General features: G+C 34.3%; 1 protein-coding gene across 4 annotated transcripts; it reads right to left on the reverse strand.

Annotated features, from left to right (window-relative positions):
• Positions 1 to 46,961: 46,961 nt before the first annotated feature.
• CUL2 (cullin 2) lies at positions 46,962 to 144,558 on the reverse strand. 4 transcript variants are annotated; one of them, XM_074267096.1, is made up of 22 exons: positions 144,134 to 144,269; positions 125,848 to 125,899; positions 125,142 to 125,282; positions 114,323 to 114,425; positions 111,684 to 111,778; positions 107,957 to 108,062; positions 106,491 to 106,573; positions 86,859 to 86,955; positions 86,648 to 86,758; positions 80,684 to 80,846; positions 80,314 to 80,438; positions 73,149 to 73,256; positions 71,500 to 71,559; positions 70,618 to 70,746; positions 70,418 to 70,504; positions 68,426 to 68,578; positions 67,267 to 67,344; positions 59,533 to 59,599; positions 54,570 to 54,772; positions 51,994 to 52,095; positions 48,386 to 48,502; positions 46,962 to 47,539 (listed from the first exon to the last, which is right to left on the reverse strand). In XM_074267096.1, the coding sequence occupies exons 3-22, from the start codon at positions 125,258 to 125,260 to the stop codon at positions 47,408 to 47,410; spliced, it is 2,238 nt and encodes a 745-aa protein (XP_074123197.1). In that variant the 5' UTR covers positions 125,261 to 125,282; positions 125,848 to 125,899; positions 144,134 to 144,269; the 3' UTR covers positions 46,962 to 47,407. The 4 variants fall into 4 exon arrangements, with proteins under 4 accessions (XP_074123197.1, XP_074123196.1, XP_074123195.1 ...); XM_074267095.1 differs by lacking the exons at positions 125,848 to 125,899; positions 144,134 to 144,269 and adding an exon at positions 144,484 to 144,558; XM_074267094.1 differs by lacking the exon at positions 125,848 to 125,899 and having other exon boundaries at positions 144,134 to 144,350.
• Positions 144,559 to 233,771: the final 89,213 nt, after the last annotated feature.

Genomic DNA, 233,771 nt, shown 5'->3' on the forward strand with positions numbered 1-233,771 from the left:
GACCCATACACTATAGATAACTTAACACCATACACCAAGATAAGGTCAAAATGGGTTCATGATCTATGCATAAAAAATGAGATTATAAATAAATTAGAAGAACATAGAATAGTTTACTTCTCAAACTTGTGGAGGAGGAAAGAATTTGTGATCAAAAAAGAACTAGAGATCATTATTGATCACAAAAAAGAAAATTTTGATTAAGGGGTGTGAATGGAATATGAAAGGATAATATATATTATATATATTTTTAGTGATGGAAAAGAGTGAGGCAGGAAGTTATAGGGAAAAGGGAAAAAGAGAAGTGGAATGGTGCAAATTATCTGCCATAAGAAAAAGGATTTCCAGTGGATGGGAAGAGGGAGACAAGAAGTTGGTTGAATGAATCTTTCTCTCATCAGTGTTGGTTTAAATAGGAGACACCATAAAAACTGAATAGGGATATCGAACTTTATCTCAGCCTGCAGGAAAATAGGAGGGGAATGGAATAGGAGAAGTGGGGATCATAAAAGAATAGCTCATTTTGGGGAAGTCAGTGATCAGTAGTGAAACTGTTGAGGAGAGACAGACTAAAAATAGAGAGAATACATGGGGGGAAATAAAATTAGCAATAGTAAATGTAAAAACAATTTTTGAAGCAAATTTCTCTGATGGGATATCATTGTTCTGTGGGAGATGATGAGCAGAATATTCTCAGAGGAAAAAACAACCTGCAAAGTCCTCTATGAATAGAGTAAAATATGCTATATATGAAATGACAGCAATGTTCTAGAGTGACCAGTTGAAAATGATTTTGTTAATCTCAGTAACACAATCATCCATAAGTACTCTGAAGGACTTATATAAAAAATCTTATCCATTCAAAGAAAAGAAACGATTATGTTGGAATACAGATCAAAGCATTCTCTATTTCCCTCTTTATCTCTCTACTTTTAATTGAATTTTTCTTGAGGTTTTTATTTTTCATTAAGGTGGGAGATCTATGTTTTTATTTATAATTTTTATGGAAATGTTTTGCATAATTTTAATTGTGGTTTCTTAATTGTGGGTGGAAATCAGGGAAAGAATCTAGAAAGCAAAAATCTTAAAAACAAATGTAAAAATATTTTTTTGAATGTAACTTTGGTAAAATATTAATAAATATTATAAAATAAATAAAATAAAAAGCAAAAAATCCATTCACTTTTTTTTTCCCTGAGGCTGGGGCTAAGTGACTTGCCCAGGGTCACACAGCTAGGAAGTGTTAAGTGTCTGAGATATTTGAACTTGGGTCCTCCTGAATTCAAGGCTGGTGCTCTATCCACTGCGCCACCTAGCTGCCCCGAATCCATTCACTTTTGTACTTTGGAAGTTAGAAGAATAACTTTGCATTTTAATTAGTAAAATTCAAGTGATTGAGAATGTGAAAAACCACAGTGCAGAGTTTAGAACAGTAAGAAAGGGGGAAGAATGAGTGGAGGCCACAGTTAATAAACATTTATTAATTATCTACCATGGGCCAAGCTCCATAGCTTGTATCCCCGCACTGGGGGGATACAAAGAAAGGCCTAAGCCAAGCCCTGACCTGGAAGAGCTTTCGGTCTAAGGGGATGACTCCATCCAAACAACTCTATACAAATAATTGGGTTACCAAAAACATTGGAAGTAAGGAAATTGTCTCTTGTGCTTCCTCCAAGTATGCAAAGAAGGAGACCACATGCAAGAACAGGTTGACAAGGGTCCAGTTGTCCTCCAGAGGCCAGGTATCACTTTTGGTAGATCACAATCCCTCTGCTGCTACTATCTTTCCCGCCTACAATCACAATCCCCTTTGCTCATATGGTCCCTTCTTCATTCACAGACTTGGTCCAGGAGCAGCAGAAGAGCCTATTCCAGAAGGTAAAAGTGCCAATATTTCAAGGACCTCCTCATTATATTGCATCCTTGTCAGAGAGGAAAAAGGTGCAGATGCAGGACCTCGAGGTCCAAGACAGCATTCCTGCCAGGCCAAAACTGGAAGGAAAGGACATTGTGGCCCCATCCTCCATGAGGAGTTTGGCTTTTGAGGTTCCTCGTATATCCTTGGCAGTTCCTTTAATCATGATGAAACCATTCCCTCCTGTTTTCCCCAACAGTCATCCAAAAGCCACCCCAGCCTATCCTTAGCAAGCAGCTGATGCTCCTCTGAGGAGGAAATCAAAAGTCCATTTTATGCTGGCCAAAGACTGCAAGACATCCTCCAAGACCTGGCTCAAACCCTCTTCCAAATGGGCCCAGGGAGAAGGTCCTCCATCCCAAGAAGCCAACCCAAGCTGGGCCATCAAAGTAGTCACTGCTCCTTGGAAGAAAACTGCCAAAATATACCCAGCACTGCCCACTGAGTTTACAATATCCCCCAGAGTTCTCTCTGAATCCTCCTTCAATCGGTCCCAAGGAGAAGGTCCTTGGCCCCAAGAAGCCATCCAAATTAGTGCCATCAAAGTAGTCAGTGCTCCTTGGAAGAAGACCGCCAATGTATCCCTGGCCCTGCCCTCTGGCTCTAATGCATCCCCCAAAGTTGTCTCTGAACCCTCCTCCAATTGGCCCCAAGGAGAAGATCCTTCACCCCAAGAAGCCATCTGAGTCTGTGCCATCAAAGTAGTCAGTGCTCCTCAGAAGAAGACTACCAAAGTATCCCCAGCCCTGCCCACTGAGTCCAAGACATCCTCAAGAGTTCTTTCTGAACCTTCCTTCAACTGGGCCCAGGGAGAAGGTCCTCCACCCCAAGAAGCCAGTCCAGTCTATTCCATCAAAGGAGTCAGTGCTCCTTGGAATAAGATCGACAAAATATCCCCAGTCCTGCCAACTGAGTCCAAGACATCCCCCAGAGTTCCTTCAATTGGGCCCAGGGAGAAGGTCCTTCACCTCAAGAAGCTACCCTATGCTGTACTGCCAAAGCCAGGGGTCCCTGGAAGAAGAGGAAATTCCAGCCAGCCTTAGCTCCCCAGTTTGAACCTTCTCTGACAATAATCCCCAAGCATTCCTCGCCAAAGCCTAAGGAAAAAGGTTGGGGACAACAAGGTTCATTTTGGTCCTTTTAAAAAAATTTACGCTCTGGAAGAGTCTAGGAAGGTGTTTGAGCTCTCCCAATTTCCCCCACAAATAGAACACATTTGTAACTTAGAATATAGACATACAAATCAAAGACTCAGAGTATCACAGGGGTTCTTCACACACAACCCAAAGCTAAATCCACACAAACAATAAGTGGGGACCCTTGGTTAAGCTGGGAGTGGCTGGAGCATCAGCAAGAACCACAGATTCTTTTATCTCCCAGACTCTCTTGTTAAGTTGAGGTCTGAGTCCTGGAAGCCTGAGTGAAGCTGGGCTGACTAACTGGCTGCCATGCCCAGCTGTGCTACTTGAATGTGGCACTGAGGATGTGGCCCTGGCAAGCCCTGAGTAGGTGCAGAGCCTGTGGATCGGGGACACTGCTGGGTGCTGGTACTTGTAGGCGAGGGAAGTGCTTGCCTTGGGGTTCTTGGTCAGAGTCTTTAGGATTCCTGGTCAGAGGGCAACTTTGAATGGAAGCTTGAGGAACATCCCCCCACATCAATTAAAAGAGCTCAATAATCATTCCTCATTTTAAAAAACATACCTTCAAGGAAGAACACCACCATTGAAATATATTATCAGAACAGGGAAGACAAGAGTTCATCTTCAGAGAAGGACATGTAAGTAAAAAAAGCTTTTATCCTGAAGAGTAATGTGCAATGGCTGCAAAACCAAAGAAAATATATAGAACTCAAAAAAGAATTTAAAATCAAAAGAAAGTGAGAAAAAAGTAACCAAAAAAAAAAAAAATGCTTCCAAGAAAAACCAAAAGCACTATGAAAAAAAAAAAAGAAAGAAAGAAAGAAAACCAACTTGCAAAGGAGGAAAGGAGTCTCAAGATAAAAATAAGTCTTTTAAAAAATGAAAAGAAAAGCAATGGGAAGCTGTAAAGGGCTGAAACGCTGAAAAAGATATGCTTGAATCAGACAACCCAGAAGTTAAGGTTAATTATCTATTTGATATGAGACACTGACTCTATTAGCAAATGTTTGGGAAAATGGCTCTTTTCACAGTTGATGCTGGGTGAATGTTTGGTATTAAAATAATCATAGGCAAGGATTAGAGGGCAGAGAGACAGAGGCCAGAGACTCACTTTGCAGAAGGATGAGGAAGAGAAAAGTTGGTGGCTTTGGACTACGACAATTCAGGACACATCTTTGGGCGAGCCTGAGGCAGTTTGCCTGCTTCTTACACTTCTCCTCCTCAAGATCAAGGACTTTTACTTATCCTGACTCTGGCTGATCCTGAGGTCTCCAGGGAGCTAGCCTGGACTTAACAGGAAGTCATAGAAGTGAAGAACAACCAAGAAATTACAATAGAGATTGTAAATATTAAAAACAAATTGAGGGGGCAGCTAGGTGGCGCAGTGGATAGAGCACCAGCCTTAAATTCAGGAGGACCAAAGTTCAAATCTGATCTCAGACACTTAACACTTCCTAGCTGTGGACCCTGGGCAAGCCACTTAACCCCAGCCTCAAAAAAAGAGGGAAAAAAAAAAACAACAAATTGAACATTGTGAAACATAACTTAAAAGACAGATCTAGAGAATGGATAAGGAATAGAAAATTGAAGAACTGAACTATCTGAACATTTTGACCAAAAAGAGTACCTTAACACAATAAGGCAAGAAATAATTTGGGAATATTGTCTAGGAATGATAGGACATGAGGGTAAAATGTCAAAATAGGAAAAAAATCCCCCAATATCATCATCTCAACAAAATCCATTGTGGAAAACACATCAGAATGTTAGTGCTAAATTTAGAAACCCAAAGATCAAAAGGAAAATTTTGGAAGTGAGAACTATAATTAGAATTGAACAAGACACATCAGCAGCCCCAGCAAAAGACTGGAAAAAAACTACTGAGTGCTAATTCTGAGAGAGGAGGGCAGAGAGAGGGTGAGCAGAAAAGAGAAAAAGGGACAAGACAGCATGGAGCAAGACCAACTTAGGGAGGGAAGAAAGAGGAAAAAGATTGAGATAAAAGAGGAGGGAGGCAAATGAGAGGAGAGAAAAAGAAAATGAGAGTTTACATTGGAAAGATTTCATATAGTATATTTAAAAACTTTTTTTAATCTTGAAATTAGTATTTTTCCAAATATATGTAGAGAATTCAATATACATTTTTGTCAAACTTTGTGATCCCAGTGTTTCTCCTTCTCTCCCTTAACCCCACTCTTCCCATGACAGCAAGCAATCTAAGTGAAATACAACTCTTTTATGCACTGATTCACATTTCTCAGGTTGTGGAAGAAAAAATGTAATCCTGAGGCAAAAAAAAAAAAGAACAAAAGAAAAAATTAGGAATCTGTATGTGACCCCCCTGACTCAAATGCGCTACTAGGAGGCATCTCCAGATGCAAACAGAAACCGTGGATTAATCCTGAGGCAAAAAAAGAACAAAAGAAAAAATTAGGAATTGTGCTACTAGGAGGCATCTTCAGATGCAAACAGAAAGCATGGATTCTATGCTTGCAAGGAGAGGTCCCAGCACATAAAGGCAACAGCCCAGCATGGTGTGGGGCTCTAGGATGGAAAGAGGGGATAGATGAAACAGGAAAAAATTTGGGTTCATTGGATGGATGGAAAAGGAAGTAACCACTGATGAATGACCAGCAATGCTGTCTCCTCCCTAGGACTCTAGGGGTCATGGGACTTCATGAAATTTAGGCATAGGATCTGACCTTTTCTGCCCTACATCCACTGAGAATAGCAGTCATGTGATGTCCTGAAACTTGGGCCTAAGGTCCTAGAGCCTCTGAGAAACATTCCCCTGGTCTCATTCTGTCCCTTCTCTTTCATTCCTTCTTCCACCAGTTCTAATGCATTTCTTCCACTAGGACATCTTGGTTATCAAGGCCTTCAGGCTTGTCCCTTTCCTCAGTATTAACTGTAACTGGCCATCTACCATTTAGAGAGATCCAACAGCCTCACATCAGTGGAAGCTTTCCAGCATGAATTTAGCTAAGGAATCTTGGCCCATTTTAATGCTTAAGTCCATAAGCAAGCTGGTGATGGCATGATGCTGCTTAAAGCAATGAGCAGAAACTAATAATCTGGGGATAATAAGCTGGCAGAAAAAACAGAACTGGCAGTTTTCACCATAAATGTGAACTCTTCTATAAAGTAGAAACAGATAGCAGACTGGATTAAAAGCCAGAATCCTATATGTTGTTTACAAGAACAAATTTAAAGGAGAGATACATACAGAGTAAAGGTAAAAAGCTGGAGCAGAATCTCTAATGCTTCAGGTGAAATAAAAGAAGGGTAGCCATTCTGATCTCAGATCAAGCAAAAGCAGAAAATCTAAAGGAGATAAGGAAACTATATTTTGCTAAAGGGTAGCATAGATAACGAAGCAATATCAATACTAAATATATATGCACCAAGTGGTACAGCATGGAAATTCCTAAAGGAGACATTGAGAGCTTGAAGAAGTGGACAGCAAAATTATATAGTGGGAGATCTCAACCTTGCACATTCAGAATTGGATAAATGATACCACAAAATAAGTTAGAAGTAAATAGAATACTAGAAAAGTTAGGTATAATGGATCTTTGGAGAGAATTGGAGACAAGAGTATACATTCTTATTGGCAGTTCATGGAACCTATACAAAAATTGACCATATATTAGGACATAAAGACCTCAAAATCAAATGCAGAAAGAAATAGTAAATGAATTTTTTGCATATCATAATGCAATAAATTTCATTCAATAAAGGCCCAGGGGGAAATAGGCCAAAAAGTATTTGGAAAGTAAATCTCATCCTAAAGAATGATTGGGTGAAACAGCAAATCATAGATACAATTTCACCCAAGAGAATGACCACAAGATGAAAATGTGTGGGATGCAGCCAAGGCAGTAACAAGGGGAAATTTTATATCTCTAGAGGCTTACTTGCATAAAATAAAGAGAAAGATCAATGAATTAGGCAAACACTAAACTTGAAATTCCAAAAATAAAAGGAGAGACCAATAAAATTGAAAGTAAAAAATAACTATTGAATTAATAAATAAAACTAAGAGTTAGTTTTATGAAAAAACCAACAAAATAGATAAACTCTTGGTAAATGTGATAGAAAAAGGAAAGAGGAAAATCAAATTGTTAGTCTTAAAAATTAAAAAGGAAAAAACTCCACTAATAAAGAGGAAATTAGAGCAATAATTAGGAGTAACTGCCCAACTTTATGCCATCAACTTGATAACTTAAATGAAATGGTTAAATACCTTCAAAAATATTGGTTGCCCAGATTAACAGAGGAAAAAGTAAATTGGTTAAATAGTCCCATTTTAGAAAAAGAAATAGAACAAGCTATTAATCAACTCCCTAAAAAAAAATCCTCAAGACCAGATAGATTTACATGTGAATTCTACCAAACATTTAAAGAATAATTAACTCCAATACTATATAAACCATTTGAAAAAGTAGGGAATGAAGATCTCCTACCAAATTCCTTTTATGACACAGACATGGTACTGATACCTAAACCAAAAACAGGACAAAAACAGAGAAAGAAAATTAAAGCTCAATCTCTCTATAGAACATCAATGCAAAAATCTTAAGTAAAATCTTAACAAATAGATATAGAAAATCATCTCCATGACCAAGTAGGATTTATACCAGGAATGCAGGGCTGGTTCAATATTAGGAAAACTATTAGCATAATTGACTATATCAATAACCAAATTAACAAAAACCATATGATCATTTCAATAGATGCAGAAAAAGGCATTTGATAAAATCCAGCACCCATTCCTATTAAAACTACTAGAGAGTATAGGAATAAATGTACTTCTCCTTAAAATGTCAGTAGCATCTATTTAAAACCATTAGTAAGCATCATTATATAATGGGGATAAACTGGAACCATTCCCAATAAAATCAGGAGTGAAACAAGGTTGCCCACTTTCACCATTACTGTTCAATATTGTATTAAGAAACACTAGCTTTGGCAATAAAAGGTGAAGAAGAAATGAAAAGAATTAAAGTAGGTAATGAGGAAACCAAATTATCACTCTTTGCAGATGATATGATTGCATACTTCGAAAACCCCTGAGATTCTACTAAAAAGTTTTTTAAAATAATCCATAACTTTAGCAAAGTTGCAGGAGACAAAATAAATCCACATAAATCATCAGCATTTTTATACATCACTATATATACAAAATCCAACAGCAAGAGATACAAAGAGAAATTCCATTTAAAATAATTGTTGATAGTATAAAATATTTAGGAATCTATCTACCAAGGGAAAGTTAGGAACGTTATGAGCAAAACTACAAAACATTTTCTACACAAATAAATTCAAATCTAAACAAATGGAAAAATATCAAGTGCTCCTGGATAGATTGAGCAAATATAATAAAAATGACAATACTACTTAAACTAATCTATTTATTTAGTGCTATACTATTCAGACTCCCAAGAAGTTATTTTAATGACATAGAAAAAATAAACAAAATTCATCTGGAAGAACAAAAGGCCAAGAATTTTAAGAGAATGGAAAAAAAAAATCAAATGAAAGTGGCTGAGCTATACCTGATCTAAAACTATATAACAAAGCAGCAGTCACCAAAACCATTTGGTAATGGCTAAGAAACTGACTAGTTGATCAGTGGAATAGGTTAGGTTCACAGGACGAAATAGTCAATAACTATAGCAATCTAGTATTTGACAAACTGAAAGACCTCAGCTTTTGGGATAGGAATTATTTGACAAAAATTTCTGGGAAAATTGGAAATTAGTATGATAGAAATTAGGCATTGACCCATACTTAACACCATACACAAAGATAAAATCAAAGTGGGTTCATGATCTAGGCATAAAGAATGAGATTATAAATAAATTAGAAGAACATAGGATAGTTTACCTCACAGACCTGTGGTGGAGGAAGGAATTTGTGACCAAAGAAGAACTAGAGGTCATTATTGATCACAAAATAGATAATTGTGATTATATTAAGTTAAAATATCTTTTATACAAATAAAATGAATGTGGACATAATTAGAAGGGAAGCAATAAACTGGGAAAATATTTTTTTTACAGCTAAAGGTTCTATCTAATAAGGGCCTCATCTCCACAATACATAGAGAATTGACTCTATAAGAAATCAAGCCATTCTCCAATAAATAAATGGTCAAAGGATATGAACAGACAATTTTCAGATGAAGAAATTGAAACTATTTTGTAGTTATATAAAAAGGTGTTCCAAACCATTATTGATTAGAGAAATGCAAAATAAGACAATTCTGAGATACCACTTCACACCTGTCAGATTGACTAAGATGAGAGGAAAAGATAATGATGAATGTTGGAGGGGATGTGGGAAAATTGGGACACTGATACATTGTTGGTAGAATTGTGAACGGATCCAACCATTCTGGAGAGCAATTTGAAACTATGCTCAAAAAGTTACAAACTGTGCACACCTCTTGATCCATCAGTGCTACTACTGAGTTTATATCCCAAAGAGATCTTAAAGAAGGGAAAGGAACCAATATGTGCAAAAATGTTTTTAGGGCCCTTTTTGTAATGGCTAAAAATTAGAAACTGAATGGATGCCTATCAGTTGGAAAATAAGTGATGGTATATGAATGTTATACAATATTATTATTCTATAAGAAATGACCAGCAGGATGATTTCAGAGAGGCCTGGAGACACTTACATAAACTGATAAGTGAAATGAGGAGAACCAGGAGATCATTTATACAAGGGAACAAGACTATATGACAATCAATTCTAATGGACATGACTCTCTTCAACAATGAGTTGGTTCAAACCAATTCCACTTGTTCAGTAATGAAGAATGTTATCTACACCCAGAGAGAGAATGATGGGAAATGAGTGTGGACCACAACATAGCATTTTCATCCTGTTATGGTTTGGTTGGATTTTTGTTTTCCTTCTCAGGTTTTTTTCTTTCTAGATATGATTTTTCTTGTGCAGCAAGATAAATTGTATAAATATATATACATATGTTGGATTTTAACATATACTTTAACATATTTAACATGGATTAGACTACCTGCCATCTAGGGAATGAGGTAGGGGGGGAAGAAGGGGAAATTTGAAACAAGATTTTGCAGCATTGAAAAATTACCCATGCATATGTTTTGTAAATAAAAACTATAATAATAATAGAAAGATTCTCTACAGATTAGAGTGAAGGTAGGTGATTAAGTCAATAAAGTACAGGATTTAGGGAAAACAATGTTCAAGTTTTGTCTCAGATACTAACTAGTTGTGTGATTCTGGACAAGACAGGTAAACTTTTTCTGCCTTAGTTTCCCTACCTGTAAAGTGGAGATAATAATAGTACAAATCTAACAGAGTAGGTAACATATGAAAAGCACTATGTAAGCTTTAAAGCTCAGTTTTCAAGTGCTAGTTGGTTATTATTTCAATTATCCAGATGACCTTGCATCCCATTACCCTGAATAACTGAAAGTTGGCTGTATGTGAAGAGCAATTTTCTTTTTGAATTTCTCACCAAGGAATCTCAGGCAATAAGCACTTTAGACCGAAGCAAATGGCAAACACGAATAAACATCCTATTCTTTATTACTTTATTACAAGAAAGGGAGTTTTCTTTCTTTTAAATAACTCTAGTGGGACCAACCACATTCCAAAATATAAACAAAAAACTCAAAACATAGCAAAAAAAGTTAAATGAGGAAAATGAGAATTTTCTTTAAATGCCAACTGAGCATGCCTAGAATAATTCCAAGGCCATTGGGATGTGATTACCAATCTTAGGGAAAACCAGGGACTCGAAATATGGCCCATAATGGCTTGCCTTCTCATCTGTATCTGCTGGCCCTTATCTCATGTCTAGACTATTTATTATAATGACCTAACCATGGGTGTTCCTGTTTCAAATTTCCCCCTACAGCAAACCATCCTCCACTCAGTCACTAAAGTGATTTTCTTAAAGCTCAAGTCCCCTATGTCACTCTATCACTCTTGTCTGTCTGTCTGTCTCTGTCACACACATACACTGTCTCTCAATAAATTCTAGTGTCTCTCTATTGTCTCTGAGGACAAATACAAAGTGTTCTGTTTGGCCCAAACTAATCTATTTATTTAGTGCTATACCAATCAGACTCCCAAGAAACTATAAAATTAAATTAAAACTATTTCCACTCATATGAAAGAGTGTTCCAAATCACTATTGATCAGAGAAATGCAAATTAAGACAACTCTGAGGTATCATTACACACCTGTCAGATTGGCTAAGATGACAGGAACAAATAACAATGAATGTTGGAGGGGCTGTGGGAAAACTGGGACACTGATGCATTGTTGGTGGAGTTGTGAAAGAATCCAACCATTCTGGAGAGCAATCTGGAATTATGCCCAAAAAGTTATCAAAATGTGCATACCCTTTGACCCAGCCATACTACTACTGGGCTTATGCCCCAAGGAACTACTAAAGAAGGGAAAGGGACCTGTATGTGCCAAAATGTTTTTGGCAGCCCTTTTCATAGTGGCTAGAAGCTGGAAGATGAATGGATGTCCATCAATTGGAGAATGGTTGGGTAAACTATGGTATATGAATGTTATGGAATATTATTGTTCTATAAGAAATGACCAACAGGAGAAATACATAAAGGCTTGGAGAGACTTACATCAACTGATGCTGAGTGAAACGAGCAGAACCAGAAGATCATTATACACTTCAACAACGATACTGTACGAGGATGTATGCTGATGGAAGTGGATTTCTTCAACATAGAGAAGAGCTAATCCAATTCCAATTGATTAATGATGGACAGAACCAGCTACATCCAGAAAAGGAACACTGGGAAATGAATGTAAACTGTTATTTTTACCTTCTGAATCCAATTCTTCCTGTGCAACAAAAAATTCGGTTCTACACACATATATTGTATCTAGACTATACTGTAATATATTTAACATATATAAGACTGCTTGCCATCTGGGGGAGGGGGTTGGGGGAGGAAGGGAAAAAATCTGAATAGAAGTAAGTGCAAGGGATAATGTTGTAAAAAATTACCCATGCATATGTACTGTCAAAAAAAGTTATAATTATAAAATAAAATTAAAATTTAAAAAAAAGTGTTCTGTTTGGTATTCAAGCCTTTCATTCATAACTTAGTCCCTTCCTGCCTTTCCAGTTTTCTTATAGCTTATTCCCCAACACAAATTCTTTGATTCTTTGACTGGCTTCCTGACTGTTTCATGAATAAATGAAAATTCTTCTCTCCTTCTCTCCTTCTCTCAAGTAGGGGCATTTTCTCTAGTTGTCTCCTCATCTCTACCTACTGACCTATCTAGCTTTTGTTAAGTCCCAACCAAAATCCCTTTTTCATTATTAGCCTTTTCCATCCTCTATTAATTTTACTGTCTTCCCTCTGATAATCATTTCTTGTTTATCCCTTACATAACTTGCTTTGTAGATATTTTTTTCTCATATTGTCTAGCCTACTAAATGGCAAGATCCTTGAGGGTAAAAACTATCTTTTTCTTCTTTTTCTTTCCCCAGCCTCTCAGCACAGTGCCTGGCAAAAAGTAGGAGATAAGTGTTTATTGATTAATTTGCTTCCTTCAAATCCCAACTAAATTCCTATTTCTACATTAGATGATGTTCAACTATGATAGACTTAACTCTTTTCAGCAATGCAGTGATCTGTTATGATTCTTACAAGGTTTTAAGTTACTGGAATTGATAGAAACAATAATTATCTCATTTAGCATGGTACTCAACAGTTCTCTAGTTTGCTAATATACTTAGTACTTATTAGAGTTCCACAAGATTCACACCTTTAAGAGAGCATATATAAGGAAGATCCCACTAAAAGACAAGCCCACTCTCGGAGGAGGAGACAGATTCATTCCAACTTCCACCTTTGTACTGGCTGGAGACATTCTGGAGGAAGCTAGAGGCAGAAGCTGGCAGAGACAAAGGACTAGCGGCAAGAGCTCTTGGAACCAAGGAAAGAGATAGACCTATTAGAAAGCTAACTGGGTCCAAGGAAGGAGACAATACTTGGAAAGGGAAAATAAAAGATTTGGACTTTTAACTCCTCGCTGCATTTGGGGTGATTACACTGAACTGAAAGGAAGGCTGCTCCCAGAAGCCCCCCAAGAAGCCTGCTCTCAGAGAACATTACATTTTTTAGAGAAGATTATTACAGTGATCCAAGGCAATTCCAATAGAACTGGGATAGAAAATGCCATTTGTATCCAGAAAGAGCACTACGGAGATTGAATATGGATTGAAGCATATTTTTTGTACTTTTCCTGTGTTTTTTTCCTTTGATTCTGATTTTCCTTTTCAAAATGACTACTATGTAAATATGTTTAAAATGATTGTACATCAGCAAAATAACTGAATGGACTTGTATACATATATTGTATTTAACATATACTTTAACATATTTAACAAGTATTGGTTTACCTGCCATCTGGGGGAGGGTAGGGGAGGGAAGGAGAGGAAAAATTGGAACAAAAGGTTTTATAATTGTCAATGCTGAAAAATTACCCATGCATATATCTTGTACATAAAAAGCTATAATAAATAAATAAATAAAATGATTGTACATGTATAACCTATATCAGATTGTTTGCTATCTTAGGGAGAGAGAAAAAAACTGGAACTCAAAATATAAAAACTAATGTTGAAAATTATCTTTACATGTAATTGGAAAAATAAAATTCTATTGAAATTTAAATGAATAGATAAAATCCTACTTCTTTAGAGAGTCTTTTCCAATCGCTCTTTAATTCTAGTGGCTCCACTGTTTACTTTCTAATTTATCTTGTATATCACTTATTTGCATATAGTTGTTGCATGTAGTCTTACCCACGAGATTATGAGCTCCCTGAGGGTAGATTCTCTTTTGCCTTTCTTTGTTTCCCAGTGTTTAACACAGTTTCCATCCTTCACATTAAACATTTTTGGTGTTACTGGGGTCTGGCAATCATAGCTCAGTTGTCTCCTGATTCTGCTTCTAAGAATCTTCTTTCTCATTGTAGAGTTCTGCCTAGATCCTCCATTTCGAGGAGGGGTCCAAACAAGCCTGTTAGCTATTATGCCAAATGGAAGTAATTCAATTTTTCCTGGCATGCCACTAGTAGTATATGTACAGGTTTCATAGGTCAACAATGAGGTCAGCAAAGTCTCTATAGATCAGCATCAGCCTCTCCTTTCTCACACTTTCCTTAGAAGCCTCCCAAACACTCCTAGCTCTGACAATGCATGTGCATCAATCTGTTAGGATTACAAGGTAATGTATTTGGTTTACACCTTTAAAGGAGATTACAAGGTAAAGTACTTGGTTTACACCTCTAAAGGACTTTATACCTTTAAAGGAGTTTATACCTTTAAAGGTGTTTATACCTTTAAAGGTGTAAACCAAGTACATTACCTTGTAATCCTAACAGATCTCTTTACCAATATTGGCATCCCTGGAAAGTATGTTGCCAAAGAGAATTTATTCACACCATTCACAACTTCTCCATTTGCTGTAATTGATGGTTCCTTATATGGATGGTATAGAGCTGGCTGAAGGAGGACCTGTGTTTTTTTGATGTTAATTGTTAGGTTAAAATTAGTACAAGCAGCAGAAACCAATCCATACTTTCTTGGATCTTAGCTTCAGAGGCTGCACTGAGTGCACAGTCATTTGCAAACAAAAAATCTAGGAAACTGAATCATTTCCATTTGAATTGTCACAGCCTTAGACCATCCAGATTCAGCCAAGATCATGTTCCTACCCCTCTTTCAACTTTCTTTGGTATGTTGCCCTTTTCCAATACAATATAAGCTCCTCTAAGGCAAGGGCTTTTTTTTTTTTTTTTTTTTCCATGTATTTGTATCCTCAGAGTTTAGCACAGAGTCGTACTTTATAAATGTCTGTTGACTGGCATAGGTGTAGACCTAATCAATCAGCTTGCTTGACTGATACCGCTTCCTCATAGAGAGAAGCTGGGGCGCAGGAGTCCAGGAGAGTGATGAGGACGTGTTTTGGAAAGACCACAGAGCACACACAGATATTATATAACTGGTTCTAGTCCATTAACCAGGTGGTTGTTTCCTGTGGCTCCACAGATTGACTTAGGAGCATCTTCAAAAAGGTCTGAGTCAGCTTTGTTCACTTGTCTTAGCTTCATTCCAAGATGCTTTTATTCATGGCACTCTTAGATATAATGCTGCAAGATGAGAAGCATGGAGCCTTTTTTCCTTGAGAATCATCTGTCCTGTCCTTGTCTTCTGTATTTGTCCTTCCTTGTAGTGAAGGACAAAGCCACCCCCAATACTGTGAATTCCATAAGTTCTTAGGAGGGTGCTCTAGCATCCTAGTATTCTAGAGTCTGGAATGAATCAAATAGCTAGTAGCATATTAATGCCTCTATGCCCAGAGGAAGAAGGGATGACTTCCAGAAGTAACCTTCAGGAGCCCAGAGGCAAAGACTCATCATGCTAACTTTGGATGTAAACTTGGTGGGATCCATGCTAGATAGGAACTGAACCAAGTTTTGAGCTCACTGTCTTCAGAGACCAGAAATAGGTATGAAGGAAAATTTGTTCCCTAGGTATTGGGGAAAGTTTTATATATTTTCTCTTGCTGTATATTTAAAATAAATATCCCTTTGTAGAAGCTAATCAGTATTATTTATTTATTTTTTATTTTTATTTTTATTATTATTATTATTTTTTAGAAGCTAATCAGTATTAATTGATTAAAAAGAACTAAGGTATTAGTCCCAGGTCCCTAACAATGGGGATAAAAGCAAGTAGGCAGGCCAGAGCCCAAGACACACTTTCCAATTCTCTAGGTCCCCTAGAATAGGGCTTCTTAAACTTTTTCTACTATTGATTCCTTTTTGCCTATTTTTTTTTACATGATCTGGGGTATCCAGTATATAAAATAGATATACAAATCAAACATTTATTGATAATAAATCATAATTTTGTGACCCCCCACATGCAGTTACAAGATTCTTTATGAGATTATGACACAATTTAAGAAACTGAGTCCTAGAACCCTAAAGGGGTGATGTAGTGAGCTCTAGGAAAAATGAACCACAGCATGTACTTGCTACTTTAGGAATCTGGAATACAATCCCAAATTCTAATCTCAAATGGTAGAGAAACAAAAAAATTGGAGAAGGGAAAAGTTGTTCCATTTCTCCTTGGGAAGTAAGCCCTGTCTGGGCTTCTAGATTTCTTTGTATAACCTAGTTTGATCTGACTCTCCTTCAAAAGCCTCCTCAGCAGTGTCCCTGCCCTCTTAACCTCCCCCTGTCCGGTGCCTATAGACACAGATCTCCAAGAGAGGAAACAGAGGTTAGCCATTCACCATCACCCAGCAGGCTCAGGGTTGTCTGTTCATCCCATCAAACACTAGCAGCAGCATCAAACAAAGACTATTTTAATCTGCACCTCAGTTTTTGTGCAGTCACCCAAAAGGCATCTGCTATAAAGAAAAATGTTTTTGTCTGACACATCTAACTCCCTCTGTGCCCTTTGCCACACATTTTGGTTTCAGTTCCTGACCAAAAAAGAATTGCTACCTTATGGCATGGAGATGAGATGGAGATGCCAATATTGGAGGGCAGCAGGTTCTGGAAATGACTACCCTACTCCAAATGTGGTATTTTCTTTAGTAAATGTTTGAAAAATAATCCCCTATTATCCACAAAAGTGAAATTTTTCTTTCACTGGAATTATTCCAATGCTTAATTACAGGACAGGACAGCCCCTTTACTGGTTGAAAAGATGCTAAATTGGCTTTTAAATCCACAGGGTAACAAAAGGGCCCCATGCTGAGTGTCTCGGCTCTTCTCGAGCCTTCCTGCTCCAGTGGTGGGTGTTTTGGTTTCATGCAGACCTATTATGCAATTATCTTTGTTCCAGCTCCCCCCTTCCCATTCCAGTTTCAAAGGAAAATGTCTCTTATGATGAACAAATACACACCCATCTTTCCCCTGACCCATTAGGACATGACAACCCCATGATTATATAATCTCTTACTTGATAAAGGAATGGGATTTTTTTTTTAAATTCCAAGAGAAATTTACCCTCACAAAAGCAAGACTAAAAAAACAAAAACAAAAACAAAAAAACTCCCCAGCTAAGCACATGGGAAAACTTTCATGGTTATGACTTTGCCCTTTTATATTAATGAATACTGAGGTATTCTTTCCCTTCTGAGCCTCTCTTGAATAAAGGCTGTAAACAGATTAGACAAGAGAGCAAGTAGTGGGTAAAGGCATGGGGAAGGAATAAGCATTTAGTAAGCACATACTATGTGCTAAGTGTTAAGTTCTATACAGATATCTTAACAGCTATCAATTGGGGACAAAGACTAGTGGGCAATGAGGGGGTGGGTGGGAGGGAGATGAAGGAATTAAGAACCTGAGCCAAAATACTAAACTCATGCCTACATTGGATTACATGGGGCCATTAAGTAAAGAGAAACAATACAAATACTACTTCTTTATTATCAGTCTTACTATAAATTCCTGGGCTAGATGTACCCCCAGAGAAAAGTCAAATACAGGGAAGGCATTTCAATTTGCTGTTTAGTGTCTCTGAAGTCAGGGCCCAATCTAGTTTGCACCTTGGCAGAACTGCACAGATGGGCAAAGCAGATTTTAATCCCCTTTCACCTTGTTTGGTCATTTGCATTTTCAATGAACAATATTATTTCAGATGTCACTAGAAGTCATGAAAAAAAGCATCCTTACACTATGGTCTGAATATCCTTATTCACAAGTCATAAGAAACAGGAGAAATAAATAGTAGAGAAATATACTTAAGTAAAAGGGTAATTCTTCAAATAACATATTTTAATAATGGATAAAATTTCAACTTTAGCTTTCTGTCTTGCCCTTATAGAGAGAGCCTCATGCTGCAGTTCTTAAGGTACCTGCTTACAGAGCTCTATCTTCCCTATTTATAAGGATTCAATTTTATATACCTGAGGGTAATACTTGACCTGATTAGGGTTCTAAATGAGATTTGAACAACTACTTTGAGTCTCAAATTGGTGGTAAGGTGATTAATTTAATATTCCCTCCCTTGTTAATTGTTCATAAGTGACTCAGAGGGAAATCTCTATTTGGTTTGGAATCATAATAATACTATTCTTCTCTTTGTCAAAGGAGGATTTTTTTCCCCCTGAAATGTTTGGTATAAGTTTTCATTGTTTCTCTTTTAAGTAATGTGTACCCTGAAGTATTGTTCATTTGGGTTTCTGGTTCCTTTGGTAAAAGAGTAGTTGGATAACCTTCATCTTATGGTGGGTCTGCATGGTGGACCTCAAGTATTTCTCTTGAACAGATCAGTTCCAACTGTTTTCTCCTATTCCTGAATTTAACATAGAGAATAATTTCATAAACATATATCTAAAAGACAACTGAAACCCTTGGGGGGAAAAAAACAAAATACAGATTACATCTTATGTAAGCATGAGAAAGACCAACATCTGGCATCCTGAAGTAAACTCCTGTTTGTGAAGGGGAAAATAAATTTATGATGTCTTGTTTAGCTTTTCAATTTTATCACAGTCTATCCTCCACTCACCTAAAGCACAAATCTGATCTTGTCATCCCTCTCCCAATTCAATCAACTCCAGTGGCTCCTAATTACACTTCAGCTTAGTTTTTAAAGCTCTCCATAACTTGGCCTTTTCCAAACTTTCTAGTCTTCTTATACTGTGTTTTTTTCCACATATTATGTGACCCAATGTTATTGGCATCCTTGCTTTTCCTTGAGCAATATACTCCACCTTCTGACTCTGGGAATTATCACTGGTCATCCCCCATTCTTGAAACTCTCTCCCTCCACGTGTCCATCTACTGGATTTCCTGTCTTTCAAGTCTCACATTCTGATAAAGTAGTCCTACAAAAGGGAGATTGGAGATTTTGTAAAAGACAATGATATGCCTAAGGTCATATTGCTTGAAAATTGCAGATCTGGTTATAGGGAATGTTGTAGACACAATCCCTTTTTCAAGTATACATTAGACTAGTTGAAATCCCTTAGAATTATGAAATTCCATGACTGTGAAAGTGGCTGAGCTGAGATTCAAATCCATGTGTTCAAATTTAATTTTTAGTGTTTTCTCTACCCCACCACATCCTTCAATGTTGGGAAGCATATTACAGCCAATGAATTATCTAATCTTCTTAATTTCATTCTGAAAACATATCCTATTATTTAAAAGAAAAGAAACTCTTGCTTTTATGTGATAATATCATTAAAATCCCAAAGTGAAAATCCAGGCTCTGGATTTTACTGAGATTGTAATTGCCTGTCATTTGGTGAGAAGATATTTAGTGTGCATGCAGAATGACAGTAATTTCATTTAATGTGCATAATGCTCTGGGGAGTGACAGCTCATTCTCATTCTAATCTAGCCAGGCAGAGTGAAAATATTAGAACATATTAAAGCCTACTACCACATATAATACATGTTATAATATTTAGAGATTAAAAATATTCTGTCATATTCTTCTAATCTGAAGGCTTACAAATTAAATATTTTTTTCAGAGCCTATAGAATAAAAACACAAGAACTGATTAATCACTTACTATGTGTATAGCACACTGGATATACAAATAGAAAAATTGGAGACAGAAATCCTTGTCTCAAGGGATTTACTTTCTAGTAGGAGACAAGTAGAAGAGATTTTAGCTGGAATTTAGAAAGAAAAGTTCCAGGAGCAAATATAGGAGCAAAGCACATGGAAATCATCTTCTCTAATGTCATTTCCACTTTTAAAAAATCTATTTTTTTCTGATGTTGAACCTTTTGACAATGCCAGGGACTTTGTTGGTGAGAACTTTCTTTTCAGGGTCTTCAATATATGTGGTTACTGAGGAGATACAGGTTGAAATGCCCTAAGAAACAGTTGCCAACATCAATTGGAGAATGGCTGAATAAATTGTGGTATATGAATATTATGGAATATTATTGTTCTGTAAGAAATGACCAGCAGGATGATTTCAGAAAGGCCTGGAGAGACTTACATGAACTGATGCTGAGTGAAATGAGCAGGACCCGGAGATCACAATACTGTATGATGATCAATTCTGATGGATGTGGCCATTTTCAACAATGAGATGAATCAAATCAGTTCCAATAGAGCAGTAATGAACTGAACCAGCTACACCCAGCGAAAGAATTCTGGGAGATGAGTATGAACCACTGCATAGAATTCCCAATCCCTCTATTTTTGTCCACCTGCATTTTGGATTTCCTTCACAGGATAATTGTACACTATTTCAAAGTCAGATTCGTTTTGTACAGCAAAATAACTGTTTGGACATGTATACATATATTGTATTTAACTTATACTTCAACATATTTAACATGTATTGATCAATCTGCCATCTGGGGGAGGTGGTGGGGGAAAGGAGGGGAAAAACTGGAACAAAAGGTTTTGCAGTTGTCAATGTTGAAGAGTTACCCATGCATATATCTTGTAAATGAAAAGCTATTAAAAAAAAAAAAAAGAAGAGAAACAGTTGCCAAGATCTATTCATACAGAGGTTAACTTCAAGAATGATGGTTTCAGGGGTTAGATGGGTAGCAATTAAAGTCAAGTTAAGGCAAGAAGCATTTATTAAGTGTCCTCTATTTACCTTGTCCTTGTTCTTTATCTACCCTAGGGATACAAAGAAGGGGAAAATAGTTCCTGTCTTCAAGAAGCTCATAATCTAAAGAAGACAAAATGAAAATAATTATATAGGAATAGAACTAGTAGTAAAATGTATGCTGCCATATCCATGGTTTTTTGACTGATTTTCTCATTAGAGGCAATTGGTCACTAGTTCATAGTGATAAGGTGAGGAAGGTGAAGACCTTCTTTGTAATGATCCCTCACCTCACTGATGGTTATGTGACACAGGTGAATGGTCTGGGGAGCACTGGGATTCCCAGAGCTCCTGGGTGCAAAATCCCGGGCCATCTTCATTGGAGAAGAGGGAGCAGTCAAGATAATAGTTGTGGTTGGACTCTACTGGCACATGTCGCCTCCTATTTCTCCCAAAATTTATACCTTGCTACTTCAGCTTGCTGCATCATAATGACAGTTGGTGGGGAAGAGACCCTTTCCACAGGTGGTTCTTCCTGAAATGATGTTTAGAAGCAGAAGCAGAATAGCCACTGTTATTCTCAGGGAACTTAAGTTTAGTGATTGTGGCTGTCTTTATTGGAATCAGAGGGGAAGAGATGGTCAAAATGCTGGCAATGGTTTGGCTTGTCTGGTATATGTTTCATCCTCTTTATCTCTTGGGGTATTTTGATGCAATAAGAAATGAAATATAATTATATGATGCCAGATATGCAAAGAGCAATTTTGATGTATTCAGCTACAGCAGTGAACTGGAACTTATAAATATATGGATAACCAAATGGTAAGCAGAACACTGAGGGCAAAATGGGATAATTTTTAAAGCTAGAAATAGCTATCACAATCATTCCCCCTATCTATAAAATTGCTTTTATCCTTGGGTTTCAAACTCTAGTTATAGTACAAATGAATGACACATCACATCAATTACATCTAATATCTATTCATTCCATATCCAATTATAATTTCTGTTCTATATACCTAGAATGAAAAGCATAAATTATTTAGGGTTTTAGAAACAAAATCTTTTACCTTATTTTCATTATTCACTTCGCTTACTATCTTGTCAGGAGATTTCAGCATTTTTCCTTTACCTAAATGACCACTCTTCTGGGTTTGGCAATGTGCTCAGTTAAGTATTTTTTTCCTCATGTGGCACAGCCATGTTATTTGCCACTTCCATTCCACCAACATGCAAAAGACAAATAGAACACATAGAGCCAGAGAAGAGAACAAGCATTGGAGGTGGAGTAAAATGAGCTGGATTTTCTGCCACTTTCTATGTGGGTGATCTTGGGCAAATGGCTTCATCTCTATGTAAAATAAGAGAATAGAATTATAAATAAAAATATAGAATTAGATGACCTCTCCCATCCCTTTTAGCTCAAAATCCTGAAAAAAAAAAGTTCTGTAAGTAAACAAGGTAGCAGAGGGAGTGATAGGCAGAAAGAACCCACAGATTCACCCAAACACCAAGCTTAACAAGTGCTGGCAGTTATAGTCCTTAAATGAGATATTTAATTAATACAGAGCTTGATGACTTCCCTTCCCCATCATAAAACAAAAGGCAAGAAAGAGTCCAAATTTATATTGGCAGCATCTCAACTGTGCTGCAGCAGCATGCAAGGTCTCCTGGGACTTGGCAAAGTGAACTCTACTCCCTTTGGAGTTTCACTTTACCAAATGAGTCCAGTTCAATGGGAAAGCTAGTACAGAGCTGCCTTCCATTCCTTTCTCTTCTGCAGGGAAAGGATGTCCTTTATCACTCAACTGCTTGGCTTCCAGACAAGTGGCACACAAGCTGTACAACCCCGCCGCTGTCGGGGGCATCAGCTACAAGCTCTTTTTTTTTTCCAAGTGAGAACTCATGGATGAGCCATTCACCTCTGTAGGATTAGTGTTGGAGCCAGGGTAAAAAGGACTGATATGTAAACATTTGTGGCCTATGATTCTACAATATTTAGATTAGAGCAAGTTTCTTTCTCTTGAACTCCTATGTTAATCTCTAACCTGGTCATCAGAAAACTTTGAAAACAAAATCAATCAATCAAGCCTCATAAATACAAGAATTTATTATTTTTGTCACACTCTTTCCCAAACTATGCAAAAGAAATAATTTTTTGTCAGGCAATATATTCTGATTTGGGGTTTTAGGAAAGTCTTTGAATGTATCGCACTATTGTTTTTAAGTCGAAGTCAATTTCATTTATTTCTGTGATGAGAATTTCTTAACATCTTGGGATAATTAAGAAACACCCTGGGGTGTCCCAAAAATAGAGTACAGAATTATTACTTCAACTACTAGTTAATAATAGTATAAATAGGACTTAGTATTCCCAAGGACTAAAAAATCTAGTTTGAAATATGCCTACACATCTACAATTGTAAGTTAATCACCTGTCTCCTTTCGATTTTTTCTTTTATATGGGTGGAGTAAGGGGAAATGTGTCACAATTCTTCACTGCAGCAACAATCTCACAATACTTTTGTAGGTCAGAAGGAATTTAATTATGATTTATTTATCATTTATCAATGCCAACTTGATGAGGTGTCTTCACTATTCGAGTTTTCAACTATAACAATCTAGAAAGATAAGGGCAGCCAGGTGGAACTTGGAGTCAAGAAGAACCGAGTTTAAATTCAACACTTACTAACTATGCCCTGGACAAGACACTTAACCTTGTTTGCCTCAGTTTCTTCATCCATAAAATGGGGTAGTGAAGGAAATGGTAAGCCACTCCAGTACCTTTGCCAAAGAAAACTCCAAAAGGGGTTATAGAGAATCAGACATGACCAAAAATGACTGGATCGTAACAAACAATAAGAAGGAATATTGAATGATTGCCAAAAGCACTTACTGAATTGCATTTACCTGATAGTCCAGTGTAAAATATGCAAAGCATTTAGTAATTATCAACTACATGACAGGTAATGGGGAAACAAATGCAGGGTGATACTTCCAACTCAGAAGTCTTCGTCTAACAAGAGAAACAAGCACACATACAAATACATACAGAATAAATATAAGAAGAACTACAAAGAATTTAAATACAGGGAAGTTTGAGAGGGAAAGTCCTAACAGGTGGGGGAATTAGGGAAGGTTTGCTGCACACTAAAGAAGGGAAGAAGGAAAGACTTTCCAGCCATGAGGGTGCAAAGACACTGAGAGGAGTTATGGTATGTCTTGGGTAAAAAATGGAGAGAAGGCCAAGTTGGATGAATTAAAGAGTTGGGAGGACTAAAGTACTACAAAGCTGGAGAAGTAATTGGGGCCAAGTTATGAAGGGCTTTAAAAGCTAAATGGAGGAGTTTGTGTTTTATCCTAGAGGCAGTTTAGAACTCCTGGAGTTCACTGAAGAGAGGAATGCCATGGCCAGATTTGCACTTCAGGAGAGTCTCTTTGGCAGCCATAAGATAGACTCTCAGTTTCTTAGGAGAATATAACACAACAATCATGGCTAACCAACTGGATTAAATGTGCCTACCCCAAAGATACCTGGGAGAAGAGAAATGGAATAAACCCTGGTCATTCCTGGCTTCCATTTGAATATTTCACTTTGTGAAAAAAATGCTCCTTTTTCTTACATTTCTAGCCTCCCTTCCCCACTCCTGACTCCTTTCTCCCATCAGTTTCTTCACCTTCTGTCAAGGGCAAAATGCCACCTGCCTGGTGCCTTCGTTGTGCCTTAATTGAGATTCTATTGTAAGATATAGCATAGAGATCAGATGCATTCATTGTATTGGACCTCTCCCATTGAGTGGCTTGCCATCAAAAGTATTTCACCAGTGTTGAGCAGTAATGGAAATTAACTAAATATGCTTATGTCATTCTTAAAATACCAGGCCAAACTGTCCTTTTGTTGGGTGTCCATGCAGTGACTTGACTGACAGAGCAACTTAAATGCTCTAATTAATTGCCAGCTCATATCTGGGTTCTCCACCACATCAAGGCCATTCCATTTTTATTCTTAGATTTGGAGTGACATTATTTGCCTGCAGCTGAGTTTCAGAACCTATTTCCTCTTACTTTCACTCTTCTTCCCTCCCTCCCTCCCTCTCTCTGTCATAAAATGGTTTTGATGGCTTGCAGCACTGTTCTCTGTGTGGAAGCAGATTTAACTGATGTTCCCTTCTGTTCCAAAAAGTACATTTCAATAGATAAAATACAATCTACATCAGTGACAAACTGCCAGGATCCCAATTGTGAATAAAAGAAGGAATGGAATGAGGTCAGGCCTTGGGTCTCTTTGGGGGCAATTCTCAGCTGTTAGCTCAAAGGAGTTAAACTATTTATTCAGCCTGGAGGAAAGAGAGACAAATATTCTCCACTAAAAGAAACAACAACAAAAAAGATTATGGAGTTGATACTGTAAGACATCTCCCATTTATCATCAATTGCTGAATTTTTTTTTAAAAAGTATGACTTTCAAAACTTAATTAAATGTGAAATTCCTTTAAAAAATCATTCTTCCAGCTGCTTGCTCTGCAGATTTCATTACATTTTTTCTTCTTCTGGCTTCCTATAGCTTCTTCTGAGCTTTCCCTCAGAGATGCTCAGTCTGCAGACCAATTGGTTTGGAAGTCAGACTTTGCAGCTAAAGGGACTCCAGGCTGCCTGTGACTAGTTAATGATGATTATGTCCATTTTCTTTCTTTCTTTTTGAAAAATAATATAAATAATTGTGTCTTTGTTAAACAATCCTATTTATTTTATTTGAAGGCAACACTTTCCTTTTATTTTTGCATGAAAAAGTGACTGTACTTTGCTAGTATCTAAGTAAATTCTAGTTTTTTTCTGACTTACCTACCCATGTATCAAGACTTTCTTTTTTTTACTAAAGCTTTTTATTTTCAAAACACATGCATAGATAGTTTTCAACATTCACCTTGTAAAACCTCGTGTTCCAAAATTTTTTCTCTCTCCCTTCCCTTCACTGTGTTTACTAGATGAAAGGTAATCTAATCTATATTAACCATGTGTAATTCTATACATATTTCCACAATATTTCCACGAGGGAGGGAGAAAAAAATTTGGAACACAAGATTTTGCAAGGGTGAATGTTGAAAATTATCTATGCATATATTTTGAAAATAAAAAGCTTTTAAAAAACAAAATAATAATAACAAAAAGAAAATGGGGATAGCATGAGGCATAGAATGAAGCAAAAATAATTTTCTGTTCCACAGGATACCTATTTAAGGATCGCAAAGGTCTTTCTCAAAAAAATAAATAAGGTTATAAATTTTTTTTGGTAGTACGTTAACTCAGAATTGCAGTCAAAACTTAACTTAGAATATCAGGACCTCATTAATGTGTGCCATTTTCCTTATGGAAACAGATAATGAAGTTCAATTTGTAATCCATTCCTCTGCATTCCTATCATGTCTCGTCAACATACAGAATAATGAAAAATATTATAGATGATACACTTTAACTATGGAACTCAGCAACATCCAAAAGTATTCCACTTGCTTTTGTCTGGTAAATGTTATCAGAAAGGAGACCTTGTCTTCTTATCTTTTCTTTATTATTTCCATATCTGACATGTGATATTATACATGAAGCTGCTTGAGAGCAAAGGCTCTGCTTTTTGCCTTTGTGTTCCAGCACTTAGCCCAGTGCCTAATACATAATAGGTGCTTAATTAGTATTTGCTGAAAAGACTTGACTTAAATATTTGCTGGATGGCTATTAAATGGACCTTATTTTCTATTCTATAGGAACTTTGCTTTCCACTGGCAATTATACTTACTGCTCAGAATTAAACTAATGTACATCTTCTATTCTTATCCCTAAATATAAATTAGTTCAATCAGATTCAGCATTATTATACAGGGATTTTCATTGTTGTCAATAAAATTCAGTCATAGTTTATAGACAACAGGACTCAACCTGATTTTAAATGCTCCTTTGTTCATTACTGAATCTCCAGGGGAATCTGGGTCTCAGAGATGCCTCTGTTGCCAAACGAAAAAGAAGGGATTCAAGGTGTCTTTCATGTGTACCACAGGAAGTATCTCTTTCACTGTTACACATCCTGTCAGTACTCAATAAATCCACACTAAGGAGGAGAAAAAGTACAAAACTAAGGAAGGAAAAAGAAGTTTCCTGAATAGGGAGGAAAATAGTAAGATAAAGTGTTATCTCAGACAGCTTAAGAGTGGCAGGGCTGCCCAGATCTTTAGAAATCAGTTTAGACAATTCTCCTCTCCTTCCTCTAGACCAAAACTCAAGTAACTTTGTTTCTTTTTTTTTCTTGTAAAGTATTTTTTTAATAAAGCTTTTTTATTTTCAAAACATATGCATGGATAATTTCTCAACATTAACCCTTTCAAAACGTTGTGTTCCAAATTTTTCCTCCTTCCCCCCACCCTCTCCCTTAAATGGCAAATAATCTAATATATGTTAAACATGGTAAAAATATATGTTAAATCCAATATATGCATACATATTTATGCAATTATCTTGCTGCACAAGAAAAATCAAATCAAAAAGGAAAACAACGACAAAGAAAATAAAAAGCAAGCAAACAACAACAAAAAGAGTGAAAATGCTATGTTAAGAACCACACTCAGTTTCCACAATCCTCTCTCTTTTATCACAAGATCATTGGAACTGGAATGAATCATCTCATTGTTGAAGAGAACCATGTCCATCAGAATTGATCATCATATAATCTTGCTGTTGCCACATGCAATAATCTCCTGGTTCTGCTCATTTCACTTAGCATCAATTCATGTAAATCTCTCCAGGACTCTCTAAAATCATCCTGCTGATCATTTTTTATAGAACAATAATATCCACAACATTCATATACCATAACTTATTCAGCCATTCTCCAATTGATGAACATCCACTCAGTTTCCAGTTTTTTGCCACTACAAAAAGGACTGCCACAAACATTTTTGCACATGTGGGTCCCTTTTTTATGATCTCTTTGGGATACAAGCCCAGTAGAGACACTGCTGGATCAAAGGGTATGCACATTTTGATAGCCCAACCCAAATAGCTTTCAAGAATTTTGCATTTTATAATTATAACCTTAAGGACACCATATTGAAAAGTAGAGTTAGGGATGCCAACATTGTGGTTTGGGAGAGGGCCCAACACTGTTTTCCTCAGAGCTATTACAAGAAAGAGCTCATGAAATACACTGGGCTCTGCTATGATTGAAAATGGAAAAGCTGACCCTAAATATTCTTCTATGTGGAATTAACTAGGGAGCTAAAAGTTCAGGAAAATAAGCAACCTATTTGGCTGCTTTGAAATACCCAGATCCTAGAAACATTCCTCATTCTCTAAGCTAGTCAAGTGACTCAAACCCATCACTCAACCAGGGCAGGTAACTGGAGATAGTTGTTTAATTCATGTCAACATATATTTATTAAATGTATTCTTTGATTACAAGCACTCTGCTAGGCACTAGGACTACAAATACAAAAGTTAACCAATAGCTAAAGAACTTCCATTCTACCAGTGGGGGAAAAATGTGTACACAAATAAGCAATTGAAAAAATATATAGGATAATTTTTTGGTGGTTTAGGACAGATACCCCAATAAATGGAGTCATAGGGAAAGTATCTTATAAGAGGTAGCCCTTGAGCTGAACCTTCAAGGGAACTAGTGACTTCAAAGATATGAATTTAAGCCTCCCTTAAACTTCCTTGATTTTATTATCTCTGCTTTGAGAGGCAGAAAAGGGTTTGTTACTGAGAAAGGGCAGTCAAGCCTTATCACCCAGATAGATTAAAATAGGGAGAGGTCCTTATGTCAGGGATATATGGGTTAGAAATTTGGGGCATTTTCATTCTACCGTATTTCTTTTTTTTTTTTTAATTCATTTTTCCAAATTATCCCCTCCCTCCCTCCACTCCCTCCCCCCGATGACAGGTAATCCCATACATTTTATATGTGTTACAATATAACCTAGATACAATATATGTGTGTAAATACCATTTTCTTGTTGCACATTAAGTATTAGATTCCGAAGGTATAAGTAACAGTAGTGCTAACAGTTTACATTCACTTCCCAGTGTTCCTTCTCTGGGTGTAGTTGTTTCTGTCCATCATTGATCAGCTGGAAGTGAGTTGGATCTTCTTTATGTTGAAGATTTCCACTTCCATCAGAATACATCCTCATACAGTATTGTTGTTGAAGTGTACAGTGATCTTCTGGATTCTACCGTATTTCTAAAGAATAGTCCAATAATTCTTCTGTCAATCTTTATACTTGAAGGAATCCTCACAACTTAGAAAGTTACTGACTTTAAAAAGGGAAGCTCTCTAGCCAAGTCGTAAAGTTGCTATTTTGAGATTGAATATGGGAAGAAGAAAGGATAATGTGCGCCCATCCCAGCATTTAGCACAAGGCTCAAGTTCATCCAACCAACAATTCAGTTACAATGGGTTTTGGTATGGGTGAAGAGAAGAGGAAAATAGGACTAAAGGTTATATGGAAGAAAGATAAGAGAAAAGATAAGGAAAAAATGAGAACGTGGAAAGAAGATAGGAAAGTCAAGAAAAGAAGGCAGCAAAGGTGTTCTAAAGTTCTAAGGTGTTCTAAGCACCTATTGTGTGAAAGGCATTCCTTGAGAGCACAGGTTTGATCTTTATTTTTTTTTGTCCCTCAAGAATTTAGTAGTATTCTATTTCTTTGTAAATAAATGTTTATAGCAAATATTTAGTAGTAAATATGTGCTGACTAATGAATTCTCATTTCCCACTAGGAGTTGCTGTGAGGTAATTATTATGAAGGTACCCTGAATTTTTAGGAGACTCTATACTATATCTTCTATTAATACAATGTTGGCAGAACTATGAATTAATCCAATCTTCTGTAAAAAAAATTGGAGGAGCAGATAGATGGCACAGTGGATAGAGCCCCAATCCTGGAGAACACAGGAACTGAGTTAAAATCGACCTTAGACACTTAACACTTCCTAGTTATGTGACCCTGGGGAAGTCACTTAGCCCCAATTGTCTCACCAAAAAAAAAAGAAAAAGAAGAACAAACTGGAACTACACAAGACAAGTCAAGAAACTGTTAATGCCATTTCACCCAAATATCTCTCTATTAGATATAGACACTTCCAAGAAGATCAATGACAGAAAAATCCTACACATGACAGGATGTTCATTTCAGTACTCTTTAAAGTGGCAAAAAAGAAAGAAAAGGGGTGCCCATTAATCAGGGAATGGTTAAAATTTTTAGAATATAAATGTAGTGTAACATAATTATCCTATAAGAACTGGCAAATCTGAAAAACTAAGAGAAATATTTATATTGCTGATGAAGAATAAAGAAGTCATAACAAAATAATAATATACACAATATTACAATAATATAATATAAATGAAAGCATCACTAATAGGTAGTTAAATTCAGGATATTGAAATTAATAATCTTGCATTTCAAAGAACAGAGTTCACATCAAAAAGCCCCCCTCTCACAAGAGGTACAGGGATTATAGGTTTATCTGTCAATCAACCAGCAGCCTACCATGTGTCAGCTGTATTAACATTTATGCTAAATGTTGGAAATATACTGGCAAAAAAACAAAACCAAACAAAAACTGTCAGAGATCTCACAGTCCATCATGCAAACATCTATGTAAAAAAAAGATATACACAGAATAAACCAGGACTAGAATTTGAGGGAAGGCACTAAGATTAAGTAGATAGACTTAGCTGCAGTGTCAGTAGAGAGATACTGAGAAGATGGTAATGACAGGATCTGACCACTGATTGGATAATGGTATGACAGAGCATGAGCAGATAAGAATAACACAGGTTTCCAATCTGGGTGAATGGAAAGATAGTAATTTTTTACTTTGTTTTATTTTTTCTTGGTGTCTTATGTTGTCATTAGCTTCCATTTGCCCTTTCTAATTTTTAAGACGTTCTTTATTTTTCAGTGAATTTTGTGCCTCTTTTTTCAGTTGGCCAACTTTGCTGTGTGTGTGCGCGTGTGTGCGTGCACACAGGGGCACTGAGGAAATTGGGATTAAGTGACTTGCCCAGGGTCCCACAGCCAGGAAATGTTAAGTGTCTGAGGTCAGATTTGAACTTAGGTCCTCCCGACTTCAGGGCTGGTGCTCCATCCACTGGGCCACCTAGCTGCCCCCAACTTTGCTTTTTGAGAAATTCTTTTTGAATGAAGTAAAAACAGAATGGTAAAATGATGCCAGATTAAGGGAAGTTCCTAGATCCTAAATTAAAGAAAAAATGTGTGCCTTAGGAACATTAATCCAATTATTTTAAGAAAGATGAACTGGAGAGATTGTGGTGAAAAAGGACAAGCTAGGGGATGACTGCTGCAGTGCTGGAGTTGGTGCCAAGATGGTGGAGTAAAGGCAGGAACTGGCCCAACCTCTCTCCCAAACCACTCCAAATTCCTTTAAATAATGACTATAAACAAAGTGTCAGAACATCTAAAAAGGCAGAGTAGGACATTTTTCCAGCCATAAATCAGCAGAAAAGGTCAGTGGTCCCAGGGTGGCAGCCCAGTGCAATCCCAGGACAGGCAGTCCCAGCGTCAGCCTGGGCCCCAGCCCCAGCCTGTTCTGACCTCTGAAACAGCACCAGTACTGCCTGCTTCCAGACTTCTCAGCCCACAGACACCAGGGAGCCCTGGAAGTTCAGCAGAAAAGATCTATGGCGCACTAGATCTTACAGCTATAGTAGGCTGTAAGGCGACATCCCTAACATTTCCAGGGAAGAAAAGAGGACTTGTGATCGGGTCCCTAGAAGTATCTCTGAAAAAAGTTACACAAAATCCTTGAAACTTGGGACAGTGCACCCTCCACTCTGGAAACAGAACTCTACTTTTAACAATGGGTTAAAAACCAAAAAATGAGCAAACAACAAAAAAAGTTTCTGTGATGACAAGGAAGATCAAAATACATATTCAGAAGATGAAAACAAAGTCAAAATCCAAAGACTCCAAGAAAAATAAGAACTGGACTTAGGCCATGAAAGAGCTCAAAAGGGACTGTGAAAATCAAGTAAGAGATAGAAGAAAAAAAATTAGGAAAAGAAGAATAACAAAAAATTTAGTAGCTTCTACATGAAAGCTATTAGGACCGGACTGGAGGACTTGGAATATGATGTTCTTGAGAGCAATGGAGTTAGAATTACAACCAAGAATCACTTACCCTACAAAATTTAGTATAATTCTTCAGGGGAAAAGGTAAACATTCAATTAAATAGAAGATTTTCAATCATTTGTGATTAAAAGATCAGAGCTGAATGGAACATTTGGTTTTCAAATATAGGACTCTGAAGAAGCATAAAGAGGTAATCACAAGAGACAATAAGGTTTATCTATTTACATTCCCACATGGGAGAGTGTAAGAAAGGAAAAAGGAGAAGTGAAATGGTGTAAATTATTTGCCATAAAAAAGAGAGTAGGAAAAGCTTTTTACAATGGAGGGGAAAAGGAAAAGGTGAGTGTATGAACCTTACTGTCATCTGAAGTGGTACAAAGAGGAAATAACATACTCATTATAGTTACAGAAATCTATTTTACCCTGAAGGAAAATAGGAGGGGATTGGGATAGGAGAAGTGAGGAGAGTGATAAAAGAGAGAGCATATTGAGGGAGGGAATGGTCAGCAGTAAAACACTTTTGAGGATAGACAGGGTGAAAGGAGAGAGAATAGAATAAATGGGGGGAAGTACAGTTAGCAATAATAATTGTAAAAAGAATTTTGAAGCAAGCTTCTCTGATTTTACTTCTCAAACATAGAGGGAATTAAGCCAAATTTATGAAAAGATAAGAGCCATGCCCCAATTGATAAATAATCAAAAGATATAATTTATGAATTTATAGCTATAAATTTATGCATATCCTTTGACCTAACTATATCACTACTAAGCATGAATATCAAAAGAAATTTTTTTAAAAAGGAAAGGACATATATATATACAAAAATATTTGTAGTAGTTCTCTTCTCAGGGAAAACAACTGGAAATTGAGGGGATGCCCATCAACTGGGGGGAATGGCTGAATAAATTGTGCTATGTGATTGTCATGGAATATTATTGTTCTATGGAAAATGATGAGAAGAATGTTTCCAAAAAAACCTGGACAGTCCTCCATGAACTCAAATAAAGTGAAATGTATTATATAAACAGAGTTATCGCAATATTCTGGGATGACTAGCTATAAATGACTTTGCTGTTCTCAGCAGTACAATGATCAATGACTACTCTGAACGACTTAATAATGAAAAATCCTTTCCATACCCAGAGAGGAAACTGATTGTGTCTGAATATAGATTGAAGCATACTCTATCTCTCTCTCTTTTTTTAAATTTATTTTTCTTGAGAATTTTTTTTTATTAGGGTAGGAGATCAATGCTTTTTTTTTCACAACATGACTTTTATGGAAATGTTTTACATAACTTAAACATTTGATTTCTTAATGGTTGGGGTTGAGGATAAAGGAGAGAATCTATATCTCAAAATTGTTAAAAAACAAATGAAAAAATTGTATTAAATGTAACTGAGGGGAAATAATTAAATATATATGCACTCACACACACACACATACACACACGTATATATATTTTAAGAACACACATAGATTGGTAGAGCTGAAGGCTATGCTAGGGTGTTGGCAGTAGAAAGACAAGAAATTTAAAACCAAACCACACCTATTTCATTTAGGCTTTCACTAACCCATTCTACTGTACTCTTTGGAATCTCCCATCCAATAAATATCTTTTATTTGGAACCTCAAAAACAAATTTATTTTCTTCAGTATATTTTTGTGCCTTTAGCAAGCTGTTAATTCTCTCTCATAAATTTCTTACATTGCTTTCCTTTCTTTTTCCAATTTTTCCTTGACCACTCTTCTCTCTTTCTTTAGCTCTTCCTGGAATTCATGAGCTTGTATTCAATTAGCATTTTTCCTTTGAGGCTTTGCTTGTAGTTCTGTGTGTAGCTTGTAGCTTGATTTTGTTGTCATATGAGTTTGTGTTTTGATCTTCCCTGACACCATAATAGTTTTAATGGTCCAATTCTTTTTCTATTGTTTGCTCTTTCCAGCCTTTTTTTTTTTTTTCTTTGAACTTCATATTAAATATGGGTTCTGCTCACCTTGGGGATGGGGGGTGGGCCACTATCCCAAGCTTCAACTTTTTTCATTCTGCTATTTTCAAAGGTAAGTCTGGGGAATCTGTAATTTTTCAGTGCTACCAAGGTAGGACGTTATGTGGAGAAGTGTGATCAATGCTTCTTTGGTTTGTGTATTGGTCTTTATTAAGGAAGGATCCCTACTGCCCTGCAGCTAAAAGGGTAGTGCTCCTCTCTTCCCTGAAACATTTCTGGGCTGACAATTCCTGAAACTGTTGCAGCTGCTGTCACAACCATAATTACGGTCCCTCTGGTTCTGAGCCCACATGCTATCTAGGCTAGCTCCTACTTAAATGTTACAAACCTCTCCTTCTAAACTCCTAAGCTATACTGGGTTAGAAAAACCTCTCACCCTGACTTTTTGTTGACCAAGCCACTCCGCAATTTGATTTTACATGATATTTTAAAATTGTTTGGAGGCAAATTTTGAGAAGTTTGGCTAGATTACTGCCTCTACTCTACCGATTTGAGTCTTAGTGCCAAGGTTTTTAAAAAGGATTTTCAAAGCATCTTCATGGGATACAAATTCAAAATTCAAAAGGAAGGACTTACAGAGGGGACACTGTAGCAGCTCCAGACTTGGATTATTTCTCCATGGAAACCAATGGCACTGAGTCATTGAAGGCTCTTTTCCTGAGCAACATTGAGTTGTGACACTGTTCCTTTGGTGACCCAACATTAGCAATAAGCAAGTCTAGTCTTGGTTCTCTTAGATGCCAGAGATACTATGGAGAGATGACAGAAAGTACAATTCTACCACAAGCCAAAAAAAGGATAGTTCAACAGAAATCATTCAATAGAGGTATTGTCCAATGCTAAGGAGCTTGCCTTAACAGGGACTGGATTATATTCGATTTCCCAACAGGAAGAGTGGGGATTCCCATACTCACTTGGCAATTTATCTAATTCATGATTTTGGCTTACTTTTGGACCACATTGTTTTCACTTGTTCATTAAAAAGTTACCTAGCAGTCAAATAATTTAAGATTAAATTATCTTATATCCTATATCTGCCATCATGTGCAAAACAAGTTTCTCCAAGATGCCTACAGGAGTGACCCCTGAATCATTTATAGATCTATTGACTCAGAGACCTTTCTTCCATATCTGAGTCTTCTAGAAATTAAGTGGGATATATCAGATTCTCCCCTGATCTTTGGTCTTCCAAGATGAAAATAAAAATCTTTCAGAGACTAAGAAGGGATGAATCACGACAGGAAGAAAGTCACACCTTAGTTCTTTGGGCTAGTGTGGAGTTGGAACAAGGATGAGTAAAATCTATATATCATTTAAAAAATTTCATGTTCGAAGTTAGCTTCAATCCTCTCTCCTGTCTACCTTTTTATTAGAACTTCCTGAATGATAAAATATGGTCTTAGTTCCCTCTTTTCCTTGTTCTCAGACTCTTTCTCTAGAAGGCATAATCATTAAAACATCTCATATGAACCAACTAGGAAACCGGAAATGGAAGAGATCTGAATCATCCTTCAGTGAGCAATGGAACATATCTTAGATAAATGCTGCAAAGATAGAAGAGTAATGTACTGATAATTTTGATGTACTGAGTTCTTTTTTTTTTTTTTTTTGAATCTTTTATAACGCTCAGAACCAGTAAGTGCACAATATTTACTAAATTAATTAAGCTAACATGAGAAAACTGAGGGTTTTGGAACAAATGATATTGAGGATACCTAAACAAGATGACTGACAAAAGTCATTGATCTTAGCTCTAAACAATGAGAGACTCAATCTTTGCTATACCCTCAAAGTTGGAGGTGGGGTAAAAGAGAACAAGGCATTTCAAAAGTTAATTACTGGCATCTCTGGACCTCTGCCCATAGCTGTACAAAAGAAGTTGAGGGTTGTTTTTTTTTTTTTTTTTTGCCTATTACAGCAATTCCCTTCTATCAGAAGGCTGATAATTGTAGTATTTATCTTTCCCTAAATGGGGGAGGGGAGGGAAAGAACTGCCAGCAGAGAAATCCCTTCCACTTCACCTCTTTATGTATTAGTTATTTTTTAAAATAAAAGCTAGATAAGCATAGAGTAACAGATATTGTAGTAGGGATATCTATTATGGGTTGGGAGTTCAACTGCTTCATCTTAATATCTCATCACATTGAAATGCATTCACCTTTCTCCTCCTCCTCAACTCCAATCTATGTTTCTCATTTATCCCTATTACATTCTCCTTGATAATACCATATTTGTTTAGTTTATGATCCCAATTATTTAAGTAGTCTGGGAAGGAAATGTTAGGAGAACTCAATGGCTTCTCATGATTTGGGGGAATATAAAACCTCATTACCATATTTGCTAAGTGAAAATAGTCTAAGTTATTTAGTAAGAACAACATTACTACACATTGATCTTTAGTTGTCATTAGAATCTAGGCCTTTATTTTCCTTTTCTTTAGTACCAGTACAAAAATCATGTGCTTTGGAGAAAATTTAAGATAAAATCAACTGAAAGTAATAAGTGGCACATATTGTTAGCTATAGTTTGAATTTCAACTTGTCCATTCTGAGTTATTTTATTAAATGGAAGAAAGTATGTGTGTGTGTGTGTGTGTATGTTGATAATTTCATTCAGCTGCAAAATATAAAGCCAGACCCAGATGAAACAGGTAGGAACTGAGAACAGAAACGTTCTAATAAGAAAGGTGTGTAGGGTAAGGAACAACTAAGTTGCTTATAAAGCTTAAGATCTATGAATCTCTGGTCCAGTCTTCTGGCACAACATAAAGCTATTAACTCAATGCCTTCAAAAGGAAATGGAAGGAAAAGCAAAGGTTAGCAATTGTAGCAACAGAGTACCTAGTTCACCCAGTGGCTTGGGATGTCTTTGAAAAGCTAATAGGGGACATGAAGGTCATTATAGGACCAGAGTCGAAGTAAAGCTCCTGAGAAGGTTTATTCAAATTATAGTCCATAGAGTTTAAATTTAACTCCTACAAAATACTAGCACTCATCATTTTTGCATAATTGTTTGTGGGAATGTAGAAAACAAAGCAGGGATTACTATGAACAACTATGAGTTCAGAGAAACATAAAGTTGAAGCTCTAGAGCTTTAAGAAACCTCACTGGTTATCTAGTCCAATCACCTCATTTTATAGATGAGAAAACTGAGGTCTACTAAGATTAAATAAGTTAAAAATTGAGACAAGTCAAGAACATCTTTTCTTTTTCAACAGGGTAAACTAATAGCTATAGTTGCCTGGATCTGAACAAGCCATTTTACAGGTTTCTTCTGATATCTTTATGGAAAATGTCAAGCTGAGAGTGGATTTAGAACTGGCTGAACAATCATGAGTCAATGAAGAATAAAGGTTGGAATTTCCAACAAGGTGACATCTTCCATCATTGCCTTACTTAATGAAATTTTCAATCAGTGACTTGTAGGAGGACACATATATGGCATATTGATCAGATTTGTAGATAACATAAAGTTGACATGGGTAGTTAATATGTTGGATGACATGATTTTAGTCAAAAAAATTGTGAAAGACAATAATGATGTGGTGAGTCTATTAAAGTACAATTTCTTCAAGACATTGATGAATATGTGATATATTCCCTTCGTAAGTACAGATTACAATACATCCATGCCTTTTCATTCTTTGCAATTTGTCCTCCTTAAAGAATCTTTCTAGATTCTGGAGGGTTTCCTATAGACCTCTTTATATTTCAAGAATATATTTCAATATTCCATTTAACTTATGGATCTATTTTTCCTGCCAGCTAGATGACTACTTGTTGGTTGGGGAGATTGTAGAGGACAGTCTGTTTTGATTAATGAATTGGAACACATGACATCTGAAAACCCTCCAGACCTTGAGATTTTATGATTGTGTGTTCGTAATAAGAACCCAGAAAGGAGTGAAGAATGATAGCTGAGTCAGGAAATTAGTGACTTCCAGTTCCACTCCTAAGTAGCTCTATTGAATCATTTCATTTCTCTATGCCTCAAATGGTGATAACAATGGCCCTTCCTATATCATAGGCTTAATGAAAAGCTCAAATGGGATAGCATATGTTGAAATGCAAAGAATTATGAAAGTGTGAGATTTTTGTTAGTAATCACTATAACTTTTATAAGAGTAAAGTCTCTTATAAATATATAAATTATAAATATAATATAATCTCATTATTTATCATTGTTAAGATAAAGACCATCAAAGGCACTGAAAAAAAGATTCTGCCAAAGACTGCAGAAAAACCAAATGTATTTGGACCATCATTTTCGCATAATGAAAGTACAATGGACTTGAATTCAGGAGACTAGCTTGCTTTGACACTGCCTAGTTATGAACATCACTTTGTCTTCCCAAGCTCAGGCTCCTTATTTGCAAAATGAGGATAAAAATGATTGTAGTATCTATTTCATGGGATTAAAATTCTTTAATGAAACCTCATATAAAAGGAGAGAACATTTTATAAATCTTAAAGCACTGTGTGAGAAATTCTCATCCCAGGGCTAAAGATCCTAAAACCACTATCTTCTATCTGGGACATGTATCTATCAGTCAGACTGAAATAGGTGCTGCATAAATTTGAGAATTTTAAATTCTTCTAATGAGTGACTTCAACACTTCAGCTTTCTTCCTGTGCTCTAGTTTATTCAATAACAAAGTCATTTCTAAATAAGATGAGGGGAAATCATACAATGAGAAGGGAAAAGTCAGCTGTTTCTAAATACAAAGTTCCATGTGCTAGAATTTAGAGAACTAATTGACTCCATTTAGGGCTGTCTGTTGGTAAAATTGTTAGTTCAATAAAGATTTGGGTTTTTTCCCAAGTCCTTCCATTCTCTTTTCTCCTTGGGGATCCCAGCCCTACTAACCCCTACTTTATGTTATGTCAGGACTCATTTTTCTAGAGTTTCAGACCTCACCTGATATTGCACTCACAATTCACCACTGTAGTGTTATTCTTTCAGGATATTATCAACTGATCTGCAGGCTAATCTGGTAATACCTGATTGGCTAAAATGGTAATGATTTGTGTCCCATCCCAGATCACATACTTGCAAATTAATACCTAAATCCAAAGGAGCAACTAGGAAGATATTTTCAGGCTTTTCCAATAAGCCAAGGATTTTTCAACAGAGACGGTATTTTAGTGTCTTTCAAAAGCACTGAAGTTATCATGATGGCTGCTTCTAATCCCAGCAAAATGTAAGACTACATTATCCTTACATCGTAAGAGTTCGTGATCAGAAGAACATTAGCACAATACTATTTATCTAAGTGAGGGTGTGCTAATACTAGTAGAGGTCTTGAAGTTATGTGAGAGGACTAGTGAAGGAATTGGAGATATTTAGCCTAAAGAACAGACATGTGTGGGGGCCAGTGAATAAGAAGGAGAATTCTGTGGCAAAATCCTAATTGGAATATTTAGTAGCTATCTATCTTACAAGAGGAATGTCATTGTGCCTCAATTTCTAAACCTATAATGCAGACATAATTTCTGTGGTACCTAGTTCATTGAGTGATTATAATACTTGAATTAGATGTTAAACACATACAGATGCATATCTAACACACTTCATAAATCTTCAAGTATTATAGATTATATAGCTATTATTATTTCTCCATCCCTTCTAAGAAAATTCTACCTCAATGCTCACTTGAGTATGAGATTTCAGGGCTTAATAGGGCACCTAAGTTGTGAAAATTTAAAGAAATGCTACATATTTTATGGTTTCTACAAATGTACTAAAATATGTTCTACCTCGGAGTTAGAAGGGGATAGAAACAAGAGAGATGATAGAGCTTGAATTGGCTTCAGATTTCCCGCTCTTGAAGGAATCAGCTGTGTTTCCTGCCTCACAGAGAAAATCTTTCTCTTCTTTACATTTGCTCCAGCCCAAAGCATAATCTGTTAGCATCACAAGAGGAAGTGAGAGGACAGAGATATAACTGGAAGGCAAGAGATGGAGTTTGCCTAGGACTGAAATACTCCCTTAGGGATTTATTTGGTATTCTATTATGTGTCTAGAATAGTAGTAAGGTTTCTAGGAAGAGGAATATAGAGGATGAGGAAGCAAAGGTATAAAAAATGCTACACAAATTTGGAATCATAGTCCATCTAGACCAGAATTCTGACACTAAGAAATGTTTGTGTAATACTATGGCAGTGACTTCAATAAGATCAACCTCTAAATGTACCTTTCCAAAATGATTTATTTTCCCTGACCTTGTTGGATTTTTCTGCTTGAGGATGGAATGACAACTTAGAAGTGCAGTATTCAATTAGCACTGCAAATTTGAACACTTTTTGTTTTATTCCAGGAAGCTGTTGGGCCTCTAAACAGGAAAATCTGAGTTCAACTATGACTTCAGATACTTATATGTTGGTCACCTTTCTATTTGCCTCTTTCTGAATTATTATAGGTTGGACACCTTAAGTTTTGGCATCTGGAAATTATTTTTTAAAAATCATATAATTCAATCTTTTAAAAGTAAATGTTTACCTTAAAGTAATATATCTGCATTTCATCATGATTAAACATAATGTCCTTAGTTGGTTATGCTTTATAGAAGTCAACTCTTTTTTGGCACTGCCTGTATAGAAAAATGACAAAGATGCAGTAAATACTAGGAACAATATAGAGATGTATCAATATACGGGTAAGAGAGAATGAATAATGTCACTTAAACTTCAAGAGGATTAAGTCCCATATTTCACATCATTAAACCCTGCATAAAAGTCAACAGGTGATTGACAGATCAAGTTATTGATGGAAACAAATTCATCACCAAGAGATAATGATGAGGAAAGAATATAGTTAAGGAGAATCAAAGAAATAAAAAAAATAGACTGATATAATAATTAAAAACAAAAACTATCAAAAGTGTCAGACTGAGGGATGGCATAGACACAGATTACACACAGTCTCACTTATGTACCCAGGAGGATGTGGTTACCCTATGTTCTAAAGGGTGAGAGTCAGAGTGTATGAAGGTTCATAGGACTGGCTGTTGAGCAACTTGCTGAGGTTAGTGACCTCAAGGATCCTCTGCTCATTTTTAATCTCTATCTTGTTGAAAGGGCAAGATATTGTGATTTCTTTGTACAGAATTGTTATTGCCAAGTAGAAGGGCCCCCCCCCCCTTTTTTTTTTTTTAAATAACAGACAAGATCATCAGTAGTGCTTCCTAATTGTAGAATAGGAACAATACAGATAACCTTTCTCAGAAGGCTTTTGCAACAAGCTAGCAAACATAATTTAATGATTATAATATTTGATTCAATGTACTCTAAAAATAACAGAAAATTATTTATATATTCTATATTTTATTTACTTTTTCATGTACCAGTATATATGCATGCAATCAGGACAGCAAAAGTAACAGATTTGCCTTTGCTCTCCTAGTGCTCTTTGAGACCAATGGCATGCATTTTTAGGATAATTAAAATAAAAACTAATCCTATTTAGTTAGCTGGGCAAAATTAGAGGTGAGATCTATGGTCATAGAACAGATCGATGCTAATCAAGTCCACACAGGAATCCTGTGTGGAACTATATCCAACTGTGACAACCAGTTATAACAATATTGTGTCTGTAAATACACTGACTCTGGTTTATGGGTTTTTTTTTAATTTTCTCTTTGAAAATAATATTTAAGAGCATACTTTATCTGAATCTTATGAAGAAATATTGGCATAAACTTGAGTAATGTTGAATTGTTAGCTATTACTATTACTATTACTATTATACCACTGCTAAAATGACAAGAACTGTCACTTAGAATAATGTTCATTTTGTCTCAAATAAGAAAAGCATGCATTATTACTTCCAATTACTGCAAGAACTGCTAAATGCTGCTAAAAGCAAGGATTTTGCAATTCAATCTCTTTTCTTGTCCGAGTAGTTTTGTTGCATCATTTTCCCCTTCTGGCTAAATGCTATGTATGGTTTATGCTAAACCTGTTTTGTTTTAGCTCAAAGTAGTTCTTTGCTTATGTTTTTACAATGCTTATCTTTTCTTCCCTAAAAGACCCAGAAAAACCATATAAAATGAACTTCCCAATGGCCTTTAGCTGCTGCAGGAACTCTGTGATTTCTTATATGCTTTCAAGAATCATAGGACTAGAGGTGGGAGTTCAGAAACCAAATAGTCCAATGCCCTCATTTTGTGCATAACAATATTTAAGCTCAGAGCATTTAGATTAATTAACATCCTACCTACAAAAAAGCACAAAGTGCTGAATATGGAACACATTTGAAATAGTGTAAACTTTGTAGAACTAAAATCAGGAGGGAAAAGTCTCAAAAGATCAAAAAGAAAGATAAATCAAGGCTCTATTAAAAAAGGAAAGACATTTTCCATAAGTCATAGAATTAAAGTCATAGATCTACAACTTGAAGCAACTTCAGAGACCTTCTAGTCCAAATCTTTTATTTAACACATAAAAATATTGAGGTATATAAGATTAAACGACTACATTGTCATAAACACAGGAAATTAGCAGAATTAGGACTTGAACTTAGATCCTCAGACCCCAGAGCTACTGCTTTCATTCAGTATGAATACAGAAAAATATTGTTCAGGGGATTTGGAATTTAACATTTCCTTGTTCTGCCAGGTGACTCAGGGAATGCTATAGTCCTGCTCTGTAAGTTGCCAAGGGCCATGATGTTTTCCTTCCATCCAAGAGAACATGCATAGTTAACCCCTCCTTCAAATAGTCAATTAAGGCATGTTGCAGATAGTTCTCATACTTTTTCCTTCTAATCCCAAAAAGGACAATGGTATCAGGTATATGACATATGATGATATATGATAAAATCAATGACCTACAAGTTCTATCATAAAACCAATTCACAGGTTGCTAACTTATAAGTCCAGACTATGGTTCCTCAACTACAATAACTGTAAAGATATAACAATCAGTGAGAAGAATCACCTTTCTTATTCAAGTTCTTTCCTATAGCCTGTTTTAGTTCCCTTTTAAACCTAACATTTACATTCTTGAGTCTATGGAATGAAAATGCACATTATTATATCTTATTCTTCCACAGAAATATTTAACTTCTATCATGTATTTGATCATCATTTACTCTAGAAAAATTACCCATACATATAGCTTGTAAATAAAAAGCTATAAAAAAAAAAAAACAAACAAAAAAAAGAATTAAAAAAAATAATTTACTCTAAATCTGTTGCATGGCATTTCCAGGATGACTATTTGTGGGGTGAAACACTTGAAGACAAAAGGACTTTGGAGCAAAGTATACAATTATTGAATATGCTTCCAGTGACCTAAATAGAAGCATGAGATGATTTTATGGAACTCTACAATAGTGAACATGAAAATGTTTCTACTTGATTGGGGAAGGAGAATTCACTGACATGAGAGCTTAAAAAAGAACTTTTAGTTGAAGAGTTTTATAGTTCATTTTTTGTTAGGACTAGCTCAACCAAAGTCCTTGATTTTAAGATTCTGATTTTCCATATTATGTGCTTACAAGTGTAGCATCCTTTGTAAATGGAATGAAGAATCACTATAGTTCACAGCTAGACTGCCTTGGAAGTTTAAGTCCAACTAAAACAACTGCTTTCTTGATGCTTCATAAAAATGAGTCTTAAGGGATATGGAGTTGGCTCAATGTTCACCTCCCTTACATGTCAAATTTACTATTGTTATGTAGGCACTGGAAACAGGTTCTTAGTTCTCAAATCATAAGGAAGAACAAGGACCTGAGCCAAGTTTCCCTTGACAACTGAAATACATTAGGATCTAAAAATCAATCAATTCCCCTATCAGTTTCCTAACAATGACTCCCACATTAATGAATCTTCACCCTTAGACTAAAATACCCACAAAGATATTGCCTATTTCATTTCCTTTTAATTCTTATATGGATTTAACAATTGGTAGTTATCACTGCCATAGGTTCTTTCCTATTTAGAGATTAATTTGTATTAACCTTCTAGGAATAAATCCTAACATTGTCTTAAGACCCTCTTCAAGTCTTTCCTACATATCCAACTGAGAATTTTTATAAATACTTTATGTATAAATACAAGGGAAAAAATGACTCAGCAAGCTCTGCATTGCTTACAAAAGAACTCCCAAAATTTTTAAACTGTTGAATGTCAATAAAGCAAGCTTACTTTTAGAATTCATACTGCTGAACAGCACATATTCACAAAAACTTAATTTATACTCTATTTTAAAAAATCAAACATACAGCATTATGCTGTCAAACACTTATTAACATGAATGAACTGGGTCAAGGAATTTTTAACATTTCGGTGAATTAGTTTCTTAACTTGAAAAATTAAGGTCTTGATATGTTCTTGTAAAGCTCATGATCTGAGGACAATAATAAATTACAAATAGCAAATCAGAATCATAGATTCATAGAACGTTGGGGTGGGAGAACTCAGATGCTATCCAGTCTAATTTCTACCCAAAGTATGAAAGTCTAGAAAACAAGCTCAGTGGATTATAAAGTACCCATCTTCTTTTCCTTTTTGAAATGGAGTTGCTTGACAGTTTTCAGTTTCATATTTTTCCTATTCCCTATGATTCCTCAAAGATCCCAACAGCAATTCAGCAATCACATTTTTTCTAAAAATCTATAAATCATATATTTTTCCTCATTTAAAATTAATCCAACAAATATTCTTCAGAGTAGTAGCTAAAACAAAAATACTATTGAGGAAATAGACATGCTAAAAATCTGAACTTGCACAATATTCAACAAAAGACATTATTATAGCAGATATCATGATTAATAGATATATAGCATTTAAAAATTGAATTTCTTGAAGTGGCAATTCCACAGCATCAGAAAAAAAATGCCCATAAAAGCCAACACATGGGAAGTTGTCATTAAATTAAAATGCCTGTTTTTGGTTTACATTAAGCAGTTTTATAAAATACTCAAAACCTAAAGTAAAAGAGCAACTCTAATAACAGTGAAAATATCATTACAAAAAATTCAAAATAAATTATTTGCTTATAAAAGCCAGATGGTGTCTGGCTAGAAAACATACATATTAATTTCCTCATTATCAACAAAAAACCTATTGAGATTGCACCTCAATTCTTTAAAATCCTTTTCCTTCCATTCTGTGTTCATCATCTTTTCTGGAGTTACACAACAGTGCCACTCAGATTTGGTAGCAGTCAGGTTATTGCACTGAACTATATTTCATACCCATCTGCCAATGATGACTTCAGTTGCCTAACCCAATTTGACAAGGTTGCAACTCTTACCTTTATTTTCCTTGGGGAAGGGTGTGGTCCTGAAATTAATTCTAAGCATTGCTCTTAACTTATCTAGCTCATTTCTCCCTAACTTCTTGAGTAACGTTCATTCAAGATATACTTGCTTCATGCCAGCCTGGGCAAAGAAATGTGAGGGAAAGGAATAAGCCTTTATTAAGCACCTACTATATGGTAAGCTCTGTACTAAGCACTTTACAAATATTATCTCCTTTGATTTTCACAACAATCTTGTGAAGTAGATGGTTATTATTATCTTCATTTTATAGCTGAGAAAACTGAGGCAGAGAATAAATGATTTGCCTGGAGTCACAAAGGTAGTAAGACTTTGAGACTGATTTTGAACTCATGGTCCAGCACTATATCCAACATGACACGTCTCAATATAGAAGAAAAGATGACGAAAATTTTGCCAAACATTTCTCTACATTAGAACAGATTTTGCATGATTTCTAAATATTTATTTTTCCATTTACCTTTTTTTCTATGACACTTTGTACCAGTACAATATTTAATGTTAAAAAAAATAATAACATGTAATTCAACAAGTAAATGTGATGTGTTGAAGACAGTAGTGGACTAGGAGTGAAGAACTGAGTTCTAATCCTGAAATTATCATTTACTCATGGCTTGGTATCAACAAAATCATTTCATTGCTCTAGGTTTCAGTTTCCTAATGTAAAATGAGTTTCCTCTATAGAATGAGAGGTGGGTTAGATAAAATAATAAGTTTTTTTTTTCCAGTTCTGTGATTCTAAGCTAAAAATAAAACAATGTTAGAGAAATCAGTTTAGAAAAACTAGTCAATGACTTATCTTGGTAAACAATGATGGTCTTTAATTATAAGAATGAATAAATATCAATACCTAATTTGTCTTTTTTTTCTGCTGGAGGAAGCTGGGATATTTCTAAAGTGTAAAATTAAAATCTATTGAAGAAGACTGCAAAGTGTAAGCTTTAAAAAGTATATCAAAATAATTTAAGAAGTCTTTTGAGCAGACTAGTAACAAAATAGTAATTATACCACAGATGTATGAATTTAAAAATATACCTATTCACCAAAAAATTAATATACATAGCCTATTTTAATCTTTAGATACTAACTCCTAAAAATGAAATGCATATACTCAAAATGCTTCAGAATTTCAATGTAATTGTTAGTCACTACATGCAATAAACAAAATCCATATAGGAAGACTAAAATTCATGTCTTGACATAGAAGTAGTATCTGGTATTAAAACATGACGCAGCATACTGGAAAATGAAAAGGCTCTGTATGTCACGTATTCTAAACACACCCATGAAATATGAAACTGAACTTAAGCCACTGAAGTGTTAAAGGAAAATATAGGTGGTAAGAACATTAAGCAGCTGAGGAGAATAAAAGATAAAAAGGAAAGCAAAATAAATGGAAAGTATGGATTTGTGCTAATATTGATCTTTATGAACACAAAAGTGCTTGAACAAATGGAATCTGTTTCTGCCACATTGTGGTGAGCACCTAAAACCACTCAAGCTTTGGTTCTGTGATTTAAGACATCACCAGATCCTCCTGATGAGATTATACCCCCTTAATTCAGAGCCTAATTCTGATTCTAAAAATAGTTTACAAATGCATGCATATTTTATATAACACATACATATTTAATAACAATTAACTTCACCAAATGTTTTTCGTAAGTGTTCTAATCAATTAAAACAAAATACATACTTTATTTAACACCTATGAATTGGAAATCTGAGATTTCTTCTTATTGATAGTCTGAACTTATAGTAGAAATGAGCTAAATAATTTAAATATAATGATATTATTTTAAATACTCTGAAGGGTCATGGGCATTTATATATTCAATCCATAATTAACCTGGCAGTCATCAACATAAAAAGGCATTCCATTTCTTTATTTTTTTTTATTCGACAAGCAGCAATATCATGTTTGTCATTTTAATGTAGATACAATTATTAGGTTATCTGTCATATTACAATATTTAGGTTTTTACTTTATGTCCTTTAAGATACATTAAAAAAAACACATCAACTGCAAACGTGAGGGAGGAAAAAAAAAGCATGGTACCCAACCAAATTTCCACATTTCAGCAATACTTCACTCATTCATTTAGTAAAGTTTTAAGAAATGTCATAATGACATGAGCTTGAAATATCTATAGGCATTTTCATTGACGCTCATGACGTGGCACTGGTGATGTTGTAAACAGCAGAAAAACAGGGGCTGCCAAGTGACCAATTATGGAGGCACAAGCCTGCTTCTTCCCACAGGAACACACCAAATAGTGACTGTTATGATCTTCTTAAAAGCACACCTGCAGGGCAGCTGGCGTCATCACGCCACATAGCTGTATTCATCTGCTGATGCTTGGCTTCTTTCAATGTACTGTTTGTCTATCAGAACTTCAATGCACTTCTTGATCATGCTAATGCTTGGGTTAAACCGAGCTCTTGACTGACTAATAACCTACGGAAGAATGAGGTTTGAAGTCAGTGTTAAGTAATTAACCATATTAACATACAGTGTCTCAAATGTTTAATATTTATTTTATTAAAATCTCAGTTTCTAATAAAAAACTCACTTTATTTTCAAATAATCATTATTTTTATCTACCTCAGAAATGAATATCACAAAGATTAACCAATTTTTAATACCCTGTTACATAAATAACTAGCTTGGTTTAAGTTTAAGAGGTAATATAATGGAAGTGGATGGCCCCATCTTCTATATGGTTCCCATTTTAGTTATGAGTAACATAGTCTTAGTAACTCTGAGACGCTAGTTAAGAAAAATTGCTAACCTCTAGGCAGATATTTAAACCAATCTGAAATTTATTCTACATTAAATTTCATGTAAATAAAACAAAAATAAATATGAATGCATATTTTCTTACTCTGATATTAAGAAAAAGAAACCCAATGAAAAATTAATTAGATGGAAGAGATAAGTGGGATTAAAAACTATTAATGACCATCACAAAAATCTGGCACTTGGCTTAGTATAATGTGCTTTTTGAGGTTAATCCTCCTTAAATAATTACTCAGACAAAAAGAACCGTGCAATATAATTTGGTGAGACCAAGGACCATTAGCAAAGCTAATCTTGATTATTCAGAATAAGCATGTCAATATATGTGGACAAAAATAATTATTCTCATAAAGAACCATTTCATGATACTACTGAGACAAATAGCTAATTTTAGAGAAGAAAACCTAACAGAATCTGTCATATTATACTGTAGCCAAGCAATTAGTGAAAATGAATTTGGCATATTACAACAATCTTTTATTCTAAACTTCCATTTTTCTTTACCTCCTGAATAAGAGCATTATGCCGCAACACTTTTCGAGCTTTCATGATGCGGACTATAGCAGCTTGGAGGTACATTTTCCTGTCTTCATCTACAGCACTTCTGGTCTGTTCCATCTCCTGTCATCAGGAAAAGATATGTTGATATAGATATAAATCCAGTAAATATTTCAACTTATATTTAACTTTAATTCAAAACTCAAAATTTAAATTAATGAATAATACTGAAGTTACTTCATGCTTCTCAAAATTATCAATGCCATATTCTCTGGTTACAGAAAATAAAACATATCAAAAATTAATTCCCAGAGTTCAAGCTTGAGAGTTGTTAATGGGATTTTTTTTTTTCTTTTGGGGTAGAAAATAGAGACAATAGGAAGTACCAGTATAACGAATTTAACAGTGTGAAAAGATTCCTATTTAACATTGTAATTCATGTAACTCAGTGTAAGTATGTCTGTGCATTGAAAAGGTAAGTGTCCTGTCCACTGCATGTGTCAGGGCAGAACTTGAACCTAGGTCTTCTGACTTCAAGAATAGCCACCTAGTCACTACAAAATTTTTCCTCTTTTTAGTCACACACTTTTTGGGGCATGCATGCATTCATGCATTCATTCATTCATTCGTTTATTTAATATTTTGCCCCATTACATTTAAAACAATTTTTTTACATTAAAATTTTTTCTTCTGCTTATCCATGTACATTAATTTTTTAAATACATATTTCTGTATGAAACATGATGGGAGAGAAAAAATCAGAACAAAAGGGGAAAACCCTAAGAGGGAAAAAAAAAAGGAAAAAAAAAAGTGAACATAGCATGTTCTAGGCTCCATTTCCTCTTTTTCAAACAATACTTTCTTAAATACACTGCCTATAGAAAATGGGTACATTATTTTATCACACAGATGAATCATTTTCTAACTCCTTGCTGGTGGCCCCATACAATTCACTTTAATTAAAAAAATATTTATTGAGCACATGCTATGTGATACTATACTGGGAATAAAATCATGAAAATGAAATAGTCGTTGACCTCAAGGAGCTTACATTCAATTGGAGGGATACAACATGTATGTAAATAAGTAAATCCAAAGTAATTTCAAGAGAGAAAATGTTCATGATAGGAGGAAAGAGGGGGGAATGGGGTAGAGATTAGAAAAAGTCTCATGGGAAATCGAAATTCTTCTTTGAATGGATACAGAGATTCTATAAGATAATGTTATGCCACAGTCTCCTTGAGCTGCTCTACCTCAGTTTCCCTGCACTAGTTTCCCTTATTGTCCTGAGTTTCCCTGAATTGTTCTAACTCAGTTTCCTTAACTGTTCTGCCTCAATCTCCTTAGTTGTAAAACACCTCTCTGGTCCATTAAGACTGAGAACCATTTGCTCTAAGGTTATAAATTGTCAATGTGAGACTCAAGATGAGGGGGAGATCAGACTTCCTGGCTCCTAAGTCCTTCTGTCCTCAAGAATTTATGGCGCTACCCCCCTAAAATATTCCAAAAGATAAGACTATCCCAGATACCTCATTGACATCTTTACTTCTATTTATTCAAACATCCTGACTCTAGCTTCTAGTAAGAATTTATAGCTTCCCCCCATCCTGACAGAATCAAATGGTTCTGTAAAAAAACAAAAACAAAAACAAAAAAAACTTCCTGCTCTTTTCTTTCTTTGTTCAAAGAAGATATAAAAAGACTTGGGATTCTCACATTCGTCACTGCATACTTTGAGACAAAGAGTTCTGAAGTCCAATCAATTATACTCTCCAATTAATAAAATACTTAAAACTCTCTAATCTCTATCTTGCCTCAGTTTCTCCAGCATTACAATAGAAATGAAAAGGTAGTGTTCTTGTACAAGGAAGACCACTTGTAGAGAAAGATAGAAAGGCAAATAATGAAATGTTATGAAGAATAGTTAGCATGACAGCTTAACTATAATGGAGAGAATGGAAAGGAGGCTAATATAAAATAAGAATGGAAATGCAGGTGGAAATCTTTGTGGAGGACTTTAAATGTCAGACTTGAGTCTAAAATTTATCCCAGAGGCAACAAAGAACTCCTGAAAATTACAGATGGAGGGATAATGTCCAACCTGTATTTTAGAAACAGCTGTATGGAGGAAGTGTTGGAGAGGGAAGCATCTGAAAAAATGGAGGCAAATCAAGAAGCAGACAGAATAATCCTAGTGAGAGGTAAGAGATGCTCAACTAGGATAGAAGCTGAATATAGGGAGAAATGGGTGTAGCTCTAAAAAATGCTCATCACACCCTAGTCTCTCTTTTCCCACTAAAACAGGCAAAACATCAGAACATCACACCACATATATCTCTTTTACAACTCTCTCCCAAAGTAGGGCATGTTGTGACTCATGAAGAAAGGGAAGAATTAAATCAACAAGCATTTATTAAGCACTTACTATGTGCCAGTCATTGTACTAAGCACTTCAGATTCAAAGAAAGGTAAAAACAGTTCCTACCCTCAAGGAATTTACATTTTAATGGGGATTAAGGCTGGCTCCCAGAAATGATGCTATTAATGCTGTTGTTGATAATAAGAACTAGCATTTATATGGTGCTTTAAGGTTGCAAAGCACATTATAAATATCTCATTTTATCTTTACAAAAACTCTGAGAGATAGCTAATGAGATAGATAATTGTACCTCTATTTTATGGGTTGGTATTATTATCCCCATTCTAGAAAAGGAAACTGAGGCTGAGAAAGAGTTGGATGACTAACACTAAGGTAACAGCTAGTAAATGTCAGAGGCAGGATTTGAAATCAGATCTTCTGGACTACAGCTCCAGTGTTCTAACCACTACACTACCTGCCTATGTCAGTAGCGAGGGTTTGACTCTAAGACCCCCTGACAGTTCCATCACAATCCCAAAGCAGGTCCTTGGCTTTCAGAAGCACTCATCTTTAACAATAGAATTTTATTTCCTTGCAGCCACATAATAAATGAGGACCTGCTCACTCTAGAAGTGATGGTAAAGGCAAGCTTTTACCATCTCATGAACACCTCACAAACACATTGAACAGTTTGGAGATGTTATTTATGAGCTACATGTCAAGAATCATTGGAGTGGAAAAAAAATGTCATCTTTATAGTCTTCGGGGCCTAAACAATAGGATTTCATTTACATAGGGTAATTCAAGAAAATGATTTTATCTAAAGCAAAAAGATTTTTTTTTAAACTCCAGATTAAAGAGCATTCTTATAACATAAAAGGTGGCAACTCTTTTTTGAGTCATAACACATAGATTAAGAGACAAAGAAGATGAATTATGCAATTACTCTTCCAAAACTTTCAAGTTTGTCGAGTGTATAGAAAAACTAATCATTTCTTAAGGTTAAAAAAAAGATCTTGCCATTTATTTCAGACAATATTTTCTGAAACTATATTACCAAAAGAGAGAACTACTATATTTCACTTATAGCTTAAATTACAAGGCTAATAATGATAGATTATATCGAAAGGATGCGCTTAACATATCATCAATTTAAAATTATAAATACAAAAAGTTATACATTATGATTTATGTTTTCATTTGCTAAAGTCAACATTAATAGATAAGTTGAGAAAAGTTAAAAAGAAATACTTGCCTGTGGTGTGTCTTTTTGCATTGATGTTGTAATTTTAAATTTTGTTCTTTTACTGCTGAAGTTCATATTTAATGAAAAAGAAGAGTCTGCATCTATGTCTTCCTGTAGTTAGAAAGTAATTTATTTATATGTATTCATAAATAATATCATCATGTAACAATCATGGTAAAAATAATTATAAAAATTCAACATAATAACCAAGCACTAAATTAAATTTATTTAACTTTTTAGTTAACAATTCTATTTCACTTATTTAATTTAACAAACTAGTTTATTCTTTCTTGGGTTTACATGTCAATTTAAGGGATTTGACAAATATAAATTTTAAAAAAGTTAAAACTAAATAATCCAAGATACCTTAATAAATTAATTTAAAACTCATTTTCCCCTCAGCTGATTCTCTCATTTTACTTTTACTGAATTTAAAAGCAATGTTTAGATTTTGGGTAGAAGATATTTTTAGGCACTTGATATACATAAACCATCAAATAGCAAGGATTGAAACTTTTATTTTCACAAATGTTGTGAATGCTGCATAAAAATGCTAAAAATAATTATAATAAATTAACATCTAAAAATAATAATCACTACTATGTAGGTGTACTAATATTCCCATAAGCACTCAATACCACCTTCTATTTTAATTTATCTTCTCATAGTGAATTTTTCCTTCATGCTCTATCCCTTTCACTGGTGATAGCCATCACATTTTTCCAACAGGTTAAGTGCAGAAGCAAGCCAGTTCTTCTCAGATGAAAGTGATTAAACCAGCTTAAGAATGCCAATTGTCCTTTAAAGTCCACGAAAGTCAAGTTGATGTGGCAAAACTTTTACCAAAATGAAAAAAAAAAAGCATATGCAGATGGAGTTTTCTCATTAAGAGTCTAGAAATGCTACCAAGCTATACTGTTGGAATTATAGTAAAATGTTTAATATGCAAACAAAAATCCACACTTGTATATAATTCCAAGGCATTAGTAATAATGAAACACTTTAAAAGAAACAACTTGATTTTATTTCAAGTAGTATAGAATATTTGATAATACATTAAAGTTGTAAAGTATCATTTTTCTGCACGATTATAGAAAATTCTAATTACACAATATGTATTATATATAAATCCATAATTAGCTGATATAACTTTTCATCATAATATTAGGGACCTCAGTAAAATATATCAAGGGGGAAAATTAATTTTTTAGCTTTTAATTTTATCATAAATAGAATACCTGTATTGTGTTTCCTCCCAATCTATGAGACACAATCATACTAAACTTAGATTTACTTTCTGAGGGGGAAGATGTCTCAGGCTACACTATCAATTTAAATTTCTTTTAAGTTATTTGAATATTCTAGTTTTCCTTCATCTCTCTTTGTCATATAACAATCTATTTCCTTAGAAATACAAATTTTAAGTTGGCCTATAATGTAAATTTATTATATACCAGGGTGGGTACTTATATATAAATTGCAACCCTGAGATGCTTTAGAGAATAGTTTTTTCAAATAAGTTTTGCTCCAAAATTTATCATTTGTTGGCCAACTTTCAAGTGATAAATCTCTCCAAACTTATCTAGGAAGATGTTTGGCTAAAAACTATATGATCTTTGATTTTGATCCATACTCAAGACCATTACAGCATTTATATATGCCTAGAGTTTGTGTTCAAATGACATAGTTTTTAGGAATCCTGGGGCACCTCAATGACATGATGAAACATACATGTAGTCCTTTAGTAGAAACTCTTCTTACAAAAAAGATAAATTAGTGAAAAATCCTAATTATATAAATTCTCTTATAGAACTTCTTTTAAATCCAAATATAATTCATTTAAATAACATTTTGCTTATGATGATATGAATTATGATGTACTAAAGTAAACTTAGTAGAAGTACACAAAATTTGAAATATATAGAAGATTTCTAGTCATGCTCTAAATTAGCTATAAAATTTAATTAACTAGAATAGCTAGCATTTATATAGAGCCTCAAAATTTACAATGTACTTCACATATATTATCTCATTTGATCCTGACAACAATCTTGTAAGATAGATACTATTATTATTCCCACTTTAAAGAAGAAGAAACCGAGGCTCATTAAATGATTTGCCTAGCTTTACATAGCTAGTAAATGTATGAACAAGAATTTTCATTCATTATCTTCTTGAGTCCAAGTACAACACTCTTACTAACTATGTTTTTTGGTTATTGACTTTTATTCTACAAACTAAAAAAAGGAATGCCTATATGTGCTGTCTTGGCTAAAGCAATAAGCCTGAACCTAAAATATACAAATTAATAAATTTTGTAACAGAACCAATAAAATAACAGAAAAAGCAGCATGCAAAGCAAAATGAATATATTAATGAAATGTACAAATGCTAATCAATATTTTGAGACCAAACTAAAGTCTTATGGCATAAAACTCATGAAAACATTGTGAAGAAATACTAATTAATGTGAGTGCGTGTGTGTAATTCAAATTTTCCAGTTTTTTTTAAATGACAAAACCAGAAAGACATAAATGGCAAATGTGATCTAGATTCATAATTTATTCTATTATCATATTACATACCTTTTCTGAATCATGGTTAATCATTTTCACATCAAGTAATGATTTGATAGTTTTTGCCAATTCCTTTTCATTCATCTGTGTAATGTCATGAAGTTCTTTGAAACTGACAGTTTCGCTATTGTTAAAAGCAAGTAGTACTGCCATTTGGTATGTTGTCACCATGGCCACATAGGGTTTGGACAAATAATTCATTTTAACTTCACCTGCAATTAGGATAAAAATAATCATTGTTATGAAGTATCAGGTGGTCCCAAATCATAATTTATAGTTACATAATTTCTCCTCAAAAAGGGGAAAAAATGTTTGGCTAAGTTGTTCTATCAGATTTTTTTTTCCCCAATGGTCATCAAATAGTAGACAGCATCAAACATTCCAAGACAGTCGTTCAAAGTAATTCATAAAACACACTTAAGATGGCAATAATAAACTTTTTTCCTGTGATATATAGTTTGCTTTCTAACATGAACAAATAATTTATATAGATTGCTATCCTTAGGAGTTTCAAAATATTGTTCAAGGGCATCTCATTAAAATCAATGATGATTTTCTTATTATTACTTCTTTGAAAAAATAAGTAGGATCCAGACCTATGATTTCAAAGATGCAGAGTCACAGAGAAACCCTGTCTTCTATCATAGATCAGTATTGTCCTATAACTTAAAGGTTTAGAGAGTTTTCTGGGGCCATGAGAGTCTCTTGCTAATTTTAGAGGTCTCAGTTATTTGGGGAGGACCCTGAACATCAGGAAGAATTATACAAGTTCTGATCATCTGATCTGAAGATTTTCATTTTGAGAAAAGGAAAAAAAAAGGTAATGATAAAATATAAACATGCCAGGATATTACTTAAGTCCTTTTCCCTTATAACCTAAAGACCCAGACTGGTTCTTAGGCTATCAATGTTCTATGACTACATGTCTGAACTCAAATAAGCTCAAAGTACCACTGGTCCTTATAATTCTAGTGACCTAGAAAGGAGGTTCACAAGAGAAGATTATTGGATTTGGAGTCAGAACACCCAAGTTCAAATCCCAATACAACCTCTATGTGAACTTCAGCAAATTATTTCACCATTATCTATGCCCTCAGTTTCTTCACTTATAAAATTAGGCCCTAGGACAAGACTATATCTAACTACATCTCTGAAATCTATGGTCTTATGGAGGGTCAATACTGGGCTTGTATTGACTCATTGCAAAGTCACTTAATCAATACAGATAGATTACAATTGATTAGATGAGTCCACAAAAAAAAAAAAAAAAAAAAAAAAATTCTTGGACCCTAGAATGGCCTCAAGTACTTTAGAACCAATTTAGCCTCAGGAGTATGTGCTAAGGTCACAAAAAAACCACTCTCACCTGTGGTTTAAAAACTGCCAAATTACAAATTGTTCCAGTGCCCCCAAGTGGTTCAAAACAAGAACTAACTTTAGGATAAATGTCATGGAATGAATCTATCTGCAGTTTGCGTGTTTGAAACTCCCCCCTTCCCCCCCATGCCAGTATGGATATTATGTATTTAGTTATATATAAGTGGAAAGTCACAGTAACATCCGATGACAGGAAAAGAGGAAGTCTATATTCTCTTTCTTTCCTCTCTTTCCCTTTCAAGTTAATGGATGATGCCCAACACAATGTTATTCTCAGTCTCTTAAAAGCTGTCTGCGGCTCTCTCCTATTTTTCTTTATAATAAAGCTATTTAAGCCAGAAGCCTTAAAGTCCATAATAAGAACAAACCTGGTGCAAATTGAGAATATTGAGGCGCTTTTCCCTTTCCTTGAGTGCTAAAAAGACCATGGAGAACAAACCACAATACACTTGAGGGAGTAAAAAGCAAATTAGACTGAACTAAGAAAAGATTTTTCAGAACACATACCAACAGCTAAATTGCTGTTGGTCTAGAACTATGTTACAAAACACAATTAAAGGATACTATGTACAAAAAGCAAGTCTGATGAATTTTGAACTTCTATTGGATTATTATCTAAAATGCTTAAAAGGACTCACCTTTCTGAGGTTTATTTTTGCTTTAAGCTTTTATCACTACAGAATTTATCCATGCAATGCCTTGTGACTTCTCAAAATAAGTCTGTAAATTTATTGCTATTTGAGTTGAAGTTCTGTTCTTTCACATTTCCTCGTGGATTTTTAGCATGTTAAATACTGACTTAGTATAAGAATATAAGAATGTATCAATCACAGCATTTAGTACAATATCTTTGCACGTGACTATAGCTCAATAAATGTGGAATGAAAATAAAAATCAAAATGTAAATTCATAATGCCAGGAACTTGAGTTTTTTATGTCTTAGTTCCCATTATCAAAATGATGAGTTAAAAATATATTATGAAATTTAAAATTAAAAATAAAACCATACTAATGCTTGTGGCTACTAAACTTGTGGGAAATCATAGACGAGAAATGCCAACTAAATGGTCACTCAATAAGCAGTAATCCCGTCCTCTGTGTACTCCACAAGGTATTACACAAATGAGAAGACCTAACCTCGTGAATGAAAGATAAAATAAAAGGACTTGAAATGCATCACTGAAATTATAAACTGTATTCCTTCAATTACAAATAAAGTAAGGAAATAGTCATTTGAGTATCAATGATGAAAAATTTGATGTAATGGTAATTATCTGGATTACACTCTTTCTGTAATTATATCTAATAAAACTATAATCCCTATAGGCATTCATTCCTTAAAAAGTTAAAGAATGTATTTCTGTGTCCAACACAAAGCTTGTCCAGGTAAATTTTAGCAAATTCACATTGGCATTTATACTCCTGTCAGGTTGCCATAAGTTAGTACTGTGAGACCAAATCCAACGCAACTTACTGAACACCTACGTGAAGATATACTTTAGCAAGAGCCGACCAATGATTTTGAAAGACACAATCACTTTTTCTAGTTATCACTTAGCTGAAATGGTACATGGCGCATAATTTAAAAAAAAAAAGTTAAAGTTTTGCCACGTGTGAGGGAGTACAGGTGGCGCGTGGAGCAGGGGGCAGACTGCTGGATCTGAAAGAGCCAGATCTGAATCTTGCTGGAGGTGCTCGTGGGTGATCCCTGACCTTGCTGAAGTGACCTGGTGGATTATATTCAAAATCCAGTGAAATTATCTGTGTGTACCAGAGAGTACTGGCAGCGGCAGGAGCCCAGCACAGCTGGTGAGGGGCTAAGAAGGGCTGCTTCCTCTGCTGTTCTCCCGAATCTTTCCTGCTACAGCATCTGAGAACTGGGGCTGGAGCCTGGGACACATTTCCAGGACGTGTAGGCAGAGGTCATTCAGAAACTACCTGCCCCCAGAAAGGCTGCCAGGGCAGCCGGGAGTACTTCGCCTGCTTCCTTCTGTTCTTGCTCCGTTCTGCCATCTGGGGTACCAGAGTATGCTAAGCAACGGGGCCGCTCACTGTATGTATGGGGTGGCTAAAACAGAAAGGAACTGGGTGACTGCTGAGCATGACCTAGAGAAACGCTGTAGTTACAGCTCTACAACTACTGATGACATATTCCACGTTGAAGAATACTTTTTCTTCCCTGCTGACTGAAGCCAGCAGGCACAGGAAGCAGGCAGGTAAGATATGGAAACGTGGAGAAGCTGCTCAGCTATTTCGTAAGTTTCAGGAGAGTGCCACCTAGTGGAACATTCAGAAACGGCACCCTTTCTGTAGGCTTCAGGAAGGCCACAAGTTAAGTCCCTGCACAAAGCCGCAGGAAGGTAGGTAGCACAATGTAGGGAGAGCTGGCCTCCTCTGCCATTTACTGGCTGGTAATGCTTGGGAAAGTCACTTAACCATTTACACTCTAGGCCAGACACAGGTGTTAAACACACATACCTGCCACGTGGCTGGAGCCAGATTGAAAGGTAACTGGGAAATATTTTACAAAACACATTAATGTGTGGTTTTCTAAGTGAACAGCAGGCACCCTTACGATGGGTTAGTATCACTCTACTACCGGACGCTGACATCACTGATCCAGGCCAGCCTCTAAAGCGGTAAGCTGCAGAGGGTGTGCTTTGCTGCAGGGAGTTCCCGACGCTGATGGAGTCAGAGCCAGTCCCTCCTCCGTCCTCAAAAGGCTGAGGCTATATTTTGCCTTCCTTTGTATCCCTCGTGTTTAGCTCAGTGTCTAGTATGTGGTAATTATTTTTAAAATGCTTGTTGACTATATTTATACTTCAATTTCAACACTGACAAACTGACATAGGATTGAAGGGAAAACCCCTCATGATGGATTGAAGATATTGACTGAAATATAAATATCTGGACCTGAAAAACATACGAATTTGTTTTGTGGGCAAGAGAGAAAATAGATTTTTGCTTATTAAAAGAATTACATTTTAAAATATAATTGAAAGAAGAAGTTGGATATTATTATCAGATATGAAAATGTTACTCTACAAATGTAAATAGTACATTAACCAAAGTACATTAACCAAAAACAAGTACAATTAAGTGGCCAAAGATAATATGTAGGAAAAATTCTTAACAAAAACCATTCATATATCCTGCTGAAGTCTGTGCAGAAGAGTATAACCTGGGGTGTAAGGGGACTACAGATCACAATGCAACAGGGAATCTTGAAATAAGTGGCCATGTTTAGTACAATGATAGAAGACTTAGGGGAAACGTAAGCTAAGTATCTGCAGAACTATCACATGAAAAAGGATATGACTTATTTGATTTGTCTCCAGAGTAGAGCTAAGAACAATGGGTACAAGTTTCAAAGAGCCAGATTCAGGTTAGTAGTAAAGAAAAATTTAATAATCAGAATTATTCAAAAGGAGAATGGGATGCCTCTTTCTCCAGAGGAATTCAAATAAAGCTTGTAGTACAACTTGGGAAGGTTGTAACAGACACTCAGGTACAGGTTGGATTAATTGGCCTCTGAGGTTCCTTTCAATACACAGATTCTGTGAGTTTGTTATGCCAGAAATAATCTGTACTTTACCTGTACAGAGATAATGTAACCATGTAAGCTTCCTTCCACTGAAATGCTGACTGTAAAATAATTCAAACTGTAAAACAAAACAAAATTTCAAATTAATTTGAGCAACTATAAGTTACAGATAAACCAAGTTTATTCTCATTCTGCTATTAGTGTCTTAAAATTTGTTATTCCTTTGGTTCAGAAACTAATAGTCAATGATTCTTCACAAGCTGAACAAAAATTTAAAATATTTCTGGTGTAATTAAATACCATTACTTTGTGTTTACAGATCAGTTTTTAAAATGTTTAATTAAAAATATACAAATCAATACAAGTGGAAAGCTTGCATATATTTGTATCACTTGTAAGGTAACACCTAGCTATTTTTAGTACATTGAAGTGAATCATTATTAAAGAATACTGCCTTTTACACTTTTCATTTTTAAATGATTCTGAATTAGCAACCTTATTCATTGAATAAAGTTCTATTTCAATACCATATCATGGCATAGAAGTTAAAGTAGGTTCTCAAAGGCTATGTAGCATAAATTGTGGCATGTTTTATTAAGCTACAAAAACTATGAGTATGAGATTCCATGTCTTTTGCTGAAGGATTACCATAACTCCTTTTAGGAGTGGGAGACAAGTTATAAAAACCATGTATTAAGGTACAGAGAGATTATCAACTTCATCAGTAGATCAAGTACACAAACCAATAAAATCATAGATTCACGAAAGTTAAATACCAACTTTAATACTATATGAATATAGATTTTAAATTACATTTTAATATTTACATTAATATTACATTTTAAGTATTTCCTAGTAAAAATCAGTTTGACCATAATTAAAAACATGCACGTCTACATTTTTAATGAGATGGTATATAATAACCCATATAAAATAGAAATGTAAATAACTTCTGAAAACAAAATTTCACGAAAATCATGATTTGTTTTACTATTTATTATTTATTTAAAATTTTTATAACAGAAAAGGACCTATATAAAAGCTTGGGAATTTCTATTATGTATAGCTTGCTAAGTATCGGCTTTATAGAAACATGAATAAACTGTCTGCTCCAAGAATTCAGAATGCCAAACTCAAAAATTCTCCTCAGACTGCTGCTCTTGCTTGCTGAACTCTACTTTCTCCTTCCAATGAGAAATGCTACAGGCAAGTGGGCCAGCTAACTGTATGTTTTCCATTCTGATCTTATTCATATGTTACTGAAAAGTATTTAGCAGTCCTACCACTGAAGGAGCATTAATTATCACCAGCTCCAAATCATCAACCAGCATGCTTAACCACCCACTCTACAACAAATGGAAACTGGTTGTCACAAAGACAATTAACTTTCAATCACTAGATCGAACATTTGCAAAATTGCCCTAGAAGGAAACATTAAGAAATGTCTAGAGGTCCCAATGAAATTAAGCTGTAACACTTCAAGTAAGGACTTATATGTAGTGTAACCTAGTTTAAATAGATAAGATTTTGGCCTTGAAACTTTTAAGCTGAACACAGCACCGACAGTTTTAAATGTCTTAAATTAACGTATTTCTAAAAACCTTGGCAAAACAAAGCATTTTTTATCAAAAGTCTAAAGACAATTTTAAAAGGTCTTCAAAATTATTTAAATGGGAAGGAGGTTTAAATTGTATACTACTATAACTCTTTTGAAGCCACCTATCATGCCTATTATCCCTATTTTACTGGACCTAGCATAGTATTCTTAATAAATTAGGTATTTGATACATTTTCCTTAATTATAGGACAGAAAAAAAATTAGTTTTCATGGTAAAATTTTATTTGAAGTTTAAAGACAAAACTCATTGATAAAGGAATCAAGAAAATTAATAAACTCTAAAGCAGGGGTTCATACCCCTTTTGTGTCATAGACTCCCTTTGTTAATTTACTAAAAAACCATGGAACTCTTCATAGAATAATTTTTAAAATCCAGTAAAATCAAAACATGTAGAAATTCCAAAGAAAACCAATTACCCTGAAAATTTTAAGAGTTTTTTTTTTTTCCTTTCTTTTTTTGGTAAAGTTCACAAACTCCAGTTTAAGACTCCCTACAAAAAGAAATGTTAAGACTTATAAGTAAATATGGTATTATGTGAAGAATAATTTTGCAATTCTAACAGTAATCTAGTAATGATGGGATAAATCCTTATAGAAAAGAAAAAACCTTGTAAATTTAAGGGATGAGCATTAAATAGAACTCAAAAAAAATGTTCTCACAAATAATCCATTTATAATTTTTGAGTTTATTTGATAGAAGGCTCAACTTTTCTGTAACATTCAGGTCCATGAATCATATGTCTATGCTCAAAATTCACAACAGCAAGGATCACTTTTAAAGTAAATATAACTTTAATCAGTTCTGATTTGACATCAACATTTCAAAAACAGAGTGGTATTAAATAAAGGTATACATTTTCATGAAGCAAATTAAGCAAACATTTTCATTTCAATTTAAATGGGAATTACTATTCTATAGTGTCAAAAGAAAAAACTTCTAGTGATGTTTAATGAAAGCAAGTAAAGAGGTTCTCAATCTGAGATGCAAATTTTAAAATTGAAACAGACCACCATCTCCCTCATTTTACAAAGGAAGAAATCAAGGCTCAAAGAAGTGATGATTTGTTGTACATAAATAGAAATTATAGGAATATAAAACTATTACTGAAAATCATTTAACAGAATACTTGTCCCTTTGCCATGTAGTGTTTATTGGTATAAACAGCACCTTATGAAACAAAAGACTTAAAATAATGAAAAGTGAAATGATGATGTTTCCTTCCACCCTCCATGCTAAAACATTAATAAACATTTGGCATGAATGCTTTTTTAAAAAAATCTAATATCTATGAAATGAATGTTAATAAAAACAATAGACAATCAAAGTCCAAGCCAACCTCTACTAGATTACCCCTCAAAATAGCAAAATTCTGGTTAAGTACAGTTCTACCTGGTAGGAAACAATTAGATTTTCCACAATCTCCACTCATTCTAGTTCCAGATTCTCTAACAACACAGATTTGAGACTCTAGATCTAGAGCATAATGCTTTTTCCAAATGATAAATATCATCAAGTAATGAAGATATCTGGCTCCTGATGGCATCATTCAATTGAAATTGTCCTCTCCAAAGTTACAAGTAATCTCTTAATTGCCAAACCTAAGTGTCTTATCTCACTCTTTCTCAACTCTTTGCATCCTTTAATAGAGTTTGCCATCTCCTCTGTTTTATAGTTATCTCAAACTCAACATGTCCAAAATAGACTACCTTCTTCTCTATCCCTCTATTAATAGGGAGGGCATAACCATCCTTCCATATCATTTAGGGTTACACCCTTTATATAATTTTCAGTTCCTCACACTCACTAACCTTATATATACAAATAATTGAAAAATCTTGTTTCTATATACACAGAATCACTTACCCAAATGCCTTCATTCCACTCACTGAACACCCTAGCATAGGCCCCATTCACCTTCACTTAGACTATTGCAATAGGCTTCTAATTGATCTTCCTGCCTCATGTCTTACCACTTCAGTCCATCTTCTACTCATCTGCCAGTATTTTTTTTTAAACAAGGTCTAACCATGTGGTGCAGTGGATAAAGCACTGGACCTATAGTCAAGAAGATCCAAGTTCAAATTGAGCCTCAGACATTTATTAGGCTGTGTGACCTTCAGCACTTAGCCTATGTCTATTCAAGCTTCAATTAATCTATAATGGGAATAATAACAGTACCTATCCCAGGGTTGTTATGAAAATCAAATGAAATAATATTTGTAAAGGACTTAGCACAATACCTGCTACACAGTCAATGCTTTAAAAATTATTTCTTTCCTTCCAGAATTAAAGATAAAGTCCTCTGGATTTAATCTTATAAACTGGCCTCCCTTCCTATATTTTCTCCTTTCCATTCACTCCAAGATTTTGTTACATTGGCTTCCTTGCTGTTCCTCAAACATGATACTCCATCTCCAGATCCTGTGTCTCTGCATCCATGTCTTGGATGTTTTGGATTGTTGTTGTTGTTTTAATATGATTTACAATGAAACCAAAACTATATTTATACAATTGATTTTTCTTTTGAACCTCCAATCTGGTCCATTATATCTTGTTTCAGCTCACTGTTTGAGCCTATTAGGATTTTTATTTGTATTCTGATGACCATGCGATAGATCAATTATCTTTTCCACATTAGTGTTGCTTTTTCTATTATCTTTTATAAAAATATTGATAAGGATCAAGCCAAAGTCTTACTGCATTAGCACTATAGATCTTCCTCCAGATGACAAAAATTCATTAATCAACTATGAATAAAATTTATAAATTAAGACTTGCCTATACTATTTATGATCTGGTCCATACTTCTCCATCTTGTTCATAAGAATATCATGAAAGATTTTGCTAAATAACTTCCTGACATTCAGATACATATTTCATAGCTTTCCTTCAAGAGAATTTAATAACCTCATCAAAAAAGAAAAGGAGGTTAGCTTGGGCATAATTTGTCTCAGCAATGACTATCTTTTTTTAAGAGCTCACTAACCATGCTTTATAATCCAGACCAAAATTTTGGCTGGAAATTGGTTTCAAGCTGCCTAGTTAGGTTTTCAAAAAACACTTTTCTTTTTGAAAATTAAAGACATTTTGCTTTTCAGCTGTTCTCCATAATCCCTCAAAGGTTATTGGTAGTAGCTAAGTTACCACATTTGTAAATGCTTTCAGTATCTTGCTCATTTACAAATGTGGACAAATCTGGACCTTGACAGAGACTTAGAGTCATTTAAAGTAGATACATTCTTTCAGCTCAACTATACCTGGAGTTTCCAATTCTTTTTAAATGGAATTTCTTTATCTCTTGCTGCTGAGCTTTGCCAGTAAAAGATAAAAATGCTTATGATTTTATGTGGATTTATTTTATATTCTACAGCTTTGTTAGAGCTGTTAATTACTTCAAGTAGTTTTAAATTTTATTCTCCAATATTCTCTATATTATCTCATCTGCAAAGAGTAATACTTTATCTTCCTCATTATCTATTCTAATTCCTTCAATTTCTTTTTCTTCTCTTATTGCTAAAGCTAATATTTCTAGTACAAAGCTGAATAATACTGGCGATAATAGGTACTTTTGTTTCACTCCTGATGTTACTGGAAAGACTTCAAGCTTATTTCCATTACAGAAAATGTTAATGGTCTTAAATGTTATTTATCATTTTAAAAAAAAATTCCATTTATTCCTATGCTTTCTAGTGTTTTTTAATAGGAATTGGTGCTGTATTTTGTCAACAGTTTTTCCTACATCTATTGAAATAATCATGATTTTTGTTGATAATGTTATTGATATGGTCAATGATGCTGATTGTTTTCCTAATATTGAACCAGTCCTGCATTCCCAATTCTTTTAAACCATATTTGTTATGCCTTTTTCAGCCTGAATATTTTTTATCCATAACAGAGAGAACAGAAGCAATTAGAAGGAATTAAAGTTTTGCATTCTCTTTGTTGTCTTTTAACATTATTATATCATTTATCTCAAAAGAGTGAATCTATCATTTTCTTCTTGTTTCTGTCCTTTATATTTTTGTGCCCAAGAAATTGTAGATCGTTTTCCAGCGTTTTTTGTGTTTTTTTTTAAACATACCACAACTAAATCTTGGGTTTAACTTTCTATGCCATCTTTTAAAAAAAAGCTGACCTTGATTTTCGTGGCCTTACTTCAATTTTAACCTTCCATGCTAATCCTTTTAAGATAAGCTCATCAGAAAGTTAACTTTATAAAGTCATCTCTTTTTCTGGATAACTCATTCTCTTTTTTGTTTTGCTGGCATTTCTGACCACTGCATCACCTTTTTTTTTTTTGTCTTGTCTTCAATCACTGAGCATTCTTTCCTAGAATCAGGGACATATGATCAGAGGACCACATCTATCACTTTTCTTAACTTTCTGATAAATGTTTTCTTCAAATCTAAGATAGGATGGATCTAATGTTCTATAATACGATCACTTTCTACCCAAAGATCTTTTGGTCAAAATTAAGTGAAGTGGAAGATACACTGATTGTTTTCTTTACTTTCTAAGGCATGAAATAATTAGAAAGCCAAATCAAGGATTTGTTAGGCATTTTATTTTTAAGTAGAGACTTCCAGCAGATACCCAGATAACTGAAGCAACCTTGTATAAGCAAAGAATGGCTCTTGATTATATATTTTTTCTAATCTAGCACAGTGCTTTGTACAGAGCAAGAGCTTGATAAATGGCTCCCAAATTACATGTTTCTTACAGTTTGTTGATCTGTATTAAGAAAGCACTGTCATGACATAGTTAAATGCCCTCTAAGTCTTAGGCTCAGTGCATGAGAAGGCTTGAGATTTCTGTCTCTATTTCTCCTCTCTATCAAATCTAAGAACAGAACTTGGCTTTACTCATACCATCAATTTAAGCTTCTCTAACAACATGCATAAATGCCCTTAGGAGTTTTTTTCCCTTACTATTTTTTATTAGGAGTATTTCCCTTTTAACACCAAAACCACCAAATTTTCTTTTTTTTTCTTATCCTTCTTTTTTTTTTTCCCCCTTCCCTCTGTCCACATAGAATATCAGACCCTTGGTGCTCTGCCCAAAGAAATACAAATTTTGATTACTGAAATCTTACAAGATATCTTGGGGTTTACTGGCTAGATTTCTCTAGTAAGAACAATGCTTTAAACCCAATCATTCTGATTTTCATTGATTGAACAACAATAAGTCCCAAAAAAGGCCCCATTTGGTCATTGTTTGGGCCCTGAGTGACTCAACAGTGAATGTAAATAGCACGTGTATGTATGTGTACATACTTATATATGTATTTGTATATGTAAGTCACCTTGGTTTTTTAAAACTCAAGCCTTTACTAGGCCTCAGTTGAACTGAGACAATTACCCAACCAGTGAGTAAGGCTAGGTTAAAAAATGAATCAGAGAATGGCCACTTTTAAGGCCATCTCCAATCATTCTGATCTATATCTTGACAATGGACCCAAATGGCTCCAAAGGAGAAAGTGAGGCTGGTGACTGCACTTAAATCCAACTCATTTGCATGTCATAGCATGACCTTCCTAATGTCCTGGTCCTTTTCCAGAATGAAAGATAAACAAAGCTTAACTGCTTTTCTTACCTGTCTTTAAAAACAATTTTAACTTAGGTTAAGAGATTTGATCTCTATTAAATGAAAACCTATTTATCTTTCTTAATATCCACTTATCCAGAATTTAAAACAGGAAATATAATAACCTAAAATAAGAGAAAAATGAGGCACCAAAATAGGGTAAATAATTTCACTACAACATAGAAGGTAAGGCAAACATTAGTTGTAATTTTCATAATTTTCTTATATTCAACAGATTAAATGTCAGATATGCAATATATATCTTAACAAAAAAAGATTATTTCAGAAGTATTTTTCCAGTAGTTTTTTTTAGCACTTTTGATATAAAAAATCAGAATTACATAGATATTACAATCTATGTATACTATAAAAATTCCTCAGAAAAAGCTGCCTGAGCTGTTGTTTTACTCTCATTTTATAAACTGATTATAAAAAAGGTAGTAGTTTCCCTGTGTGAATGTAACCACAATAATATTCCAGCTTTGGAACTAATTTTATCAGAAGATAGATCAGCTGTCTATAAATTAAAAGAGCAGTAAAGACATAAATCATTAAAAACTTCCAGAGTTTGCAGCTAACCTACCATTTGTACACTTTTTTCCAGTTCCTGAGGGATGGCAAATGTAGAGGAAGGAGACTGAGTAAGAGGCCATGCACCAGCCTGAAGAAGAAAAAAACCATCTTTAAAATCAAAGGGTTTGTAATTTAACTTTAAAATAAATGTAAAGATAAATTTGCAACCAAAATTGTGTCCTTTTCAAAGACAGTAAGTCATAATATTACTTAATACCCAAAAGCATTTCTCCCAAATCATGTAAAAAGTAAAAATTTGTTCTAACATAATACATTTTAAATAAAAACAATATAAATTTAAAAGAATAATACACTGTTGATTTTACACTAAAACATATTTAGTCTCCTACACCATGACTGCTCTTGGACGCTCTTGTATTATCTGTAACTAGACAATGAAAAGGCCCTTCTCATTTTCCACCTGAAGATGCCTACTGCCAGATTCCATCAGTGGTGAAGAGTCTGCTGTAGCAAACAATTCAGGAAACCCTTCTTCCCGACGCCCTCCTTTCTCTTTCTACTACTGAACATTGCTTTTATATCCCCAATCCCTATATCTGTGGGAGAGAAACCAAGAGAGCACTCTAATTCACTTCAATTCTTAGGGACATTACCCCATTCTAAATTCAAATGCAAATAATAACTAGTTGGTTAGACTCCTACACATGCATATGCGCATGCATGCACATGCGCATGCATGCACATGGGCGTATGCATGCATGTGCACACACACAGAGACACACACCTGGCTATTCATACTACTTAGATGAAAAAGAAGTCACTAAATACAATCCTTTCTCTAAGATGGAAGACCACTAATCTTATCAAAACCTTCCTGCAATAGTCTCCTGATTACTGTTGGGCACTGCCTTCTAACCTATTAAGTTACTTATGGTCCCTAGCCACTGCCATCTGCCTTAATATCCTACCTTAATGAGTATCAGGCTTTTTCATGTGCCCTAGGGGAGTTGTGCCCTTCTATATATGTATTTTCCCCAATAAATGCATGAATTCCTTGAGAGAAGGGGAAAGTCTGATATTTTTTATTTGTATCCTCAAGACTTAGCACAGTGCTTTGCACATAGAAAGTGCTTAACAAATAATTTTCATTCATTCAGGAAATTACTAACAATATTTTAAATTAATTCAGTGTAAATATTTATTCATACCTGTAGCACATATATTTGAAAACTAATTCCCAGATCTATTACAGTGTCCTGGTTTTTTATAAAATTGTTGAATTTGTTGTTAAGATCAGCACTGACATTCATGTCTGTATACATTCGATGGAGTTTGCTTGTAAACTCATATCCACAGGCTTGCTATAATGATAGATTTTAAAAATATTATTTAACATGAAAAGATTTGGGTGGGATTAATAAAAAAAATCTGTCATTTGTCAAGTCAAAGATAAATAGTGCATCCCTAGTAAAGAAATACCCTCTGAATTGCCATACTAATTGTTTTCAAACCAAAATACTTTTAATTTTCAAAACAAAAGTAAGGTGATTACTTCTGAAACACTATTTCCCCAGGTAATCTAATAAAACTGAAATGTGACTTCATTAAAAAAAAATTAAATAGAAGACTATACACTTGAAAAAAAAAAGCAAATATATCAATTTATCACATTACCAAAAAAAATATCAGTTACTGGGGAGAAATAAATATTCATGTGCTTAATAAATGTTATTGAACTGAATATAGACACAAAATGAGAAAGGTGTCATGTTTCCAGTTGATTAAAAAAAAGAAAAAATTAGGCATATAGCTTTTAAAACAGAGTGCAAAATATTTTTATTATTTAAATGATTTATTATAATCTTAATATTAAAGAATAATACAACCAAATGGACTTGCCTTATATCAATTTACATTTAAATTAATGAACTTCAATTATAATTCCTTATCTTTTAGTCATTCCCTCTATGATTCCATCAAAATCCTTTGTATCTCTTTCCATTTACTTTTTATCGTGTAGTCATAGTTCCTATGTATTTTCTTGTTCTAACTTTGCTTTTTTTGACTTGCCCGTTTCTTAAATGTCTTTCCCGTGTTTCTTAATATTCTTATGTGCCAATCTTAATTGCATTGTAAGAGTTCTATAACATGGGTTTTATTTAATTATTTTTCTATTGTTGTACTTTATATATGTCAAATTATAATTCCTAATAATGTTAATAAAAATACTTAAACAGAGAGCTCATTTACTTTTTTATAATACTCTCAGGGAACATAACACATAACTAAATTAATGGATAAAATGGAATGGTTATTTCTGTAATTTTTACTAAGAAATGACATAATAAATATGCCATGAAGAGTAAATCTGTTTCAAATTGGTCTAAACCCAACAAATTTCAAAGCCATCCACTGAATCCCAAATCTAAGAGAGAGGTACCACAAGGATATAAAGGATGGATATGAGAATAAGTGGATGACTAAATAAACTCCATTATTCCAAAAAACAAATAAATACATACCATGTTGATGAAAAGAGTAACAGTATTTCCACATGAGGATGGCACAAAAATATTATTTCTAACTCTTTTCTATATAGTAAAGTATTCTGACTGATGCTAAATATGAAACATTTACCAGTGAATCAATCAACAAACATTTTACTACCATGTGCTAGCTATGGTGGTATAAATACAAAGAATGAAATAATCCTTATTTCCAGTCATTCTTTACATGCTATTAAAATAGTAAACCATCATATCCAATTTTGTTTTAAAAATTTTCAGACAAGGGCAGCTAGTTGGTGCACTGAATAAAGCACCAGCCCCGAAGTCAGGAGGACCCAAGTTCAAATCTGGCCTCAGACACTTAACACTTCCTAGCCATGTGACTCTGGGCAAGTTACTTAACCCCAATTGCCTCAGCAAAAAAAAAAAATAAAAAAATTCGGACATATTACAAACAAAAAGTGAGTAAGATATCAGTTTTTAATAGCAATGTCAATGATTATGTAATGGATGGGGAAAAATGCATTAACTAAATTACACTCTAAAAAGATGTGATTTCAAAGAATCTTTAGGTGAATTTTTTTTATACATTGTAGAAAACTTACATAAAGTGAATACACATTTAAAATTTGTTTCATAAATTTCTTTTCAGACATGAATATATCTATTATGAAAGAGTGGATTTTATATTACCTTTAATTTATTGATCATGGCTTCTTCAGAATCCATAGACATAGACAGGCCATGAATTAAACGTTTGGCCAACATTCTTGCATAAAACTATTGGAAGGAAAAGAAGCAGTTACTTAACAGTCATTTCAAATTCTTGCATACTTTAAAAATGACAAAAAAACACCTTACAACAATTTTTTATGTATCAAATTGTTGCTTACCTTTTGAAAAACATCTTTATCATCAATATATTTGAAAACAGTAATGAAGCTGGTGAGCTTGTCTTCCACTTCATTCTCAGTCATTCCTTTTGCTGATTTTTTTAGCAAGTTGTCACAGTACTTAGCCAGCTCAAAAAAAAAAAAAAATTGAAAAAAATTTATTATTCATTAGTAAACTAACACACATATATCAAATCTTATTCATAAATAAGATTATGAGTGAGATATACATTCCATTGTGAGGGCATTATACAGGGCATGATACAAAATAAATCGGAAAAATATATACTTTACTTTCCCAAAATGTATGTTAAAAAAAAAGAAAATCAAAGAATAAACACATTTATTTACCTTTTTTAATTTTTTTTTTTTTTTGCTAAGGCAATTGGGGTTAAGTGACTTGCCCAGGGTCACACAGCTAGGAAGTGTTAAGTGTCTGAGGCCACATTTGAACTCAAGTCCTCCTGACTTCAGGGCTGGTGTTTTATCCACTGCCACCTAACTGCCCCTATTTATCATATTTTAAATAACTCAAAATTTTAAGAGGAAATAAATTTCCAAGCTAAGTTTGTTAAGTGTAAGGAACTAGGCAAAAAAACCTGATCAAAGCCAGTCATATCTTCTTTTAAAAACATACTTCTTAAATTTCCTTTTGTGATTATTGGGTAGTAGCACAAGAGTAAAATAGATAGAGAAATTCATTTGTTCAAACAACAGGTTAAAGAAGGCCATAAGTTCTGATTTCTATTCTTAATATGTAATGATTACTTTATCTCAAAAAAGCTAAAATGATGGGGAAAAATGTAATATTTGCTAACAGTAACATTTTGAATTTTCTCACATTTGTAAGCCTTAGGCATAATGAAATAATTGTCTCCTTACCAGTTCAGGCGCTTTGCAAATAGCTTTGGGTTCTTTATAGTTTACTACTGAAGTCAGAGCCTATATGGAAATACAAAATAAGAGATATGAAAATTAATATTTCCCTTTATTACTGCAGCAATATTGTAATGGTCTGCCTGCCTCAAAGTTTCTCCCCATTAGTCTGTCCGAAAGCAAAGTAGAGACAGACACTTGACTAGATGGATGACTGACTGGAGACAGAGACTATAGAGGGAAATTCTGATGACTAGAAGAATGAGCAAGCTCTACAATGTGAAGATCTGAGTGGAGAACATTCATCTTGCTCTCTAATACTATCTATAGCTTGAGAAAGGGTCACGAGTGGCCTATTATGAATATTACTTTTCTTTCTATCAGTAAATACTTCATGATTAAGGGTATGATCATGAATATTATTTAAGCAAGAAGTAGGGTGGCTGGAGTTCTCAAGAGTTATGTGAACAGCAGAGGGTAATATGAGTATATGCCCTTAAAAGGGTTACTACCAGTACTCTGAGAGAGAGAGTTGTTAGAATACAAGATGCTTGAAAATAGGACTTGATTTGTTGTTTATATTTATATCCCAGTACCTGACATATCAAAAATGCTTAATAAATGCTTATTGTTTGATGAACTGATTGACTACTAAAAGAATTAAAGGACTTTGGAATCAAATCCATCAATAAACATTGGAAAAAAAACCCTTTATATATGTAGACATGACTATTTTATATGTTTTATGTACCAATTCAATACCTAAGTAAAAATTATTTATTCATCTAAAATCAAAATAACTTAAACTTTTCTAGCCACATATCTATGGGAATTCCATAAACACCACATTTCACTAAAAATAAACTAAATTCTACCTCAAACCAATACCCTTCCACAAAATTTTACTAAAGAGTAGGTATGACATGATAGAAAAATCATAAAGTAAGGATACTAGGGTTGAAGTCTCATATAATACTCTTATTAGCTATCTGGTCATGAACAAATCATTTAAATTATTTCAGCCACAGGTTCCTGCTATATAAAATGTAGATATTACTACTTGTGCTATATCTTCAAAAACTTTCTAAGATTTTTAAAATTTTAAAGTGCTATAGAAATCTAAATGACTATCACCCCATTAAAGAATGGAATTTGGTTATTTTGAAGATAGCTAAATCTATGTACAAATGGCACAGGTCTATATATATTGCCCAGGAACTTATTTATTTATAGTAAATGAGCCCCAAAATACAAAGAAAAATCAAGGAAGCTACCAAAGCAAGATCGATGTTATCAAGATGCAGAGGGATAATTATTTATAGAAATTATGAAATTTTAACTCAAAACAGATAGTAATTATTTTGATTTATTCTAGTCAAACAGACTCCTCTAATTTCTAAATTTTAAACAAATCTAAAAGCTAGTTAACAAGTTAAAGTCTCTCTTTGATTTTTAACACTTTAACTGTTCATTTCCATGACTAGTCCAGCCCAAGTAATATCAATGCTATGTACATTATAGCGTATCATTTTACTCAAAACATCATTAATAATGTCACCATCAAGCCATATATGAACACTAATCCACAATAATTCAGGTACAGTATGACAGATGATAAAATTATACAATTTTGTATTATACATTATAAAAATTACCTTATCCAGGGCACTCATGAAGTGCTGATCACCATTCAAAACAGTGTTGATAAGTTGGGCAAATTTACCATGCACCTCCAAAACTGATTCCACAAATTGAGTTGGCATCTATAAAGATTCAATATAAAGTAAATAATAAATTAAACTATATTGACATCTCAACTAATTTTAAAAGTAAATTTTTCTAAGCAAGCTATTATAAAAAACATACTATGTAAAGACATATTAGCATTTTCCAAAGAAACTACATCTCAGCAATTTTTATGTGAATAGCCAACAATATATTAAAGTATTTGAGAAATGCTTCAAAATATCTTTGAACAGGCATTTTCATCAATACACTGGTATCTGACAAAATATTTCTTTGCAAGAGCTAAAAAAATTAATATTGATTACTGATTTAATGTGGAAATTAAAACAATTCTGAGGTACTATCTTTCACCTATCACATATATTAGAAAAGGGAAATGATTAATGCTGGAAGGGATGTAGGAAAATTAGGACATTCATGCACTGCTGATAGGAGTTAGAAACTGTTCAACCATTATAGAGAATAATTTGGAACTATACCCAAAGGGTATAAAACTGTGTCTACCATCTGATTCAGCAATACTATTTCTAGTTCTGTATCCCAAAGAGCATTTTTTAAAAAAGAAAAAAGAACCCTTTTGTACAAGAATATTTATAACAGCTCTTTTTGTGGTGGTTAAGAATTAGAAATTGAAGGAATATCCAGCAACCGAGAAATAGCTAAACAAGTTGTGGTTTATGATCTGTAATGGAATATTATTGTGCTCTAAGAAATGATTAGCAGGATGATTTCAGAAAAACCTGGAAAGACTTATATGATCTCATGCAGAGTGAAGTGAGCAGAACCAAGAAAACATAGTATAAAGTAATAGCAAGATTGTGTGAAGATCAACTATGATAAACTTAGCTTTTCTCAGAAATACTAGACTCACAATGAAAAATGCTATCTGTCTCTAGAGAAAGATTTGATGGAGTCTGAATACAGACCAATTGGTTTTTTTCCTTCTTTCATTTTTTTTTTTTTGAGTTTTCTTCCACAAAATGACTAATATAGAAACATGTTTTACATGACCACATATGTATAATCTAATATTACTTCTAAAATCTTTCCTACTCACGGTGCCTAGCACACAGGAGGCAACTTAAGGAACGCTTGGATAAATTGTTAAAATGTTATGATTAAGATGATCCTAACACTAGTGGTCAAAAGAAGACATTAAAGTGTTAAACTCCAATATTCAAGGGCACAAAATTATCTGCTTTATTATTACAGCTCTTGTCTTCTAGTTTCCCTACTTAAAGATATGTTATTTAAAACAAACTAGGCATTTCCATAACATAGTAAACTAAAAAAAAGATGCATAGTAAAATTTAAAAAATGCAAATCTACCATGTAAAACTTGCATGATAGTTCCTTTCAAACATATAACAAAATTTTCATGTAAATTTCTTTTTTTATTCTCTTCCCCCACCCTACTTAGAGATGGCTATCTTTTGCTTTTACAGAGCTGAAAATTCTAATTCTTTCCCTCCCTTCCCATAAAATCTGAAAAATGTGCAATGCTCTACACTTGTGGACCTCCCACTTCTACAAGGAGTAAGAGTTGTTTTCTCATTTCTTGTTTGGAGTGAAGCTTTCCAGAGACAATTTTGATAATTCTATGTTCAACTCTAACGCAGAAGTGCTGGCTATAAGTAACAATATACATAAATTAAAAAAAAAAAAAGACAAATAATAATGAAGGGAAGAAAAAAGGAATTTTGGAAAGAGTTAAATAAAGCTATCATGGTGATAATTGCTGTATCTGATTATTATAAGTGACTTTACTACTTGATAAAAATAAAAGGGATACAACACCAGCCTAAAACATAAAGGGAAAGAAATGGAAACCTTGATATCCTCCCTTTCTTTTACTCATTCATCTAAATATAAACTTGCAATTATTCTTTCTTACATGGCAAAGATAATACAAATTTCATTGTTTTAAAAATATTTCCAAAGTAAGCTCTAAAATTCACTTCAACGCATGAATGAATATTGAGTATTGAACTACAATACCTATCATGTTTTAAACTCTGACAGATGGATGGGTAGAAGAAAGGGAAGAAAGGAGGAAAGTAAGGAAGGAAGGCAGGAAGGGAAAAAGGAAGGAAAGAAAAGAGGGAAGGTGGGAGGAAGGATGGATTTATTAAGAATATACTAAGTCCAGATAATGTGCTAAGTGATTTACAAATTTTATCTTATTTGATACCCACAATGACCGGGAGGCAGGCATTATTATGATCCTCATTTTACAGTAGAAAAAACTGAGGAAAACGAAGGTTAAATGATTTCCCTCTTGGATACAAAGCTATTAAAAATCCTAATCTGAATACAGGCCTTCCTGACTCTAGACCTAGTACTATATCCACTGTGACAGTTAGCTGTCACTAAATATAATCCGTTATGTTCTAGGATAGAATCCAGAACAGCAATAAGATTTGAGAAATCAGGGCCATGGTGTTTTGCAAATGGGTGGCATCTTGAAAAAATAAAACAAGCAAGCAAGATTTTAAGTCCTATTACACATGTGACAGAGATAGAATCCAACTTCTGGGATACCAACGCTACACCATGGATAGGGAAATCAAGCAGCCAAAGTATGAATGTGGTTACCTTTCAGAGTTTAGTCTTGTAGCACTTTCTTGTTACTACTTACTTGAAAGTACTGCATTCTTCACAAAGGATAAATAAACATTGGGCCTTCATCTCATTCTTCAAAATATGTGGAACCTCCACACAACTAAACTAAAATGAAATAAAGAGGCAGCATTCCTAAGCTCAGATTTACAGTTGAAATAAACATCCCTATAGTTTAAGGGAAGGAGACAAACATTTATTAAGTATCTATTGTGTTCCAAGAATGACACTAAGTGCTTTACAAACATTGGTCATCATGGACGTTTCATTTCCTACCTAGCTATACTCATTTTGTACTTCTTTTGACTTCTTTAGAAGCATTTATTTGGATTTTTTTTTTTTTTTGGCTTTTCCATAATGTCTTTGTACTAGGTACTTCCTCTGAACCCAGCCTTCTCTTCCTATCTCCTAATTTTCAACTTTCTTTCATATGCCATCTTCCCCCAATAGGTTATAAGCTCCTCGAAGGCAGGAGTTACTTTTTTCCTATCCATATCCCTACCACTTATATAATGCCCAGAATATAGATTGCACTTATTAAATATGTATTGACTAATAGCTTTACAAATGTTGGTTATAATGTCCAATCCTATCATTTTACAGATGAACAAACTGAGGTACAGCGGTAAAGTGACTTGTCACATAAACAAGAAGAAGCAAAATAGAAATTCAAACCTGGTCCTAAGCCTCCATTTTCCCACAGACTCAGGACAAGAAGTATTAAAATCCCTGAGCAAGACTAAGACACTCTGTTTGTTACTTTAGCCTTAGAGAGGTGACATAAGTTTTACCTGAAAATAGTAAGAGTGGCTTAGGGAGTATAAGAACATACCAGGTGAATTAGTTTGGTGAAACTGAACTGATTTTTTTTTTTTCAGTGTTCTGATAATTCCATTTCAACAAAATGTTTCCCTTGTAATTCCATGTCTTATTTTATGCATTTAAAAACATTCTGAAAAGAGATCTAAAACCTTTATCAGATCAGTAAAGAGGCCATGACACCAAAAAATACTAAGGACCTCTGCGTAAGACTCTGGAGGAAGATTTTCTGTCTAAAGTTTGTTTCTCAATGACTCAAATATCCAAAAGATATACAAAGGGGAACTAGTTAAAATGTAAGCTCCTCTATAGTAGGAGGCTTTTGAGACCTTCAGATGAGGAAACTGGGTTTTGCCTTTTTCTCCATGGGGCTTAGCACAGTACTTGGCATATGATAACTACTTGGCAAATGCTTGTTTTTACTTTTGTTCTATTTTTGTTGATAGAATGGAGGCAAGGATGAGACAGCATCAAGAAAAAGGGAAAGCAGAAGTAAACTAAAGGCTTTACCATAAATGCAATAATGATTTTCTTAATACTTTACTAGGAAATTTACTATGTTTAAGAGGCAAAAGCTCTCTTTTTTTTGTTGTTCTTTTTTAAAAAAATTATTATTATAGCTTTATATTGACAAAACATATGCATGGGTAATTTTTCAACATTGATCCTTGCAAAAACTTCTGTTCCAACTTTTCTCCTCCTTCCCTTCCACCCCCTTTCCTAGATGCAGGCAGTCCCATACATGTTAAACATGTTAAAGTATATGTTAAATATAATATATGTATACATATTTATACAGTTATCTTGCTGCACATGAAAAATAGGATTTGGAAAGAAGGTAAAAATAACTGGGAAGAAAAATAAAAATACAAGCAAACAACATCAGAATGAGTACAAATGCTGTGTTGTGGTCCACACTCATTTCCCAGTGTTCTTTCCCTGGGTGTAGCTGGTTCTGTTTATCATTGATCAATTAGAACTGATTTGGATCTTCTCACTGCTGAAGATAGCCATGTCCATCTGAATTGTTAATTGTAAAGGTCCTGTTGTCTCTCAATTGTAATCCTTTTCTGGGAGGAGATCTCTTTTCTGTAAAATCTTTTCTCTGTGAGCAGGTTTCTTGGGAGCTCTGAATCTCCTCCAACTCTTGTCCTTTCCCAATCCAGACTCCTCCTCCAGGCCACCCCAGTCCCAACTCTGGCCCAGAGTAGACTGACTCCAGACCCAATGCTGCCTTCTTTTATCCTCCCAGAGAATGGGAGTGGGATAACTCAGGGGCTTGAGGGAAAAATACTTCAACCAATGACCTTGCTCCTTTTAAAGGTTGTATAAACTCCTTTTCATATGTTAACTCCTCCTCAGAAGTTCAAAGGGGTAAACTCCCCTTAAGGGCCGGAACCAAAGGTGTGAATGAGAGAATTGTTAAGTACTGACTTAGCACTTAGTAAGAACCTGTCAGTTAATGAAGTGCATAATCATCTCTTGGTTCTGCTAATTTCATTTGGCATCAGTTCATGTAAGTGTCTCCAACCTCTCTGTATTCATCCTGCTGGTCATTTCTTACAGAATACTATTCCATAACATTCATATACCACAATTTACAAAGTCATTCTCCAATTGATGGACATCCATTCAGTTTCCAGTTTCTAGCCACTAAGAAAAGGGCTGTCACAAATAGTTTTGCACATACAGGTCCCTTTCCAGAAGCTCTCTTTTTAAGAGACACTCAACTCAGAGAAAGGGAAGACCCAAAGAGAAGGGTAGAAGAGCTTTTTTTCTGTAGAGAGGGCAATAAAAAGATGGCCATCAAGGGGTGAATCAGACCAGTTTTACACATACAGACAAATGGCCATTTTTATGGAGACTATTTACTATTGGAAATTGAAATGTGTCATAAATTGGATGGGCCAAACCAGGGATGATGACAATTTCAACATCTGGGAGGATGATGTAGGCAAGAAGTATAGAATCAAAAATGTTTAGGGCAAAAGAGATTTTTAAAGATCATGTTATCTAACCCTTCAGATAAGGAAACTAAAATCCTAAGAAGTAGAATGAATCATGGAGGAAAAGAGCATAGAACTAACTAAACTCTAATGTTTTATCTTTCTGCAAAGGGCACCCTTACCTAATACTATCTTGAGAATGGAAGGAAGAAAGGGCTTTCCCCACTGATTATTCCCTGGGCAGCAGAAAGATGGCTTAAAAAAATGGCCAGAAATAGCATTAGGAGTCTTCTTGTAGAGAAAATGCAAAGGCCATGGAAATTTCATCAGGCAGATAGATATTCATGGCTTGAGAGAAATCTGGCAGTAGGAAATAGGAGAAAGGCAGTGAGGACAAAGGAAGTCTGACAACAAATATCAGGGCAAAACCAAAAGTAATGTAGGAAATAGACACCGGGCAAGTAAGTAGGGTAAGGACTAAGACTCAGGGAAATAAGGGGGAGAATTATTAAAAGAAGCACTATACAGATAAGGCACTGGTTACCAAAATAAAGTCAGAATATATAGTTAGCAATAATGAAATGATGCCAAAGTCAACCAAGCAAAGGATTCTGGTATTTCCCATACCTAAGGCCCAAGGTTCCAGAACCTGGGGCATGGTTAATAACTAACCAACTCTAGCTATGGGAACTGGATTTATGATCAGAAAGTTGGAGGAATCACAGGTACAAGAAGTTTGATCTATCCATCTTGATTACACTTGCATATCAAGTGTAAGCCCTAAATATCATGGTGAATATGAGAAATGCTTACCAATTGAACCAAAAACAAAAACATCTGTTTCACAATAATACTTTCTAAAACAAAAAATTGTTCAATTTTCCATCACCAGCAAGGAAAGATCAACATTGCTCATTAACAACCATTTAAGGAGCGACTTCTTGCTCCAATGTAGGATGGCAGACAACTTAATCAATCTCAAGAAATACAGTGCTGAAATATCTGACTACAAGTCAGATAGAGATAAGAGAAAGAAAATACCTGGACAGTATTATTAAAGACAAAAACCTAGCAACTGTGGAAGCTTAGGCTCTGGAAGCTAGGTCTATGATCAATTAACAGCATAAATCTCAGAAAAAAGGAAATGTTAGAAAAAAGTATAGATATAATTTGTACAATGTTCTAAAACTAAATTTAATTAGGATATATATTTTATCTAAAATGGGAGCATAAGTCAAAATAACAATTCTAAAACTACTAGTTGCATATTTAGAGCACTATGCTGTAAAAAGGATCTCAGAACATAGGTGATGAATAACACTGAGATTCCTTTGTTCTCTTTTCACTGTTTTTTATTGCTATTACTGCAAGTCTAATCTACTTCCACAAAAGCCGACTAGCAGTTGCTATGAGATCCAAAACAATGTTAATAAAAAAGCTGGATTATCCACTGTTTTTTAAAAATGGAAAATCCTATTAGAGATTCTAAATCATTGATGTAAATATACTTCTCTTTATAAAAATATTTAAATTTTACATATTTTATATTATATTATTACACTGTTGTTACTATTACATGATAATGATTAGAAAAACAAGATGAGGAAGAAAGTACATATGAAAGCAGATTAAGACTCAATGATAAATGAGATCAAAGAAAAAGTTTTCCAAGGGTTCTTATAAAACTCACATTTTCCTGAGAAAGATTACCAGTTGCTCTAAGACCCTCATCATGAATATGATTTTGTAGTTCTTGAATCATATGAGGTAAACCACTTGACACAGCACGAAGCAAGGTGTACATATTTGCCATATCTGTTTAAAAAAAATTAAGTTAAATTCATCAATTCCTATTATTTTTAAGATGTACTTTTAAAAAATTTCATAAAACTAATTTTCTTACAAAATATGAAAAAATATTTATGAAGTTCTTTGAAAAACATCTTCCAAATATATAACAAAGTTAAGTGATAAGATATGTTAACATTAAATTATAAAAACAACAAAAAATTAATTTTGATTTCCTGATTTTTACATAACTTTTTTTTGGTATAACTTACCACTTCTTTTCTCTTGTCGGATAATATTGTGACATTCTGCATGTAGAAACTGTAAATGGTCTGCCACCATTCGCTGCTGACATTCATGAATCACTTTACTATATGAACTTGGATGCAAATATTTTCTACATCGCATTTCTTCATCTTTTAATCTACCTAGGACCTAGAGAGATATATATTCATAGTAAGAATTTATCTTTACTTTATAAGGGAAAACATAAATTAAGAGGAGTGGGTGGATGAAGGTGAGGAAGCTTCAATCATCAACTAGTCACACAAATATGTAAAGGAATATAGAGTAGTAAAAAAAAATTTAAATTTACTTTTTATTTGATAAATTATGACCACAGTTAGAACTATTACCTATCAAACCTCATGTTATATACATTATAAAATCTAAACAATGCCATTTCTTTAAAAATCAAAACAGATTTATTTCATAAGAGGCAAAGCTAAAAATACTAAATTAGTCAATTAATTAAATTCTATAAATATTTCCTGAATGCTTACTATGTACAAGATACTTTTTTGTTGTTGTTGTTTTTGTTTTGTTTTGTTTTTTGTTTTTGTAGAGGCAATTGGGGTTAAGTAACCTGCCCAGGGTCACACAGCTAGGAAGTGTTAAGTGTCTGAGGCCAAATTTGAACTCAGGTCCTCCTTACTTCAGGGCTGGTTCTTTATCCATTGTACTATCTAGTGACCCCAAGATACTGTTAGACATTGGGATATGAATATTCATAATCCTGTCCAACTATTTCTGACTCCATTTGGGGTTTTCTTGGCAAAAATCCTAGAGAGGTTTGCCATATTCTGCTCCAGTTCATTCTACAGGTGAAGAAATTCAGGCAAACAGGGTTAAGTGACTTATCTAGAGTCACACTGCTAAAAAGCATCTGAGGCCATATTTGAACTTAGGTCTTCTTGTCTCCAGGCCTGGGTTCTATTTGCTGCCCACTTAGCTGCTTAAAGCTTGCAGGAAGCTTTGAAGCTAGTAAAAATGATAGGACATAATAGCTTAATTTAAGATATAAGTACTGTAGAAAAGATACCAAATAACTAGATAACAAGGGATATAATTGTGAAGGGTGGGAATAAATGAAGGCTTTTTGTATAAAAAGGAATTTGAAGATGGCCTTATATAGTAGATAGAATTTAAATCAGTACATATTGAGATAAGAAGAGAATTCCAGGCAGAAGGAAAGGAATGAAAGGCTAAGCAAGGAAGGATAAAGGAAAAGTTTAACGAATGGCAAGTTTTCCAGTTAATTTGGAACACACACACACACACATAAATAGCTTTGACTAGAGCATCTAGGGACTGTTCATATATCCATACTACAGATAAACCAAATTTATTTAGAGAAAAAAGAAAAATAGGTTCCTAGGATTAAAATGTCACCAGAAAATTCAACACAGGAAAGATGGAAATTCTTGAGAATGAGATTCTGAGGAAGAAACCAAAGTTTCCAATATTCATTTAAAATGTTCTAAATCACTAATACTTGGAGAAAGGCAAATTAAAACAACTCTGATGTACCAATTCACAACTCCTAGAATGGCTAAGTTGAAAGAAAAGGAGAATTACTAATGTTACAGAGAATATAGGGAAAAAAGTACAGTAATACAGATTTTCGTAATACAGATTTCGTAGGTGGAACTGTGAACTATTCCACCCTGGAAAGCAATTTCAAACTATGCCCAAAGAGTTATCGAACTTTGCATACCTTTCCACTAAGCAATCCTACTCCTTGTCTATACTTCCAAAGAATTAAAAGGAAAAGGAAAAAGATCCATATGTACAAAAATATTTATTGTTTCTTTGTGTGTGTGTGTGGCAACAAAGAACTGAAAACTGAAGAGATGCCTATCAACTCAGGAAAGGGTTGAACAAATATGCTACATGAATGTGATGGAATACTATTGTGCTATAAGAAATGATAAAGGGGATAGTTTAAAAAAAAACTGGGAAGAATTATTTTAACTGATCCAGAGTGAAAAAATAGATTCAAGACAACTAATAAGGTAAAGTCATTTTGTAAAGGTAATCAATTCTAAAAGACTTAGTAACTTAGATATACACAGTGAGCTATAACAGTTCCAAAGGACTCATTATGAAAAATACTATCCACTTCCAGGAAGAGAACTGATTGACATAGAATGCAGATTGAAAATTTTTTTCTTTTTTAATTTATTTTTTCTTTTTCAGAACATAGCTAAGGTACAGATTTGTTTGGCAAGAATTCATTTTTGTAATGTGCTTTGTATTTCTTGTCTTCTCAAAGTGTGGGGAGGAACAAGATGAGGAAGAGAAGTTGGAAACAAAAATAAAATTGAATGGAAAAAATTAAATTCTGAAGATTTAAAAATAATTTCAGTAAAGAAGAAAATGAAGTGTCTGACAGAACAAATGTGATTGTCAAGGAATTTACTTATGAATTAAAATGTTAAAAACACATGCATAAGATTAAAACAAGGACAAATTATGAAGCATAATTTTAAAAAGCATGCCTAAGTACTATAAGAATAGTATCAGGACTACCAATGAGCTGAGGTTAGCAAGGAATGTTAAGGACAATTAAAATGCTTTTGTTATTTTCTTCTTTTATTATATTACGAAAAGCAAGGGCTCAAGAAAGGGTTAAAACTTCTATTCTGTTTAAGTGTATTGATGATAATGGACCACAGAGAAAATCTGGACAAGCAAGGATAAAATATAAATAGCTAACAGGGAGATAACACTTCATATAAGCAATAAGACAAGGGCTAGCTGCTCTTGATGAGCCCCAAATCTAGAGTGATTACATTTCAGAATACTAATGGTACTAGAGCTAGTGATCATGAACATCAGGAAACAAAAACAATGATCACAAAAAGTCACCAGTGCTTCATTAAAAACAGGTCGTGGCAATTTCAATAGACTTGGAATGGAAAATGCCATTTGCATCCAGAAATAAATGAGGATTAAAGCACTCAATTTTCACATTTTTATTTGTTTTAGCTTGTTTGCTTTTTCTGTCTTGTGGTTTTTCCTGTTTGTTCTGATTTTTCCTTATAACATGACAAATATGGAAATGTGCTTAACACATGTATAATCTATATCAGATTGTTTGCTATTTTGGGGAAAGGAAAAGTAAGGAAAGGAGAGAAAAAAAATTTGGAACTCAAAATCTTGAAAGAAATGAATGTTAAGAACTATCAACATGAAATTGTAAAAATAAAATACTATTGAAGAAAAAAAAAAAAGAACAGATCATCATGCCCATGAATTGGGAAATAGCTGTACAAATTATGGCATAAGAAAGTAATGGAATAGAAGACCTGGAAATACTTATACAAACTGATGCATAGTGAAATGAGAATGATGAGAACAATTTATATAACATTATAAAAAAAACAACAACTCTGCAACAACTTCTGATTAGGGCCATGACCAACTACAATTCCAAAGGAACTATGATGAAGCAGCTATCCCTCTCCTGACTGAGAGGTGATAGACTCAAGACAATTGATAAGACATTAAAAAAAAAAAAAAAAAAAGATTATTAGAGCATATTTAAATGTGCAAAAGAGAACAGAAGAAAAGCCAAAAAGAATCACAAACAAGTAAATAGCTTTAAAAGTTGCATCTAGGATTTGTTATCTAAAAAGAAAAGTTTTATGTGTGTGTCTGTGTGTGTATATAATTGAGATTCACAGATACATGTATAAACGTCTTTTTCTGTATACTGAAATGCTTATTTTATGTGGTTTATTTGGTTAAAATAAAAAGAACAAATCACATTAACATAAACAAAAACACCCCTAGCTCTTCTTTCAATGAAATGTGGCTATGGGATGTGGGATACACTAAGATTTGACCACCATAGTGTTGGTTTTGTACAAATGTTCTTTAGTGTATAGGGAGTATGAATGTAACATGAAAACAATAGCAACAATAGAGTTGTGAAAAATAAAGCATACAAATGAAGAATAAAACACATCATATCACTTAGAAAAATAAAATAGCAACTTAATTATAAAAACAAACAACCACTTCATGTCAACCCCCCTCTCTCTCTCTCTCTCTCTCTCTCTCTCTCTCTCTCTCTCTCTCTCTCTCTCTCCACACACACACACACACACACACACACACACACACACACACACACACACACACGTGTGTGTAAAAACCAACAGATTGGGGAAATTCTGTATAGATTAAATAGATTTTAAGAAAACATTTGACCTATCATCTTATATTATCTTTCTGGACAATTAGGGGCATATGCTTAGACCTTCACTTAAATAGATTATACTCCTAAAAAACAATTATGGCTACTCTAATTATCTAACTTCAAATGATCCTTGGTTACTATGATATACATGACAATGATATTACTGGGTGCTTGGGGGGAAGGAAATAAAGATGAAAAGATATACAAAAAGGTGGTAGAAGGGCATATGAGGCCAGCACTAACTACCTTTCAGAGGCTCCCCTTTTCATGAAAATAAAGCTTTAAAATCAAGGGGAAGCCCAGAGCTTCTATTTGCCCACAGGACTGGTCTGGAGAACCCACAGTGACACAATAATAAAGCAAGAGTACCTCAGAATGACTAATAAATGTGAAACATAAAGCACATGTGGAAAGGACACTTTGAATCTGAGAAGCAGTTGAATAAGACATTATAATGCATAATAAAGGTTCAAAAAGCAAAGAATGAGGAAACCAAATACAACTTTCCCTAGCTTTGCAGTTTTGCATATGTTACCACTTATGTTTCACTAACAGTTGCACAAGGTTATCACAGCTCAATAGCAATAAAGCCAATACTATAATTCAGCAAGATATTCTGATATTTAGATTTTAGTTTAGTTTAGAGTTGTTTTTCTTTATTATGTTGTGTAAATTGTTCTCATCATTCTCATTTTACTATGCATCAGTTTGTACAAATATTTCCAGGTCTTATACTCCATTACTTTTATATGCCATAATATGTACAGGTATTCCCCAATTCATGGGCACGATGATCTGTTCCTTTTTTTATCTTCAATAGTATTTTATTTTTACAATTTCATGTTAAGATAGTTCTTAACATTCATTTTTTTTTTCCAAGATTTTGAATTCTGAATTTTTTTCTCTCTCTCTTCCTTACTTTTCCTTTCCCCAAAATAACAAGCAGCCTGATATAGATTATACATGTGTTAAACACATTTCCATATTTGTTCAGTTTAGTTCATTTGGCTATATCAAATGGCTACTACTACAGAACTGTATAATCATGAGTCAGACTACACCGTCTTTTTTCCAAACAAAATTCCAAATCCCTTTATCTGTATAACACATTATTTTATGTAGTACTGAAAAGTTATCTACAAAAGACAAATAATATTATTTAAAACCTTTTTAAAAAATAATCATTCTATCATTATTGTAAAATTTGTGAATGAACCACAATATTTATACTATTATCAAAATTACTGAGCCAGCACATATCAAATAACTCTATATGATCAACTAAATAAGACTAATTTTTAATAGCAATAGTTATTCTCTTTTCTCTCAGTGCTCCAAGAATTTGACAAACCTAAAATAAGATCTTGTTCTAGAAGATAATATCATTTCTTCTTTCTCTTTATTTGTTTTAAAACAAAACTCTCTTAGACTGTCTTCATTGCTATAGAAGAGAATATAGTTTTCTATTTGGCAAAGAATATGATTCTGATATTTATATAATATAATAACAAAGTCAAATCACTAGAATTTACCAAAAAAGAATCAATATCAACAAAACATAAAAAATTTTTCAGAAAAAAATACTATTGGTAAGTCTGTGCTATGTGAAACAAATTCAAACTCTGAGTAACAGTAAACTAGAACCTTTCTTTTCAGAAACAAAAAGGATAATTCAAAACATGGCATTTGCAGTAATAATTTATCTTATTATATAAATGTATCTTCAATAGAACGTATTTTTAATTCTTACCTTTTCCATATATTGTGAACAGTTTGATTCTTGTAACAAATTTGAAGCTTCTTGTTTATAATACTCCCCTGTTTCAGTCAGAAAAGACAACTCAAAAATTTCCTGATAAAACTAAATAGAATAATGAAAAGAATATTAGCAAAAACAAGGATAATTTTTTTAAATTAAAATTTTCATAATTTCTTTTAAAAAGGAATGAGTTGTCTTTTACCTTTAAGGGGAATTTTTTCTTATACTGTTCAACATGAACAAAGGAGTTAATAACCCCATGGATTACTTTTTGATTTGGGTCTTCCCCACAGCGATCACTAAAATAAGCAACAGTATAAAATATTCATGAGAATTCAAGTATATTTTAAAAAAAAACATAACAAAGTCTATGGCTGCCTGTGACACTTTTTAAATCTAATTACTAAAATAAGCATCAAATGCTCTGTGTGTTAATGTTCATTCTTTCTATGTAGTTAAACCTTTCTATATAGAACATAGCTCCATTAACAGTAAGTTGTTTAAACATAATTTTGCTAAAAATTATAAAGGAACAATCTAGAGAAATAATGGTGTTACAAAATTAGTTCACATGAATAACACTGACAAGTAGCAAGGAATCCAATAATTGTTAAGAACTTTTAAAAATATCGTTGCTTAGTCACATGCATTATATGTATCAACACAAATAAAGCAGGTTGAGTGTTTGCTCTAGGGATCATAGAATCATAGATTTATATTTGGAAGGAACCTTAGAGATCATCTAGTCCAACATTCTGATTTTATACATGAAGTACTGATGCCCAGGAATGTGAAAGTGATCTGCCCCCTCTTAAACAGGTTTAAGGGCTGGAATTCAAATTCAGGTCATTTGACTTCCCAAATCCACAGTTCCTTCCAGTCCACTAACATTCCCACACCAAAAATTAGAATGGCAGGGGAATGAATTGGTTAGCATCACGGCATCACTCCTCAGGATTGGTTATACTCTCCATTATCAGTCTTCATTATGGTTATTATTCCCTCTTTCCAGGAGTACAGGGCTGTTCCGCTATCTTGCCCTTTTCCACAGAGGTATAAAGGTAGAAATACCAAGACACTTGTTTGTTCTTCTATTGTAGAGGATAGTAAGAATTACAATTAAAATGTCTGTACTTCTTTACATTTACAAATTGTTATACAATAATTATATGAGTTTAACCTATCAAGTAGAAATGTCAATTTCTGTTACTTTTATGGAAATAAAAAGCAGATATTAAGTGGTTCTTTCACGGTTATGAGCAAATAAGGGACATTTATTGGCCTGTAGCTCAGGATTTTGTAATCCAGATCCAGTGTTAGAATACTTTCTGGTCAAAATAACATTAGCTGAAATCTACTGTATCTTTGCTTAAGTGTTTAATATTAGTTCAGGATGCTTTGTATTTTTCTCCTTTGAAGGAATGGCCATATATTTATACTGGTTTTGACTAAAGATCACATTACTTTAATTCCCTAATAGAACTTCAGAAACATCATTAGCTTTATCTTATTTTCTTTTTAGGCTTGGCAAATTTAAACAAAATCTTCTCTTTTATTTACTAAACTCAGAACACAGTTATATAGTGAAATGAAACAAATACTGAAAAAATAACCGATGCTGTTATTGGAACATGGGAGAAGTATTAGTTAACAATCAACATATGAAATAAATAACAATAGTCTAGGAATGATTTCAACTAGTAAAACTTGTATGTGATTTTTTTTTTTTTTTTTTTTTTTTTGCTGAGGCAATTGGGATTAAGTGACTTGCCCAGGCCACAAAGCCAGGAAGTGTTAAAGTGTTTATGATCAGATTTAAAGTCAGGTCCTCCTGACTTCAGGGTTGGTGCTCTATCCACTGTGGCACCTAACTGCCCCTATATGTGCTTATTTTTAATGGTAATTGCAGCTTGTGAATAGTAATATCACAGCCTTAAACTATGATTAGCGAAATTTTGCTTTTTGAGATAAAACTCTTGAGACTAGAATTTGATATTGTTTTGAGTTTTGATTACAGATAGGATGTCTAAATCATCATGAAGCCAACAATTCACTATTCAAGAAGAAAATGACAAATGCTGCAGTCTGAGAACTGCTACAGGTGAATGCTTGTCCCTAGGGAAAAAATGAGGGGGCAACCTTGCTGTGGCTGGCCTAAGGTAGAATTTTGTTGGTTCATTTTCACCATGGATGTTACTTTCTTCTGTATAGAAAATTTTTCAACCTGATTAATTCTGGTCACATACTCTGAAAAATGTGAAGCTTTGTTACATGATTGGCTATTAAAATGACTTATGCTTGGAATCAAACAGATCTAAGGGAGTTTTTTCTGTTATTGTATATGTCAGGTCAGTCTGTGCCCTTGAATGAACAGTCTTTACATTGTTATAACACTGTCTCTCTCTTTTTTTTTCTTTTCATAGAAAACTTCCATAAACAACTGCAAATTGTAGATTTGTTCAGGAAAGTAAAAAAAAGCCCTCACTATGAGATTAATACAGAAACATTTGAATGATAGAAGGATAATATACTCCTAAGGAGAGAACTGAACAAAGTAATGAGATACAAAAGTTTCCTAAATTGAATAACAGATTTTGAGAAAGCAACAGGATTATACTATTCTAAGAACTAGAATATATACACATGTATACTGAAAAGATTAGTATAATTTTCTTATTTATCTTATTTTATAAGTAATTGCTTTTATCTTGCAATTGCTTAAGTCATAGCTATTCCTTTCTTAATTTGTTTCAGAATTCAGCTGATGCATAATAAATTTAAAAATCTAGCCCTCCTGCCTCAAGAAATTTAAATGATTTTGGGAAATGTGTGCAAATGCAAGGGAGTCAGGTCTGAAATCTTTATGCCATCAAGCTATTCTTCAAGGATGTCTGATTTGTGGTCCAAATATCTAGTCCACTTTTAGCATGTGGATTCAGATGAGCATTTTTTAGTCTCATGAATGAAGAAAGGGTATGGGGTCCTTGTTAGTCCCCATTACCAAACTTCCAACCAATCATGTTGTACCCTGCACCTCAGATCTGTAACCAATTATATTCCCTTGAATCTTATGATGTTATCTAACCTGTTCTTTAAAACTTTATCTTTAAATCTTTAAAACTTATAAAAGAGAAATTGTCCTTTATTTGAGGTCTTTGGCATAAAATGAGGCAAGCCATTGGCCCTTTATTGACAGGCACCATGTCTCTATTAACAAATGTTATCTTGGTTGGAGAAAGGCCTCAATTTATCCTCTTCTTAAAATTCAATTATGGCAATATGATTGACTTCCAAATGTTTCTCAAAGGAATGAGTGTGTTTTAGTAATAAGTTGTCACAATAGGATTAAGGATTTTACAAATAAAATTACATTGACAATTGTAAAGAATGACTGCACATTTATAACATATCAAAAGCTGCTCGCCTTCTCAATGAGGAAGGGAAGGAGAGAGAATTTTGAACTCTAAATGTGAAGAGAAAAAAAATTAGTAAAATTGCTTTTCCATGCAATTAGGGAAAATATAACATTAAACTATAAAAGAAATAATTAAAAGTGAAACTGTGTTCCCATTTTATAATATCTGTTTGATAATTTTAAAAGAATTCATTTTACAAGGCAGGCTCTCATGATTTTTTCTTTTTCTTTTCTTCCTTTTTTTTTTTTTTTTTTTTGGAGATTCTTTTATCAGGTTCAAGGTAATTTAGATAAAGAAATGAGAAGTGGTATACAAAAACTGAAATTCTCCAAAAGTTTCATATTTGGAGAATCAAATTTAGGAAGTTGTACTTAATTATATTAAGTTTTGTCACCAGCAGATTTTAGCAGACTTAACTAGGAATCTCTACAAGTGACTTAGAACCATAGAAGCAGAACACCCTTCGGAGCTGTCCTGAGAATGAAGGTTTAAGAGAAAATATTTTCAAGGGGTAGATATTTTCACATGGGATAAAATGTGCAGATTAAATGGGTGCTAGAAGTGGGTTATTTGGGATAGAAGGATACTGGATATTATTTCATATTAATGAACATCATTATAATGTTTTGGCCTTTTGTTTGACGGTGTATATGTTTATTGAATATTCTTGGTTAACTTGGTGGCATGTAAATCTCCCCTCTCAAAATTAATCTACTGTTAACCCTCTAAGAAGTTTGATCTGTAGCCATAATTTATTTATAGAATGTATTTAAAAAGGTTTATCTTTTTAGGTGATAGCATTATTATTGTTCTTAAGCTTTTTATTAGCTATTGTACTGAGCTATGGAGAGAATGCTTTTCAGTAGTCTTTTCTTGGTATGTATTGTTGATAGTGAACACAAGCACATTAAAAATCTTATAAATTTGTCTTACAGATAAGGGCAGCAGTGAGCAGAATCAAAGATGGAGGGAGAAATTAAGACAACTGTGTGAACCAATTGACTTCATCTTATAAAAGGAACTCCATTTTAAAATTTGTTTCATTTTTCTGCAAATTCTACCTGCTTGCTAATCCTGGTAACTGAGTGAACCCTGTTTCAGGAAAACCTTCATCTTCCTCTTAACTCAGAAAATCCCTAATGTTTACTTCAATTAGAAATTAGATTACCTAATTTTGCATCCTAGTTTATATCATGCAACTGTTATCTTTTAATGCTAAACATTTATCTCCCCTATGTTCAAAGTACAATGCCAACTGATGGACCCGGTCCCAATTTGTTATGCAATTGATTAATATGGTACACTCAGAAGACTGAACCTTTGTTTCCTCAAGCTATATCAGATTTTACCCATCAAGCATATGGATTATAAATCAGTAACTGGTCAATTTTTAGAACATACATCATTGCAAAATTAGTAAATTGTGAAACCTACAGTTTAAGAGTTTAATCTTGCATATTTGCAGTTATATTTTTTAAAAAAGAAATTCTGGTCTTTGAGTTGGAAAAAATATACTAAATTGAGAATTCTCTGATTATAAAAGACTGGTGGTGAAGTATATATACTTCCTCCTCTATGGAGACTTTAGGAATTAAATGAAGCATATACTGTGAGAAAATTCAAAAGTATTGGTTTGTTTTGCCTAACTTTACTTCTTTGGGACAAAGGTAGATTCTCTTAATGGGATATCATTTTAAAAAAAGAGACAACAAAGGGGAAAAAGGTGAAATCAAATGTATAATTTTTTTGAAAATTTAAATCTATAATTATCTATAGAAGTTTCACAATGACTATATCATTTCAAACTTTTGCTAAGTATATACTGAATTTTGTAAATCTACACCAGTGATTTCAGGGCTTACTTGATTAATCTATTTCAATAATTTGGGCCTATATTAAAGAACAGGAATATTCTTATTTTCTTCTCTAGGCCTAATGGGAAGTTAAAAAATTTTTTCCAGAATATTTGAATACAACATCAATATCTGACAGGATCACCCAGGCTTCTGAACAAGGTTATATAGTATAGGCTTAAACGAAAAAATGACTTTCAGTTATAACAATTACCTTTTCCAATCGTTAGCACTCCAGTTTTTGTACTGTTTGCTCATTTTTCTTCATAGAAATAACAGCTATTTTTTTTTAAACTAATTTCCTGATTGTTCTTGGAACTTCAAGAAGATTATATTGCACTGAAGAGGAATAAGAATTTCTCCAGTTGCTAGTTGCTTCTAACTATTGCTTATTTTCTGAGAGATAATTAGGTGGTTTCACTATAATAGTTTTATCAGTTCTTGGCATTACACTTTCCTTTTGACTGCATCTTTCTTTGTACTTTGGTGAGACTAATCTCATTTGATATTGAGTTTGAATAATAATATTAAAAACTAACATTATATTGACTTTCCCAGGGTCACACAGGAAGTATTTGAGGCAGGATTTGACCTCAGGTCTTCCTAAGTTCAGCACTCTATTCTGTACTATTTAGCCATCCCTAATGATGCTTCAAACTCTAATTCCTCACCACAGCTGACACAATCTTAAACAGTCATTGAAGTGTGCTCTTTAGGAACTATAGATAAGGCAGCTATATGACACAGTGGATAATACTGATCCTAGAGTCAGGAGGACTTGAGTTTAAATCTGGGTTCAGATACTTAACACTGTGTGATCCTGGGCAAGTCACTTAACCCCAACTGTCTCAAAACAAAAATAAAAAAAAGATAGCTTTTCCATGTTATCCATTCTCAGAAACCACAGAATTTAAAACATAAGAAAAAGACTATAAAATATGTTTATATTATACAATATCCAGCACTCATATCAAAGAGAACTAACTAAAGGTAGAGAATCCAGCTTAATCCAATTCCATCTGCTCAGGATCAGACATTCTGAGTCAGCCTAGTGTCAGTAGCAGCACAGTCACTGCTGTCACAAAATGAAGAAATACTGAAATTATGGTTTGTCTCCAATAGTTCTCACACCACTATAAAGTATGTGAAAGGAAGTAATGTTTAAGATTAGACTAGAAAAGCTAGAACCAAGTTGTAAAAAGCACCAAATTAGTTTGCATTTTATCATGGGGCCACTGACAATTCTTGAATAGGTGAGTGAAACAGTAACATCTGTGATTTAGAAAGATTATTTTGACAGCTATATGGAAAATAAACAGGAGAGACACTGGGAGCAGGAAAAACAATTAGAATATAATTGCAACAGTCCAAAGAATTGATAGGAATATGGAATGGTGAAGTAGAGGAAGAGTCAAGACTGACTCCAAGACTGTGAACTTAACTGACTGGAAAGATGGTGATACTCACAAGAAAAACAGAGAAGTTTGGAAAAAGGCTAGGTTAGATGACAAATCTAAAAAAAAAAAAATGATCAAGAGGACTCTAAGCTTAATCACAAAAGAGTAAGACTCCTTTTTTTACTCTTTAATACAAAATTGCACAAAAGCTTCCAGATCATATTTTTCAAGATCCCTTGTAGGTCTATTCCTGTAAGAAGCCAAGTACACTCTAAATTGAAGCCCTGTTTTTAATTACTAAGAACATGCTTCCCCTGTAAAGTCTGTACAATAAGAACTATAAGCCTTCTCTAATTCTTGGAGCAGCAGGAGAGACATCTGAGTGTTTTTGTGGCTTACATGGAAATATTTATATGACACTCCTACAATCTCGGGATATACTAAGAAATGCCTGGAAATATCTGTTTAATAGGTCTTTCTACTTCCTTGGACTTTGTAATTCATAGTTTGTTCAGGCCAAACGAATTACATTTAAAGGGCTCTGAAAATTGTGAAGTGCTTAAATATAATGAAATCAGAGGAATGAATGAGAGACAGATTTGGGCAGTTCTGCCATTAACAATGTGTAATCTTGGGCACAAATCATGGGCAAGTTCCTTCTCTTCTCTAAGCCTCCCTTTCTTTATCCACAAAATGAGGAAACTGAACTTATTTCTAAAAGTTTTACCATCTCTAACTATAACAATAATTTCATCTTCCCCCAGGCTTCCTTTTACTCTCATTTGAAAAGTGGGATTATGTGCTTTGCACATAGTAAGCTTAATAAATGTTTCATTCATTCATTCATTCCAGATGAAAATTTCTTTCAATGTTCCCTGGAATCTTTTGAGTGACATGAATAGGAGTGCCATGAGAAATGTTATTAATTTTCCCCTTAAAATATTCAAAGTGAAATTAGGTATCAAAGATACTTGACAAAATTTTTCACTTTGAAAACAGGTTTAATTTCCTAGCTCTTCTAACACTGATCTAATTTGATTCATTCTGGAGGTACCCTCCCCTCCTTTGCCTTTCCTATGTCTTAGTATCTTCAGATTCCATTTAATATATTCCAAACCCAAGTGTTTTGTGGTCAAATGAACTTGGGAAACCCTAGATTAGATGATCTTTGAGGGCTCTCTGATCTTCAAAGTTCTATGATCCATATAAAAATTATCTAAATTATTAATTATAAGAGAAATACAAACTGAAAGAACTCTGAAATTTCACCTTCTACCAGCAAATTGGCAAAGATGGCACTATGTTGCTCTGACATGATCATAACAGTACTCATGCTTTTGAGATAATCCTCTATTGTAAGCATTTCATTGTCTCTCTGCAAAAACTGTATTCTGGATGACATTCCATAAATGTATTTGTAGATCACATGTTTGAAACTTTAAATGTATTTTTCTCATGAGAACATTTTTATATTTCTACCATCCCACTATAGTAATTCCCTCAGAGTTTACCACAAGAATCTATTACTTATGATGTAGCTAAAAAATATAAAATGAAAATTCTGGAAAATACTACTATAACAGTTAACTGCACAAAACAAAAAAACATATCATTTAATAAGAGATGAGAGTTTTAATATAATATGTTATTGAGGATTTCTGCAAGTCGATTTAATTCAATAAAGGATCAATAATAACATGGGTTTATTGTAAAAGATGCCATGACTACAAAGAGAAAAATGAAAAAAAAATTCCTATCCTCAACAAGATTATAGTCTACTGAGGGGAAAACAAATTGCATGGATAAGATCTCAAGATAATCAATAGAGAACGCCTCATTTTAGAAATAAGAACATTGAGGCCCATGAGGCTATGTACCTTGCCTAAAGTCTTAGGGACAGTAAACAGAGAAGGGATTTTAACTTAAGCCCTCTGCCTCCAGAAGCAGGCTACATAAGTGAGACAGGGTAAGACAGTGACAAGAGCTCTTACTTTAGAAGCAAAGGAACTTTGTCCAAACCATGCCTCTCACAATTACTATTTGTTTCCCCATGGGTAAGTCACTTAACCTACATCACTTTCCTCCAATATAAATTAAAGGAACAGACAAGATATTATCTTTGGGATCTTCCATCCTTTAATATTCTCCCAGACTATTATGCTAGTCTTACCTGATTTGTTTCCCTTCTCAATCTCTACCTTAGAGTTAATCAGTCCAGCTGTACAATATCCTCTATTCATGAATCCTTGCTTCCCTGTCCAATTGATGTTCATGTCTTGTCCCACTCCAGTCCCAGATGATTCCCATCATGTGTTTCTTCTGCACATAATTTCATTTTATAAATAAGGAAATGAAAGCCTACAGAGATGAAATTACTATCCTAGTCACAGACTGTAAGATTAATAAAAAACACATCCCATGTTGCTGGAGGAATAGAAGGAAATGACACAATTGAGCCAATTGAGTACATTAAAAATCAGTATTATTTAATCTCAAATGAGCCCACACTTCAGCAAAATAATATTTTTTCCTTCTCCTTTAAATTACCTATTCCATTCCTTAAAGAGGCCATCCTAAATATTCTCTTTGTGAAAGCATCCCAAGCCTTCTCATTCAGCTAACATGAATGTTCATGTTACTGGGGAGAAAAAAAAAATTATTCTCCATGAGCTCTCTCTTCTCTATATCACAAAACTCTTTTAACATTATTCTCTTTTCTTCCACTCTATTTTGTGATGAAGAAGTGGCATTTCTCCCAAGGGAGTCTCTTCAATGCACAATCCTTGATACCATTCCCTCCTTCTTCCCTGCCAGAATGTCCCCACAATTGTTTGTTCTTTAATCTTCAACCGCTCCCATCTACTGGTTCCTTTCCTGCTGCTTACAAGCACACTCTGTTCTTTATTCTTAAAAGAAATCCCTTATCATTCTTTCAATGTATCATTCTATATCTCTCCTCCCTTTCTCCTAGAAAAAGCTGTTTATAGCATCACATTCTCTTTTCATCTAATTCTTTGCAATGTGGATGCAAATAACTCAACTGAAATTTCTCTGTGCAAATTACCTTGGTTTCTTAATTCCCAAACCTAATATCTTTTTTTCACAATTGTCATCCTTCTTAACTCTCTGCAGTATTTACCACTGATAACTCCCAAATACTCTTCTCAGAGTTTTTGTGGCATTATTCTCTCCTACTTGTCTGACAACTCATTCTCATTCTCACTTTTGGTTCACTTTCCATATCATGGCTCCTAAAGATAAGCATATACCAAAGCTCTTTCCTGGACTATTCTGTTCCTACACAGTCTGTCATTTGGTAACCTCATCAGCTTATATATATATGTATATATATATATATATATATATAAAATTATCATCTCTATGAACATGATTTCCAATTTTTGAATACCAATCTCTACTCTCTCTTGAATTCAAATCTTGCTTCTGCCAAAAAAAAATTCAAAAGTAATATTACCTCTAGTTTCTACTGCATGGATTGCTACTGTACTGATTCTATAATATAACTGATTTAGTGCTGTCTTAATTTTATAACTGAGTGTGTAACAGTATTAATCTATATCTTTAATTTGAGTTTAGGGATTTGGCTTTCTCTATGAGTCAGCTTAATGTTAATTTAAAAGAAAAGTAACAACTTTTTTCATGCCAGTATCACTTGGGATAACTTCCTGGATATTTATCCATGAATAAATGATCCATGGATATCCTGTTTGATAAGTCCCAAAAATTTACCATCCTCAAAAGATATATATCTGTCTTTTCATGGTTTTATGTAGTTGGAGTTTTTAATCTCTTTCAAGGAGACAGCAAGCCGGTTTGTTGTGATCCCTTAGCAAAGATTACAAGATGCAGGTGATCCCTTAGCAAAGATAACAAGATGCAGATGGGTCCCATAAAACAATTAACATTTCTTTGTTATTAGAGAACCTCACCTGAATCCCAACTCACAGTTTTCAGTATGGCCAAACCTAATGTTTCTCTCGCAATACTCCAATTGTTTCTCCATACCCATCAAGATTTCGTCTTTATTGTGTCTCATTAAAGATGGTCTCCTCCTCTTGGGTTTTCTAGCTTTGCTAAGGCTGGTGGTCTGAGCTGCTTTGTTGATAGTTTTTTTTTTAAGTTTTTTATTTTTCAAAACATGAGCATGGATAATTCTGCAGCAGAATATATTAACCCTTGCAAAACCTTGTGTTCCAGTTTTTCCCCCCCTTCTCTCACTCCCTTTCCCCAAATGGCAAGTAGAATCATGGTAGAAATATAGTGTTAATAATTCTTTACATCATTAATAAACTGATCTTGCTTAGAGTCTATGCCTCAATTTATTGTTATGAAACTTACTTGAAATAGTCTGGAGGTCCCACCAAGATTGGGGGAGAGAGAGCCTAGTTTTCTAGACATACTTATTGAAACTCCTTTTTTTTCCCTTTGGGTCCTGATGGAACTTTCCATCTGAAGGGAAGGTTTTTTCCCTAGGGAATTGCAATTTGAGACCTAGTTCTCTCCTGAAACCCAAATTTTCTCTGAGACAGAAGGTAAACATATGATTGGGAACAATTTTGTCTGTCTACATTTGTGTGGGATGCTGTTTTGTGTTTAATGTGATAATTTGGAATAAAGTGGCAGTATAAAGCTTAGGTAAATCTCCTGGTGACAATGCCTTAAAGGAATTCTTTTCCTCTCAATAAAGACTTCTAGTGAAGGTTGGAAGGGTAATCGGAAAGTGCACACCATACTAACACTCTTCAGAGCCTAAAAATTGGGGAAGCACTCTCTTCCTAGATAGAGAATAGGCACAGGGAGTCTACCATTGGCATTCTTCAGAGCCTGAAGAGTTGATGGAGTCATCTTCCTAGTCACAGGGAGGATAACATAAAGCAAATTCATTTAAATTCCACTATTGTCCTGAAAAGTTATTTTTTTTTTAATGTGGCAAACAGATTCTTTTTGGGGCTCCACTGCTAAGTTTTTCTGTTTAAATCAAGATGTTTTCTTCCCAAGGCCTCATCAGCCAAGGGAGTGCAGTATAGACTTTGCAAGAACCTAGTGATTTGGGATTGGCAACATGCTTTTCGTCTTTTGGCTTTTGTTTCCTTTTTTTATGAATTTCATCACCAGGGCTTGATATTTGCTATATGACAACATCCCTTTAATTCATTTAAGAAGAAAGCCTCCAGATTTTGCCCTAATACTGTCTCCATTAACTCATAAGCTGGGTCCCCAAAGAAAAGGACTGATTATATTGGCAGCTCTACAAACATTGGATACTAAGGATTTCTGAATCCTTATTAAGATCTATAAAGTGAGATTCAAGCCTGTGACTAGACTATTCACCTAAACCATGTGGCTTTGAAGGGAATTCCTGAAAAATGATTAAAATCTTAGAAGGGCATTCTTGAAGACTGTATTTCTATTAATGACCCCAGTATCTTAACTGGAAATTGGACTGGTAACACAAGATCTTTGTTGTTGTTCTTGTTGTTATAATAGCTTTTTATATACAAAACATATGCATAGGTAATTTTTCAACACTGACCTTTGCAAAAACTTCTGTTTCAACTTTTCCCCTCCTTCCGTCCACCCCCTCCCCTAGATAGCAGGAAGTCGAATTAATATTAAATATGTTAAAGTATATGTTAAATATTAATTTATGTATACATATTTATATTGTTATCTTGTTGCACAAGAAAGAAGGTAAAAATAACCTGAGAAGAAAAAACAAAAATGCAAGCAAGCAATAACAGAAAGAGTGGAAATGTTTATGTACACAAGATCTTTTTAACTTCTCCAAACAGTATCTTACTTGACAAGAAGTAAAATTCAGCCTTTAAGAAAGAAGCTGAGACTTCTATTGAAGCTTTAAACACTAGAAAAGGAAATCTCACATTCATTGTCCTGAGATTTATAGGGACAGTCCACAAAAGTTCATTAGCCTCGTGTTTGTTTATTTCTGTGTCTATCTCATGAATTTTATTTTGGTCACATTCAAGAGTATACATTTTAAAATAAATAAATAAAGACACATATACACACAGTATATATATGGAGAAGGAAAGCAAGAGAGGGCTAAAAACAGAAAAATTGTGTGCCAAAAGGATCTCCCTGAGAAGAATTCCCTAAAGCATTATATAAGAGGATGCTCTCAATTGATCCAGGGACAACTAAAAACCAAGCAATTAGGTTCTGTGACACCTGGCTTATAATGGGGGAAAATTCATATGATGAATCATTTTGGACACAATTTGGCAACTCTGATTTATTATAAGCTGAAAGATTTAAGGTAGTCATATATATATATCAGACATATTATATATTTATATATTATTTGTGTGTGTGTATCAATCAATAAAAACCCAAACCAGCTAGAATACTGCTCACTATGGAACAAATTAACTGAACCTTTAAATCTAAGTCATCTGATGGAATCTGCCTCAACACCTCCAGGTACCCTTCAACGTCTTTTATTCACTACATTGCTTAGTCATCGTCTTCTTCTACTTCTTCCTTAGTCCTCACCCTAACTTTACATCCTGCCTTAACCTCTTCTTCTCCAGTTCCTTTGTCCCCTTTTGCTCATTTGTTCTTATCCTCAAAACTCTCTACTCTGCTTTGTCAGCTTCTCTCCTGTTTCTATTTCTTTCTCTGCCCCAGTCCAACCTCTCTCGGCTATCTCTCCTTCCAATTTTGCTCTGCCATTTTCAGTTGCTGATTCACTCTTTTCTTCCCCTCTTTTGCTTTCTGCATCTCCATCCTACTCTCCACTTATCTCAACTGGAAGCCCTCTTCAAGAAACTATGCAATTCTTCTTACACAACACAAGCCTTTTGGATCCTCCTACCTCTTCATTTGGAGAAGTACCATTACCTAGATTTGATAAGGACCTGGAAGTAGACATTTTTTCCAAGCCATATATATAAGTTATAATCCAACATGGGGAGATGTAACTGATTTAATGGTAACTCTACTCTCCAGCCATCACAGAAACAACAAATTGGCTTCAGGGGAGGGGGAGATACCCTCCCCAAAGGTCTCCCCAGCTGACCTTTATAAGACCTCAATGGAACCTCAATGATCATGTTGATTATATAAGGTTACAAGCTTGGCAATCTTAAAGGTGTGAATGATTATGCAATACATCCAAGAACTTGAATAAGTTCCAGGAGGCAAAACAAAAGAAGAATGAGGCATCTAACATTTTTTATGATAGACTGTACAAAAGTGCTAAACTATGCAAAGTTAGACTCATCAACTCATGAGATGCATATATTATTACACACTGTTAATGAATCATAGCCCCAAATAGGAAAGTATTTCCATAAAAGATACTCTGGTTAATATGAGATACTTATAGATCTGCTTAAAAGTACTATTATATTTACTTATGATGCTAGGAGAAAGAAAATCAAGAAAGAGAAATGCAGGAAATAAGGAAGAAACAAAATGCTCCAGTGCAGATGGCTTCAGATCAAACCATTCTTGCTCCTTCATAAGTTGTTTCAGAGACTCTTGTAAAAGTAGTGTTTACTGCGAAAAGAAGGGCCATATTGTCATAGATTGTAGAAAGAAAAAATGGGACTTCAAGAATAAAAACTGGAATGATTCTAGAGGTTTCCAGAAAAATAGTAATACATGAAGGTTTGGGGAGGGTGAAGAGATTTTGGATCTTGAAGGGTATTCTTATTTTTCTACAACTTGATGTCCTTGCCCCAGTTACTCTGAGTCCATCATCTTCCCAAAACAGTAAACCACGTGTCACTCTTAAGTTTAGGAACACATTTTATGGTTGTTTTCTATGTACTGAAGCCTCAAATTCAGTTATAATAGTAAACCCAATTCCAATTCTGCTTTTTATTGGGCCTTTATATGTTGAAATATAGAGTTTCAAGGAAGCCTCAGCATGTTCCTAAATTGTCCCCTGACATGGTTTCCATGGGTCGCCTTTCTATGGAACATTCTTTTCTCTTTTTGGCTAAATCCCCTGTAAACTTTCTGGGATGAGATTTTCTATGAAAAATTAGGGTTACTATTTCCTGTTTCCCCAGTGGTACACTGTCACTACAACTGCATAAGAATTCTCTCTCTTTATTCAAAATAGCCAAAAGGCAATTGGGAAACACTCTTAGCATCTCCTCTGATATGCCCAACTCCCCGTAAGCCTCTTCATCTTGGGACATGGGTCTCCTAATATCTGCTACTCTTATTACTATTAAAACTAAAGGAAGACCCCCATCATCTACCTCTCAGTATCCCTTATTCTGGGAAAACACTGAGGGCATCTCACCTGTTGACACATTAAAAGATTATTCCTTATAAATTCCCATGCAATATGCCAATTCTTCCTATTAAAAAACCTAAGCGAGGCCCTGATACCAAACTTGTTCATCATTCTGTTCAGGATTTGCACACAATTAATCCTTATGTCATATTCAGACACAGTCTGCTATTATTTCCTCAATCTCTTATGAGACAACCTGTTTTACAGTGGTGGATTTCTGCTCATCATTTTGTTCAATCCCCATACACTTAGATTCCCTGCATTTATTTGCCTTTACCTGGAAACATTTACAGTGAACATGGACTCATCTGCATCAGTATTCAACAGTATATAGAAAACCCTTTATTTTCTCAATTCTTACTGCAAGATCTAGCTTCCATCATTTTTACAGTTATACTTTGGTCCTGTATACAGATGATCTACTGGGGCACTGAATGCTGGGATGCCCCAAAAAGATAGCCATCATCGACTGCTAGAGTTTCACCAGAGAGGCCTCAAAGTCTCTAAATTGAAAGTGCAATAGTGTCTTGCACAGTGGACTATCTGGGGTTTATACTGGTTGCAAGGACTTCTGTTTCTCCTAAATTCATTCAGGCCCTCCAGCAATTCTCTACACTCACCACTAAGTGGCATGAGAGGCATCCTTTAGCAGCCTGACACTGCAAATAGGGGATATCTTCATTCTGTAGGATTATCACATCCCCTGTTTCTTCCACAACCTTTGAGGTTAGATCATCAACATATCTCAGCTCTGGCAGAGTTCAAAAGGCCCTGATAACTGCATCAGCACTGGGACTCCCAGGTTACAATAAGTCTTTTATTCTTTTTTTATTTTTCATAAGCAAAGGGGAAGGGGAGTAGCAGTTAGCTTCTGCTGTCCTAACTCGAGCACTAGGATGCTATGGCTACTGGAGCACCACCCCTGCCTTTGAGCCATAACTGCCACTGCCATTTTGGTGGAGAAGAATTGTCCTTTGGTTTGGGGTTCCACTTTGATAGTGTAGTGTTCTCATGAAGCTGAGGCCCTCTTAGATTCTATCATTAGACTGAGGCATTCTTTGATCAGACTTGCCAATATAAAGTGACTTTGCTGAGTAATGAAAACATCATCTTCAATCACTGTGCAATCCTCAAACTTGCCAAATTGTTCCCCAATTTACTAGTCTCTGGGGAACCATCAAATAACTGTTCCTCTCTAGTAGACAAGGCTGATTTCTGATACCTTTTTGGAGAACTTTGATTTTTTTTTTTTTTTTTTTTACTGATGGGTCCTCTTTTATGAGAAAGGATACTCATCATGCTGGCATTACCGTACTTTTTAAGTATGTCACTTTCTGGATGGCTTCTTTGCCCTCTAATCTAGCACCCAAGAAGCTAAACATGGCCCTTTCCCAGATATTTCATCTGACCAAGAGAAAAAGGGCCACAATCCGTACCGACTCAAAATATGCATTTGGTGTTTGCCATGCTTTTGGGATGCTCAGTCTACAGAAGGGATTTTTTTTTTTTAAACACCTGTAAGATTGTTGCAAATGTGGAATTCATCAAAGATCTCTTATCTGCCCTGAAATTTCCTGTCATCCTGCCCCTTGTTCACTACTCTACCCACAAATGAGAGACCAATCCTGTATTAAGAGGAAATAATTATGCTGCTGCTGCAAGGCTTGCTGCTCTGGAAAGTCCTGCAAATGTTTTCAATTTCTCACCTTACGATAAAATTAACATACCTCTTTCCTATAATGACTCTAAAGTGGAGGAGTAGGAACAATGGCATAAGGCAAAACAGGTACTGGGGTCTGGGTATCTGCAGAAGATAAACCATCCCTTCCTTGAAGTTTCTAACACCAGGTATGTCTGTCTATTCAGAAGAGGGAACACTTCAGTACTCAAGGAATTGTGAATTCAATCAGAAGGGCTTGGGTTGTCTCAGTTATCACCAACATAGATGCCTCTTGTCCTAGTTGTCAGACAGAGTCAGCATGCCTTCCAAGCCAAAACCTATGGAGGGTGTGCTCTGGCTTATACACTCTTTGAGGATTTACAAATTGATGTCAACTGTATGCCTAAGGCTCTGGACATAATGGAGTCTGTCTTGTTATTGCTAACCAATTCACACAGTGGGTAGAAACCTTTCCTAGCTCTCATGCCATTTCTGATTTTGTTGCTAAAACAATCTCGAGAGACATGTTCCTGCTTTATTGGTCCCCATTTGGGGAAATGGAATAACTTCCTGGATAACTGTTGGGTAAATCCTACAAAATTACCATCCCTAAAAATATATATATATATATATCATCTGTCTCTTCATGTTTTTGTGTAGCTGAGGGAGTTTTTAATCCTTTCCAAGAAGACAGCAAATTTGTTGTGATCCCCTAGCCAAGATGCAATTGCATAAAAAAAATGAACATTTCTTAATTGTTAGAAAGGAGTTAACATCACTTGAATTCCAACCCATTTTTTTCAGTATAGTCAATCCTAATGGTCCTACTCCAACCCTACAATCTTTTCTACCTGCTTACCAAGATTCCGGCTTTTTTGTGTCTTAATAAAAAGGATCCCCTCCTCTTAAGCTCAATGGATTTGTTGAGGTTGGCAGTCTAACTTGCCTTGTTAACACACGGAATCATTAATAAATTGATCTTGCTTGAGTCTGTACCATAATCTATCTTTATTAAATTTACTCCAGCACTATTTAACTGATTTCTACATCTCCTATGTTATCTCAAACAAAAGGAGCTCATCTTTTTCTGAAAACTTACTTTCACTTCTGAACTTTTCTGTATAGAAAATCCACATCCTTCTAATCACCAATGGCTTTATTCATGAGTTTTTACTCTACCTTACTCCACATATGTAATTAGTTGCCAATGCTTATCATATCTGTTTTCATAGGTATATCTTATATGAGTCCCATTTTTCCCTAGTTTAAGGAGGGCCTTCCTCACCTCTGGACTAGACTACTATAACAGCATCCTAAGAGGTCTCCCTGTCTCAAATCTCTCTTCTCCAATCAGTCCTAAATACAACTATCAAATGGTTTTTCCTAAATTACAGATCATATCATTCACTGTAAAAACTCTTGTAGCCAATATAAAACATAGGACCTTCTGTTCACCTTTTAAAGTTCTTCACAACCTGGCCCCAAGCTATCTTTACAAATGTCTTTACATTATTCCCCTTTTCATACCTTATTGTTCAGTCAAGCAGGCCTTCTTACTGTTTCTCACACCTGATATTCCTTATCCTATCTCCATGCCTTTCTAATGGCTGTCTCTAACACCTGGAACGTATTCTCAATTCCTGGAATCCTTTGTTACCTTAAAAAGCCTGCTAATGTAACACATTCTATATGGAGCTTTTTTTGTTCCCTCCCCCCAAATTCACTTTTTATATACTTATTTATATACATGTTGTCACTCCTGATAGAAAGTGGGCTTCTTGATAGCAGGGATGGCTTCACTTTTGTTTTTGAATCTCCAGTGCTTTACACATTTTTTGGACATAGTAGGTAGTTAATAAATGCTTACTGACTGAATGAGCTGGAAGGGTCTTTAGAAATCATCTAGTTCAACATCTTCCTTTTTATAGATGATGAAACAGGCTGAAAGAGGTTACGTGTCTTATCTAGGATATGCAGACAAAAAGGAGGTAGAGCTAGGATTTGAGCCCAAACAGATTCCAAATCCAGTCATCACAGTACTCAACCAGGGTTTACATTAATAATATACTCTATAGATAAAACTTTATAATCTCAAAAGTATTCCCAGCAAAACATTAATTCTCCTAACTCACTTTTCTAGGACCTCAGTTAGAAGCAGCTAGATGACTGAGTGAGAGCTGGGCCTGGAGTCAGAAAGGCTCATGTCAAGTGTGGCCTCAGACTCTCATTAGATGTGTGACTCTGGGCAAGTCACTTAACCCTGCTTGCCTTAATCCACTCGAGGAGGAAATGACAAATGACTCCATTTTCTTTGCCATGGGCATGCTCTGGCCCACAGTGGGTTACAAGTAAATGACAAGGATCTCTGCTATCCAGTTAGCACAGATGATACCACCCCAAAGATTAGTGTTCTATAAAACAAGGGCATTGTACTAAGTAATTTCTAAGTTTCCTTCCAGCTATAAAGTCTATGATCCTATGACTAGTGATAAAGCTGGATAAGTTGACCCTGGAGAAGCTGGCACATTACTACGGCCTTACATAACTAAAGACTGAGAAGTAAAGGGGACTGGCGGAAGTCCTGCCTGTAAGGTTTACAGTCCTGGCACCTAGGCAAGTCACTTCCCCTTTCTGAGCCTCAATTTCCTCATCTGTAAGACAGGATGAGAATATTGTACCAAACATCTCACAGGTTTATTGTGAGGGGAAAAAGATGTAAACAAAAAATATTATTGCTTATCAAACTTGTTTTCCTTAGCAAATTAGGACAAAACAAGGAGAAACGGTATAAGATACAGAGGCAGATTTAGGCTTGCTATAAAAAAAAAAAAAATTCTTAACAATTAGAACTGCTCCCAATAGAACTGGCCTACCCCCATGAGGTAGTGGGCCAGTGGAAGACCAAATGGAATTAGAATGACCATTTATCAGTACGATGTAGAAAGGGTTCTTAGTATAAATATAACTTGATGGATTTTGAAGTCACATCAAGTTCTGAGATTCTAAGATGTCTATGGTAAAAGGTTTCAAAAAATTTAAGTACTTTGATTCACTACAATAATGTTTACTTTCAGAAAAAGTTCTCATTAAAGTAAATCAAGCTTACAGCTAATCAATTTACATAAAAATTCATTTGCTATTACAACTAAGCCCTTCAAAACAATATTGTATATCTTAAGAGAAATAAGACAGATGCAAAAAATAAATAAACTCACTTTTTTATTTCTCGAAGGAGCATTCGTATAAGGATTGCCTGAAGTGGCTCAACCATCAATTTCCTCCACATATCCAATGCTAGCTGCCAAGAACAACATATACATTATAAGTGAAAAATCTAGTTTTCAAATGCAAATTAATCTATGCATATGTGTGTGTATATTATAGGCATATGTGCATGCATGTTTATATCTCACACATATACAACAACATTTAATATCTACACATTTAACTTTCGTGACTTCAAGCATTCATGTAATTTTATTAATAACCTCATTTTCACTTTCATGTTGGCAACTGTGCATATTCGCAGCTAGCTATGTGAAGAAGAAAAATGAGAGAAGCATAAAACATTCAAATGGTATCTGAATAGCCACTTTCTGGCTTTCATCACTCCACCAGTGTAAAGTGAAGAGGTCCCCATGTATTTGCACATATTTTTACTGTTTCCCCTTAAAACTCAAATTCTATGTTGCAAGTATTCCTCCTAAAGTATACTGCAAATCCTTTGGACTTTAAGCCCAAACATGTAAAGCCAATGACAAGTTTTAGATAGTGTCTGCAGCCACTGTCCGCAATGAGTTTGGCGCCAACAAATTGATTATTTGCCAATCCATATCATCTTCTGACAGCAACAATTAAATCCCAGCAATCTCTCCCTTGGGTTTAGGCACCCAAGTAGAGAGGTTTACAGCAATATAATATACAGTACAATGCCCTTACATTAACACAGCAGAAGATAAAATGCAAATTTAAAAATGTTTGAGTTTTAAGAATTTTATTTGCTGTATAGTATTTATGGTACTGTAGATTTTTATGTTATAGAAAATAAAAATTGTCTGAAATCAATTTTTTAAAATTAAGATGTTAGCACAGGTCACAGAATTTTAAGGAATTACTAATGAGAATGCTTTGCATGTTAGCAATTTTATTCTGTGTACTGCATGTTATGATAATTTAAGTGCATATTATCAGAATTAATTTTTGTTTGAAAGAACCGTATGCAGAAAATTGTATTTTCAGTAATCTCTAGCAAAAATTTACAGTTTTTGTTGATCATGGGAAGCTAACCTCTCTTTCCAACAGGTTCAATATATCAACATTTATGTTTTTTATTTTTGCACCACTGACTTTAGAACTGTTTTCTAGGAATGTTACTCACAGAAAGTTGAGGATTGACTATATTTCTCAATTAGAAACACTGATATATTTATTTGAGACCTATTTCCATTTCATATGAATAAAAGCATCTATTTCTTACTCGCATAAGACACAGAAACACACAATAGCTTTATGTTACTGCAAAATAATTAGATTTTTCTAATACTGATTTTAATGAATCTTTCATTTAAAAATTAATAACTGATAAGACTGTTTAATTCAAATAAGTTTTCTAATCTCTATAAACATGTTCTCTTACTCAGTCTTAACTTACTCTTAAGTAATTACAATTAAAATTACCTACCTCTCCTATTTCCATAAGTGGTTCATTCATATCTACACCACCATAACCATATTGAAGATCAGCTTCTGTCAATTTATTCTTCTTAATAAATTGTGTGTTGAGATACCTGAAAGAAAAATACATTCTCAACAGATAAAACAAAAAGAAAAATCATAGGCAAAGCAAATTATTTCCTGAAAACTCTAAAAATCAAACTGTGAACATGAATTTGAGTAACAGTACAGTCTACTAGAAATTCTTAAAATAGTAAATAATAATTAACAGAATAACAGAAAGAAAAGTAATTACCCCATTTTTTCCCTCCTGGCTCTGAGATAAATATCAATACACATCTTAGCATAATAAAATCTATTAATCGACCCACCATATAATCCAACAGTTTTTCTATTCAAGAATCTAAAGTAGCTTGATCAGGAAATCAGGCCAAATAAGATTTAGCAAATATTTTGTTTTATCAATGTACTTTACTATAGTGGGCAATAACTTAATCACTGACACATTAATAACCTGAAAAAATAAACTAAGATCAGCATTACATTAATGAATATGAATATGGTAATGAGAAAATTGAATGAGAGAAAAAACCATGAGCCAGATTGTCTGTTTTAATTTTATTGATATAAGAATCGTGTGAACACTAGTCAGTGACAAAAGTTCATAGTGATACAGTACTTTATGTTCTACAAAGTGCTTTCTCTACAACAGACTTGTGAGGTAGGTAGTACAAATATTATTATTTTCATTTTACAAATGGAGAAAAGAGATTTAGAGATTAAGTGAATTATTCATAGTGACAAATTTTTAGAGATAAAATATAAACCTAGATCTCAATATCATGTGCATCTTTCCATATAGCAGGCTGCTTCTCTTAGCCTTTATGAAAGGGAACCATCAGGTTACAAAACAAAAACTTAAAACTTAAAAAGGGGCAATATGATTGGTACTATCTGGGAGATCAGAACAAAGAAGTAATGGAAAGATACTAAAGGTTTGAGGGAGAAAACTTAATTAGCTGTAGAACACAGAACTGTTTGCACTATTTAATTGAATCCTTTATACTTTAATATCACTACCTAAAGAAATGCTTCAAACAAGCAGCCTATTTGGACATTCGTTCTGATTGAACAGTAAGCTTACTATTCTGTTCTGTTGGATGTTTAGCTGGCTAGAGTTCTTCTAAGGACAACTTGCCTACACTTCTAGCAGATCTCCTGTTGTTACCATATTCTGAGGGAAGGGAGGTTACACTAATTTTAAACAATATTCATTTTCCATAACATGGATCATATGACCATATGATATGACCATATTCAAAGAAATGAAAGGCCACATAATCAGCCCTTGTAATAAGCCACATTAAACCACCATAAAAGATTCTTAGTGAGTTACATAAGGAAAAAAATAAAAAAGTTATAATATAACCTCTGAGTATGGCTTAATAATAATGTACAGCAGGATTCATGTATAGTTTCCAACCAACCAAAAGTCAAAGGCAAAGACAAAAAGAAAGCTAATAAATTTTTCTCCAATTTCAGAATGTGATCTATATGATGATTGTGCTACTCTTACTATGTTCTTAAGTTTCTCCAATAAACATCAATTTATGATTTTAAAATAGATGCAGTATGGTCTAATGGAAAGAGTACTATTCTTTGAATCAGACAACATGGCTGGATGAACTTGGGTAAAGGGCAATACATCTCTAGATTGCAGTTTTCCCTACCATAAAGAATTATGAGAAAAGCATTTTGAAAAGACACTGTAAGGCTCTCCCCAACCTAATCAGGTTTAGGGCCTAAGTTTCTTCACCTAAATTAGAGAATTTGACTAGATTATCTAGCAAAGAATTCTTTCCACACAATGAGAGATTTCTAAACTAGAATAAATTATAATGAATACTCCTAGAATTCCTTTGAGGTGACCTTACATATTTTTGTTATATTTATTTTGTTTTTCCAACGTTCCTCTTAAGTTTTGTTTTTTGTACTCTTATTAATAAAAACATGGGATTTAGAGATTTAGAAGAAATGCTAGATAATGACCCAACTATAAATAATGATCAGTCACAATGTTAACTTGTTTTGGTCTAAAATTAATTACTTTATAAAAATAAAACACATAACTGACTTAGTCTCATGAATGCCTCAGATGGAAAAAAAAACACATACATAAAACTATTACAATCATATAATCACTAATATGAAAACAATTTATGAAATTATGCAAATCTTTCTTTGTTGGTATGTCATATAAACTAGAATTTTTTGAGATGGCTAGTGTTGGCCCAAATAGTTTTCTTATTTAAAAAGAGTGAATAATCAATCAAGGAAATGATAATTCAAGTTATAACCTAATTATGCAGCACTTAATTGTCTTGTGAGTCATCTGTAATTCTACTGCTTCAGAGATAATGATGTTTCACTAATTCACAAACATTACACCCCTCCCCCAAAATGGTGCTAGGACAATGGCTTTTGTGTGACAGTCAACTTTTCCTGCCTATTTTCATAATACTCCACTTCATAACATACCAGATAAAGTGAATTTCTTTGTGTTTCCCATAGATGACACAAAATTTTGTCTCTCTGAACATTCCCACAAGTTATACTTTTGTGGTGAAAAACACTTCTTCCTCATTTCCTAAAACCCCTCTTGCCCTTAAAGATTCTCAAGGATGCCACTTCTCTCAAGTCTTCTCTGAACCCCTCAACTCCAAGAGGTACCTCTCATCTCAAATAGTCTTTGGCTACTTTGTCAGAATCCTTCTTCACCTTTATAACATAATACTTTCTGTCATGATTATGCACATGGCATATTTCTCCTTTTAAAACCATAAGCTCAGGGCAACTAGGTGGCAACTAGGTGGTGCAGTGGTTAGAGCACCAGCCCTGAAGTTGGGAGGACCAGAGTTCAAATTTGACCTCAGACACTTAACACGTGCTGGCTGTGTGACCCTGGGCAAGTCACTTAACCCCAATTGCCTCAGGAAAAAAAAAAAAAAAGAAAAAGAAAAGAGGAAGAACAGGAAGGAGAATGAGAATGAGAAGGAGAAGGAGAAGGAGAAAAAAAAGAAAGCTAACTGGAACAGCTAGGTGGCACAGTGGATAGCACACTAGCCCTGGAGTCAGGAGAACTTGAATTCAAATCTAGCCTCAGACACTTCCAAGCTGTGTGACCCTGGAATTGCCTCACAAAAACAAACACACTTCTCTGTTCTGCTGAAAAAGTGGCTTTACTGATCATGTTTTTAGAAGCCTGAAAAAAAATAATGTCTAGCACATCACTTTTTGACATTTTCGATTAAAAGTGTAATCAATTCTTATCTATCAACAGCACAGAAGGGAAACACTGGTTTGAATTATTTTCCCAAACTTTATCAGGTCTGAAGATTCATTTTATGTAGTATAAAGAGTCACTGTATCAAGTGGTACCATGGCCCAATCACTGAAATAAAAGCAAAATCCTTCTTCTAAGTGCAGGTTTTCTTCTCTACTCACAGATGAGTTTCCCCCTACAAAATCTGATACCACCTACCTGATCCAAGTCATAAAAAGGAAACTTGCTGGCAAGCAGAATGGACCCAACCGAGTGAAAGGTAATTCTTATACTCTTTGAAAGCAAACAATCTGTATCATCAGGAAATAGGTACCAAGTAAAGCTAACCATCATCTTAAGGATATGAATTTGAGCAACAGTTTCTGGGCTCACAGTTTAAAAGTATATTTACCTGTATAAACAGTCCATATAGTCTGCCCCTTTGCTATATTCTTCCCAATACCTATGATACATAACCAATACTTGTTCTTCAGACTCCAGAACTCTCTAAAATAAAAAAAAAGTCACTTTAGAAATAAAAGAATATTTTCATATATATTTGCATTTGAATAGAGTTCATTTCTATATTTGATATTCATAATCGCCCTTTGAAAAGGCAATGAAAGCCTTACTACCCCGATTTTGGTGCTAAGAAGTAGGTTCTAGAGAGATGAAGTAACTAGCCTAAGATCAGGTGACAAATAAGTTATAACAAGTGAACCAGAATGGCAGGCTTCTGACTCCCACTTTAGGCCTTCTTCCTTTATATATCATGGCTTACTTCTTTTTTAATAGTATTTTTAAAAATCATTTTATCACTATAGTATCTCCAAATTATTTTGTTAAAATATTCATTTGACTTGCTTTTTAGACTTCTTTACGAATATGCAAAAAACCAAACTCAAAAATTAGTGAAACATGTTAAAAGAAACTGAATTGAATAAATCCCAAATAGTTTAATAAATAATGAGACAATGTTGTCCCTCATTTAGGATTTCTATTTAAAAAAAAAATTAAAAAAAAGGATAAATAGTGAAAATTTGCTCATTTTTGATCAACCTACACATATAGATCTTCATGAAAGGTAAATGTATCTCATATAAAAATTATTTATAATTAGGAATAGTAATCAGCTAAAATTTAAAATTAAAAAATAAGTCAAAGTTTCTTAATATTTATTTAATGCCTCCTTTCCAGAAAGTGAAAAATAAAGTGATAATCATGGTAAAGGAAGACTGGAGTGGGAGAGAGGAACTAGAATCCTCTAACAGAAATACTAAAGCACCAGTGCATACTTTTTAATATTTTACATTTATGTATACATAAAAAGTTGAGACTACACCAATATCATTCTATTAATTCTATTAACAGAAATAATTCTATTAATCACAAGTTAGTTACCCAGACTGACCCTTTTCTCTCTTGGCTTGTCATTTTCTTAAAGTCATTGTAATAAAAATTGAAGAGTTAGTTAAAACAACAAAGACTACTCCAAAATTTTTTAATTTCAAATAAATTCAGTCTCTACTTCAGACCATTCTACTAATTCATCTGAGTTCTAGCTCCCAAAATATCTCATGGATTCACAATGAATATAATATCTGGAACATAGTATATGCTTAATAAATGCTTGTTAATACTGATGCATTAAAAATACTTTTTTTCCTTTTAAAAAAATAATAAACTTGTTGCTTTTATAATCTTACCATACTTGAAAACATATTTTTACATGTATAAAAAAATAATCTTATAACAAATAGCCTTAGATTATAACCCCTTTATATATATAAAGTAATATTACATAAGAAATCTTTATTCATCATATCTTTTTTCAAATTTCTTCATTTCTATTTGTAAAACTATAGCAATAAAATATGCTTGCTTATTATCCAAGCTTATTACTGCTACAGTATGGATTTACTATTATTCATAAAATTTCTTATAAATTTGAATACAGAGGCAATCAATCAATGGAGAACTCTAAAATTTTTAACATAATTTTTAACTCAAACCACTTGAGGGTCAGAATTAATAGAAACAATCTACAAATAGTATTCAAAAGCAAAATTATTTGTTTTTCTTAGAGATTAAAGACTTCAATCCTTCTCGTCTACAGCAACCAGGGGTACCTAACTGCATTCAAACCATGTTCTCATCAAAGGAACTAACCAGACACTTCCAGAAAAAGTTTTAGGGGAGATAAGCAGTGGCTGATTATTTAAGAATCACCAAAAAGTAAAAGTGAGAACCAGGAGTCAAAAAGTGTCAGATACTCAAAACAAATTTTAGTTCACAGTTAAATAAATATTTTAATTCAGTCGATCTATTTTGGAGTTAAAGCACATAACAAAGAGTTTAAGATTTACCACCCAGACTGGTGTACACTGGCCATTAGCTAAAAAATTGGCCAGGGAAGAGAAGGCTCTCATTGCTATTTCCCCACAATCAATTACTCAAGATATCTTTTTTTGCTATTTCTTTCAACCCAGAAAGCAACTATAAATAGAAAAGAAGCTACACAAAAGAAATGCAAGAGTTCATAATTTTTAAAAGGTAGGATAACTATTGCTCACATTTATGTAATACTTTTCAGATCCTTAAAGTGTTTCCTCACGATAACTCAATGTAGTAGATAGTGTACATATTATCATTATTTTACAGGTAAGGAAATTGAGATTCTGAAAGTTAAGTGTCTTACCTAGAATCATGCATCTAGCAACTATCAGAAACAGGAGATAACCCCAAGTCTCTTGATTTTAAGCCCAGTGATGTCTCTACTGCACCATCCTGCCTTTAGAAAATGCTGAACACTTTTTAAAATTAAATTTTGCATTACATAGTCATTCAGAAAAACACCTCTAGCCTTGGCTACTAGTATTGTAATTTTTCATTTAATAAGTAAATTTCCTTCTTCAAACAACTTCCTTCCCAACAATACATTCTGTTTTTAAAATAGTTGTCAATTACTGGCCATTCAAGTTGTACTGAAAAACCTTAATCTAGAAAACAGTTTCAAAATATACTTATACCACCAACATGTTACTTAATTACCTTGTGCAAATGGCGTACGTGATTTTCCAAAAAAATTTTCGTCTCTGTGTAAAGTCTTTCACCAAGAGGTTCAGGATAGGCCACACATAAAGCATAGATGTCTCTAAATCTATTGTCAAGGTTTTTCATACTCATTAATTATAAATACTTTAAAAGTTAATATTTCATTTTACTATTACATGCACAATAAATATAATGCATATCATTATTGTATAATAAATATAGTAGATTTATGTTTAACTTTTTCACTTATAAAAGAAAAATTGATACCTTTTCTACTAAAATTATAGGCATGATTCTCACTGAAAAATATAAAACATATTAGCCAAGTTTACTAAAAGGAATCTTTTAGAAGATTAATTCAGCAAGAGTGACACAAAAAATTAATAAGACAATAGGATGCCCTAAAGGAGACAGCAATATAGTAATGATAAGACATATATACTGACAAACATACTACAAGGTACTAAGTAATTAGTACTATTAGAATTCCATTAGCAGAGAGCTACAGGGGATTCAGTAAAGAAATCATTTCCAGCTAGCACCTTGATAGGATTTCACCTTATCTTTAAGTAATCAAATAATAATCATTGTAAACAAGTAATACTGCAAATAGAGAACTAGAATCAATTATCTTAGTTTCAATGGAATTATATGCAAGCAATGAGAATATAGTGCTCACACTTAACATGTATGGGATTGCCTGTCATCTAAGGGAGGGGGTAGAGGGAGGGAAGGGAAAATTCGGAAAAGAAGTAAGTACAAGGGATAATGTTGTAAAAAAAAAATTACCCATGCATATGTACTGTCAAAAAAATTATAATTATAAAATTAATTTTTAAAAAATATAGTGCTCAAATCCATGCTAGAAGAATAAAATAAAATAAACTGAAAATTCACCAAGGAAATGTAATCTATCTAAATCAACATAAGAAAACAGGATAAACATGTAGTATTCAAAGGAAATTAATGGCATGAATATACATTTATTTTTTATCTTTTTTTCTCCTCCCTGTCTTGCCCAATCTGAAAGTACAGGACACTATTATAAAGGGGGGGAATGAGAAGGGAGGGAGGGAAAAGGAGAACAAACTTTAGACTAGAAAGAACCCTTAAAAGATATCCACCATTTCCCACACTGAATCACTTCTTAAAATGTTGCTAACCACAGAATACAAGAGCTGGACGGTACCTCAGAGGCTATCCAGTCCAACCAGAACTAAATAATAATCTACCTTACAAAATCCTCAGCAGGTGGTCTTACAGTATTTACATGAAAATCTCTCATGAGGAGCAAATTATTTTTGCTCTAATTTTTAAGAAGTTTAAGAAATTTTCTTAACAAAAGCCTAAATTTGATTGTCTCCAATTTCTATTCTACTGATCCAAATTCTACCTTCGGGAGCCAAACAAAAATCCAATTCCTCTTCAAATATTTGAAGACATCAATCATGTTGCCCCTAAATTTTCTTCTTTGCCAAGTAACATATCCTAGGTTCTTTCCATCAACACTCATATGGCAGCTCTCTCTCTACAGTTCTATCATCATCCCAAAATACTACCTGCTGGGCATCTGGTTAAGTTGTCGATACTCTCTAAAATCAATCACTTAAAGCTGATCAGATTAGAACAGTGAACACAGAAAAAAAAAATTTCCATTGGCCTATATTTGTGAAGTTTATTTTTCAAATCCAAATGTAGAAACTGACACTTTTCCCTATTAAATTTCATCTTACGCAATTTAGTCCTAGGGATTCTTAATCTTTATGGACACTGATTTATTCAATATGTGAACTATTCTTCTTATCTTCATATTATCTGTAAACTAGGAAAGCTTATCTTAAACTAGAAAAGATACATCTCTACTTCATCTGGAAGATAGTATGAAAGATTCTAACAGCCTTTTTTAAAAAAAATGCATATTATATTTATAGTATTTTCCTAATTCCTATATCAAAACAAAGAAATACCATTAGTTTGGCATGATCTTTTCTTAATGAAGCCACAGTGATTTACATTAAGTTTCTCTACCAAAGGAAGTGTTTTCCTGTGCTCCCTTTTCTTTTTTTTTTTTTTAAGCTTTTTATTTTTAAAACATATAGTTTTCAACATTCATTCTTGTAAGATTCTGTGTTCCAAAATTTTTTTCTCCTCTCTTTCCCCCTCCCTACCCCTAGATGGCAAGTAATCCAATATATGTTAAACATGTGCAGTTCTTCTATATATACTTTCAAAATTATCATGCTGTGCTTCCTTTTCTTTCGAAAAGCTAACATTTATTCTTTTAATAAGATATCCTAAAAGTTTTCTTGGAATAGAAGAATATATCCAATTTAAAATTCACTCATGTGAATATTACAAATATTATAAATTTTACAAATATTATAAACTCATGTGAATATTACAAAACTATAAGAAATGAATCAGAAGAATTCAGACATGGGAATAATATAAGAACTTATAGAATAAAATAGGCAGAATCAAGGGGAAAAAACCTGTACAATAACAAAAATAATATATACAGAAAAAAATACAACAAATATAATCCTATATAATTACATTGATTAAATTTGGTCCTAAAGAGTTGAAAAAATACATTTTCCTTCACTACAAATGTAGAAGACGACTACAAGAGTGAAAATATCAGACACAGCTGATGCACATTGGTTTTATTGTGATTTTAAAAAATCTTTTTAAATCTTTGTTTATATGAAATGACACAATGGGAACAGAAATAAGATATTCTAAAATGAAAGTAATATGAAAACAGAATTACCAATAAAAAATAAAATATATCCATAAAATATGACATAAGTTCTATCAAATGTTCAACAAATGACTGAATATATTTTTGCTATATGGGCTGGATGGCTTATTAAGACAATATCTTATGAATAATGGTTAGTCACTAGAGAGGCTCGTGAATATTTCAGGAATTAACTAACTCAATACAAAGTATTCTGACAATATGAATGAACATTTGGAGAAGTTCACAACCTATCAGGAATTCTTCTATTTGACTTATGCTTAGGGCATCCTCTATGACAATGACAATCAATGTTGGTAAGCTTATATTCCTTTTCTGTGCTTGCTTGATGGTAGTAATCAAGGCACTAATAAATGGAGTTATCCCTGATTTCGTTTATCAGGGAATCTTGTGTGAACTTAACACATGCAAAAAGAACACTACATTAGGAAGATTTCAAGGCTACTTAACTAACCAAGGCTTTTACTTAATCAAGTCAATGTGGAGAGACAATCAATAAAAAATAAATAAAGCAGGATCTTATATTCTTTGTATCTTTTAGCCAATTGTGTAACTGTGTATGCACCTGTAGGACATGGTTTCTGTTATACTTTTAAATCTTTATTAAACATACCTCAATACATGTATAAATCATATGTCAACATATCATAAGTCAACAAGCATGTGCTATTTACTACATGCCAGACACTGAGATATAAAGAAAAGCAAAAACAGTACATGGATATGGAAATAACTTCATCCATACAAACTATGGGAGATAATTTCAGAATGTAAGGCCTAAAAAAGAGAAAGACCATTACAGAAGAATTTGAGGCAAGTTTTGATTGAAGTCAAGAAAACGAAGAGAGGAAGTGAGGAAGTAGAGCATGCCAAGTACAGGAGGCAGTTAGCACAAAAGCAGGGGGATTGGAGAAGAAATGCCAGTTGCAAGCCTCAGCAAGTATGCCAGGGTGGCTGCAATATAATGGACACCAAAGAGACAAAGATCTTGAGCCTGGAAAAGTGGAAGGTCAAGTTATGAAGAACTTCAGATGCCAGAAGACTTTAAGTTTGATCCTCAAGACAACAGGAAGTCACTGGAGTTTCTTAAAAAGAGGAGAGGGGATGAGCATACTCTGACTTATACTTTAGAACTATCTCCTTGGTTTTAAAATGCCAAGCTGGGGAATGTGCATGTAACGCTAAAGTCAGAGAATGGAGGTCACACAGGATAAGGACATAAAGGTGGCAGGACAGATAGAAAGATGGTTCTCTATTAAAGAAATGAGAAATTAAGCATATGAGATAGCTGTTAAAATATATTCCTAATCACATTTTTTTTTTTGAACAATTTACGGGATATCTTCCCACCTTGAGATACATTACAAAAGAATTTCTCAATGTATTAAGACATCTCTTTCAATCACCCTAAATAGAATGTAAGGTCCTTGAGGACAGGACTAACTTGTTTTGGCATTTGTATCCCAAGACCTACAACAGAGTTAGAAACAAATACAAATACTGCTTATTTTACTAACTACAGAGTGTATGTCATATAACTTGAGATAATATAAGTTTGATTCTAAGAAGGCTCTGAAGCTTTTTCAATTAAAGGTGTTTCATGTGTCAAATAGAGCAATATTTAATTCTTCCTATTCTCTCTGACAAGATCTTAATATCAGAATTCAGAATATTTCAAATTTATCAAATTGTTTTTCAATATCACAATTCTTATTAAATTGGATAAATCTCTATTAAATAAAACATCCATATAAACATCCCCAAATATTTATCCTTCAGGGATTATCTATACCTATGAAGATAGTAACCCTTCTAAAATTTAGCATAAAGCCTTCAATTCAGGATTCATTCAACAAGCACTGACTAAGAGTTTAAGATGGTAAGGTACTGTACTAGGCTCTGGGGATACAAAGATAGAAGTAAAACAGTACTTGCCCTTATGGAGAAACAATTTATATAGAGAAAAAGAAATATAAAGTACATACAAGATCAATGTACACTAATTTCCTATATAGTATGTATATGGAAGGATAGGGATATATGGGTGCTATCACCTGAGAGATCAGCATAGGAGATTAATAATGAAAGTAACATTTATATATTTGGTTCAATCTAGGCTACATTGATATCATAATTTTGTGTGTCCCTTGCACAACACATTATAATTATAAGGAATAAGCATTTATTAAGTACTTATTATGTGCCAAGTAATGTGCTAACTGCTTTATAATATAGCAGTTTGTATAATATATATTTATTTATTTTATATTTTATTATAATTTATATTATAAATTATATGCATAATTTATAATATAATCTTACTTAATCTTTGAAATAACCTTGGGAGATAAGTGCCATTATTATCTCTATTTTACAGGTAAGGAAACTATGGCAAACAATGGTTAAGTGACTTGCCCAGGATACACAGGTAGTAAATGTCTGAGGCTATATTTGAACTCAGGTCTTCCTGAATCCAGATCCAGCATTATATTCATTATAATACCTCCTCTAAATTATAGAAAAACCCAAAGTAAGCCAATTTTAGAGAGACTTCTTTATATAAAAATTTCTTTAAATAAAAAATACCCAAATTGAAAAAAATCTATTCAAAGAAAAACATTAATTCAATAAGCATTTATTAAATTTCTAGTATACAGAAAACAGGTTTTGATGAACTACAAAAATAAAGAATATAGTTTTTAACAAAAGGAAATAAATCTGGGATGAAAAGCTGCAAGAACTAATCCTTAGCCACAATGGTCATTACAAATATTTGATTAAGAAAGTCATAATTTCTCAACATTCAGCAAAAAGCCAAAGTCCTAATAAGAATGCTTTAATGATAAGTACAAAGGAAGCAAAATCAAATTCATTGTAACTTGGCTACAATGGGTTGGTCATGTGATAAAAATGAGTAACACCAAGATATCTAAATAGTACCTCTAAGATAAATTTTTACATATAAGTTTGCCAATTACACTTCAGGCAATCTAACTGGATATCACAAATTAAAAAAAAAAAAAAAAAGAAGCAGACAGGCTATGATAAATTCAGAAATAACCACTGTTATTAGAACAAGCATCAGTCACAAATAATTATAATTCAGATAAGCTATACAGGTTATTGCATTGTGCTCATTCATTGCCATTTTAAGCAATTAAAAATTACAATTGTTCTATATAATGTGATGAATAATAACATAAATCCTCATATATTGGTAATAATTCTCTTAGACTATAACTTCAGAGAAGGGAAAAAAAACAAACAAAAAAAAACAAGTTTTATCCTAAAAGAAATCAGCCAAAAGGTGAAATATGAAATTTAATGAATTTTTTTTTAAAAGTTAACAGCACTAATATTTTTGTTCATTATTAAATGTTGAATGTTTAGTTTACCTCTAAAAAATAAGTTAAAAAGTTAAAAATAAGTTAAAAAATAAATTAAATAGTTTATATAAAGCATATGAAGTAGTCTATGTAATCATATAATCTTTCTGTCACCTAAAATATTTTCTATGTTAAGATAGGGGAAGAATCAAAAGAGTAGGTTGGCCCCAATATTTAACTAACCATTTATATTAGAAGTTCTTAACCCTCATATATAAAAGATAGGGATTCATCCAATTATCCAATGACTAGCGCAAATTCAATTTGAACTGATACACAGACATTTTTCTCTTCACTAGATTCTTAAATTTATGAAGAGTTTTCAGAAAAGTATCATTAGGGCAAAGATTCTACACATGGCAGAGACCAGGAGAAAGTTAATTTGAAAAGGATATCTTTCATATTCTGACATCTACTTTCAGCTCAATTTTGAGGCTTAAGGACACTGTCTAACAAAGATGCAGTAGAAATTCCAACAGCCTTTGTTTTGCAGCTTATCTAAAGAAATATTTGCTTCTTCCCCCAATTCCACATAGTAATAAGCAGCAAAAAAGACTACTTTTTCATTCAATTTTAGTTTATTTTCTGGTCTGCATTCTCTCTCTCTCACCTTCTCCTTACCAATGGGATAATAAGAAAATCCAAATGTGTTATAAATATAGTCAAGAAAAATAAATTTCCACATTATCTATGTCCAAAATACATATATACTTGTGTGTATATATCTCAATCTATACTCATGATCTCTCTGACTAGTTAGGAACATGTTTTATCCTGTGATTATACTAAATCTGATCTGTTGTCTAGGTTTCTTTTGCTAAGAAAAATTTCTGTTAGGAACAGTTACCTAAATTTGCAAAATAACAATAGAAAATTATAACAGTCAATTGCTTGAATAGTCTGGATTCCCAGGAAAACAGAAATGAGTATTAATGACTACAGTGCTTTTTACAAAAAAAGAACTGCATTCATATATAAATAATGGCCAATATTAAGCTTTGTAAATAATCACTTTAATTAGCCCCTGGATTATAGGGGAAATTGGGATGTTTACTTTGTAAACAACAAAGGATAAAATTATCCCTTTTGAAATTTTAGCTAAAGGAGTAATAAGTCAACAACCTAATCTTATACCTCTAGGTAATAGGTATAATTAGATGTACCACCTCTGTCTTCACTCTACTTCATCCACTACTCAAGTTATTAATCTTCCTAAACCACAGATAAGTAGACACATTTAAAAAGTGGTATTTCTACATTTCTCTGATTTAAAATCTGAGTCTTGGGGGAAATAATTTTCTTTTCTTCTTCTTTTTTTAATCATAGCTTTTTAGTTACAAAACATATGCATGGGTAATTTTTCAAGCCTGTCCCTTGTTCCAAATTTTCTCTTCCTTCCCCCCCAACCCCTCCCCTATGGGATGGCAGGTATTTCAATACATGTTAAATAAAATATATGTTAAATCCTATATATGTATGTATGTATACATATATATGTGTGTGTGTGTATACACATATATACACACACACACAGTTTTCTTGCTATACAAGAAAAATTGGATCTAGAAAGGAAAAAAAAACAAAAATGCAAGCAAACAACAACAGAAAGAGTGAAAATGCTTATTGTGGTCCACACTCAGTTCAGGGGAAATTATTTTCAAAGATTTCTTGAAGTTTAATTGTTAGACAGTTATCTTGTATTGTTTTTAATTTTATAACATTCTTTTTTTTTCTTTACTTTTTTTATTTTTTACTCCAGCTCTACTTGTTTTGGTAACAGTTACTGTTATGATTCCTTTAGTTTAAAAATGCAATCAGATGAGTTTTCATCTTTGGTAAACATATTTTATTTCATTCAAATGTTTAGAACAAATTTGACATATGAAACCAAGATCTAGGTTCCATAGGATCAAAGTCACTTTTTTATTATGTTTTGATGGGTTAATGAACACACATATTTAAGAGGCAGTTAGGTGGTATTATTATATATCTATAATAGAGATATTATGCTTATAATTAAACATTTATTGTAGCAGTCACTATATTAGATATCAAAGCCAAGTATAGAGAAGGCAATTACAGAGCCTGTCTTTGAGGAACTCAAACGGTTGTGGAAGAAAACTTCATACTCTAGAAAAACAAGAATAAGGATTCTGATAGAAATAGGGAGGAAATGTGAAAACAATTAGAAAGTAGGAAAATAACTCTCATATACTACTCTAAGTTAGGAAAGGTGGTTTGGCATGGAAGAGAAAGTATTGACCTGAAGTTAGTAAAACCTAAGTGTAAATGTCAGCTTATATACATATGAACTATGTGACTCTGGGTAGTCTCACAATCTCTCAGAGACTTAGTTTTATCATTTACAAAATGAGGATGATCATAGCATCAACTTCATAAGGTGTATAAAGTATTTTACAAATCTTAAAATGCCACACAGATATGAGTTATTATTATCAATATTAAGTGTTTTGTATTTATTATTATACTGGATCCTCAGAATGCAAGAATCATCATTTTTATTCTATAAAGAGAGACTAAGTAAGATTGGTAAAATAACTAACTGGGCAAAAAGTAATAAAACCAGATCTTCTGCCACTATATCCAATTTCCTTTCCACTATATTTACATTTGTGTTTTCATTTATTTCAAATGAGAGACTAGGGAATTTAGTTAGAAGGGACCTGAGAGACTGACCCATCCAAATCACATCTAAGAAAAAATATTCTTTTATAATGTTTCTAAAATGGGGACACTCAGATTGTATTAAAGGCCTCAAATGAAAGAGATCTCTCAATTTTCCAAAGAAGCTCATTCTACTTTGAATAGTTCCACATATCATTAGATTTCTTCTTATATCCGATACAAATTTGCCTTTTGGGGGGGGAGGGGTTGCAATTTTTAACCTTTGATCTTAGTTCAGCCCTCTGGGGTCAAGAAGAACAAGTAAAATCCCTCTTCTATTTGATAGCCTTTCAAACAATTTAAAATATTCCCCAATTCTTCTCTTCTCCAGTTTAAATATCCCCAGTGCCTTCAATTAACATTATAAGGCCCTTCAATATACTGGTTGTCCTCTCCTAAACACTTTCCAATGCATATCATTCTTGCTAAAATAAAGTACACATGGGGCAGCTAGGTGGCACAGTGGATAGAGCACCAGCCTTGAATTCAGGAGGACCCGAGTTCAAATTTGACCTCAGACATTTAACACTTCCTAGCTGTGTGACCCGGGGCAAGTCACTTAACCTCAGCCTCAGAAAGAAAAAAATAAAAAATAAAATACACAGGATTGTATACAGTGTTTTAAAATTGGCAGTCCTAGTCACATTCTAATATCCTAACAATGTAAGATCTCAGAAGTTTTTTAGATTGCCACAAAACACAGTTGAATCTCTGAGTGCACTAAAACACCAAAATCCTTTTCAAATATATAGCTATATAAACACATCTCCACAATCTTGCACCTTTAAAGTTTTTGATTATTGTTGCTGTTGTTTTTTTTTACTTCAAGCTTACTTATCCTCATTAAATTTCATTTTTTAAAGATTTGGCCAAATGTTCTATCAATATTTTTTTGGATCCCTATTCTATCATCCAACATATTAGTTATATCTCTCTTATTTTTATATCATTTATAAATTTGATAAGATTGTCATTTATACTTTAATCAAATAGTTTACCTATATACCATCATTTGTTCCCCATTTATCTTGTCTATCAGATCATAACAGACTGATGTTTTACTAAAATTTTGATAGACTAAATGCAAAACATTCTCTCAACCTTCTAATCAATTACTCTTCTTAGAAGGAAAAAATAAAAAATAAAATTATTTCATGGTAGGAAGTTTCAACTGCTTTGAAAAAAATAAAAAATAATTAGTATTGATATTACATTTTGGTATTTCCTTTAAAATGTTCTTATTCTTTGAAATAAATGGAAAAAAATTTCTGAGAAAAGAGAACACATTTTAGTATAAGAACTTTTCAGTCCATTAATAATTAACATGGTCAAGTTTGTTAACCAATACTGAAAACAATTCTTAAACTAACATCTATTTGAAAATTCCAAGAGGATGGAAAGAAATTCAACAAATTCTATCAATGGTAATGAAACAGGATGATTTTTCCATGAAGCATTCTTCAAACATCACTGCCAAATGCTTCACCATCCTACTACCAATTGAACTATGATTACCATTGATTTGTTCTGGAATGAGAAATATCAATCTGTTATCCTATGGCCTCATTTATCAAAAGGATAACATACATGCATATGCATATATGTATTATATGGCATTAACTTTCCAGCCTAAAGTACTCCTCCCTAACTACCATTTTTCCATTAGTATGTTAGCTCATTGAAAAAAGGAGCTAAGGGCATTGTGGCCCAAGCATAGAGTCTGACACATAGTAAGCACTCAATATTATTACTACTCATTCATTCATTGATTCATTCATACAGATGGTAAACTTAGCAAATGTCTAAAATGCCAAGTAAATATACTAAAAGGCTTTTATAAATTGAAAATAAAACTTGTGAAGAAAGATTATGGCCTTAAAAAAAAAAAAAAAAAAAAAAAAAGCTTAGACCCTACCTTAAACTATATGTGCATGCTTAATTATTTTCAATGAATAAAGTCAATCTTCTAATTAAAGGATACGAAAAGCGATCATTCCAAGTTGCTCTTTCAACGTAATCCAACATGACAACAGCTTTGATTGTCGTTAAGAGTTTGTTCCATGTTTCATCAAAATCCACTACTCTTGGTTTCAGGGACATTGTGGGAGTTTAGTGTTGAAATCTGTTAAAAGAATAAATAACATTAGGATCAACTCCACTGTTTTGTTGTATTTTAAATGAGGTGAATGGCTTTATAGTTGTGCAAATCTATCTATTTGATTATTTTTATCCTTCAGGACATCTGGCAATATCCTATTAAATTTCACCCTCAAACTCAAATGGTTCATCTTCTATAAAATACTGTCTGTCCATGGAATTTCCAAAACAATGTTCATATTTCTTAAACACAAATCTTAATATATCTTATACTTTCAGTACAAATATTTACCACAAAGAATATTTTGTCTCAAAACATCTTTAGATATATTTTGAAAATGACATTTTAGATATTTTAATTTCTCAAATAGTCTCATTGTTATTTTTAAACTTTTTCAGGGAAGTTCCACCAAACAAACATAGCTTATAGAGGATAAATTATACCAAAGGGGAAAACAAACTTATTTCCTCTTCAAGAAGTAAATACTAATAAGAATATATATACAAACATATACATACACACATACGTACACACTCAGATATATACATATATACACACACACACACATATATAATTATTCTATACATACTTCTATTTATCAGTTCTTTCTCTGGATGCAGATAACGTCTTTCTTCATATGTCTATAATTATAAAAGTTAATTTGGGTATTTATAATAGACAAAATAACTTACTGCGTTAAAGTCATTCTCAAAACAATATTGCTGCTACTGTATATACAATGCTAGCTTTGCTCTGCTTATCTTATCCCTCACCATTCCATCCAGGTTTCTCCATTTCCTACCCCAAATCACCTAGTCCACCACTTTCCATAGCACAGTAGCATTCCATTACAACCGTCCACTATAAACCATTCAGAAATTACAAGGGAGAGAAGGAAAAAAAAAGAGGGAAAAAATATGATAATTTTATTGTATATTTGAAAAGAAAAGCAAGTTGTACAAGTATATTTTATTGTATTGTACTATGTTAGAGAAATGCTTGTTTTATTGCAAATGCTTAGGGGAGAAAATACTAACTCTAAGTCTTACCAAAGTTTTTCATTTAAATAACATTAAAAGAAATATGTATCAGATTAAAAAAACAATAATTAAGTTGGCTAAAGTTTAAATTTTTTTTTAATTTGTTTGTTAACCATCAGGGAAATGAAATAATGATAATCATTGACAAAAGGAATTTCTAGTGAAAAAACTTCTTCAATTAATAAATCTTTAGGGGTAATGAGTTTTCCTAGGGTCAACAGGTGTTGGGGCAAGACTTAAATCCAGGTATTCCTCACTCCTAAAGAGGCTCTTGGGCAACTACAGGCTCAGTAAATAGAACCTAGAATCAGGAGGACTCAGTCTGAGTTCAAATTTGGCCTCAGACTCATATTAGCTGTATGACCCTGAGTAAGTCACTTAACCCTGTTTGCCTCCATTTCTTCATCTGAAAAATGATCTCTGACAAGAATTCACAGAGTCAAATACGGCTACGATGATTGAAAACAACAAAATGATAATCTCTTTAACTAGCAGGATTCTCATACTTGTGCATACTACCCAGAAAAAAAAAAAGTATGTGGGGGGCAGAGGGAGAGATGGCAGATGTAAAAGTACTATTCCAATGAATACTACACTTCTCTTAAGCAAGTTTCATTCTAGTCACAGAAAAGCAACATAAAACAAACAAACAAACAAAAAAAACCCAAAACTTTTTTAATGACTGATAAAGCATTCTTTTCAATCTACATGAATAATTATCAAATGTTCCACATTATTAAAATATTCATTTGACTGAAATTCCTACACTTTTAACCAAAACTAAAAACCCATCCAAGACAATCTGCTTATAAATAAAAGTAAATAAATTGTGATTTTCAGGCAAAAGGAGCTAAGAGGTATATGCTCAGTAAGAGTTTTAAAACTGGAATGATCACTTGAAAGAAGACTCAAGTTTCTCTAAACCTTTTCAAATTCGTATGGTCTATACGATCTCTACATTCACCAAAGTAATTTCTGATATTTTACCTAACAAATGGCTCTTACCTCTCATGCCAGCAGAATATAAATCAATCAACTAAAAAGCACATGAATAAGTACCTCCTAAATGTCGGGAATTGTGCTATGAAATAGAGATACAAATAGGAAGAACTAATTCCAAATCAAAGGGAATTTACATTCCAATTGGGAAGACAAATACACATATTAATACAGATGCTCATACCTTAAGCTTGACTATATTCTATTAAAAAAGATTCGATTTGATCTAAAAAATAGAGCTATATATTTTTATCTAAGACAACTTTACTTAACTGCCACTTAATATTTTTGTCACTTCAAAAAAAATTAGAAATTTTTAAATCGTCAAATAATTGTCACAAATTTTTTTTTGGTAATAACTAATTCTTCAATAAAGGGAAGCTTTTCTAAAACATAAGATTCTAAAAATAAAATAAGTTTGAAAATGTTAACTTTTGACACTGTTGATCAATCTCCTGATTCATTTTCTACCTTTCTTAGGAAAGGATAACCCTAAGGTTCCAATCTTGGTTCTCTTCTCTTCCCTCTCTATATTTTCTTCCTTAGAAAGTTCAACCATAGCATCAATTATCATCTCTATGAAGATGAGGGAATGCATTCCAAGAACAAGCTGAGATCTCTTCCAGGTGGTTTGGCAAATGTTCTGATTTTTTTTTTTTTATGTTATCAGCACATCATCCACAAAAAGGAGAACAGCCCAGACCTCTTTTTTTTTTTTTCCCTATTCTCCTGAAGCTCAAAAACTCTTTCATCATGACAAAGATTTTCAGAAGTACAATATCAAAATATTAAAACCCTATATGATCATCTTAAGGTTAATTAAGGAAATTTTAAAGTAAAAGGTAAAATGTTATACTATTCAAAAAATTGGTTTTAAATTTGGATGGCAATACTTTGTATTTTGATGTTTTATTTACAGAAAATTAATTTGTAAGACAAACAGTTAAAGCAGTTATGATGCTAAGAAATCCAAATGGTGATTTTTGCAGATTTATTTTATAAATTTATAAAGGTAACTCCTCAATTTTAAGAGCAAAAACTAATACATAACTAGATTTTGGTTGATTTCTAAATTACTTTAAGAGTAAAAAAATTTAGTTATTATTAATTTTAATTTAAGGAACCTAAAAATCCTGTGATTCCTATGAAAGCATTAATTTTCATATCTGATATAGAGTATTGGCGGACAGTAAGTTGACCTCAGAACTGAAGGAAAGCTGGCTTAGTTGCCTTCAGAAAATTGTAAGGCTCCTTTACAGACCCCTATTTCTTTAGGAAAGCAAAGGTCTATCTTTTCAAACCCAAGATTCTATTGGCATTCTATATGGCAGTGAGACATAGTTTACAACTACCTTGAAAGGATCAAAAATTGCTATTACACAAAGGATAAAGGAGAGGTACATGGTGGGCATGAATAAGATGCAACATATAACCAACAAGGAACTCTGAAGAACAGATATAAAATATGTACAAGAAAGAAAACATATGCTAGGAAAAGAAGGTATGTTGGTCATTTGACAAGAATAAGGAATGATAGGCAGTCATTAAACATACTCCAAAAGTATCCTAGCAATATAAAATCCTAGCAGTATAAAGTGAAGAAGGCCTTTAGAATGTTGTAGTGAATCTCTATGGCTTACTTTTGAAAGCACATAAGAGTCATCATACAAGGTGGGACAAGGATGGGCTGTGATCTGTATCATAGAATGGAACTCCAAAATCAAAAAGATTACACATCCATTTGAATATAATGTGAAATCGAAATAATAAAACAAAAAGACTTGCCATTCAAGAAATCTTTTTAATATAAATGCATCATTTATTCATAGATATTTGATGATTTATAGAATTCAAATTCACTTTTGAAAGGAAACTTGGCATTACTAAGAAAGATCAACAGTTTTGTTAGAATTACATCAATCCTGTGTCCACAGAGCTGAACTCCCTTATTTTCACTCATTCATGCAAGACAATTTCTTTCTTTACTCCTCTTTTCTTTCTTTCCAAGTCTAAGGAAGAAGCGATTACTCTTGTCAAGGGTAATCATTAACATGGGTGCTTCTTCTATTTCTTTTAGGATTTTGTTCCACTAATCATCCCAGCCCCTCTATCTTCAATATCTTCCCTTTCTGCTAATTCCATACCTTTTGCTTATCCTCTTATAGATTGAAAAAACTTCCCTTGACCCTCTATTTCCTTCAAAATATTCCTTTATCAGCGAGAGGATTGGACTAAAGACTAGTCCAATCCTCTCATTTGCTGATAAAGAGATACAGAATCTAGACCTATAATGAACCTATGAGAGTTTCTTTAAGGTTCATTATAGGTCTAGATTCTGTATCTCTATTCCAATATTAAATTTTAAAGAAAAACAGATCATCACTGGAAAAAAGGAAAGAATGCAACATGTACAGAAATTTTTTTAACAGCTTGTAATGGCAAAGTACTGGTAACAGCCACTTCCCGATATCAGGGGATGGGTGAACAAATTATAGTTTTGGAAAATAGTGGAATGCTATGACATAAGAAATGATAAAAAAAAAAAAAAAAAAAAAAAAACCACAGGGTTTTTAGAGAAATCTGGGAAGAATTGCATGAACAGAATGAAGTGAGCAGAGCCAGGAAAACAAACTGTAACAACGCTGTAAAGACAACTTTGAACAAGCTGAGAACTTTGGTCAATACAATAACCAACTAGAGTCCAAAGGATCAATTCTTGACAGAGAGATACAGACTTTTGGACTTGATCAATTAGGGAAGCAAAACTTTATTTTTCTTGGCTTTGCAAAATAAGGGTTTTATTTCCAGTTTGTTATTGATTTTAGTTGTTTCTTTTTCAAAAGGGGGTAAGGTAGCAGGGGAAGAAAATAGATTTTTTTGTTTCTCAAAAAAAAAAATTAAATAAAAAGGAGAAAGGTATCTTTGTCCTTTTTGTCTCAACATCATAATTTCTCAATACTTTGATGCATCTATGCATCTCATGCATGCAGTCACTCCATTTAAATATTCAATAGTTCAGACTGTAGCCCACTTATGCTTTCCTAAATTGTTTATATATTGTCCATATTCTCCTATAAAACTTTCACAAGTATATACATCATATTATCTGTAAAAAATTTTATATCCTCAATTTATTTTTCTTGTATTATATGGCAAGCATTTCTAGCACTATTACCTTAAAGAGTCAATGAAAAATTGAAACAATAACTTTATCAGATTTGATAGATAGAAAATAAATCCAGAAAAATCATCAACATTTTTATATAATACCAAAAACACCTACCAAGAAGAGATAGGAAATGAAATTCCACTAAAAATTACTATAGAATATATAAAATACTTGAGATTCTACCTTCCAAAAAACATGAGAAGTTATATAAAAACAAATACAAATCATTGTTTACATTAATAAAGGTAGATCTAATAACTGGAAAAATATAATTGCTCATGGGCATAAAGAGCCAAATAATAAAGGTGACAATATTACCTAAATTAATTTACCTTTTCAATGCCACACTAACCAAACTACAAAAAGATCACTTTCTAGACCTAGATAAAAATAATAAATTCATATTTTTTAAGAAGTCAAGAATCTCAAGAGAATTAAAGAAAAGAAATGGGAATAAAAAAGGCCTACCAGTGCCAGATCTCAAATCATAAAGCAGTCATTGTTGAAACCATTTGGTACTAGTGGGAACAGATTATACAACAAAGAGTAGCAACAACAGTTATTAAAATAGAGGATTTATTATTTTTGACAAAAGGAAATTGGAAAGTAATATAGATAAAAAATTAGATTTAGATCAATGTCTCACACTTTGTACAAAGATAAGCTCCAAAAATGCATATGACATACACAGAAAAGGTCATATCATAAACAAATTAGAAAAACAAGGAAAAATTAATCTATCAAGTCTAAGGATAAGAGAAAAGTTCAGGAACAGAGGAACAGAGAAAATCACATAAGACAAAATGGGTAAATTGATTACATAAAATTTAAAAGGTTTTATATAAACAAATCAAATAAAGCTAAGATAAAAAAACTTAAATACAAAAAAATTTATGCAGCAAGTTTATCTTAAAATAAAAGTCTCACTTGCAAAATATAAGGAAATGATATATGAATGTAAGGAAAATATAAACTCAAATTTATTAGAAAAAGATCCATTCATCAATTGATAAATAGTCTAAAGAAATAAATAGGTACTTTTCAAAGGAAGAAACCCAAACTACGCATGGAATATTAAACAATGCTCCTAAACACGAAAGTGAAAATTAAAGCAATTGTGAGACTCTACTTTATATACATAAAAATGGCAAAGATGACAAAAAAGAAGAGTAATAAATATTTTCAGGGTTATGGGAAAGTAGACACAAAAATGCACTAGTATGGACCAGTGAACAGAAAAAAATCAGTCTGGAAAACAAATTGGAATTAAAGACAAATTTACAAGACAAAAACGTTACTAAACAATACCTGTCTTTTTACCCAGCTATGCCTTTATATACAAAAATATTCATAGTAGCTCCTTTTGTAATGGCAAAAAAGTGGATATTAAAAGAATGGACAATATTTAAGACTGAACAAGTTCTGGCATATATATATATATATATATATATATATATATATATATATATATATATATATATATATATATATATATGACATACTCTGGATTTCAAAAATACATGCAAAAACATATATAAAGTGATACAGAGTAAATTACATAGAACCAGAAGAACCATTTATATAACAATACAAGATGTTCTTAATACTACTTTAAGATATTAAAGCTTAAAATTTTATTAAGACTTGTTAGAGACCTTGTTATTGTAAAATAAATAATTCTGGAAACTTATAAAATTTCAAAGACTGAAACAAGCAAATCCAGAATAATTTATATCATAATAACAACACTTTAAAAAAAAATTTTAAGAGCTACAGGAACTGATTAACACAATGACCATTTACAATTCCAGATAATGAAACATGTTATCCATTATAGAAACATAACAAAATTATATATACATTTATACTTATATATGTGTGTGTATGTTTTTAAATACAGTCATTGAAGAAATTTGTTTTAACTGTGCATATTTTAGAAGAAAAAAATTTTTTTCCCAATGAGGCAGAAAAGAAAATAGATTTCTATCAATTTTTTTAAAAGGGTGGAGAGGTATATAGAATTGAAATGTTACAGGAACTTTCAGATGAGGTCACTTTATTACTAGTTTTACTTTACTGTTTTACTTTGTTGCAAAAAAATCTCTCATTAAACAAGAGTAATCTGTAAATATGTGTGATGCAAAAATAAAACACATAAATAAAACTCTTTATAAAATTCTCTCCAAGAGGTCTATATAGCATTCCAGGGGTCTTTCTCAAGATCTCCTCACAATAATACATGGGCACTGATGGAGAACAGAGACATATATAGCTATAATTCCTCAATCTAGCTACATGATCTTGTTAAAAGTTAAGAATTAAATAGTTACAGTTGAGTCCAACTACCTGTTATGGATTTTCTTGGCGCATACTGAAGTAGTTTGCCATTTCCTTGTTCACTTCATTTTATAGATGAAGAAACTGAGGCAAACAGGATTGTGACATGCTCATTCTTACATAGGGACTAAAAGGCTGCATCTGTACTCAGGTCTTCCTGACTCCAGGCCTGGAGTTCTATCTGCTGTACCACCCACCTAGCTGATCCAGCTAGCTGATTAACACCCCCAATAATGGTCTTATATTCCCACCACTCTACTGAACTTTCTCTCACCCAAAATCACCAGTGACCTCTTAACAAAACCAACAGCCTTTTTTCAGTCCTTATTTTCTTTGACTTTTATATACTGACCCTATTGATTACATTCTCCTATTTTCTTTTCACTTGGTTTCTATATTATTTTTCTTTTTCTTCAATCTATGCCTGTTCTAAATCTCCTTGATTATTCATCCTCCTTTTCCAAGTTTAAGTGTGGGTTTCAATAGTCTGTCTTTTTCTTTGCTACCATCTTTAACTTAATGGCCTCATCAACTCTTATGGCTTTATGGCAATTATCACCTTCCATGCAGATGACTCTCAAGTCACACACATAGACATGTGCATATATGCATGAGTACAGATATGCATATAATACACCATCTCATCATCTTTAAAACTCCTGAACGATAGTCACACATTTTCAAATGACTCTTGGACACCTACATCCAATTGTTCAACATCATCTTAAACTCAACATGTCCAAAACTGATCACATTATCTTCTCCCAACTTCCCATTTTTTTTTGATAGCACTACCATCCAAACCATCCCTGGCTTTTTACTTTTCCTTCACTTTCTACATCTAATCACTCTCCAAGTCTTGTCTGTTTAATGTTCTCTGTCCTTTCCTCTTTCAAATATATTGTCATCTCCCACTCAAACTGATACCACTCAAACTGACATTTCTGGTCTGAATTACCATAATAAAGAAATAAATACAGATCCTCCTATTTGAGTTTAAAAACAAGAAAGAGATTATTTTTAAAAAATCTATAGCTTTTGATGGATGACAAGTTTAACACATCAGTAGAATGATGCAGGAGTGAAAAAAGCTAACACAATCTTAGGCATGACTGAGAGTTTGGGTGAACAAATAATTCCTGTACTCTTAGTCATTCCAGATTTGAAGTATATTCCATTCAACAAACATTTTAAGGACACAGAGAAACTGGAACATGTCAAAATGGAATTAACATTAGTTAATTGTGTTTGGTGAGGGGAGAAAGTTTCAGTTGAAGGAAACTGGGGATGTTTAAAAGCATAGAAAAGATTTGAAGGGAACACAAACTGTCTTCCATTTCTGAAAAGTAGTTTAAGGCATTCTGCTATTTGCTGAAGATGAAAAACAACATCACTGTCTTCAAAGTTACAATTTATTAGTAGATATAAGACATATTCAGAAGAGAAATCCATACTGTATCAAATATAATAAGGATAAGGAAGATATGCAACAAGGTGCTTGAAGAAAATATGAAAAGTAGGACTTTTGCTTGGTCCATAAACAACCAGGAACAAGTGGCAGAAGTTTTAGAAAAACTCAAAGAAAAACTTTTCAATTAGAGCTGTCTAAAAGTGGAACCTCTGAATTTAATGCATTAAGACAAGTGGAGGTTTCCAGAAACAGGTGTGGGACAACTTAATGTGCCAAAGGGGTTCCAGTGATCAGTCTCTCCAGGCCTCCCTGAAATCATCCTGCTGACTATTTCTTATAAAATAATAATATTCCATAACCTTCATATACCATTCATATATTCAGCCATTCTCCAACTGAAGAGCATCCATTCAGTTTTTCCTTGTCATTACAAAAAGGGCTGCCACAAACATTTCTGCACATATGGGTCCTTTTCCCTACTTTAAGATTTCCTTAAGATACATACCCAGGAATGGCACTGATGGGTCAAAGAATTATGCACAATTTAGAAGCCCTTAGGGTATAGTTCCAAATTGCTCTCCAGAATGGTTGAATCAGCTCACAACTCCACCAACAATATATAAGTGTCCCAGTTTTCCCACATACCCTCCAACAATCATCATTCTCTGATCAATAGTAATTTAGAGGGACAGCTGGGTAGCAAAGTGAATAGAGCACCAGTCCTAAAGTCAGGACCTGAGTTCAAATATGGCCTCAGACACTTAACACTTCCTACTTATGTGACCCTGGGCAAGTTACTTATCCCCAATTGCCTCAAGGAAAAACAAAAGTTAGAGCATTTTTTCATATGACTAAAACTAGTTTTAATTTTTTCATTTGAAAATTATTCATATTCTTTGACCATTTACTTTGATCACATTCTAAATGTCAAAGTTATTTTGTATGTTATATCTTATATTCTCCTCAAATTGGCTGTAAATTCCTTAAAAGGTCTAAATTAAAGTTGTTTTTCTTATTAATATTTATAGTATCTGATTCAGTCAGCCTCTTAAACATAGTATGTGTTAATTGAATGTTCATTGAAATTTACTGGTCTGTACTTTATAGGAATGAAAAATCAGAAAACTTGAATTGCTTTGTCACTTTTTAAAAATCTAGGTCCTAGAGCTTAGATTATATTATTTTTCTTGATTTAAAACCAGCATTTAATAAGTCCCTCGGTGCCAAGATCTGCTCAATACTTAATGTAAGAAAACTATTTAATAATGATATCATAGTAAATAAAGTACTGGACTTAAAGTCTGAAAGCCTTCAGTTCAAATATTACCTCAAACACTTAATACCTCTCTGAACTATGAGTAAGTCTTAAGTTTTTAAAATTTTCTGAAACTTAGCTTCCTTATCTGTAAAATGTGGATAAAAGGTTTTAACCTTTTTAATCTCTTGAACTGCTGTCCTTAGGTTCCACTGTCCTGATTGGCATAGCTTCATCTGGACCACTTTTTCAAACAGTCCACAGCCAGGTTTCACTTCACTCCTAACTCCTTAGCCATCTTTTCAAGAGCTGCCTTGACCAATATCCTTTCCAGTTCTGGAGTTAAGATCAAATAAATTTTCATTGGCTCTTGGAAAGGATGTACCCAATCTACTTCTATATGGCCTCACCTACCCATCCAAATGAAATGGCATCACTATTCCCCTATATGTATTGTCTATGCCATGAAAATATAAGATCCTTGAAGACAGAGACTGTTGTTGCTTTTAAAGCTAGTGTAAATAATGAATCCCAGGAAGTAGTCACATGCATTTTAATTTGTATTCTTTGAAGTCATAATCATGTAAAATGCAGCCCAATGGAAATATACAGTGCAATTTCAACTATATACAACTACTTCAAGAAGTTCATTCTTAGTACGAATCAAAACCTAGTTGTATTTGTATCCCCAGTGATAGTACATTGTTTGGTACCTACTTAATAAATGTTTTCTTTTTTTTTTTTTTTTAAATCCACTTTCTTTTTATTTATCCACTAATACTGATGAGAAAGTATGTATAAGGAAGGTTTAGAAGCTGATAATTACCTCTCAACTGCTTTTCATTTATTTATTGAGCTAATGTATTTATTGGACTTTGGAAAACTTAAATCATTATATAAGTATGTTGTTACATTAAATAGAACTTTACATTTCGCAATGGATAGATGTTATGTTTTGCTATCTTCAATATTACCAGAACTACTCATCTCTCTATATTTTCTTACTTGCCACTAGAGCTGCTTGCTTCTTCCACCAGAACCTCAGAGACTGATGACCTAGGAGCAGGGATTCTTAATCTTTTTTGAGTCACAGACCACTTTGGCCATCTGGTGAAACCTATGGGACCCCTACTCAGAATAATGTCTTAAAAAAGAAAAACAATTATACTGAAACAGTTGTCAAATTTTTTTTTAACCACTAAAAAGAAGTTTGAGAGTCCCTCTACTAGAACTTTGAAAGTCCCATCAACTAACCAGATTGATGACACCTCCTATTATCTGTATTGGTCCCCAAACTAGATCATGCTCTTTTATAAGACCATAGATTTAGAAGAGGTTTAAAGGGTTTCTGAGTACAGCTAACTCACTTTTTCACTTCTTTAAAAGCAAACTATAATCAAATAACACAACTACTGCATCTGGAAAGGGAATTGCTCTATTGAGCCATCACAGAACACTCTTTTGACTTCCTAGATGAAAACCTTTTGTGCCACTACTCCCTAAGTGTAGTCTCCCCAGTATCTCAAGCACTTGGTTAAATGCCTTTTCATTCACTATCAAGTAACAAAAACAAAGGTATATGCAACACAAATGCAACAGGCATAAGAACTAAACCTAGGGATCTCCCCCCCCCCCCCAAAAGGCAGTCCTTTCCCTCAAGGAGTTTATACTCTAATAGGGGAAAACAATATACAAAGAGCAACTAGATAAGCAGCCCTGGAGTACAAAATTTGTGGATTCAGAACCAAGCAGAATAGCAGGTGGGAAATGAAAAGCTAATTCTGAGGCCTCAATAAAGGGAAGCTCTGAGTATTCTGTTCAATCCTCCAATCAGAGAGAAGACAACAGAGTGTCTCCAAAGTGATGAACTCAAAACTGAAGCAATTTCTATGACGATGAGATTAATAATAATAAGCTTATCTTGGGAGAAAGTATAATTTTCCAGAAGTAGAAACCAAGCAAAACAACTGGTAGAAAATAAAGGACCAGCCCCTAATCTAGGCCAAGTTCTTACTATATCCTCATTACAAGAACCATTTACCTCCAGTCTAACCTACATGTAACAGGAAAATGGTCAGCAAAAACCCACCTTTTATGAGCATGCACAAGGTGCTAAATGGAATACAATCCCTCATGTGGAATTCAGAGCAAGGGCAAGTATTCCATGACTGTTTGGGATCAACTTGACACATGATAAAAGGTTTTTCAATTGACTTTTGAGCTAGAATTGAGCATCCATAGAAAGACCCCATTAATTCAACTGTGATTAGTTTTCTGCTGAGCTATGTTCAATTATGGAAGTCATAAACTATATCCCTACTGTTGTTTTAGTAATTGGTGTCTATTCTTTCTGGTCATAAGTGAAGGAGAACTGAATTCATGATGGACTTTGTAAGCTTCAAAAGTTCAAAAAGAGGGAACCACTAGGAGCCCAATGATAGGAGTTTAGGAGAAGCTAGATTCAGTGAAGAGCTCTAGAACTGCAATCTCAACTCTTAAGGAGGAATTGGATCCCAAGAATATGGCTACCACATCCCCTCAAGGCTCTAGAGTTAGCCCTGGGAAGTTAGGGCTTGTCTTTCTAAATTTGTAGCTCATAAGGTTTCCTACAATAATTATTAGTTTAAATCAATTAGTCAGATTTAACTAGCTTTTGTTGTTGTTGAGTCACTTGAGTCTGGTCCAACTCTTCCATAATCTCATCTGAGGTATTCTTGGCAAAGATACTGAAATGGTTGACATTTCCTTGTTCACCTCATTTTACAGATGAGGAAACTGAAGCAAATGGGGTTAAGTAACTTTTCCAAGGTCACATAGTTAGTCTGAGATCAGTTTGAACTCAAGTGATTTGAGTCTTCTTAACTTCAGGCTAGGTGTTCTATCCAAGTCGAGACTAGAGTCCAAGAAAAACTGGGCTCAAGTTTAGAGAACGCATATGACAAAGAGGTAACACAACTTCTGGAATTCTTTTGCTGGAGTCCTCAGGATAATCTTTTTAGGTAAAGGATGGTTTTTCTGCTGGATGCTAGATCCTTGAATCTATGTCCATTCTCTCCGACTCCTGATAGCACTAGCTATTCCAGGGACCTTACTAGGATACTAATGGAAAGTCTAAAAGCCTTCAGAGTCTTTAAATAATATAAGGTCTTCTTCCAAACAAAAGATATGTGGGAGAGTGAAAGGGATTAAGACACTTTCTCTTTCTCCCCCCAAAAGATTCCTTCCTAGAAGATTAGCTAGAACAAACCATACCACAAAGTCAGGCAATCAACTTTCTGATTCCAACTAGCCCAAGGGTTTTTATAAAAATCTTGGAGGGCAACAACAAATCACTCAGCTAAACTCTATAAGCTTTTGGCACCTTTGTGGGCCCACAATCAAAATAGTTCTTACCAGTTAAATGAATTCACCTAGATAGGGTATCCTTTTATTTTAAGTAAGGCTTAAAACCACTCTTACCATGCTTTCTTTTATAAATAAAGATAGCTGTATCAAGTATTTGCTAAATTTTTCAGTCAAGAGTGTGACTAGATAGATGTGGCCTGTTTATGGAAAACTCTTGTTTCTACACTAATGGTGAAAAAATGCTAAAATATGTAAAGGAAGGCTTTTAACACATTGAGTAGATAATATTCAATAGAAAAATATATGTGAAAATATAGGTAAAAGATATATAGAAGATATAGATGGATAGGGTAATATTTGTCCTCAGACAATCAAATTTATACAAATCCAGTAAGGCTTTTTTAGTATGAACACCCAAGATAACAATGAATAAGTACAACATAAAACATCCTATTAATAGTTCAGGTAAAAGATGCCTTCTTGAATGCTTACTTATAGTTTAGGTCCAAGGAATGAATAAATGGGAAAAAAAAAAAAAACATTTATCAAACACTTATTATGTGCTGATTTTTGTAGATATAAAAACAAAAGCAAAGACACTCCCTGATCTTGAGGGGTTTACATTCTAATAAAGTGATATAACAAATTTCCTATAAAAGGTATTAAAATTTCTTTGCAAAGTCTTTTTTCTAGAAATGTTTTTAAATGGTAATATTAACAAAAAATAGGAAAATGGACCATGTCATTAGCATAAGCATATTTTCCTAATCTTATTCTACACTTCTAGTCATCCTTCCATTCTTCTGAGAAATTGACAAAATGCCCTTTTCAAAATCATGATTTATCTTTGAATTGATCAGTTTTGAAGTTCTTAAGACTTATTTTATATTACTGTGGTAGTCATTTAATTGCAGGTTTGTTTCTGCCTATTTTATTCTGAATTAATTCATACAAATTTTCCCAAATTTCTCTCAATTCTTATGGTCATTCTTAGGGATAGGGACTAGTCTTAGAATTATAATGAAATAGGGATGACATGAATGATGAAACTTCTACCAAAGCAGATGAGCACTTTCTCTACAATCTGCTGTATTGTCTGACAGAACAACTTAGAGTTTTGAGAATTTAAGTGACTTGTCCAGGGTCAAATGATCAATATGTGGCAGAAATAGGCTTTGAACCCAAGTTTTCTTTGCTCCAAAGTTCAGAGGCATATTCTAGCAAAATGAAACAAAGAAATTTGAGGGAATTATTTTATTTTGTTTTGTTTCTTTTTTTAAATACTAATGTTTAGCTAACACATCTGTTTACAAGATGATTTCCCCCAATTCAGCTACCCAATTCAACATCCCTATAACTTTCTCCAAAACAAGATTGCTAATAGAAATGTAAATTTTTACTTCTACTTCAGTGAATTAAAAAGATCTAACAAAGAAGTAAAATAAAAATTCAATATAAGTAGAATAAAAAAATACAATGAATGAGAACTTTTTTGTATTGTTTTGGTATATGATGAAAGAAAGATGAACCAGTAATGTAACAATTGAATAATATCAGTAAGAAAAGATTATAAATTTAAAGTTAGAAGAGATTCATAAACCATTTAAGTATTATTAATCTCGTGTCCTTGAACACTGTTTATCAATATTTTGATTTCTGTTTTCAATATAATTGATTTTCTTTGTAATTCTGTGTATTTTATTTTACGCAGTTAAAAACATTATTGTGAAGGGGGGTACATAGCTTCATCAGACTCCTGAAGGATCCATGACACAAAAAAAGGTTAAGAATAACTGATTTATCTTCAAAGGCCCTTCCAGGGGATTCATGAGGTTCTTTAGAACTATTTTCATAATAAAACTAAGATGCTTTAATTTCTAATAAGATAATATCAATAGGAATAACTCACACAAACAAAAGTGCTTGGGAGGGGTCCTTAATAATTTTAAAATTATAATGTAGTCTTAAGAACAAAAAATTATACAGTAGTCTTAAGAAAAATTTTAGAAAGCAGTCTTAAGAACAAAAAATTAAAAAGTAGTCTCAAGATCAATATTTTATCTAGTCTGACTCTTTCATTTTTCAGATTAAGAAACTAAGGCCAAAACAATGACTTTAAATGACTTGCCCAAGGTGACAGGGTTAGTTGAGGTAGGAGTTGAATCCAGATCCTGATTCTAAATCAATCTCACTATTTATTGTACTATGCTGAATCTGTTTATCTTTAGCATTAAAATATATGAAATGAATAGCAAAAAGAATAAGACAAATGGAATATTATCCATTTCTTTAAACCTACTTTAAGCTTATTGAATAATGTAGGTCTCCAACCACTGCTGGCAAAGATGCAATAAATTACAGCTCAGAAAGTACTCATTTTCCATCAGAAATCAATATTTCTATAAAAAGGAAGGATACAAGAAATACAGAGTAGGCAGGTAATATAAGCAAGAAAAATTAACAGCTAATTAAAATGAAGAGCCCAGTAGTTGAATTAATCATAAATATATTACAACCCTGATAGTTAACTGATCTGAAGAAGCTATCATCCATTATAGTTTATGGAAAATTGGCAGGACCAAAAACAACTATTAACAACTCCATGTGAATTATACAAAATAATGATTTTCATAAATTCAGAACTAGTTTTCCCATGTGAGAAATTATCTTCAAAAACTACTTCAGAGCAACTTTAAGAAAATATCATCTTCAAGTTATATAATCCAAGGTTTAATTTAATTTACAATCATCCCCAAAATGTTCAGATGTTGATAATTACAGTCTCTGTGTCAGTCAGAGTGTTATAGCTTAATAAATTGAGTACCTGTGATATCCAACTTTCCAGAACAGATCATGTCTAATTCAAAACAAAGTTTAAAGTAGTAATAAAAACAAGAATCAATAATCTCTGAAAGACAACAATGCCTCAAGCATTAAACTAACCCTGAAGGTCAACCTATACATTTAAGCTAAGTACAAATTTTGTTCTTTAACATGGAGAATTCTAAACAGAAATGTGGATCATTATTTGTGGTTAAAGAGATTATCAACCATCCATTTCAAATGCTAGTAACAGCTGGTCAATAACAGTGCTAATTTCATTAAAATATTTCAGGTGTCTGCTGCTTCTTTCATATCATTAACAATAGCTAGAAGTATGCCTACTATTAAGATTTAGACAGCTGATCTCCAGGCCAACAATGCCAAATTAAATCATTATCTGAAAAATAAATAAACAATTCTTCCAAATAATCTGTTAAAGAAATAGGCAATTTCTTAAAAAAAAAATCATTTGAGCTATTTATCAATCTTGGTATAGATATTTCAAAATCCATTTACTTTTTTTAATCAAAATATTTTAACCTTGAAACAAAAAGAATATACAGTTTAAAGTTATTTTAACCACCTAACCTTTCTAATCAGTCTAAAGTATACTCACTTGTTAAATGATACAGAAGGTAGAGAAAAACAAAAAAGGTTGAACACTGTAACAACTGGATAAAAACATCAGTAATATAACAGCTTCTTAAGTAGTCAAGTTAATGGAGATATATACAAGAATCACACTCACTGATGTGTTGGTGACTGGAAACAAATGATATATACATGCCTCGTTAATTTTAAAAGTATCAGAAGGGTCAGAGACATGTATGACTATGTTATACATGTGAAAATACAAATACGAAAGAGAAATTTTTAAAAATACTGTATGCTTGGTGTAGAATGGTCTTTCCAAGCTTCTACTGACTACCTATAAAGATATATTCCTTAAAAAATTGTGGCTATAGGGACAGAATAAATTTCACTAATATTCTGCCTATAATTTGTCCTTTAGTGGTTACTTTATCCTTTTTTGGAGTCAAAAGCATAATCTTTCAATATCTGGGTAGCCTTATGATTTGACATCTAATTCAATGGGATTCAACAATTTATAAAGCACTACAAGTAGTGTCCTAAGTAATGACATTACATCCCTTCTCACAAAGCAGATTCTACTTAAGGAACACAAAATCTAAATTCCTATAAATCAAGTAACACATGTTTTTCAATGTCCAGCATATGTTCAATGTTGTGCCTTATTTTTCCCTTCCATTTACTCTACAATACATCAATGACTCTTGGCTATTTCTCAAACAAGACACCCCATCTCCAGGCTCGGTGCCTTTTCAACAGCTGTCTATCATGCTTGGAATTCTATCTATCCTCATCTTCTTCTGGCCTGTTCAAATCTCAATTAAAATTCCACTCTGTACAGGAAAGTCTTTTCCTAACCCTCCTCCATGTAAGTGCAGTCATTGCTCTGAGGTTTCCCACAATTTATACAGTTTCTATCTGGTCTGTACATTTTGCAAGTTGTCTCCCCCATTATTGAATTTCCTCCTAGCAGGGATTGTTTTTGCCTTCCTTGGTATCTTCACCACTTAACACAGTGTCTGGTACATGGCAAGCCCTTAATAAAATGCTTACTTAATTTGATTCTGTGCTTTGGGTATGTCAGAGGCAGACATGATTCTAAATCTGAAAGGAGGGGCAACAGGGATTGAATGCAGCCTCCGGACAAACCCGGCTAAGCCCACTTTGTGGATCCCACCCGAGATGGGTCTGAGCATGGCATGTCTGGTGCACAGACAGACACCTTGTGGGCACCTCTGCAGTGTGCTGGGGATGCAGCCCCCAAGTCCTCGTGCATTTCCTCGGACCCGGGATGCTGAAGAGGATGAGGAGCGCCCCATCTTCTTGGGGCGCTCTAGGGAACAAAGTGAAAACGTTTCCTGCCGCGGGGTTCCTTAAGAACATGACCTCGGGACACCCTCCCTACACACATGTGTATGTTACACGCATGCACGCATGCACACAGATGCGCGTTATATTTATACCCCACACCCTCTCCTTCTTCCTCCCCCTCCCTCCCTCCGGAGGAAATGGGGCCAAGGAAGGGGCGGTCAAGGCCGCCGGCCCCGGGAGGCCTAGGGCCTGGGCCCGGACCGTTTCCAGGGCCCCCTCTCGACCCCCGCCGCCGCCCGGGGAGGCCGGCTCTACTGCGCCGGTGGGATCCGGCCCTCGGCGGGGTTACCTGTCTGGAGAGGCCGGGCGAGGGGCAGGGAGCGGGCAAGGCCAGGCCGGGACGGGCCGGGGCTGTCAGCTCGGCCCCCTCCTCACGGCGCTGCCATGACTGCGCTGCCCCGGCGGCCCCGGGCCCGCGAGCGAGGGGGTGGGGAGAGGGTCTCCGGGGCAGGGGGGATGTCCAGCGCCAGGGAAAGGGGCAGGCGGGCAGGGGCCCGCCGGGGCCGGGGCGCCCCCCGCGCGCCCGCCACTCACCAGGCCTCCCGCGCGGCCACAGGGACGAGATGCGGGTCTCCGCCGTCCGAGGACGCCCCCGGCACGGAGAGGGGGAGGGGAAGGGGGAAGGGAGAAGGGGAGGACCCGCCGCGGGCTGGGTCGGCTGGTCGCTGTCCTCGTCCTCCTCCTCCTCCTCCTCTCTTACCCCCCCACCCCCGTCGTCTCTCCCGACTCCGACCTCCCTCCCGGCTGTCGAGGCAATGGTAGAATCCGAGGTACGGCGAGCGAGGAGGGTGCAACTTAGTGCGATCGCAAAGGCCGCTCTAAATAAATAAATAAATAAATGAATGAATAAGTGACGAGAAATCGAGCTGCTAACCGGCTCTTACCAGACTGAAGTAGCCAGAGGCAGCTAGGAATCCTTGGCCTGCCGGGACGGCGCGTGTCTGGACCAGAAAGGGGATCCAGGAAGTGGGGGGGAGGGGGTCTCCCGCTACCCTCTTCCCATGCCCCAGGCCCCAGGTCACCCACTTACTCCACTCGCCCATGATTCAGGACCTTAGGGTTCCGGAAGTTACAGACGCCCTGCTGAGACCCCAAGTCAGCAATCTGACTTGGGGGGAGCCTTCCACCTCCTCCACTGTGCCCCCCCACATTGAAACATACAAACTCCAGACCCCGCCCCCCAAAGCCCTCCTCTCTCACCTCCAAAAACAGCCGCAGCGTGGACTCCTCATCCTCACTGTCCCAGAACCGGGCAGACACAGTTGCCGAACTTTGCGTGTTTGGGTACCCACCGTGGAAGGGGATGAAATCGGAATATATTAAGCATCTCCCCTCTACCAGCCACTGGGCTTATGCTCTCTAAATGTTACCTTAAGGGAAAGAAATGGAGGTGTCATTTTCAGGAGGCATGGCTGCCTTTATTTTTAGAATCAGTTCTGCAGTCTTAGAACAGATCTTAAGGTTTCTTAGAAATCATCTAGTCTTTTTTACAGATGAAAAAAACTGAGTCCTGGGACAGGGACAGTGACCTGTCAACATTGGTTGTTTTCCAAGTTGCCTTTTTTTATTGATTGAGAACACTGCGGCCCAGGGCAGGGAAAATGACTTGTCAAAAAGGGTAGTATTTCAAAACTACTCCACTTCCAGTCCAGCCCTCATGAGTATTCATCGTTGTTTCTTCCTGCTCAGAGTTTATACTCCTTCTAGTAAACAGCTAGTTTTAAAAGTTTTAAAAGTAATTTTAAAAGCAATCTTCAAAGACTTCATATGAATGTTCATCCTTAGTATGTAACTAATTTAAACATCATTACGTGTCATACATACATAACATGACAGGATCATAAACTTTCCCAAATATAAAACTCCATATAGATATAACCTGATGCCCACAGCCATAAGATCCTAGTTCTCCTATGCTCAAAGTTATCAAACTGTGCCTGCTCTTTGACCCAGCAGTGTTACTACTGAGCTTATATCCCAAAGAGATACTAAAGAAGGGAAAGGGACCCTCATGTGCAAGAATGTTTGTGGCAGCCCTCTTTTTAGTGGCCAGAAACTGGAAACTGAGTGGATGCCCATCAATTGGAGAATGACTGAATAAGTTGTGGTATATGAATGTTATGGAATATTATTGTTCTGTAAGAAATGACCAGCAGGATGAATACAGAAAGACCTGGAGAGATTTACATGAACTGATGCTGAGTGAAATGAGCAGGATCAAGAGATCATTGTATATTTCAACAACAATACTGTATGATGATCAATTCTGATGGACATGGCCCTTTCCAACAATGAGATGAACCAAATCAGTTCCAATAGAGCAGTAATGAACTGAACCAGCTACACTCAGTGAAAGAACTCTAGGAGATGACTCTGAACCACTACATAGAATTCCCAATCCCTCTATTTTTGTCCGCCTGCATTTTGGATTTCCTTCACAGGCTAATTGTACACTGTTTCAAAGTCTGATTCTTTCTGTACAGCAAAATAACTGTTTGGACATGTAGACATATATTGTATTTAATTTATAGTCTAACATATTTAACACGTATTGGTGAACTTGCCGTGGGGGGAGGGGAAAAATTAGAACAAAAGGTTTGGCAACTGTCAATGTTGTAAAATTACCCATGCAAATATCTGGTAAATAAAAACTATTAAAAAAATTCTAGTTCTCTCTCTTTTCACCAATATAATTGACAGGTATGCTATAATGTTGTTTAAAACTTAACACTTACAATATAATTTTTCTTGAACAAGGGAATAAAGAAATCTGGGCAAGTCACTTAAGGTCTCACAGTCTTCATGTTTTCTCTTCTCTAAAATGAGGGGAATGGATTTAGAAGTCTCCAAGATCCTTTCTGGGTCTTAATCTTATAATCCCTTCTTTGTTCATCTTTAGAGAACCCCAAACCATAGAAATTCCTTTTCTGGCTTGATAGAGAATCAAGAAGACTCTGACCCCATTATGATGATTATTCTTATATTTCCCTTTCTTTTCCACAATCAGTCTTCTCCAATATTATCTTGCAATCCTAATCTTCAAGGCCAAGTGTATCCCAAATACACTGAATCTGCAGTGCATTCCAATTAAAAAAAAAACAACCCTGAAACACTTGCCACAAAAATAAAGTCGGATTTAAATAATTGGAAAGACATTCAGTGCTCTTGGATAGGCCGAGCGAATATAATTAAGATGACAATACTCCCTAATCTATCTATTTAGTGCTATACCAATCAGACTCCCAAGAAACTATTTTAATGACCTAGAAAAAATAACAACAGAATTCATATGGAAGAACAAAAGGTCGAGAATTTCAAGGGAAGTAATGAAAAAAAAATTAAATGAAGGTGGTCTAGTTGTACCTGATCTAGAACTGTATTATAAAGCAACAGTCACCAAAACCATTTGGTATTGGCTAAGAAATAGACTAGTTGATCAGTGGAATAGGTTAGGTTCACAGGGCAAGATAGTGAATAAAAATAGCAATCTAGTATTTGACAAACCCAAAGATCCCAAATTCATTATTTGACAAAAACTGCTGGGAAAACTGGAAATTAGTATGGCATGAACTAGGCATGGACCCACATTTAACACCACATAGTAAGATAAGATCAAAATGGGTCCAAGATTTAGGCATAAAGAACGAAATCATAAATAAATTGGAGGAACATGGGATGGTTTACCTCTCAGACTTGTGGAGGAGGAAGGAGTTTGTGTCCAAGGGAGAACTAGAGACCGTTATTGATCACAAAATAGAAAATTTTGATTATGCCAAATTAAAAAGTTTCTGCACAAACAAAACTAATGCAAATAAGATTAGAAGGGAAGTAACAAATTGGGAAAACATTTTTACAGTTAAAGGTTCTGATAAAGGACTTATCTCCAAAATATAAGAGAATTGACTTTAATTTGTAAGAAATCAAGCCATTCTCCAATTGATAAATGGTCAAAGGATATGAACAGACAATTTTCAGATGATGAAATTAAAACTATTTCTACTCATATGAAAGAGTGTTCCAAATCACTATTGATCAGAGAAATGCAAATTAAGACAACTCTGAGATATCATTACACACCTGTCAGACTGGCTAAGATGACAGGAACTAATAATGATGAATGTTGGAGGGGCTGTGGGAAAACTGGGACACTGATGCATTGTTGGTGGAGTTGTAAAAGAATCCAACCATTCTGGAGAGCAATCTGGAATTATGCCCCAAAAAGTTATCAAAATGTGCATACCCTTTGACCCAGCCATACTACTACTGGGCTTATACCCCAAGGAAATACTAAAGAAGGGAAAGGGACCTGTGTGTGCCAAAATGTTTGGGCAGCCCTTTTTGTAGTGGCTAGAAACTGGAAAATTAATGGATGCCCATCAATTGGAGAATGGTTGGGTAAATTATGGTATATGAATGTTATGGAATATTATTGTTCGGTAAGAAATGACCAAATGGAATAATACAGAGAGGCTTGGAGAGACTTATATCAACTGATGCTGAGTGAAACGAGTAGAACTAGGGGATCATTTATACACTTCAACAATGATACTGTATGAGGATGTATTCTGATGGAAGTGGATATCTTCAACATAGAGAAGAGCTAATCCAATTCCAATTGACCAATGATGCACAGAATCAGCTACACCCAGAAAAAGGACACTGGGAAATGAGTGTAAACTGAGAGCATTGTTTTTTGGTTTTGTTTTGTTTCTCTTCCCAGAATATTTTTACTTGCGAATATAATCCTTCCTTTGCAACAACAACAACAAAATTCGGTTCTGCACATATATATTGTACCTAAGACATACTATAAGATATTTAATATGTATGGGAATGCTGGCCATCCAGTGGAGGGGGTGGAGGGAAGGAGGGGAAAAATTTGGAACAGAAGGGAGTACAAGGGATAATGTTGTTAAAACAAACAAACAAACAAACAAACGAACAACTACCTATACATATGTACTGTCAAAGAAAATGTTATAATTATAAAAATTAATAAAAATAAAAAAATTTTAAAATTAAAAAAAAAAAACCCTGGAATATAAATACAAGCAAAAAAATCTGTTTTTTTTTCTTCAAAGATTTTATACTTTAATGGGGGAAGACATTACATGACTGGCATGGGTAGGCATTCCCTCAAGTGGAGGATCCCAAGAGAATGCATAAGAGGAAGAAGCCACAGGGATGAATGGATCTCTAATGTGAGAAGATCACCAAGAAGGAGGTGGAAATTTCAGGAGAATTAGGGGCTGAGCTAAGTTAGAGGGGGCCATTTCTAGGATGAATACTTCTTTCAATCTCATTTAAAACACCTAATGTGCCCTTCATGTTACAGATTAAAAACATAGTAGACCTAGCTTTTAAAATATATGTGTACTATTAAATCAGTTGTATTATGTCGTTGGAGGACTGGCCAATAATGATCCTTGGTTTGGATTTTCCCTTCCTAGTGGATTATATAGAATATGCATAGATATTTCTTGCCTGATTCCAGCTAATATAGAATTTATGGGAACTATTTTGCAGATGTAGATGTCAAGTCCTATGTGGTGACAAAGCCTTCTCATTGGCTGAAAAAACAGAGGGATGGGTGACAAGGGAGTATGAGCCAGAACTAGGTGAGCATACTAAAAGTATGCAGCTGATCTCTATTTTCTCTTATGACTTTTAAGTAAGGAAAATTTCTTTGAGCTGATTTGCAGTAGGGGTGACCAAGCATCCACATCCCGGAACAATAAGATTTCTGTTTCTTTCCTTATCTTTGGTAAATGAATCTCCTGAGATGGGAATCCTTGAGTGACCTATGAATTGGAAATGTCCATCACAATGATTAGAAGGTTCTCAGTAGCAATCAGAATCAGCAGCAGAACCTGTCGGAGTACTAGTGGCTGATAACGGAAGTACCTGCAGATAGAGGTGGGAAAGAGAGTTTCTCTCAAAGTTGTGACATTAGAGATCATGACCACTTGTAACAAAGGGAAATGTTGTATATGAATTCTAGAAATTCACTGATGCCTAAAACCAGAAGAAAAATAAAATTAAAGGAAACTTCATGAGGACTCCATGAAAGGAGAAAAGAACTCCAGGAGACAAGAAGAATTCCACATTTCTTCACAGGTTCTTACATTTCTTTTGCCAGCTAGGTGGTACAATGCAGAGAGCACTGGGCCTAAAATCAGGAAGATATGAATTAAAATCTTGTCTATGACACTTACATTAGCTGTGTGATCCTTGGCAAGTAACTGGGACCTTTGCCTATCTCAATGTCTTCATCTGTAAAATAAGGATAATAATAACTCCAATTTACAAGGATTGTTGTGAAGACCAAATGAGAAAATAATTGTAAAACACTTTGCACAGTGCCTGGCATAAAGTTAGAACTATTTAAGTGTTAGTTATTACTGTTATTATTGCACCTCATTCCCCTTCAGCTCCAGGGAGAACATCCAAGGGGAAAATATGTCCCCAAATTTGGGAATTGGGGTAGAAGAATACTTTGTAGCTACTGTTCTTGTTATCAGTATCAGTAAAGGCCCTTTAGAGTTCTGGTGGTTAATTTATATTGAGGTACAATCGCTTGAGGATCACAATTTCTTAGGGTTACTATTAGAACCCCCTTTGCAGACTATCTGAAGAAGACTGGAGAGACTTCTGATTGGAGAAGAGCTGAACTTTGTATCTTTAGCTCTTGTTCTCTATTGCCATCTATAGCTAGAAAGAGGTAAAACTTCTCTGAAGGGATAAGTTCTCTTCCACTTGTTTGCATTGTCCAGATATCCAAAGTGTGGATCTTCGCAATCCTCCTGCTGAAAGAGAACTGCTTGCCTTTAGACTCATTGGCTCTTGTAGGGGTGATTGTGAATTGAAGGAGCTTGTCATTGTTTTATCAATTCATAAGTAAATGAGAATATTTGCTCTGTGGTAAGAAGCAGAAGGAGAATCCTTAGCAAAAGTATCTTTACGTGGGTCAGAACGATACTTACAAGATCAAGAATATCAAGGCCTGAAGTCCAGAGTTTCAAGTTGCCCCAAGTATATGGTTGTCCTCACTCATGTATCTTGCTGCTAGGTTTCTGTTACTATGTGTTTACTCTTGCCCTCGAATACTATGAGCAGTAGGGAGAGAATATTTCCCAAGCTTATGAGGTAATTTGATGTATTGATTGCATTATTATTTGTAGGTATTGAAACATTACCTTATACCGAGTAACTACAATAATGTTTAATTTTTGACTTCTCATTAAATAAATGTTTTGTCTTCAAGAAATAGTTGTGTCATCATTGTGATAGACTGACTGTATAGATGGGAATCCCAGTGTGGAAGCTTATTAACTACAGTAACAAGTAAAGGATATTTATCCCTCATTTTTAAGACTTACTCTTGGTACCACGAGAGAGTTTAAGTTATAGTACTCCTCTGGGAATCCAGAATTTGTAATGTAAGGGCAAGTTAGGGTGAGAGCTAGCCTATAGAAAGAGCATGTCACCCTAGTCAAGGGATTACAGTGTAAGGATCCACAGAGGTACACCTGCTAGTGTAAAGCTCCACAGAGGTACACCTGCATCAGTTACAAGTGAAATAAAAGTACTTTTTTTTTCTGGTAGGCATTGTTCCTTCCACATCAAAGCATTCCAGTTATAATGATCATCCATTTACTGAATGTCAATAGTGTTATCAAGTAGCCTTTCTAATGATTGCTTTTACTGCCAAAAGAACAACATAATGGACTATATTCCTTACCTACTGCCATTTGGGCTAGGGTCACAACTGCCTCTTACTCTTTGCTTTGAAATTTCAGAAGATTAAAAAAAAAAGATGAATATATAAGACTAATCCCTCTCTTGGTTGAGATTGTGGCTGAAGGAATTCTATGGTCTAGTCATGACTTCAGTTTTAGTAGGAGCCTGTATAGTGGGTCAAGTTATAGTATTTTAGTTCCTAAGTTTTAAGACTCTATCTGAGTTCATGTTGCCAAGTTACACTAGCAGGTTGAGTCCCCAAAGGACAATGATTACTGCTTCCTTTAGGATTGTAGGGATAATATTGAGGGATTTTTATTCTAGTACTATCATTCACAAGTCCCTATTCAGTGTGCTTCCTCAAGAGAATCGATAATTGACATTTCACCCATTTTGAATAACCAGCTTTTACAAATGACAAATTAATTGGCTTTTACAATTGATATTAATTAATTGGCCTTTTAAAAATATTTACTAGGATGCTATAGTAAGAAAAGGACAAAAATATACCCCTAAACTGTGAAGCACACCTCCCTACCTCTCTTCTATCTGTTAGAAGTAGCTGATTGTGCAATAAAGTACAGAGCCTAGAATCAGTAAGACCTGAGTTCAAATCCAATTTCAGACACTTACTAGTCACATGAAGATAAGCAAGTTCTTTAACCTGTTTGCCTCAATTTTCTCAACTGTAAAATGGGACATAGAATAGCACCTCACCAGCAAAGTTACTGTGAGGATCAAATGAAACAATGTTTCCAAAAAGTGTTTTAGCACATGCTTGTTCTCTTCTCTTCCTCCTATATAACCCTTGGGCATAAGAATTGCCGCTTAACTTGGTTGACATAAAATATTTCATTCACTCCCTAGGTGAGAGGAATACTTATTGATACTTGGAGCCCTTCCTTTTTGGGTTCAATGAAGCTTATGGTTAAGTGCTGCCTAAAAATGGAGAAGACGGTCACTTGCTTGCAGGATATGATTCTCTTCCTATCCTCGATTGATTAACTGTTAAGATGGATCATGTGTAATATTATTCTGGGCTGGTACCTCAAAGAATTTAGCCCTTTAGTTATTAGAAGATTCTGCAAACAGTTCCAGTTGCTGGATCTCTGATAATATTTCAAACCTTTTGAAACTCACAAGATAATATATATATAGCCTAACCCATCCCTGGATACATATTCACCTCAAATCAGCAAAAAATAAAAACAAAAGGAATAAACGCCACGAATACAGGGAAAACAACTCTTTATTAATTTCCTCTTTGCAGGTGTCTGATGTGACATGTCAATCCCAAAGATAAAGATTCTATTTTTCTTTCTCATTTAATGGTACTTTTTAGATAGCCTAGCTTGAATACCTAACTAGGTTAATTATACATTATATTGTGGGGCTCTCTCCTTGCATCCAAAGCCTAGATCAACTTTTTGTTGAGGCTTTATTCCTCTTTTTTTTTTTTTGGTAGAGAACTATGATATATGATTTTATATACTGTAGATTTGTATGTTAGCTATATATTTATTTTACAATATATAGAAGGTATAACTACATACTTGATTAGATTTTATTGCTGAAGATTGAATCAAGGAGCCACAGTCTCTGAGGTCACAAGCATTATATACATACCACATGTATCCATACCTATATGCAAATATATATGTATGTATAATGCAGATAATATGTTTATAAGTGAATGTTACAATAGTTGCACAACTTGGTATTTGTTCATTTTTAATGAAGGGGAGTAGAAACAATAAGCAATATGTGTATACATGCATACTTCATATGTGTTTAGACTTATACACATATATATTTGCATTATATGTGTATGTGTCTCTAAATTGTAGATAGCTATGAATATCAATTCATATGTAACTATAGATATAGATTAGATTTGGATATGATAGCTGTAGCCTAGAACCCCAAATAATTGGGCCCAGAAAATAAGGAAGGAATAAACATGACTGTTTTGGGCCTTTCTTAAAGTTCTTAGAGGAACTATCCAATTCAATGCAACTTAAATATTAATTAAGCACTTACTATGTGTCAAGCATGTGCTAATTGTTTGGAACACAAATATAAATAAAAGCTAATACCTGCCCTTAAGAAACTTATAGTTTAGTGGAGAAAGTAACACATAAAGGGAAACTGAAAAGGAAGCTAGGAAAGAGTGTGCCTCCATTGGATATAGTGAAGAAAGAAGTCTGAAGGGTCAAGATCAGAGCTAGAAAGGGACGAAGGACTAGTCCAAGGAAAAAGCTCAAGAGCCAGAGGGACCTTCCAGCATGAGAAGGCTGTTCAGCATCCATACTGATTTTTATACCTCTCACCTCTAAGGAGATTCCCCATTAAATAGGGACCTTACCTTATAATGACATCCTTCTATACACAGACTTGACAGTTGACATACAGCTTCTTGGGAAATGACAAGTCCTGCGAATTTCTTCTAACAAGAGATGCTTTCTAGGTCCAGAGTACAATGGAAATAAATGATAGCTATTTCTCTCCTCAGCCATGTCCCCCTAATACTTTCCCCAGTTTAGAACAACTACAACAATTCTAATCCTGCAAATCACATCATTTATTATTATTTTTAAATATTTATTAATATTTTATTATTATCATTAGATATTAGGTTCTTATTAAGTGCTAAGTCGGTACTTAACAATTCTCTAGTTCACACCTTTGGTTATGGCCTTTAAGGGGAGTTTATCCCTTTGAACTTCTGGGGAAAAGCCACAGGTAACCCTAGAGAACTTCTAAATTTAGCCACAGGTAACCCTAGAGAACTTCTAAATTTAGTTCTCTATATCATTAATTTTCTAATTTTTGACAAAGATGCACTAGCTCTGGCAGACAGGTTTTATAACCCACCAGAAGGGCAGTGTCCAGTGTGAACAGCTCCACTGTCCTTAGATAATCACCAGGTGATGTGGAGAGACCCAGAAAGTGGTGAATGGAAGGGACCAGATAGGTTAACTGCTTGGGGGAGAGGGTTTGCTTGTATTTCTTCAGATGGAGAAGGAATCAGATGGGTGCCAACGAGTCATATTTGCCTTGTCCATCAGAGAGAGACAGAAAAAGAGAAAAACCTCAAAACAAAGGAGAAAATCTAAGAAACCTCTGACACTGAAAGAGCATGGCTAATAAGAAGACTGTTAAAGAACTTTAAAACCAGCAGGAATCATTGGATTTCCTAACACAAGATGAGACTATTGGAGGACTTCAAAACTTGCAGGAATTATTTGATTTTTGGCACATGAACTAATGGACAATGGACTTATGGACATGTATAAATTCTCAATTTATGATTATTTGATCATGTTATTTGTTACATACTTCTAGCATGTGTTATGTTACTATGTTACTATATTACTATGTGTTTATGTAATCTATGTAATTATGTGTAATACCTCCCATATTGATGGATTTATGTACGACCCTATGTTCTAAATCAAAAGATAAATATGATGCAACTGATAGTAAAAATAATTAAATATCTATTACTTTCCATGCAGCACAGTCACAACATAAGCTACATGAAAGTATATCTCTTCCACATCTTGAAGGTTAAGGGTGTAGCACCCCTATGATCTGGAAAATAGACATAAAATTGTTTAGTCTTCCCTTTGTACCAGAGAAGTATGAATTATTATGATTAAATGTTAAAATATGTTGATATATAATACTATACATATATTTTATGCTTTTCTGAATTTCTAAACTTTTTCTATGTTGTCAACTAGTCTTCCCTTGTCATATCTGTGGCTTCTTTAAAACTTCCCCAAAATTTCTTTTTAGTTTCTTATACCAACCCATGATATATCAAATCTGAGATTCCAAAAGGATATTATATTGAGTGATAGTTAAATAACTAACTAGCCCATGATCCCACAACTAGTAAATAATCAAAGATAAGATGTAAATATAGGGAGAAGTAATAATATGCTTTTTCCCTGCAGCAATCTTCTATCTTATGCTAGAAACACTGCTAGTTTGACTAGCATTCCCTAACCACCCCACCACCCTCCAGCATCCTGTTGTCATTGGATTCTTCTTCAGGATTAATATTTCTACCATCCTTCACTACCCATCTCACCCATTCTCACTTTTTATCTCCTTTCCATTTCTGTCTGACGGTTGGTTGTATCTCAGGAATGTGGGCTTCCCTTTCTCATAGCACAGTTCTCTATCTTTCTTGTTTTCCTTAGGCCATCATCCCTGTCCTGGTTACATTGTCTTCCCTTCACTATTTTGACCCCTTGACAAATCAGCTCAATTCTATACTGTCCTCTAGACCAAAGTTTCTTAAACTGTGGGTTGATACTCCACATGGAGTCATACAACTGAATATGAGGGTTGCAAAATGATGATTTATTAACAGTAAATGTTTGGTTTGCATACCTATTTTATATACCGATATACGCAGAGTTATGTAAAAATTTCTCAGGTGAAAAGGAATCATTAGAGGAAAAAATTTAAGAAGCCTTGCTCTAGACTTGAACACCTTGCCTCCTTGTCCTGCCAAACCCCAGCTTTCGATTATTCTCACCATCTGCTTCCTTTGCTCCTTTTCATATGCAACAGGAAGGAGTTAAGGGAAATCACAATACCATATTCTTGGGGTCCCCTACAAATCAGTGTTATATAATGTTAATTGGGCCCTCACTGCAACAAGACAATCTTTAAATAACTCCTAATTCACTATCCTACTCACTACAATAGCTGTTTCAGACATCTCTCCTCAATCTCCCTACAGATCCCCTTCCCCTGTTTACTCTTTCAGCTAAGTAAAGCCTAAGTTTAAGGCAAGGTAGTACTTTGCCTAAAACTTAACTGAAAATAAAAATCAAGGCTGTTTACCAAGTCTTCTTTATTAGCTCTTCCTCCTAACTTCACACTGCTTGGAAATCTTCCCTATTATCTTCTTTGATCCTTTTTTCACATAAAGAGTTGACTCTTTTCATTGCTAAAGAAAATCCTTTAATGCCTGTTGTTGATTCCACCCCCTTTCCATCTTGCTCAGCAGATTGTCCCCTTCTTTCTTCCTCATGATCTCTTTAATCTTCAATCTTTATCTACTGAATGCTTCTTGGCTAGCTACAAATATATCCAGGTTTCCTCATCTTTAAAAAAATAAACAAAAAACACCCATTTAATCTAAAAAGCCATGGTAACTCCAACCCTATCTTTCTCCTATTTCTCCTCTAAACTCCTTGAGAAAGTCATCTATATCAGGTGACTCTACTTCCTCTCTTCCGCTTTAATTTATCATCTCCAGCCTGTAATCTTGCAATACCCTTCCAGGTGGTCTTGTTGTAGGTGTAGCCCCTTTAAGATTCCTTGTCCTACCTTTGGGACAAGATATTCCTAGGGGAAAAGATCCGTATCTGAGCCAGTTTGGGCTGTACTCAGCCCCCAGTTGGTTTGGGTTTTCAGCCCCCTTTGATACAAGATCTGGTCAAACTATTTTGGGCTTGTACCCAGCCCTCCCACCTGATCTGAGCTGGCTTGGATAAAGCCCGACAAAAATATGAGCTCCGCCCATAACTTCTTCAAGCAGATAAAAAGAGCAAAGCTAGAATCATCTTTGGTCAGAGATTTGAAACATGCCAGCCAAGATGTTTGCATCAGAGATTCTCTGTCCCCGCCGCTTTCAGCGAATATCTTCCTCTATCTAATGCCTTTTACTAACCAGACCTCAACCTTGCTTCCAAACCTGGCAATAAACATCTTTTTACCCATCTAGGTTTTCGACCTGTAAATTCATTTACAGGGGACTCTCGCCACCACTAGACCTGATTTAACTTTGTGTCCTTGCGCTGAATCCTAAGGGAGTTTCAGGAGAGCTCCATGTGACTCCCTGTACCCCGAATCCTGCCACTAGACCTCACTTAATCCTATTGAGGTATATACCTCATGATTTGGTTCAAGTTACCTCATCATTTTGAGGTTCCCTATTACATCATCAGTCTCTCTGCCTAAAATCTGTATTTCAGTTCATACTCCACTCAGCTGCCAAAGGGATTCTCCTAAAACTCTGGCCTAACCATGTCGCATAACCCACACACTCATATTCAATAAAACTGAGTGGTCTCCTATTATCTTCAGAATAAAAAATAAAATCCTCTGCTTGCTACTTAAAGTTTATCAGAACATGGATCCTTTCTACTTTTCCAGTCTTCTTACATCTTCCTCTCACTATGCTTGCTGTTCCTAGAACAAGATTTTTCTCACCTTTCCACTGGCTATCCCTCACACCTGATGTTCTCCCTTCTGATTTGTAACTCTTGGCTTTCTTCAAGATTCAGCTCAAATTTCAAGAAACCTTCCATTGCTACTATCTTCCCTCTGAGATTACCTTCTATTTACCTTATAAGTCTTATATGTATATATTTATTTTCATGCTAAACCTCCCATTAGAACAAGAGCTCTATGAGGTCAGAGACCATGTTTTTCTTTCTTTATTATCTAATGCTTGGCACAGTGCCTAGAGTGCTGATGCACAGTGTTCAATAAATGAGGCCCAAGGGCCAAATTTCCTCGCATAGCTCTGTTTATTCTGCTTTATCTCTATCAAAATTTGATCAATTCTTCCAAATCTGTCTGAAGCCCAGTCTACCCCAAGAATTATGCTATTGTCAACATAATTAAGAGGAATTTTTTTCTGGTTAATACCGATTGTTTGTAATCACATTAGCAAGTGATTATTTTCAATTTGGCATGTAAATTAGATATGTCTTACCATGCTTTCTAATTGTTTCATTAGAGGAAATTGTTTCCCTCTAATACAGGAAGTTACTTGGTAGGTGTGACCATACTTAACTCAATGCTATGTGCATACTAGGTATTCATTGAATATTTGTTTATTCAGTATTTGCTGCGTACCCTTCTCCAGTAGCTCCTTAATTTCTCATTATTTTCTCATTTACCTTTTTAAAGAAGACTTTTATTAGCAGAATTGTATCGTCAACAAACGATTTGTGAAGATATTGGTCCTGACCAAGTTTCCTTCCAACAAAGATTGAGTTCTCCTGATCATAAAACTTTATAAAGTGCCAACATTTAAGAATCACAACCTCTCAACAAAGCAGTGAGAAAACTGGTTACTGCTGACTGTTTTCTTTACACAGTGTCAGCCACATGTAATCTGGCTGAGACAGCTCCCAATCATGTAGCACCAAAGGCTTACACTGAAGGTTTACGAATAGTGTTATGCAATATCTTATTTGATTCCAGCAACAACCTTGTGCTATCTTTTGACAATATTTTTGTACAGGAGAAAGTCAACTCAGTGAGATTAAGTGACTTTGCTTTTTAGGTTATTTGAGGCAGGATCTGAATACAGGTCTTTTTGATTTTAAGGATAATAATTTGCTTCATTATGGACATTACTTCTTACAATGATAATATTAAACATGTGATTTCTATATGAACATGAATGCAGATGGCCGTAATTTTTAAGAAATCATGTACAGATTTATTACTAAACTCAGTAATTCAATCTATGAAAATACAAATACAAATTAATCTTAAAGAGTAATTTCTAAAAATGCCTCCACCTCTGCAGACAGTTTCCAAAATGGAAAAATAATAGAATTTGCTTATTTTAAGGGGTAATGGTGATGGGGGTTGAGGTCCCTTTAAGATTCCTCTCTGACTGCCCAACCCCCATGGTTGACCTTGATTCACAAATCCTGGTCAAAAGCACCCTTTGAATATCCGGGCCCAGCCCCCATTATCAGCTCAGCTTCCCCCAACCCCCACCGGATCTGAGCTATCTGAAAAGCCTGCCAAGAACTTGGGGGTACCGCCCATCTCCTTTTAGGTATAAAAGGGCCAAACAGGAGCCCTCTCTTTGCAGGAGCCCTCCCCACCAACACATGGTATCCTTCCAGCCATGTAAGGATTCCTGCCCGCCAAAGGCCACCTCTGGCCTTGGCGTCTTTCTAACTGAACTTTGCTTCCAAATTTCTACAATGAACCTTTTATTTATCAATCTAGGTTTTCAGGCATGTAAATTCATTTACAGGGGACACTGCGCCTTATGGGATTATCTTACTATCTGTGCACCAACAAACAGGGTTCCCCCTTTCCTTTCCCTCATTATTGGGTGAGTGGGTAAGGAGTTGAGTTTGTTTATAGAAGATGTATATCATTGTGCTGGCCATTCTCTATAAATCCAACTTGGTCCTTCTCCAATATCTCTTCTTTGAGTTGTATTTGAGTTGAGTTCTTGAATTGGAGTGTAGGGATCTTCAAAGAAGACTAGCATCCAAGAGGACCTGAATTCAAATGCAGTTTCAGACACTTAACATTCCCTACCTGTGTGACCTTGAGCAAGTCACTTACCCCCAATTGCCTCGGCAAAAAAAAGAAGAAGAAGGGAGAAGGGAGGAGAAAAAGGAGGAGAAGAGAGGAGAAGGAGAAAAAGAAGATGACTAGCATTTCTGGTATGAGCTTTCTGAGCCCTTTTCAGGGCTGTTCATCCATCTTTTGTGTCTACCTGACACTTGTCTTTCACCTGTGACTCCAAGAAGCAGTGGTCATGTTGAGGGTAAATGATGGGTTACCAGCTCTTTGGTGAGTTATCAAGGTGTCAGCCTTAAGCTAGGTGAAGCTCCAAGAAGCCCCAAGACAACCTCCCCCAATGAAATGGGTGGATGAGAAAAATTTGTTTCAATGGCCAAGAGGGCAGCTTACACAGGCACTGTGGAGTGCCTAAAGCTTGGTCAGACATTGATGATACCATGGTCATCCACTGCATCCTAGGACACTATCAGTTGTTCAGACTTATCTTTCCACTATACTTTGTCACTTTGGAAGAGAGAGTAAGCTAAATAATTTTGGGCAACTCTGCCTCATTTAAATCCAAATCACACATGAGTCAAAATATCACCCTCTGATGTCATTGGTCCTCTTCAAAAACGAAGGACAAACAACAATAACAAAATCTTCTTGTCAGTTGAATCCACCGAGAAATGGAATGATTTTATACCTGCTTCTTGGTTAAAAAAAAGAAAAAAAATCCCTTCATTCTGAGAATCTTAAGAGAGGATGTGATATGAAAACTGAGCTTCTACCATAAAGACTGGATGGGCAAGGGAAAAAAGAAATCCCCTTAACTTTTTTTTTTTTTTTTTGGTAGGGGATTGGGATTAAGTGACTTTTCCCATGATCTCAAAGCCAAGAAATGTTAAGTGTCTGAGGCCAGCTTTGAACTCAGAGCACCAACCCTGAATTCAGGGACATTTATTTCTATCCACTACACCATCTAGCTTCCCCTCCTTTAACTCTTAAAACCATTACCTTTACCTATTTTACTTTATCCCTTCTTCAAACTATTAGTGGATTGGCAAGCTTTGCAAGAATGACATACTATGCTATGTTCAAATGACTTTATACAAACTAACCTTAATACAGAAATTATATTTCCAAATGGTTAAACAGTCCATTTAAGCCAATTTGAGATTATTATTATAAGTAATAATAATAATAATAATAACTACAACAGGGAGGATTTATGTAATACTTTAAAGTTTTCAAAGTACTTTATAAATATTATATCATTTGTTCCTCACAACAATCTTGGGAGGTAGATGTTATGATTCCCATTTTACAGATGAGGATACTGAGTCTAACTGAGAAGTTAAGTGACTTGCTTGACAAACCCAGCTAAGAGTTGGAATCTGAATTCTGGTCTTCCTGCCTCCAGATTTAGCTTTTATCCATCGTACTACCTAGCTATACTCTTGCATTATAGACTGTTTTAGAATGTCACATTAATCTGTGATTGCAATATCCACAATTTTTTTTTAACTCTTTAAATTTTCTTTTGTTAAATATTTCTAGTTGCACTTTAAAAACTTTTAACATTCATTTTGTACACTTCTGAGTTCCATATTCTCTTCTTCTCTCTCCTTCTCCTTCCTTGAGAAGAAAAGCAATAGAATATTAATTTTATTTATGAATCATGGGGAACATATTTCCATGTAAGTCAACCAACCAAAACTCTTACTTTAACTCCATGTGGTCCTCCAATACCAACTCTCAACACTCACTTTTCTCTGTCCTCAATTTAGCAACCATAACATATATGATTAAGCACAACTAAAAAAAGATTCTGAGCTATCTGAATGAAAACACAAATTATATTTCTAAATAGTATTATTAATCTAAATTAAACTTGAGTTAATTTGCCTTATTATACAAAAATTGAGTCCAAGAAGAAAATATATGAATAAGTTATAGCTAAAATGTTTCATGACTTCCCTAGAGAAATCACTAAAAAACCAGGGATAAAGAAAGGGACTAAGCCTATAATTTCATTGGAATAGGGAACTCTCAGTGAGGACTATCACTCTCCCAACACAAGTCAGGATCTCCCTTGCAAATGGAGTTTTAGAAAGTTGTTTAAAGTGCTAAAAAAAAAAAAAAAGGGGGGGGGAAGAATTCTGGGAAGAAGGTGGAGTAGATTGGCAAATTTTAAACTCTTCCAATTTCCCCCACAAATAGAACAAAGTTGCACCTCAGGGCAAACATAGACTAGTGAAAAATCCAGAAGACTTGGGGTAGAAATGGAGTCCTCCAGTTACAACCTGAGAATATCTGGAGAAAGACCCAGGGCTGGGATTAACCCTGTGAAGCTCAAACACCTCCAGGCTAGTTCTGCAGGACACCAAGTGGAGAACCCTGGGGGGAGTTGGGTGAGGAACTCCACCAACTTTCACCTCCCCTGACTGTTTCTCAAATAGAGGTCTGAGTCTGGGAAAACTGAAGGAAACTCAGCATATTGGGAAAGCCAGTTCCAGCAGTGTGAGAAGGCCCTGGGTGAGAAGGAACCAGCACTTGGTGAGTGCAGGGGCAGTGGGGCAGACTGCTGGTTGTGGGCACTGGCAGAAGGAGAGAGGTTTTGGTTTGGGGTTCCTGCTCAGAGGGGAGAGCTGTGAGAAGCTGTGAAAAGGCAGAGACAACATCCCCCCCCTCCACCCCAGGATTAGAGTAGTTTACACTAATACCTTTTATTTAAAAGGGAGAGAGAGAGAGAGAGAGAGAGAGAGAGAGAGAGAGAGAGAGAGAGAGAGAGAGAGAGAGAGAGAGAGAGCCCACAAAGAAGAAAAAACCTCACTATAGAAACATATTATGGGAACCAGACTGGGGCTCATCTTCAGAGGAAGACACTGAAGTAAAATAAAAAAAAGGCTTCTATCCCAAACTAAAAAAAATTAAAAATAAAAAATTGAAAACTTCTAAAGAAAAACAAGATCATAAAAAGAAATTATCAACTAGAAAAGGAGATACAGTCTTAAAGATGAAAATAACTCTTTGAAAACTAGAATTGAGCAAGGGGAAGCCAGTGAAGATATGAGAGACCAAGAAATAAAAAAACAGATTATAAAGAATAAAAAACTAGAACAGAATGTGAAACATCTTATAAGAAAAATGATAGATCTGGAGAACAGATCAAGATGAGAAAATATAATAATAATTGGACTAGATGAAAGTTGTGACCAAAAAAAAAAAAAAAAAAAAAGGATCTTGACACAATAATTCAAGAAAAGTGTCCTGGAGTGAAAGAACATGAGGGGAAAGTAGAAACAGAAAAAATCCGTCTCAACGAGATCCTTTGTGGAAAACACATAGGAATATTATTGCCAAATTTTGAAACCTCTGGATCAAAGATAACATTTTGCAAGAAACAAACAAACAAAAAAACCCAATTCAGATATGCTGTAATTGCAGTTAGAATTGTACAGGATTTATCGGTACACAATAAAAAATCACAGGTCCTGGAATCATATCTATCAGCAATCAAAAGAACTAGGCCTGAGACCAAAAATATCATATCCAGCAAAATTGTCTATATTAAACGAAAAAAAATGAATTTGCAGATTTTCAGGACTTTTTATCAACCAAACTGGAACTTAACAGAAAATTTAACATATAAAAGCCAATATCAAAGAGCAATTTCAAGGTACTCAACATGGATAACTGTTTATTTTTCTACATGGGAAATTTTATAACATATATTTAAGATTGACATCAACAATACACAGCTCAAAAGAAAGACTCAGGCAGAGTTAAGGTAAAAATAATAATCATGTTATACAAATGAGGTGCAGAGGAAGAAGACTCAGAGGTATTAAAGCAGGGAGAAAGCCTTATAGTTCTGAAAAGCTACTCACATTGGGAATGGGCTAAATAGGCAACACTACATATATATCATGAAGGGTATAGCACCCTCAAAAATTTATAAAGAAATAAGTAGGGAGGGATAGACAGAGAAGCAAAAGGTGAGAGAAAAAGACAAAGGAGAGATCCATGGCCTGGAGAAGGTTAAATAATAGGAAGGCAAGTTATGAGCGGAATTAAGGTAAAGGGTCAGTAGGGATAGGAAAAGATATATGTGTATCTATGTGTTGGGGGTATGTGTGTGTGTGTGTGTGTGTGTGTGTGTGTGTGTGTGTGTGTGTATATGTATATGTTTATATCTACATATATAAATATATCCTTTCTTAATTATACCTTGCTTGGGGATAGGGGAGGGATGAAAGGAGGGAAAGAATAAAGTAAAAAAGGTGAGCAAGAGAGAACAAAAGAATAATTACAAGGAAATAAAGAAAAGATGGACACTCATGAACATAATTTCTTCTACTAATATATATATATATATTTATTTTTGATGGGGGTTGAGGTCCCTTTAAGATTCCTTTCTGATTTCCCAACCTCCATGGCTGAATATCCGAGCCCAGTCCCCACCGGATCTGAGCTGGCTTGGGTTTTCTCAGCCCCCCACAAACAGTTTCTTCCTTATCTGAAAAGCCCGCCAAGAACTTGGAACTGCCCACAATCTCCTTCTAGGTATAAAAGAGCCAAGTCAGAGCTCTCTCTTTGCAGGAGCCCTCCCCCCAACACATGGTATCCTTCCGGCCTTGTAAGGGTTCCTGCCCGCCCAGTGGCCACCTTTGGCCCTGGCATCTTTCTAACTGAACTTTACTTCCAAATTCCTACAATAAACCTTTTATTTATCAATCTAGGTTTTCGGGCATGTAAATTCATTTACAGGGGACACTGCACCTCATGGGATCTTTGCACCGACAAACGGGGTTCCCCCTTTCCTTTCTCTCATCATTTTCTTGAACTGGTGTTTGTTGTTATATATTTTGAATCCTCCCTGATGTTCTGCTGGGTACATGACAATGTTCTCCTTTGTTTTCTTTCATTTTGTTTTGTATTCCTTTTCTGTTTTCTTTTTTCTTATTCTGTTTCTTTAAATAAAATAAATTTGGAAAAATATATAATAATAAAAATATATAAGGAAATAAATATAATAGATCATCATGACATTATAAAAGACAAAAAAAAAAAGTGCTAACAAGTTAACTGATCTGCCCAGACTCACACAAATATCATATATTAGACAGGACTTGAACCCAGGTCTTATTGGTTTAGAGACCAGTCTTACAGTCTAATTATTAATTTATTATCATGAATTTCATTGTACATATTTATGAATCATATATATGCACACAAATATATACATAATATATATGTGTGTGTGTGTGTGTATTTCCAAGGACTAACTTTTCCAAAACTAATGTCATCTATCTTTGTAGCATTTGTCACTCTAGATCTTTTCTTTATTCTTTACAATAAATATCTATTTCCTGCATAGTTCCTTTAAAAACTACCTCTCTACCTTTATTTCTGATATCATGCCATTCAACATATTGAGAAAGTAAGGCAGGACTTTGAGAGCTGCATGTTTTGTACTTGTAAAACATGTTTCATTTTAAAAACAAAAGTAAAGGTCAGAGGTGCAACTGACTCAGAAAAGTGAGGGTGGGGACCCAGAGTTTTAATACCGGAAGTTGGAATCAGATTAATAGACTATGATGTTCCTTTCCTGTGAAAAAGGAACTTTTCTTTAAAGCTGATCTAAATCTTGTCTATAGTGTCAGAAAAGTTACTTATAGATAAAGCTGGATTATCTACCCATCTAAATTTTGTGTTTATTTGCAATTGTATTAGTAAAAGCAACTCAACAAAGTCAAAGTTGGCTATATAAACTTCAGTTTTTAAAAACTATACAAAATAATTCATCCAAAGGACATGATGTATTCAATAGGAATTTTCTCAGCTAAAGGAGATCCAATTTGGAAGAGATTTGGGTTATGTAATGAAAGAAAACAAAAGTTACCTAGGGAAAATGTTGTTTCTCTTAATTAATAGGAAAAAATATGTGGGGGATAGAAGAGATTACAATTTTCTGTTGCTCAAACAACTTTTTTTTTTTTTTTTCTGGTTTAGAAAGTTAGGACATGTAGTTCCTCAATATCAGCTTTAAAGTGAGGATTTGGGGAAAAGTAGACAGGGCAAAAAAGGTAAGGCTAAAAAATTTGATCACATTATCTTCTGAAGGAGCTGGTCATCAGAAAAAGCAAATACACAAGGTCTCAGAGCCAACTGATAAAATAAATGTTAATTAGAATTCATTGCTTTTGTACAACCATCAATACATATTAGCTATTTGCCTATTCAACCAAGCAATAGACTATCAAGATGTATTCAGTCATGGTTTAAAGATAAGGAATATAAGAATTATAAACCAAGGATATTTAATATCAAGCCTATCTGAGGATACTAAATTAAGTAACCTGGCAAGAATCCAATACCATTTCCAACACCATCCAATACCAAGAAAGAGACAGACAGAGACAAAGAGACAAAGAGAGACAGAGATGAGACAGAGATAGAGACAGAGGAAGAGACAGAGGGAAAGAGTCAAATAGTCAAGAAAAAGAAAATATTTTTGCCTTATTAGTTGTCTTTATTGAGAAGGAACTAGAGAACTTGTTTAAGCAGGACACTGTCCCTATTCTTACAAAACTTCCATTTAATTTGGAAATACAGCATATATTTCAAATCAATATATAGAAAAATCATAGGTGATAAGTGTATTCTAAAGGCCATAGAAGCTAGGATTTAGATTGGTAAGGGACCCAAAAGTTATCTAGTTCAACCTCTTTATTTTCTAGATAAAGAAACTGAGTCCCAGAAAAGTTAAATGACTTGCTTTCCAGTCCTATAACTCCAAGCATAACACTCTTTGCACTATATCATATAGCAATAGGTAATTATTGCAAATGGATGACAGCCAGGATCCATAGGCTGATATCAGAACCATCTGAATCAAACTCTTCTGACTCCAAACTTGATTTTGGATTTCCTAGATTTCTGATTTCCTAGAGTTGGAAAGAAAATTATAGACTGACTTCTTAGCCTTTCTGTAATACTTGCCATTATTGATAACCCTCTCTTCCTGGACACTATCTTCACTCAGCTTGCTTACCCTACTCTTAAAGTCCACCTAAGCCATCAAATTACTTTCCAGTTAGTAGAATGAATGCCAATTGTTTGGTGTTGTTGTTGTTTTTTTTTAAATTATCCACAGGCCATCAATAAATAATAATAGAATGCCTACTTTTCCAGATACTTGACTAGGGTCAACATTCAAGATAAATACAAGAACTATAAAAGAAGAATATTTAACATTAATCTATCTGAGGATGCCAAGTTAAGCAGCTTGGCTAGAATCCAATGCCATTTCCATGAAGTAGAAAACATGAGCCAAAAGATAAGAAAAACAGGTACACTCTTTTGCTGTATCATCACTTGTGTCACACCCATTATGCATGAATGTATCCCCAAGGCTCTTAGAACCTCTTCTCTCTCTCATACTCTTTTGGCAAACTTTTTGGTTCTTATAGTTTCAATTATCATTTCTCTGCAGAAGACTCACATATCTATAAATTTAAACCTAGTCATAGTCCTGGCCTCCAGGCCTGTATCACCACTTAATTGTCTGCTGTACTTCTCTACTTGGATGTCCCAAAGACATCCCAAACTCAATATATCAAACAGAACTCATATTCCCTTCAAAAGCTATCTTTTAATTGCCCATATTTAACATATATTGAATTACCTGCCATCTAGGGAAGGGGATAGGGGAAAGGAGAGAGAAAAAATTTTGGAACACAAGGTTTTGTAAATGTTGAAAGCTATGCATATGTTTTGAAAATTAAAAGTTTTATTAAAAAAATGAAAAAATCCATCTCTTTTCACATTTTCCTTCTCTCTACTGAGGACAGCCGTCATCCTTAAAAGTCTCCAGGAGTCTTCCCTGTTCCTCACCACATTCCCCCATATCCAATGAGTTGCCACATTTTGTTGGTTCTATTTTTACAACATTGCTCATATCTGTTTTCTTCTCTCCATTTATTAGGTCACAAAACTAGTTCAGGCACTATTGAATTATTAAAAACAAATTCCCAATTTTATTTCCATTTTCAGCCTTTCCTATTCCCTCATCCATTCAGCTACCAAAATACATTTCTCTTTTTTTACTTTTAATAAATTTATTTATTTGAATATAGATTATGTTGATTTACTTTATAAAATTTTTTTAAGCTTTTTATTTTCAAAACATATGCATGGATAATTTTTCATCATTAACCCTTGCATAGACTTGTGCTTCAGATTTTCCCCTTCTTCCCCCCACCTCCACCTCCAGATGGTAGGTAATCCAATGTATGTTATACATGTTAAAATATATGTTAAATACAATATGTGTAAATGTATTTATACAACAATTCTCTTGCTCACAAGAAAAATCAGATAAAAAAGAAACAAAAATGAATAAGAAAACAAAATGCAAGCGAACAACAACAAAAAGAGTAAGAATGTTATGATTGATCCTCATTCAGTTCCCACAGTGCTCTCTCTGGGTGTAGATGGCTCTCTTCATCACAAGATCATTGGAACTGGTATCAATTGTAAAAATGTTTTCCCAGTTTATTGCTTCCCTTCTAATCTTATCTGCATTCGTTTTGTTTGTACAAAAACTTTTTAACTTAATATAATCAAAATTATCTATTTGGTGTTCCATTATGAGTTCTAGTTCTTCTTTGGACACAAATTCCTTCCTTCTCCACAGATCTAAGAGGTAAACTATCCTACGTTCTTCTAATTTGCTTATAATGTCATTATATCTAAATCATGAATCCATTTTGATCTTATCTTGGTATGTAGTATTAGGTCAATGCCTAGTTTCTTCCATACTAGTTTCCAATTTTCCCTGAAGTTTTTGTCAAATAGTGAGTTCTTATCCCCAAAGCTGGGCTATTTGGGTTTGTCAAACACTAGATTGCTATAGTTATTGACTATTTTGTCCTGTGATCCTAACCTATTCCACCGATCGACTACTCTATTTTGTATCCAGTACCAAATGGTTTTGATGACGGCTGCTTTATAATATAGTTTTAGGTCTGGCACAGCTAAGCCACTTCATTGGCATTTTTTTTTTCATTAATTCCCTTGAAATTCTTGACCTTTTGTTCTTCCAACTGCACTTTGTTATTATTTTTTCTAGATCTGTAAAATAATTTCTTGGAAGTTTGATTGTGGCACTAAGATTAATTTAGGTAGTATTGTCATCCAAAATAAATTTCTCAAGGCATTGATCAGATCATTTCACTCTCCTGCTCAAAAATTTTCAATGGCTCCCAATTTTCTCTAGGAGGAAAATATACATTTCTCAACTTAACATTCAAAGGCTTTCACTATCTGAGTCTAGGCTGCTTTTCTAGGTTCATTATGTATAATTTTGTTTCACACACTATATTTCAGCCAAGATGATCCAATTCCTAATCTCTAAATTTGGTATTCCCATAAATAGTTTCTGTGATTTTGCACAGATTGTCCCCTCCTTCCCCCATACCTAAATTGAATTTATCCTTCTTGCACTTTCACCTCTTAGAATATCTTTCTTGGAGGGTCTGTTCCTTCCTCTTCTGAACCTGTATCTCCTTGGTGATGGATTTTATCCATTTCTTTTACATGTGAAGAAGGCAGAAACCTTGCAGAAGAGGCAGAATGTATTTGCTAAGCATGATATAGCAGAAAGAACATTAGTTCTGGAGTCAGGATATAGGGGTTCAAATCCCATCTATAATGCTTATTATTAGTATGATCTTGGGTAATTTCCTCATCTATTAACTGAGGGAACTGGACTAGATGACCTTTGACATCCCTCCCAGCTCTAGATCTATGATCCTATGATCTGTTCTGTCCATTCTTTCTTGAAGTTTATTAATACAAAATAATTAGCATGACTTAAGTGCTACTTGGAAAAGGTGTGGTGGGAGTTTAAATAAATTCAATCATAATCCAGCTAAAACAGGGGGTTTAGGAACTTTCTGGGGAGGGAAATTGTGGGTGTAAGTGACCAGAAAAAGGTCTGAGTCCCACAGGTCCTTGTGGTATGTTTGGCTAACTAAAAAATGTGTTGATTAACCTTTAAGCATACTGTTCTAAGCAATACTACTGAAAGGAGAAAATACTTCCCTTGAGGAAGAACTTTGGCATAAGATAGCAGTTCTAGAACAGTTTGGCAAAAAAACAATAAATGTCAGGTTTGGAGGCAGAGAGGAATGAACATTATAGAGAACTAGTTGGAACACTATCTGGAGTCAAGAAGACCTGAGTTCAAATTTGAGCTCAGACATCCATTAGCTGTGTGACTCTGGGCAAGTCAGTTAACTCCTGTTTGCCTCAGGCTCTTGGTGGGTAGGTACTGTACCTATATAGCAAAATATTTCTTGATAAGGGAATTAAAGAAATTCATACTCAAGGTGGCAGAGTAAAAAATTCAGAGGCATCAGCCTCTTTATATACCTTAAAAACAAAATAACAAAAGCAAAGAGGATAAAAATAGTTTTTAAAAATTCCATACTAGATAATCAAAATTCAACAAAATAAAAAAAAATTTTTTTTTTAAATGTTAACATAAGAAAAATGTAGAATAACTGAAAGGGGAGTTCTTGGGATGAAGTGAGATATTAACAAGGAGTTCAAATTTTCACCAGATACTTACTCTGTGACCTTGGATTTGACACTTATCTTGTCTAGATTTCAGTTTGTTCATCTTCAATATTAAAGAGTGGAATAGATAATCTTTAAAGCACATCCTAGCTTTAAATTTATTATCCTGTTCATTAGGTTATAAGCTCCTTGAGGGCAAGGATTGTTTTAACACAGTGCCTGACATATAGTAGGTAATTAACAAATATTTATTGAATTGAATTGAATCCTATAAATATCAGGAAGAAATAATAGGAGGAAAAATAACCATTAAGGAAAGTTTAATAGAAACCTTAAGAACAAACAAAGAAACAAAAAAACCCTATTTATAACATTTATTGTAGAAAAAAATACAATCAAATACATTATGGATTATGTAGAAAACAAGAGAACACAAATTATTAAAAAGATTAAAAATATGCAGATATAAATGACATACCCAGAAATTAGATCAGAAATTAACATCCCAGAATAATAGGAAAAATAAAAGCACATATGTATTTCACATGATTGTTTGGGGGGAAAATTTCCCCCTTCAACTCTGTTGGACATACAACAGTTAATTTCCAAAATGTCAAGGAAAATGAAATTTACTTCAACTAATCAAATATAGTTGAATACTAAAATGAGAAGTAAAAATCTCTATATTTTGTAAGAAAAAAGAAAGAACATACCAATGGATGTTTTATCAGAATCATAGCAAGCTTCCTGAAGATAGTGAATGCAGATTGGAATATGAAATATACAAAATTAAGAAGCAACAGCAACAAATGCTAAATCATCTGTCCCAGAAAATAATATTCTGTTCTAAGGCAATTTAGTGGACATTTCCAAAGCATTTAGAATATGACAAATCTGAAAAAAAAAATGTAAATTTCAAAGCTGCTAAACAAAAATCAACCCTCAAAACCAAAAGATAAGTCTTTTTCTAATTACAGCTTTTTATTGACAAAACATATACATGGGTAATTTTTCAACATTGACCCTTGCAAAAACTTCTGTTCCAATTTCTCCCTTCCTTTTCTCTACCCCTTCCCTTAGATAGTAGATAATCCCATACATGTTAAATATGCTACACTATATGTTAAATACAATATATGTATACATAGTTATACAGTTATCTTGCTGCACAAGAACAATTGGATTTAGAAAGAAGGTAAAAATAATGGGAAGAAAAAACAAAAATGCAAGCAAACAATAACAAAGAATGGAAATGCTATGTTGTGGTCCACACTCATTTCCCAGTGTTCTTTCGCTGGCTGGAGCTGGTTCTGTTCATTACTGATCAATTGGAACTGATTTGGATCCTTTTATTGCCAAAGATAGCCACTTCCAAGAGAATTGATTCTCATATAATATTTTTGTTGAAGTGTTTAATGATCTCCTGGTTCTTCTCATTTCACTCAGCATCAGTTCATGGAAGTCTCTCCAAGCCTCTCTGTATTCATCCTGCTGGTCATTTGTTACATACAGAACAATAATATTCCATAACATTCATATACCACAATTTACTCAGCCATTCTCCAATTAATGGGCATCCACGTAGTTTCCAGTTTCTGGCCACTACAAAAAGGACTGCCACAAACATTCTTGCACATACAGGTCCCTTTCTGTTCTTTAATATCTCTTTGGGATATAAACCCAGGAGTAATGTTGCTGGATCAAAGGGTATGCACAATTTGATAACTTTTTGAGTATAGTCAAAAGATAAGTCTTTAAAGCAATTCACAGTTTCAAATAAATATAAGCCAGTTGCTAACTATGAAAACCTTAAGATTTTATTAATTAAACTGATAAAAATTGCAAGGATGTTTCACAAAAACAAAGATAAAACAGGTGAAAGGTGCAATAGAGGAAATTACAATAGTTAAAGAAACATATATCATTAATATTTATAGCCAGACAAACTTTTAGATTAATTTTGTTAGTTTGGTCTGACAAGTATTATATGAAGAAAGATTCTTATTCCAACAACTTAAAACTAAATAAAATTATAGGAGAAAATACTAATTTAAAATTGTACCGTTGATTTTGCCAATAAAAAGAAAAAAATATCTTAATGCATTAAAAATAAGAGTCTAGCAATATGTTATTTATAGGAAATCTCATAAGATTTGAATAGATTAAAAATAAAGCATTATTCTATATTTTAATGTTTATTATAAATTTGTGAAGAGTAGAATTAAATAAAAATTAAATAAATTGACTAAAATAAAATCAAATTCAAAGTAGAAAACATTTAAAGTTCTTTATGTATTTGAGATATGAGATCTTTGAGAAACTAACAAAAATTTTCCTCCTTTTCCAATTTTCTGTTTTTATTCTGACCTTAGCATCATTGTTCAGTTTCTTAAATGCCATTCAGATTTTTCTTTTCTTCCTATTATTTTCTGGAACCCAATCATTGTCAATGTATAAGACTTGTCCAAGATGTATTCACTTGGACCAAGCTGATAGACATTCACTATTTTATTAGTCCTTTCTATGTGGATTACTTATGTCAAGATATATCTAAGAATCATGAAATTTGTTGATGTATCTTGTAGTATGATAAGATTTAATGTAATCATCACAATGTCATCAGCCAATAGGTGCATCTATAGCATAAGAAAATCGCACCTGATGAGCTGAGCTGCTGAAATCTCAACAGGCATCCTTCCTTAATGACAGAGGAAATGCTTTTATGAGCATACTTCACCCCTTTTTATATCTTGTTGGCAAATTTGTTTCATTTTTCATTTATTTGTTTTCCCATTTTCATCTATTAAAGGTTTTTTGCAATGATTTGATCCATTGGGGCCTCATGTATCATGCTTTCTACAGATCTGTAAAAGGGGCTAGGTCCGAGAGATACACATCAGGTTTATTTTGGGAAAGACCCAGGCTATATTTTTGGAGGATTTATCCAGAATTGAGCTTATGGCTTGAATTATAACTACTGTGAATTAGTGGGTCAAAATAAGACCAATTGTGTTAGAAATTTAAGAATCCAAAAAATGAGTTGGAGCAAAGGGAGGTCAAGGTATAAATATTTCAAGATGCTAACCCCTATCCTCATGAACATTAGCATTTTTCATGATGTCTCTATTTTGTGGGTTTTTATCAAAGCTGTCATTTGACAGCAATTTCTCTCAGTCTCAGCTCTGTTATAGGCAACTTGATTCACATGACTGTTAAACTATTACATGTGAAATTTGCACTGAAATGTTTGTAGTTTAGTCCTGACATGACTTTGTTGAATTGTTCTTATATATTGCACACTTGAGTACTGGCTGAATAATCATGATGGTTATGCAATTATTGGGAAATGGGTACAAAATACAGCAATAGGATCTGATCCTCATCAAGGAAAATGGATTAAAAACATATCCATCAACTGATATTATTTTAATGTATTGTGAAAGCTTCCCACATCATTGTGAAAACATGGGGAGATGTGAAACATTGGCTAAAGTGTACATGAATGAAGAAGCAGCAGGGATCGGTTTGTGTAAACTACCTGAAACTAAAGAGTAACTGTTAAAGGGAAAGTTTGGGAATTAGTTATTAAATTCCTTGCTGTTGGGGCAGGTAGGTGGCGCAGTGGATACAGCACCAGCCTTGAATTCAGGAGGACCCAAGTTCAAATCTGATCTCAGACACTTAACACTTCCTAGCTGTGTGATGTTGGGCAAGTCACTTAACCCCAGCCTCAACAACAACAACAAAAAATTCCTTGCTGTTGACCAAGAGATATGAAAGAAGGATTAAATGAGCCCTTTATAATAGCTGGGTCTGGGGGTGGAGTGGGGATTGGATACCAATGTTAACAACACCAAAGGTAAATGTTGGAAACTATGCATATGTTTTGAAAATAAAAAAAAAAAAAAGCTTTTTTTTTTTTCAAAAAGAAAGAATGAGCCAGAAAAACATTCTAAACTAATTGATTAGTACCCAAAATTTTAATTTAAGACAGGACATTGATACAATAGAATATAAGCTTATTGAGGATAAAGGATATTTAATTTTTGTCTTTTTATCATCTTCACCTAGCAGAGTGCCTGAAACATAGTAGGTGCTTAATAACTGCTTGTTGATTCATTGATTAAAAAAGTGTTAGCAACACCATTCCCAGCAGGCTGTGACATGGTGTCCACAAATGCTTTAGAGGCCAGTGACTATGTGGTAATGCTAATTTTAGCAGCTTTTCATATGAGAGAGAGCAGCCCCTTCTTCCTCAGTTAGTGACTGGGTGTTTACAACTTGCTCAGCAGCCAGAGAACTTGTAGTATCAAGGACTCACAGAGGGTGAACTAATTCAGTGAAATAGTTCTATAGAACTCATCACAGAAAATTATGGTCCTTCTCAGGAAAGCATTAATGCCCACTAATTGGGGAAAAACTTTGATATTACTGTTAGTTCCATGCTACATATATCTATATATATGTATATATATATATATATATAATACATATGTGTGTGTTTATATATACACACATATATGTGATCAATTATTAGAAAATTTTGTTAGGGACCTTGCTGTTAACATTGTACATACTTTGAAATTGCAACATTCTAGTTAGAGTATCTAAATGTTTATAGATGCTAAATAGTAAATATATTGTGTCACTTGTAATCAGATTCTGCCTCTCACTCCCACCCTCTATCCCCCTCATTCTGAACTCACTTCATGCCTTAGGTTCTCTCTCTCTCTGTCTCTCTCTGTGTCTCTGTGTCTCTGTCTCTCTCTCTCTCTGTCTCTCTCTCTCGCTCTCTCTCTCTCTCTCTCTCTCTCTCTCTCTCTCTCTCTCTCTCTCTCTCTGTGTGTGTGTGTGTGTCTCTGTCTCTGTCTCTGTCTCTGTCTCTGTCTCTGTCTCTGTCTCTGTCTCTCTCTCTCTCTCTCTCTCTCTCTCTCTCTGTCTCTGTCTCTGTCTCTCTCTCTCTCTGTGTCTCTGTCTCTCTCTCTCTCTTTCTCTCTCTTTTTCTCTGGAGTCTCTCTCTTCCTCTCAGATTAGAGGGTAAAGGGCAGAGAACCATGAGTTCTTCCTAGAAGTTTCATTTAAGAAGGACACCAAGGTCAGCCATCTCTTCCTTTCTCATCCTATAACACTACTTTGGATTTCTCCAGTATGCTCCAAGGTGAATAAACATCCCACCCCTTTTAACTTCCCTGGGTGTATTATCTTGACTAGATTATAAACTTCTTGAAATCAGGAACTAGTTTCCTTCCTTTCTTTGTATCTCCAACCCTTAGCACAGTGCCTAGCACATAAGAGCTGCTTAATAAAAGTTCAGTGATTTATTCACTAACTCAGAGGAGGTCAGTGCAGGCACATTTTCAAGATATTGCATTTTGGTTCTACACCCCTGATAAAGAGCAAATAGCGAAATATAGAATTTTTGGCTTCCCAGTACATATAAAAGTTATTTATATTATACTTAGTTTATTAAGGGTGTAATGATAGTTGTTTTAAAAAACTGTGACTACTTTAATTTAAAAATACATCATCTGAGCTTTTAGCACTGTAAAATCTTTTTTGCTGATGGAGAATCTTGCCTTTGTTGATGGCTTCTGACTGGTTATGATGATAGTTATTGAAGGTTAAAGTGGATATGGCTGTGCTTTAAAATAAGGCAACATGAAGTTTGCCTTGATTGACTCCTTTCACTGGAATACTTAGAAGCAATTGTAGAGTTACTACTTGTACTAATTTCAATATTGTGTCAAATTATATGCCAAGATAAGTTTCCAAAGGGTATGAGATTTAGATATAAAGGAGACATCATAAACAAATTAGAGGAGCAAGGAAGAAATTCCATGTCACATCAAAGGATAGGGGAAGAGTTTGTGACCAAACAAAAGACACAAAGGATCATATCAGGTAAAATAGGCAATGTGATTACATACTATTTAAACATTTTTTTTTTTTGCACAAACAAAACCAATGCAGATAAAATTGAAAGCAAAGCATCAGTAGGGGAAAATCTTTGCAGCAAATTTCTTTTATAAATAATGAAAAGTTTATATTTGTATCACATAATTTATAAGATTATATAATAAAATTTATATGGAAGATGTCATAAATAAATTTTTATTGTGGAAATAGACATTAGAACAAGTTTGAGGTTCTGACTTAAACACTTTGGATTGTCAAAGTTGACAAAAAAGGAACATACAAATGCTGGAAGAGCTGTGGGAAAACAGATAAATTAATGAACAGTTGATGGAACTGTGAACTTGCCCAAAATGCTAAAGAGATTAAAGAAAGGGGAAAAGGGCCCATATTACAAAAATATTTATAGTAGCTCTTTTTTTGTGGTAGCAAAGAATTGGAAAGTGAGGGGTGACTTATCAATTGGGGAATGACTAAACAAATTATGAAGGTGATAGAATAAAATTGTGCTTTAAGAAATTATCCAAAAGCATAATTTCTAGGAAATCTAGAAAGTTAGATATTGATACAAAGTAAAGTAAGCAAGTCCAACAATATTGTTAAGAACTTTAAAAGACTTGAGAACTTTGTTTGATAAGTATAGTGACCAACCATGAATCCAGAGGACTCATGAAACAGTCTAGTCACCTCCTATTAGAAAAATGATGGATTAAAAATGCAGATTGAGGCTTTTTTTTGCCATAAACAATGTGGATATTTGTTTTGATTCATTATTCATATTTGTAATGAAATTTTTTTCTTTTTTGTTTTCTTTATATTGAAAGGTGAAGGGAAAGGACAGGGAAGGCAGGTAGGTAGAAGAGAAAAAGTTCTCCATTTGGAAAGAAAAGATAATTTTAATTTTTAAAAAAGTATTTTAAGAATAAGGGGATAGTCTCTGTTTACTCTCTCATGGTCAAAACCACATAGTATTATATTTAGCTTTGTGCATTACCATTAAAGAATAACATTCATACATTGGTAAATTTCCAGAAAAGGGCAACCAAGATGGTAAAGAATCTTAAGTTCATACTATATTAGTGCCAGCTGAAGGATTTGATGTGGTTTAGACTAGAGAAGAGAAAGCTAAGGGGAAACATGATAGCTAGCTTCAAGCATTTGAAGGCCTGTTGAGCAGAAGAGGGATTAAATGGTTTTTGTTTGGCTCCAGAAGCCAGCCAGGAGCAATGGATGAAAGTTGTAAGTATATTTAGGCTTGATGTCAGAAAAGAAATTTCCTAACTATTAAAGCTTTCCAAAAGTAGAATGAGAGGTTATAAGTTGCTCCCTTTGGAGGTTGCGATGCAAAGAGAACTCCTTTCAGGGAGAGGTTCCCTGAGCACAGGGACATGATCTCCCCCAATCTAACCCCTTCTCTGCTCCAGTTACTTAGAAGTGATACAATTAATTTAACAGATAGAATAAAAATATATGGACAGGAAGAATATATTGAAATTACAAAAGTGGCCACTGGGGATTCTAGGTGATCACTCATGTATAAGCACATAAATTTAAGGCCAAGCTTGGAAAATCAGACACAGTCTGAGCCAGGTTCTGGTGTTCAATAGACAACTACTCCAAGTAATTTTCAAATTTGGACTGTGATTCAAAGTTTGAGGCAGGCTGCCTTGGGAACAGAAACAACAGAGAATAGAAAGAGAAGTTGAGTTGTATTTTGCTACAACTGTGGACACATGAGTATTGGATGCACTTGAGAGAGGAATGTGGAACTGGCATGCCAAAAGCTAAATTTCAAGGGACCGACATTGAGAAATGCAGCCAAGACCTGATTTGGGGGCCATCCCAGTTCCTAAAAAACCTAATCCCTGAGCCATTAACCTGTCCTATTTGTATTCGTGAGATCTCAGGCAGCAGTGACAGTGCAGATGTAGGAGGTGTTGTATCACATAGTGGATCCCAGGCAACAATTACATTCGTGTAATTCGATGAAGAAAACCTATAGCATATGACTGTGAAGACTATTTAGGGTCTAGGCCTCTGTGGACATGTGAGGACTACCCATATTTGGGTTATATTAGAGTGAGCTTGGAGTTCCCTAGGGAAGATTCTGGTTAAGTAAGAAAGTGGACACCACGGCCCTGGTATGTCCAGGCCCAGCCAGCATCTCTGGAGCGTTAGTGCGGATTGGGACCAATTCCAGAATATTCAAAGTATTGGCAGTCTATTACAACTGGTGGTTAATACTAGTCCACTTTAACAAATCATGCTACATATATGAGAGCTTGCAAAAACAACAACAACAACAACAACAACAACAACAACAACAACAACAACAACAGAACAAAAAACAAACAAAAAAAACCCCAACAGGCTTCTGGGATCAGAGATCATCAAAGAAGGACTGAACTTACTTTGAATTTGGCTCCAGAGAAGTTTAACTCTTGTGACTTTCTAATGTTTGAAGAATAAAAGGATCATTTCAAGAAGAAATGATCCTCTAGGGATCTTTATGTATAAATTAGTGGTCCCATTTGTATTTCAGTTTAATTTTATGGCATTACATCAGCTAGTTACCTTAAAAAAAAAATCACTGCATGTCCATTGTCTCCAAACTGTGTGATTATAGAACCTCTACTTTCTACCACTTTCCACACTCTGCTTTCCTGAGTGGTGGAATTAGTGGCCACACTGACAATCCCATGGCCACATAGGACTGAGGATCTTTCAAAATATTTACTTTATCAGGTGGCAATAGCCACAGGAGTCATCCCTGAGTGGCCACCCTGATGATGAGATTCTCTACCCCTAGCTAGGCTAGACTTCCTGGGACAATACTGGTACTTTCCTAGTACGCCAAGACCTGCCAGAAATTTCATTCCCTCTACCACACCACAACGTGGCACCACAGCAGGAATTTTGGAAAAGCCTGTGTGAATTTCCTCCTAAACACAAGGAAGCCTCATTGCTGAGAAGCCTTCGTTGGTCTCAGCCTGGCTCTTGAACCCCACTATCTTGCCTTGCTTCTCTCAAGTCTGCAGAAGTTGGTACTTCTCATGAAAAGGATTCTTTCCCAAGGTTCTTCTGACTCATTATACATTCCCAAAGAACCTGGTGCTCTATCACATGTACACAGCTGTGTGCTAACATTGGATTTTCATTCAGAGTAAAAAGGTCACCTCACTGCGATCTACAGAGTCAGCTCTTGACACAGCTGTTGCCATAGCAATCCTACATGGTCTCAAGGAGCTACCAGCCAGCTCTGACATTTGGCAGACATGCTTGTCTGAAGAACTAAAGGGGCCCAGTGACCATCTGGGGGATTATGACTGAATAGCTAAGAGATAAATAGGCAGAACTCAATGACAAAGCAAAGACAAGCACATGTGGAATGTCCATGAAAGTAATCATATGCTTAGTCATAAAGATATAGATGAGTGTAGGAAGGCAAAAGGTTTTCTATACTACATGCACAATCAAGTTTCAATCAAGTTCGTAGTCAAAGAAGAAATGAAACAATAAACAGCAGATGATGAATATGACTAAAAGACAAGAGCTAAATAATCCCTGAGTGGAAAAAGAAATTTTTTTTTAAACTATAGCAGTGACATCATAAATAATTGCAACATAGATGCCTTATAACAGAAATTCTGGGATACAGTGAAAGCAGTATTCAGGTTCAATTTTATAGCTCTGCATAAACAAAAAAAAAAAAAAGAAAAACTAGGATTACAGTTGAGTTTTAAAAAAATCTTTGAGAACAAAAGAAACTAAAGTAAAAGGAAGAACACAATAAAACAAAAGTTTGCAGAAAAAGAAAAAAATGATTAAGCTAATAGCTGAGATTATTAGAATTGAAATGATTCTAATTTGCCTTTGAAGACCGAGTAGAATTTTAAAATTAACAAATATGTTTTTTGAAAAGAATTAGCCCAAGTTACCAAAATTAGGCATGAGAAAGGACTGATTAAAATAAGGATAAAATAAATCAAGAAAAATATCACAGATTATTATACATAACTATAGCAATGGAAAAATACCTACATATTCAATAGATATGCAGTCACTTCTCAATGTTCATGTATTTTACTGTTGTGAATTCAGCATTCACATGATTTTATTAGTAACCTCATTTTCACTTTTGTGTTAGTAACCAATTATATTTGTAGGCAGAGATAAAAACTGAGAAACATACAATGGACTCAAGTTTGTGAGGTGATTGCTATCCTATTGGTGCTTCATTGGTCTGGTTTATCTTATCTTTGTGAAGAACTCCTTATGCACGCATTATATATTTTTATTTTTTGCCTTTAAAACTCAAGTTTTGCATTGCAATTATGCCCCTAAAGCATAATGCAAGTCCTCTGGGCTCTAAGCCCATGTGTCTCAACTCAATGATACAGCTTAGTGAGAAAAGAAAGGTGTGAAATAAACTTGATGCCAGAATGTCTGCAGTTGTTGGCTGGAAGTTTGGTGTTAATGAATCAAAGACTCACCAATCTAAGCATCTTTTGCAGCAATGATTTAAGTCCCAGGAATTTCTTTTTCCCTTGGTTTTCGAGATGGCTGCCAAGGTAGAAAGATTTACAGAAGTATAGTATACAGTACAGCATTCTCAAACAGCCAGTCATCTGAAATAATGAAAGGTAAGATTCAGGTTAAACCATGTTTCATTTTTAAGAATTATATTTGCTAATAACTGTATGGATATGTATACATGTGTTGTATTTAACATCTACTTTAACATATTTAACATGTATGGAACCACCTGCCATCTAGGGGAGGGGATGGGGGGGATGGAGGGGAAAGGCTGGAACAGAAGTGTTCGCAAAGGTCAATGTTGAAAAATTACCCATGCATATGTTTTGTATATAAAGAACTATAAAAAAGAATTATATTTGCTGTACCATATTTATGGTACTGTAGATCTCATGTGTTATATGTTTTGAATGAAATTGGAAATTCTCCACACAAGATATCATTTATTTATTTATTAAAGCTTTTTATTTTCAAAACGCATACATAGATAATTTTTCAATATTAATCTTTGCAAAAACCTTGTGTTCTAATTCCCCTCTTTCCCCTATCTCTCCCCTAGATGGCAAGTAATCCAATATATGTTAAACATGATAGAAATATATGTTAAACCCAATATATGCATGCATGTTTATACAATTATGTTGCTGCACAAGAAAAATCAAATCAAACGGGGAAAAAATGAGAAAAAATAAAATTCAAGCAAACAACAACAAAAAGAGTGAGAATGCTATGTTGTGAATCACATTCAGTTCCCCGGTCCTCTCTCTGGGTGTAGATGGATCTCTTCATCACAAGATCATTGGAAGTAGTCTGAATCATCTCATTGTTGAAGAGAGCCATGTCCATCAGAATTGATCATTGTATAATCTTGTTGCCATGTGCAATGACAAGATCTCATTTAATAATGAGGACTTACAGCCTGATAATAAGGGATAAGTCAGATGGACTTGCCTCTGTCCAAAAAATGCAAATTGAGGATTTTTGTAAGTATAGGACAAAAATAACATAATTGGGCAGCATTGCAGAAGTGAGAGATTATGATTAGTTACATCAAAGTAAGTGGACATAGTGCCCAAGTGGGATGACAACCACCTCTTTCTATCTCTAAAAGATGCTTTTGTGAATTTTGTGAGTCCTAGCTGCCTCCTGAGATTACTTATTAGGGCAACCTTACTGACAACTAGGAAATTAGATAAGACCACTTTAATTGTTAAAGCTGGGACAAAGTCAGGTTTTCAAGGATACTTTGAAGGAAATACTAAGATAATGTTTTATGAGAGTATTGAGGCCTGAGCTTTTCTTTAACTGGCAGTCATTTGAGGAAAGCTTATCCTGGTTTCTATCTTTGAACTTTAGCACACATAAACTACTTTTAGAGACAAAGATGAGAACCAGTTTGTTACATAGAACACAGAATATAGGTACAGAATTAAATCAAATGTAAAATATGGGATTCAAAATTCTTCCTTCACATAAAAGGTGAATATTGTCTAAAATTAATGTTTTTTGTCTTCATTTTTTATTGAGGGACGAACACAAAAGGTCACAGAATTTTAGGGAATCACTACAGAGAAAAAAATGTTTACGTGTAACCAGTCTTATTTTTTACTACTTTTTATGGGTTATTTCATGGTTACTGTGTTAGGAAAAATGCATATTATCAGAATTAATATTTTATTATAAAGAATTTTTTTCCTGAGTCAATTGGGGTTAAGTGACTTGCCCAGGGTCACACAGCTAGGAAGTGTTAAATGTCTTAGGTCAGATTTGAACTCAGACCTCCTGACTTCAGGGCTGGTGCTTTATCTACTGTGCCACCTAGTTGCCACTATTTTAAAGAAATTTATGTAAAAAAGTGAATTTTCAGCATTCTATAGTAAAAAAGATTATATTTTTTGGTGGTGATAGTTACCTAACCACCTATTTCCTATAGGTTCAATGTATTAACATTCATGTTCATGTCATTTCCTAGGAATATTACCCTGGCAAAAGTTGAGAAGTGAATTTCTGTATGTATGACTATATATACACACATATATACATATGTGTATATAGTATATATGTATATATATACACACAGAAAGATATGTATATATCTCTATATATTTTTCTCCTCTACCTAGATTATTATTAACAAAATTCAAGAGTACCTGATACAAATGACATTATCATTTTCAATAGTGACAAAATATATGAAGTATTTTGGCATTAAATTAATAAGATATATCCTTAAATTGCCAATAATTTCCAAGGAAGTGCTGGTTTGACAGAGATCAGAAAATAAACTACACATCATCATCATCATCAGGGAAACTTGAAGCTAGAATATTATACTATCTCACCATTATTTTTAAAGCTTTTTATTTTCAAAACATATACAGGGATAATTTTCAGCATTCAACCTTGCAAAACCTTCCTTGCATTCCAAATTTTTTTCTTCCCTTGTCCCCAGCCCCTCTCCTACATGGCAAGTAATCCAATATATATTAAATACACACAATTCTTTTATATTTCCACATTTATCATGTTACACAAGAAAAATCAGATCAAAAGGGGAAAAAATGAGCAAGAAAAGAAAATGCAAGCAAACAATAACAAAAAAGATAAAATACTATGTAGTGATCCACACTCAGTTCCCACAGTCCTTTCTTTGGGTGCAGATAATGGTTTTCTCACTGGAATCACCTCATTGCTGAAAAGAGCCATGTCCATCAGAATTGATCATTATATAGTCTTGCTGTTGCTGTGTACAATGATCTCCTGGTTCTGCTAATTTCACTTAGCATCAGTTCATGTAAGTGTCTCTCTGAAATCATCCTGCTGGTGGTTTCTTACAGAACAATAATATTACATAACATTCATATACCACAATTTATTCAGCCATTCTCCAATTGATGGGCATCCATGTAGTTTCCTATTTCTGGCCAACACAAAGAGGGCTGCCACAAACATTTTTGCACCTGTGGGTCCTTAATTTCAACTATTGCTACTGACTGGGGGGGGGAGGGGAGAGACATTTGCCTCCTAGCACAGGACTCAGGGCCACATTATCTGCTTTTTAGAACGCTACTCCCTAGGCCTTGAGGGAATTCCAGCTCTTTCTGGGTTTCAAAGTTTATAAGATTGTTAATTGGTTAGTAAGGAAGGGAAGGAATGTGCCATTCCCTCTGGATTCAGTTTCCTCTCCTTCCTCCTGCTGGCAGGTGCAAGGATCTGTTTTACAAGACTATCCTATACTTGAATGCTTCTGAATCTTGACTGCTTTTGCAACTGGACAGTACAATTCTGAAATGGTTTACCCATGTTATACATAGGTCCAAAGCTATCTGTTATAGTTTTAGGCAGCCACAAAATATTTCTTGTGGGGAAACCATCTGTTTCTGTCCAATGACCTAAGCAAGAACTGTTGTTGTTCAGCTGTTTTTAAATTGTGTCTGACTCTACATGACCTCATTTGGGATTTTTTTGGCAAAGATATTCAAGTAGTATGCCATTTCCTTCTCCAGTTCATTTTACAGATGAGGAAAAACAAAGCAAGTTAAGTGACTTGCCCAGGGTCGCATAATATCCAGTGTAAGATTTGAACTCTGGAAAGAAAAGTATGTTTTGTTTCTAGGCCCAGTATTCTATCAACTGCACCACCTAGCCACCCTATGTGGAACATAAACTCCTTTTAAACTGATAAAAGGATTTGTTTAGTTGAATGAGTAATTCATTCTAGTTTGAGTAGGCCTTTTTGATTGAATTTCCCAACTAACTGCTTCAACAGACGCCCAGAATCCCTGACATTGATTATCAGTGCCACTGTAAGAAGAGGGAATTTATTCCAAAAGTCCTAAAGAATGTGGAATACATTTTCATATAGAAATGGTGCCATAGATAAATGGTTGGCTAGGCATAGTTGAAATACATACTAAACCTCAAGTAAAAGATGAGTTAGTTTTTTAATAGTTGATGCAAGAATTTAACATCATGATTAACTGTCAATTTTATGGTATTTCAAATACATTTTCTTTTCATAAATAAAAACAAATGTTTGGCAGGAGGAACAGTAAGAAGAAAAAGGACTTTAGTAGGAGGTGAATGAACTTGATGCTTTCCCAGCAGGGCTTTTCTGTTAATTGAGCATGCTATTGCATTTAGGTAATTGCAGCATTGGCAAGAATTTCTCAATTACTGATTGTTCATATAAAAAAAAAGTAAATGAAAGTTAGTCTATCACCAGACACAGTCAACAGGCCGGGTAAATAAACATTTTCTGACAGAAATAGCTAAGAATATTGACCTATTTCTGCATTTTCTGTGATTTCTAGAGTTATAGAGTGAAGAAATCTATCCATAAAATTACATTATTTATATTTCTGCCACAAATAACTAACAATTACGCATTCACTAAGTGTAAATTAGTATGTTTGTAGGGCTTCCCACTTTTGTTTCCTTTGGTGTATTTTGACTTCTTCATGGAGCACATTAGGAACCATGGTATTAATTATAACCCACTGTCAATGATAGAGAAAGCACTTATCAGAATCACAATATATATTTTTGTATTCTTCTAGTTTTATCTTAAACTACTAGATAATTTGTTTTAACTTAGTCTCACCAAGTTTATAGCAACAAATATACTAAGACAAGAAAATAACAAACCAAACAAAATATCTTTAAGGAAGTACAAATCAAAGGATAAAAATAAGTAGAATTAAAAGTTTTTTGGGAAAAAAGGAACAATAATATAAATTATAATGATAATAAAGTTCCTAAGGTGAAAAACAATTTTTTCAATTCAAAAAATATTCCAGGGTGACACAGAACAGAAAGCTATTATAATAATTTTTTATAGCAGAAAACAGAATCATGCACTATGCAGAATAGACAGAAATATAGAATAAAAACATCATTTCATTATCCAAACTATTGGAAAAAGCACAGGACCAAGTGAAAGATCCAGAAGACTGGCCACATTATAGGAATCTGAGTATTACTAATAAGATATACTGAAATGAAATTCATCTGTCACCCTAAATATACCCCTCCTCCAGACCCCCCCTATTTCTATCCATGGCACCACTATATTTCACTCAGGTCCCAAATCTTGGAGTGTACCCAGACTTTTTTCTCCTTCTCCATCCATATACAAGCAGTTGCTAAATTACAGAGATACTGCCACAGTTTCTCTTACATCTGTTCACTTCTTGCTAATCACATGGCCACCAATCTAATTTAAGCTCTCATTACATTTGCCTTGTACTATTACAATAGCTTCCTAATTGATCGCCTTCCTCCAGTCTCTCTTTGCCAATCCATCCTTCTCTGCAAAATGATGACAAAAAAAAAATCTTAGTTTTTGATCATGTGATTCACCTGCTCAATAATCATCAGTGGCTCTTTTTGTTTCCAAGATAAAATGCAAAAAAAAAAAAAAATCTTAATTTTTGATCATGTGATTCACCTGCTCAATAATCATCAGTGGCTCTTTCTTTTTCTTTCCAAGATGAAATGCAAATTCCCTCACCTGATATTTAAGGTCTCCCATCACTCCAGTCTTACTTCTTATTTCACATGGCTTCCCTTCACATACTCTAACAGTCAAAATTAATTATCTCCTAAACTTGGCATTCTATCTCCCTAAACCACCTCTGAGAATTTGTATGAACTATATGCTATGTCAGGAATACATAACCTTTTTGTATCAACTTATCAAAATTTTTTTTTTCTTCTTTCAAGGATCATGCAGTTTCCACCTCTTTGCTTAAATTCTCCTTGATTCCTACAATGTTATTGTTTTCTTCTTCTTTAAATTATCTTGAGCTATATTCTTTGTGCGAGAGATGACATGGTGACAAGTTAGAGAACTAGCTTCTGAGTCAGAAACACCTAAGTTCAAGTCACTACTTCTGATATACACTGGCTGTGTGACCCTAAGCAAGTCATTTAATTTCCTAATATTGCAGGCAAATCTTTGACTAAATGTCACCCTTGCCCCTTATTTTTAAGTTTTCTTTTTACATGTTGTCTTATCCCCAATAGGCTATGTGTTCCTAGGACTTTTTTTTTTTTGTATCCCCTAAGTGTTTATTTTTGAGTTGAAATCTATATCCTATTCATTGGTTTTATTTTTGCCCTCTGGGACTAACAAAATAAGTATAATCCATTTCCATGTGTCATTCCAATATTGTAAGACATTTATCATGGACCATATACATTTATTTTCCACATTTTTCTCTGGCTGTGTAACTAGGTAGCACATTCAATAGAGTGCTCAGCCTGGAGTCAGGAAAACTCATTTTTTTTTAGTTCAAATCTGGCCTTACATATTTACCAGCTGTGTGACTCTGGGAAAGCCATTTAATCCTGTTTGCCTCAGTTTCCTCATCTGTAAAATGAGCTGGAGAAGGAAACCATTTGAATATCTTCATCATGGAAGCCCCAAATGGAGTCATGGTCACAACTGAAATCATTGTACAATTGTTTTTTCTGGCTGTCTCCCATGCCTGCGTTTCCCCTTCATACTCAACAAATTCCACTTTTTACAAGAAGCTTTTCCCAATCCCTTCAGCTGATTCTCATGTGACATGGTTTCAAATTTTTTTACTGTCTTGTTCATTCTCTTCCCAGACTACTCTTGATCTTCATTAGATATACCCTTTTCCTAGCCAAGAGCCCATCATTCCTATCTCTTATGTCATGATACAGAAAGCTAAATCCTACTCTCCAAAAACAATTTCTTGGCTAGCTGTCCCTTTCTCACATGTTACCTTCTTTAAAGAACCTAATCTCACTTAGCAGCAGTAATAAGAATACCACCTACATCTTTACATGTCCTCAGCAGGTCAGATTTGACAAGTTGCAGGAGGCTTTTCATTACCTTTTGATTAAACTCTGAAGAAAGAGCACACATTTCCTTACCTCGCCTGCCTACAGCCATAATCATTTTTCCTTTTTTTTTTTAATTCAATTTTATTTTATTTTCAGATCCAAATTCTCTCCCTTCTTCCTTCCCCTCTCTCACCCATTGAGAACACAAAAATAATAAAATCTATTACAAATACATACCTCAGGTTCAATCCTAGGCTCTCTTCTCTTCTACTTCACTTGGTAGCTCTTATGATCTGTGCTAATAATTGTGACATCTCCTATCCTGCTCCATACTCTACTGATCTCCAATCTTGAATTTTGACGGCTTTTCAAACATCTCAAACTGAACATAAAGGAGGTAGCTTAAACTTAATATGTCCAAAAGCAAACCCATTATCTTTACGCATCCCCCTACACTTGTCTCCTTTCTTCCCTTCCACCCTCCCAATTTCCTGGTCACTGTCAAAGATACTACCATCCTACCAGTCCTCTCAACTCCTGGCTGTCATGCTTGACTTCTCACTATCTCTCACCAACCCCTCCTCCATCTAATCTGTTGTCAAGTTTTGTTGACTTCACCTTGCAACATCTCTTCTCTCCTCTGACCTTGCCACTGCTATAGTGCAGACCTTCATCCACCCTTACTTGGATTATTCCAGTAGCCTGCTGGTGAGTCTGACTGCCTCAAGTCTCTCTCTCCCCACTCCAATCCATCCTCCATTCAGCACTAAGGTGGTTTTCCTAGAGCACCGGTCCAATCATATCACCTTCCTACAAGGTAAACTCCAGTGGCTTCCTCTTGCCTCTAGAATCAAATAGAAAATGTTTTGTTTGATATTCAAAGTCTTTCATAAACTAGCCAATTCCTACCTTTCTCTTACCCCTTGACATATACTCTTCAATCCAATGACACTGGTCTTCTGGCTGTTCTATAAACAGCATTCTTCCATCTTTTGGCTCTGAGAATTTTCTCTGATTTTCTTCCAAACCTACAATGCTCTTCCTCCAAATTACATCTTCTGCAGAAAGCTTTGTTTGCAGTACCTTCCCTCAGTTAATAATTTATTCTGTCTATAGTTTGCTTTGGATATATTTGTTTGCATGCTGTAAGCTCCTTTGGGTTTTTGTTGTTGTTATTGTTATGATTTCAAATCCCCAGCCCTTAACATAGTGCTTGGCATTTAGAATAAATGTTTATTGACTGGTTGATCGATTGAAAGGTATATAGTCATGAAAAGCAAATTTCTTCATTAGCCATATCTCTAGCCCCACTCCATCTCCCCTTCCCAAAATATATGCTTCAATCTGCACTCTGAGTCCATTAGTTCTCTATCTGAATATGGGTAGATGTTTCATCATAAGTCTTTTGGAATTGTAATAATTATTGTATTAATCAGTTACTAAATCATTCAAAGTCTTTACAATATTGCTGTTATATAAATTGTTCTCCTGGTTCTGTTCCCTTGACTTGACTAGTTCATACAAGTATTCCCAGGTTTTTCTGAAACAAACCTCTTCATCATTTCTTATAGTACAAATGTTCCATCATATTCATATACAATAACTTGTTCATCCATTTCTCAATTGATAGGTAACCCCTCAGTTTCCAGTTCTTTCCTACTACAATATGAGTTGCCACTACAAAGTGAGTTGCTATAAATATTTTTACAATACATATGCTTTTTTTCTTTCTTTGATATCTTTCTGATATAGACCCAGTACTAATATCATTAGGTCAATGGATATGGACAATTTATTATTTTTTTAATATATTTTTAAATTTTTATTAATTTTTATAATTATAACTTTTTTTTGACAGTACATATGCATAGGTACTTTTTTTTTTTTTTTTACAACATTATCCCTTGTACTCCCTTCTGTTGCGAATTTTTCCCCTCCTTCCCTCCACCCCCTCCCCTAGATGGCACGCATTCCCATACATATTAAATATCTTATAGTATATCCTAGGTACAATATATATGTGCAGAACCGAATTTTGTTGTTGTTATTGTTGCAAAGGAAGAATTGTATTCTGAAGGTAAAAATAATCTGTGAAGAAAAACAAAAACAAAAACAACAATGATAATAATAATAATGCTCACAATTTACACTCATTTCCCAGTGTTCCTTTTCTGGATGTAGCTGATTCTGTCCATCATTGATCAATTGGAATTGGATTAGCTCTTCCCTATGTTGATGATATCCACTTCCATCAGAATACATCCTCATACAGTATCATTGTTGTTGAAGTGTTCAGCGATCTTCTGGTTCTGCTCATTTCACTCAGCATCAGTTGATGTAAGTCTCGCCAAGCCTCTCTGTATTCCTCCTGTTGGTCATTTCTTACAGAGCAATAATATTCCAGGGTATGGACAATTTAAAAGATTTGGAGGCATTGTTCCAAATTGCTTTCCAGAATGGTTAGACTAATTCACAGCTCCACCAGCAGTGCATTAGTGTTCCTCTTTTCCCACATCTCTTACAACATTTGTTGAACTTTTTTGTTATTTTAGCCAATCTGGCAAGCATGAGATAGTATATCAGAGTTGCCTTAACAACCATTTTTTCCTACTTAGTAATGATTTAGAGCATTTCTTTCATATGGTTATTGATAATTGTAATTTCTTCCTGTGAAAACTGCCTATTCATATGCTTTCGACAATAACCACTCTTTTTCTTAGAACCAATAAAAATGCCCTTTCCATTATCTCCTGAACTTGATCTCTATATCCTCTTCATCATTCTTTAAAGCATGATTTTACCTCAGAGAGCCCAAACCAAATCTTTGCAAAAAGAACCTATAATCTATTTTGTAACCCTAACTGTTCAGAAATACTTCAACTGTTCCTCTTCTGTCATTTTAACTTCAAAACTTTAAACACAAAATGGCAAAATTTTGCAGTTAAAAAGTATCTCAGCAGCCATCTATATTAAACTTTATCCCAAAGGTAGCTGTAGTATCATATACCATAAACCATGCATCAAGTCTCTTCCCTAAATTTGAGGTGAGGTTCTACTTCCCAAGGCAGCCTATTTCACTTTTGAATGATTTTAATTTTTAAAAAGTTTTTTTTCCTGATATCAAGCCTCAGTTTGCTTTTATATAACTTCTATTCATTGTACCTGGTTCTACCCTAGATTTCCTCTTATACATGAGAACTTTTCAAGTACATGAAGATGATTTCCTTATCGCCCCTGAGTCTACTTTTCTCTAAGCTATATCTCTAATTTCTTCAATTAGTCTTTAGGTGATGTGGACTCAAGGTCCTTTGCCATCCTAATTGCCCTTTTCCAGTTCTTCAATGTCTTATTTTAATTGAATATTTTATCCCCCTCCCCAGTTACATGTAAAACAATTTTTAACATTTGTTTTTAAAATTTTGAATTTCAAATTCTTTCCCTTTCTTCTTCCACACCCCCACACTCCCTTCATTGAGAAAGCACCTGTGAAGTCAATGTCCTCTTTAAACAGTAGAAGCTACAACTGAGAATAGAGAATAGAGCTCCAGATACGATCATTTCAGAGCACAGTATAAGAGACTATCGCCTCCTTGTTCCTGGAAGCCCTGATACAACCTCTGATCACATTAGCTTTTCTGGCAGCCGTGTTACCTTGGTAACTCATTTGGATTTCCTACCCTCCTATAAATTCCCTTATATCCTTAGAGTTTTTTCTTTCTTGTTTTCCTTTAGCTGTTTGTTATGTTTGGCCAAGGAATATTTCGTTGCAATACTTCAATAAATACTTATTAAGCACCTATCATATTCAAGTAGTACTTGGTATTGGAGATGAAAAAACAAAGCATAAGTCCCTCTCATCAAGTAGCTAAAATTCTGCAAAGAGGTTGGGAGGCATATAATACATAATTGAAAAGGATTATTATTATTTTTTTTATAAAACCTGTGATTTCATCTTGTAAGGAGTTGCTGGTGAGTAATTTCCTCTACTAACTGAAATCATCAGTGACTCTATAACTTAGTCATAGTTGCCTGGGATATTGAAAGGTTCAATGACTTGTTCAGAATTATATAGCCACGGTACATCAGAAGTATTGTGCTGACTAAGTTTCCTAACCACTTGACCATGCTACCTTATTTAAAGGACATAATGCAAGGTAATTTGAGGCAGAAAGCCTTAACAATTGGAGGAATCAGGGAAGAATTTTTATGGAGGAGGTGGCAACTGAAATGACCCTTGAAGGAAGAGAAAAATTTTGATTGTATGGCTCTCCATTCCTGACACAGAAGATAATACTTTGTATAAACACAGAGAGATGATATAAGTAGATGATGAAATGTCAAATTCAGTTTGACAGGAACTTAAAATGTGTGAAGGCAAGTAACAGGAAGTAAGCTAAGAGTGATGGGAAATTGATACCTTCTTTCTGGTTACTTGCAGTAACCTCTTTAAATGAAGGATCTGGAAGGAGCTTTCTGGTGTGTACTCTCTACTCTCTCCAAGTAGAGTGAGGGAGGGGCCCTAGGGGCAGATGGTAGGAAGAGGTTTCAGAGTTGATATAAATTTGCAGGATGAATTTCTGGAAACAATGATGAAGTCCAGAAAAGCAGCCAGGAAGGAAATGATTAGTAATAAAGAGAGATGTCCAAAAGTTATATCCCCATAAGGATTTCATATTTAGAGAACCAACAGCCAAGTTAATTTTAATGCACAGTACAGGGGAGTCCCATGTGTTACAATGAGCTGTTCTCCACCCAGGGCATAGGGGTATCAATGTGTGACTTGAAGGGAAGCAGAATAGAATCTCTAGCCTCTTCTTACCCCGACCCTTTAGTAAAAGAGATTTTAATTTCTTCCAGGAGGGGAAACAAGAAGTTGGAGCTGAAAGATACTCTTCTTTTCTTAGATAAAAGAGATACTGATATAGAATTACATCTCTCTGCTCCCTCAAATATTATTTGTCTAGGGATAGTTGTAAGTGCAATATAAATTCCTGATCACTACTTATGAATCTGGGGTGATTTTGTTCTGTTCAAGTTTCTCTTGACTCCTGTGTCTGTTTTCAGGGTTTTTTGTTCATATCTGGCCTTTTAATTATAAATACTTAGATGACCTTTATTTATCTAAATGCCATTTTTTCTCCTCTAGGATTATATTCAGTCATGTAAAGTGTTGTTGTTTGTCTTATGCTTTTGAATAGGACCACAGGCTGATTTCCTGACTTGTATATCATCAGCCTTACTCTCTCTTCCTGATTCATCAAAGACCAGTGACAGGACAAAAGTCAAGATGACTGGCAATGATTCAGAATGCAGTGGATGGCCTTGGTATCATCAATGACTGAAAAAGCTCTAACAGTTCCAAAGAACCTGCTACAGATATTTTTATAGCTGTTGGAATAAATTATTCTTATCTGCATATTCAGCTGAGGAAATTCTTCACCTGTTTGGGTAAACATCCATTATGACATATTTGAAGTCTCTTGGCTTTTCTCAACCTGGTTTAGCCCATTTGTTGAGGTGGATTTGAATGCTGCAGGTTCCTGGAACCATGGGTGAAACCTCATTCTCTCTGAGTACCTCATAAATCCATCATGTGGGGTAAGTCTTTGTTGTGAGTTTTGTATTTTACTTTTTGGAATAGTATTCCAAGTTTCAAAAAATCCTTTTTGTCTTTTATGGCAGGTGCATTATAGTTCTCTGTGATCCTGATGGTGGTTCATTGGTGCTTGATTCCTTCTTTCTGGTTACTTGCAGTATTTTTTTTATATATTTACATGGAAGCTATGGATTTTACCCATGATAGGAATTTTTAATTTGAAGTTTCTTTCAGGATAACTGATAGAAGAGAAGGAACACTGGGAAGTGAATGTAAATTGTTAGCACTACTGTCTATCTACCCAGGTTACTTATACCTTTGGAATCTAATACTTAATGTGCAACAAGAAAATGGTATTTACACACATATATTGTATCTAGGTTTTATTGTAACACATGTAAAATGTATGGGATTGCCTGTCATCGGGGGGAGGGAGTGGAGGGAGGAGGGGATAATTTGGGAAAAATGAATAAAGGGATAATGTTATAAAAAAATTGCTCATGCATATATACTGTGGAAAAAAATTCTAAATAAATTTTAAAAAAGATAACTGGTAGATTCTTTTTTTATTTTTACCTTGTCTCTGATCCTCATAAATTTGAGTAGGTTTGTTTTTTGGTTGGTTGGTAATTTCTTGAAATGTAACATTCAGCTTTTTTGCTTAGTTATAATTTTCAGAATGTCTGTTAATTCCTAAATCATATCTCCTCAACCTATTTTCCAGGTAGCTAGGTGATACAGTGAATAGAGTACTAGATTTGGAATCAGGAAGACTCATACTGATGAATTTAAATCTGGCCTCAGATATTTATTAGTTGTATGACCCTGGACAAGTCACTCAACCCTGTTTGCCTCAGTTCCTCATCTGTAAAATGAGCTGGAGAAGGAAATGGCAAACTACTCCAGTATTTTTGCCAAGAAAACCCCAAATGGGGTCACAAAGAGCTGGACATGATTGAAACAACTAAAAACCCTATATTTTCTTTTTTAAAAACATTTTAAAATAGTTATTTTAGCTTTGTTCTAATGTTCCTTATTGTTTTCTGAAGTCATTGAGTTCAGTTTGTTCCATTTATTTTTTTAGGGAGCTTCCTACTTGAGTAATGTTTTCTACCTTCAGTTGGAAGCTATTTATTATCATTCCAATTTTTCCTAAAGAGCTCATATTTCATGTTTCATCTCTTCCTTCATTTCTTCCAGGCAATCTTGCAGTCTTTGAGGCTAAGCCATTTTCTATGAGAATCAGCTTATTGATTTTATGGAAGTTTTTTCTTCTTTGGGCTTACCTCTTTAATATTTGTTACCAATAATTTTTTTTGTTTCTTTTTTTGTATTTTACTTCATGAGTTTTTTTTTCTTTTTATTCATACATGCAACCTAAGTTCCAGGTTTGGGACTTTGCTAAGACCAAGCCCTGCCTCCTTTTACTTTCTTCCTAGTGATGTGTGCTTAATCTGTTTTCCCCTACTACCCCTAACTCCTTCTCTCTTTCAAACTCTGGAACCACAAACAATGAAAAAAACATTGTTTTTAGAGGGAATATGTTAATCTACTGCCCTGTACCCAGTCACAATTCCAATACTGTAGTCCCTCTAAATTTCCCAAATCAAAAGCCCCCTCTCTAGACACCATTCCCCAATATGTGTTTTTTCCTCTAATAGAACATGAGCTCACTGAGAGCAGGAACTCTTTTTATTTTTGTATTTAAATCTCCAATATTTAGCACAATGCTTGGCAAATAGTAAATACATAATAAATTCTTTTTCACTCATTCAGGCCCCTTAGAGAACCTCTCTAGTCAGAACTCTGCAGGCCTTTAATATTAGAGTGCCCCAGTCAAAAAGTTCTGGGATTCTGGTTCCTTTTGTATATCCCTACTCAGATTCTCTTCTTGAAGAAGACTTCAAGTTCCTCTCAAGTTTCATGTCTATGTGAACTGATGCTGACTTCTTTAGCATGACTCCTGTCCCATTGTTCACAGGTTATTGACTTTTTGGGGGTAAAGTGCTGAGCTATATGGAGGTGTTCTTTGAATTTCATGATTATTCTTAAATCATTATTCAATGATTTTGTGATTTTTCAAATTATCATCTTAATCAAAATTCCCTTAATTTGAGTTTCCAAGTGATTTCTCTCTTGTTGAATGTGTTGATCAGGTGGCAAATATTCCAATCAGCTTGATAGTAATTTCTTAGGCTGTTAGTTTCTATTCTTTTAAATCAATCTTTTATGAATTGGTTAACATAAGGAAATTAAAATTTAATGTGTAAAAAATAGATGGTTTATTTTGTTTCAGATTTAGCACTGGAGAAGAGTAGAAAGAGACATTCTATTGAGGTATCAATAGCAGGTCTCCCCATATATCTTCACTACAAGTGTTAATTGTTATTTTAAAAAGCATGGGGTGCACAATCTACATCCTAAGTCTCTATTACTCCACCATACCTGAATTCTCACAGAGTGATTGTTGCCTCTAGCAAAGTAAACCACAACTAATCTATGTCTGCCCACACTGTGCAATTTTTCTCTATGTCCTTCTTAAATAGCCTCAGGGATTCTACCCAATGTAATGAGGGTCTCTTTAGTTTCCAGTTTGGGGAATACCAATGGAAAAAAAAATGTGTTCTCCATAGATTATTCCTGAGTCCCACTTCTTGATCATTCAACTTTTTTGTTTAAAAAAAAGTATACATTTATTTGATGATATGATCTTTTGTAATGCTTATCTTTTGTAATTCCTAGATTGCAATGTTTTACTTGCTTATGCCCACAATGCATTTCTTTGTTGCCTTTGGGTTGAAAGTCAACTTATGTGCCTTATTGATAATATAACATTACTAGAAAAATATCCATGTTATGTTCCCCCCCCCCTTCGTTGTTACTATTTCTTCTATAAATTTATTTGGGACTATGAAGTTAAGAGTTCAAATGCAGTGTTTCCACTACCCTTGATAATGAGTTTATTCTTTGTTGTCTTTTCCAAATATTTTCTCTTTGTGGTTCTCCTTCCAGTTGTGTTCCTAAATGTTCTCAGTTCTGTTACTTTCTCACTGCTTTATGAGGCAACATCCTTATCAATAAGATTTTATAACTAGCTACTATTCTAAATTTGTGTTGGCTTGGCAAAGTAGATCGCTTGTTGATGATAGCAACTTTTAGGCTTTAGGGCCTCCTCATTATGGAACACAATTCTTTTCATCAAATGAAATTTTCTATTATTTTCAGGCAAATGAACAAACTGTAACTTTTAGGAATAAGACTGATCAGAACAGAAAGGTATTTTAAGTCATTAATGAAAAGGTATTTATTGAGTAAACATTTGTCCCAATTTGGGACTGTTATTTTTGCTAGTTTAAAGAAGAAAATGAAATCCTTAGTTTTTATGAACACTTGTCCTTACTACCAAAATAAAAACAAGTACATAGTTATTCACATGAATGTTTTAGATCATGATTTAAAAGGTCATGATTCTTAGAAGTGTCTACATCTTAACATTTTTAAATAAGAGGAATATGGAATTTCAGTCATCAGTAAACTGATAGGGGAATTCAGTTTGAAAACCAAGAGTTTTCCCTGAAGTCATACAATTTAGGTATCTGCCTTCCCCACCTATTTGTAGAACTTGCCTCAGTCAAAATAACACTGTTGCTTGGTGAGCTATCCTGCCAAATATGCAATGTGAGGCCAGAAGGGAGAAGGATTAGGACAAATAGCCACAGACACGAAATTCTGATTTTCAAAGGTTTATTAATCACTAGAGTCATGTACCAAGAATCATATTCTGGTTTGACTGGAACATAGAGTTCATAAAGGGGAACATTTCTAACCTATAATATGCCATGCTTTCCTCTGAAAATATTTTTTATAATAAGTGTTCAAAAATGCTTCTGAAACAGAGCCAAAAAAGGGAAAGTGGGTGAGTTTAATATTTGACTGTTTTTCCTATATATCTTTAAAGATATAGAATGTAAAAAAATAAATGAAAAAGCATTCATTAATCCCTTATTATATGTCAAACACTGTACTTAGTAATGGGAATAGAAATGGAAAATGAGCCAGTCTATATTCTCAAAGATTTCACATGCTAATTATGAGGAATAACACACATAAAAGGCTGTCCTGTAGATAGAAAAGCCTAGTTAGTGTTCAGAGTACATTGATAAGTCAGATAGATGGAAGGGTATAGGAACAGAATAGATGGTAAGACCTGGTGGTTCTCCATCTTCCCAAAAGTATTGTGTTTGGTGATTGCTCATTCAAATAGTAACTAAGGGGAAGAAGGGATTCAAGATCAGTAAAGCTAGGGCTTTAACTGGAAAGGGGAATGAGGAAGGAAGTACTGGAAGGTTGTAAGGGAGGAAGCAGGCTCCCAAGGATCTTCTACTGCTGGATCCTCCTGAATCAGATAGAATCTGCTGTAGGGAATGGGGAGTATCATCAGTTCATCTGCTCTTCTGAGCCTAATATTCAGCTATAGATGAACAGAAAATTTTCAAATGAAGAAATTGAAACTATTTCTAGTTATATGAAATCATTATTGATCAGAGAAATGCAAATTAAGACAACTCTGAGATACTACTACACACCTTTCAGATTGGCTAAGATGACAGAAAAAGATAATGGTGAATGTTGGAGGGGATGTGGGAAAACTGGATACTGGTTCATTGTTAGTGGAATTATGAACAAATCCAACCATTCTGGAGAGCAATCTGGAATTATGCTCAAAATGTTATCAAACTCACTGGACTTATATCCCAAAGAGATCTTAAAGAAGGAGAAGGGACCCACATGTGCAAAATTGTTTGTGGCAGCCCTTTTTGTGGTGGCTAGAAACTAGAAATTGAATATTAATTGGAGAATGGTTGAATAAATTGTTATATATGAATGTTATGAAATAGTATTGTTCTGTAAGAAATGACCAACAGGATGATTTCAGAGAGACCTAGAGAGATCTACATGAACTGAAGCTAAATGAAATAAGCAGAACTAGAAGATCATTACACACTTCCACAACAATACTACATGATTATCAATTCTGATGGATCTGGCTCTCTTCAACAAATCAGTTCCAATTGTTCAGTAATGAAGAGAACCAGCTACACTCAGCAAAAGAACTACGGGAAATGAGTGTGGACCACAACATAGCATTTCCACTCTTTCTGTTATTGTCTGCTTGCATTTTGTTTTCCTTCTCAGGTTATTTTTACCTTTTTTCAAAATCTGATTTTTCTTGTGCAGCAAGATAACTGTATAAATATGTATTCATAAATTGTATTTAATATATACTTTAATATATTTAACTTGTATTGGACTACCTGTCATCTAAGGGAGGGAGTGGGGGGAACAAGGGGAAAAGTTGGAACAGAAAGTTTTGCAAAGGTCAATGTTGAAAAATTACTCATGCATATGTTTTGTAAATAAAAAGCTATAATAAAAAAAGAAAGAAAAAAATCCAAACGTTCACCTAGTGAATTCGCCATAAATCATGCATTCAGCTTCCTTCTCCATTCATGAATCATACACTTAAAGGACAAGGTCACAGATGAAATTCTGAAATACACTTAGTCTATTGAAGTTGGAATAATTCTCTATTATCATATTGCAATGGAAAGAATATCAAACTGGTGCCAAATAATTTGCTACTCTGTCTTTATTCTGACCAAGCCACTCCTTAGATCCCAGGATTGGGAATTGTTGGAGAAAGAGCTACCTAAAGAAGAGAATATAGATTTAGAAGTGGCTATATGGAGTGCATGGAGCAGAGAGTTGGCTTCCATTTTGGCCAGTGACTTACAGATGCCATTCTCCTCCCTTTTTTGAAAATAGGGATACTTGCAATTTTCTAGCCCTATAGCCCCACTCCCATTCTCCATGATCTTTCAAAAACCATTGTCAGTGGCTCAGAAACATCAAACATTTCAGTACATGAAGATGTACAGTTATTCATTTTAATTTGATGACTTGAAATCATCAAACCCATCCTTCTTTATCACTTCCTATGTTATATGTATAACTATGTGTAAGCATATATTGATAATAATATTTATACGGTACTTATGTCAGGTACCATGTTAAGCACTATATAAATATGTGCATATATATATATATATATGCACATATACACACATATATATTAATCCAATGGGAGCTCACAACTATCCTATAAGGTAGGTGCTATTATTATTCTTATTTTATAGCCAAGGAAACAGAGGCAGACAATCCCAGAATCACACAACTGGTAAGCATTCAAGGCTACATATGAACTCAAATGTTCCTGATTTCAGACCTAGCACTGTTTATTGTGCTACCTAGAATATGCAACCCCAGTTGATTTGGGATTCTTTCCTTATTGGTAGAGATAAAGACTCTTTCCCGTGTGATTGGAGGAGTGGAGTTGGTGACAGCTTGGGAGAGCTTTAGACTTCACAAGTCTCCTTTGAATCCCACTTTATGACTCTTTAAGACTCATCAAATTTCTAGTGCTTTAGATATTTCTGACTTCTATCTTCAAGAGAAAAGATGGAAGAGGTCACTCTGCTTCAGATTGCTGAAGAAAAAGACTCTGGGAAGACATAAGAGGAGCTAGCTGTCTTCATTATAGCTGTGTTCTTAGCTTGTTACATAACAAGCTGCTGGGTGTTTCCCCATGGGTAGATCTGAGACTCTCTTGATTGAATTATTTTCCTCCCAATGGGAGAGCTCCTTCACTCTATATTATCTAGTGTATATTCTCCTAGAAAAGGAAATGATAAACTACCATCTTTGCTAAGAAAATCCCCAAATGAAGTCACAAAGAATCAGACATTACTAAAGCGACTCAACAACAATAAAAACATTTTCCTATATATAACTTCTCTGATTTTTTGTTTTGTTACTGATTTGATAATGGTTTTCTTTCCTATTCTTTATGTATGTTCATAAAACTGGCATTTAGTGGGAAAGGGTTCAAGCCTTGGACACAGAGCTTAGGGGGTTCTCATATTTCTTAGAATATTTAAGGAAATAAATAGATATAATGGTAATCTAGTATGGTAATCTAGTACTTCTTCTCCCTCTAAAAAAAGAGTGGTAGTTTCTAGCTCTAACTTTCTGCTTCCTCTACAACCAGGAATGAAAGTCTCCTTTACAGAAAAGTGGAGAAAGAAAAGGCTAAAACTGTCTATTCTGACTTCCTTTGAGCACATGATAGGGCTTGCTACACATGTGGCACCCTTCTGAGTTCATACCATTTGGCTTTGGGACAGGACTTATGCATATGATATATCTATATCATATATAGTTGTTGTTCAGCGATTCAGTAGTGTTTGACTTTTTATGACCCTATGGAACATAGCATCTAGGACCTTCTATCCTCCAGTATCTCTTGACATCTGTACAAATTCATATTCATTGTCTCCATGATGCTATTTATCCATCCCACAATCTACTGTCCCTCTTTTCCTTTTGCCTTTAAGTTTTAACAATATCAGGATCTTTTCCATTGAGTCCCATTTTTTAATCATGTGGCCAAAGTATTTAAGTTTCAGCTTCAGTATTTGACCTTCTGGTGAATAGCTGAATTTAAGTATCTGATTTGATTTCCTTGATGTCCAAGGAACTCTTTTTTTTTTTTTTAATAGATTTTTATTTACAAAACACATGCATGGGTAATTTTTCAACACTGACCCTTGCAAAACCTTCTGTTCCAATTTTTCCCCTCCTTTCCTTCACCCCCTCCTCTAGATGGCAGGTAGTCTAATACATGTTAAATATGTTTAAATATATGTTAAATCCAACCTATGTATACATATTTATGCAGTTATCTTGCTGCACAAGAAAAATCGGATCTAGAAAGAACAAAAAAACTTGAGAAGGAAAACAAAAATGCAAGCAAACAATAACAGAAAGAGTGAAAATGCTATGTTCCCACAGGCTTCTCTCTGGGTGTAGATGGCTCTCTTCAGTACTGAACAATTGGAACTGGTTTGAATCAACTCATTGTTGAAGAGAGCCACTTCCATCAGAATTGATCATCATATAGTCTTGTTGTTGCTGTGTATAATGATCTCCTGGTTCTGCTCATTTCACTCAGCATCAGTTCATGTAAGGCCTCTCTAAAATTATCCTGTTTACCATTTCTTACAGAACAATAATATTCCATAACATTCATATACCATAATATATTCAGCCATTCTCCAACTGATGGGCATCCATTCAGTTTCCAGTTTCTAGCCACTATAAAAAGGACTGCCACAAACATTTTTGCACATGTGAGTCCAAGGGACTCTTTTTTAAAAGTCTTCTCCTGCACCACAATTCAAAAGGATTGATTCCGTGAACTCAGCTTTCCTTAATCCAAGTCTTACTATCATACAATACTACTGGCAAAACCAAAACTTTCAATATGTGGATCTTTGTCAACAAGGTAATTTTTTTTTTTTGCTTTTTAATATGCTGTCCATATTTGCCATAGCTTTCCTTGCAAGGAGGAAGCATTTTTTAATTTTCATGGCTGCAGTTGCTATGTGAAATGATAAATTCTTGCATGGCTTCTATTTCTTTTCCCTCTATATGCTAGGAAGTGACAGGAACAATTGTCAGTATCTGTTTTTTTTTTCTTATTTTGAGTTTCAAGCCAGTTTTTATATTTTCTTTAAAAATACTCATTAAGAGGCTTCTTAATTTCTCTTCATTTTCTGTCATCAGAATGGTATAATCTGCATATTTAAGATTATTGATATTTCTCCCAGCAACCTTAGGCTTTTGATTTGTCCACTAGGGAGTGATGTCGCTCATTGTTTCACTCCTAGCAAAGCAGGGTCTTATTGAAGAGGATCATCAGTTGCACAGACATTTCAGGAAAGAAAACCTGGGCTGTGATGGAAGTCCAAAGAAATAGTTGTCTTTTCTCCTAACTTCTCTTGATTCCTATCTATTCACAATTGCTATAATATATTTTGTTCCTTAGTTATCCAAGTATTTCCAATTTCTGCTTTTAGAACTTTACCTCAATTTTACAGAGGCTAAGGGAAACAGTGAGAGACATAAAAAGTTAAGTTAGGAAAAGAGCCCCGCCTCTGCCTAAATGTTAGAAATTTTCCCAACTAGGTACTTGTAGTGATTGTGACTGAATTCATATTTCTTTTGACTAAAATAAACTCTCTAAAGCTGACAGAGAAGGAACCACATGGATTGTAAAGACTATTATATCACTCCCAAGGTTTAAAGCAAAGTAATTATTTTAAGAGGATATTAAAACAAAATAAGGATTTGTAACCAAAATTTTTCTTTATATAAAAGTTTCAGTGAAAGAACAGAACAAGGAGGTAGGGATGTGGTTCTTAGACACATAAAGCCGTATTGAGTGATGCTAACTACAGCAGAAAACTAATTTTCTTGATTTAGAAGATTTAGATCTTGATTTAGGCATCTTTCCTCATAGGGTAGAAGGCAAGGAAAATAAAACTTTGAAGGAATGGGAGAAGGCTGCAGACAATTAACAGAATAGGGACAAAAAGATGGGGAAAAGGTCTCACCAATTGTCATTTTCATAATATCAGCAGTTTTTTTTTTCAGGTCTGACTTTTGTCATTCAGCATTTATACCTTAGAAATTGTCAAGCATTTCAAATTAGGGCTGGATTTATTGTTTTGTTAATTATCCAACTTAAGAAAGTGATGGGGAAAATATTAATAATGCAGAAAGTGTGTTATTCTGTATTGACATGTATACATATATTGTATTTAACTTATACTTTAACATATTTAACATGTATTGGTCAACCTGCCATCTGGGAGAGGCGGGGAGGGAGCAGAGGAAAAATTGGAGCAAAAGGTTTTGCAATTGTCAATGCTGAAAAATTACCCGTACATATATCTTGTAAATAAAAAGCTATAATTAAAAAGTGTGTTATTGTCCTTTTTTACCAGAACCCCCTTTTCTCCCTCCTAGCTTGAGTCTTTGTCATTTTTTAACCTGATTTTCTTGAAATAGGATTCTAATTGGTCTTCCTGCCGCAATTTTTTTCCTTTTTCAATCCATCCTCCTATATAGAAGCAAAAATTGTTGGGGGGGCTTTAAGTCTAAAGCACAGAACTGACCACAACACTCCCTTTCTCAAAAAGTTTCAAGTATCTCTAGGATGAAAAACAACTCCTCAATTTTGTATGCAAAGCCATTTACTATCCATGCTTATTGCATCTATTCCATATCAAGCAGTCTGCAATCCAGCCAAATGGTGGTGCTTGCTGTTCTTTTTACATAGCACTCCACTTTCTGTCTTTATTCCTTTATCTAGGCTATCCTCTATTCTCTCCTTACTTTAACATCTTAGGAGGTTTTGCTCCCTTCAAAGCTCAGCTCATTTATGACCTCCTGATGTCTTTTTGCATAGATTTTATATTTACTTATATGAATGCATGTTGTCCTTTGATTAATTATCCTTGAGAGCAGCTATTAATTTGGTTTTGTCTTTGTTTCCCCAGAGTCTAGCACATAAGAGGCACTTAAGAAATGCTTATTTGCTGATTGATTAACAGGTAAGTGTATGAAAAATTATGGTCAGTTTTTCTTTCCTCTATTACAAATTCAAAGATGAAGGGGTCACTTTTCCACAAATTTCCTTTCCTTTGCACTCTGACAATGAGTTCCTCCTTGGCAGTAAGAATCCATTCCACAGTAGAATTTTTCTTTATTTGGTTCATCCACTTTTTGAAGGTTCTGAAGCTTTCAGACAAGTCAAGAATTATGCTTTGTTTGGGAAGAGAGAGAACTTTAGCTCCAGATAATTGAAGTCAACTATCACTACCATATAATTTCCAGACATGTAATATATTTCCATCATTTCTCAACTAATTTCTCTTCATGTCCAGGTAGATGTAGTACCATAGCATCATAGATTTAGGGATGGGAGGAACCTTAAGGGTCATTGAATACAACTCTCTCATTTTATAAATAAAATAAAAGATTGAGGAAATATTTTTATATCAGTCCATTTTATTGTGGTAATGAACTAGAAACAAAAGGTATATCCATCAATTAGGAAATGACTCATCAATTACGGCCTATAAATACAATGGAATATTGTCACACTGAAAGAAATTATTCAATGAACAATTTCCAAGAAAAATTGGAAAACTTGTATGAACTAATACAGAATGAAATGAGCAAAATCAAAACAACTTATACAATAACATTAGAAAGAAAAAAACTTGAAAAAGTTGAAAACTGTTTAATGGCAAACCAAAGATAAAGCATACTACCTGCCTTCTAACAGGGTGACAATAGACTCCAAATGTAGAATGAGACATATTTTTGGATATGAAGTAGATATGAAAAAAATGAATAAATTTGCTTTGCCTATACCTATTTATTGCAAGTTGTTTTTGTTTTTGTAAACTAGGGAGAATCATAGCCATATTTCTATATTATTCCAAGTAACTTCTATTAATTTGCATTTTCAATTCAACTCTTTGGGATTGTTTGTATTTTGGAATTCTGTTTTAAGATTACTATTGAGTCTTAGCAATAGGACCATTGACCTTTGCCACTAACATTACTTTATATTTACATGTTTTATTCTGTTATTGAAAGCAAAGAAATTTGAATTCCTTTTTGATCACCCAATAGTGGGGAAGAAAACAGACTTCCTTAGAGGCTCCCTAAGTCTGCAACCTCTCTGATTCAGAGGGAAAGTTTTTTTTTTTTGCCACATAAAACATAATATATATGTGTGTTTGTGTGTGTATATGGAGTAGGGAAATGGAAGAGGGAAGTATGAGACAGAAATGCATAGATTACATTTTAGACATAACTGTGGAATGTGAAATAACCACATGGTGGCACTGCAAACCAAAGAATCAAACACAGTTATGCTTGAGATCCAATTTGATAAACTTTGTGTGACAGTACTTTAATACTTGAATCGGTGAGCTCACTACCATGGTAGATTGCAGTCTTTTCTCTTCTCAACCTGTTTAAATTTTGTTTACTTATTACCATAAATATCTTACCTTAGGATCTAAGTATTTCATTTTTGGTTATATCTATCTTCCATATCTTTTAAGTCTCTTATGTGAGATTTGTCATTGATAATATGCTGCAGTCTAAACCCATAATGCACCAATGTCATTTTGGGCAATACTATAACTTCCCAAAGGAAAGAATATTAGTGTTAAAAAGATGAGTTTTTCTTTTAGGGAGAAACTTGGAATAATTAAAAACACTGCACAATATCTCATATAAAATAATCTACTCTCTTCCTATTCAATTTTGTACTCAACTCATAGGTGGTACAGTGGGTAGAGCATTGGGTCTGGAATCAGGAAGATCTGAGTTCAAATTTAAATTCAGACATTAGCTATGTGATCCTGGACAAGTATTTTAATCCTGTTTGCCTCAGTTTCTCAACTATAAAATGGGCTGAAGAAGGAAATGGCAAACCATACAGTGCCTTTACCAAGAAAATCCCAAATGAGGTCATGAATACTTGGACACAATTGAACAACAACATGCTGCCTGCCCAATGCACATAGCTTGCAATAGCACTCACAGATCTTTTAAAATTCTGTACCTTTATCAAATATTTTATAGAAACAGAAATATTTATTGATATTTTTCTTGGTTAATTCTTTTAGAAATAAAAAGGAACTTAATTTTTCTAGATGTTTGGTATCATTCTTCCATTTGATAGTTCAGAGCCCTAAAAATAATAAATACTTAGAGATCTTCTGAGTCTACTTGGTCCAGCAGAACTACCTTTCTCAGCTTCCCCCATCTTTTCCTTTTCCATTTTTTTTTTTGCTTTACTGTCATTTTTACGTTCTAATAAAAACACACTATAAAGCATATTGCATTCCCCAATGTGAATGTAGTATTAGAATACAAACGTGTTGACCCTACCATCATTGTTACAGAAAATATAAAATTTTGTCGTATTTTCTATTTTTTTCGTTTTTTTTCCTCAATTATTCTTGAATGATTTGCTTTAGTAAGGAGCCTTATCAAATTTCTTATGTAGATCCTGTCACAAAGCCCATTGGTATGGAACTATATTATTGGTAGAGATGAATGTGTCCCTGCATGAAGGATAAAATTGGAGTTACCATGAGGGACAGAGATTCAGTTCTTGTCCAGTTTTCTTGGGGGTTCTTCAGATTTCAAGTCCATTTCGGTGCTTTTGGCTTTAATTTTCAAAAGACAAGATAGAAGAATCTAATCCCATTTCAAAAGATTACTAAAAGAAAAGATTCTGGGAAGACATGAGAGGAACTGATAGTTTTCATCATATCTCTATTCTTAACTTGTTACACTAGGGACTATGGAGGATTTCCTCTTGGGTAAAATCTAGGATTCTCTTAGTTGAGCTGAGTTTTCTCACTTATTTAATTTTTATTATTTCTCATAACATGATATTATTTTTTTGTTTTATTAAAGCTTTTTTATTTGCAAAGCGTATGCATGGATAATTTCTTTTTTTTTCAATTCCAGTTCTTTTTAATTTTTTTTATTATAGCTTTTTATTTACAAGATATATGCATGGGTAATTTTTCAGCAGTGATCCTTGCAAAACCTTCTGCTCCAACTTTTCCCCTGCTTCTCCCCACCCCCTTCCCCAGATGGCAGATAGACCAATACATGTTAAATATATTAAAATATATGTTAAATACAATATAGGTATGTATATTCATAGTTATTTTGTTGTACAAGAAAAATAGGACATAGAAATGATGTAAAAATAACCTGAAAAGGAAATAAAAAATGCAAGCAGACAAAAATAGAGGGAGTAGAAATGCTATGTTGTGGTTCACACTCATTTCCCAGATTTCTTTCATTGGGTGTAGCTGGTTCTCTTTATTATTAAACAAATGAAAGTGATTTGGAGCCTTTCATTGTTGAAGAGAGCCATGTCCATCAGAAATGATTCTCATATAGTATTGTGTTTGAAGTATATAATAATCTCCTGGTCCTGCTCATTTCACTCGGTGTCAGTTCATGTAAGTCTCTCCAGGCCTTTCTGAAATCACCCTGCTGGTCATTTCTTACAGAACAATAATATTCCATAATATTCATATACTACAACTTATTCAGCCATTCTCCAATTGATAGGCATCCACTCAGTTTGCAGTTTCTAACCACTACAAAGAGGGCTGCCACAAACATTTTTGCACATACAGGTCCCTTTCCCTTCTTTAAGATCTCTTTGGGATATAAGCCCAGTAGTAACACTGCTGGGTTAAAGGGTATGCACAGTTGATAATTTTTTGAGCATAATTCCAGATTGCTCTCCAGAATGGTTGGATTCTTTCACAACTCCACCAACAATGCATCAGTGTCCCAGTTGTCCCACATTCCCTCCAACATTCATCATTATTTTTTCCTGTCAACTTAGCCAATCTGAGAGGTTTGTAGTAGTATCTCAGAGTTGTCTTAATTTGCATTTCTTTAATTAATAATGATTTGGAGTATCTTTTCATATGGTTAGAAATAGTTTTCTATTTCTTCATCTGAAAATTGTCTGTTCATATCCTTTGACCATTTATCAATTGGAGAATGGCTTGATTTCTTATAAATTAGAGTCAATTCTCTATATATTTTGGAAATGAGGCCTTCATCAGAATCTTTGACTGTAAAAATGTTTTCCCAGTTTATTGCTTCCCTTCTAATCTTGTCTGCATTAGTTTTATTTGCACAAAAGCTTTTTAATTTGGTATAATTAAAATTTTCTATTTTGTGTTCAATAATGATCTCTAGTTCTTCTTTGGTCACAAATTCCTTCCTCCTCCACAGGTCTAATAATCTTTGATTTCTATTTGTTCAGTTCTGATTTTTTTCTTTTTTTAAAATTAATTTTATAATTATAATTTTTTTTTGACAGTACATATGCATGGGTAATTTTTTTTTTACAACATTATCTATTGTATTCACTTTTCCAAATTTTCCCCTCCTTCCCTTTACTCCCTCCCCTAGATAACAGGCAATCTCATACATAATAAATGTGTTACAGTATATCCTAGATACAATATATGTGTGTAAAACCAAATTTCTTGTTGCACAGTAAGAATTGGATTCCGAAGGTATAAGTTACCTGGGTAGAAAGACAGTAGTGCAAATATTTATTTATTTATTTATTTTCCCTGAGTCTGGGGTTAAGTGACTTGCCCAGGGTCACACAGCTAGGAAGTGTTAAGTGTCTGAGATCAGATTTGAACTTGGGTCCTCCTGAATTCAAGGCTGGTGCTCTATCCACTGCGCCACCTAGCTGCCCCTAGTGCAAATATTTTACACTCATTTCCCAGTGTTCCTTCTCTGGGTGTAGCTGTTTCTTTCCATCATTGATCAACTGTAACTAAATTGGATCTTCTCTATGTTGAAGATATCCACTTAAATTAGAATATATCTTCATACAGTATCATTGTTGAAGTGTATAGTGATCTCCTGGTTCTGCTCATTTCACTCAGCATCAGTTGATGTAAGTCTCTCCAAGCCTCTCTATATTCATCCTGCTGGTCATTTCTTATAGAGCAATAATATTCCATAACCTTTATATACCATAATTTACCCAACCATTCTCCAATTGACAGATATCCATTCATCTTCCAGTTTCTAGCCACTACAAAAAGAGCTGCCACAAACATTTTGGCACGTACAGGTCCCTTTCCCTTCTTTAGTATTTCTTTGGGATATAAGCCCAGTAGTAGCGCTGCTGGATCAAAGGGTATGCACATTTTGATAACTTTTGGGGCATAGTTCCAGATTGCTCTCCAGAATGGCTGGATTCCTTCACAACTCCACCAACAATGCATCAGTGTCCCAGTTTTCCCACAGCCCCTCCAACATTCATCATTATTTGTTCCTGTCATCTTAGCCAATCTGACAGGTGTGTAGTGGTATCTCAGAGTTGTCTTAATTTGCATTTCTCTAATCAGTAGTGATTTGGAACACTCTTTCATATGAGTGGAAATATTTTCAATTTCACCATATGAAAATTGTTCATATCCTTTCTCCATTTATCAATTGGAGAATGGTTTGATTTCTTATAAATCAGAGTCAGTTCTCTATATATTTTGGAAACGAAGCCTTTATCAGTACCTTTAACTGTAAAAATATTTTCCCAATTTATTACTTCCTCCTAATTTTGTTTGCATTAGTTTTGTTTGTACAAAAGCTTTTAATTTGATGTAATCAAAATTTTCTATTTTGTGATCAATAATGATCTCTAGTTCTCCTTTGGTCATAAATTCCTTCCTCCTCCACAAGTCTGAGAGGTGGACTATCCTATGTTCCTCTAATCTATTTATGATCTCATTCTTTATGCCTAAATCATGGACCCATTTTGATCTTATCTTGGTATATGGTGTTAAGTGTGGATCCATATCTAATTTCTGCCATACTAATTTCCAGTTTTCCCAACAGATTTTTTCAAATAATGAATTCTTATCCCAAAAGTTGGTATCTTTGGGTTTGTCAAACATTAGATTGCTACAGTTGACCCTATTTTGTCCTGTTTACCTAACCTGTTCCACTGATCAACTAGTCTATTTCTTAGCCAATACCAAATGGTTTTGGTGACTGCTACTATATAATATAGCTTTAAATTAGGTACAGCTAGACCACCTTCATCTGACTTTTTTTCATTAATTACCTTGAAATTCTCAACCTTTTGTTCTTTCATATGAATTTTGTTGTTATTTTTTCTAGGTCATTAAAATAGTTTCTTGGGAGTCTGATTAGTATAGCACTAAATAAATGATTAGTTTGGGGAGTATTGTCATCTTCATTATATTTGCTCGGCCTATCCAAGAGCACTTAATTTCTTTCCAATTATTTAAATCTGACTTTATTTTTGTGGTGTTTTGTAATTTTGCTTATATAATTCCTGACTTTTCTTTGGTAGATGGATTCCCAAATATTTTATACTCTTGACAGTTGTTTTGAATGGAATTTCTCTTTGTATCTCTTGCTGTTGCATTTTGTTGGTGATGTATAAAAATGCTGAGGATTTATGTGGATTTATTTTATATCCAGCAACTTTGCTAAAGTTGTGAATTATTTCTAGTAACTTTTTATTAGAATCTCTAGGGTTCTCTAAGTATACCTTCATATCATCTGCAAAGAATGATAGTTTGATTTCCTCATTACCTACTCTTATTCTTTTAATCTCTTTCTCGACTCTTATTGCCGAGGCTAGCATTTCTAGTACTATATTGAATAGTAATGGTGATAGTGGGCAATCTTGTTTCACTCCTGATCTTACTAGGAAAGATTCCAGTTTATCCCCATCAGTTCATTCATTAAAAAATGAGTTATTTTCTTCATTAGTTTTTTTAGTTGCTGGGTTGGATGAATACAGGTATGTTTATTGTAAAGAAGGGAAGACTGAGGATGAGGATGAGGAATGAATATGAAAGTTGGGTTGGAGAATCTGAATGGTTGTCATGTGAAAAAATTAGGAGACAAGTTGAGGCTTTATGTCAGGAAAAGTTAACAATTAGAGCTGTCAAAAATGTAATTGGGATGCCCTGGAAGATGAGGAGGCTCTCTTTTATTGTAGAACAAGGAACCTGCTTCACCCAGTAGAATATCAAAGCTATAGACTCATCCAGCCATCCACCATGCCACATTTCAAAATGAACATGGTAAAATGACTACTATATGGAAACTAGGCTGTTTCTACCCATTTTCCCCAGAAACTAAGATTGTATAAGGGAAAGTAAGCCTCCAGGTATTGGGAAGAAATATTTATAACTCTTTTGTTGCTATATTTTCCAAGTAAATATTCCTTTATAAAAGCTAACTGATGCTCATTGGTTATGTGGAACTGGAGCCCTAGCCATTGGTGGGTAACTGTGAGAGAGATACTGTGGAATGGAAACTTAAGCCAATAAAGCAGAAAGAAACTCATAGTCCCTTTGAGAATATCCCTAATAATAATAAACCCTAAACCCTAAGTGTGCTGGCAAAGAAGTATTCCCTTCCTTACTCTGGACATGTGAGTTCAGAGTAATCACTATGCTGACGGTTGTTTACCTTTTACCTATGTCTTCTCCCCTTGATAGCAGGGACTATTTTTGTCTTTCTTTGTTTTTGTTTTTAATTTTGTCTTTCTTTGTAATACTACTTATTAGCATGGTACCTGGCATATAGTAGATAGTTTAAAATTGCTTTTAGATGTGTCTTGATTTCTTTGCTCCGGTTCAAATTCACCCAATCCTAAATAAGATGCTTTAATAGTATCATCTCTAACCATCCTTTTCACTCTCTTCTGAACATGCCTTAGTTTCCTAATCTTCCTCCTAAAATGCAGAGCTCAAGTGAATCCTTGGGATTCATTCAATCATATGGCTGTAAGTCACTTCACCTTTCATAGCTGCAGTTTTTTCTATACTTGTATGACACACTCAGCAGTTTTGAATGTATGTAAATTTTAAATGTTACAAAACATGAGCAATTGTTATCTTTCTATATATGCTAAGGAGGTATCATGTCCTTTTCTTGATTTATCTCTTGTCATCAACATAACTTTTTTTTTTTTTTAAAGGATCCTTTTATTGGCTTTAGGATTTTTTTTTTTTTTAATTCCAAGAGTAAGTCATATTGGGCTTTAGTTGAAACTAAATAGTTTTATATGTACAGCTATTTTAGTTTTGTCTCTTCAAGAGTCAGTATGGCCTTGTGGACCTTATTGCTGATCCTAATCAACTGTAAGTCAGGAAAACTTTGGTTCAGAGCTCACCTTGGACATGCCAAATTCTATAACTTCTTACAACCTAAATTTTATTTTTTAATTACTTAAAAAATTTTTTAGTTTCTATTTATCACATTACCATAGTGACTCATGTATCCCTCCCTAGTTCCCTCTCTGAAAGCCATTCATATGACAAATAGTATTTGAGGGGGGGAGGGTGGAGAAAGGAGAGAAAAAAACAAAAAGTGCAACTGATTGATACATTGAAAATGTGCCACTTCTGTGGATCTCTCATCACCACATAGAAGTAAGTTTGGAAAGTCTTTTTATATCTCTTCATTCAAATCCCACTTGATCTTTGTGATTTTTACATTTGCCTTTGATTTTTTGGGGGGTGTGGTACTGTTCTTTCCATTTACCTTGTTGTACTTACCGTGAATATTATTTTCTTTGCTTTTCCTTCTTCACTCTGTACCAGCTCATATTGATCTTTCCATGCTTCTCTGTATTAATCACAATGATCATTTCTTACAGCACAGTAATATTCTATTGCATCAATGGACCACAATTTGTTTAGTCATTCCTCAGTTGACAAATATCTACTGTATTTCTAATCTCACTCGTCACAGAAAGGGTATATTTAGAACTTGTTTTCTTATTGATCGCTTAAGTCCAGTAAAAGAGTCTTTGGTTCAAAGGATATGGGCATTTTAGTCACATTATTTGCACATAACTCCAAATTGCTTTCCAAAATGGCTGTACGACTTCACAGCTTCAGTGACAGTGTATAAGTGTACCTATTTTTCAACAACTCCTCTAATATTGTCAGTTGTCATTTTTTTGGTCTTTCTATTAATTTTCAGGATATAAAGTAAATTCTCAGGGTGATTTATATTTATGTTATATTAAATATTTCTCATTATTTGAAGCATTTTTTTCAGGTGGTGGTTTGCAGTTGTTTTGAAAACTATTTATATCCTTTGACCATTTATCTTTTTGGAAATGGCTATTAATTATAAACATGTATGTATATATAGATACTTACATATGTTTATGTGTGTGCATATGCATAATTGTTCAGATATCTTGACTATCAAGCTCTAATCAGAGCAATTTAATGTAAAAATTCCCTCTCAGGGCAGCTAGGTGGTGCAGTGGATAGAGCACCAGACCTGAAGTCAGGAGGACCTGAGTTCAAATGTGATCTAAGACACTTAACACTTCCTAGCTGTGTGAGCCTCAACAAGTCACTTAACTCCAATTTCTCAGCAAAAAAAAAAAAACAAAAATAAAAACAAACCCTCTCATTTTTCCTTCTAGATACATTAATGTCATCTACACAGAACCATTTCAGTTTCAAGTAATAAAAATTATCTATTTTGTAATTAACTTATCTCTTATTTAAGAATACATATCTTATCCATAGATGTGAGACATATATGATCTATTTCACTTCTACTTTATTATTAATATTATTATTATTTAATATTAAGGCTGTATAGCCATTTAGGATGTATCATGGTGTGTGGTATAAGATGTTGGTATAAACTTAAATTTTTTCAGACTGTTTTCCCATTTTCTAATGATTTTTATTAAATAGGGAATTTTTCTCTAGGGGCAACTTATGTTTTTCACTTTACCAAATTCTAGGTTATGGAGTTCTATTATTTCTCAATTCCCGTTGTCTAATCTGTTTCATTGATCTATCTTTTTTGTCTTTAACTTATGTCAGATGGTTTTGATGATTGCTGCTTTATGATAAAGTATGATGGTTTTTGCTCTTATTTTGAATTATATCTCTTGATATTCTAGGTCTTTCATTTTTCCAAATGAACTTTGTTATTTTATCAAGATCTATAAAATATCCCTTTGAGAGTTGGTATATTAAAACTATATTTATAGTCATTTTTATTATATTGGCAGGGCATAGCCATGAACACTGAATATTCCTCCAGCTAATTAGGTCTTTATTTAATGAGTGTTTTGTAATAATCTATTGAAGTCTTTTGTATACTTTAGAAAATTGAGTTCCAGGTTATTTATGCATTTTATAATTGCTTGAATTTCTCTTTCTATTATTGTTTCTTGTGTTTTGTTATTATTATATTAAAATGTATTTTGTAAAATTATTGTAGGTCAGAGAAGACATAGCTCAATGACAGACTGTCCCTCTCTCTGAAATTTCCACTGATCTATAGTCTCTCTTATCAATCTTTATTTTCTACATTTGTCTAGAAATCTCCTCCCTGTGTCCATAGTCTCCCAGTTCTCCAGAGTTATCCCCAAGGGTTCCATCTTTTCCTCTTGGGAGTAGATTTTTCAGGCACCAAATCCCCCAGGTCTCATCCAGTACATGATTCTCATATCCTTTCATCCACAAGAACATTCATCAGTGAAATTCCCTCCCACTTCCAAAATGAATACTCTTTCCTTTCTTCTTTTTTCCATCTTTTCCCACTCTTCTCACTCACTTCCTGGTAGGAGTGAGACCACAAATGTCACCTTGTCTTCCTTACTGGTCCTTGATTTTACTTTGGTATATTAATCATCCTCTCTATTTTCCTGTTGCCCTCTCCTCTTTTATGTTGCTTCCCATATTATAATGTAATGTCACAAAAGAAACATTCATTTGTAAACAGGATATTGCTAGGTTCTGTCCATAATGTTCCCAATCTGAATCAATTTTTTAAAAAATTATTCTTATTTTCCCTGTTTCATATAAAATATTTCTTGGTTATACATGAAAATTCATTTTTTAAAATATATTTTCATATAAGTCATGTTGGGAGAGAAAAAAACAGAACAAAAGGGGAAAACCACAAGCAAAAAACAAGAAAAAATAGTCCATATTAATCTATATTTCAGTTTCTATTGTTCCCTCTCTGGATATAGATGTTGTTTTCCATCCAAAGTTTATTGGGATTGCCTTGGATCATTGAACCTTTGAGAAGAACTAAGTGTATCCATAGCTGGTCATCACATAATCTTATATTTTCCTAGTTCTGCTTGCTTCACTCAGCATCAGTTCATGTAAATTTTCCAGGCCTTTCTGAAATCAGTTTGTTCATCATTTTTTTCAGAGAACAATAATATTTCATTACTGCATATACCATAATTTATTCATCCATTCCCCAACTATGTCATCTATTCATTTTCCAGGTTTTTTTTTTTTTTTTTTTTTTGCTACAAAAAGAGCTGCTACAAATGTTTTTGCACATGTGTGTCTTTTTCCCTCTTTTATGATTTCTTTAGGATACAGAGCCAGTAGAGAAACTGCTGGATCAAAATTCCTTCTCTGCATCTTCATAGATTTCTGCTTTTACCTGTTTCTTTATGTATCTTCAGAAAGAAGTCTCTTATTGGTCTTTCTGTTGTCATATCTATATATCATATTCTATTGCTGTTGCCACCTGCATTCGTTCATTACTATAATTCTGTTATTTAAGTTATTCAAAAGGCAAAAAAATCACTTTAACTTTGGTTTTCTTTCTAAAAAATATTTTAAACTCTTGTTAAATATTCCTCTTTTGTTCTTCATTGTTAAGCTCAGATTTGCAGTTTATCCTAGGTTGCATCTTGAACTCCAAAGATCTTTAGAACATATTCCATTCTCTCCTCCTTTTTAGAGTGAATGTGGAATAGTCTTTCATTATTTGAAGGTTCATTCCTTCATATTTGATGGTCTTTTTCCTAATGACTTGCAGATTTTGTTTCTGACTTGTCAAATTTAACCTCTATGTGTCTTAGAGTTTGCAGCCTTGGGTCAGTTGGGCTTTTTTTTCTTATGATCTAAGACTTATTTCATTTGGGATTTCATTTTTTAATGTTCAGAAATTCTGGATACTTCTATTTTTTCTTTCATTATGGTATTATTATTTTTTGTTCTTTTATGTTCTTATGGGAGACCTATTATCTGTAGGTTGTCTCTATGCATCCTGTCATCAAGATTTATATGTTTTACTGCATGGTGACCTTATTTTTCTTTGTCCTTTAAAATAACTTTTTATTTTCAAAATACATGCAAAGATAGTTTTCAACATGCACTTTTGCAAAACCTTGTGTTCCAAATTTTTCTTCCTCCCTTCTTCCCACACCTCCCTTCCACAGCAAGTAATCCAATATATGTTAAACATGTGCAATTCTTCTACACATATTTCTACATTTATCATGCTGCACAAGAAAAATCACATCAAAAAGGAAAAAAATGAGAAAAAACAAGCAAGCAAACAACAACAAAAAAGTGAAAATACCATGTTGTGATCCGTATTCAGTCCCCACAGTCCTCTTTCTGGATGCAGATGGCTCTCTTCATCAAAAATCTATTGGAATTGTCCTGAGTCAACTCATTGTTGAAAAAAGCCAAATTCCTCATAGATGATCATCATATAATATTGTTGCTCTTGGCTCTTGGCTTGGAGCAGCTAGATTGTACAGAGCACCAGCCCTGAAATCAAAAGTACCTGAGTTCAAATTTGGCCTCAGATACTTAACACTTCCTAGCTGTGTGACCCTAGGCAAGTCACTTAACCCCAGTTGCCTTAGCAAAATGTGTGTGTGTGGAGGGGTGTATTCTCTTGGCTCTACTCACTTATTTAGCATCAGTTATATAAGTCTCTCCAGGCCTCTCTGAAATCATCCTGCTGATAATATTCATTACATATTCCATTACATTCATATATCATTACTTATTCAACCATTCCCCAACTGATGGGCATTCACTCAGTTTCCAGTTCCTTGACATTACAGAAAGAACTGCTAAAAAAACATTTTTGCGTACGTGGGTCCTTTTCCCTTTTTTATGATCTCTTTGGAATACTGACCCAGTAGAGACACTGCTGAACCAAAAGGTGTACATAGTTTGATGATAGCTCTAGAGCATAGTTCCAAATTGGTGAACTTACTTTTTAAAAAATGTTTTTGTTTTTTGCTTCTCTTCTTACAGATTGAACTTCCCTTCTATAAATTTACACTACCAGTGTCTTCTCTCTTTTGTTTCTCTGGTGAGGTTGGCCATTAGAGGTTCAAGTTTTTCTCTTCTGTTCATTATTTTTGCTGTGCAGGATGTAGATTTCATCCTCATAATTCTCATTTTTCTTTAAGCACTCAAGAATGGTGTGTTATGGTTCCATGTTTTTTTCAAATTCTACAGAGTTCTCTGTCTCATAAAGTGTTGGATCATTTTCCTTCATTGTGTGTGCAATATTCATTTGTATATTCCTGGACTTATTATTAGACTGAGAGGTCATATTTCCTTTTGTTACTGTTCTTCCAGTTAATTTATATTTTTTGTCTTCAAGGTTGTTGGTTGCTGAGATTTCTTCTTCCTGGGAACTTTGATAATTTCAGTATTTTTCTCTTTATTTTCCTTTTCACTCACTTCCCTACTCCTTCCTCTCAGCTTTTAGCTTCCTTAGAGACTGGATTTTAAAGCATCTGTCACTTCCCACTTTGGAAAATTCATAATTCATAAGCCTGGGTCTCTGCCCCAAATGAATTTTCAGTGGTTAGAAATGACCCCAACTGAATGCTATTCTTGTTTCTTTAGACCTGAAGAACAGTTCTCCATAAATAGGAATCCTGTTCTTGTAACTTGCCCCACTCCTTCTCTTCCTTAGTTCTCTGTGTGACACTTATAGTTCACAGCCTGTTTTCCCTGGCATTGCTAGTTCAGAGCTTGGCAGTCTGATGCTTCCAGATTGCAAGCCTGGGACAGTTTTTGCTCTTGAAGGGCTATGGCCAAACTGGCTGTCAATACATGAGAAAAATTTTGGAGCCTGGATTCAGGGTCTTTACAGCACTGGGAAAAATGAAGTACCTAAGTGGATTTTTATGTAAGCCTTAGTTATATCCCTGGACCTTGTTAGTATGGTTAATTTTTTTTAATCTTCTTTTGAATTCTCAGTATCCTACACCATAGGAACAGCTGAAATTGCTTTAATTTTGGTGTATAATTTCTGTTTGGGAAAGGTTTGAGATTGTGGGGATAGAAAAAATGTCTACTCTGCCATCTAGTTTATTTGAATAGCTTAATCTCAATTTTCTTATCTGTAAACAGTTGATTATAATTACTACATGGCACTAAGTTTGTTGGATCATAAAAATAAAATGAAATAATATAGTTAAAATACTTTTCAAACCTTCAAGTGCTATATAAATGTTTATTATTATTCCAACTTTGTGCCCCATCTGTTTCTTCTTGGCTAGAATATTAGAAAAGGTTTTATATACATACATACATACACACACACACACACACACACACACACACACACATATATATATATATATATATATATATATATATATATATATATACTTATTTTCACTGATTTTAATTCTTTGCCTTTAGAAATATGCATCAAAGACAATATAAGAAAGTTAGAATCCTGCTCTATGAATCATTACTTATGGAATATGACTTGTCACTACTAATCTTCTGTTTTGTCATTTTAAAATGAACAAAATGAAGAACAAAAATAAAATTAATTTTATCATTTATTATCATTTAATTTTTTTACCATTGTTTATTTTAATTATTTAATTATTAATTATTTTATTTAATTATTACCATTATTCTTCCAAAAACCATTTAGAGAGTGGTACAGAAGTCTTACATTAGTCATATCAAATCTTATGGTTTTAAAAACTAGATTTAGTTCTATTTGAGACAAGGTTCACAGTTTCTTTCCTTACAGTTTCCCTTGACAACTGTTACAAAGCAGTTGTATTTATCAGGAAAATGAAATTTCTGTGGTATCTAAACAAAAACATACGCCACTGAAATCAGTGAACAAACAAATAAATCAGTGTTAGAACCCCAAATTCAAGCAATATTTGAATGATTACAAAAAATGACCAGTTTAAAACATTCGTTGGTTATTACTATAATATTCATTGCTACACTACAATAAAAAAGCACTATTGGGCAAAGAGATCATTAGATTTGTCAGTTTCGGGTTGAAAAGTCTTAAAACTTATCCAGGTAAAAAGTAAATGTTTTATATCTTGGAAAAATAGAATTATTAATTCCCTCATAGTAGAAAACATGTTGTTCTTGTCCAGGGACTTTCATACCTCAAAGCTCTAGTATACTGATTTGCTTTATAACATATTTGGGAATCTTATCTAAAGAGTTCTAGCTTGCACAGAAAATTATTGTTCATGAATCCTCAGTAATAAGCTATTAATGTTGAATGGGCATTTGAAATTTCATTTTGATTGTCATTTGAAAGTTTATGTACTCTAGTGACTTGAATTTTAGTACTTGTTCTCCCAAGATTAAAACAGACAGATTTCCAAACTGAAGGAGCCTGATTAAAAGGAATGTTTGAGGGGGGAATGAAACTTCTTTTTTTCACAATATTTTTTTGGATCATGTATCTCCTAGCCTACCATAGGAAAAAAAATTAATACATTTAGATTTTGGTTCTTGTCTAGGTCTCTCCAAAAAAGATATTCTGTACATACTTTCAATCTGTTATAGGACAAGTATTTTCTATATAAAAAAGAAATACTAACACAAAAGGCTTTCATGGGCTCAAACAGACAGAATGATTTGTACAAAGATTCAATAATTTGCTACATTGCTACAATGTCTCCAAAAGCTGATAATGAAACCTCTGAACATCAATTTGTGGGCTTGCCAAGAAGAGATTCCACATTAAATCTGGATTGTACACCACCAACCGAGTAACTCTATGTCTTCTTTTGGTGATTATTTTTTCAGATAAAGAAATTTCCCTTGATAACCAGTTAGCTCCAAAATCAGATGTCTATGTTCTGTCACCTATAGAAGAAAGAAAAAATAAAACTGGAACTAGAAGTCTAGATAAAGGTCAAAATCTGTGGGAGTAGACAATGGGCCTAAGACTGCTACGTGACACAGTAGATAAAAGTCCTGGAGTCAGGAAGATCTAAGTTCAAATTCTATCTCAGACACTATAGCTTTGGGTAAGTCACTTAAGCCTGTTTGCCTTAGTTTCTTCATTTGTAAAAATGAGCTAGAGAAGGAAATCCATTCCAGTCTTCCTAAGAAAACCCCAAATAAGATCACAGAGAGTCAGACATGATTGAACAATAACAATAAGAAGGCCATGGGGTGAGTGAGGTAGAAAAATATAGCTCATCCTTCTATCTCTGGAGAGGAAATCTAGTCACAGAGTACCAGATTGGGTAACCAAAAGGTCTCAAACTCATGGGTAAACTATCACGAGAAGACTGTACTTACTGCATGGGGTGAATGAGAACGCTTTGTTCCAACAACCATGAAGGAAGCTAAAGCTTAGAGCTCATGTGAGCAAACATGATGCCATGGTCATCCACTGTATACCCAGCCATTGTCCTGACTTTTGTCTTGCCCACCAAACTTTGATAACTCTGGAGGATAGAGTGTGGATGACAACTTTGTAAAATTCTGCCTTACTTAAATCCAATTTAGGTATCATTGATCCTTTTCAAAAAGGAACAAGTCATAGAGAGCATAGACTGACATAAATAAGGAAGTAGAAGAAAGGGAGCCAGAAGCTGCTTGTTCTTTTTCTTCCTCTTTCTTTGTCTGTCTCCCAGCCCTTCTCCTGAGGTGCTGCTGTAGAGATGTGCAGCCCAAATGATTTCAAGACCACCCAGCGTTTGCTGTGTCACATTAAAGTGCCAGTCACTGAATCAGACTACACATATAGTCGGCTTCAGCCTATTTAATTCTTCTCTATAATAAATTCTGCAATCTTAGTTGAAAAAGACATTTTTGTTACTTAACTTCTTCGAATCCCATTTTCCTATACAAAATGAGGATTATCTCTTCCTGGGATTTCAGAGGACCATTCCTTCTAAGAGGGAGGAGCAGTGGGGTACCTTTGCCAGCTTCCCCAAAGATCAGGTCCACAAAAGGAAATGAGGAAAAGGCAAGTGACACAGTAGAGGGAACCTTTCTTCCTCCTCATGTTGATCCAACTTCCTGATCCTTGCCTGACTCCCTGGTTTCTGGATACCTAGCTTCCATCCTGAATCTTTTGTTTTCATCCTTCTTCACCTTGACTGTTGCTTATTTCATTTTGACCCAGTTTGTCCCTCAGTATCTGCTCCATTGTTTCCTCTGTTTGGGTACACTGACTTGCTCCCTAGACACTACATTCTGTCCTGATTGATTGCTTTTTCTTGTTCCCCCTCCCCACAATACCACCTTGATCTCTTAACTCTTTGATTTCCACTATATAAAGAATAGGCTAGGGGAATAGTGTATATATATCCTATCTCCTCTGGCAAAGAGAACTGTGGTGGTTTGCCATTTCCTTCTCCAGCTCATTTTATAGATGAGGAATCGAAGACAAACAAGATTAAGTCACTTTACTCAGGGTTAAACAGCTAGTATCTGAAGCCAGCTTTGAACTTCTTGACTCCAGGCCGACACTCTATCCACTGTGTCTCCTAGCTGCCCATAGAAAGCAGTATTCAAATGCAAAGTGTAATAAAACCTGATTTATTGAGAACTTCATCATCCAGCAATATAACTCATAGAAAACTATCTAGAATTTAGGAATAAGGAAAAAAGGCCTGTAAGTAGTCAGAATTGATGTCTGTGCATAAGAGTACTCAAATATTTGGATTTCCAGGCTACAGGGAGCAGTTCCAAATCTGAATGAATCATATCCTAGCACAGCCACATTCTGGTTGGCTAGGTGTTGGCTGGGATGGATGATTGGAAGGAATTTAAAGCTAATAGGTAGTAATATTGTGATAGCAATAGGAAAAACAGAAAAATAATAAAAATTACTGGTACAGATTTTTTTAAAAAGAATTTATAACTATTTAAGTGGGGACAAGTAATACCTTTTATTGTATGGCACTTTAAAGCTTTCCAAAATGCTTTCTTCTCAACAATCCTATAAGGTTTTTGGTACAAGTATCACCATCTTCATTTTAGAGATCTGAAAACTGAGTTTTTGAGGGGTTAGGAGACTCACCATGATTACAAAGCAAGTCAGTATCTGAGGTAGGCCCTGAACCCAGATTTTTTGACTACACGTCTAACACTTCTGTCACTATTTCTCATTGCCTGATAAACCTCTTTAGGCTCTATAAGAATCATTGTGTTACAGAAAAGCATAAAAATTAATACTCATCAAGCTGACCTGAATTATCAAGAAAAGATATATTTAGATTAATAAGACAGAAAAGCACATAATATATTTTAGAGATATTTTAAAGCAAAATGAAATAATTGAAGTAGTCTAAAAAAGTGGTGCTTAAAGGAACATATCTTTAGACATTCAGAAACTCAGTTATCCAGAAGAACTCATTCCCTGAGGATTACTTTAATGTATTATCACCTAATTGTTATGTCCATTTTATGTGGAAGGCAATTGAGATAACTTTGTAAAGGATACAGGAAAAATATACATACAAACATATATTTATATATAGTCCCAAATCTCAAGGAACATATGATTTGGCAAGGGAGTCAAGAATCACACATGAAATTACCTAGCAGCATGACATAATATTTCAAAACCAGATAAATCACATAGTCAATGAGTATTATAAGAGTTCAGAGAAGGGAGAGATTAATGGTCTGGGCACTTAATTGAGAAGATTTGAGTCAGTCATTAAAGTTTGCTGAGAAAAATCAAAAGAAGGAGGTGAAGTGGGGTGGGGATTCTGGACAATTTAGATTTACTTAACTGTGTTTCTTGGAATTGAGGGGTGGTCTTGGTGAGGAGCTGGGCTTGTTGGGCAATAAGTGGTGTAAAAACAACAACAGTAACAGAGAAGAAAAAAAGTAGGTCAGGGTTGAGCAGAGTATAAACTGGAATAAAGATAAAATGAGGTCAAAGGTGAATTGCTATTGCCATTCATGGCTTCCAGATCCAAACAGATCTGACTGTACTGAAAACAACTGTTATTATCATATTTCATATTTAATTTTTCATCAATTTTGTTTCTTTCAGTTAACAAAAAAATTTTCTCTCTTACTGTTCCTTCCCCACAGTGGGAAAAGCAAAACAAGGCAAAATCCTTAATAATCTCCCATTTTAACAAAGATTCTTACAGAACCTATTGAACAAAATGCTTTCTTACAATAAATCTGGAAATAATCTAGACTAACTTGGCCTTGGCAAATGAGGAAACATTGAACTTTTTCAAGCAGGGAAATGAAAAGGTAAATGTAACATTTTAGAAGAAGTCTAATGGGTAAGATATAGAATAGGCTAAGAAGTTAGGAGACTATTCAAATAATTTATATATTAAATGATAATGGCCTGAGCTTGGTATATGTAAGTGGGAATACAAACAAAAGGAAATACATATGTGTGTGTGTATATGTGTGTAGATAGCTAAATATAGAGATACACTCACACAGAGACACAAACACAATCAAAGATGACCCAGATATAATCCTAGAAAAAGAGAATTAATTTCACAGCTATTATAGATACAGCCACAAATAAGGGTATGGACTTGTCAGTAAGGTCTATGAAAATTCCTGAAAGAAATGAAATAAGATATTAATAAGGATATTTTAAATTGAAGGAAAACTCTAGGGGAAAGCATTGTAGAAGAACAAATAGTTTAGGGTAGAAGATATGAAACCTTGCCTAATTAATGAATCTATGAAAATTAAAATGCACTAAACAGAAATCAATGATCCAATGAGACAATAAGAAATATTAAAACAAAATTAAAATATTTTAAAATGAGAGAAGATGTAAAATACCTCCTATTAAAAACAATTGCTCTGAGAAACAGTCCAGGGGAGATAATCTGACAATCATTAGACAACCAGAAAACCAGGATTAAAACCAAGAAATTATAAGTGAAAACTTTGAGCAAAATGAAAATTAAAAAGGATCCATTCAAATTACTTTATAAAATAAATTATAAAATGAAAATTCCCAAGAATGTCAAAAGCCAAAGCTATCAGATTAAAGAAAAAAAAAGTATTGTCCGTATCAAAGAAAGATTCCAAATATTAAAGAGCCGTAGTCAGAATTATGCAAGCCTTAGCAGTTCTCATTATAAACTACAAAGAATTTAGAATATGAAATTTCTGTTTAGAATATTTAGTTTATAATATGAACTCTCTGTGTTATGAGAGTTATTATAAACAGAAAAATTGGGTGATAATATTTGAAGAAAAGGACTATACTAGCGAAGAAAGGGAAAAGCAGGGGTAGACTTTATTATTTCACCATGCAGAAGAAAAAAGACTATACAAATATGGAGGACTAGAAATCTAGAAATCACATGAACCTTATTTTCACCCAAATTGGACAACTCAAGATTTTACAAAGGCCATGGTTAGACACACAGAATTCTTTGTAGAACAACCTCCATCTTAGAAAAGGGAAACAGGTCAAAGGATATGAACAGACAATTTTCAGATGATGAAATTAAAACTATTTCCACTCATATGAAAGAGTGTTCCAAATCACTATTGATCAGAGAAATGCAAATTAAGACAACTCTGAGGTATCATTACACACCTGTCAGATTGGCTAAAATGACAGGAACAAATAACGATGAATGTTGGAGGGGCTGTGGGAAAACTGGGACACTGATGCATTGTTGGTGGAGTTGTGAAAGAATCCAACCATTCTGGAGAGCAATCTGGAATTATGCCCAAAAAGTTATCAAAATGTGCATACCCTTTGACCCAGCCATACTACTACTGGGCTTATACCCCAAGGAACTACTAGAGAAGGGAAAGGGTCCTGTATGTGCCAAAATGTTTGTGGCAGCCCTTTTCATAGTGGCTAGAAGCTGGAAGATGAATGGATGTCCATCAATTGGAGAATGGTTGGGTAAACTATGGTATATGAATGTTATGGAATATTACTGTTCTATAAGAAATGACCAACAGGAGGAATACAGAGAGGCTTGGAGAGACTTACATCAACTGATGCTGAGTGAAACGAGCAGAACCAGAAGATCATTATACACTTCAACAATGATACTGTACGAGGATGTATGCTGATGGAAGTGGATTTCTTCAACATAGAGAAGAGCTAATCCAATTCCAATTGATTAATGATGGACAGAACCAGCTACATCCAGAAAAGGACTGGGAAATGAATGTAAACTGTTATTTTTACCTTCTGAATCCAATTCTTCCTGTGCAACAAAAAATTCGGTTCTACACACATATATTGTATCTAAATTATACTGTAATATATTTAACATATATAAGACTGCTTGCCATCAGGGGGAGGGGGTTGGGGGAGGAAGGGAAAAAATCTGAATAGAAGTAAGTGCAAGGGATAATGTTGTAAAAAATTACCCATGCATATGTACTGTCAAAAAATGTTATAATTATAAAATAAAATAAAAAATTTAAAAAAAAAAAAAAAAAAAAGAAAAGGGAAACAGGTGTCAATGCTATTGTCACCTATCTATTAATGTGAGGGGCAATACTACCTATTAAATGATAACATTACTTGCATAAATACACAAAGAGAGCAATGGAAAAAAAGTGGGAACTATACATACTGAACAGTATTGGATCTCTTACTATACTATTATAATCTAGTCATCTTCAAAGCTATTTAGTATTGGCTAAAAAATAGAAAAGTTGATCAATAATAAAGACTAGATACAGAACCTATAGAAACAAACAAATACAAAAGCATAGGACTCAAGATCTAAGCCTTCAACTAGGGAAAGTACTCATTATTTAACAAAAACTGCTAGCAAATTAATTTAAAACTAATTCACAACATATACCACAGTATGATCCAAGTGGATATATGACATAGATGTAAAAGGCTACATTGTAAACAAATTAGAGGAGCAAGGAATCAAATACCTTTTATGTTACAGAAGATAAAATAGACAATTTGGATTATATAAAATTGAAAAAGGTTTTAAACAAAAAAATCAATGCAGACAAACTTAGAAGGGAGACAACTGGAGAAAAGTTTAAAGCATGTTTGGCTAATATAAATCTGATATACAAGATATTTAATTAATTAATTGAAGTTTATAAGAAATTACTATTAACAACAAGCTATTTTGCAACAGATTAAATGTTCAGAGCACATATCTGAACAGGCAGTTTTCTTTCTTTCTTTTTTTTTATTATAGCTTTTTATTTACAAGATATATGCATGGGTAATTTTTCAGCATTGACAATTGCAAAACCTTTTGTTTTTCCCCTCCTTCACCCCACCCCCTCCCCCAGATACAGGTAGATCAATACATGTTAAAAATATTAAAGTATACATTAAATACAATATATGTTAAACATGTCCATACAGTTATTTTGCTGCACAAGAAGAATTGGACTTTGAAATAATGTACAATTAACCTGTGAAGGAAATTAAAAATGCAGGTGGAAAAAATAGAGGGATCGGGAATTCTATGTAGTGGTTCATATTCATTTTCCAGAGTTCTTTCGCTGGGTGTAGTTGGTTCAATTCATTACTGCTCTATTGGAACTGATTTGGTTCATCTCATTATTGAAGAGGGCCATATCCATCAGAATTGATCATCATATAGTATTGTTGTTGAAATATATAAAGATCTCCTGGTCCTGTTCATTTCACTCAGCATCAATTCATGTAAGTCTCTCCAGGCCTTTCTGAAATCATCCTGGTGGTCATTTCTTACAGAACAATAATATTCCATAATATTCATATACCACAATTTATTCAGCCATTCTTCAATTGATGGACATCCCCTCAGTTTCCAGTTTCTGGCCACTACAAAGAGGGCAGCCACAAACATTCTTGCACATATAGTCCCTTTCCCTCCTTTAAGATCTCTTTGGGATATAAGCCCAGTAGTAACATTGCTGGATCAAAGGGTATACACAGTTTGATAACTTTTTGAGCATATGAACAGGCAGTTTTCAAGAGAAGGACTCCAAGTTATCAATAAATATAAAAAATGCTCTCAATCACTAACAATTAAAGAAATGTAAATTAAAACAACTGTGAGGTTTTATGTCATACCTATCAAATAGGAAGAAAAAGAAAAAAAATATTACAATTGTTGGAGAGGCTGTAGGAAAATATACATACTAATGTATATATGTATGTATAGTTATAAATTGATCTAGACCTTCCGAAAAACCATATAAAACTATGCTCCTCAAAGTTCTTAAACTGTGACCTCTTAATCTAGTGATACCACTACTTGGTCAATATCCCAAAAAGATTAAAGGGAAAAGATTAATATTTACAGAAATATTTCATAGCTCTTATTATAACAAAGAATTGGTGACAAAAGGGCGGTTGATCATTTAAGGAATGACAGAACAAATTATTCAGTAAATGTATTGCACTGTGAAAAATGATGAAATGGAGGGTTTTAGGGAAAGTTGCATGAATCTGTAGGAACTGATGCAGACTGAAGTCAGCATAACGAGGAGAACAATTTATATAACTCAAAAGACTTAAAGAACTATGATAAATGCAACAGTCAACTATAACTTGAAGACTAATGAAGCATGCTATCCAACTCTTGTTTAGAGGGGTGATGGATTCAGAGTACAAAATGAGACATTTTTGGACATGAAGAACATGTGAATTTGCTTAACTATTTTTGTTATAAGTATAATATCTTTCTTTTTTTCTTTCTTCTTATTTTGGAAAAGACTGGGGATGTGAGAAGTGAGCTATCAATAAACTCAGAATTAAAAAAATTTTTAAAAATACTATGTGGTGAGAAAGCAGAAACTGTAAGCATAGAAGTTTTAGTATACTTCATAGGAATTTAGCATAGAAGGGATATAGAACTTGGGAAGAGGAAGTTTAAAGGAATGACAAGGTCAAAGGAACTTTTAAAATTTTTTCCAGAATAAAGGTGGCCAGAATATATTTTCTCTTGAGGGGAATGACTTCGTAAAGACTGGTGATTCATAAGAAACAGAAGCAATGATGACTGTAGCAAGGTCTTGAAGGAAGTGAGGAAAGAGACTGAAGGTTCAAGTAAAGGGAGAGATAGCTTTGGTAATGATACTAAGCTTTATTTTTATGAGGCTGACAAAGAAGTTTCTTCACAAGAACCCTGTGATGTTAGTAGTTCAACAGTTATTTGCTTTATTTTATAAATGGTAAAAGAACCAAATAAGCAAAATGATTTACTAAAGTTTATTCACGTTATATTGGGCATAGCCAAGATTTGAACTGAGATGTTCTGACTTTAAAGCTATATTTCTCTCTACACAAACTACACAAAGGAGACTTCCTCTTTCCCTGAAACTGTAAGATCAGAGGAGATTGGCTAAGATATTGAGAAGCTGACCAGGATCTCTTTCAAAATTTCTTCTTTCTCTAAATGCCCATCCTCTCAGACTGCCTCAAACTTACCAAGAAACAGTAAAGATATAGCCCTTTGCCATTCATTTCCTTTTGTCCATCTCACAATCAATCCATTGACATGCTCCTTTATTCCAGTGTCTGAGGAAGAGGGATACTTTCACCTTGCCTACATCTATCTCTACCTATACTGGATTCTGTCCTTTTCTGTTTTCTCTAATACATTATCCTCTATTTTTATTTCTTTTACTGTTTTCTCTTTGGCTTCTTTCTACATACTGGTTCCTTCCCTACTGACCTTAAAACATACTCAATTTCTTCTATCCTTAAAAATATAAAACAAAAACTTCTATAGATGCTACCATTCCCTCAAACTATCATACAATATCTTTTCCTTTCTTTCTTAACCAGCCCCCTTATAACATCTCTTTTTGATACTTAAAATTCATGTACAACCTGCCCTAAACTTTTTAAAAAAATTTATTTTTATTACTTTTCATTATTTATTTATCTACTCATCTATATTATAGTATTCATTTTTATTATATTTACTACACAATAATTATATTAGATATTAATATTTAACATATCAAATAATATACAATAAATGATAAGTAATTAAATATATTATTTATTTATTAAGCATTATGCAGAGTCAGACATGACTGAAATGACAAAATAACAAAATACTTCCTCAATGCATACTGTGATCTAGCCAAATGGGAATTTTTATCATTCTTCATATACAGAACTCCTTTTATCTCTGTGCTGTTTCTCATTGAATGAGAAACCCTCCCTACCTTTATTTATCACAATCACTATTTTCCTTCAAGGATCAGTTGAAGTACCACCTGTAATATGAAGTTTATCCTGACATCCCTTGCTACGAACGTCTTCCCTTGCTTTTATCTAATTGGTATATATTTTGTGCACACCTCTCTACATAAACGTTATGTTCCCTGATAAATTACAAGTTCCTTGTTGGCTGGGACCATTTTTACTTTTGGCATTGTATCTCCAGAAACTGGAATGAAATAGGTATTTAATATAATTTTGTTAATTGATCAAAGGAAGCAAATGAGAGCCTTTGAGGTTACCAATGGTTTTATTTTTATCTTTGAATAAACCATACTTTGCACATACTGGGTACTTATAAATTTTTGTTCAAATTAGATGGCCTTAATCTAAGATCATAAATCTTATAGGTATGGAAAGAAGGAATAATTTGGAGCTTGATGTGAGATGGTTTGGAATGGCTGTGGTGGATTTAAAAGAGAGTCAATAAAGAAAAAGGGGAAAAGATTATCCTGCTGCTGCATGAATCCACCTAATTACCATTTTTAAATTTTCTTAAATAGCATTTGATTGCTTGAGAGTAGAAATGGAGGATGTAGATGCTTGAAACTCTATGGGGTAGAAGGCTTAGCAGAGTGGAAAGGTCTGAAAGACAAAGGGCAAACTGATTCAAATGTGGAGAAGAGACTGTGTTACTAAAGTGACTCTAAGGTCAAATTTGAGAAAGGCTAGAGAATGGTTCATAGAATAGGGGAGACTCAAACAACGAAAAGAGAATTTTAAAAAATATGCATGAGGGAAGGATTGAGAAAGATGAAAGGAAAGAACAACAGAGAAGGGAATTTCAGAGTAAGATTTTGGAGCAGTTTCATATGATAACTATAATGGGGACAGCTGAAGTAGAAGTCATGAATGTTGAGTTCAAGAAATTTAAGACAGGGTTTTCAATGTCATTAATGAAATTTTTAAAGATTATGGCATGGGAAATGTTAGAAACAATTGTAAACAGTTGCCAAAATCTGAGACAAAAATTAGAAAAGTATGGTCAGATTCTATGAACTGAAGAGAGATCATCAAATAATGATGGAATTGCAAAGTAGCAGAATACATATGCAGCACATATAGTAGTACATATGAACTATGTTCACTTTAATTTTGAGTCCTGTACAATAAGGGAAGCATGGAAAATGTTACATCATTAGAGCTGCTAAAGATGTGGAATCCTCAGGCAAAGTCAGGATTCAGTGAAAGGGACAATTTATTAGATTCAGATTAAGTGAAACTCAAAAATTGATTCTATTTGCTTCCATTTTCATAAGACAAGATAAACAGCAATCAGGATTGGCCTCTAGCAAAGGTATTTTGTACCTTTTGATATTATTCAATAAAAACTATTCTCAGAAAATATTATCAGTCAGGTGGCTGATATCAGATTCTATGTACAGGGCAAATTTAAGTTGAAGTAATGCTTTTCCTTGTTTTTCTTCTTCTAATTTTTATCTTTAGGTGGGACAAGGTCAATAAGAGCCCATTGGAACCTGTGGTGAAAGAGGCTTCTTAGTACCTTAAAAAAATTTTTTTTTAAACTGATTCTTCCTAAGATTTAAAAAATCTGCTCATCCAACTTCCATACATAGTTTTATTCCTATTCTAATAACTAACCTCTTCCTGTTATGCCAGTCTCCTTGAGCTGCTCTGCCTCAGTTTCCCTGCACTAGTTATTGCACTCCCTTATTGTCCCGAGTTTCCCTGAATTGTTCTCAGTTTCCTTAACTGTTCTGCCTCAGTCCCCTTAAGTTGTAAAACTCTCTCTGATTCATTAAGACTGAGGACTATTTGCTCTAAGATTATAAATTGACAATGGGAAATGAGGAGCAGATCAGACATCCTGGCTCCTAGCTCCCTCTACCTTCAGAGGATTTGTGACACTGTCCCTCTAAGAGATAAGATCATCCTGGATACTTCAATTGACATCCTTATTTCTGTTTATTCAAACATCCTGACTCTGGTTTTCAGTAAGATTTTATTGCTCTCCCCATCCTGACAGAACCAAAAGATTCTGTAAGAACTTTTCCCGCTCTGCTCTTTTGTTTTAAAGCTATAAAAGGGTTTGTCATTCCCCCATTCGTCACTGGATACTTTGAGACAAGAGTCCTATCCAGTCAATTAAATTCTCCAATTAATAAAATATTAAAAACTCTCCAATCTCTACCTTGCCTCAGTTTCTCTGGCATTACATTCCCAATTTATCGCCTAATCTATTCTTCTTTGGCCTTTGGAAACTCTACTCTGTCGAAAGCAAACTCCTTTGTCCTTAAACTTTAAACCAACAGTCCTGAAATTTTTTAGCTTTAACAGAAACCTGGTTCTTCCCTGAGCCAAATCCCTGAAAAACTTCACCATTGGTGCCTCATTCTTTTATTTCCAGAGAAAGATTTAGGAGGATATATCCCTCATTTATAGTTTTTACTATCCTTCAGTGACTTTTTATTGTTGTTGAGGCAATTGGGGTTAAGTGACTTGCCCAAGGTCACACAGCCAGGAAATGTTATGTGTCTGAGAGCAGATTTGAATTCAGGTCCTCCTGACTTCAGGGCTAGTGCTCTATCCTCTACCCCAGGGGTCTTCAAACTATAACCTGTGGGCCAGATGAGGCCCACTGAGGACGTTTATGTGGCCCGCAGGGTTATGGCAAAATCAGACCGGTGTAACATTCGATGTAAACTCTGGTTAGCAACGCACACTTCTGGCACTGGGCTGAGGTGGGGGAGACAAGAGTGTGAGGTGCTCCAACAGTCTGAGGGACAGTGAACTGGTCCCCTACTTAAAATGTTTGAGGACCACTGCTCTACACCAACTAATTGCTCCTGACTTTTTTCCAAGGACCCTTCAATCTGTTAGCACCAATCTGTTCTCATCCTTTCTGCTGTCAGTATTCCACTCCCCCACCCCCCATGTTTAGTATGTGGTTAGTTCTATTTCATTCCTTAAAAATCACTCTCAGGGATTTCAATATTTATGTTGCTGATGCTTTTAGTAATCTGATATTTTAATTCTTCTGTGCCCTCATTCTGATGACTTCATATCACTTCAGCCTTCAAGACAAGAAAAAGGAAAAAAAAACGGAAAAGGCATTTATGTAGTTGCTTGGTGCGTTGCACCATGATAAGCATATTATTTCATTTTATCCTCCCAACCCTGTGAAGCAGGTGTTATCTCTATTTTACAATTGAGGAAACTGAGGCAGACAGGGGCTCAAGATCACAGAGGTAGTAACTATCTGGGACTGCATATGATTTCAGCAATTCCAATGCTTTAATCTCTGCTTTATCTGGTTGTGTACAAGGATACAATTTAAGATATAAATTAGAATTGCAGCATCTCCAAGATCTAGAATTTTACAGTACCATTCTCCAGCCATACCTACTTCTACTTTCCCCAATTTTTCACTTAACCTTCATTTTGATCTTCAGTTTCTGGACCCTTTACTATTCTTGAAATTCATCTTCCCCACAAGTAGGCCTTACTTATTTTCAGGTCAGCTTTAACTTGGCAGGTATTTATTACTTTTTTTTATTTGTTTTTTGTTATTACTCTTTAGTCCCCCTCACCGTGTGTTATGGAGTGTTCCGACTCCATCTGTGATTTTTAACATGATCATAAATTTATAATTTAAGTGGTTTTTTACAGTGTTAGTCATGTAATAAGTGCTTAAGAAATGCTTTTTGATCTATTATATATATATATATATGTATATGTATATGTATATGTATATGTATATGCTAAACAAGCTAACACTGAATATAATTAATCCTATTCCAACTTTCCAACTTTAAATTCTGTATACATCCAAAAGGAAATTGAATTTGCAGATCTTATTTTTACCTGCTGTACCTTATCAAGATTCACCAATCACTTCTATTGCATATATCCTTTCCTCATACTACTGAAGTAATTCCAGGGGATAAAAATTATTTTATAAAAGCTATGGTGGCTGCCATTCCACTGACTCCAATATAGATAAACATTTTCTTTTACAGACACATTTGTATATCTAAGTTGCTGCTTTCTCATAAAGGCAGGGACAGTGATTACCACAGTATCAAGTTCCAGGGGATTGCAACATTTAATGTTAATACATTGCTTTGTAAACAATCTTTAGATTTCAGTATGTGAATGCAGATTATGTAGGTTCCCTGCCCCCATCTCCTTAGACTAGGTTTAATATCCGTATATTTTGATATCTACACATACAACTATGTGTTTACTTTTTTTAAACCAACATTTCTCTCCACTTATCACTGTTGCTCCCTCAAAGAGCAAATTGAGCAAAACCAATTAAGAAATGAAACCCTCCTAATAAATATGCATAGTTCAGGAAAACAAATTTCTACATTAGGGCTGTCCAAAAACCGTTATTAGATCAGGAATTCTTAAAATTTGTTGAGACAAGGCTCCGTTTGACTATCTGATGGACTGCTTCTCAGAAAATTATTTTTAAACTGATCTAGTGACACTTGCCTTCTTGCCCTTCGTTAAACAATAGCTAACATTTAGTTAGTGCTTTACAAATATCGATTACACAAGTTAGTCAGTCTTCCTGCCTCCATGCATTTTCACTGATTTCCTCATATTTAGAATTCTTTCCTTATTCTCCGATTCTAGCTTCAAGTCCCAAATAAAATTAGATCCTTTGCAAGAAGTTTTTCACCCTGCGACTCTCCCATAAAGCGCTTTCTTATTCGGTATATAGCTCGTTTGTACATAGTTGTTTGCAAATTTTGCTCCTTAGGATAGAGACTGCTGCTTTTGCCTTTCTTGTATCGCCAGCGTTTTGCATTCCATTGTACCTGGTGCACCGTAAGCATTTATATATATATATATATATCTGATTGATGTCTGATTAAACTCGAGCGAACAAAAAGAGATGTGGCTCCTCTTCCCCTTCTCTCCCCCCTCCTCCCCGGACCACAGAGC

The sequence above is a fragment of the Sminthopsis crassicaudata genome, chromosome 5, assembly GCF_048593235.1.
Source record: "Sminthopsis crassicaudata isolate SCR6 chromosome 5, ASM4859323v1, whole genome shotgun sequence".
NCBI lineage: Eukaryota > Metazoa > Chordata > Mammalia > Dasyuromorphia > Dasyuridae > Sminthopsis > Sminthopsis crassicaudata.

Coding starts and splice junctions, on each gene's coding strand:
- CUL2 (XM_074267095.1), bottom strand. CDS start 125,260: ATGTCCCTGAAACCAAGAGTAGTGGATTTTGATGAAACATGGAACAAA. Junction 70,747..71,499: donor TTTGCAAAGCGCCTGAACTG/GTAAGGAGACAA, acceptor TTTTTTTTTGAG/CTGGCTAAGTACTGTGACAA. Junction 68,579..70,417: donor CCATGATCAATAAATTAAAG/GTAATATAAAAT, acceptor CTATCATTATAG/CAAGCCTGTGGATATGAGTT.